This window comes from Phocoena phocoena, chromosome 3 (genome assembly GCF_963924675.1).
Source record: "Phocoena phocoena chromosome 3, mPhoPho1.1, whole genome shotgun sequence".
NCBI classification, from domain to species: Eukaryota; Metazoa; Chordata; class Mammalia; order Artiodactyla; family Phocoenidae; genus Phocoena; species Phocoena phocoena.
The window spans coordinates 161101046-161382279 of record NC_089221.1 but is presented as its reverse complement, the minus strand read 5'-3'; the positions used below and the strand labels follow the sequence as shown (position 1 = coordinate 161382279).

At 51.5% G+C, this 281234-nt stretch overlaps 9 protein-coding genes and 1 pseudogene across 23 annotated transcripts in view; 4 read left to right on the top strand and 6 right to left on the bottom strand.

Moving 5' to 3' along the window:
• FCHO1 (FCH and mu domain containing endocytic adaptor 1) overlaps positions 1–26556 on the bottom strand; it is a 27642-nt gene extending 1086 nt beyond the window's left edge. Inside the window, exons 1-24 of one of the 10 annotated variants that reach the window (XM_065875646.1) lie at positions 26507–26556; positions 21643–21687; positions 20843–20917; positions 16262–16353; positions 15137–15211; positions 13839–13980; positions 12291–12443; positions 11945–12049; positions 10797–10895; positions 9467–9515; positions 9278–9356; positions 8545–8569; positions 8086–8143; positions 7424–7602; positions 7317–7341; positions 6891–6942; positions 6237–6328; positions 3575–3687; positions 3378–3465; positions 3114–3222; positions 2237–2392; positions 1798–1930; positions 1146–1345; positions 440–495 (exon numbers count right to left, since the gene is read on the bottom strand). In XM_065875646.1, the coding sequence (XP_065731718.1) occupies positions 440–495; positions 1146–1345; positions 1798–1930; positions 2237–2392; positions 3114–3222; positions 3378–3465; positions 3575–3687; positions 6237–6328; positions 6891–6942; positions 7317–7341; positions 7424–7602; positions 8086–8143; positions 8545–8569; positions 9278–9356; positions 9467–9515; positions 10797–10895; positions 11945–12049; positions 12291–12443; positions 13839–13980; positions 15137–15211; positions 16262–16353; positions 20843–20869 (2107 nt within the window). In that variant the 5' untranslated portion in view covers positions 20870–20917; positions 21643–21687; positions 26507–26556. Of the gene's footprint in view, positions 1–439; positions 496–1145; positions 1346–1797; positions 1931–2236; positions 2393–3113; positions 3223–3377; positions 3466–3574; positions 3688–5569; positions 5846–6236; positions 6329–6890; positions 6943–7316; positions 7342–7423; positions 7603–8085; positions 8144–8544; positions 8570–9277; positions 9357–9466; positions 9516–10607; positions 10705–10796; positions 10896–11944; positions 12050–12290; positions 12444–13838; positions 13981–15136; positions 15212–16261; positions 16354–20842; positions 20918–21642; positions 21688–26506 lie in introns of those variants that run through there. The other 9 variants (XM_065875638.1, XM_065875639.1, XM_065875642.1 and 6 more) reach the window with 9 other exon arrangements.
• A 12852-nt stretch (positions 26557–39408) lies between these two features.
• On the bottom strand, positions 39409–66724 carry MAP1S (microtubule associated protein 1S). Its single transcript, XM_065873896.1, has 7 exons — positions 66569–66724; positions 65227–65328; positions 63669–63751; positions 62500–62640; positions 59545–61900; positions 40626–40861; positions 39409–39647 (listed from the first exon to the last, which is right to left on the bottom strand). Exons 1-7 carry the CDS (start codon positions 66687–66689, stop codon positions 39492–39494), a joined length of 3195 nt encoding a protein of 1064 aa, XP_065729968.1. The 5' UTR covers positions 66690–66724; the 3' UTR covers positions 39409–39491.
• Positions 44426–45334, top strand: LOC136120611 (serine/threonine-protein phosphatase 2A catalytic subunit beta isoform pseudogene; annotated as a pseudogene).
• Positions 66725–89616: 22892 nt separating the features above from the next.
• UNC13A (unc-13 homolog A) lies at positions 89617–152648 on the top strand. 4 transcript variants are annotated; one of them, XM_065874697.1, is made up of 44 exons: positions 89617–89638; positions 98789–98818; positions 99415–99514; positions 101385–101502; positions 103154–103277; positions 103959–104032; positions 104911–104965; positions 106847–106882; positions 110896–111103; positions 117338–117877; positions 118385–118493; positions 120288–120334; positions 122807–122885; positions 123044–123049; positions 123533–123604; positions 123878–124097; positions 124682–124909; positions 125817–125958; positions 126240–126409; positions 127375–127490; positions 128800–128963; positions 129333–129483; positions 129794–129862; positions 130183–130272; positions 130499–130633; positions 132195–132328; positions 133430–133515; positions 133709–133835; positions 134492–134588; positions 134971–135114; positions 135999–136082; positions 136661–136738; positions 136994–137082; positions 137524–137676; positions 138673–138796; positions 139776–139781; positions 141333–141371; positions 142509–142538; positions 143927–143983; positions 144365–144445; positions 145345–145492; positions 149671–149763; positions 150481–150640; positions 152348–152648. In XM_065874697.1, exons 1-44 carry the CDS (start codon positions 89617–89619, stop codon positions 152646–152648), a joined length of 5136 nt encoding a protein of 1711 aa, XP_065730769.1. The 4 variants fall into 4 exon arrangements, with proteins under 4 accessions (XP_065730769.1, XP_065730772.1, XP_065730770.1 ...); XM_065874700.1 differs by lacking the exons at positions 123044–123049; positions 139776–139781 and having other exon boundaries at positions 135999–136079; XM_065874698.1 differs by lacking the exons at positions 123044–123049; positions 139776–139781.
• Positions 152649–167613: 14965 nt separating this feature from the next.
• On the bottom strand, positions 167614–187448 carry COLGALT1 (collagen beta(1-O)galactosyltransferase 1). The gene is made up of 12 exons (XM_065873384.1): positions 187160–187448; positions 185735–185845; positions 184901–185018; positions 179596–179730; positions 178247–178451; positions 176693–176812; positions 171693–171769; positions 171513–171619; positions 171114–171246; positions 169492–169619; positions 168465–168671; positions 167614–168236 (listed from the first exon to the last, which is right to left on the bottom strand). The coding sequence occupies exons 1-12, from the start codon at positions 187420–187422 to the stop codon at positions 167969–167971; spliced, it is 1872 nt and encodes a 623-aa protein (XP_065729456.1). The 5' UTR covers positions 187423–187448; the 3' UTR covers positions 167614–167968.
• A 1886-nt stretch (positions 187449–189334) lies between these two features.
• NIBAN3 (niban apoptosis regulator 3) lies at positions 189335–206209 on the bottom strand. 2 transcript variants are annotated; one of them, XM_065874188.1, is made up of 15 exons: positions 206155–206209; positions 204722–204852; positions 201623–201748; positions 200880–200994; positions 198857–199024; positions 198150–198265; positions 197962–198066; positions 197577–197739; positions 196778–196968; positions 195190–195348; positions 194026–194142; positions 193838–193945; positions 192928–193039; positions 190875–190958; positions 189335–189399 (listed from the first exon to the last, which is right to left on the bottom strand). In XM_065874188.1, exons 1-15 carry the CDS (start codon positions 206207–206209, stop codon positions 189335–189337), a joined length of 1815 nt encoding a protein of 604 aa, XP_065730260.1. The 2 variants fall into 2 exon arrangements, with proteins under 2 accessions (XP_065730260.1, XP_065730261.1); XM_065874189.1 differs by lacking the exon at positions 193838–193945.
• Positions 206210–209324: 3115 nt separating this feature from the next.
• Positions 209325–215191, bottom strand: PGLS (6-phosphogluconolactonase). Its single transcript, XM_065875183.1, has 5 exons — positions 214868–215191; positions 211239–211346; positions 210679–210780; positions 210237–210377; positions 209325–209683 (listed from the first exon to the last, which is right to left on the bottom strand). Exons 1-5 carry the CDS (start codon positions 215153–215155, stop codon positions 209546–209548), a joined length of 777 nt encoding a protein of 258 aa, XP_065731255.1. The 5' UTR covers positions 215156–215191; the 3' UTR covers positions 209325–209545.
• A 6008-nt stretch (positions 215192–221199) lies between these two features.
• Positions 221200–272881, bottom strand: SLC27A1 (solute carrier family 27 member 1). The gene is made up of 15 exons (XM_065875019.1): positions 272876–272881; positions 271163–271164; positions 252020–252036; positions 250101–250268; positions 234790–235184; positions 234502–234663; positions 234336–234405; positions 233480–233571; positions 233298–233407; positions 226163–226372; positions 224874–225000; positions 224647–224784; positions 224410–224574; positions 223860–224006; positions 221200–222627 (listed from the first exon to the last, which is right to left on the bottom strand). The coding sequence occupies exons 4-15, from the start codon at positions 250265–250267 to the stop codon at positions 222470–222472; spliced, it is 1941 nt and encodes a 646-aa protein (XP_065731091.1). The 5' UTR covers position 250268; positions 252020–252036; positions 271163–271164; positions 272876–272881; the 3' UTR covers positions 221200–222469.
• On the top strand, positions 259314–262751 carry NXNL1 (nucleoredoxin like 1). The gene is made up of 2 exons (XM_065873787.1): positions 259314–259639; positions 262421–262751. Exons 1-2 carry the CDS (start codon positions 259314–259316, stop codon positions 262749–262751), a joined length of 657 nt encoding a protein of 218 aa, XP_065729859.1.
• TMEM221 (transmembrane protein 221) lies at positions 267746–275155 on the top strand. Of its 2 annotated transcripts, XM_065875021.1 has the most exons (4): positions 267746–268269; positions 270545–270630; positions 273686–273916; positions 274585–275155. In XM_065875021.1, exons 1-4 carry the CDS (start codon positions 267950–267952, stop codon positions 274644–274646), a joined length of 699 nt encoding a protein of 232 aa, XP_065731093.1. In that variant the 5' UTR covers positions 267746–267949; the 3' UTR covers positions 274647–275155. The 2 variants fall into 2 exon arrangements, with proteins under 2 accessions (XP_065731093.1, XP_065731092.1); XM_065875020.1 differs by lacking the exon at positions 274585–275155 and having other exon boundaries at positions 267950–268269; positions 273686–274155.
• The last annotated feature ends 6079 nt before the right edge of the window (positions 275156–281234 follow it).

The following is a 281234-nucleotide window of genomic DNA, read 5'->3' as shown; positions in this document are numbered from 1 at the left end:
TGCACCCGAGCCCTTTGATCTGTGGCTCTGTCTGCTCCGTTTGACTTCCTCTTGGGTCCTGCACCCTTTTCCTTTGGCCCCACGGGGCTGTGTGTGGTTTGCAAAGGAATCCTGCCTCAGGGCCTTTACACCTCTTGTGCCCACCCCTTGGGATGCCCTCTCCTCCAGCTTCGTCAAAGCCCTCTCAAGCTTTCCTTGATGCCTACACTGCCCTGCTCCTAGCACATCCCCAATCCTCCCCTAGTTTGTTTTTAAAATTTGTTTAGCTGTGTCGCGCAGCTTGCGGGACCTTAGTTAACCGACCAGGGATTGAACCTGCGCCCTCAGCAGTGAAAGTGGAGTCCTAACCACTGGATTGCCAGGGAATTCCCTCTCCCCTAGCTGAAAGAAGCCTCTCCCATTTGAGACCCCCAAGACCTTGAGCACAATCATAACTCACCCCCTGTCTCGGACACATCCGGAAGCTTCCAAAGGAGCCTCTTCTCCTCCAGGTTCCTGGCATCAAGAGAAGATTGGTCCGGTCTCCACCAGAAAGGACATTGGGAGCCCAGGGTCCCAGCTCAGTTGCCTCTTGGCTACATGACCCGAGGAAGCCGGGTCTCCTTCCTGGCCTCAGTTTTCCCGTGTGTGAAATGGGGGTGGGGTATGGAGCAGCTGGTTCCTGAAGGCTCTACAGCCTTGCAGCACTTTTAGATGATGCATTCGGCCCTATCAATTTGGCTTCTTGGTGGCAGGTCCTACCTTTTGTACAAAACAAAGGCAACATTGTGCGGTGACTAAAAGCCAGGGACCACCAGTGGGTGGCTGGGTTGAAATCCTGGTGTGACCTAGGTAAGTGACTTAGTCTCTGTGTGCCTCAGCTCCCCCTCCGTAAGTGGGGATGATGGTGGCCAACCCCTTGAGGGATTGCTAAAAGCCCCAAGCCTGTCAGTGTGTGCAGAACACAGGGAACAAGCCTGACATGTAGGAAGCTCTCGGTGTCAGACATTATTATTGCTAGTAATATCACCCTTAGCTCCAAGCAAGGGTGAGCCCACGGTGAATGGTCAGGCCTAGGGTGGACCCTTCAGTTGGTGTATCAAAGGGAGCTCTGCTAGGTTCTGGGGGCACTGCTGAGCTTCCCCAGGCCTCCCCCATGCCCTCACCAGGTGGCAGCCGGCTGCAGGCGGACGTTGGTCACAGGCTCCCCTATGGGCAGCAGGATCTGGACATTGGTGAGTGGCGTGGACACGGCTGTGACACCAGGCCGGTAGCAGTACTCCACCGAGACCTGAGTGAGGGTCGCCCCGCACTGCCAGTGGGTGCTCAGCTGCAGAGGCACGGACTGGGGACCGGGGCGGGAGAACTAGGGGAAGGGAGAGCAGGAGAGAAGACACGGCTTGAGCCGTCCTGTCCTGCCACACCGCATACTATTCAGCCACACTGCCCCTGCCACGCCACCCGCCATTCAACTGACCTGACTGCACTGCCTAGGACACCCCAGGGGCCCTTTGTTGATGAGAGGCTGTGTTACAACACGTCTCCAGCAGAGGGCAGACGAGTGCCCCATTCTAACAAAGTCTTGGGGACAGGTGCCAGCTGCCAGGTCCTGGGATCGGACCTCTTCTAATCTGCACGATGGGGCCATCTGCACTAGTGGAGGCCAGGCCCCCCTACACTGCCCACCCCGCCTACAGCTCACCCCACGGTCATTGCTATCAGCCTCCATTTCTGCTGCCTGCTCACCCTGTCCCCATTCACCATCCCCTCCCTGCCCCCTCTGCCCCCCGCCCCCGCCCCCCGATCCACCTGGCCCACCTGGTACCGCAGCAGCACTACATTGTAGTAGGAAGCAGCTGGATTCTGTTCTGCCTGACGCTGCAGGGCCTCAGTCAGAGCCGCCATGTTGAGCCAGAAGTCTTTGGTCTCAGGGTCGCTCTGGGAGGGGTCACTGCAGAGACCGGGAATAATCACCCCAACCCTCGGGAGATGCCGTCCCAAAGCCCACCTACACCAAGGGCTTCCTAGAGATGCAGATTACCAGGCTATCCTTGGGACCAATAAAGCATAACTCCCAGGGAAGGGCGAGGGTGGGAAGCAAAAGACGGAAGGAGAGTGAGTTTCAGAGAGGGAGAGCAGCTTGCCCAGGGTCACACAGCAAATCCCGGGAGGCAGAACAGGAATTCAGAGCCGGGGTGCTCCTGGCCCCCACCAGTCCCTGGAACCCCCTAACTTTTCTCCCTTTCCTCAACAGTACCTGAAAAGCAGGTCAGCATTGGGGTGGAAGTGCTCAATGGGGGCCGTGTGCACGAGGCGGAAGCTGAGGACCGGTGGGGGTGGGGTTCCGCTGAACACGCGCACGATACCAGCAGGGAAGGTCATGGTCAGCTCCCCAGTTACTCGAGCCAGGCAGCTGGTGGGGGCGGGTGGTGAAGGCACTGGGCGTTGGCTCAGGGCTCTGCCTGGCACCTCACGCTCCCCTCTCTCCTAGTTTCACTGTAGCCTGTGGTTCACCAGGTCCCTCAGAATCAACGAGGCTCTGACCATGGCCAGCCTCCCAGCCCCAGCCTCCACCTCTTGTGTCCCTGCCTGGACAGCAATCCAGACACCAGGAAGAATCCACACTGGGCTGAAGGAGACAGGAACACCCCCTTCTCCAGTTCTCTTTTCCCCAGGCCACCAGGAAGCTCAAAGCAAAACATTCAGTTTTGTAACTGTCCTCAGCTTAGGTTTCCGGTCCAATACTCTCCTCCTCTTTGTGGCTTGATCTTAAGGTCTTTTCGTCTGGGCACCGCCCCCAGATTATCCCTGCCCCCTCCACTCACCCTTAACCTGCCCCCTCCACGGGCCTGGCCTCTGGTCTTGCTCCCTTCAGTTTGACGCCCACAGCAGCCTCAGAGGAGTTCCTCTAAACCGTGGCTACATCAATGCCTAGCCCTGCTCAAATGCCCTCCATGGCTCCTACAGCCCTCAGGATGGGTCTGGTTGTTCAGCTCAGTGTTCAAAGCTGTTCCACGGTAAAGCAGATCATGAAACCCATTTGAAAGCTGTCCCTGCCAGAACCTAGATGCACAGCCCCCAGGGAGCCCTACGTTTGCCTGTCACCATCTGCACTGTGCCCCACCACTGTGTACCTGGGGTTGTGGCCACGGAAGTAGGCGTGGACATACTCAGTGAAGGCAGTGGCCACGGGCAGGGCATCCTGGGAGCCCAGGACCACAGGGCTTGGGCCCCGGGAGACTCCTGGGGGTGGCAGGGAGGGAACGAGGGACACGCAGAGTGAGCACAGGTCCCAGGCTCCAGAACCCGCCCTCTGCCGACACGGCCTCCATTGTATCACTAAGCCACACACCCAGATCAGAGAAGGTGAAACTGAGGCCCAGAGAGGACCCACGTACCATGTCCTGTCTGGGATGAGAAGCTGGGCCGTTCTGGGATGGTGCTGGGGGCTGAAGAGCCCAGTGGGGAGGGGCTCAGGGAACGAGACTGGAAGGGAAGAAGATAGGCCAGCCTGTGAACACCCTAGCAGCAGTGCCCCGATGCTGACCCTGGAGGCGACCCCCAGCCCGGCTCCTGCCACCCCCCCTCACCCTACCAGGTCCCCGTTGCTGCGCATGAGGGGACAGGATGCTTTTCTGGAGCGAGGTCTCCGGGGCGGGGCTGCCAGGCCCTCCCTGGCTGCAAGGTCAGCAGGTACAGGCATCAAGTCTGGGGAATGAGCATAAGAACAGACATGGCTGAGCTGCTGCCTGGGCCTCTCCAACCTCCCCAGGGGAGGAACTCAGCCCCAAACTGGGAGTTGGGCTTATAGGAGGAGACCCCCTGATGGTTGGGAGTCCTAGGGCTACAGAGAAGGTGCTGGACAGGACTGTAGACACCATCTGCAACCCTGAGTCTCCCAGACACTACACTGGTGGCTCAATAAGGGGTGAGCTCCCCATTACTGGGGGTATGCAAGCAAGGGCTGGATGCTCAGGAGGCAGGCACTCTACGGGGGGGGGGGTGGGGATTTGGCAGAGGCATTTTACCCAACATTCGGCACTTCCAAGGGTAGTCTCCCACCCCGGGTTGCGTCTGAGTCACACCCTTCTAAATTAACTAATCATGGTGTAACACCTAGGTTCCCCTCGCTCTCTTGCGTCACTAGTGTCCCTGCTTTGCTCCATCTACAAACGCTTACTCGCCCATCTCCCCTCCTACCTACACCCCAGGCTGTGCCAAGGTTCTCAACAGGGTTGGATCCTTCATGATGCTGGGGCCACCCTGAATACTGTAGGGTGTTGAACAGCCTCCCTGGCCTCCACCCCTCAGACGTCAGGTATACCCCGCCCCCAAGTGGTGACGATCAAGTAACAGTGGTGACATTGCCAAGTGTCCCCTGAGGGGCATAACTGGCCCAGTTGAGAACCTTAGTTTTTCTGTAAAGCGCAGACAACTTTATCTGTCTACACTCATGGTCTACACTCACTCCCCTGAGCCCTCCCTTGAACCAGCTCCAACCAGGCTCTTTCTTTAACCAAGGATGGTACCAAGCCCCCCACCCCACCCCCCGCCACCCCGTCACCACTGCTGGGGACCTCATGTAGTCACAGCCCACAGTCCCTCTGACTCGGGCCCCCAGGAGCCAACCAGTAGCCAATCCCCTCCTTCCTCCCCCACTCTAGCCCTGCCCCTGCTCCACCCTGGGCGCTCTCCTACCCTCTCTCTGGGCAGCCTTCCATCCCACTTCAGCTTGATGATGTCTTCATACAGCTGTCCACAGGGTGCTCCAGCCTGGCCTCCCCCATCCACCTGCCATCTAAAGGCCCAGCCTTGACACGCCCCCACCCCAGCTTCTTCCGCCCCATCTTCCCTGCTCTTTCTGCCCTTCCCTCTCCTTTCAGCTGCCCTCAGGCCCTCTGCCCCGATTCCTCTGTTCTCTGGGTCCCGTGACTCTCTTCTGGCCTTCTCCCCACTGTTACCCCATCACCACTTACCTGGACTCACCTCCCTCGTCTCTGGCTCTCATCCTTGCCTACCAAGCGGTCAGAGAGAGCCTGCAATCCAAGTAGGTGCCACCCCTTCTTTGCTCACAGCCCTCCCTCCTGTGGCTCTGACCCTGCTAGCGGTAAAACTCCCATTTCTCCCTGGGACCACCAGCCCCCACCTGATCCCATCTCCCTGCCGACATCTCCCCCTCCACTCCCTCCTTCTCCCTTCATCACTCTGCTCCACCCACACTGGCCTCCTAACTGTTCCTCAAAGGGTCTTGCCTGCTTCCACCCCAGGACCTTTGCACAGGCTGTGCCCTCTGCTGGGAATGCCCTTCCCCCCCACCCATGTCCATATGGCTGCGTCCTCACCTCCATCAAATCCCAGCTCAGATGTTCCCTCCTCAGGGAGGCCCTACCCTTCTAAGTCCTCACCAGGCACCTGCCACCTCCTGCCTTGTTAAATATCCATATCACTATTGTCCCTGCAAGGGTGAGGGTTTCTGCCTGCCTGGGTCCCGGCTGTGTCCCCAGCACCCTGTTCAGACCCTGGCCACATTAGGTGCTCAATCCTCCCCCAGGACTCAGATAACTCTCAGACTAGGGGTGGAGGAACTCACCTCCTCCAGCCACAGCCTCCACCCCCCAGGGACCCGGGGATGGTGCAAGGGGCTGTGGTGAGTCTGATGGCAGCAGAGGCTGTGTCCCCCTCGACTCTGGGGGCGGCACCCTACAGGTAGGTGGGCTCTGTGGGGTGCCTGGGCGGGGAACCCAGGAATCCGGGGAGGGGCCGGGTGCCACGTGGGACGGTGAGTCCAGGCCAGAGTCCTCCACGTTCTCGGGCGACGAGGAAGAGAAAGGCGAGGGGCTGGAGGTGAAGCCGAGACTGCTAGAGCCTGGGGTAGGGAAGGGGACAGCCAGCTCCAGACCCCACTCACACGGAGTCCCGTCCATCCTCCCGCAGGCCACGCCCATGTCGAGGAAGGTCCGCCCCCATTCGATGTCTCCCCCACCCCACCCCCACCCCAGGCCATGCTGTCTGGCTACTTTCACCTCCACTGATGCCTGCCTATCCACTCATTGTCATCCTCACTCCCACGAAGGCCACACCTTCTCGCCGGCTCCGCCCATTCGTGCCATGGCCTCGCCCACCCTCACTTTGACCCACAAAGGACGCCCACACTCCTCCCTCCGGCCTGGCCCACGGTCCTGAGCCTCCTATCCTTGCAGTGGCCCCACCCTTCCTCCTGCTGGCCGCCCGTGTCCCCGAAGCCCCACCCCCATCACCTGTAAAATCTTCATGGTCAAAGGTGGACTCTAGGGGAGGCCCAAAGAGGTTCTTGGAAACCTGCTCATCCGATTGCAGCTTCTCTGCACAGCTGGGGACAGGGAATGGACAAGAGGGGTGTTTCCATGCCTCCTCCCACTTCAGGACCTTTGTACTTGCTGTTCTTGGTCTTGAGCTCTGTCCCCCACGATCTCCCTGCGGCCACCTCCTGCTCCTTTTCAGGGCTCAGCTCAGAGTCCTCGCACCTCCCCTGCTACCCCTCCACCACGGCCCCAACTAAAGTCACCCACTCCTATTTTCCATCACATTGCCTGCTTCAGTTTCTTCACAGCACTTGGAAGCATCGAATATGCTCTAACTTATTTACTATTTAAAAAATCTGAGCCTCTAGAATGGGACTCTGAGGAGCATCTGTCTTGGTCATTTATCTCCAGAACCCAGCATAGCACAAGTACACATAAGGTGCTCAATAAATGTTCATCAAGTGAATGACTGAGTGGTCCCTCAAAGATGGCACGCCCTTAACTCCCTGCCAGGATAAGAGAAGGGGAGTCGGAGACATGGGGAGGCAACAGGGGAGGAGGAGAGAGGCAGGGACGGCCCTCACCTGCCCACTCATGTGGGCCCAGTGCCCCACCTCCCATGGAACCCACCTGCCAGCCCTTGGGGCAGATCGAGGCCTCTGTAGTTTCCCAGCGGTGTCCCCTGCAAGAGATGTACCTCCTTGAGACTTTCTGTCGCCAGGCCTGCACTGCTTCCCACTCCACACACCAAGGAGACCAAGGTTTGGAGCTGTCTAGTCAGCTACCCAAGGTGACCAGCAAATCAGGCAGAGAGGGGTTCGAACCTGAGCCAACTTGTCTCCAGTTTTTGGCTTCTTTCCCAGCCCCAGCGATCCCTTTTGGCTCTCGTTTAATTCTCATAATGACCCCATTTTATAAAAGGAGATCAGAGTGGGTAAGCAGCCTGCCCCAAGTTACACAGCAGAGCTGGAATTCAAACCCACACCCACACTCCAGGCCCAGTCTCCCTTCCACGTGCTCCTCATCAAACTGAAGACCCCTTAACAGGCTACTCACGTGAAGAATGGCGTTTCATGGTGCCCTGTGGACAAAGGGGTGGCATGAGGTCGGTGGCATCCAGCCAGCCCCACCTGCCCCACACACAGCACCTCCCCACGCCTCACCCCTGGGCCAGGAGGGAGGATGAGGCTGCCAGCTGTGGCCCTAAGCTGTGCTGCGGCTGCCTCGGGGCTGCAGGTTGGGGCCCGGGCCGGGGCGGGCTTGATGTGCACGTAGAATTTGCGGGGCTCGTCATCATCGAAATCGGAGTCGCTGGATGAGAAGCGGGAGGGCTCCGCTGTGCGTGCACTGCAGTCAAGGGCCCAAGCGGATTCTAACACGGGGTTTCCCTCCAGTCAGCCCTCAAATCCATCTCTTCCTGCTCACATCCCTTCGAGGCACTGCACAATTCCATCTCTCACCACTTGCCACCCTTGCCTCGACACCATGTATTTGCCATTCGCCTCCCCCCACAAGTCTTCATACAAGCATGCCCTGTCCTAACTAGTAAACTCCTATTCAGCTGCTAAACCCCAACACTGGTGACCCCCTCCTCCAGGAAGTCCCCTTGGCTCCCCCTCTGGGGTAACCAAGCTCCCCTCTCTCCCTCTTGTTCAGCCCTGACCCCGCAGGGGCAAGTGTCTGCATTTGAATCTGCTTGGTTCACAGCCGGAGGCTCCCCTCAGGATGTACACAGAGAGGGTTGCTAATGGTGGGTGGGTCACTGTGGACAGAGCTCTGTCCTTGCTGTGCCAACAACTGCCCCCAGAAGGCGCCAGGAGGATATTGTTCTGGGTCACGTCAGGCCGGACAGTGAAACCTTCTTCATCCACCTCTGGACATGTCTGGGGGGACAAGTGGTGAGTTAGTCTCTCTGGTACCAAACCTCCCATCTCACCCTGCCATGCCCCCCTCCACCTGTGGGCCCTCACTCAGACCAAGAAACAACCCCAATGGCAATAACGATCTTCTCGCAGTTCGTGGGCAGGTTCTTGGAGGAACAGAACATGCCACAACCTGTCCTGAGGGGCAAATCGAGGCTAAGGGGGGACATTGGTCCCTCCCACGTGGTCCGTGGGAGTTTGCAGCCACGGTGGGATTTGAACCTGGTCCCTAAGCTGTGCTACCTCTTGCCCCTTGAGCTCCAGGCTTGGCTTCCAGGCCTGGGCGGGGTGGGGTGGGGGGCCCAAGGTGGGATGGACCCCTCCCACTTGCAGCCCGGCCTGGCCCCTCCCGTGGCACTCACCCCTGAATCGGGCTCCAGGGAATCTCTGGGAATGCAGAAGGAGGTGTCAGTGTCAGCTCCCCCACCTCCTCTGGCCCTCCCCTCCGCCCCCAACACCGGACACGGAACCTGGGGCCAGCCCCTGGGCTGCTATGTTGTCCTGAACTAGCCCTGCAGGTGGTGGGAACTTGGGGCTTGCTTGGGGCCGGGGCAGTGAATCTGGAGTTAGCTGAGCACGGGGTGTTCTCAGTCAACTTGGAAGGGGAGGAACCCTGGAGTTAGTCTGAATGGAGGGCTCACCTTGGCAGGGAAATAATGGGGCTAGCCTTGGCCAAGAATCCTGGGCTAGCCTGGGAGACCATGGGCATAGGGAGGAATGTGATACCCGTCTGGGCAGGGAGACTCTTGGGCTCATCTTAACAAAGCAAGAATTGCCAGGCTAGATTAGGTGGGGAAACAGTAAGGCTAGCCTTGACAGAGGGAGAAATCCTGGGCCAGCCGGGGAAGGGGGAACAGGCAGGCCCCGGTCTAGTCTTGGCAAAAGGAGAATCCTGGACTAGCTTGGGCAGTGGTAATATTGAGCCAGTCTGGGACAGAGGAGCTCCTGGCCTAGCCTGGGTAGAGGGACTCCTGGGCTAGCTTGGAACACGATTCTCCTGGGCTACCCTAAGCAGGGCCCTTCTGGGATACCCCTGGGCAGGGGGAGGGATCTTGGGTTAGCCTGGGCCAGGGCTGGGTTGGGGTGCTTCCTCACACAGCTGCAGGTGGCTCCCGCTCCCGCCGGCTCAGTCCTGGGAGACGAAAGGCCTTGGCTCCCCGCAGACGTTTCATTGCTGAGGACAGATGAGGGGGATGCAGCTGAGCCCTGGGGGGTTCCCCTTCCCATTCAGCTCTGTCTCCCTCATCCCTGTGGTCCAGCCTGGGCATCCAGGCCCAGACGTACTTGCCTTCCTGCAGGGCAGCCGTACTGTACGTCTCAAAGTCCAAAGGCCCTGAGACAGAAAAGATTGAGACACTCAGCTGGGCGGGGAGGCTGGGCCTGGCAAGGGTAGCAGTATACCTCCGGCCACACAATGGCACCTGGATTTGAGCTCAAGACCAGTCAGGGTCCAGGGCCTGAGCCAAGATGCTGAACCAGCCCCAGAGATGGTCATGAGTGGGATGGGCCAAGCGTTCTGGTCCTGCCTTGGATGGTTGCCACCTTGGGATGGACTGGAGGGGGCACTGCCTGAGTTACTTCTTCTACCTCCAGCATTTCTGCGTGGAACTTGGGTGGTTCAGGGGATGGACCATAAGTCTGTGAGGTGGGCTGAGCCTCAGGTGCCAGGATGATGACCTGGGACTCTCTCTCAAGGGTGATGGGGAGCCATAGAGGGTATATAAGCAGGAGCAGGGCATGACAAACCCGGAGCCAGTGAAGGGCAAGAGTGGGGGCCCACACAAGGAGAGGTGACCTGAGCTGGTGCTGAGCTATAGAGACAGGAGGGAGAAAAGACAGACCCTAGTGGTTGACTAGAGCTAGGGACGTAAACTGTGTACCAGCATCTACTGAGTGCCTGCTATGTGCCAGGTACACATTTTGCCCTTTATCTGCATCAAATTACTGAACATCCACAACACCATTAGGTGGGGGTTATTATCATCCCCACTTTACAGATGAGGAAACTGAGACTCAGAGAAGGCAAGACAGACGTCCAAGGTCACACAATGAGCGACAAAGAAAAGACACAAACCCAGATGTGACCCCAAAACTTCTGCTCTCAATTCTTCCTCAACTCTGTATCTGGACATTTTCAAATTGGTCTTTTGCTCAGCAACCCTCAATGGCTCCCTTGGGCCCTCAGGGAAAAATGTGAAAGGCTGAGCTCGGCATTCAAGGCCCCTCTGGTATCCAGTTGTAAGAGATTTACACATAAGATCAGTCAGCAAATCCTCTTCCTCTGTGGGCTGCTGAGTTAGATTTGTCATCAGCCCATTTTTCTGATGAGGAAAACGAAGCCCAGAGAGGTTCATTCTCTTCCCTCTTGAGTCCTGTTCCTTCCCTACAGCTCCACAGCCCAACCCCCACAGACGCCCAGACTCACCAGGCTTCTCCTGGCCTGTGCCCTTGCTCTCTGCAAACTTCCTCAGCAGCATCTCCACGCTGATGTTTTCTATGTTCTGCTTAAACTCCTCATGTACCTGGGCCAGGCGGACGAAGTGTGTAATCAGGCAGGGCCAAGGCCCTCTTTCCCAGAACCCCAGCTTCATTCCCCACCCCTGGCCCCACTCACCTGCCCAATCTGCACATGGGTGTCCTCCACTGAGTGAGCATAAGAGCCCAGCAGTGCCTTCATTTGCCGCAGGTGGGTCTCCTCCATAGCTTGGAAGCGCTGAGGCAGGAGGGGAGGGGCAAATGGGAAGGTGGGGCCACAAGGAGCGGCTATGTGACCCAGCCTGACCAATAAGGATGCTCCAATCCCCTGGCCTCAGTGATTGGTTTGGGGAAGAGCTCTGGGACTTCTGCTGGAACCATGGAAGAAAACACTTTCATACCCTAAGTCAATGTGTTGGTGGATGCATGTGGGTGCTGCTGGTGGCTACTTTGCAACACACACACACACACACACACACACACACACACACACACACACATCCGGGAGGGTATGTCTGCCTGGGAGTAAAGCCCTCAGGGAGAAAAACAGACTTGAGAGACAGAGAGGCAAAACTTCCTGCCAATGCCATTGGAGCACCTGGATCCAGCCATACCTGAAGCTCTGCCCCCTGAACTTTTCAGTTCCCTGAGCCTATACGTCTCCTTGTCAGTTTGAATGAAGATTTCTATCACTTGCAACTTTCTACCACTGCAAAATCGGAAAAAAAAAAATCTGATTCTTAATCCTGAGATCCCAATCTGCTTTTCAAACATTTGGGTAGACAGAGACCCAGAGAGGTGCAGTGCCTTGCCAAAGGTGGCAGAGCTGGGGAGAGATGGAGGCTGGACCAGGAATCCAGGCTTTTCAGCTACCATGACATGTCAGGAGACTCTTGGCTTCTACACTCTGCACTGTCTTCTTCAAAAACCTCATCAGTGATAATAAAAATACTAATACTAATACTCCATAGAGTGGTCTCTACGCACCCGGTACTGTCTGAAGACTTCACATATGGTGACTCATTTAATCTTCACAACGATTCTATGAGGCAGGTACTATTACTGCCCCGATTTTACAGGTGGGGAAACTAAGGCACAAAACTGATCTGGTTTCTGAAATAATAATAACAGTAAAAAGAGCTAAGTGGCTCTAGAATTCTACGGCTTTAAGCCTGTGATTCTAAGGCTTCTGGAGTCAAGGGTTTGGAAGGTTCTGTACTTCTGGGGCCAGAGCATCCTGGGCCCAGGAATGTGTAGGTCTCTAAGGTACAGATGCCTGGTTCTTACCAGAGCTGAGTCCAGCATCTTCTGCTCGAAGTCGGCACGGGCTGAGTTGTACTTCTCCACTGAACGCCGCAGGCTCTCTGCTGCCTTCTTGGTCTTGGTCTCTGCCTAGGAGGCACAGGGAGGGGACGGAGTTGAGAGGGTGACACTCAGGGCACTTCCCCCGGCCCCATCCCCCAGCACGTAGACTCCTTGGGGTGCCCAGCATGTATGTGGTTCATGCAGGTTCAATGACCATCGCTCTGTGATACGTTTTCACTCTCCCAGCAGGCAGCTCCGTCACCCCTCGGCAAATTCCTCTGACCTGTGTGGGCCAGCGGTGGCTGGGGACCTGCAGCTGTGTGCCCACCTTGTCCATCTCCTTCTGGCTGGTGCTCTCCCTCCGCAGCCGCTCCTGGTCCATGCAACGGTTCAGGTAGTTCTCGCGGGACTTGGGCAGGAGCTGGCTGACGCCTGCAAGGACCTGCACAGCGTCCAGGGTGCCCACTGCTTCCTCTTTGCACTGTGGGGGCGGAGAAGAGCATGCGGGCCACCTGAAGCCCCTGCTGGGGTACAGGACCTGAGCAGACCCCAGGTGTATGCCGTGAAATTCCCAGCTTCCCAAACTCTGTGGGATTCCAGGTCCTAGAGAATACTTTTTCTGAGTATTCTATGAATTTCAAAATTTTTAACTCTTTAAATAGGTAATATTTACACATAATTCACATTTCAGAAAGTTTTAAGGGATGAGTTCAGGTAAAAACCTCCCATTATTACCATGATACTTCTCCAGAAATAACTGGCACATGGACCATCAAATGTGCCCATTTTTTATGACAAATGGCAACAGTCCATACTGTTAAACTCACTGCTTTTTCCACTTAATAATTCATTCCCAAGATTGTTCCAGATCAGCCTGTAGAAAACTTCCTTGTTCCTCCATTTTTTAAAAACTGTGGTAAAATACATATAAAATAAAAGTTGCCATCTTAACCATTTTTAACTGTACAGTATGAAGTACTACCAACTCCCTTTTTTTTTTTTTTTTTGCGGTACGCGGGTCTCTCACTGTTGTGGCCTCTCCCGTTGCGGAGCACAGGCTCCAGACGCGCAGGCTCAGTGGCCATGGCTCACGGGCCCAGCCGCTCCGCGGCATGTGGGATCTTCCCGGACCGGGGCACGAACCCGTGTCCCCTGCATCGGCAGGCGGACTCTCAACCACTGCGCCACCAGGGAAGCCCCCAACTCCCTTTTTTAACGAGGGTTAAAAACCACAGACTCAAGACTTCCCTGGCGGTCCAGCGGTCAAGACTCCGCACTTCCGCTGCAGGGAGCGCAGGTTCGATCCCTGGCCAGGGAACTAGGATCCCGAATGCTGCACGGTACGGCCAGAAAACAAAACAAAACAAAACAACAAACAAAAACCCCTGTAGATTCTAGGGATCTGTAAATGCAAAGCCTTTATGACTCTAGAATTATAAACTTCAAATATTTTGGGATCCTGAGAGTCTACGGTCTGGCTCTTCCAGAGTCTAGAAACGTCAAATAACAAGATCTGTAGCCCCTGATGCTCTAGATCAGGGGTCATTTTCACACATCACAAAATATTCTTCTTTTGGTTTTTTTTTCAACCACTTAAAAATGGAAAAACTATGCTTAGCTCGAGGGTTGCACAAAAACAGGTGGTGGGCTGGATGTGGCCCGCGGGCCATAGTTTGCAAATCCCTGCTCTTGAATTTTGAGACTGAAATTCACCAATGCTCAGGTCTGTGAGATTCTGAGTTTGATGTCGTGGAATTAACAGAATTCTCAGAGGCACACACCAGGGGCTGGAGGTTCCAAGGCCCCAGAAGTCCTGGGATCCTGGGAGCCACTGGCATCCCCCATCCACCAGCCTTGTGGTACCCACAGCACACACCTTCTTGTGTGCCTTAAGCTGTTCCTCGCCGTAGCGGAGCACGTCCTTGATGAGGTCCTGCAGCTTCCGTGTCAGCTCCAGGTGGCAGAGCGCCAGCTTGTCTGAGGAGACTCGGAAGACCTCCCAGAGTGGGGCGAAGGTCCTGGAAACAGGTGGGGTCACACATCCCGGGCCCAGCAGGCCCAGCCCCCCAGGGACCCCTCATACAGCATGGCTGGCATTGGCTCAGGCATCGAATGTGTGCCGGGCCCTGCTAAGCATGAACACATATGAATTCATTTAATAATCCCCACTGCAGTTGTGTGAGGTGGGCCTGTGGCAGATGGGGAAACTGAGGCATGGGAGGCTCCATAACTCACCCAAGGGCCCTCAGCAAACGAATATCAGAGCTGGAATTTAAACCCAGGCCGAGGCCCCGCAGTCCTCTGTCTGGACTCCAGGCCCCGCCTGATACTCACAGGCAGCTGAGACTCAACCTGCCCAAATCACGTTTGAGGGGCTTTCCCACCTCGACAGAAGACCCCTCTGGCCTCCCCACTGCCTTCGCTCTCTGCTGCCGCCATTTCGGCCCCCGACAGAACCTTTACCCCACGGGAGCCACAGGGAACTTTGCAATGCCAATGGAACCACATCACATCCTGGTTTAAAAGTCACCTGTGTGTTGGGGCCCTGTGGCCACTTCCCTCTATTTCTCCCCTACTTCATCTCCAGTTCGTCCAGGCCCTGCAGCCATGCCAGCCTCTTGGCTCTTCCTTGAACATGTACGGTGCGTTGCTGCCTCAGGGCCTTTGCACTAGCTGAGCCACCTGCCTGGGTCTCTGTCCCGCAGACACCCCCATGGCTGATTCCTTCGCATTACTGAGGTCTCAGCTCCAGAGACAGTGTCCAGCCTCTAATGCGCCTATTCTGTTCTCTTCCTAGCACTTTTCTCCCTGGGAAAGGACTTTGTTCACGTTTGTGGTTAACAACCGTCTCGCCACACATCCCAGATGTACACCTATGAACAGGGCATGAAGGTGACTGGAGGCTTTATCTGTCTTGATTGCCCCGGGCCCCCTGGTGCCTTGAACAGTGCCTGGCACACAGTAGGTGCTCAGTCAATATCCAGTGAATGAATGAATGAACTAGTGAATGAATGAACTATATTCCTCTGTCCAATTAGCCCCATAAGCAGGGGGATGACTCCCTGTTCCACATATCACAAGCGTGAAGAGATGTCCACCCAAGGGCAGGCTCCTGTTGCCCCCACCAGCACACCACACCCTTGGCCACTCCTGCCCCACCCAGAGCCCACTCACCCCACCGAGGTCCCGTTGCTGGCCAGCTTGGAAAGTTTTGCCATTGCCTTCGAGTAGGTCTCTTCGATGGTGGCCCTGGGTAGGAGGACAAGGCAAGGATGGGGAAGGTTCTGAGCACACTTGGGAAAGGCCCCACACCCCTGGGCCTCAGTTTCCCCATCTCAAGCATCTGAGCGGTGTCTCTCCAGGAGAATGATACAGTCCCCTGACAGGGAGAGGTGTTCTGGAAATTCATGGAAGAGGTTTTAATCCTTAAGTAAAAACATCAGTAGTAGCAGCAGATAAACCAATTTTTAAGCACATAATATAAATGTTTTGTACGCTTTGTCTCCTTTAATTGCAGAAGACAAACTCATATTTCCTTTTTCCCTCTAGACAGACACTGCTAAATGCCTACCTAATATCCACTCACATTTTCATCCTAATAGAACCTCAGTTTTGTTTAGGGTAGCAGTGTGCCCAGTTAAAACCAGTTACCCATTGGGGTATTTTCTGAGAGAGGCACCCGTGGGGTAGCATAAGCAACAGTGGATGGATCCAGGGTCTGAAGGCCCGTAAAATAAAGAGTGGCCCCTGTCCTGTATGGCTGCGACAGGTCCCACGTGACAGCCACAAAGAGAAAAACCTGGTTAATAATCCTTTGGACTTTCTGCCCAGATTTAACGGGCATTCAACTGCTGAGAAGCTGGGGAGCAGAGGCTGCCTTGCAATTTGAGTTTATGTTTTCTCAGACGTCAGAGCATTGACATGCTGAGATGTAGATTATTTCATTACACATGATCTTTCTTTTATCATACTCAGGGCCCCGAGATTGAGTTTTCAAAATTCTCCTTGTAAGTAGGTCATATTAGCGTCTCTTCAGGGGGAGGCGTTAGAACCTGGTGATTGTCATTTAAGATGGGGCGTGGGGCTGATAGCGTTGAGAACCATTGGTTTGGAGGGTCTTCAAGCCCATTTGGTTCCTGGAGACCCCAGGGGCCTGGATCCTTTCTGGCAGGGTGTGGTGTGGTGGGAGCATGGAATGGACAAGGGAAAAGGGGGGCACCAGGGTTGGGGCACAAGATGAGCATGGCTGTGTGGACTGTGGGACATGGCCATGGGGTGGGTGGGGCTTGGGGACCTCACCTCTCCCGGATGAAGTCAGCCAGCTCCTTGGTGGAGATGGGCCCCTGCTTCACGCTGTGGTACAGGACCTCAAAGCCATGGTTCTTCTCTCCCTGCAGGGAATGGGGGTGGAGATTGAGAAAGGGGATGGAGAGGACATCAAGGTTACCTAGCAACAGGGGCTGGGCTGAGGAGCTAACCAGAAGAAGTCCATCCTCTTGGTTGTAGGGATTGGTTCAGGCCTGAGCCAGTCAACCTGTTGCATTTCCCCCTCGTCACAAGGATTGGTTCATGGGCCTTAATTTGGTCCAATCAGAAAGAAGCCTGGGAGAATTCCCTGATGGTCCAGTGGTTAGGACTCTGCGCTTCCACGTCAGGGGGCCCGGGTTCCAACCCTGGTCAAGGAACTAAGATCCCACAAGCCACGAGGCATGACAAATAAATAAATAAATAAACAAAATTTAAAAATAAATAAAATAAAAATTCAAAAAAAGAAAGAATCCTGGGGTTTTTCTCCCATAGTTGAGGGAGAGACATTCTCATTCACTGGTTGTCTCTCTCTGTCACTATCTTTCTGTCTTTGTGTGTGTGTGTACCTCTGCCTCTGTTTGTTCCTTTCTCTATCAGTCTCTTCCCCTGTTTTTCTCTCTATCTTTCCATAAATGATTGTGTGGTAACCTGAGAGGGTCTGAATAAAAAGTGTGTTGAGTAGAGTTGCTGGATCAAACCAACCCTGAAAGCCACACTACTGCACAACTTTTCAATTTTATGAACTAATATGACCCCTGTTGCTTAAGTCACTGTAGTTGTGTTTTCTGTTCCCTTCAACATGAAAACTCCCTCTCTGAGAACCCCACAAAGCAGGATGCAGGTCTGACACCTCTCTCAGGACCCAGCAATATCCAGTACAGGGTGGGGCACAGAAAGGGCATTTCAGTTTGTCGAATAGATGGACAAAGTTATTTTGCTCTTACCTGGGACTGGGGAGAACAGAGCCTCTACCCTGGTGCCTGCTGATGCCTTGCACCAAACCTCTTTCCTCCTAGTTCTGGGGTCACCATGGTGGGAGAGGCCAGGCCTGTGCTGTGTGATCCAGATCAGTCACTGTCTCTCTCTGAACCTGTAGTGGCTCCTCATTAAGATGGGGGCAGGGAGTCACCTACCTCTCATATGGGGATGAAGTAAATACCAAGATGATCCACATCACGCTCCCCTAAAGCCCCAAAGGCAACCCTAGTTTCTGCTGATTCATGGTATTACTTAGTTATCATTGCTTTAAGGTTGCTCTTGTTTCTTCTCCAAATATATTGATTTAAAAGGGCAACGCTTACCACTATTCTCTTTTTTCTTTTTAAAAAAATTTTTTTTCTTATTTTTAGGCCACACCACACGACACGTGGGATCTTAGCTCCCCGACCAGGGATCGAATCCATGCCCCCTGCAGTGGAAGTGTGGAGTCTTAACCACTGGACTGTCAGGGAAGTCCCTACCACTGTTCTAAGTGGAAAGCCAGGACCCCTTGCCATAATGTAGGGGACGGGAAAAAAATAAGGCAACGACTATGTTTTAATGCCAGCCCGATCCTGTCACACGTGAAAGGCAACATGTCTGAACGCTGAGCTGTCAGTTAAAAAGGGTGATCAGCTGTGGTCGGAGGGAAGTCGAGATATTTTAGCAGCAAATGGGGCCTTGTAATTAGACTGAAAGAGGAAGCTCATGGAGGGATCCAATGTTATTTAATTCCCAACACAAATCACTAAAGTGATCCCTTTGGGAGTACTTCACAGACCCTCTGGAAATGATGGTCTCCTCCATCCTCCTCCAACCTGAGGGGTTCAGCCTCCCAGTTACCTGGAAGCTTGAAGGATAAAGCCAGAAGTCACGACCAGATGATCCCTCTTGCTGTGCAAATGGAAAAATGGAGGCCAAGACTGGGGAAGACCCAGGACAGCCTCTTGGCCTCGCCAGCAAACAGCAAATGGTGCAGACATGCTGCTCTTTCCCACCACGGTATCCTTGCTGGGGCTGTTACTGTCACCTGGCTCACTAGCCTGCAACTTTCTCAACCCATCCAAATTCTCCCACCTCTCAAGGATCACTGCCAGGCCCTCCTCCTTCAGGAACATTCTTAGACCCTCCTCAGACCCCCACTTCCCAACATGCATTGTTGATCCCTCCAGCTCCCCAGGAATATATTTTCTCTTATACTTCTTTTTTTTTTTTTTAATTTAATTTTATCTTTGGCCTCGGCTTACAGGATCTTAGTTCCCTGACCAGGGATTGAACCCGCACCCTCGGCAGTGAAAGCACACAGTCCTAACCACTGGACGGCCAGGGAATTCCCTAGAAACATACTTTCAAGGCCCAAGTGTCAAATCTTCCTCTTATGCACTGGGTCACTCTGAGCCAGTGACTTCACCTCTCTGGGTCTCAGTTTCCTCATCTGACAAATGGGGACAATGACAGCACTCACCTCCCAAAAGTCTTGGTGAGATGAGGCTGGTACAAGACACAGGGCCTCCTGCACAGTGCTGAGGGCTCAGCAAACAGCCCCAGCAGGCCTCCGCCCACCCTGCCCAGGGGATCCTCGGGTGAGGCTGCACCAGGCACCGCCGCCCAGGCCAGCATCTGGAGCTGACTCAGAGCCAACTGCTGGCCCGTTTCCCAGACCTGGCAAAGCCCCCAGCAGTGTCTGGCTCCCCCAGGCTGGGCTGGCAGCCGAGGGTCCTGGGAGGGGCTGTCTCGGGCCTGTGTCTTCTTTCAGAACCTCTGGACTCCAATCTTGCTCCCACGCCAGCCCCAGAGAGATCTTTCTAATACAGCTTGATCATGTCCCTCTCCTGCTCACACTTCCCCCGTGGCTCCCCAGTGCCGTCCATGCCTCCAGACCTGACTTGGTCCAACAAGACTGGGGCATCCCTGTGTGGCTTGATTTCCCCTGACTGGAGCGCCCTTCAGGCCAGTCAGGGCCCCAGCGTCACCCAGCAAAGAGTCACCAATACTAACGATAGATTAAAAAAGAAACATTAATTAAAAGAAACAGACATTCCAGGGGTACTACCTTAGTCCTGGGGAAGCAAGAGTTTCATCCCTCTTTCCCAGATGCAGAACCTGAGGCTTTGAGATGCAAAGCCACCTGCCCAAGGGCTCCCAGAAGAGCCCAATTCAAATCCCAAAGTCAAAGCTTTTATCCACTGTGTACCAGGCTATCTTTGGAAGGAGGAGTTGGGGGTGGCTTCTATTTTCTCTTTGCTGGTCTGAATTTTCTGCAGCGAACTTGCATGCCTCATACAATGAAAAAGAATTTAGAAGAAATGTAGGTGCCGCATGCCATTAAGAGAAATTTAAAATAAATGTAGGTGCCGCTGTCAGGGCTCCAATACTTGGGCGACCACCGATCCTCAAAACGGTCCACCCCCCACCCCTTACACAGATCACCACCAGGGCCTCTGAGAGTGGCAGCACTCTGATGGGGTCACACAGCCATTCAGAGGCAAATCCAGGGACTCTGACCCTTGGGAAGGAGGTGGAGGTCCGTTCCCCCGCCACCACTCCGCAATTGGCAAGGGGATGCAGCCCCTTTAAGAAAGCAAGTGCTAGTAAGAGGAGCCCCAGCTGGGGAGGGAGAAAGGCCTGTTGCCATGGGCAACGGGTTGCCTAGCAACTGAGCTTCCTCTGCAAGCTCTGGGCTTGCAACTGAGGAAGGGGCTTTCTGCCCTGGTCCTTGCCTGATTCTCCTGTTCACACATCCTCTGTGGCTCCCCATTAGCCTAGCTCTGCGGGAGGAGTCCTTGGGCCCTCAACTGGCCACCCAGTGTCACTTCTCTGGATTTCTGCCCAGGCTGTTCCCCCTGCCCAGAATGCCTTTCTGACATCCTGGAAAATCAGCCTTCAAAGCCCATGGCAAACACAGCTCTGTGTCCTTGCTCCTCCTCTGGGCATACCCAAGGCTGGGTTCAGCCCTGACCCTACAGGGCTGGGTGTATCTTACTGGCTCTGTGTACCCCAGACTGGAGGCTTCTCAGGGTCAGGGCTTGGATGGAATCTCTTGGGAGCTCCAGCATCTCCCAGAGTTGGCTGGGTGTGGGGTGGTGGTGACAGGGAGGGAGGGAGGGAGTGAATGAATAAAAACAAGTCTGTCTCACTTGGCTCCTTGAGTCACAGTATGTGGTCCCCAGCTTGGAGGGCAGACAGGTGAGCGGGTCCCTAGGGGTCAAGTGAAGAAAACCCCCCAACTCTCCAGGATGGGGAAGATGTGGAAATTCCCTGGCTGGAATGATCCTGGATCCTGAAAGTTCAGTCTGGCCCTGGGTTTGAGCCCTGACTCTGCACTTTCTCACTGGGCAACTTCGGGTGAGAGATTCCTACTCTGGGCCTCAGTCTCCCTGTTCAACCTGTGACTTGCCCAAGATCACAAGGCCTATGACATCTGGGGGTATAGATTCAAACCCAGCCTGACTTTTCCCACTTTAACTTCTATCCCCTGCAGATCCTCTATCTGCCCAAGACTCTGCCCACAAGCCCCCAGGTCCCTCCATCTCCATAAAAGCCCGCACAGCCCTTCCAGGAGCCCCCACCAAAGTAACAGCAGATCTTACTTACCCAAAAATACTCCCCAAAATACGACATCCTGATGGCCTCTATGGAGACCCCCGAAGGCTCCCGTCTGGTGCCTGTCTGAAGAGAGAGGCAAGTTTGAGCTGTAGTCATAGCCAGCTCGGGCCTGAGGAAGGGAAATTCCAACTGCTCTCCTTGTGGAGGAGGGAGAAAGAGGATGGAGAAGGAACCAAAAACCCCAAGGCTGGGAGTATGCCAGGGCCCCTGAAATGATACAGCTCTGGGCATGGTCCTCAAGTAGCTCCCAGCCTAGGGGGACAGAGCTGGATACAGATGCCCAAGCCCTGTGGGGTCAGACTAAATGAAGAGATACGGGCTAGGGGAGCCTAGACTAGAGGAAGGGGCATAGGGGTTGGGGTTTTAAAGCATGAATAGGAGTTCATGGTCGGGGATGGGTAGAAAAGCTCTAGGCCATTTCACATATGGAAAAACTGAGCCCTGCCCAGAGGGGAAGCTACTTGCCAAGGTCACACAGCCAGGAAATGACAGTGGATTTGCACTCGTGCCAGCTGAGTCCCAACCTGAGCACTCAGCCCCACGCTGGGCAGCTCCTGTGGGAAGAGGGTCTGGTGAGAGATGGACACTGGGACTGTGATCGGCCACATGGCAGTCGGGGTCCTTGAAGTGCCCCTAAGGTTCTCTCGGGGTCTCCTGAATCCCTCTACAACAGTCTCCATGTTATGCACACTCCTGTAATGGAAAGCTCATCCCTCACCATGGTGACCCAGCTGACACTGGTGCCCCTATGAGTCCCAACCCTACCCCCTGGAAGCCAATATGTTCACCTGGTATCTGAGTCACTGTCCAGCTCCGTGCCTCAGTTTCCCCATCTGCAAAACAAGAGGGAATGCCTAGAAGGGGTCTTGCTGGAGGACCCCAGGCCTCCCTGCAGAGGGGGCAGGGCCAAGCCACCAGACGAGGGAGGGACACTTGGTGTCCTTGGCATGTACTTGAGGTTGGGCTTGTCACTGGAGCCCGCAAGCCTCATCCATAATTCATGACCCCGCAGGCAGCTCAGCAGCAGCTGGGAGCCCAGGAGGTACAGTAGCAGCAGGGACGGGGCCGGTGACCGCAGGATGGGAAAGCTCCCTGGGCCTCACCAGGAAAGGACTGAGCAAGGACCTTGGACAAGGCTGTCCCTTTCTGAGCCTCAGTTTTCTAATCTTGAAAGTGAGTTTAATTCGACCCATTATCAGCTAGCCCCTGGTCACTTGACTTCTGTAAGTCACCCAGCACCCACCATGTGCCTACCTGGCCAGGACAATACCAGGGTCCATGAGATGATTCAGCCCTGGGCCTGCTTCCTGAGGAGCCCTCAGTCTAGGAAATCAGAGCTGAACACAGATACCCCAGTCCTGCAGGGTCAAAGCTGAACCAAATGGAGGAACAAGGACTGGGGGACCTGGACTAAAGGAGGGGGCGAGGAAGTTGGGGTTTTAAAGCATGAATAGGTGTTTACCAGGCAAACAATTATTTGATTCAACAAACATTCCCAACCACCACCCTGTGCTGGGTGATGCTGGGGCCCCTGAGAAACTCTAGCTCCTAGTGTAGCCCCTGAGGAAACCCAGTCTAGCTGGGGATATGCTAAGCTGACATCCCAAGGGGGAAAAGCCCTAAATTCCCATCTCATTTCTTAATTCCTGGCCATGACCTAGACCCTGAGCATCTCCAAATCCCTTAGAGTTATGCTAACTGATAAGGGAACCACTAGTCCCACGTGGCAACTTAATTTTAAACTAGATAAAATTATATACAGTTAAACCCCTAGTTCCTCAGTTGTGCCAGTCTTGTTTCCAGGTTTCAGGAGCCACATGGGGCTGGTGGCCACCCAACTGGAAAGCACAGATAAAGTTCTGCTAGACAGTGCTGCTCTAGAGGATCCTAGGAGCCACCGGGCCCAAGTTCCCCAGAAACCAAGCATCTTGCTACTGTTTTTACAACTCCCATTAGATTGCCCCTCCCCCAACACATACACTGAGCACGAATGTGTGCGTGGCACTGTGCCCAGCTCTTCACAGGTACCACACATTCATTCAGCCTTCACAACCACACCGCAAGGCTCAATCCCAACTTTACAGATGAGGAAATTGAGCCACAGAGAGGTCACTCACTGGCCCCAGGTCACTATGATTTTGTCCCTGACCTGTCTGCAAAAGAACTCCTGTTCGAAACTTCCACACATGGCTCTGGATCTCCATCTTCCCCCGACCACCCTGCCATCCCTCCCGCCACTCAAGAGTCGTAATGGGGGTCGGGGTGGCAGAGCAAAGGGTGGCCCTGCACAGGCCCCAGCCCGGCCCAGGAAGTGACACCTACTGTTTCTCCTGAAACCCGGGCCAGGTAGAAGAGTCTCCCTTCTGCTCCTGAGCGGGGCAAGGAGGGGCAGTGGGGGCCTCCCGGCCTGGGCTCAAACTCACCAGACAGTGAATGGGGCCAGAGCCCCTGTCAGCTGGGGCAGGCACCAGGAGACAGCCACGTGGCCCCTGCCACTTCCGTTAGCACCAAGCAGAGGCCCCTGTGCCTGGGGGACAGGAAGCTCACCCTGCCCCGCCCACGGCCCAACAGCCACCTCCCCTCCCTCTCCAGACAGCACCCATGGGACCTCCCTGGCACCGTGCAGGTCCTGGGTGGATAAACTGAGGCCCCTAGCCGGGGCTATTATTACCAAGCAAATAATCTTGACAACAATTGTGAAATAATAGTACCCACAAATTGAGCACCAACCCTGGGCTAAACATTCCACACCTCACCATTCTGAGGGGGGCCAATGATGCCTGCTTCACTGGGGGGGAACCCAAGACTCAGAGAGGGGAGTCCACCTGCCCAAGGTTGCACAGCCCATGAATGGGAGCACCAAGACTCGAACCCAGGGCCGCATGAGGACGTTCATAGGCCAGAGGCACTTTTGCTTTCATGGGCCCCTTCCTCCATTAAAAAAAGAGAATTTAAACTATATTTTACAATTACATTTGGCATAGAGACGAATATATAAATACCATATATTAAATGTTTGCTTTGACGCCAAAGCTTGTTTGTTTTTCCCCTTCTGATTTTAAAAGAAGTTAAAACACCTCTACAGACCCCTAAAATATTGTGCCTGAGACACGGTGGTCACTGTGTCTGATGAAGTCAGTCCTGCGTGAACCCAGGTCTCCCAGCCTCCACAGAGCCAGGGCAAAGCCCAGAGATAGACAGGGACTTGCCCAAGGTCACACAGCAGGTTGTCAGTGGACCTGGATGTCCCCATCCTCTGGCTGCTGGAAGTGGGGAAGAGTCCTTCCGGAGGTGGCTGACACAGGCTCTGGGTGCTGCCCAGAGATCCACCCTCCCCAGCACCAATTCCCAAAACCTTGGGGCTTCTTGCCGGTTCAGCATTAGAGCAGGTCTCGGAGCAGATAAAACAAGACAGGAACCAAGTCAGCAAAGAAGGCAGGGCTCCTGTTCCTGATGGGTTGTCTGGAGCTCCTGACCTCTCACTTGGTGGCCCTGGGCTGCCCCTGACCTCTCTGGGCCTCTAAGGTTCTGCGAAACAGGATGTCATTTTGCTCCCCCTCGGACTCCAATTTGCTCACAGTAGGGCCAGTTTGGGGTTTTTCTCTTCCTTTCCTGTGACTGGCCGCTTGGCTATGCTGTTTCAAGGACCAGCTCTGTCATGTGCTTCCTCCCCTCTAAGGCTGACCACCAGGGCTGTGCCCATTTACACAATCTGGCTTGATTCTCACAATGGCACTTGGAAGCAGTGTCTCATCTCAGCCATTACCCCGATGAGACAACTGAGGCACCGGCCCCATGTCACACAGACCGGGCTGTGAATGGCATCTGAGCTTATGCTCAGGAATTTTTCAGTCCTCCCGCCCTGGTCTCCTCCCTCTCCATCACTTCACTTGGAAAACACTTATTGAGCACCAACTGTGTACCTGACTACCGAGCTCTGGAGACACAGCAGGCAATACCCTTGCAGACTTCCCTCTCTCCTACCCCTGCCCCAACCCGAGTCAGCTGTTGACCCCATTTATGCTCACTAATATTGTAATTAGTATTATAATTACAATATTATAATAATAATAATATTGTATGATAATGGTTGGAGTTTTATAATGATCATGTCTGCACTTGCAGCACTCCCATTCTCACAGTCTGCTCTGATCTTCCAAGGGGGATTCAGCCCATTTCACAGAAGAACCCATCAAGGTGCAGAGGGGCAAAGCCATGCACAGGAGAGCTGGGTTTGAACCTGGGAGCGTTGGACTCCCAGCCCCACCACAGGGAAAGAGCCCCAAGGGATAGGGGTTAGACTGGCCCAGTGCCTCCCACCTCCTCCTGCCCAGGATCCTGCTCAGGTACCAGCTTTGCCCCTGGTGTGGGTGAAGGTATGTGGGTCAGGCTGTGCCCCGGGCAGTCCAGTGGGTGCGACCAGGGTGGAGGAGCCCCTGTTCTGATGATGGTAGCTTGGCAATATGTTTTACTGTCTGGCAGAGCAACCCTTCCAGCAATGCCAGAATGTGACCATCAACCCATTTTGCAGTGTAGTAAACTGAGGCTCAGAGGCCAGCAAGGCATATGGGGAGATCTCCAAACCTATTGCTCTCTCTCCTCCAACCACCAACATCTTTAGCAAAAGGGTGGAGTTACATTTGGCAAAAGATAGGGTGGGTGGGTTTCAGAATCTGTAGAATATAGGCTCCAAAGCCCACTTTCAAAAAAAAAAAAAATCAAGGCTCAGGGAGGTCTGTCACCTGCCCAAGGTCACCAGTGAGTCAGGTCCATCCAAAGCCACCTCCAGGTCCCCACTGCGGCTGGGGCAGGCAAATTCTGGGATCTGAGGCAGATGGAGGGGCCACCCACCCCCCAACACTCCTCCGCACTTCACTTGCAGCCAGCCTCCAGCAAGATCCTAATTTACGATTTATTTTAATCCCTGGGAACAGATGCTCGCTGCCCAACCCCACTGAAGCAGGGACCACCACCAAGTCCATGCTCCAGGTCTCTCTAAGCCTGGCCCAGCAGGCAAGGGACCCCCACACTGACCCCTTGCTAGAATTCCAAACTTGGGGTCCCTGCAGAGGACGCCAGTGAAAGGCCCCCCCACCGCCCATCCTTGTGCTGGGGGGGGCTGGAAAAGGACACTCTAGAGGAGGGACCAGGGGACCCCCAGCTCCTCGGCCAGGCCTAGATCGGGGTTCATAGCAGAGAAAAGGGGTTCCTCATCTTGGTCCCCAGGGGTCTACAGGCCAGAGCTGGGAAAAGGGAAATTGGGACCCGTTTCGGCTGTCCTGGGTCCCAGGCTGGAGGGAGAGTGGCGTCTCCATCTCTGCCCCGGAACCTAGACCCAGATCCAGGCTTAGAATAAAGGGATCTGGGGAGGGGTCTCGCTTCATAGCTGCCCCGCTGCACGCTCCAGTTCTAGGCCAGGAGATGGAGGATTTGGGAGGGGTCTCTAGCTCCCTCCGCGGATCCCCGATTATCACGAGGGAGCGGGGGGCAAGGACGCGGAGCCCACTGCGCAGCCCCCCCACCCCCTGTTCTCCATCCCTCACACCCCGCCGCGCCTTTGACCCCCGGGACCGCCGGGCTGCCAGGCGCGGTGCGCATGGGGGGCTGCGCGGGCCAGGGGGTTTCGGGGGTGTCTCGGTGGACAGCACTTACCTCCCGAGCTCGGGCCGAGCCCCGCGCCCGCCGCCACCTGCGGCTCGGTCGCTGACACGCGAGCCCGCCCCGCCCCTCCCCTCCCCTCCCTCCCTCCGCGGTGCGGCGCGGTCGCCAGCTGGCTCCGCCTTTGGGGCGTGGCCGGGAGAGTCCCCACCTCCGCGGCGGCCTGGAGGCAGGGGCGGGCTCTGAGAGCGCGCGGCCAGCCATTGGACCATTTAGGAGGCCAGCTCCGCCAGCCCAGCGCGCTGATTGGCTGAGTCGGAGAAGCGGCTCCTTTTTTTTTGAATCTCCATAATTTAAAGCGACAGGTCCCGCTCCTTTCACCTGAGATTGGGTGGGAAGGGTGACTATAGTTTATTGAGCTCCCAATGTGTGCCAAGCATTGAGAAGGACTCATTTGATTCCCTCTACAAGCCTGTGAGCGGGACATTATTGATCCTCATTTTACAGATGGGGAAACTGAGGCTCAGAGAAGGCTCCTGCAGGCCACAGAGCAAGTCCACAGCCTTATAAGGGCAGCCTCAGGATCTGGTCCCAGAGGTGGGGAGAACCATCCTTAAGAATGTTGTCATGTCACAAGTCTGAAAGGGTCCGGTCGCCCTCAAGTGAGTCCTCATAAAATGAGATTTACACAGCAACTGCCGGTCCTCCATTCAAACCTCCACTCCTGGTTGATCTGCCTGCCCACAGGCCTGCTCCTCCACCAGCCTCCCCAGCTTAGAAAGGCCGCTCAGGAGGCTGGCCAGAGGCCTGGGAGATCCTGAGAGCCTTCTCTTCCCTTCATCATCCACACTGGTCCTGCTGGCCCTGTGTCTCTGAAACACCCCCAATTTGCTAACTTTCCTGTACCCTGCAGTGGCCTGGGCCCAGTCATCTCCAGCCTGGTTGCTGCCTGGGCTTCTATTTGGGCCTCTTGTTGCCTCCACCTCTTCCCCCGACAATCCCTGTTCCCCATGGCAACTATAGGGTTTTTTTCTTAATAAACTTTAAATTTTAGAGCAGTTTTTGATTTACAGAATTATTGTGAAGCTAATACAGAGAGTTCCTGTGTGTCCTACACCCAATTTCCCCTGTTGTTAACATCTTACATTAATATGGTACATTTTTCACAATTAATGAACCGATATTGAGACATTATTATTAACTAAAATACATACATTATTCAGATTTCCTCAGTTTCCCCTAATGTCCATCATATCATCATATCTCTCAGGCTCCTCTGGGCTAAGTAGTTTCTCAGAATTTCTTGGTATTGATGACCTTGACAGTTTTGAGAACTAGTCAGGTGTTTTGTAGGATGCCCCTCAATCAGGATTTAAAAAAATTTTTTTAAGTTGAACTATATTTGGCATATAACACTGTATAAACTTCATGTGTACAACATGTGGATTTGATACATTTATATGCCATAATATGCTTGCCACAATTGGTATCTGTCTGATGTTTTTCTCTGGGTTAGACTGGGGGGATGGGTTTGGAGAGGATCACAGAGGTGAAACTTCCGGGGCACATGCCATCAACGTGAATTTTCACTCTGATGTTGAGATCACCTGGCTGAGGTAGCATCTGTCAGGTGTCTCCACTGTCAAGGTAGTCTCTTCCCCCTTTCCCTGCTGTACCCTTTGGAAGGAAGTCACTATTTACAGCCCACACCTAAGGGATAAGTATTCACTCTCCCCCACCTCGAGGGCAAAAATTATTTGGAATTCCTCTGATGGGAAATATGTCTCTTCTCCCCATTTATTTATCTATTCAATCATTCATATCAGTACGGACTCATGGATATTTATTCTACATTTTGGGTTATAATCCAATACTACTTTATTGATTTTCCTACTCAAATTGTTCCAGCTTTGGCCCCCGGAAGCTCATTCAGTTGGCTCTCATGTCCCTTTGACATGCCCCCATCCATCGCATCCTTGGTTTGTTTTTTTTAGCACTTCCCTCATGTTGTCACTACAAAATGCTCCAAGCTCATCTGGTATATTTCCTGCCCCAGTCCTAGAATCAGCTTTTCTCCAAGGAGCAGCCCTGGTGCCTTTCATTGGAGAATACTGTTAGAAACCAAGATCTGGGTAGTAGGTTTGCTCATCACTACTGGGGTGTAGTTGCTTCTAGGCGGCTGACAGAGCAAGGACATATATGTTTGTATACTAACCTGTGTATATACACAGATCTGTAAATATTTCCATATGTAACTGTATCTATATTAAGTTAAACATGAGTTCATACAGATATGTCTACACCTGATCCATTACCAAATGGATCCTCCTAGCCTCCTCCCTTGCCTGTCTGTAACCTCCCACTCCAGTGGTGAGAAACCTGGCTCCCACCAACCGCTCTCCGTTCGCTTAATTACTCATTCAGGGGCACAGGTATAGTGGCTTCAGGATGTTAACTTGTACCCACAGAGGGGTTTTCAAACAGAAACTGATCACCTGCCTCTCCAGCTCCAAACCCTTCCTGAGTGCCCAGCACCCTCAGTAAAGACCCCCGCCCCCCCACCAAGCCCTCCAGGCCAGCCCAGTCTGGCCACGCGTCCCTTGCGGCAGTCCCACCACCATCAGTCCCACTTCAGGGCCTTTGCACCTGCTGCTCCCTCCAGCTGTTCCCTCCAGCTGGAGTGCTCTCTTCCCAATTCCCCATCTGACTGGTAACTTAGCTCTCAGTTCCTGCATGGAAGCTCTGGTCTGGCTTCCTTTCAGCCCAGTGATAACGCCCAGGGCTGGGGCATTGTGTTAGGCTTGGCGCCCTCCGTGCCAGAAGCTGGGAGATCCATGGGGGCCCGGCACCACCCACACCAGCCAGGTGGGGGCTGAACTGCATTCATACCCCCATACAAGCCTCTCTCAAGCCTGGGCCAGGGGCAAGGTTGGGAAGGGGGCTTTGATTCTTGTTTTACAGGTGAAGGGACCAAGGCTGGTGGACAAGAGACTACTCTCTGAAGTCAGAGAGTGAAGACATGGCAGAGGCAGGGCTTGATCCAGGTGCACTGATGCCTAAGCTCTCACCTGTCCTGACCTTGGATCCCAAAAGACGCTGTGAGGATGGGGAAGACAGGATGCAGAACAGGCCTGTCTGGGGTTGGGGAAGGAAACTCAGGGGTCCAGTCACCTCCAGTACAGCCCCTGGAGGTTCAGGCCAATTTTCTGAGATTGTGTGTGGGGTGGGGGGTCGGTGGGGTCCAGAGAGGTTAAGTAACGTTTCCAAGGTCACATTCCCAGTGATGCCAAGCTGGGACACAACCAACATTTCCTGAGCACCTACAATGTGCCAGGGAGGGGAACAGCACATACTGTGTAGGCGGGTGCCGACCTTGTCCTGTCCCAGCAGCAACCCAGCTTACAGACCAGAAGGTAGCACAAGAGGGTGGATAGGGTGGCATTTTAAAGGGAGTGGGTCAGGAAGAGCCAGAGAAGGGCCTGGGCTGGAGGTGGGGACCAGAAGAAGAACAGGGAGGGCTTCCTGGAGAAGGGCCCCTAGCAGGTGGGGTTTGGAAGATATAGAGGTTTTGCGTTGCTCTTTCAGAGAAAGGCTACCCCTTCCTCCTCCTCCGTCGTGGCCTTCAAAGAGTCCACATCTTTCCAGAAAAGTGCCCTGGCCACGCCCCACGAGGGACCCGGTCCCCCCAGCCCCATCTCTGTCCCCTTGGGAACCTCTATCAACTCCAAATGCCAACCCTGGCATGCTCACAGCTCCCCAGCTTGGACCCCTCTCTCCCTGACTCCCAGTCCTTTGAAGGGGAAGTCCCAACTGCTCGGTGGGGTGTCCACGCAGCTGTAGGGCCGGCACCGCCCCCGGCCTGCCAGTGTTCCGGGAGCTTCAATTTTCTGTCTCCTCTCGGTTCCTCTAAAAGACCAAGCCTCTGCCTCTGCGGGTCCCTCCGCCAGCCATGCTCTCTGTCATTCCCTAACATTGGCTTAATCCTTTGTATCCTCAGGAAGCTTTACCCGACCCCCAGGCCTGGGGGGCTCCTCTGGCGCCCCGTGCCACCCACCACACCCTTCATTGTGGGTTGTTGTCCCCACCTATGTGTCTGACTCCCCTACTTGACACTGTTTGCCCCGCGAGGGCAGCATCCAGTATGTGCTGACTGATGAATGGCTGGATGGTGGCATTCCAGGGAGTGGATCACCGCGGGTGCAAAGGCCTGGGGAGGCAGGATGTGGATGTTGAAGCAACACAGAGAAATCAGGGGGCGGTTGCGGATCGGGCTCTGGGTGAGTATCGGGGGGGGGCTGCCGACGAGCAGGCAGCGCAGAGAGTGGGTGCCCAGGTCAAGATCGCACATCTGGCTCCCGCCGCATGCTCCAGGGTCCCCAGGTGCTTCGGCTACTGACGGGATATTTTTAGCGCATGCTCCGCAGAGGCTGGGCCAGACAGCTGTCAGGAGGGACTGGGCGAGAGGAAGAAGAGAGGCACAGAGAGGAAAGAGAAAGAGAGAAGAGAAAGAGCGGGAGGGGAACTCCAGGCCCCAAATTGTTCTAGGAGGCAGATGGGAAAGAGTCAGAGTTAATGCCCTAGACCAGGAGTTGGCAAACCACAGCCCATAAGCCAAATCCAGCCCACTGGGTTCTTCCCGTAAATAAGGTGTTATTGGAATTCAGCCATTTCTTTCCATTTGTTCAGCAGAGTTGAGGTCTGGACAGACTCTATGGCCCACAACACCAAAAAAAAAATCATCTGTGTTTTTTTTTTTTTACAGAATGAGCTTGCCAACCTCCTGCCAGGACAAAACTATCTCTCTGGGGGGACGTGTCAGTGGTTATCCATTGATTTTCACCACTATTTCTGATTCTCCTCCTTCCACGTACAAGGGAGGAGTATACCTTTCAGCTTCTGAATTAGGCAGTCATGTCACTTGCTTTGGCCAATGAAAGGAGAGTGGAAGTGGCATGGTGGAAACCCTTAGGAGCTGGTGCCTGATTTGCCATGTCCCTTTCCCGTCTTGCCACCTCATGTTCTAGATGGTGGAAGTTCCATCATGCTGGGCTGCTAAATGAGGGTGATGAGAAACACAGCACCAGCAGAAATCTGAAGGGCAGGGAAAGGTCCACCAAGTGTTGAGTGCAAAAGTCCAGACCCCCCCTCTCCCCACAACACATACACATCTTATTAAAATAAAAATCAGAGTGGAGTTCTTTCTAGGAATGTAAGGATAGATCAATGTTAGAAAACCTATTAATAGATTTTTTTTTTAAAGATAAACTTATTCCCTCCAGTGGTTCTTCACTTTATTTTGAGGCCCTGTTATCAGGTGCATACAAGTTTGGAACTGTTACATCTTCTTGGTGAATTAAAAGTTTTGATTTGATAGTCCTTATTTCTAGTACTGTACCAAACATATAAGTTTATTAGTATGGGTACATCAGCTTTAATTTTTTCTTTAGTATTTGCCAGGTTTATTTTTTTCCATCCTTTAGTTTCAAAGTTTCAGCACCTTCATGTTTATTTATTTATTTATTTTTCACATCTTTATTGGAGTATAAATGCTTTACAATGTTGTGTTAGTTTCTACTGTACAACAAAGTGAATCAGCTATACGTATACATATATCCCCATATCCCCTCCCTCTTGAGCCTCCCGCCCCCCCCATCCCATCCCTCTAGGTCGTACAAAGCACCAAGCTGATCTCCCTGTGCTATGCAGCAGCTTCCCACTAGCCATCCATTTTACATTCGGTAGTGTATATATGTCCATGCTACTCGCTCACTTCATCCCAGCTTCCCCCTCCCCCCCGTGCCCTCAAGTCCATTCTTTACGTCTGCGTCTTTATTCCTGCCCTGCCAGTAGGTTCATCAGTACCGCTTTTTAAAATCCCATATATATGCGTTAGCATACGGTATTTGTTTTTCTCTTTCTGACTTACTTCACTCTCTTCTAGGTCCATCCATCTCACTACAAATAACTCAACTTTGTTCCTTTTTATGGCTGAGTAATATTCCGCTGTACATATGTGCCACATCTTCTTTATCCATTCACCTGTTGATGGACATTTAGGTTGCTTCCATGTCCTGGCTATTGTAAATAGTCAGCACCTTCATGTTGAGATGTTTCTTGTAAATAGCATAAAACGAATTAAAAAAAAATACAGTCTAAAAAATCTTGTCTTTTAACTGGAGGTTTTTGTCCATTTGCATTTATTTTAATTACTGGAAAATGTTTATGCATTTCCATTATCTTATTTTGTGCTATTTGTACCTCCTTCCCTATGGAAGGCTTGTTTTGGATTATTTCTTCTTCATTCTAATTTTTCCCCCTCTACTAATTTGGAAGTTACAGACTAGTTCTATTCTCCTAGTATTTACTGTAACTGTTGATACTGCTACTCTGCTCCGCTACGCAGTATGTTACTCTCCCCTCAAACAATACAAAGATTTTAAAACCTTACTCCAATCGGCTCTTATTAGTGGCCATTTTGGCCTAAATTTCATTTAGTTTTTAATCCTACATATTGGACATTCTAATTCTTGTTCACGATGGTGATGTTTCTTTAGCTGCACCAATGTTTTTCCTGCTTTTTTGCTGTTTCCTTCTGCAAGTCAGCATTTCCACCTGGATCATTTTCTTTCTGCCTGAAAAAATATTCCCTCTGAATTTCTTTCAATGAGGGTATTCATTTCTCTCACCCAAAGATGTTTCTGTTGCGTGAGAACTTCTTGCTATTTTCTATTAGCAATTTAGATGGTGCCCCACTGTGTCCTGAGTTTCACGTTGTGGGGCTGAGGAGCCGGTTCTTGGTCTGTTTTCTTGTTGACTTTGGTTTCCTGCACTGTCAATTGTCTTTTTATATATCCTGCTTGGGATTTTGTTGGCTTTCTGAATACGGGTGAATTGATGACTTTTCATCAGTTCTAGACAATTCTCCGCCATTATCCCCTTCAGAGTTTGCCTCTGCTTTCTCTCCTCTGTCTCTTAATCTTTTTCTCTTCCCATGTTTGGGAAATTCATGCAGTTCCATCTTCTAGTTCACCAATTTTCTCTTCAGCTATCTCAAATCCACCGTTGACCTGATTATTTGCTTTTTAATTTCTCTTAGTTCTATTTGGTTCTTCTACAGATACTACTCTCTCTTGCTCTTTGTTCACTTTTTAAGATTAAACACAGCAAGGACACCAGGATTAAAGATACCAGGTCTTTGCTGCTGGCATTGATAGGGTGTGAGTTTTGATTTTGGCTCTAATTTCCTGGGATGTGACTGGGGTGATTCTTTAAGACTGGGGTTGAAGTTTCTGCCAGTAGACCCCCAGGGTCACCACCATCCTGGACTTTTTTTTTAATGTGTTCAATAAGTATTTATTTAAAATCTATAAATCTTAAGAAAGACTTTTTTTTTTTAAGCATCTTTACCGGAGTATAATTGCTTTACAATGTGGTGCTAGTTTCTGCTGTATAACAAAGTGAATCAGCTATATTTATACATATATCCCCATATCCCCTCTCTCTTGTGTCTCCCTCCCACCCTCCCTATCCCACCCCTCTAGGTGGTCACAAAGCACCGAGCTGATCTCCCTGTGCTATGCGGCTGCTTCCCACTAGCTAGCTATTTTACGTTTGGTAGTGTATATATGTCCATGCCACTCTCTCACTTCGTCTCAGCTTACCCTTCCCCCTCCCTGTGTCCTCAAGTCCATTTTCTACGTCTGTGTCTTTATTCCTGTCCTGCCCCTAGGTTCTTCAGAACCACCCCCACACTTTTCTTTTAGATTCCACATATATGTTAGCATATGGTATTTATTTTTCTCTGACTTACTTCACTCTGTATGACAGACTCTAGGTCCATCCACCTCACTACCAATAACTCAATTTTGTTTCTTTTTATGGCTGAGTAATATTCCATTGTATATATGTACCACATCTCCTTCATCCATTCATCTGTCGATGGACACTTAGGTTGCTTCCATGTCCTGGCTATTGTAAATAGTGCTGCAGTGAACATTGTGGTACATGTCTCCCTTTTAAATATTTTATTTGTTTTTTATACAGCAGGTTCTTATTAGTTATCTATTTTATACATATTAATGTATGTATGTCAATCACAATCTCCCAGTTCATCCCACCACCACCCCCTCCCATTTCCCCCCCTTGGTGTCCATATGTTTGTTCTCTACATCTGTGTCTCTATTTCTGCCTTGCAAAGTTGTTCATCTGTACCGTTTTCTAGATTCCACATATATGCGTTAATATACGATATTTGTTTTCCCCTTTCTGACTTACTTCACTGTGTATGACAGTCTCTATGTCCACCCACGTCTCTACAAATGACCCAATTTCATTCCTTTTTACAGCTGAGTAATATTCCATTGTATATATGTCCCACATCTTGTTTATCCATTCAGCTGTCGATGGGCATTTAGGTTGCTTCCATGTCCTGGCTATTGTAAACAGTGCTGCAGTGAACATCGGGGTGCATGTATCTTTCTGAATTATGGTTTTCTCTGGGTATATGACCAGGAGTGGTACTGCTGGGTCACATGGTAGCTCTATTTTTAGTGTCTTAAGGAAGCTCCATACTCTTCTCCATAGTGGCTGTATCAATTTACATTCCCACCAACAGTGCAAGAGGGTTCCCTTTTCTCCACACCCTCTCCAGCATTTGTTGTTTGTAGATTTTCTGATGATGCCCATTCTAACCTGTGTGAGGTGATACCTCATTTAGCTTTGATTTCATTTCTCTAAATAATTAGTGATGTTGAGCAGCTTTTCATGTGCCTCTTGGCCATCTGTATGTCTTCTTTGGAGAAATGTCTATTTAGTTCTTCTGCCCATTTTTTGATTGGGCTTTTTGTTTTTTTAATATTGAGCTGCATGAGCTGTTTATATATTTTGGAGATTAATCCTTTGTCCATTGATTCATTTGCAAATATTTTCTCCCATTCTGAGGGTTGTCCTTCCATTTTGTTTATAGTCTCCTTTGCTGTGCAAACATTTTTAGTTTCATTAGGTCCCATTTGTTTATTTTTGGTTTTGTTTCCATTACTCCAGGAGGTGGGTGAAAAAGGATCTTGCTGTGATTTATGTCAGTGTTTTTCCTATGTTTTCCTCTAAGAGTTTTATAGTGTCTGGTCTTACACTTAGGTCTTTAATCCATTTTGAGTTTATTTTTGTATGGTGTTAGGGAGTGTTCTAATTTCATTCTTTTACATGTAGAAGTCCAGTTTTCCCAGCACTACTTATCGAAGAGACTGTCTTTTCTCCATTGTATATCCTTGCCTCCTTTGTCATAGATTAGTTGACTATAGGTGCATGGGTTTATCTCTGGGCTTTCTATCCTGTTCCATTGATCTATATTTCTGTTTTTGTGCCAGTACCATATTGTCTTGATGACTGTAACTTTGTAGTAGTCTGAAGTCAGAGAGTCTGATTCCTCCAGCTCCGTTTTTTCCCCTCAAGACTGCTTTGGCTACTCGGGGTCCTTAGTGTCTCCATACAAATTTTAAGATCTTTTGTTCTAGTTCTGTAAAAAAAATGCCATTGGTAATCTGATAGGGATTGCATTGAATCTGTAGATTGCTTTGGGTAGTATAGTCATTTTCACAATATTGATTCTTCCAATCCAAGAACGTGGTATATCTCTCCATCTGTTTGTGTCATCTGTGATTTCTTTCATCAGTATCTTATAGTTTTCTGAGTACGGGTCTTTTATGTACCATTGTCAAATGATAGTATCGTAGTCACTAAATAAGAAATCAACATTTTATTCTATGAAAATGGTTCTCAGTTGCAAATTATCACTGTAAAAAAGAAGAGTGAAATTTTTTTCCTGTATTTGAAACTAATAAGAGTTGTGTAATAGTAGTTGTGGGATAAGTGTTACCTTCTTGACATCAGGACGTGTAGTAGGGCTGGACATTCTTACCGACACATTTAAAACTAAACTCTTTGGTAGATCCCTCAGCACAAATGCAATCATAAATACGGAGCCCTCCTCTGATCTGTTTGTCAGTGCAGTTTCTCAGCCTGTCTCAACTGACAATAAGTGTATCAGATAATTTGAAATATGCTTGTATTAACTTTTAAGTTAGCATCTAATTAAAAATTCTCCTACAGAACTCAAAAATGCTGAAGAATGTGTTGTGTGGCTCTCAGTTTAAGAAGCACTGGCCTAGGGACTTCCCTGGTGGTCCAGTGGCTAAGACTCCATGCTCCAATGCAGGGGGCCCAGGTTCAATCCCTAGTCAGGGAACTAGGTCCCACATGCCGCAACTAAAGATCCTGCGTGCCGCGACTAAGGTCTGGCGCAGCCAAATAAATAAATAAAATGTTTTAAAAAGAAGCATTGGCCATAATCATTACACATTTCACCTGACAGTGTTCTGCAGTTTCACGAGCATTTCATGTCTCTTTTTGAATTATGGTTTCCTCAGGGTATATGCCCAGTAGTGGATTTGCTGGGTCGTATGGTAGTTCTATTTTTAGTTTTTTAAGGAACCTCCATACTGTTCTCCACAGTGGCTGTATCAATTTACATTCCCACCAACAGTGCAAGAGGGTTCCCTTTTCTCCACACCCACTCATCCTAGACTACTTTAAACGATGTCATCTGCCCAAGTTTGCTTTCCATTCTTGGGAAGATCTTATTTTGATTTCTACTTCATGCTTTGAGGTCTTCACTTATCAGACACACCATCTTGAAGGTCCATGAAAACGGAAGACCCAACCTGCCTTGTCTAACACAAAAGCCGCTTCCCTCCTGGGGTTTCTGTCTGCACTGGTCTGGCCTCTGACTCTTACTTATTTTCTGGTTGCTCACTGAGCAAGCAAAAATTAAGACTTAACTCTTACATTATGTTAATCAAGACTTAACTCTTACATTATGTTAATCAAGACTTATTTTTACCCAGCAATTTTAGTTGTTTTTATTGGGACTCTAGCCCAATATCTGGTCAGAAGCAGAAGTTGACAGCGCTTCTTATGCATGTGTTTGGGCCCCCTCCGTGGAGATTCTAGAACTCTGAGAAGAATCAGAATGTAAAAACAATTTTTTGTGAAGGAAAAAAGTAAAATTAAGGAGAAAGAACCTGCCTGGTGAGCTATTAAGGCACACAAAGCTATACCAACGAAAACAAGGAGATGGCCAGAAAAGTTGGCGATGGATTAGAACAGATTTAGAAACAAACAACGACACGCATGGGATCTTTTTCAGGGAGGAAGGAGTGTTTCAAAATCTGTACATAGCATTGAACAATCGAATTGCCCAGGTTGGGGCAATCCTTACCTCTCTCTTCATCCCAAAATAAGTCCTAGGTGGGTAAAAATAAACAGAAATAAAAAACCCTGGCAGAATTTGTGCCAACTGTGGAAGGGCCTCTAAAAGCACAAAAGAGAGACATTTAAAGAATGTGGTTTGAAAATCATAAAAACAAAATGTTTACAGCAAGACTACTCAAACAAAACTGAAAGGTAAATTTGGAAAAAAATGTACAATGCAAAAGTTTATTAACTGTTAAGATGGTAAATTTTATGTTATGCCTGTGTTTTTTTTATTTTCTTGAGGATTAAAAAAAAAAGATTTATTATTTATTTATTTAATTTATTTTTGGCCGCGTCAGGTCTTAGTTGTGGCACGCGGGACCTCTTGTTGCGGCGCACGGGCTTCTCTCCAGTTGTGGCAGCAGGTTTTCTCTTCTCTAGTTGCGGTGTGCGGGCTCCAGAGCGCATGGGTTCTGTAGTTTGTGGTACCAGGCTTTCTAGTTGAGGCGTGTGAGCTCAGTAGTTGTGGCGCACAGGCTTAGTTGCCCCACGGCATGTGGGATCTTAGTTCCTTGAAAAGGGATTGAACCTGCATCCCCTGCATTGTAAGGCAGATTCTTTACCACTGGACCACCAGGGAAGTCCCTGTGTTACGTGTTTTTGTTTACAATTAAAATTTTTAACAAGTTTGTTGTCCCTATTAAAAAAAAAGGAATTATGATATATGAATGAGAAAAAGACAAATGTCTAATAAAAAAAAAAGTGAACCAGCTAATTAAAAATAAATACAAGAAAATCTCCCTGGAAAGAAATGAAATGAGAACAAGGAGGCAGCACCTGTATGTACTCAACAGTTTGGCCAAGATGAAAAATCAGGGTGATATGACCTCATGTATAAACAGTAACCTATCTTGAGACCCTGCACTAAGAAGTCTCTCCTCGCGGGAAAAGGGGGGTAGGTATTGAGGGGTTAGGACTTGGTCATAAGTTTTTTAAGGTCACCATTCAACCCAGTGCAGATGGTATCTTATTGAAAACACTTATCTAGGTGTTTCTGTACATGCAAAATAGAGAGATCAGGGAGGGGCTTCATCAGGAGATTGATGTTTTATAGCTTTTAAGTTTCAGATTGCTTTTTTTTTTTTTTTTTTGGCCAAGCCAAGTGGCTTGTGGGATCTTAGTTTCCTGACGAGCGATTGAACCCAGGCCACATCGGTGAGAGCACTGAGTCCTAACCACCGGACCACCAGAGAATTCCCTCAGATTACCTTTTAAGACCTTGCTGTAGAGTGAGACTTTCCTGCCATGAGTGCCAATTATCCCTAGGAATAGAGGGCAACTTTTATTTAATGGCTTTGGAGCACAGAGACTGGGGTTCAGATCTCTGCTAGGCCACTAAATGGTTTGTGTGGCCGGGGTCTGGCAGCTGCCTTTCCCGTCTATAGAACGGGGCCCTCACGGCCGCTGGAGGGCCATGGTCAGCAGCGATCTCCACTGGCCAGGGGTCATCACCTGAGAGGCACTGTCGCCCTTGGGCCTGGGTTTTCCCATCTGTGACACGGAAGCCAGAGCATGCCTGACCTGGAGGCTACTGGGAACTCCACAGAAGCTGTCTCCCCCCAGAACTGGGGACCCACATGGCAGCAATGACCGCGCGGAGTCCTGCCAAGTCTCCTGCCGGCAGAAGGAACTGAGGCCACAGCCGCGCGGAGTACCTGTTTTATTTCTGACACAGGTGCACCTCAGGACGGCGGCGGACTTGGGGCGGGGGGTGGTGCTGGGGGCGGGGCTAGAACTCCACCTTGCAGGCGGGGAAGGCCTCGTCCTGCATGGACACAGTGCTGTTGCTGCCCAGCACCGTGATGCCCAGCGCCTGGTGCCGGGCGTGCGTCTCCTCATACCACTCGTGCATCGCCACCGAATCGAAGGTGGGGATCAGGGTCACCTGTGGGTGGGACAGATGGACCAACGGTGAGGGGGAGCGCCCTCTGCCCTCCCGGCCTAGCCCCGAGGCATCTGAGGCCCCTCTTCTCTGACCGTGTTTGTCTCCGCCTCCATTACCTCTCGCCTGGATGTCTGCAGCCGGCGGCCAGCCTGTCCCCGAAGTCCCTTCTCCTTCTCACGGCACCCAAAGGACCCTTTCACAACCCAGGAGACCGGACCACTCTTCTGCGAATTCTTCTCCATGCTTCCCGCCCACCCCCACCGCTGCCATCTCCCCCTGTTCTCTTGCCCAGGCCTCCCTCCAGCTCCCTGAATACACTAAGTTTGCTCCCACCACTGGCCTTCGCCCACGCTGTGCCGTCTGCCCGGGACGCTCCCTCGCAGCTGCTCCTACCTCGGAGCTGCTCCGTAAGCTGCGTGCAAGGCTGGGTGTCAGCTCACTCACAGGCTGAGTGGGCGGCCAGGTACCTGGAGGCTCCTTCTATCCAAATTCGCCTCACCCTTCAAGGTTCTATTTCAAGGCTTCCCATGGGGACAACCCCAGCCCTCAGGGTCAATTCTCAACGTTCTTAGCTGTGTAGACACCACACATCTCACCTATTCCTCCTGGCTGATTCTCATAACATTACGGAGGTTCATTGCCAGGGGTCAGGCGAGGTGATCAAACCAGCCCCACCCTGCGACCTCACCCAGGTTTGCTGCAGACGGAAGTGGATGTAACAGGAACAGAGTCCCGAGAGCTGGGTGGCACTCCTGCATTTGACCTCATTGCCGCATGGCCTTGGGGACATGGCTTAGTCTCTCTGAGCCCCACTCCCTCCTTGGATGCGGGTGAAGGTCACACCAACCTCACAGGACAGGGTGGGCTCAGCAGGAAGACACCGGGAAGCGCTGACCCTGCTCAGTGGCAAGAGCTTGGGCAATGTCCCAGTGACATTTGCTGTCATCGAGACTGTCTCACACCCGGGTCGTCACGCACCTGGAGGTCACGGTCCCACAGCTGCTTGCCAGCCAGAAGCGCATCCAAGACAGCCCGCATGCCCTCTTCCTTGTGCTGGTCCTGGCCACTGATGACGTAGCAGAGCGCACGCACCCTCCGGAAGAACTCCTTGTCCACCAGGCGGGCACTGCCCCCGCTGGGCAAGTAGGCCAGGTCGAGGTAGACGGGGGAGCTCGGCGGGGCCAGTGACCCTCCTGGCCGACTGCCAGCTGACCCTGTGGGTAAGAGGGATGGGGTCAGTCGTGAGCTCTGGGGACAGGGAGGGGCTGAGACCCAGGGCCCGGGACAAGGCTCCCAGCTCCACCTGCACCTCTCTGAGTGGCTCCCTCCCTGGCAGGAAGCCTGATCTCCGTTTTATGGTTGACAAGCTCTCCCTGGCTTGTCCTGCAAACACCCCAGCCAACCCCTCAGTGCCTGGACACTCCCTGGCCAGTCCCTGGACACAGACATCCCCAGGGCCTGAGGGAGGGGGCAGCCAGGGAGGGCTCCCTGGAAGAGGGGGTTTTAGAGCTTGAGTTCCTAAAGCAGCAGTACCTGGAATTCTCAGCAGCATCCACCTGTTTAGTTACTCAAGGGGAGCCAATCGGGCATTTATCAAACTCTCCTGGGCACCGCCCCCTGGGGACATGGCAGTGACCAAAACAAACAAAAATCCCTGCCCTCAAGGTTGACAGGGAGCCAGAGTGGGTGTAGGAAGGAGAGCTGAGAGAGGGTGATGCAGGCTGGGCAGCCTGGATGGAGCTGGGGCAGCTGCTCTCAGGGCCTTGTCCATGCCCTGAACCCAAAGCCTGTGCAAGGGGGACAAGGCCACCATTCCTGGGCCAGTGAACTCATCAACTGATTGAGGACGTAGCCAGGTCTTGGCCACAGGAAGCCTGCCAGGTGTTTGGTGTCTTAAGATCATAAACGTTGCCCAGTGCAGGGTGTGGGCCCAGAAGGCTGCTGGGGCATTTGCAGAATGAATGAAATCCCCAGCTTTGGGCAAGTAGCGCCCCTCACTCATAACTGGGGACAGTGGTGTCGAGGACCCTGAGTGGTGCCCCAGGAAGGGAAAGCCACCGTGGCTGTGGAAGGCAAGAGGGGGACAGGAGCAGCAGAGGCAGCACAGCAAAGCGAAGGCAAAGGGAATGTGGACGGAAGCCATGGGGCGGGAGGACAGGGGTAGAGCAGGGACTGGCAAGCTATGGCCTGTGGGCCAAATATGGCAACTGCCTGCTTCTGGAAATACAGTTTTACTAGAACACCCACTGAGTACTTACTGAGCTGTTTTTGTGCTACGACACCTAGCTGAGTGAGTAGCTAGCTGAGTAGCTGAGAGAGAGACCATCTGTCCTACAAAGCTGAAAATGTTTACCCTCTGGCCCTTTAAGACAGGCTTTGCTGACACTAATGTCGATGGTTGGTTGATCAGAAGCAGTGGGAGCAGGAGACCCTGAGTGGCCAAGACTGTGGCCTTTGGAAAGAGGTCAAATGCCCAGGAAGAGAAGGTCTCAGATGATCCCCAGCCTCCGGGTGCCAGCCTTGCCCATGGGCCCTAGGGGCCACCCTCTCTCTCTCCCTGCCACTGTGCTGGGAGCCCCTGACCTGCCAGAGGTCACAAGGGCCCATCAGATGCCTCTCTTGGAATCTGCCCAGGAAAGACAAGAAGTGGGGGCTCAGGGGGGCGCTGAGGCTAGAAGACAATCAAGAGACCAGGGTGGCCAGGAGCTGAGGACAAGCCACATGGGGAGAGAAGCTGGAGATGCCTGTCGGCTCCCGGAGGGCAGGACCACCCCAGGCAACTAGAATAGGGCTCAGTCCAGAGCAAGCACTCAGTGAACATGACCTGGAGTTATTTATGACTGTCATCGTTGTCGCTGCTTTCTCACCAGCCCTCTCTTGGTAATTCTAGACCTGCTCTGACTGATGCAGTGGCCACCAAGCACTGGAACGTGGTGTGAGCCCAGAATGCTGGGAGTGCAAAACACGCACCAGGCTCCCAGGATGTAGTGTGGAAAGAGAAAAGGGAACTATCTAGTAATATTTTATATTGATTACATGCTGAAATGTCATTTTGATATAGTAGTATGCGGGAAAGAATGAACACAGCAGGATTCTGGGACGATGGCACAGTAGGAAGCTCCAAGAATCTGCTCCCTGTCTAGATAGCTGCGCTGGCAGCCCCTCAGCATAAGTCTGAAGCAACTTACATGGGACTTAAAGGACTGGAAATTTTTTCTTCCCTTCTTCCCCCTTCATTTTTTTTCTTTTTCCCCTTTCGGGAGCCAAACATTTAAGCACTAGGACACTCAAAAGCAACTACTATACAGGGGAATTTAGAAAGCAACCACAGATGCCCAGCAAAAGGTACAGGATCAGAAAAGACATGAGAACACCCTAAGTTTACACCACAGACTGATCCCCAGCATAGAGACAGCTCACAATAATCAAAGGAAAGAGCCACAGCAAACCCTGGGCAAGGGGAAATTTTGGATCTCAAGTTATCACATTATTAGATTCAAATGTACAGTTTTCAATTAAAAAAAAATCACAAGGTACATAAACAGGAAAGTATGGCCCAGTGAAAGGAAAAAAATTTAACAGAAACTGTCCTTAAGGGAGACCAAATGGTGGACTCACCGAAGACTTAAAAAACAGTCCTAAAGATACTCAAAGAACTAAAGGAAGATGTGGGAAAAGCCAAGAAAACAATGTATGGAAAAAATACAAATATCAATAAGGAGATAGAAAACATAAGAGTAAACGAAAAGAAATTCTGGAGCTGGAAAGTATAATAACTGAAATGAAAAATTCACTAGAAAGATTCCACTCAAGGTTTGAACAAGCAGAAGAATCAGTGGTCTTGATGACAGGGCAATGGAAATTATTGAGTCTGAGGAACAGAAAGAGAAATAATTGAAGAAAGTGAACAGAGCCTAGGGGACCTATGGGATACTATCAAGAGGACCAACATACACATTATGGGAGTCTCAGAAGAAAAAAGAGAGAGAAAGGGGCAGAAAGATTATTTCAAGAAATAATGGCCAAAATCTTCTTATATTTAATGAAAGACATGAACATAAACATCTAAGAAACTCCATGAGCCCCAAATAGGATAAATTCAAAGAGAACCAGACTGAGACACATGATAAGCAAATTGTTCAAAGATAAAGAGAATCTTTTTGTGGGAAAGAAGTGATAAAGCGGATGTTTATAGCTATAAACACTTTTATTAATATCTCAGATCAACAGCCTAACTTTACAACTTAAGGAACTGAAAAAAGAAGAAAAGTAAATCCAAAGCTAGCAGAAGGAAGGAAATAATAAAGATTAGAGCAAAGATTTTAAGAATAGAGAGTAGAAAAACGACACAGAAGATCAGCAAACCCAAAAGTTGGTTCTTTGAAAAGATTAACAAAATTGGCAAATCTTTAGTTAGATTGACTAAGAAAGAAAAAGAGCGAGAGAGAAGGGTCAAGGGAACCGGGAGTGGCCGGCGGGCGGGAGGCGGCGGCAGGCGCCCATCGTCCGGCGGGAGTTGTGCGGAAGCCCCGCACCTCCCCGCGCCCTTCACCTACTCCAGGGGCGCGCGGCCCAATGGGCCAGTGCAGAGGGTCTCCTGGAGGCCGTGTGCCCGGAACCGCCCGTGGGGCTTGGGCGCGGCGCGGGGTCGCGCTCCCCAGCTCCTTCCACTCCCGCTGGGAGCTGGCTGCGGACGAGGGCGCTGGGGCGCGCGGCGGGCGGGGGGGGGGGGGGGGGGGGGGGGGCCCGGAGGCAGCGGGGGAGGGGCTCGGGCCACCATGGACGACAAAGCATTCAACAAGGAGCTGGACCAGTGGGTCGAGCAGCTGAACGAGTGTAAACAACTTAACGAGAACCAGGCTAAGGAAATTTTAACAAAAGAATCAAATGCGCAAGAGGTCCGTTGTCCTGTTACCGTCTGTGGAGATGTGCATGGTCAATTCCATGATCTTATGGAACTCTATAGAATCGGTGGGAAATCACCAGATACAAACTATTCATGGTGACTATGTAGACAGAGGTTATTATTCTGTGGAGACTCTGACTCTTCTTGTGGCATTAAAGGTGCGTTATCCAGAACATATTACAATATCGAGAGGAAACCACGAAAGCCGACAAACTACCCAAGTATATGGCTTTGATGATGAATGTCTGTGAAAGTATGGAAATGCCAATGTTTGGAAATACTTTACAGATCTGTTTGATTATCTGCCACTTACAGCTTTAGCAGATGTACAGATATTCTGCCTCCATGGTGGCCTTTCCCCATCCATAGATACACTGGATCATAGAAGAGCCTTGGATCGTTTACAAGAAGTTCCACATGAGGGCCCAACGTGTGATCCGTTATGGTCAGATCCAGGTGACCGTGGTGGGTGGGGTATTTCACCACTCGGGGCTGGCTACACATCTGGACAAGATATTTCTGAAACATTTAACCATGCCAGTGGTCTCACACTGGCTTCTCATGCTCACCAACTTGTAATGGAGGGATACAATTGGTGTCACGATCGGAACGTGGTTACCATTTTCAGTGCACCCAACGATAATTAAGTTATCGTTGTGGGCACCAGGCTGCTATCATGGAATTAGATGACACTTTGAAGTATTCCTTCCTTCAGTTTGACCCAGCACCTCATCGTGGAGAGCCTCATGTGACCCAGTGCACCCCAGACTACTTTCTGTAAATTCCTCCTGGGAAAACCTGCCTTTGTATGTAGAAGTACACCTGGCTTTTAAATATATATATATATACACATTTAAAAACAAAACAAAAAAAAGCAACAGTAATCTATGTGCTTCTGTAACAAAATGAGATCTGTCTTGGCATCAAACCATATCATGGACCAAACTGTGCCATACTAATGATGAGCATTTAGCACAACTTGAGAGTGAAATTAGTTCAATACTATGTTCTAGATCGGCCAGTCTTAACAGTTTGCCTGCTGTATTTGTAGTAACCGCTTTCCTTGGGGCTGTTCAAGCAAAAAAGGTAACTAACTCCATCTCCTTTTGCACTTACTTGGAGATTTTAGTTAGAGTGTTTAACTGGCATGGATTAATAGGGTTGGATTTTTATTTTTAAGAAAAATTCATAAAGCTGACTTCCACTTAATTCATTACCGTTTATTTTATTGAAATGTATAATTAACTGAAAAATTCTTGGGCATACGTTGTCATAACATTTAAAGAGATTTCCCTTCATTTAAACTAAATTACTATTTTATGTTGATCTGCATATTTCTGTATATTTGTCATGACAGTGCTTGCATTCTATTTGGTGTACTGAGCAAATAAACTTTCCATTTTAAACAAACAAACAAAACAAAATGAAAAAGAGAAGCCTCAAATTAGTAAGATCAGAAAGTGGAGATGTTACTACCAATCTACAGAAATAAAAAGCATTATGAGAGTACTATGAACAATTATGCACCAACAAACTGGATCACTTAGAAGAGATGTACAAATTCCTAGAAACACAAAACCTACCAAGACTGACTCACAAAGAAATAGAAAATCTGCATAGACTTATAAATAGTAAGGAGATTGGATCAGTAATCAAAACCTCTGGGGCTTCACTGGGTTTCTACTAAACATTTAAAGAAGAATCATTAGAAAGGAAAAAGGAAAGTTATCTCTGTTCACAGATGATATAATGTTATGTGTAGAAAATCCTAAAGATTCCACACACAAAAAAGAAACCTGTTAGAACTAACAGATGAATTCAGAAAATAGCTGGATACAATATTAACACACAAAAAAAACAATTGCATTTCTCTATGTTAACAGTGAACAATTCAACAAGGAAATTAAGAAAACAATTCCATTTACAATAGCATAAAAAGAATGAGATACTTAGGAATCAACTTAAAAAGGAGGTAAAATATTTGTACACGAAAACTACAAAACACTACTGAAAGAAACTAAAGAGAACATAAATTAATGGAAAGATATCCCATGTTCATGGATTGGAAGACTTAAATATTATGTCACCACTACCCAAAGTGATCTACAGATTCGATGCAATTCCTATCAAAATCCCAGTGATTTTTTTTTTTTTTTTGCAGACATAGAAAAAATACATTCTGAAATTCATATGGAAGCTCACTGGAATCCCAAAGAGCCAAGGAAACCTTGAAAAAGAAGAACAAAGTAGGAGGACTTACATTTCCTGATTCCTAAAATTACTACAAAGCTATAGTAATCAAGGCAATGTGGTACTAGTATCAAGATAGACATACAGATCAATGGAATAAAATAGAGAGCCCAGAAATAAACTGTCACACATATGGTCAAATGATTTGTGACAAGGGTGCCAAGAACATTCAATGGGGAAAGGGCAGTCTTTTCAGCAAATGGCCCTGGGAAACTGGATATCAACATGCAAAAGAATGAAGTTCAATGCTTATTTAGCACCATATCCAACAATTAACTCAAAAAGCAAAATATGACAGTTAAAACTATAAAATTCTTAAAAGAAAACATAAGGCAAAAGCTTCATGACACTGGATTTGGCAATGACACCAAAAGCACAGGCAACAAAAGAAAAAGGAGACACACTCAACTTTATGAAAATCAAAAACTTTTGTGCATCAAAGGACACTATCAACAGAGTAACAAGGCAAGTCACAGAATGGGAGAAAATATTTACAAATCATTATCTGATAAGGGATTAATATCCAGAATATATAGAGAACTATCACAACCTAACCACAAAAAGACAAACCACCTGACTCAAAAATGGGCAAAGGACATTTCTAAAAAGATATACAGGGCTTCCCTGGTGGCGCAGTGGTTGAGAGTCCGCCTGCCGATGCAGGGGACACGGGTTCGTGCCCCGGTCTGGGAAGATCCCACATGCTGCGGAGCGGCTAGGCCCGTGAGCCATGGCCGCTGAGCCTGCACGTCCGGAGCCTGAGCTCTGCAATGGGAGAGGCCACAACAGTGAGAGGCCCGTGTACCGCAAAAAAAAAAAAAAAAGATATACAAATGTCCAACAAGCACATGAAAAGGTGCTCAACATCACTAATCATTAGTGAAATGCAAATCAAAACCACAGTGAGATATCACCTCACACCCATTAGGATGGCTACTATCAAAAGGCCATAAAATAGGGCTTCCCTGGTGGCGCGGTGGTTGAGAGTCCGCCTGCCGATACAGGGGACACGGGTTCGTGCCCCGGTCCGGGAAAATCCCACATGCCGCGGAGCGGCTGGGCCCATGAGCCATGGCCGCTGAGCCTGCGCGTCCGGAGCCTGTGCTCCGCAACCAGAGAGGCCACAACAGTGAGAGGCCCGTGTACCGCAAAAAAAAAAAAAAGCCATAAAATAACAAGTGATGGCAAGGATGTGGAGAAAGTGGAACCCTTGTGCACTGTTGGTGGAACGTAAAATGGTACAGCCACTGTGGAAAACAGTACAGCAGTTCCTCAAGAAATTAAAAATAGAATCACCATAAGATCCAGCAATCCCACTTCTGAGTATATACACCAAATTTGAAAGCAAGGGTCTCAAAAAGGTATTTGTACATCCAGGTTCATAGCAGCATTATTCACAATAGCCAAAAGGTGGAAACAACTCAAGTATCTAACAATGGATGAATGGATAAACAATATGTGGTCCATCCATATGATGGAATACTATTCAGTCTTAAAAAAGGAAGTTCTGACACATGCTACAAAATGAATAAAGCATGAGGACAACAGCCAAGTTGAAGAAGTCAGTTACAAAAAACCCCAAATACTATATGATTCCCCTTATATGATGTCCCTAGAGTAGTAAATTCAGAGACACAAAGTAGAATGGTAGTTGCCACGGGCTGGGGACAGGGAGGAATGGGGAGTTAGTGTTTAAAGGGGACAGAGTTTCAGTTCCACAAGATGAAAGAAGTTCTGGAGATGGATGGTGGTGATAGTTGTACGACAACATGAATGTACTTAATGCTATTGAACTGTGCACTTAAAAATGGCTTAAGGTAGTCAATTTTTTTTTTTTTTTTTTTTTTTTTTGCGGTACGCGGGCCTCTCATTGTTGCGGCCTCTCCTGTTGCGGAGCGCAGGCTCAGCGGCCATGGCTCACGGGCCCAGCCGCTCTGCGGCGTGTGGGATCTTCCCGGACTGGGGCACGAATCTGTGTCCCCTGCATCAGCAGGCAGACTCTCAATCACTGCGCCACCAGGGGAGCCCAAGGCAGTCAATTTTATGTTACATTAATTTTAGCACAATTTTTAAAAATTGAAAAAAAAAAAAAAAAAAAAAGCACAGCAAGCCCAAGACTGCTACCCTTAGAAAGCTGACAGGTTGGCCCTTGGCTGCCTTCTGGGAACTTGGATTTCAGAAGGGTTCCCACCATTTCCGAAATTCCAGACTCCCCAGGAAGGGGTGAGCAAGTGTACAGCATAAACTACATTGCTGTACAAGCAGTGTAGGCATGGTGAGCCACTCTTCTTATCATTTGGGAAATGGTGGGAACCCTTCCAAATATATATATAAAATCTGATCATTCTCAGATGTATTTGGTCTTTATCCACAGTTCCCGCCTCACACCTCCTAAAACCCTTGGCATTTTCTGATCAGTAAGAGCAATGGGAGCATCTTTTGTTACAATACTTGGTTTCTTGTCCTCAGTTCCTGAAACCACTTCAGGGCCATAAAAGTGAAATGAGTGTCTGTTACTCAAAACAAGCCCTTTCCAACACAAGGTTTCTGCTAATGAAGGAGACTTTGGATCCCACCCCAGGGTGGGGGCTGGTTGTCAGGAGAACCAATCATATGATTAAGAGGTTGAAACTTTCAGTCTTGCCCTTTGATCTTGGGGGAGGGGAGAGGGGCTTGAGGTTGAATCAATGGCCATTGGCCAATAATTTAGTCAATTACAACTATGTAATGAAGCCTCCATAAAAGCCCCAAAGGACAGCTTTTTGGCCCTTTTTCAGAGAGCTTCCACGTCAGGGAACCAGAGTGCTTCTACGTGCCACTGTGTGGGGCCCCAAGCTCCCTGAGGACATCAGTCAGATCCCTCGTTTGGGACCTCATCCTATGTATCTCTTCAACTGATTGTTGATTTGTATCCTTTAACAGTGTTTTATATGTAATAAATGAGTAACCTAGGGAGTAAATGGGTTCTTCCTGAGTTCTGTAAGCTGCACTAGCAAATTAACCAAACCCAAGGAGGGGGTCATGGGAACCTCTGATTTACAGCTAGTCAGTGAGAAGCACAGGTAACAAACTAGACTTGCGATTGGCATCCTGAGTTGCAGGAGGTCACCAGAACCCCCGGTTTGCGGCCAGTTGGTCAGAAGCACAGGTAGAAACCTGGGCTTGTGACTGGCATCTGACGTGGAGGGTGGTCTTGTGGGACTGAGCCCTTTACCTGTGGTATGTGATTCTATCTCTGGGTAGAGAGTGTCAGAATTGATTTGAATTCCTCGATGCCCTGCTGGCATCCAAGAATTGCTTGTTGGTGTGGGGAAACCTACACACAGACACACACACAGTGGAACTGGGTCCAGGAACCCTTTTTGGTTGGTGTCAGGAGTGGGATTTGCTAGAATGACCCTGGCTTACAGAAACATGTGGTTTGTTTTTTGTTTTTTAGTGTGTGTGTGTGTGTGTGTGTGTGGTACGCGGGCCTCTCACTGTTGTGGCCTCTCCCGTTGCGGAGCACAGGCTCCGGACGCGCAGGCTCAGCGGCCATGGCTCACGGGCCCAGCTGCTCCTCAGCATGTGGGATCTTCCCGGACCGGGGCACGAACCCGTGTCGCCTGCATCGGCAGGCGGACTCTCAACCACTGCGCCACCAGGGAAGCCCCGAAACGTGTTTTTTTAAAGAGAAAGGATAAAAGGGTGGGGAATGAGCAAACGCTGATCCCCAGATAGCTACCTACTCACCCACAGTATGAAACTGCAGCTCACTGCAATCAGTTACTAAAGGTAGAAGTTACCAACGGAATGTAGTAATGGTAGTAGACCCAACACCCAAGGAGTTGGCTCACTGGATATATAAGGAAATGCAAAATAATAAGCAGCATGCTGAATACAGTTTCCTGGTTATTGTTATCTCTATTAGCCAAAATGAAAGTTAAAAAATGTGCTCACTCAGGTCTTGATGTTGAACCAAGTTCAGATTTGGGTAGATCTGAGGTTTGGTCATTAGCCTCAAAGCCGCCCAGAGAGGGAAAAATTATGCAGGGGCATCAGGAAATACCTCTAAGGTCTCTGGTCACCAAGGTAGTTAATGTAGGGGGAGGGCAAAACCAAGAAACAACTAAAACCAGGAGACAGAGTGTAAAGAAACGGACTCACTTTGTGGACTGGTATCATCAGTTTCCTGAAGAACCTTTACCAAAATGGATCGTGAGAGTAACCAATTTGGGGGCTGTGTCTTTGGTTTTGAAGGCTGCAGAGTAGAAGAGCACATCTGGGTTGATGCAGGACCCGAAGCTCACTACTGAACAATCACAGATTGTTCCAGACACACAGGAGGTTATCCCCGAAGGAATAACCAGCCTGGCAGACTGGATAAACACCACTGAAAAGTGTGTTTATCCTGAGAAGGGGGGACTGCCCAACTCACCCCATAAATGCCAAGTGGGACACCCCAGATGAAGCAGCTGAAATGCTTCCTATGCAAGCCATGTGGGATTAGCTTTATAACTGGGACATTCACCCACTGAATATGCCTGTTACCCAGGTTTTGGTAAATGCTGTGATTAACGGGACCCTTGTTGCATGGGCACCCCATGGTGCATGGGCACCCCATGGAACTTTACTGCTACAAAACTGAACAACAGTTCTAGAAGCCTTATCAGATCTGCTATTCAGCTTCTCTGATGACACCAAGAACATTAGAGTAATTAAGAAAACGGGGAGAGACAAAGGGGAGAGTCGAGGGACTTGACCGAGTGGAGTGGTAATCTTCAGATGGCTGTTGAAACGTAGAAAGAATAAAGCAGACACTGATAGAGTTGAAACAGGTGAGACTGAGCAGGACCCTGTGGGGCTCCTGGACATGGAAGCCTTTCTGTGTACCCCATTCCTGGTTTGTAGGGGACAGACTCCAGCCTCCGTGACCTTCCCGGAGTCCCAAAGGGCAGATTCAAACAGTTGCTAATCAGGGAAGGGAGGGGATGCAGAGACAAGGGAGGGGCAGCCAAGAAACAATAGGGCAGCCTTGGGGCAGGGGCTCGTTCCACCTCAAGGGATACATATTAACAATACCTTTGAGCTCTTTACAGAAATAAAACCCCCAACAAATGGAAGATGTCAGCATTATTCATCCCAGAGAACAGCATCTGAGGCCAGATGAAAGGAACCAGAGAAGCTCATCAAGAGATTACCTAGACCGGATTAAAGGAGTATAGGTGTGTCCCCCCCCCCCCCCCCCCCCCGCTCACACACCTTAATCTTATCAACAACCCACCCTTGAACCACTGCTACAAAACTCACCAAATCCCTCCTGGGTTGGGGGACAGTTTTTCAGGGGCATGAGCCCACTGTGCCCCACTCTGCCTGGCAAAGCAATGAGGTTGTTCTTTTTTTTTAAAAGCTATTCTTTTCTAATTCACCCAAAACTCTCCCTGCAAGATTCGACGTGGCACTGGTTCACAGAAGCTGAGTTTTCGGCAACAGATGCAGCACTAGCAGAGACTGGGTGGACCAGTGCGGCCCCCAACGTTTTGTTAAAGGGCCCCAAACAAGTCCACTATTTACTCTAGTTTGGAGGGATTTCAAAAGCCAGGAGGCAAAGATTACAATGAGAAACCTGACCAGGAATCCCCTGCAGGTGAGGACTAGGAAGATTAATGAAGATAAAGACTGAAGCAGAGGCCAGGATCTTCTGGCTCCACCCCGGGGGTGGGGACCCAAGGCCATCTGCACAGGCGTGGAGAAAACAGCCAGGAGAGGAAGGAGACCTTCCCAGGATTCCTAGATACAGGAACCCAAAGCACTGTGATTCCAACACCTGTTGGTGAAGTCTTGGCGGGGGGGGGGGGGGCGGCTAAGGTTAGACTGGAAGGTTAGATTGGGAGGAACTGGAGATGCAAACGTTGATGGGATGAAGGTGCACATTGGGATGAAAACTGGGGTGAGTGGACAGATTTTGTGTGAGGTGGTCACATCTCCTTTACCTGACTGTATTACTGGGATGGAGACTATGGCTGACTGGGGATTGCCTCCCCTACTTAATATTGTAAAGCAGAGGCCTGTAAGTCCGCCCTCCGGCCACTTTTAATTGGGGACGCCAGATGGGAGCCGCTAGAACTGCCCGAGCACACACAGGTGGCTAACATAGAGTGATCTAGAACGCCTGGTGGACAAAAAGAGACGACCACTTTAATTCATGATATGCTAGAAGCTGGAGTGTGGGTACCCACGAATTCACTGTACCATAGCCTTGTGCGGCCTGGGGAAAAGACGGATGGTTCATGGAGACTAACTGTAGACTATCCAGACTTAAACCAAGTTGTACCACCTATCGGCTCAGCCGTTCCGGACACACAGAAAATGCAAGGAGGCTGCTACTCAGTGAGTGACCTCGTAAATGCTTTCTTCCCTGTTTTGATCTCAGAAAAGAGCCAGCAGCAGTTGGCCTTCACATGGGAAGGATCCCAATTTACCTTTCTTGCGCTGCAACAGAGGTATCTGAACCCACTGGCTTACTGTTGTGATTTGGTCAGAAGGGACGTGGACTTGATGCGGGTCGCCAGTGTAATCATACACTATACTGACGGCGTTACGGTGATAGCGGAAACCAAAGAGCAGGCTAGGACTGATGTGAGTGCAACAGGGACGCACATGACCAACTGGGGTGGGTTAATAAATCCAGCACTGGTTCCCAGGCCTGCCCGAACAGTCAAATTCTTAGGAAGAACCTGGGCAGGGGCCACCTGGGATATTCCACAAGAGACTAAAAATAAACCGCTGTCACTGTCCTCCCCAGGACCAAACAAGAAGCCCAGCGTTTGGCTGGCTGACTTGGATTTTCATCTGGGAATGTTGCTTCCACCTGGAAGACTACCCGAAAGAAAGCTCTGAGTTAGGGACCCGAACGAGAGCAGCTTGTGTCTGAATCACAAACGGTGGCAGCCCTCTCAACTTGGCCGTTGGGCCCTGCCGACCCCCCACTCAGGTATGATCTGGGAAGTGTCGGCCATACTCTGTACACTCTGCAGACTGGAGCTTCGGGCAAAAGCCCACGAGCACCTCCCAGCAGTGACCACTGGGATTTTGGACCAGAAAATTCCAAGATGCTGCCGCCCATACACAGTATTTGAGACCATTAGCAGCCTGTGACTGGGCATTAACTGAGATCACCTCGATTACTGATGGACATAAAATAATCATGAAACCTGAGATGCCCATAATGTCTTGGGTGATGTTGGAGAAACACTCCAATGAACGCAGTGCCCAGAAGTGTTCCATGATAAAAAGAGAAATGGTTCATCCGAGAGCACGCTGCCAGGGTAATGCGGGGAGGCACCCACTGGATCATGAGCACGTAGCCTCTTTTCCTCTAGGACCGACTTTGGAGCCACCTGAGGAGCGGCTGAAACTGACTGGCACATTACACAGCCTTGCCCTATGGACGGCTCTCAACTGAACCACAAAGCGCGCTTGCTTTATGGACGGCAGTTTCAAGATGAATGGATAATAACCTGCTTGGAAGGCGGCTGCATTAAGACCAGGGGATGGCGAGACTCTGGAGGCAGCAAGAACAAATGGGCTCAGTGGGCTGAACTGCATGCTGCTTTCCTAGCAGTGGTGGAAGAATTGAGCAACGGTAAAAGCCCCTATGTTTGGGTTTTTACTCCTGGGCCGCAGCCCATGGCGTGGCCGTGTGGTCCCGCAGATGGGCAACGGAAACCTGGACTATTAAAGGGACGCCTGCATGGGGCGCGGCCTTATGGAAATCACTCTGGGAATTTAAGGGGCGTTTTAAAGTAGGACCTGACAATGCCCACCAGAAGAACCCCTCCCAGGTTCGGAAGGTCACTGAACCATCAAGTGAACATTTTGGGAGGGCGGTCCATGAATGAGTCGGCATGGGGAGAGGGCTGCAGCAATGCAGAGCCCCACACATAGCCAGCAAGTGGATTACATTGGACCAAAGCCAGTAGCCCTGGGGCTGGGGGCTATAAATGAGCCCTAACAGGAAGAGACACCCTGCACTGGGTTTGCATACCTGATGGTAGATGCAAAATGCTCAAAATACTGTAAGATTGGAACAGAAAATACTGTAACAATGTGAGCCACTGAGTTACATTTCTTCGCACCAAGGGGTGCACTTTACAGCCCATATAGTCCAACAGTGGCAAGAGATTTCACACCAGATGTGTTGCCTATCATCCTCAGAGTAATGGTTTAATAGAAAACTGGAATGGGCGGCTGAAGCATTTGCTGTCTAAAACCAGGGGAGAGAACAGGCTTGAGAGGCTGGCTTACACACCGTCACGAGCATGTGCTCACGCTCAACGTGAGCGGGGCTGAGGGCGGGTCCCCACTGGATAGATTCCTCCGCTTTTCTGGGGGTGTGGCCAAGTCGGGGTGGGGGAGGATGCTGATGCGACTGTATAACTCTTCCCCGCATCACAGCAACTTTTTTTTTTTTCTTCTCCTACTCAATGCAGTGGTCCCAGAACCAGGGATGCAACTGTGGGGGGCCAGCAGCAGGGATGATTCCTAAGCAAGAAACTGGTAACTATACCTTTAAACCTTTATGTCAGAATTCCTAAGGGCCTGATGGGCCCGGAATGTGCCTTCACCCGCCTCTGGCAAAGCTGGTGCTGACGGCACGCTGCCTAGCAGTTGCAAGAGCCCACTGGTTCTGTACCTGTGTAACCCTACTCTAGGTGAGCGGCAGTGGACGGGGCAGGGGAGACACCCGCCAGCCTAGTTTCCTGGCAGCAATCTGGACCAGCACGGTGGCCAAACTCACGTCCCTCCCAAGAGTGGAAAAGTGTGGGTAAAGATAAATGACAAATGGAGAGGGAGAATAACAGCTGAGGGTAAAGGGATGAATAAGTGGGTTATGCAATGAGGGAAATCCAACATTTTATTAACACCTGGAGAGAGCCTCAGAGCAAGAGAATAATAGAATCTCTTAGCAGAAGCATACCAGATGCCCAGCAGGCTGAAGCTAGTTTGCTGAGATCAGCCCTGATTTGGGGACCTGATAAGATTGAACAGCAGCCTGCACACCTGAATGGCATGGCTCTGGAAAGACATTCTGGTCCTGAGATATATTAACGAACAGGACCAACTGTTAAAAGATTAAATGGAATTCTAGCGATGCGCCTGTGTCTTCTGACTCCCATTTTTCGGGCTACTACAAAGGATAACATTTGGGAACTGTTGCCTACTGGGACTTCAAACTGTGTGGTGTATAGCTCCCAGCAGACCGATCTATGCGATCACGGTGTGATTACAGATCGTGACAATCAATTGCTTAGAAAGGTCCCTGGTTATGATGGACGAAATATAATGGCCGCGTGCCGAGCATGGGAGGGTGTGCTGTCCACGAGCACATGTCATCTGTTTTCGTGGATGGAAAACGATTCATCAAACTAGGGAAGAACAGTGGGTCCCTGATGGGATTAAAGCAGTGGGCATCACATGGTCGCTCAAGTTCCCCTGGGGTACAGCCCTACCAGAGACAAGGCAGGCCACAGGAAGCCTCATGGCATACTCAAACTAAATTAAATTACATCTAGGTGTGCTTGCCACGCATCTAAGCCTAGTCTGGGGGGGCCCAAAATTTTGGGGTGCAAAACATGCACCCTATCTGCACCCAGGCCATTAGTATACAATAGCAACAAGGTCTCTGGTGGATTCAACAACACTGGCCCACAAGCCAGAAAGAGCCTTAGGGTAAATAGGTGCTAGTAGGTATCCTAGGACAAGTGAAATTTGCTTTTAATGAGGAGTGGCATTCAGAGGAAAAAGATTAATTAGAATAGGCAGACTAGGGGGAGTTCTCTTCCAGGTGGAAGGCGAAGGATGGGAGCCAGCCTGGAAAGAGAATGAGGTTTTAGCAAAGTGGGTCAGGCAGACTGCCAATAATGCTGGATATGCTAGAACTAGCACTGGGACCCAACAAGGCCTCTTGACTATTTAAATACATATGCAGGCTGAAGTGGCCACGGGGCAGTGGCCCTCAATCCTAGCTGCCGAGGCTCAGGGGCGCACACACCTATGGGAATGTTACGGCCCTCCAAGCTTATGGAAGTTCTCTGGGGACATTTATAATTTACACAGATGCACCCTGACTGCTCGCACCTCCAGTAAAGCTAGAAATAAAATATACCCTGCAGCACAGTTAGTTGGGATAGGAATATTCTAAATACAACTCGTGTCCTCCCCACAGAAGGGAGGTGGGCCCTGCGATACAACACACAATGGAAATCAGACTCAGTACAAGCTCGTGAACTTGTCCCTAGTTACCTTGGAATCCGGAGCTAACTGAATCGTGGCCAGTGGTCACGACCTCTGTCCTTAATACCGTCTGGTATACGGGCAAAGGCAGATTCTGTTGGGAAGGCAAACTGAACACGTCTGTAGCTCTTACCGATTTGTTGTGTAATGAAAATGAATCGTACGGTAACCATATTTCGATACGGTGTAGCGCTGTCGCTGGTAAGATTCAACTACCTCATGTAAATGAGTCTTATGGTAACACTGATACTGATGATCAAATGTATTGAGAGCCTGAGTTAAAGCCTCCTCCGGAGGTAATACCTGTGGAAAATGACTGGCCTGAGGAAGACCAGGATAGCTAATCACCAGCTGATTTCTGTGCTGAATAGTTCTGCACAAATTGATCGTAAGGTACAAGTAGCAAATGACGTTTCTCTAAATCGATCCCGGGACTTCCCTGGTGGCGCAGTGGTTAAGAATCCACCTGCCAATGCAGGGGACACAGGTTTCGAACCCTGGTCCGGGAAGATCCCACATGCCGCGGATCAACTAAGCCCGTGCGTCACAACTACTGAGCCTGCACTCTACAGCCCGCAAGCCCCAACTACTGAGCCCACGTGCCACAACTACTGAAGCCCATGGGCCTAGAGCCCGTGCTCTGCAACAAGAGAAGCCACCACAATGAGAAGCCCACGCACCGCAACGAAGAGTAGCCCCCCCCCCCCCCGCTCGCCGCAACTAGAGAAAGCCTCCACACAGCAACGAAGACCCAACGCAGCCAAAAATCCACCAATCCATCCATCCCTACCCCACACAGCTTCTCCAAATGTCTGGCCTATTTATGTCGGTACTATTGCTACATCTGTTCTAATAAACGCGACCCCAAATATAAGTGCTGTGATAGGTATGATTGCTTTGCTGTAAGGGATCTGTTCCACCAGGGGGTGGACTGCAGTACTGTGATTTATAAGAAATACATATGGTCATTCTCAGATATATTTGGTCCTTCATCCACAGTTCCTGGCTCACAGCTCCCAAAACCCTTGGAATTTTCTGATCAATGTGAGCAATGGGAGCATCTTTGTTATATTTGGTCTCTAGTCCTCAGTTCCAGAAAACACTTTAGGGCCAAAAGGGTGAAATGGGTGTCTTGTTATTAATAAGAAGCCCTTTTCCATCACAACCGGGTTTATGTTAATGAAGGTGACTTTGGATTCCCACCCCAGGGTGGGGGCTTGTTGCCAGGAGAACCAACCTTGTGATTAGCGGGTCAGAATTTTCAGTCTTGCGTCCTGACTCCTGGGCAGGGGAGAGGGGCCTCAGGTTGAGTCACTCGCCATTGGCCAATGATTTAGTCAATCATAACTATGTAGTGAAGCCTCCAGAAAAGCCTCAAAAGGCCGCTTTTTGGCCCTTTTACAGAAAGCTTCCACACCAGGGAACCAGAACGCTTTGTGCTACCATGCAGGGTCCCAAACTTCATGAGGACATAAGATCCCTTGTTTGGGACCTCACCCTATGTATTTCTTCATCTGGTTGTTAATTTGTATCCTTTAAGAGCCTTTTATACTAAATTGGTCATCTAGTGAGTAAATGGGTTTTCCCGGGTTTTGTCAGCAGCTCTGGCAAATTAATCAAACCAGAGGAGGGGGGCATGGGAACCTCCGATTTACAACCAGTTGGTCAGAAGCACGGGTAACAGCCTGGACTTGTGACTGGCACCTTAAGTGGAGGGTGCTCGGGGGACGGAGCCCTTTACCTGTGGAATGTGATTCTGCCTCTGGGTAGACGGTGTCAGAATTGCGGCCAACTGCGGGACACCGGGCTGGTGTCCAAGAATTGGATGCTGGAAACCTTTCCAGTGTACGTGTGAGGTAGAGGGTGCCTGCACGACCAGCCCCAATAGAAACTCCGGGCCCTGAGTCTCTAAGGAGCTTCCCTGATTGACGGCACTTCACACGTGTTGTCACAGCTTGGAGCTCAGGGAACAAAGCACATGATATGTGACTCCACTGGGAGGAGGCTTCCAGAAGCTTGTGCCTGCTTTCCCTGGGACTCCCCCCCATGTCTTTTGCTTTTGCTGATCCTGCTCTGTATCTTTTTGTTGTAATAAACTTATGAGTATGACCACACACCGAGTCCTCCTAGGCAATCATCCAACCTGGGGGTGGTCTTGGGACCCTCCACACAAATGAGTTTAACAAAATATAATATTGAAGTTAATTTCACCTGTTTCTTTTTGCGTAGAGTGGCTACTGGAAAATTCACCACGATGGATGTTGCTCACATTACATTTCCGTTGACGGTACTGCTTGAGCACCTTGGAATTGCAAGTGCTTAAAGAGTCAGGCCAGAGCTTCCATTTTATTGGAGAAACTGAGGCCCAGAGAGGGCGGTGCGTATGGCTGAGACCACACAGCAAGCGGGGAACAGGAGGACTTGGGCAGGGAACCCACTGCAGGACTTCAGCCCCCAGGTACTTACCGGATGGACCTCGAGTGGTTGTCTTGGGGACTGAGGGCTTTCTGGCCAGGGGTGCCCGACCTCCTTTGTCACTAGGCTCGCTCCGGGCGCTGAGTGGCCGACTGGCCCGGTCCCCACTGGCCAGCCCCTTGGTCTTGGCAGCAGTCACTGGAGTGGCTTTGGGGGCAGTGGTGCCACGGTTGGGGCGGGTAAGGGGCTTCCGGGTATGGCCGAGGCCCTCTCTCAGCCGCGCCTGCTCAGGAGGCAGCATCTCAGGGTCCACCATGCAGATACTAGGTGGGGTGGGCAGTGGCGGGGGTATCTTGAGTGGGTCAGGCAGTGGGTCGTGGCGAGGGGCCCCAAAGCCCTCTGTGTCCTCATCTGAGTCCGCAGTGCCAGGGGCGGCAGGCAGGGGGTCCGAGTCAGACAGGGTAGGCAGGGACTCGCTGACGGATGTGGGTGGTGTCTCCTCCACTCCTGGAGCACCCGCCCGCTCCTGGGACCGGGCACTACTGTCATTGGAGCTGCCGGGGGACACAGGTGCCGGCGCCATGGGCACAGCCTTGCGGTGCTCAAACTCACAGGGTGATACCAGGCACAGGTCCACGTCGTGTGGGGAGGCAGAGCGGAGCACCCGAGGGCCACAGAGTGGGAGGCTCAACCCGGCTTCACTTGCAGCAGCAGCTGGTGGCGGTAGCACCTGCTCAAAGGACACCGACAGGGACTCGTCCACCTCTGTGGAGTGCGGGGAGCCCACCTCAGCAGGCAGCGAGGGGGTGGTCACTGTGGGGGACGCATCCGGCCCCGGCTCCCCACCCCGCAGCGGGCTCAGTGACAGTGGCCCGCTGCTCTCAGTTGGGCCCTGGTGGGCTCCGGCGGGTGAGGGTGTGCACGGCTCGGGGGTGCTGGTGGCCAACAGCAGCTCCAGGGTCTTCTCCTCCAAGCTGCCACCCTCCTCCCCGGCTGGGCTCAGCCCCAATTCCAGGCTGCTCTCCTGGCTGGGCGTGGCCACCAGCCGGGGGGCTGGGGAGCCGCAGGCCTCCGTGGCGGGGCTGGCCTCTCTGCACCGGAAGCTAGGTGGGCTGCGGGGCCCATTCTCTGCTGGTGAGACACCTGGGCGGGGTGTGTTGGGTGCTTTGCGGGGCTTGGGAGCCACCTGGGCACCTGCTTTCTTGCCACTGACCACAGCGGAGGCTGCCCGCCGTACCTCCCGGGGTTGGGTCCGAGGGGCGCTCGGCTTGGGGTCCTTCTTCACCTCCCGGGGGGGCCTGGCTTCTTTCTCAGCCTTGCGAGGGGCCTCAGCCCGCGGTGGCTCCTTCCGGGCCACCCCGGGGCGCTCCTGGGCGGGCCTGGAGGGTGCCGTCGTCCGGCCCTCTCTCCTCAAACTGTCCCGGGAGCCCACGCTTTCCTTGCTCTCAGCTCGCCGAGGCCCCGCCAGGTCCTGAGGGGTCACCACAGGCTCCCGCAAGAACCCCAAGTGCTGCAGGCGGACCAGGCCATCCAGGAGGCGGGCGGGTGGCGTGCAGCCAGGGAACAGCACGCGCACCACCTTCTCGGAGGGGCCCGCGGGGTGCCACACCAGCAGGGCACACACAGAGGCCAGCGTGTGGTCAGTGGTGGCCGAGGGCGGGTGCAGCACGTACATGTCCAGCCGGCCCACGCCCATCTTCTGGAAGAGCACAGTGGGCTCGGCCGGCAGTGGCCCACGGTTCAGAGGCAGGGGGGTGATGCCCAGCCGGGCCAGGAGGCTCAGGGCCAGCTCTGCCTCATCCTCCCCGCGTACCAGCCGCGAGGCGGCTGCACGGGCATTGAGGAACACGATGCCCAGGTTGGGGGAGATCAGCCTGCGCAGCCGGTCATCCCCAGAGCCCCCGCCAGCGGCTGCCTCATCACGCTCCGCCAGCTTGCGCCGCAGCAGACTGTTGAGGCCGGGGAGGCTGTCAGCGCCCGCGTGGGTCACCAGCACGGCGTCCACCCGGTCCAGGTGCCGCACCAGCTTCCAGAAGCTTGACTTGGGGTTGGAGCCACCATTAACCAGCACGGTGAAGCCATTGACGGCGAAGAAGGCAGCATCCCCCAGGCCACCAGGGAAGATGTAGCAGCAGGGCCGGGCGAGCCTGAGGAAGCCCACGGAGGCCGGAGGCTCGAGCAGCTCAAAGGGGGACGGCGGCTCCAGCGACTCGGCCACGTACTCCAGGAACTCACGCAGGCCCTCAGAAGCCGGAAGCTGCACTGGAGGGTTCAACCGCAGCTGGAGCACGCCCTGGAGGCCGGGCACTTCGGGTGCCAGCTGGGCCCAGTCACCAAAGGTCGGGCAGGTGATGGTGAGCTTGGGTGGGTCTGCAGGCGGGGGTGTGGAGGCCAGGAGATCCCGGATCTATAGAGGGTGGAATGGTTAAGGGGTCACCTGGAGCCAGACGACACCCAGCCCCTTGGGAAAACTAAGACCCTTTGCCTGCCCTTGTCACCCTCAGGACAAAAACCCAGCCTTCCCCACATCCCAGAAGGGCCCATCACCACCTGTCCACCTCTACCCTCCCCCACCCTCTCTCACTCTCCCTGCCCCAGGGCCTTTGCACTTGCTGTTCTCAACTCCTAAAGCACAGCATCCTCCAGAGAGACCTTCTACACTCACCCCACCACCACCCCTGTGTACTGGTTCTTATCAAACCAAACATGGTTTGCCAGTTTTTTGCTCATTTTGCCCCACCCAGACTAAGGGATTCAGAAGGGACCCCCATTCAGATGGGACCTAGAATCTGCAGTGCCACTTGAAGACTCTGAGACATCTGCTGACCTACAGGCCCACACACTGCAGTGGGTCATGGGACTGGGCCCAGGAGGAAGACACGCCACCACCATTATTCCACAGAGGAGGAAGGGACGATGCTCAGGCGGACAGCAGGTCACTGGAGCCACTCAGCCCAGTGGGGACGAGTCAGGCTTCAGAGGCAGGATGGTGAGGGGGTGGCTTACCTCTTTGTCCCCCAGGACCTGGAGGAAGTGGCGGGGTGAGAAGCCTCCTGTCTGGAGCAGTAGCTCTCCTGTCTCCTCCAGGCAGGGCCCAGCCAGCACCAGCAGCTTGTGAGAGGCAGGGTCCAGGAGAAGGTTCCGGAGCTGAGGGAGAGGGAGAGTGTTCAAGGCCCTATTCTGTGCAGTGAGATAGTCAGCACCCCTCTTTGGGGTGGTCCCCAGCCCCTAATCTATATATACCACCCCACTCCTGTCCCCATGACGGCCTGGCCAGTACTAAACTAGAAGCCGGGACTGCAGCCTGTAGGCCTCCAGTCGGGCTCGACCCCCTATCCCTGCTCCCAACTCCTGCTCATTCTACAAAGCCCAGCTCCGGTGCCCCCTCCTCCTGGAAGCCCTGCACACCCTTTCTGGGCTCCCTGAAGCCCACCTCTCCCTCTGGCCCAGCCCCAGTGCCATGGGGAAGAGGGGCCTGTGTCTGGCTCTGTCTCCTCGAGCCCCTTCAGGGAGCATTTTTTTTTTTTTGCGGTACGCGGGCCTCTCACTGTTGTGGCCTCTCCCATTGCGGAGCACAGGCTCCAGACGCGCAGGCTCAGAGGCCATGGCTCACGGGCCCAGCCGCTCCGCGGCATGTGGGATCTTCCTGGACCGGGCCACGAACCCGCATCCCCTGCATCGGCAGGCAGACTCTCAACCACTGCGCCACCAGGGAAGCCCCAGGGAGCATTTTTGATCAGAGGAATCAACTCGTACAAGAGTATCTAGAGGGGTGTCCCGGGGCTCTATCTTGTTCATCTTTCTCATGGGAAATTGAGAGAAGAGCACAGATGTCCACAAGCTAGAAGTATTAAGTCAGTTCAGACAATTAGCGGGGCCCAGCCCAAAGGAACGCACGGGACGCAAACATCGGTTGGGTTCTGCCCTCCCACCTCCAGCCCTTCCCTATCTCATTCCTTCCTCCCAAACTCCAGCCTTTTCTGATTCCACCCGCTCCCCCCATCAGCTCTGAGGAGGGAATAAATCGAGGCTGGAGTCATCGGGGGAGACTTCGCTGCTGCTGGGCGTCAAGAAGAGGATTTCAGGCAGCATGAAGGCAAGGACACGTGAGGTGAGGCCAGGGGATGGCGCTCGTCCCAGCAGCCCGCTCCCCCCAGGAGCCTACCCTTCCCTACCTCGTCACACAGGGACTTGTCTGATGGATTCAGGAGGACCAGCGTCTCCAGGGTGTCTCCACGGTGGTGCAGGCTCCGCTGGCCTGTGGGGGAACCGGGCCCTGTGAGTTTAGGGCTGAGCCAAATGTGTGGGGGTCAGCCTGTGACAAGGTCAAACCCTGCCTCACTGTGTAACCCCAGGCGGCCACGAGCCCCTCCAGGACTCCGCTTCCCAGGACCCCCAGCCAGAGGGTCATCCAGGGATTAACAGGCATGTGGTAAAGCTGCAGGTCAGGATGAGGCAAGAACAGGAAACCGCCTTGGCAGGCCTCACGCTGGAAACAAGGCCTCCACTGCTGGCAGGGCCCAATTCACAGCTCTCAGCCCTGCGGGGGATGCCACTGTCACCCTCATTTTATAATCAAGGAGCCTGAGCCCAGGGAGGGCCAAGGAGGGTACACCAGGAAAAGGGCACAACATGGGCAAGGGCCCTGCGGCAGGACTGAGCTCTCTGTGTCTGAGGATCAGGAAGGGGCAGGTGGGGCTGCAGCGAGGGGCAGCAGGAGGGAGCCAAGGGCAGGGAGGCCTCATGGGCCACGGAGAGGGGAGTGGGGTTGATTCTTGGATCCAAACCCTCGTCCGTCCCCCAGAGACCAGATGTGTTTCAAATATGCAGCACCCAGCCTGGGTCTGGAGAGGCAAGGACCCTCTACTGCTGGTTACCCTTTATCAGTTTATCACGGGCTTCTTATCATGTGCGGCTATTGCCCCATTCAGGTGGGGAAATTAAGGCACAGAGAGGGGAAGTGGCTGCCAAGGCCACACAGAGCGGATGGCATTTCCAGCTCCCCCAAATGGTGAGGGTCAGGAAGCCACCCAGAACCACTGGGACAATGAGGCGACGGACACTTCCTTCCTCTCCTGCAGCGGCCTGGAGGTGACTCAACAGGCTGGCTGAGGCAGGGGAGAGCTGCAGGCAACACCCAGGCCCTGCCCAGCAGCTGTTCTGTTCACCCTGGTCACCCCAGAATCCCCAGGGAGCCACGGGACATGTGGGGCTGGCCCAGGAACCCCAACTCCCTCCTCGATCTTGCTTTCTCAGGTCCCCATCTATTGAGCATCTCCTGTGTACCTGGCCCTGTGAAGGAATCACAGGCATAAACCAGACATAGTCCCTGCCACACCAGGCCTACACTCCACCCTCCAGTCCCGCACAGCAGCCCCTCACTTTCCAAATGTCCTGTCCCTTTGACTGGGCCCTTCCTTCCACTCTCCACACCAGCCCCAGCTGCTTTTCATCCAAAAAGACCCTCCTCAGAGGTCTCCCTGTCCCCCACACCTCACTGGGGACAAAAACACAAGTTCTTGCCTTGTGGGTTGCTGATGACCAAAGGAAGTGAGTGCTGGCTCAGGGCCTGCCCCTGCTCTGTACTCAGTAGATCTCAGTTGTGTTATTACTGTTGCTGCTTACAGCCATCCCCTGATCCCCATGCCTGGCATATAGTTGGCACTCAAAGAACACCTGTCCACTGAATGAGCAGAAGGGGAGAGCTGGGGCATGCAGGGTCCCCAGCCTCACCTTTCACAATGCTGGAAAAGGTGGCCGAGTGACGTGACACAAAGACCTTGAGCTGCTCATCGAGGCTGCAGACGCCAGGGTCAATGTCCCACGACCGGATGCCTGGTGGGGAGACGGGGGAAGGGAGGTAGGAAATCAGCTGGGCTTCCCAGCTCCCAGAATACTTCAATAACTAGCGGATGGCTGGTGAAGGCCGCCACAGGCCCCTCCCCACAACCTGCCCCTGCACATGACGGCCTGGAAATTCAGAACCATCCAATGTGCCTTTGGAGCCCGCTGCATCCACCCTCAAGGAACCCAAAGTATAAATCAGGCATTTTACAGAAAAGACTCAGGACATCAGAAAGAAAGTCCCGGCCTCCTAAACAGTCATCTTGTCCCCTCCGTCATCCTCCCACCCCCACCACTGGTTTCACTGTTCCTCAGCCCTGCCAGGCACAGTTCCCATCTCTGAGCCTTCGCGTGAGCTGTTCCCACTGCCCAGAGATCCTTCTCCCCACCCTTCAGGTCCTCTCAGCCCTTTGCATCCTCTGAACACTCCTGTAACCATCTGAGCTTAAAACTTGGTCCATCTCCTCACTCACTTTGGTACCCGCCCCCCAACCAGAGCCATTAGTCCTGTGAGGGCAGGACTGAGCCTGCCCATGGTCCCCACGCTATCCCTGATGCCCTGTGGGGTGACATTCCTTAATCCTGTGAACCGAGATGTTTGCTGCCGTCCCATTTTACTGGCCACGGACGGCAGGCCCTGCCGATCTGAGAGACGGGGGATGGATGAATGCCCTCCAATCACGGTTCGGGGTGCACCACGCCTGCCGGTCCCACCGTGCCAAGTGGCTGCAGGTTAACCTTGCAGGTGCACCTATGACTCATATTCCCAGGTGCCAAATCCCTTGAGCAGGCAGCACCCGCCCACACCCCAATTAGCAGTTCCTCATGGAGCTGCGGAAAGTAGGCCCTGGAGCTCCAGGCCCAGCCTCCCCATCCCTGCTCCTCCCTCCAGGACTTCCAGGCTGCTAAGGCCCGAGGATTCGAGGAGGGCCCGGAGGGCGGGAAGCGGAGCCGTTGCCCAGGCTGCCCAATCGCGTGGGTCCCAAAGCCTGGGCCCGTATCCCCTCCGCGGTCTGCACCCCGCTCGAGGCAGAGCAGCCCAGCCCAAACCCGAACGCTGTTTCCTCTGCGGGCACGCACGGGCTCTGCCTGCGCCCTGTGCCTAACGGTAAGGGGACAGGGGCACCGGGGCCCCCGGATCCAGCCGCCCCCCGCCCCATCCCCCGGCCCTTAGGCCGAGATGCGCCGCCGCGCCCGCCTCCCCGACACCGCGTTCCCGGGCCGGCCCGACCTCGTTCAAGCTCCTCCAGCACATAGGCTAGCAGCCCGGGGCACCCGCACTCGCCGCCCACCACGAGCAGCAGTGAACTGGGCGCCTCCACCGACCCGGGCCCTGCAGCCGAAACCGCCATCTTCGCGCCGGCCAGACGCTCCGACCGCCCGCCCTGCTGTCCCCGCCCCTTAAAGGGGCCGGACCGGAAGGGCTGAAGACCCCGCCCGGAAGCCCCTCCTCGCACGTTATCTGCCCCTTCCCGCCCATTGAAGTGGTGGGAGATGGGGGTATGGAGACCTAAGGGTTGCCCTAGCCTTGGGTCTCCACTTTGGGCACCCCTCCCAAATAACCACTGATTCATTCATTCATTCACTCAACAAGTTCTGACTGCATGCCTACTACATGCCAGTCGGAATCTCTGCCCTTTGGAAACTCACATCACATCACAGTGGGCCCAATCAGAACCAGGTCCCAGTTCCCCAGGTCAGGGCTTAAACAGAGAAAAGAAGGGTACTTTTGAGGGCTTTGAGGGGTGCATAGGAGTTTGCAAGGTGTGGGTGATGGGACAATGACATGTGAGGCATAAGTTAGATCGTGTGCAAAGTTTTAAAGCTAGGAAAGTACAGTACATGTGAATTTGAGACACTCTGGGCCTGGAACAGGGCACACTTATTTGCTATATGCCAGGCATTTTACTCCATTAGTTCACTGAATACATGCATAAACCTATGGAGTTGGCACTGTTATTATGGTCATTTCAGAAAAGGATGGAGAGGAAATAGACTTGGAGAGATGAAGTCACCAGGCCCATAAGAGGTAGAGCAGAGATTCAAATCCAGGCAAGTCTGATTCCAGATTTAGTCTGTGGCAGACACTGACTGCCTGGCTCACATGGGTAGCCCTCCTTCCCCAGACAGTTGCATTTGGCCTTTTTACCCATGGTGGCCACTACCTGGAAAATTATGTTGCAGCAAACTTTTTGACAGTTGCCCATGTCCAGGAAGGGCTGGGTTGCCTCCCTGGGGAGTGAGCTCCTCATCTTTGGAGGTATACAAAACCAATCAAGACAAATGAAAAGATCTGCCAAGAAGGATCAGCCTCCCAGTGCCCTTCATTATCTGTTCAGCACAACTTCCTCCCTGGTCAGTGTGTAACAGTCACTGGCCACGTGCCATCTAATGTCCAACATTTGGGCGCTCCACTTCCTCTCTCTCATTTGGCCCTGGCATCTTTCCTCTATCCTGGTCCCTCCCTCTTGGCTCCCTTCCCTGTTTCCTGCCTGCCTATGATTTCTTCTATTATTTGTCTCAGCAATAATGGGAATGGAAGTGTCTGTGTCAGGTTCTGTCTCCCCCAGCAGGATAGGAGATCGTTGGAGGCCAGATCAGGCTGAGGTTTCTCTGGGGTCCCTGGCCTTTTGCAGGACAAGGCTGAGCATCTGGGAAGTGCACGATAAAGGGTTTTGAAATGGGGGTGAAAAGCTAGTTCATCCACCATTCATCCATCCATTCATTCATTCATGTGTATTTATTGATTGGGTCAGGACTGGAACCAGGACCTTCTGCCTGCAGGCTATACTCTTCCTTCTGCCCAAGGCTGTACGTTATGATTGCTAGTGTTCATTCTAGTTGGTCTTAAAGAACCCTGAGGTGCCACGTTGTGTCTCTACCAGGAGATATGGGAGCTGATGTTCTCAGTGTTCTGGAGTCCTGAGGTTTTCCTGTCCCAGAGTGTCCCCCAGTCTGGGGACCCCGGTCTGGGGAGTGTGGGGAGCATCTCCCAAGAGATGAAAAAGCATCTGGGAACCACTTCTGAAATCCCAGGCATCAGACTCCAGTCACTGCCCTCCTGCTTCTGTCCACACCCAGCTCCATGCCTGTTTCCAAGTCATCAGTCCCCAGAGGGATAAGGTGATGACATTTGTGGTGAAAATGGAAAACCCTCAACCTTCAGGACTGTTGGATGTTCTTGTGTCCTTCCCTGACAATTCTTTTCTCTCTCTCCCTCATTTTTTTGGCCACACCACACGGCTTGTGGGATCCTAGTTCGCCGACCTGGGATCGAACCCATACGCTTGGCAGTGAAAATGCGGAGTCCTAACCACTGGACCACCAGGAAATTCCCCTCTTTTCTCTTTTTAACATTTTTGTTGAGGTTTAACACAGGCATGGTCAAGTTCATAAGTGTCAGGATTGGAGGTGGATTGAGGTGATGACCCTTGGGTCAGGATATAGGACATTTCCAGCCCCTGCCGGGTCCTTGGACCCTCCAGTTGATTCTCCCCTCCCTCAAGGTGACCACTACTCTGACATCCATCACTTGGGTGAGTTTTACCTGATTTTGAATTTCACGTATGGGATGGCAGGTTGTCCACTCTTGCCTCTGGCTTCTCTTGATCCTCGTGTGGAACAGGCAATTGTTCCTTTTCGTGGTTACGTAGTATTCCTGGGTATCATTTCTTTCTTCCTTTTGTTTTATTTATTTATTTAAAAAAATGCTTTGGGCTTCCCTGGTGGCGCAGTGGTTGAGAGTCCGCCTGCCGATGCAGGGGACACGGGTTCGTGCCCCGGTCCGGGAAGATCCCACATGCCGCGGAGCGGCTGGGCCCGTGAGCCATGGCCACTGAGCCTGTGCGTCTGGAGCCTGTGCTCTGCAACGGGAGAGGCCACAACAGTGAGAGGCCTGCATACCGCAAAAAAAAAAAAAAAAAAAGCTTTTTTGGCCGTGACGCACAGCATGTGGGATCTTAGTTCCCTGACCAGTGATGGAGCCCATGCCCCCTGCATTGGAAGCGCAGAGTCTTAACCACTGGACTTCCAGGGAAGTCCCCATTTTTCTCTTTTTATATTGTGGTAAAATAAATATAACATATTACTTATCATTTTAACCACTGAAAGTGTATAATTCAGGGATATCTAGGACATTCATGATGTAGCATGACCCTCACTAGTATCTAGCTCCAGAATACTTAAAAGAAGACCCCATGCCCATTAGCAGTCATCCCCATCCCCCCTCCCTCCCAGCCACTGGCGACGACTCTTCTGCTTTCTGTCCCTGTGGATTTGCCTCATCTGGACAGTTCATACAATATGTAGCCATTTCTATCTGGCTTTCTTTACTCAGCATAATGTTTTTTTGTTTTTTTTTTTTATTGCGGTACGCGGGCCTCTCACTGTTGCGGCCTCTCCCGTTGCGGAGCACAGGCTCCGGACGCGCAGGCTCAGCGGCCATGGCTCACGGGCCCAGCCGCTCCGCGGCATGTGGGATCTTCCCGGACCGGGGCACAAACCCGTGTCCCCTGCATTGGCAGGCAGACTCCCAACCACTGCGCCACCAGGGAAGCCCACTCAGCATAATGTTTTCAAGGTGCATCCACGTTGTATCACGTGTGACCGCTTTATTCCTTCATGTGGATCTACCACATTTTGTTTGTCCATTCATCTGTTGATGGACATTTGGGCTGTTGCCACCTTTTCGCTATTGTGAATAGTGCTGCTGGGAATATTCACATGCAAGTTTTTCTTGAGCATCGCTTTCAGTTCTTCTAGGTCTATACCTAGGAGTGGAATTGCTGGGTCATACGGTAAGTCTATATTTAGCTTTTGAAGAACTGCCACACTGTTTTTACACAGCAGCTGTAACATTTTACATTCCCACTGGCAGTGTACAGGGGTTCTAGTATCTCAACCTCCTTGCAAACACTTGGATTTTTTCCTTTCTATCTTAACCACTGGGTGCCAATTTTTCATGATTTGTCCATTTTACCTGTTTGTGGACATTTGGGTTGTTTCCAGTTTGGGGCGATTATGGTTAAATCTGTTTTGAGCCTTTTTGTTCATGTCTCTTGGCAACTATACTCTTTTCTTCCCCAGTAAATGCCCAGGGGTGGAATGGCTGAGTCACGGGGTAGGACATGGCTGGGATATTTTCTCCAGTAGCCTGTGAGGGAGGCAATGCCACCCATGTCCTGCCAACACTTAGGTTTCAGCCTTTTTTTGTTTGTTTGAATATTTTATTTTATTTTGTTGAAGTATAGTTGATTTACAATGTTGTGTTAGTTTCTGCTGTACAGCAAAGTGATTCAGTTATACATGTATATACATTCTTTTTTGTATTCTTTTCCATTATGGTTTATCACAGGATATTGAATATAATTCCCTGTGCTAGACAGTAGGACCTTGTTTATCCTTTCTATATAAAATAGTTCACGGGCTTCCTTGGTGGCGCAGTGGTTGAGAGTCCGCCTACCAATGCAGGGGACACGGGTTTGTGCCCCGGTCCAGGAAGATCCCACATGCCGCGGAGCGGCTGGACCCGTGAGCTATGGCCGCTGAGCCTGCGCGTCCAGAGCCTGTGCTCCGCAACGGGAGAGGCCACAACAGTGAGGGGCCCGCGTACCACAAAAAAAAAAAAAAAAAAAAAAGTTTGCATCTGCTAATCCCAAGCTCCCAATCCATCCTTCCCCTACTTCCTTCCCCCTTGGCAACCACAAGTCTGTTCTTTATGTCTGTGAGTCTGTTTCTGTTTCATAGATAAGTTCATTTGTGTCATATTTTAGATTCCACATAAAAGTGATATCATATGGTATTTGTCTTTCTCTTTCTGCCTTACTTCACTTGGTATGATAATCTCTAGTTCCATCCACGGTGTTGTAAATGGCATTATTTTATTCTTTTTTTAAGTCAGCCATTTTAATATTTGCCTTTCTTCCCTTCCTCCCCCATCCCCCTCACCAACCCTGTTCTTCAACATTCATTAAGCATTTGTGTTGACAACACTCTAGTTCTGAGTGCTGGGAGAGGAACAAAGTCCCTGCTCCTGGGTACAAATAGCTCTCAACCTGGGACAGGAGGGAGCCCGAGGGCTGAATGCAGATATGTCAGTTCATTTCATTCTTGCAACAACTTGGGCCATAAACTCTGAGAAAACACATTTAATATATGGGGGAAAGGGATTTGGAGAGTCAAGGGACAGATCCAGTGTCTAGCACCCCTGCTGGGATATGAATCCAGGGTATGTGATTCCAGGCCCTGAAAGAGGCATTCATTCATTCATTGTTTATTCATTTGTTCATTCATCCATTCCGTAAACACTTCCTGACAAGTTTACTGTGCCTCCAAGAGGTCTCAGTCCTGGTCCCCAAGGAAACCCCAGTCTGCAGGAAGAAGGGCGGGCCACAGATGCTCCCCAGCTGTGGATTCAGAACTGGGCTAGAGGGTGCACCTGGAGCTGGAGGAGTCAGGAGTAGGGCAGTGAAGGCTCTGTGTGGGGAGACAGGGAAGGTATCCTGGGACAAGGGACACTGAGGCTGGGCTTTTGAAGAGTGCATAGGAGTTCATCAGGCAGATGACGGATTCATTAATTCGACAAACACCCTCAGCCAAATCTTCTATGCCAACCTTACCTCAGCCTGGTCCCAGGGAGTCCCCAGGCTGAGAGAGACGGTGCCAGACACAGACTCCCCAAAGGGTCATGGATGGGCTGGAAGGGGAGGGAGGGGCTGGTGGTGTCCCAGGTGGAGGAACATAGAAGTTCTTCAGCAGACCAGCAAGGGTCTCCTGGGAGGAGGATGTGGCTCCAATTTGCTCCCCCAGAGCAGAAAGAGCTGATGCTGGATGTTTTTGTTTTGGAATATATTGCTTGGGTTAAATGAGGCAAAGACAACATGATTCTGCCTCAGAGAGATGCTTGGATTTGCTCCAAGGCACCTCCCAGCAGTGGAGCCTCAGTTTCCCTGAGTGAGGAATATGGGAGGAAAAACATACAGCCCCTTACCCATGAGCCTGGCGTGCTGGTGATAGAGGAGGACCTCAAATTGTTGCCTGTGGGTGGAATTTCATGCATTTGAGATAAACAGGGATCTGTGAATGGAACAGGGTTGTCTCAACTACACCTGAAAGGATCTAGGAGGACTTCCCAGGGGAAGTAGCGCTTGAGTCAGTCAGGACCTCAGCATGAGTATGGGACAACAAGAGGAGAAGCACGTGGAGAAGGAAGAGCATTTCCTCTGGAGGGGGAACAGCATGTGCAAAGGCCCTGAGGCCAGAACAAGCTGGCTGTGTTCAAAGACTAAAGAGGACCACAGAGTGGCTGGCTGGTGTGACAGGGAGGTGCAGGGAGGGGAAACCAGGGAGGCTGGTGGGGGGTGGGCCATGCAGGGTCACAGGAAAGAGTGTGGGTTTTACCCTGAGGGCCATGGGAGCCACAGACGGTTTGGGAGCAGAGCGGACGTGGAAAGTGAACTGTAAAAAGGACCATGAACTGATTCCAGGCATTTTACACCATTAACATGTAACTATCCATCCCATTTTACAGGTGGGGAAACTGAGGATCGCAGAGAGTAAGTCACGTGCCCAGGATCACACAATCACATGACCGACCCAGGATTTGAATCCATATGCCCTTAGTTTTAGGGGCTGGGCTCTTAAACACTACATTATGGGGCAAAAAGGAAAGAGGGGTCTGGGTGTCCCCTGACAGGGGTGGGCACTCACTTGCAATCACTTTATTCTATAAAATCGCCAGGATGTGAGGTGGGATGGGATGGGGGGAGGGAGGCTCCATTTTGTTTATAATCCAGTCCTCTCTGGGTGGGGGAGCTCTCAGCCCCTTCCTAAATCCCCCAATTAGTGCAAAGAGGCCCCCAAATGACAATAACCTCCCCTCTCCTCTTACCAGCTCAGGGTCCTGCCAAGCTCCACCTCCACAGGGGATTGGACAAGACAGCCCACTTTGGACACCTAACAGCAGCTCAGGACATGAATGCCCCCCCCTTCCTCCCCCCTTGGGCCACTCTAAATCTCACCTCAGGGCAGGCCCTAGATAGAGGGTGAGTAGGGAGGGAGGTGACTGGCTGGAGTGGCTTGGATCCCTGCGAGCTTCAGAGGACCCTGAAGTGGAGCCATGAGTCATTGAGCACATACTGTATTCAATGTCATCCTCAGAAATGACTTGCACCCCTTCCCTCCTCTGTTCCACATACATGTATTGAGTGACAGACCAGTAGTGGGCGAATCTCGGTCCTGCCCTCATCAGGAGCTTCTAGCTCAGTGCTCCCAAGAGTGTTACTGAACTGAACTCGGGTCCTCTCATCCAACACGCTGCAAAGCCAGTCTACTGACACTAGGTTGTGGTGAAGGAAAGTACAGCATTTATTCTCAGGGCAGCAAGCAAGGAGAACAGGCAGCTAATACTCAAAAGACCCAATCTCTGCAATGGCTTCCAGAAAAGGGTTTTTAAAGGCAACGTTAGGGGTGAGGGTCAAAGGGTGTGTGACTACTTCATGGACATTTTTCTGATTGGTTGGTGGTGAGATAACAGGGTGATGTTTCAGGAATCTCAATCATCAATCTTCTGCCTCCAGGCAGTTTAGGGTCTATATGTTTGTGGTCAGCAGTTTCCATCTGGTGGGGTGCTGGTTTCTGCAAAAACAACTTAAGAATGTGTGTCAGAAGATTATCCATATCCCTCAAGGAGAAACTAGGGGCTCTGTGACTCTTTATATGGCTGACCTATTATTTAAGTTATTGTCATTATTTTCCTCCTTGACTGCTTCTCCTTTGTCCCTGCTTTTCCACTTCTCTAATCATTAACTGTTTGGGTCTGCTCTTGAGGAAGGCCTGAGAGACTAAACCTTTTTCTACAGGCAAGAAGTGGGGAACACAGGGGTCTGTCACTGGGAAGGCCCCACAGGGTCCATTCTGTTTCATGAGGGCTGAGAGCTCCCTAATCTTTGATACCAGATTCATTCATTCATTATTCCAGTCGACATATATTTCTTGAGCACCTCCTATACGCTAGGCAATGGGGAGACAGTGTTCTCTGAGACCCCGTTCTAGCTTCTAAAGAACTTGCTGCCTGGTTGGGAAACAGACAAGAAAACTGGTATGAGAACACAGGATGCCAAAGGCCCAAGGGGCGGTCTCCACCCAGCCTTGGGCATCAAGGAAGGTTTCCTGGAGGACGGGACGTTTCAGCTGAGAGAGGGAGAGAAAGTGGCCTATACAGGAGAAGAGAAAGGAAGGGGTGTTTCTGGCAGTGGGAACAGCGCGTGCAAAAGCAGGTAGGCGAGGCCTGTTAGGGAGGCCTAGTCTGGGGGAGGATGCAAGAGAAGGGAAGACCAGTTGCCAATCACCGGGCAAGAAGAGCCTTGTGGGCAGAGCTTTCGAAGTACGTCCTCTCATTGGCTACCAGCTGTTGTATGAAGGACTGCCCTAGTGGTTACACCTGTCCTGGTCCAATCAGCGACGGCCAACAGGGTGCGGTCAGGGGCGGAGCTACATCCTGTCAGGCGTCCAGTCCAGGGCCGGAGGCGACCTGCCTTGGATGGCTTGCAATCCCGGGAGGAGGACGGGGACTGGAGGAGATTGAGAGGAGTCCTGACCCAGTTCCCCACCATCGTCCAGATCTGGACCCACAAGCGGTGCAGTGTCCTGACATCCAGACCGTATTCAAGTCAAACGGTCACCATTGTACCCTCATCTCCCGTCCTAAAAATAATGCCGCTGTGAAACACAAGTTTGAAGACAGCACAGGGATCAAGGGTGCAGACCCCAAGCCTGGTGAGGTTCAAATCCTAGCTGTGTCCCTCCCCAGTTCTTTGACCTCCCTGTGCCTCAGTTTCCCCATCAACTGAACCTGTATCATAACAGCCCCACCCAGTAGGGGCGCTGTTGGGATTAAAGGAGTTAAAACACACCCAACAAGAACCAGATGCTACATGTGCTAAGTGCTCAAGCGGTTAGTTCTTTTTTTTTTTTATTTTAATTAATTAATTTATTTGGCTGCATGGGATCCCAGCATGCGTGATCTTCATTGCGGCGCGCGGGCTCCAGAGCACTTGGGCTCTCTAGTTGTGGCGCGTGGGCTCCAGACTGTGCAGGCTTAGTTGCCCCACGGGCATGTGGGATCTTAGTTCCCTGACCAGGGAGCGAACCCGTGTCCCCTGTATTGGAAGGCGGATTCTTAACCACTGGACCACCAGGGAAGTCCACCAGTTAGTTATTCTTGTAATTTATCTTTTTGCTTTGGAAATCGACTGGCCACACGTAGCTCTCTAGTCAGCTGGAGGCCATCTGCCTGGGGTCTTCCCAGGGAGAGCATTCCAAACCCAGGCCTCTTTCCAGATGCATCGATTTTTAACCCCAATAAAGTTGACATCCTGTTCCTAAACATGGTAAAGCATCAGTTCATTTGGACTTTGCAGTTCCCCTTTAGCATACTAGAGCCCAAGTGTGTACGCATCTGGGTCTCAAACCTTTTCAAAGGACTCTGGTATTCTTCGGAGTCCTGAGCACCTAGGGACTGACACAGCCTTATCCTAGAGGCACGGCTTCGGGTCCAGCTGTACCTCATACTATCTGCGCAGCTTGGGCAAATGCTTTGGCATCTCTGATCAGTTTCCCACCTGTCAAAGATGACATCATTGGGCTTCCCTGGTGGCTCAGTGGTTAAGAGTCCGCCTGCCGGTGCAGAGGACACGGGTTTGTGCCCCGGTCCGGGAAGATCCCACATGCCGTGGAGCGGCTGGGCCCGTGAGCCATGGCCGCTGAGCCTGCGCGTCCGGAGCCTGTGCTCCGCAACGGGAGAGGCCACAACAGCGAGAGGCCCGCGTACCACAAAAAAAAAGAAAAAAAAGATGACATCATTGAAGCCCCTTTGTCGAGTGTTCTCAGCCCTCTCCCCAGGCTGGGCGAGAGTCCACTGGGTCTCCAGCCAGTCTGGGGTGGGGAAACAGGACTCGGAGGGGTGGCATGAATGGGGGTGCAGCTCTGAGTTGGGGCACGTCGAGGGGCTTGGCTGGGGCAGTGGTGGCTGCAGCGGCCTGGAGGCTGGAGAGGACAGAGGCTTGGGGTTCCTGCTGGCTTCTCCCCTGAGCTGGACCCAGGCCCAACTGCAGATGAGCCTCACAAGCTCTTGGGATTTACACTTTGGACATACATCCATCTCAACTCCCAGAGTCACTCCTTTATGCCTCAGTTTTCTTGGAAAATGGAAATGACTGTACACACCTGGAGAGATGGCACATAAGTGAGGTAAACAAGAAGAGCTCAATAATTGTTGAGAGGGAGCCCTTACTTAAAAAAAACAAACAAACAAAGCCAAAAGCAAAGCAAAACAAAACTATCATTTTAGAGGATTTGAGAATGTAGGTGTTAAGGGTCCCAGCTGGATTCCCTCAGTTCACACCCTAGCTCTGCCACTTCCCTGCTGTGTGACCTTGGGTATGAGACTGAACAATTTTGCTCTCAATTTCCCTGCCTGTAAAATCAATTTGGGGATTAAACGAGCGAACATTTGTAGAGTTCTGTGCAGCACCTGGCACACTGAGGGCACTTGCTGAATAAGTTAACTCCCCTGGAGGTGGTCCCTGGCTCCGGGTGACCTCCAGCCTTAGGATCGAATATTGACCCAGTACTGCCCCCTGCTGGTCACTCTGGGGACTTTGGGCTGAGCCCCGCCTTGGAGGCCAGAGCGCCTTCTGCCATCCTGTCTGAACCAGTCCCATTTCTTTGCCCCCTTCGAGGCCTCATCCTCTTGATCAATCCAATCACTCTCTTTTATTATCAGCACTCTCCAGGCCAATCCAATCCCTTCACTTCCTCGAGTTAGTCACGCCCCAGAGTGACGCTGCTCAGGGCTGGGAATTTGCAAGGAATCAGCGCTGACCTTGACCCAATGGCTTTCTAGGAACCAGTTATTTTATCCCCATTTTACAGGTGATAAATGAAGAATGCCCTCATTGATTTCTCTTTGTTACCACCAGCCTGAAAGCCACAACTAAGGCCATCACAAGGTCCAGCCTCAGAGCATTTGCACTTGCCATGCTCTCTGCTAGGAATGGCCTTCCTCCAATTCCACCGTGCTTAGCGAGACCTTGCCACTGTCCAACTTCCTCTCTTCTAGGACGCCTTTCCCAACATCCCAATCAGAGTCTCCATCCCCCTTAGTCATCTCCCTTCCTTTGTCCCAGCACTGACCTCAGAGACGGGGTTCTGTTGCTCCATATCCTCCTTCCAGGCTCTAGGCAGTACCCTCACCCACAGTCCCGCCCTGACCATGGACGTGGCATGGACATGAATATGGATCCAGGCTGCGTTTGTTGAATGAATGAATGAATGGTTACATGAATATCTGTGTTGCAGAAACAGCCTATTCTGAGAGTTGGTCCAGCCTCACTTCACATCCCAGCCTTGTCTCTCCAATCTCTCAGGAATCTCTCCAATATCTTCCTATCTATAAAAAAGCACAGTATTGCACCCACCTCTGGTTTCAGAGGATTGAGAGAAATAACACGTCAGGCAGGCACCCAGCACATTGCCAAGTACACAGTAGGCCTTCAGGAACCACACAAATACTCTTCTCCTCTCCAATTATGAGGACCTTGGACTCGGGACTCATGTCCTGCTTCATCTACTTCAGTTCTCGCCCACGCCCCACCCTGCCCCAGTCCCCAGGGCAAGGCCATTGACAACAGAACTGTCAGGGGAAGAAGATGAGAGCATAGGACAGTCCCAAGGGCTCTGAATTCCATGTTCCCCACACATCCCATTGCTTGCTACCCGGATAACAGGGACTGGAGTCAGAGATAGACAAACAGGTGGAGGGTGGACCCCTGGGTTTGATGTCTTGATTTTGGTCCTAGAAGCCAGGAGACCCTTTACCCTCTGTCTACACTCTGGTCCCAAGTGGCTACACTCTGTCTCATGTTGATGTCTCTTCCATTCGTATAACCAGCCCAACCTCTCCCCTGAGCTTCAGACTCCAATATCCAACAGTACTGGGTATTCTCATTGGGTGCCTTGTAAGTATCTCATATTCAGCAAGTCCAAAGCACCGGTCCCAGTTTCTCACCCTGAGATCTGCTTCTCCATCAGCATGGTAGATGATGGCTCCACCATCACCCATGTGCCCAGGTCCCAAACCTTGGACTCATTCTTGTCACTTCTTTTCCTTTACCCCACATGTCCCGTCCACTGGCTGGTTGTGTAGGCTCAGACTCCAGAATGAACCCGAAACTTCCCTGCACTCCCATGGGCCCCACTGTCTCCTGCCTGGATTCTGTCCTGGCCTTCTGCCACCTACATTCCCCTCCTGACCATCCCTTCTCCCCTGAGCAACCTCAGAAAGATTTTTTAAATTATAAATCAGATCATGTCCCTCCTCTGCTCAAAGCCCTCCCATGGCCACCCATTGGCCTTCAAGGAAAACCCACAATCCTCCCTGTGGCCAGGAGATCCCATGTGGACTGTACTCCTGCCCACTACCTCCTCCCTTCCTCCCTCCCTCCAACCCTTCCTCTCTCCCTCTGACAAGTACTAATTAATTCATCTTTATGGACTTCCAACTGTGTGCTGAGACTGGTCCCAACACAGTACAGTCACCCCCCGCCAGTGCAGTTGGGGCATCAGAGAGGGGTCTGGGGTTAAGTTTAGGGTTAGGGTTAGGGGTTCATGGGTGAGGATGAGGCTTCAGTGGCCACAAGTTGCCCATGGAGCCTAGGGTCCTGCTGGGCCTATGTTCTGCCCCACAGGGCTGAAGTCCCCTGTCTCCCTCTCACTTAGTCTCCTTCTCTCAGTCTCTTTCTCTCTCTGCATCTCAGACACCTCCCCCTATCCCCCAGGCTCCTCACAGCCTCCCCATCTCCTCCGTCTCTCACTCTGCTCCAGCCACACCAGCCTCCTCGGCATTCCTCCAACACACCAGGCATGTCCCACCTCAGGGCCTTTGCATCTGCTCTGCCCTCTGTCTTGAATCCCCCTCCCCCAACTCTCCCCATGCCTGGCTCCTTCTCCTCCCTTGGGTCTTAGTTCCTGTGTTGCCTCTGCCAGGAGGCAGTTACCCTCTCCTCCACCATTTCTCTCTATCATGGGACCCTTCCTGTTTTCCTCATAATTTTCCTTGATTTCCTCTGTGCGTGCTTATTTGTTTGTTTCCAACTCTCGTGCTAGGGACCATGTCACTTGTTGCAACCTGTTGACAAGAGTAGTTCCCAGCATCCAGATGGTGCCGACAAATATTTGCTGAACAAATTGATTGACATCTGATTTATATCTGTCTCCTCCATGGAGCTTTGCTCAGTGCCATAAACCTTGCATGTACTCAGCAAGGATTGGGAATTTATTTGAAGACCAAGCAATGTTGCCCTGTATTGGGACTCTAGAAGCAGCTCCGCTCACTCCCCAGTAAAGAGCTGAGCTCAGCAGATGCTGTGGAGGAGGAACTTTCTCATCCAAAGCCCAGATGTCTCCATAGCTTCTCTTGGCACCGGAGATTGGCAAGTTTTAATAAGAACAGGGCCCCTGGGGATGGCCAGGAGCTTGGATGGCTGGGAGGGATGTGCGTGTGCATTTGGTGGAGTGGGAGGGGGGTCTCTTTGCATGCACATGTGTGTGTGTGTGTGTGTGTGTGTTTGTGTGTGTGTGTTGTGCTTTTCACCAGTCTGTGCACTATCTCCCATCACCTCTCTTTCAATAATTTTTATCTGTGGATTTTATAGGATGGTGGAGAGAAAGTGAGACATCAGAAGCTAAGAGAGATGGAAAGACAGACAGATGGACGGACAGTCTGAGTTTGCAAAAGACATGAATGTAGATGCACAGTGAGGAGAGCTAAGGAAAGAGGGAAGAACAGAGAAGAGAGGAGAAGAGAAAACAGCAGGCATAATTAAGTGGAGGGATGAGATAGCTCAAATAAGTAACTTTGGATTGAGCTGAGTTGTTGGTGGGAGTGAAATGGGACACTGGGACTTAAAAATTGATTGGATATGAGTGATCAGTTTATCAGGGGCTTTAGCGGAAGGAAGGAGATGAGGTGTGGGTAAGAGAGAGAGAACAAGAGAGAGCCTCATCCACCAGAGGGCAGACAGCAGAAGCAAGAAGAACTACAACCCTGCAGCCTGTGGAACAAAAACCACATTCACAGAAAGATAGACAAGATGAAAAGGCAGAGGGCTATGTACCAGATGAAGGAACAAGATAAAACCCCAGAGAAACAACTAAATGAAGTGGAGATAGGCAACCTTCCAGAAAAAGAATTCAGAATAATGAGAGTGAAGATGATCCAGGACCTCGGAAAAAGAATGGAGGCAAAGATTGAGAAGATGCAAGAAATGTTTAACCGAGACCTAGAAGAATTAAAGAACAAGCAAACAGAGATGAACAATACAAGAACTGAAATGAAACTTACACTAGAAGGAAACAATAGCAGAATAACTGAGGCAGAAGAGTGGATAAGTGACTAGGGAATGGTGGAATTCACTGCCATGGAACAGAATAAAGAAAAAAGAATGAAAAGAAATGAAGACAGCCTCAGAGACTTCTGGGACAACATTAAATGCAACAACATTCACATTGTAGGGGCCCCAGAAGGTGAAGAGAGAGAGAAAGGACCCGAGAAAATATTTGAAGAGATTGTAGTTGAAAACTTCCCTAACATGGGAAAGGAAATAGCCACCCAAGTCCAGGAAGTGCAGAGAGTCCCAGACAGGATAAACCCAAGGGGAAACATGCCGAGACACATAGTAATCAAACTGACAAAAATTAAAGACAAAGAAAAAAATTTTAAAACAACAAGGGAAAAGCAACAAATAACATACAAGGGAACTCCCATAAGGTTAGCAGCTGATTTCTTAGCAGAAACTCTACAAGCCAGAAGGGAGCGGCATGATATATTTAAAGTGATGAAAGGGAAGAACCTACAACCAAGATTACACTACCTAGCAGGGTTTTTATTCAGAGTCGATGGATAAATCAAAAGCTTTACAGACAAGTAATAGCTAAGAGAATTCAGCACCACCAAACCAGCTCTACAACAAAAGCTAAAGGAACTTCTCTAAGTGGAAATCACAAGAGAAGAAAAGAACCTACAAAAACAAACCAATAACAATTAAGAAAATGATAATAGGAACATACATATCGATAATCACCTTAAACATGAATGGATTAAATGCTCCAACCAAAAGACACAAGCTCGCTGAATGGATACAAAAACAAGACCCATATATGTGCTGTCTACAAGAGACCCACTTCGGACCTAGGGACACATACAGACTGAAAGTGAGGGGATGGAAAAAGATATTCAATGCAAATGGAAATGAAAAGAAGGCTGGGGGCTTCCCTGGTGGCGCAGTGGTTAAGAGTCTGCCTGCCGATGCAGGGGACACGGGTTCGTGCCCCAGTCCGGGAAGATCCCACATGCCGTGGAGCGGCTGGGCCCGTGAGCCATGGCCGCCGAGCCTGCGTGTCCGGAGCCTGTGCTCCTCAAAGGGAGAGGCCACAACCGTGAGAGGCCCATGTACCGCAAAAAAAAAAAAAAAAAAGGAAAAAAAGAAAGCTGGATTAGCTATACTCATATCAGATAAAATAGACTTTAAAATAAACAATGTTACAAGAGACAAGGAAGGACACTATGTAATGATCAAGGGATCAATCCAAGAAGAAGATATAACAATTATAAATATATATGCACCCAACATAGGAGCACCTCAATACATAAGGCAACTGCTAACAGCTATAAAAGAGGAAATCGACAGTAACACAATAACAGTGGGGGACTTTAACATCTCACTTACACCAGTGGACAGATCACCCAGACAGAAAATTAATAAGGAAACACAAGCTTTAAATGACACAATAGACCAGATAGATTTAATTGATATTTATAGGACATTCCATCCAAAAACAGCAGATTACATTTTCTTCTCAAGTGCGCATGGAACATTCTCCAGGATAGATCACATCTTGGGTCACAAATCAAGCCTCAGTAAATTTAAGAAAATTGAAATCATATCAAGCATCTTTTCTGACTACAACACTATGAGATTAGAAATCAATTACAGAGGAAAAAACGTAAAAAACACAAACACATTGAGGCTAAACAATACATTACTAAATAACCAAGGGATCACTGAACAAAGAGGAAATCAAAAAATACCTAGAGACAAATGACAATGAAATCACAACAATCCAAAACCTTTGGAATGCAGCAAAAGCAGTTCTAAGAGGGAAGTTTATAGCAATACAAGCCTACCTAAAGAAACAAGAAAAATCTCAAATAAACAATCTAAACTTACACCTAAAGGAGCCAGAGAAAGAAGAACAAACAACCTGGAAGAAATGGACAAATTCTTAGAAAGGTAAAACCTTCCAAGACTGAACCAGGAAGAAATAGAAAATATGAACAGGCCAATCACAAGTAATGAAATTGAAACTGGGATTAAAAATCTTCCAACAAACAAAAGTCCAGGACCAGATGGCTTCACAGGTGCATTCTATCAAACATTTAGAGAAGAGCTAACACCCATTCTTCTCAAACGCTTCCAAAAAATTGCAGAGGATGGAACACTTCCAAACTCATTCTATGAGGCCACCATCACCCTGATACCAAAACCAGACAAAGATACTACAAAAAAAGAAAATCACAGACCAATATCACTGAAGGATATAGATGCAAAAATCCTCAACAAAATACTAGCAAACAGAATCCAACAGCACATTAAAAGGATCTTACACCATGATCAAGTGGGATTTATCCCAGGGATGCAAAGATTCTTCAATATACACAAATGAATCAATGTGATACACCATATTAACAAATTGAAGAATAAAAACCATATGATCATCTCAATAGATGCAGAAAAAGCTTTTGACAAAATTCAACAGCGATTTATGATAAAAACTCTCCAGAAAGTGGGCATAGAGGGAACTTACCTCAGCATGATAAAGGCCATATATGACAAACCCACAGCAAACGTCATTCTCAATGGTGAAAAACTGAAAGCATTTCCTCTAAGATCAGGAAGAAGACGAGGATGTCCACTCTCACCACTATTATTCAACATAGTTTTGGAAGTCTTAGCCATGGCAATCAGAGAAGGAAAAGGAATACAAATTGGAAAAGAAGAAGTAAAACTGTCACTGTTTGCAGATGACATGATACTATATATAGAGAATCCTAAAGATGCCACCAGGAAACTACTAGAGCTAATCAATGAATTTGGTAAAGTTGCAGGATACAAAATTAATGCACAGAAATCTCTTGCATTCCTATACACTAATGATGAAAAAATCTGAAAGAGAAATTAAGGAAACACTCCCATTTACCATTGCAACAAAAAGAATAAAACACCTAGGCATAAACTTACCTAGGGAGACAAAAGACCTATACGCAGAAAACTACAAGGCACTGATGAAAGAAATTAATGATGATACAAACAGATGGAGAGATATACCATGTTCTTGGATTGGAAGAATCAACATTATGAAAATGACTCTAGGGCTTCCCTGGTGGCGCAGTGGTTGAGAGTCCACCTGCCGATGCAGGGGACACGGATTCATGCTCCGGTCTGGGAGGATCCCACATGCCATGCAGCAGCTAGGCCCGTGAGCCATGGCCGCTGAGCCTGTGCATCCGGAGCCTGTGCTCTGCAACGGGAGAGGCCGCAACAGTGAGAGGCCCACGTACCGCAAAAAAAAAAAATAAATAAATAAATAAAATAAATGCGTATACTACACAAAGCAATCTACAGATTCAATGCAATCCCTATCAAATTACCAATGGCATTTTTTATAGAACTAGAACAAAAAAATCTTAAAATTTGTATGGAGATACAAAAGACCCCAAATAGCCAAAGCAATCTTGAGGGAAAAAAACGGAGCTGGAGGAATCAGACTCCCTGACTTCGGACTATACTACAAAGCTACAGTCATCAAGACAATATGGTACTGGCACAAAAACAGAAATATGGATCAATGGAACAGGATAGAAAGCCCAGAGATAAACCCATGCACCTATAGTCAACTAATCTATGACAAAGGAGGCAAGGATATACAATGGAGAAAAGACAGTCTCTTCAATAAGTGGTGCTGGGAAAACTGGATAGCTCCATGTAAAAGAATGAAATTAGAACACTCCCTAACACAATACAAAAATAAACTCAAACTGGATTATAGACCTAAATGTAAGACCAGACACTATAAAACTCTTAGAGGAAAACATAGGAAGAACACTCTTTGACATAAATCACAGCAAGATCTTTTTTGACCCACCTCCTAGAGTAATGGAAATAAAAACAAAAATAAACAAATGGGACCTAATGAAACTTAAAAGCTTTTGCACAGCAAAGGAAACTATAAACAAGACGAAAAGACAACCCTAAGAATGGGAGAAAATACTTGCAAATAAATACAAAGGACAGAGGATTAATCTCCAAAATATATAAACAGCTCATGCAGCTCAGTATTAAAAAAACAAACAACCCAATCCAAAAATGGGCAGAAGAACTAAATAGACATTTCTCCAAAGAAGACATACAGATGGCCAAGAGGCACATGGAAAGCTGCTCAACATCACTAATCATTAGAGAAATGCAAATCAAAACTACAATGAGGTGTCACCTCACACCAGTTAGAATGGGCTTCATCAGAAAATCTACAAACAACAAAGGCTGGAGATGGTGTGGAGAAAAGGGAACCCTCTTGCACCGTTGGTGGGAATGTAAATTGATACAGCCACTATGGAGAACAGTATGGAGGTTCCTTAAAAAACTAAAAACAGAGCCACTTTATGACCCAGCAATCCCACTCCTGGTCATATACCCAGAGAAAACCATAATTCCAAAGGACACATGCACTCCAATGTTCATTGCAGCACTATATACAATAACCAGGTCATGGAAGCAACCTAAATGCCATCAACAGATGAATGGATAAAGAAGATGTGGTACATATATACAATGGAATATTACTCAGCCATAAAAAGGAATGAAACTGGGTCATTTGTAGAGAGTGGATGGATCTAGAGACTGTCATGCATAGTGAAGTAAGTTAGAAAGAGGAAAACAGATATAGTATATTAATACATGTATGTGGAACCTAGAAAAATGGTAGTTATGAACCGGTTTGCAAGGAAGAAATTGACACAAAGATGTAGAGAACAAACGTATGGACACCAAGGGGGGAAAGTGGCGTGGGGTGAATTGTACACTTTAAAATATATAAATGGTGGGACTTCCCTGGTGGCCTAGTGGTTAAGAATATGCCTGCCAGTGCAGGGGACACGGGTTCGAGCCCTGGTCCAGGAAGATCCCACATGCCACAGAGCAACTAAGCCCGTGCGCCACAACTACTGAGCCTGTGCTCTAGAGCCCGCGAACCACAACTACTGAGCCCATGTGCCACAACTACTGAAGCCCGCGCACCCAGAGCCCGTGCTCCGCCACAAGAGAAGGCACTGCAATGAGAAGTCCGTGCGCGGCAACGAAGAGAAACCCCCACTCACCACAACTAGAGAAAGCCCGCGCGCAGCAACGAAGACCCAATGCAGCCAAAAATAAATAAATAAAATAAATAAATTTTAAATTAAAAAAATATATATATATGGTAAATTTTGTTATGTGGTTTTCTGTGTTTTTTGTTTTGGCTGAGTCATACAGGATCTTAGTTCCCCAGCCAGGGATCGAACCTGTGTCCCCTGCACTGGGAGCACGAAGTCTTAACCACTGGACTGCCAGGGAAGTCCCTGTTATGTGTATTTACAGCAATAAGAAAAAGGAATTTAAAATTAAGAGCTTCCTAGAAACTTCGCTCAGGAGGTGAATTCTCTCCCTATGAGCATGGGCTGGGCTTAGTGATTTGCTTACAAACAACAGAGCAGGGAAAGGGAAAAATGATAACTTGACGGTGGATAAACTTGGCAGACAACACCTTACCCAGGTAATCAAAATTAACATCCTCTGTGATGTCATGTGGACATCAGGGACCTCTGGTATGATGTGACAAGGAGGGAACCCCACCTCTGTGATCTTCCCCTCAAACTCCATAACCCCAGTCTAATAATGAGAAAACATTAGATGTAGAAGTCAAGGGACTTTCTACAAAATATCTGACCAGCACTATTCAAAGGTATGAAAGTCATGAAAAATAAGGAAAGACTAAGAAACTCAGAGAGGAGGAGACCAAGGAGATAAGATGACTACATGCAATGCAGGATCCTGGATTGGATCCTAGACTAGAAAGAGAACATTAGTGGAAGAACAAATGAAATATAAAGTCTGCAATTTAGTTAATAACAAGTGCCAATGTTAATGGCACTTATTTTGACCTATGTACCCTGTAACCATATGTAAGATGTTAACATTAGGGAAAACCGAGTGAAGGATATAAATGCTGTGTGCATTTTATAGCTCTGTACCTTTGCAACTTTTTTTGTACATCTAAAATTTTTCCAAAATAAAAAAGTTATTTTAAAAATTAAGAGTTTTGCAAAGCAGAAATAGAGTCACAGATGTAGAAAACAAACTTGTGGTTACCATGGGGGGAAGGGGGTGGGATGAATTGGGAGATTGGGATTGAAATATATACACTACTATATATAAAATAGATAGCTAATGAGAACCTACTGTATAGCACAAGGAACTCTACTCAGTGCTCTGCGGTGACCTAAATGGGAAGGAAATCTAAAAAAGAGTGGATATGTGGATATGTATAACTGATTCCCTTTGCTGTACAGCAGAAACTGACACAACATTGTAAAACAACTATACTCCAATTAAAAAATAAAATAAGATAAAAATTAAGAGCTTCTGTTCAGAAAATGACACCATGAATAGAATGAAAACAAGCCACGAAATTGGAGATTTTTACAACACGTGAAACTAACAAAGGATTTATATCTAATATGGATAAAGAACTATAAATCAATAGGAAAAGACAGTCACATTAAAAAAATAGATAAAAGACTTCAACAGGCATTTCACCCTAAGAAGAACCAAAAAATCACATAGTGTTCCACCTCATGAGCAATCAGGAAGCTAATCAAAACCAAAAATGAGACACACTTCACCCCCTTGTCTTGGAACAATTCAAAAACCCAGACAATTCAAACTGTTGGCAAGGATGTGGAGAAGCTGAATGCTTATATGGTACTGATGCTGTGTAAATTGCTGGAGCCACGTCAAAAACAAGTTGAATGTTATTTCATGAAGCTGAGCGTATAGGTGCCCTATGATCCAGCCATCACTACTCATGTGCCTCAGCCTACATTTCTGAGAATGGTTATAAAAGCTTTGTTTGTGATAATCCCAGAGTGGAAACAATCTTAAAGTCCACCAACTGGGGCTTCCCTGGTGGTGCAGTGGTTAAGAATCCACCTGCCAATGCAGGGGACGTGGGTTCGAGACCTGGTCAGGGAAGATCCCACGTGCCACGAAGCAACTAAGCCCATGTGCCACAACTACTGAGCCCACGTGCCACAACTACTGAAGCCCGTGCGCCTAGAGCCCATGCTCCGCAACAAGAGAAGCCACCACAACGAGAAGCCCGTGCACTGCAACGAAGAGAAGCCCCCTCTCGCCGCAACTAGAGAAAGCCCGCGTGCGTCAACGAAGACCCAAGGCAGCCAAAAATAAATAAATAAAATAAATTTATATTTTTAAAAAGTGCAAAAAAAAAAAGTCCACCAACTGGAAAATAGATAATCAAAGATGTACTAATTCAAAGGAACACTATACAGCAGTGAAAAATGCATGCATTACAGCTAACCACAAGAAACTCAGATGAATAGCAGTAAAATCATGTTGTGCAAAAAAACCAAGTTATCACAGTGTGAATGTTTTATTTTAGTTATGGACAGTTCAAGAACACACAAAACTAAACCCTGTACTGTTTGCTGATAAATATGTGGTAAAACTCTAAGGAAAAGTAGGGGAATGAAAAACAAAATTAGACGTAGCTCTTCCTTCAGAGGGAAGGGACAATCGATTGGGGAGGGACAGTGGCCTATGGGGTCTACCATTATGATGGTATCGTTCTTTATTCAAGCCTGTCATTGCTGCTTCTTACTCCTTACCTATGGTTAATCAATATGTAATAAAAATTTTAAAAGCAATGAGAATCTCAACAATGGTTGACATTATACATTACTATTCCAAGTGCTTTCAGGTGTTAACTGATATAATAACTCCTGCAACTCTGTGAGACAGATGCTGTTATCTCTGTTTTACAGGCAGGGAAACTGAGGCAGAGTGGTCACATGACTTGCCCAAGGTCATGCCAGTGATTAGAGGCAGAGTTGGGTTTTGAACACATGCCTCCCTTGTGACTAACTCCATATACATCTTGTGTTTATGAAGCTCCGTCATGAGTGCTGGGGGCTGGGGACTCTGTGGGCCTCAGCCTCTGGGACTGTTCTAGGTACTGGAGATACACAATGAACAGGTTTGTGTATTAGGTGTGTTAGGGCACCGGCTCACACGGAACTGCCTGGTTAGATGTGTGGGGAGGGGTGGTGAGCAGAGCTGTGTTGGGGTCAGGGTCCAACCAGAGGAAGAGTTGGGGTCTGGGAGAGTCCAGAAATGTGGAGTAAGGGCTCAGTTTGGGGGAATTAGGTAAGGCTTTCTGGAGAAGAGTATATTCAAACTGGGCATTGATGGATGAATAGGAGTTTGCCAGTTACACAAAGGAGTGAAGGGTGGAATCCAGTCCGAGTGTGTGCCAATATCCACAGGCTGAGAGAAACAGGGACAGAGAGAGACCTAAACAGACGTGGCAGAAACACAGAGAGATTGAATGGAGAGAGGCTCAGAGGGAAACACATGACCCAGAGAGACAGGGAGACAAAGAGTCAGTGGAATAGAGAGACCCAGAGAGAGAGACAGAGAAACAGAGGCAAAGAGAACGAGACATAGCGACAGAGGAATAGAGATACTCAGGGAGAGAAGAGAGACAGCAAACGACTCAAGACTGAGAGCTAAAGGAGAGACGAAAACACGCAGAACCAGAAGGGAACCTGCGTGATGGCTGCCCTCAGCTCCCACCCGGCTCCGGCCCTTTAAACCCCACCCTCACCCCCGAGCTTGCAGCACCCGCGCCCCATCAGGCTCCGCCCACCAGCCCCGCATCAGCACCACGTCAGGAGCTGTCCGCGCCCCCGGTGCTGAACCAAGATGGCAGGCGGCGGAGGCCGGGCCCCGGCGTGAGCTGAGCGCGGGCTGCAGCCCCCGCCATGCCCCAACCCAGCGGCAGCTAACGCCGACCTGACAGAGCCGGCCCGCCGGCGACTCTGGAGACATGTCTCTACTATGCGTTGGAGGTAAGAGGCGAGGCTGCAGGGCGGGGAACCGATGTGGACCAGTACTGGGCTCGGGGTCCGTGTGGATGCTGCTGGGCTCCTGATGGGGTGACCCGAGTACACGCGGCTGGGTTTTGAGGGGGTAGCCCTTGTAGACGCGTCGGGGCGCCTGAGAGGGTGATCAGTGTAGATGCAGCTGGGCTCTAAGGGGGTCCTGGTTGCCGCTACTGGAGTCGTGTGGACACGGCTGAATGCGGAGGCCCGTGTGGACGCGGGCAGGGGTCTGAGGCTCCATTTGGAAACGGTCTAGATTGGGTCGTCTGTGTAGAACAGGTTATTAGCGGGTTCGTGTGGAAGGAGCCGGGCTGGGTAGTTCAAATGAATCCTGCAGGGTGCTTGGAAGGAGTCTTGGGCTGTGAGCTGGGCTGCAGGCAGGGCTCGGAATTCGGAGAGGAGTGCAGGGGGAGCGGTCTCCAAGCCCTGAGCGTGTAAGATCTGGGTAGAGGGGCTTGGTCATTAGGACTACCGTGAGCTCTAGGTATCCCTCACCCTGGGAGTGGAGAGGACTGGGGTGGGGGAGACCCCTTCCAGCATTATGAGAGGGCTGTGATTGGGGGGTCTGGGGGCACTTTTCCGGTTAACTCTTTGCCTTCTCTAGTGGAGGCTGGGGCAGTCGCCCGAGGGCCTCCCCCTCCCCGCCCTCTCTGGTCCCTCCGCATGCAAATTCGGCCTTCTCCGCAGGGAGCCGACCCTATGGAAGTGCAGTACCACCCTGCACCCCTCACGACCCATCCTCACCTCACCCACTTTGCGCTGGAGGGAGGAAAAGAGAGGTGGGGTGGAGCTATTTTGGGGCCGGAACGCCATCTGCATCGAGGCCCACGCCCAGGCCCACCTTCGGCGTTGGGGTGGGTGGAGGGAAAGAGACTCGGGAGGGGCATGACTGCCCCCCCCCCACCCCTGAGACAGGGTTGGGGAGAAGCCAGCCCACCTGGACCAAGGCGTCTGGGGCAATTCTGAGTTCTTAGCAGGGAACCTTGGCGGTAGGGGTGGTGGTGAAACAGGGCTCAAGGTTTATAGAGGTCTCAACCTTAGGTTTTAAGGGTTGGGGTCCACCCCTTTCGCCTCTACTCCCTTCAAGAAGGACTGGGGTGGGAGAAGGGGTGTATCCGCCAAGCCTGAGATGACAGGCTTAGGGAGATCTCAGGCAGCCGGGAGTGTGCTGTTTGTGTATGTGTGTGTGTGTGTGTGTGTGTGTGTGTGTGTGTGTGTGAAAGAGAGAAAAATTGGGAGAGAGAGAGAAAGACAGAGAGAGAGAGAGAGAAAGAGAGAGAGAGATAGAGGGAGGGAGATATGAACCCCAGCCTCCTCCTGGACCCGGGTGGGCAGGCCCAGGAGCCGGGAACATCCCCCACTGCCCCTCCCCCTCCCCCCTCCTCCTGTGCCTCTCCATTCACAAACCCAGCCCCGCCCGCCCGCTCCCCGCCGCGGTGGCTTCCCGTGTGCTGCTCGCGCGGGGCTGGGCCGGCGTGGACGCGGGTGTTCTTAAAGGGACAGGGGCCTCCTTTCCTTGAGCTCGTTCCCAACGGTCGGGGCTGATGGTGGGAGAAGGGCCAGTAAGATCAAAAGTCAACTCATTCAGCCCCTAGCCTAGGGGATTAGGGGAGTCAGGAGGTGGAGTGGACCCCCATGAACCCCTCACAGACTAGGCCCAAGGGGAGGGGGAGGTGAACGTCCAATCCCCCTCCTGGCCCCTCCCCATTCCCTGAGCTGCCCAACACTTGGGAGGGGATAGCACTGGAGGAGGGGGCATGTGGGTTGCTGGCTGGCTCCTCCAAGCTTGCTCTCCTCTGCTCCTCACCCCCGTCTTCGGAGTTGGGCTTCTCTAGAATCTCACCCTTAACTCTGATGCACACTGAAGTCTTGGCTGCAGGGGTGGTGTGAAGCGGAGGCAGTAAGAGGGGTGAGGCTTCCTAAATCGGAGGCCTAGGGGAGGAACAGTGTTGGATGATTTTGTGGAACTTATAGAGGAGTCACCAGCTGAGTAGAGGGGTGTCGCTGGGAAGAGCAAGACTTGGGATGAGGTGGGAGGTAGAGCCCTGAGGTGTAAAGGGAGCAGTGGATGCTGGGAGAGGCTGGGTGCAGGGAGATCGGGAGAAGTGGGGAGAGGGAAATGCTGAGAAGTGTGGGGGAGATGCCCAGAGTGGGAGACCTTGAGGGCTGAGGGGGAAAGAAGAGGGAGCAAGGCAACTAGGCTGAGAGGGCTTTTCTTGGATCTGAGTTTATCCTTAGAGTTGAGGAAATACCTGCTCCCGAGCCAGGGACGCACCCATGATTGCCCACATCTGCATACACTTGGACTGGTACGTTCAAACCCAGACTTGCCTTGCATGGACAGAAATGCTCAGAATTCACCAAGTCTCTATGAAGACCACTTGCCTCTGACTGCACATTCATGGACACGTGTACAGGTTCACATGCCCATTTGAACACACACACATACATATATACTGGACACAGTCACCCTGCGCCATAGACATTGTCCCCACAAAAATACACAGGCTATACAACTGCATATCACACACCCCAACATGTGTCCCTACCTAACATATCACTCAAAAACCTGCACGTACCTAAGCTCACACAAACCGGCATGTCCCACATACAGTCACACCCCACTCCCCAGCACATACGTGCAGACCCTCACCTGCACTCAGATGGTACACATGAGTACATGTCCCTCTACACATGTGCACATACGCCCATATACACTCCCTTGCCTGCCCTGGTAACATGAGCAAATACACATTCAAGAACACACAAATGTAAGTTCTTGTGTGCATATCCTGCACTAGCACATGGGAGACCACCCTGTACAGACCTTGTCTCTGCCGCCTCTCATCTCTTTATCTATGTGGAGTCCCATTGCCCCCGCCCCCACCTTAATCCGCTTGCTAAGTCTTGGCAGAGTTCTGAGGCTGCTAACAGCAAGTGCCACCTTGTTCCTTTGTGAATTCATTCATATATTTACTCCGCAAGCATTGAGCACCCACTATATATCAGGCACTGTTCCTGGCTCTGGGGACCAAGCCTTACTCCTGGCCTCATGCCGGCGGGGTCAGAGTGGGAGAGATGGGGAAAGGCTGCGGGAGATGGAGAGGAGCGTTTCTATGGCTCTCTTCCTCTGGGAAGCCTACCCTGTTCCCATCATCACCATTTGCCTGAGTCTCAGAAGATGAGGGAGAACTGAGCAGAAGGGAGACCATGCTCTAGGTGGAAGGCACAGCAAGCCTAAAAGCGTGGTGGCAGGGATTTGGTTCTAGACTTTCCTATGTGCATCATGACATTTTGCCAGGCCACTCAATGTTTAAAGTGTTCCATAAATATTTGATGACTGAATATTGCATATAAATTAGCAAATGTGTTTGAGAGTGAGTTTACCGCACAACTAATAGTAATACCTACAACAAGCCCCATCTATCCAGCACTCTATAGGCACAATGTTGAGGACTTTTATGCCCATTGCCCTCTTTAATCCTCAGAGCAACCCATTTTAGAGATGAGGGAAACTGAGGCTCTGGGAGATTCAACAGCTTGCCTGGTGCCACAGAGACAAAGGGAAGCTGCCTGACTCCACAGCCTACTGGGAGTGAAAAGTGAAAGTCGAGCCTCCCCTCAGCCCCCAGAACCCGGACACCCTACCACAGGGTGAGAATCTGTCCTGGATCCCCTTTTTCCTTCATCCACTCAGCAAACAGACATATCACGATCTCCCCATTCATCATGGCTTTTCCCCTGCCCCTCTCCCAGGAAGGCTTCGCAAATCCCTCTGTCTCTTACTGTTTCTGATACCACACGGCCAGGGGGGTCTGCATCTGATCTTTGCTCTCAACAACCTCATAGGATGCCTCTGGTGTTGGCTCTGATTCATCTTCAGGGCTGCAATCTTAGCCTCCATATCTTGCACCTCACTTGCCTCCCACACACAATGAGCTTCCTTTGTGAGGTGTGAACCAGGACATCCTGAGTCCAGGAGGTCTGGGTTTGAATCCCTAAATCCACCACGTCCGGAAAAGTCCCATATCTTCTTCCTTCCTCAGTCTGTCCATCTGTAAAATGGGCACACTAGTAGTGCACGCTGCCTAGGTTTTCTGGAACTCTCCAGTCATATGAGGCACGCAGAGAACTTGGCATGATGCCTGGCTTGTGGAAAGGGTCAGTAAGTGTGAGCCAAAGACAGGAGAAATCTGTGATGGTGTTTTTATTAATGGGGACTAAAAGCTTTCTGGAAAGAGGTTCGTGAGTGTAGGACATTTCCTGAGAGCTCACTGCGTTCTCAGGCCTGAGGAGGGCTCAGTAACACATAGGGCGCAAAAGAGGTGCCAACTCTTTGGAGGTACGTGGGCAGGGATGAAAAGTTCAGCACCGTGGACAGTTCCGGAAGGAGCCGCTGAGTTCAGCACAGTGGACAGCGCCCGCTCCGCGGGACCCCGTCTTCGCGTAGGGCTGCTGGAGGAGGCAATGACGTCATTCCTTCAGTGAACACGATTTAATGGGCACCTACTATATGCCAGGCCTAGTTCTAAGTGGTACCTGGTAAACAACACAGACAGAATATCTGTCAAGTTTCTTGGTGTGTTTTTTACATCTAAGGCTTCAGTCTGGCCCTGGCTTATTTCTGTCCATGGAGTATGAGAGTCCTCATTTATTCTCTCCCAGATGCAAAGCCAGAGAGACCAATATCCTTACCCCAAAGCCCTTGTCTGCTATCGACATCACATATTAAAATACCAAACATCCTAGAATCTATTTCTGAATTCTCTATTCTTTCCTTCCACCACTTGTAGTGTCTTCTGACACCTGATAAGCATGTCCTGTGGGTGGGCTTTCAGCCGCTTCCCCCGATGGCTGGAGTTCTCTATTCCCCCACTCCCACTCCCAGGACTGGCAGATTATGGACCAGATGCCCCGAGGACTGGAGTCTACCTCAATTAGTATCCAGGGTCGTCCAGGCCAGGAGCACACTTCGAACTCAACCAAATAATAAAAATAGTAATGATACAAGTAATGGTAATTATAATCATAGTAGTAATAACAGTATAATAATGCTGATGTTAATAATAATGAAGAAGAAAGGGGAGAGGGAGGAAGAGGAAGGAAGAAGAAGAGAAGAGAAAGGGGAGAAGAAAGTGAGACCAACTATGCTTGCCTTGCCCCATTTCCCAGATGCAGAAACTGAAGCCCAGAGCCTGGCAGCGCCAATGAGCCCCTGCTCTCACTTCCACCGATTCTGCCCTGGGCCACAACTGCCTGTGCGACCACATTAATCAGTCAGCGCTGATGGGGGCGGGGGGTGGGCGGGGACCGGGGAGGCCGCGCAGTCTGCTGACCTGGCGTGACGCGGTATCTCCTGCCCGCCCGTCAGTGGGCACCTCCCCCACTCAGCACTCCCCGCAGTCGCGTCGCTCACGCCCTCCGCGCCCACGTTATAAATAGCTTCGTGCTTGTGACCAGGAGCTCGCGAAGGAGGGGCGGCGCTTCCGCCCTGGTGACCCCGATACCGCAGGCAAGAGGAAGGCAGCGGGGCGGAGATGTGATGACGATGACGGCGGTGAAGGCGACAATGACTCGGGTTCCTCTTGCTGACGGGGAAGAGAGAGGCAGAGAGAGACTCGGCTCTTTCTCTGAGCCCCATCCGCCCCCCACCCCGAGCCCCTACCTCCAAGCCCTCTTATGCCCCGAGCCCCTTCCCTGAGGCCACCCACCCTTCCTGAGTCCCCTCCCCCGTCATGAGCCTCCTCCAAGCTCTCCGAGCCCCCTTCCCTTAGTCCCCTACCCCCCTCCTCCTTATCGCACACCCTATTCCCCGCCATGAGCTTCCTACTCTGAGGCTCCTTCCCTGACTCCCCATTCTTCTCTGAGCCCCGTCTCCCACCCTGAGTCTGCCCCTCCCCGCTCTGAGTCCCCAGTGATGAACATATATTGACGTCCTCACCCTGAACTCTCTGAAGGGGCCCGGGGGCTCACTCTTAGAGCTAGAGCTCTCCGGCAATCTCCCACTTCTTGTGGACCCCAACTGAGCCCATTACCCTCTGGCCCAGAGAGACTTAGGGAGAAGGAAAGGGGGAGAGATAAGGGACTGGGAAAAAGAAAGACAGAGGCAGAGGGAGGAAGGGAAGAAGAGAGACAGAAAGACGTGACAAGGGAATGACAGGGGTGGAGAGAAACAGAATCGGAAGGAAGGAGACAGGGAGAGACCTCCTCCCTAGAGGAGAGGATGGACGACAGACCTTGGACAACTGGCTTCCCTTCTGAGCTCTGCCCCTGGTCTGCAAAAAAGGGACACAGAAAGGGAGTTGCAGAGTGGAGCCCAGGTTCGGTCATACCCCAGTGAGTCCCTCAGATCTCCCAGGGCCTGGCACCTACCTCCCCTCTGGTTCCCACCCCCAGCTTTTCTCTCCCAATCCTGCCTCTCCTCTCTGCAACATCTTCCCTGCCTGCCCTCCCTAGTGAAAATCTGTGTGTCTCTCTGTGTCTCTGACTATCATGTCTTATCTCCCCTCACTTCTTACTTCCTCCTTCTCCTTTCTCTCCTCATGTTGGTCCCTCCATGTATGTGCCTTTCTGAGCCTCTCTGTCTCTCCCATCATTCTCCCTCCCCGCCCTCCCCCTACACCCTCCTCCCCCTTAACAGAGTCATCAGGTTTGCAAGCTGGAGGTTCCCCAGGAGGGAGGCCTGGAGCTACTGCTGGACACAGTCCTAAGTGCCCATGAGCCTCACTCAGTCCCAGAGATGAGGGGCTGGGTGGCTGAGCTCTCTGTGGTCTGGGTGGGGCTGAGGCTATGAGAGGGGGCATGTGGGACAGGGGTAGGGACCCTCTCCCGCAAGAAAGGGACTTTTGCATGTGCAGTCACGTGCCTTGAGTGAGAAGGTGGGGAAGACAGGGCTTGATGACTGATTTTGGATGTGGGGGAAAGAGAGACAGAATGGAAGCCCAGAGAGGGGGGTTCACTTGCCCAGGGTCACACAGCACCATAATCTGAACCCAGCTCCACATGACTCCGTGCTGAACAAGGGCTCACCTTTCCCGATGACCAGTCAAGGGCTCTATCTGCATTCTACCTCCCAAACCCAAACCCAGGTATGGCGGGCATAATGCCCAACCAATTTGCATTTAAAATCTGGGTCTTGGGGTGGTGGCGGTGTTGGCATAGGAAGGCACTCATTCCCTCTTCTGCTCTGCAACTCTGGGGAGCTCACTCAGTGCTTCTGGGCATCAATCCCCACCTCCAACCTCATCCTCCCCACAGTCGTCTGTCTGCAACAGGAACAAATAGTATTTACTGACAAGTGTTTAGAACCACTCTACTTCCCCCACCCTTGATGAGAATTCTCTCTTCACTGGCTCCATTCAGGTGCTTTTTTGAGGAAGAAATTCAAGTGGTGAGGACAGAGAAATGAACCCCATATGGGAGGCTGGATCCCAGATAGGAGGCTGTGGCACTTGCCCAGAAAAAGGCTGAACTTGACTCTCAAAAAAAAAGAAGAAAGAATAGAAACGCAATTCTGATTCTAGGAATTTATCCTTCAACTTACTTGCACACCCTCTTTAAGACATACTGAGAAAAAGAAAGGTTCTGCAGAGGGTGTAGAATGCTACCATTTGTGTAGGAAATAAAATAATGCACATGTGCACATGATTGCCGATGCATCTCTAGTACCATAAGGAATTGGTACTGTTGATTGCATCCAGGAGGGAGAGTGAGAGCTGGAGTCGAAAAAGCCTTATCTTCATTGTACGATCTTTCAGTTGCTCTGGATTTTGTAAAATGTGGGTGTATTGCCTACTCAAACAAAAATATTCATTTGAAAATGTTAAAGGGAGAAGAAATATAGAAATCGAGAGGTCTCAGTTTGGGAGCAGGTTTCAGGTGGGAGTAGAGAGTAATGGTAGAGAAATGCATTGGGGGCAGATGCAGAGTTTGAGAGGTAATGAAAGGGAAAGTTTTTTTTTTTTTTTTTTGCGATACGCGGGCCTCTCACTGTTGTGGCCTCTCCCGTTGCGGAGCACAGGCTCCAGACGCGCAGGCTCAGCGGCCATGGCTCACGGGACCAGCCGCTCCGCGGCATGTGGGATCTTCCCAAACCAGGGCACGAACCCGTGTCCCCTGCATCGGCAGGCGGACTCTCAACCACTGCGCCACCAGGGAAGCCCGAAAGGGAAAGTTTAATGTCCTGTGAGAAAATCTAGTAAAGAGTGGAATTGCTTTGAATCACTTGGGGTTGTGGGGTTACGTGAAATACGAAGAGACTGGACCACGTGGAACCCTGAGGTATATTTGGGTTGCACCTTTCACCGGCAGGTTGGGCTGGACAAGCTCTAGCAACCTACTGGCCAGGACTGGGATATCTCTATGTGCACTATGGAGTCAGCTCTCTGGGTTGTTTTTTCCCACCTCGCCCAGTCCCCTTTGAATATGAGACTCTAAACCCTGGAAGCATTCAGGAGGACAGGCTGAGCTGGACAATTCGCGGAGAAGTCTCACTGGTCTAACAGGCGGATGGGAATCATTGGCTGTTGTTTTCTCCTTTCTCCCCTACTTCCTCCTCCCCAACTCCCCTCCTCCTTCTGAAGCAATCCTGGAGGACTTCCTGTAAGAAGCCTCTCCTGCCACCTGCCCAGCTTCTTCTTTTGAATCTTTTTCAATTTTGGTGAAGTCACAACTGGAGGGAGGGAGCTCTAAGGGAGTTTGATGGGGAGGAGGGTGGGACATGGACTGCTCCCAAGGTCCAAACTTCCTTCCACCCCAGGTCTGCCTGTGCTCATCTGTCTGATGGTTTCTCTCTCTCTCCCTCTCATCCCTGCCTCCCTCCTCTCCCTATTTCTCTTCCTCTCATTGTCTTTGCCTCTGTCTCTGATTTTGCCTCTGTCTTTATCTTGTGTTTTTTTTTTTGTGGTTGTTTTGTTTTGTTTTGTTTTTTAAATCTGTTCGGTCTCTTTATTGGCCTCTTTTGTTCTCTATTTTTTGCCTCTCTTCTCTCTGTCTCTTTCTTTCTGTATCTCTCTCCTCTCTCATTATGTCTCTCTTTTCACGTGTCTCTCTGTGTCTCTTTCTCTCCTCCCCAACTCTCTCCCCGTCTCCCTTCCCTCTCTCTGTCTCTCTCCACAGTCAAAAAAGCCAAGTTTGATGGTGCCCAAGGTAAGTGGCTTCTATTCCTGTCCTCTCCTGTGTTATATGTCTGTCTGTCCGTCTCTTGGAGAGATGGGAGAGGGTGTCTGAGCCAGGGACGGGGAACTTGGGCTCTATGTCTGCTGAGCATCACAGAGCATGTCAGACTTGCTCTAGGGTCCCAGCAGTCTTCCCAGCCATCCCCTGAAGACTCCAGTGGGAGTGGGGCTCACCCTGAGCCAATGGTGCTTCCCAGGATCCTAAGAGATAGGGTGGGGACACTTACATTAGGCTGCAGGTGAGAAAAGTGAGGTTCAGAGAGGCAAAGGAAGTTTCCTATGTCCAAGCACATTAGACGTAGTCATTCCTAAGCATCAGGATTAGGTATCCCAAAATTCCACATCTCCCTGCACCAAGGCCCCTCCCTAGTGCTCTGAGGGGCTGGGGGTGGGGCTCTGGGGGCTGGTCTGGGAGTGGAGGCACAGAAGCACCTCAGGGTGTTGGACCTGGGGTGGGCCCAAGAACTCACGGCCCCTGAGGGATCATAGGGGTGTTATCGAGAGCTTGGAAAGGTGTATGGGGGAGTCCCTGAGCCCTTGCACTGACCTCTTCTCTCACTGCCACAGAGAAATTCAATACGTATGTGACCCTGAAGGTGCAGAATGTCAAGAGCACGACCATTGCCGTACGGGGCAGCCAGCCCAGCTGGGAGCAGGATTTCATGTTGTGAGTCACAGCGACTGGACCTGAATGGCCACACCCCCTGGCACAGCCAGGCACTTTGCTGGCCCTGCAGGGCACAGCCGGACACCCGGGTGTCGTCTGGGACTCCCTTCGCTCTTCCTTCAGCCTTGTGTCCAGCCATCAGCTTTGTCTCCAACGCGCTTCCCGAATCCAATCGCTTCCCTTTATCTCCGAGGCCACCAGCCAAGTCCCCTCTGCCCGCCAGCCTCCACCCTGGCCTCCTGCTGCCATCCACCTCCTGCAATCTGTTCTCTAGGCAGCAAGGAGGATATTTTTAAAATTGCAAATCACATCCGGTCACTCTCCAAACTTGCCTGGGGCTTGTGGCTCATCAACCTGAGAGCAAAACCCATATCCGTCCCTACAGCCCCCCAAGGCCCGGCCCCTGTGACCTCACACCAGTATCTTGCTTCATCTCTCCTGTCTCACCTGCCCCAGATACACCCACCTCTGCACTGTTCCTCCAACATGTCCAGCTTGTTCCTGCTCCAGGACCTTTGCTCTTGTTCTTCTTTCCCCCTCTCTCCCCATCCCAGCTGACTCCCTCTGTCCTTTGGGTCTCAGCTGTGTCACCTCCTCAGGGAAGTCTTCCCTGACCACCACCCTCAAGCTGCAATTGAACAGTAATTTCAGGCCTTGCCACCAATTGTTATTCTATTCATTTGTGTGATTTTTGACACCTTTCTGGCCCCTTCCCCTGGACTTTGAGCTCCACGTGGGTAAGGCCCTATTGGTCTCTGCCCCCACTGTGATCTCCATGCCAAGCACAGAGCCTGGCACACAACAGGTGCTCGATAAATATTTGTCTAATAGCTGAATGAATTCATGACCTGGACCCTCCCCTCAACCTGGAGCTACTCAGGGCCTCCTATTACATCCCACCTACTCTGATGATGGCCAACGTGTGCCATGCCTTCTTCTAAGGCTTTGATTAAATCGATTTTGCTTATAACCCTGGGAGGGAGGGTGCTAACATAATCCTCATTTTACAGATGAGGAAACAGAGGACCAGAGGGACAAAGCTACCTGCTCAGTGTCATACAGCCTGTACCTGGCAGAGCTGGGATTTGGATCCAGGCAGCCCTCGACCCCTGAGCAGAGCCTGGCTGGGGACTGTCACTAGTGGAGGCCATGAGGGAATCCAGAGCTGGGATTCTGGAGCAGAGGAGCACTTGGCGAAGGAAGAAAGGAGCTGGCTCTACAGTTCTAGGAAAATGTGAAGGGGGCAGGACAGAGTGGTCCCCAACTCCCCCTAAAGCCAGTTACTGAATGACCGGGTCATGGTCAACAGATATATTCAAGAACATTCCTTAAGATAAACCTTTGGTAAATTGGTAGATTCAGTGAATTGGACTTTCACCAAGGTTTACTACCAAATCTGCATATTTCCAGGATGGAGCCTGCAGGGAAAGTGCTTAGAGGTGTAATCATTCATATGTTCAAGGGTGTCCTCATATGATTGGCTAGAGATGACACTGGGAAGGATGGAGACACCACAAATGCCCTTATCTTGGGGTAATAGGGAGCCATGGAGGGCATTTGAGCCTCTTCCTCACTTAACCAGCATTCTCAGGGTCTGAGGGCTAGAGGAAGGGCCAGGTGATTTGGGGTTACAGGAGACATGTGACACCTGTCCCCATTCCTTCTTTCTCAGCTTGGAATCCTGGTTCTGCTGTGATACCCTGAGCATGTAACTTAGTCCTCTGGCCTCAGTTTCCCCTCTGTAAAACAAGAACTACTGTGTTACCTTCCTGACTAGGACTCACCCAGGCCTGGGTTTGAATTCTAATTGGTCATGTGTCCAAAGGCGAGTGAACTGACTTTTCTGAGTCTTCATTACCTCTCTCCACAGCGAAATTAACCGCCTGGATTTGGGGCTGACGGTGGAGGTATGGAACAAGGGTCTCATCTGGGACACGATGGTGGGCACTGTGTGGATCCCTCTGCGGACCATCCGCCAGTCCAACGAAGTGAGTGGTGGGATGAGGGTTGGATAGGAGTGCCTGGGAGGGGCCCAGAGACCAGTGGTCTAAACAAGATGGACATCTATCTCCATCCCCTAACAATGTTCATGTAGACATCCAGGGCTGCAGTGGCAGCTCCAGTCGACAGGGTTTAAACTCCCTCCATCTTGTCGCTCTGCCTTTCTTCTCATGTGGCTTCCACCTCATGGCCCAAGATGGCTGCTCAAGGATTACCATTACATGTGCATTCCAGTCAGGGGAGGGAAAGATAACAAGGGAAGGGGTTTGCACTCCTAATTAAGGGCCCAAACTGGAAGCTGGCTTTCATTGGTCAGAACTGTCATGTGGCACCACCTACCTGCAAGGGATTCTGGAAAATGTAGTCTTAAGCTGCATAGCCCTGGGTCCAGCTAGAAATGCATCCCTATGGATGAAAGGAGAAGGGATATTGCAATCAACTAGCACTTTGTGCCCAGATGGGCATCAGGGAGTTTACACCAGTCCCAAAGAAAATAACCTTGACCTCCTCTCTAACCTCCTGGCCTTAAATTTCACCCTCTCCACTTGGCACCTAAGATCCAATCCTGCCCTCCCTGCCCATCACCCTTGGGAGGCCTTCCAGACGGCACCAACCCACTTTGCCAGCCTTATTTCCCCCACACCTCAACCTACACTCCTCACAGGGCCCAGGGATAGCTTCTGAACTTTCACATATGCTGTTCCCTGGGTTTCAAGGGTCCTCCTTTCCATCACCCTTAAGCCCAGCTCCCATGCCCTCTCCTCCAGGAAGCCCTCCCTAATTTCCGCCTGGATTCCTCACCTCCCCTCCCTCCTTCTGGCCTGGCCCTTGCTTCATGGTGTTGCGGGTGTCTGTGTCAGGCTCTATCTCCTGTGACTGTGGGCTTCTCAGGCATTGCCCAGTGTGGACCAAGCTTAGAGCAGGCACCGGGTAGGGTTTATTTTTTAATGAATAAATGGAGATGGAGGAAAGAGGCACAATAGTCCAGGCGAGTCCAAAAGGAAGGCTTGTGGGTGACCCAAAATTTCCTCAGAGACCCTCCAAGTGTGAGGAAGGCCTAGTCACCTGGGACAACCATGACCTATACAAGGGACCCCGGACTACTCCCCCATCACTGCCAGCCTTTCCCTGGGGCTGCAGAAGGAAGATTCTGCAGAGTATCATTCTCATTTCAGAGATGAAGAAACTGAGGTTCAGAGTGGACCCCACCTGCTCAAGGGCTCACTTCCCTGAACCAAGGGGGACTGGTTCATTCCCTCAGGGGGTATCCTCCCTGAATGGTGGGAAGATCAGGTCTTTTATCTGAAGTCGGGGCCCCATAACCCCTCATTAGGGATGAGGAGTGCTGTGCAAGGCTGGGACCGCCCCTACCTGACCCTACAGGTCTCTCTCTCTGGGTCCCTGCTTCTGGGTTCCCTGGACCCACCATGTTGCCCTGGATTGAGACCTTCCTTCTCTGAGTCTTGGTTTCCTCATCTAAAGTGGGGACATGGTCCTTGCTCTTGGAGTAAGGGTAAGATGGGGTGAGGGAGACATTTCACTTGAGAATAGGGAGCCTGTTGGTCGGTGTGCAGCAGCTACGTTACCCGCCACACCTCACCCGGAACCCTGACCCCTGTTACCCCACCCACACCCCAGGAGGGCCCCGGAGAGTGGCTGACCCTGGACTCTCAGGTCATCATGGCGGACAGTGAGATCTGCGGCACTAAAGACCCCACCTTCCACCGCATCCTCCTTGACACCCGCTTTGAACTGCCCTTAGGTGAGTGTGGCAGGGGGTTGGGAGGGGTGGGAGCCTCACCCAGCCCCAGGAGAATGGTCAGGTCTAGGTGGGTCCAGACAACACTTTATTCTGAGGATGAGGCTCCCCCTCCCAAGAGGAGAGTCTCCTGGGCTACAGCAAGTCAGCAGAGATGTACGCCTGCCGCACGCAGAGAACAGTCCAGCTCCTGCAGGCCACCAGTGAGCTGCAAATGCTTTTCAACCGACGGGGCTCAGGTCTGAGCTGTCTTAGCTGGTCCTTGGTGAGGTCTTAAGCTGCAGAGGTGAGCTGGATGTGGAGAAGACACAGACAAAGGCAGAAAGACAGAGACAGAGAAATGAGAGAGAGAGAGAGACATGTAGAGATCAACAAAGGCAGAGACACAGAGAGGCCTCTTTACCTTTCCTGGAAGCAGCTCAGTTCTCCCACATCATCCTTCCAAGAACCCGTGATGTCCCCGTCCTGGTAATGCTAGGATGCAGCTCCTCCCCCATCCGCCACCCATTCCCAAGGCAGTTCTGGGTGTGTGGTGGAGGCGGGGGTTGTCAGGGGTGCCACCCTCTCCTCCCTTCCTCCCCCCCACCCACTGGAGACCAGCCCCATAGGCCTGCAGGATGCACTGGCTGGAGGCTGAGGGGCAGGGAGGGGCTTCCAGGCTCACGGCCAGGTCTCTGCTTCCAGACATCCCTGAGGAGGAGGCACGCTACTGGGCCAAGAAGCTGGAGCAGCTGAATGCCATGCGGGACCAGGATGAGGTGAGCGTTGGCATGGGGGCTCTTTTCTTCCTCTCTCTCTCTCTCTCCCCCTCTCCCTCCGTGTCTCCCCCTGTCCTCCACTCTCTATCTCTGTTTCTCTTTCCACTTGTCTTTCCCTGTGTCTGTGTCTCTAACTCTTTGTAACCTGACTAAATCACTGACCCACGTGGTCCAGTCTCGAACCAATGATGGCATCAAGGAACATACGGTCCACCAATGACACGACAATTTCAATCGAGTCAAGTTGTGTATTTACCAAATACCATCAAGGAGATATAGAGGCCCTGTAACAGTTCTTACACCCCCTTTCTGCACCTCATCCCTCAACTCCTTGAGTCACACTTTCAGGCTTTTTTAAAAGTTCTCCTCCCCCACTCCCAGCCCTAGCCTCTGTACCTCTGTCCTTCCATGCCATCCCCCTTCTTCTACACTCTATATTTTCACAGTTCAAAGACCCAGTGTGGCCCAGAAGACAATCTTCAGAAGGTGAGGGCAGGGAAGAAATAGCAGGCAAGGCTAGAACACCCTTTAGTGGGAGGTGGAGGGCAAAGGGGCAACACTCACATGTTAGAAATTTTTGTCCAACCTGAGTTCTCATCACCTTTCTTCAGCTCCCTGCGTCAGCGTTTCCTCTCTCTTTCTTCTGTTTCTTTCCCTCATCTGTGTCTCTTTTTCTTTTTTCTATATCTGTTTCTCATGGTCTGTGTTTGTGTCCCTCTCTCCCTCTTTCTTTCTCTGTGGACGTCTGTATACTTCTCCAGAGGGAGAGGATTTAGGAGGTGGGGGAAGTCAGGATAGAACAGAACAGAGGACCATCTTGATCCCCTGGCTTCTGGCACCGCCCTGAGACACACCCTCTCTCCTTCCCTCCCCCTCAGTATTCATTCCAGGATGAACAAGACAAGCCTCTTCCTGTCCCCAGCAACCAGTGTTGTAAGTACTTCTCAATTCCTTCCCGGGCTTCAACTGGAGCCCTCATCCATCCTCTACCCCATGACTGTCCTGTGTAATGAATGGGTCACTCGTCTCCAGAGATATGAGTCCTAAGAGCACACAGTATCCCCTCACAGTGTAGTGGAAAGAAAAAGGGATCTGGGACTTGGGTTTGAGTCCTGCCTTACTATGTGGCCACAGGCATGTCCCGGTCCCTCTCTGATCCTTACAGCCCCTCTCTTTGAAACAGGGGCACCTGACAGCCCCTGCATTCTGATGGTTTTTGGAAGGACCCAGAACATCTGGAGGCTTGAAAAACACTTTGCAGACTCTTCAATTCCATTCATTAGATCCTGGATGAGGACTTATAACTCATTCATCAAACTTCCATGAGGCCAACACAGACCCCCAAGCAGCCCACACTCAGATGGTGCAGACAGACAATCCTGCCAACACATGTATTCAGATAACACATTTATTCAGATAAAGAAGCCGAGGCCCAAGGGGAGAAGTGACTTGCCCAGGTCACACACCTGGCAGGAGGCAGAGCCAGGGTTTGAACCCAGGTCGGAGGGATTACAAGTTTGCTTCTCTTTCCAGTGTGCTACATCTATTAATTATGATGAAGATCACCATGTTTCTCTGCATATTGTCCCTCCATCAAGGCAGAAATTTTCAAGAGTATCTATCCTCTTGTGGACACTCAGATGCCCCCAGACCGGGTCTCCACGGGTCTAGATGACTTTATCCTAAAAGTGCCCTCCAAGTCCTCTGAAGTGAGGAGGAAGTGAAAATCATATAGTCTCAGGACAAAACCCCCACCCATGACAATTGGTCCCTACCCCACACTTCAACCTCTTTCTCCTTTTCCATCTGCTTCCGCATCCTCCTTTCCCCCCCCTCACAGTCTCCCCTGTATCCGTCGTCCACCTCCCCCCACCCCCATATGCCCAGGATATGTGATGATGGAACCTGGTGGAGGGAGGGGCTGAGGGACTGCAGTTGGGAGACCTCATTCCTAACTTGGGGTGTGATATGGAGAAAGTCCCTTATCTTCCCTGCCTGGGGAGGGGTCATCACTGCCCTGAAGACATTACAAACCCCCTCTCTGGTGAATGGGGTCACTGAAGGATTGTGGTGGGGGCAGAGACAGGCACGGCGGGGGCAGGAGCAGATGACAAACAGCACCTGGGCAGGTGACCTGAAGCAAGAGGTGGGTTCAATTTGAGAATGGAGACCTACCACCCAGCGTTTACCTCTGAGTTCTCTTGGGACTGTCTTACCACCCCCATTTCACAAAGGAGGCAGCCAAGTGTCAGAGGAGTCAGAATTCTGGTCAAAGTGGTTTTTCTGAGATGCCAGATGCTGGGGATGAGGCGATGAAGATGTAGTTCTCTCCCTGGTCCTGATGCTCAGGCTGTGTGACTTTAGGCTTTTCACTCTACCTTTCTGAGCCCTCTTCACCTATAAAAGGATAAGAATGATTAAAAATAAAAACCCACCCAACAGGGGTGTTTCAAAGTTGAGGATTTCCAGTTCAGTGTTTCTTTCATTATCTGGGGGATGGGGGAGGGAAGGAATGAGGAGTGCTGACCCCAAACTTCAGAGTTGGAAAACCCTGGGTCCAAATGCCCTCTTTGTTACTTCCTGGCTAAGCCTGTGGTCTTGTCAAAAAATGGTGGTATCCTGCCTTCCTCCCAGGGTGGTGAGTGAAGGTATAACAAGTCAGTGGTTAAAGTGATACTCGGGGAAGATACACAGGGCAGAAGGGGATGGGGTCCTGGGCTGGGAGAAGGAGATGGGGAGGATGGGGGAGCCCCCCTCCCCATGCCTCCCCCTCTGCCTTCTCCCTTTTATTATCTCTGCCCCTTCTCTTTGTAGGCAACTGGAATTATTTTGGCTGGGGTGAGCAGCAGAGTAAGTACTCAACTTGATGTTCTGGGAGGCCATGGGGAGGTGGACACCTCGGCAACCCTGAGGCCCCCGCCCCATTGCTCAGGGAAATGGGGAGCCTGTGGCTGGCACATTGGGGCCAGAGGACTGGCAAGACCCCTCTTGTGCCCTCCTGCCCCCTGATCACTAACATCTGTTTGAGGGTCCTGCTCTGCCTGGTGGGGAGTGGGTAACGTGACTCTGGGTGGGAGGATTCAGCTGGGAGGAGTGGGCATATAGACAGGAAATATTCCTGTCTCCAGCTGGGCACTGTGAGCCCCCCACCCCCTTGCTCCCCTTGTATAACCTTATCTCCTCTCCTGTGATTCCTTCCTCTTTTTATCTCCCCATCTTCCTCCTCTACCTGGAGCCCTCCTCCAGCCCCAATGTCACTCAGAGGCTGGTGGGCAGGGAGGGAAGAGGGTCTCAGACAGAGCAGCTGGGCAGAGGCCCCCAGACAGATATCACTCTGGAGACCTCAGCTCTCAAAGCCCCCCCAACACACACACACACATCTTCCTCCAATTTGCCCCCAGGGGAAAGAGACAAGCTACCTCCCCCCAAAATTGGATGACCATTTTTCTCCTTAAGGAATAGCTCCCTTTTCTCCATGCCCTTTTCAGAGAAATCCAGTCCTCTAGTCTAAGCGTGAATCTACCTCCTAATCTCTACTCCATCAACTGGGGGCCCTTCCACCCCACCCCCATATCCTGATAGACAAGTTGCACCCCACCCTCCCTCCAGGAGCAGGAAAACTGTTCACAAATACAGTTGACCCTTGAACAACATGGGTTTGAACAGTGCGGGTCCACTTACATGTGGATTTCTTCAATAAATACTACTACAGGACTACACGATCCCTGGTTGGTTGAATCCATGGATGCAGAATTGTGGATACGGAGGGCCAATTATAAAATCACATATGGGTTTTCGACTGCATGGAGGGTTGGCGTCCCTAACCCTTGCATTGTTCAAGGGTCAACTGTAGTTTGATCCAAAAGAATTTGTCAAAAACAAGTCAATCGGAAGCAAAGTTAGCCAAAATAATCATTTGGCAGACAGCTAGGCTTGATCAAAACCAGTTTGCGGGCTTCCCTGGTGGCGCAGTGGTTAGGAGTCCGCCTGCCGATGCAGGGGACGCGGGTTCGTGCCCCATCCGGGAAGATCCCACATGCCGCAGAGCGGCTGGGCCCGTGAGCCATGGCCACTGAGCCTGCGCGTCCGGAGCCTGTGTTCCGCAACGGAAGAGGCCACAACAGTGAGAGGCCCGTGTACCGCAAAAAAAAAAAAAAAAAAACAACAGTTTGCCACAAATAAACAATACAGTAAAAAAAAAAAAAAAAAAAGACATTTTGGATTAAAACCAGTTTAGCAAAAGCTGAGAATTGGGTGAAGAAGAGCAAAGACAATTAGGCCCAAAGCAGACCATTTTGTCAAAACAAAAGTGGCTGAAAATGCCTTATCCAGAAGCAGGAGATTTGGTCAAAAACTATTTGGTAAAAAGTAGAGTCTTCAAAAAAAAAAAAAAAAAAAAAGTAGAGTCTTCGTAAAAGCAGAAAGAATCCAAGAGAAAGCAATCTGCGCCTCAGAAACAGATAATTTGTCAGAGAAAATTAATTTGGTGAACATGCACAGAACCTCACGTGATTTGGTTGGAAACATCTCAGTCCGGTCAAGGGCGATACGGTAGGCTATAAACCCCAGTAACTGGGTAGAAAACAACTTGGTCAGAGGGGCAATTTGGTGATATTGACAAATTGCCCCCAGTTTCGGATCCCCCCACTTTAGGCCCTTTATGGCTTCACGGTTTCACCCTGATGCCCACAGATCTAAGTTGCGGAAATTCACAACTGCTTCTGCCCTTGATGCCAGCACTGTCAGCGCATCAGAAGGTGGCCATATGGCAGGGACAGGATAAAAAGCTTGCAGGTCACAATGGCTCAAGTCAAATGAGAAACTAGGAAACCAGAGCTACTTTGGCAAGGCCGGCTTTGCTGGCTAAAAATGAATTTAAGGTTTTTCTGAAGGCAAAATAGGGAATGAATCAAATAGCTAGCTCTACATGAAGTATGAAATTAATTTTTTAACAGTTTACCACATTAAAATTTTTTGACCTATTTTTTAATATATAGAAATAGACTCTATTAGTGGGAAAAGAATTAGAAAGTTAAAATAAAGCAAAAAAGGCTTCCCTGGTGGCGCAGTGGTTGAGAGTCCGCCTGCCGATGCAGGGGACACGGCTTCGTGCCCCGGTCCGGGAAGACCCCACATGCCGCGGAGCCACTGGGCCTGTGAGCCATGGCCGCTGAGCCTGCGCGTCCGGACCCTGTGCTCCGCAACGGGAGAGGCCACAACAGTGAGAGGCCCGCGTACCGCAAAAAAAAAAAAAGCAAAAATATTGGGAAAAGAGCAAAAATACTTAAAGGCATAAAAAGTACAAGCCACCCCCTTGGTGTTTAAAATCACCAGTAAATTGATACCATGGCCGAGCATACCGTGGGCTTCCCGATCGGCTGGTTAATTTAGGGGGCGCTCACTTCTTTCTAGCTCAACTGTTGTTTTCTAAATAAATTCAGTCTTTCCTGTTCCCACCACAATACAACGTCCTTTGAGACTGTTTTCTTTTTACTAAGAAAGAAAATCTGTTTCCCATTTACTAAGGAAAGCAAATCGAACTGAAACATCCTTTAATTCTTACGAAACACTTGGAGTTTGGCAACCCCTTCCTGTTCCATTAGAGTGATAGATTCTGGGCATGTGGTAGTCTTGCCAACCGAAGAATCTGACCTTTTTGAGGAAGACAGCACCTTGGTAGAGCCCCTTCTTTGTTCCTGCACATGAGAATTCAGGGCTGGGGTCCCCATCCTCGGATATTAAGGAATCTCTGAGGGTTAAAGGGCATTTATATTCTACCTTGTCCTCTTGATCCTCCAACTTCCCCATGAGTATCTGTGTGACTCCTGTTATGGGAAGCCTGATGGAAAAACCAATATTGTTTTCAGAGACCCTGGACTTTAGTCGAAGTCCATTTTCACATTTGAGACAAAAGACACCTTCCAATTTGTCCCTGTCCTCCTCACGTTGTACGACCTACCATGGACCCCGGACTCTAGGTCCAGTTTGACCCACATACAGCAAAGCAGGGTTTTCACCTCCCTTCTTCTTCTTTTTTTTAAATAGATCTTTATTGGAGTATAATTGCTTCACAATACTGTGTTAGTTTCTGTTGTACAACAAACTGAATCAGCCTTATGCATACATATGTCCCCATATCCCCTCCCTCCTGCGTCTCCCTCCCTCCCACCCTCCCTATGCCACCCCTCTAGGTGGTCACAGAGCACCGAGCTGATCTCCCTGTGCTATGTGGCTGCTTCCCACTAGCTAACTATTTTACATTTGGTAGTGTATATATGTCCATGCCACTCTCACTTCACCCCAGCTTCCTCCTCCCACCCCATGTCCTCAAGTCCATTCTCTATGTCTACGTCTTTATTCCTGCCCTGTCACTAGGTTCATCAGTACCTTTTTTTTTTTAAGATTCCATATATATGCGTTAACATATGGTATTTGTTTTTCTCTTTCTGACTTACTTCACTCTGTATGACAGACTCTAGGTCCATCCACCTCACCACAAATAATTTCATTTCTTTTGATGGCTGAGTAATATTCCACTGTATACATGTGCCACATCTTCTTTACCCATTCATCTGTCAATGGACATTTAGGTTGCTTCCATGTCCTGGCTATTGTAAATAGAGCTTCAATGAAGACTGTGGTACATGTCTCTTTTTGAATTATGGTTTTCTCAGGGTATATGCCCAGTAGTCACTTCCCTTATTCGAAAGTCTATACCTCTATTAAAATGACCCAAGATCTTTCATTCATTCTGGTAGATTCCTCTCCTTGGGTTAGCAATCAGTGAAGACCCCCTAAATCCGAGAGACTGTGTTGGCCTCCATTGCGTGCTCTCTCTCTCCCTCCCCTCCTCTCTCTTCCAGATGATGACCCTGACAGTGCAGTGGATGATCGTGACAGTGACTACCGCAGCGAGACAAGCAACAGCATCCCGCCACCCTATTACACTACATCCCAGCCCAATGCCTCGGTCCACCAATATTCTGTCCGACCACCACCCCTGGGTTCCCGGGAATCCTACAGTGACTCCATGCACAGTTATGAGGAGTTCTCTGAGCCGCGGGCCCTCAGGTAGTCACAGTGGAGTGAAGGATTCGTGTGTGTGTGTGTGTGTGTGTGTGTGTGTGGTGTGCCCACCTCTTATCTCCTGGAGGGGAGAGAGGAATAGGGGGTTGGAGGGAGCTGGGGGTGGAGGTCAGAGGGTTCTAGGAAAGCAGCATCCATACATTCTTATAGGCAGTAAAACCTTTTCTTTACCCAAAATCTTGCAAGAAAACTCTCCAAGCTTGATTAAAGGGGGTCTGCTTTGGCAGAAGAAAGAGACGGAAGTCAGGAAGGCCCTGAGAGGTTCCCCTGAAATAGGCGGGCTCTTTGGCACTCCACTTAAAAGCCCCTGGTCCCTTTGTACTCTCTAACTGTTCAGGGTAGGAGGTGAGAGGAGGAAGAGATGAGCGTTAATAGGGGTGGGAGCTGAGGCACAGTGATGTTGGAAAGACTCCCAGCAAGCAGCTGACTCGTGGTCCTGGAGTGGTCCTACCTAGCCCTCCTGGTGACCCCTGACTCTATGTTCCTGACCAGCAGGCATGGGCACAGTGACTTGGGAGCCGCCCCTGCTCAGTCCAGCCACCATCACTACTCTTTTCAAAGTAGACTGTCCCTAGACCTACCCCATAGGTGGGTCCCCTGGCTTTCAAGGGTGCAGTGTGCTGGTCCTTGAGCCTGTGAGACTGAAACTTGTGCCTGCTGCTGTCCCCCACCCCCGCCCCCTGCTCGCTGACCTGGTCGCCCCAGTCCTGGTTTCTTAACAGAACAATAGCAAACATGATATTAAACAGGTTGGATAGTTGTAAAGCACTTAGGGTGGTGCCTGAAAGTGCTACGTAGTGACTGTTAGATAAGCAGTGCAAATAATAGGATTCGGAGCTAACTATGTGCCCAGCTCTGGTCCAGCGTCTTCCCTTCATCATCTCATTTCATTCTCTGGTTGGGAATATTATTGTTTCCATTTGACAGATAGGGCATCAAGGCACAGAGGGGTTAAGTCACTTGTCTGAGGTCACACAGCTGGTAAATCATCATAAGGACTAGTGTTAATGGTGAACCCACTGGGTGGAAAGCAGTGGCCTGGTGAATTTTTTTTTTTTTTTGATTGTTTTGATTTTTGGCCGCGCTGGGTCTTTGTTGCTGCATGTGGGCTTTCTCTAGTTGCAGCGAGTAGGTACGGGGGCTACTCTTCGTGGTGGTGCTCGGGCTTCTCACTGCGGTGCCTTCTCTTGTTGCAGAGCACAGGCTCTAGGCGCGCGGGCTTCAGCAGTAATTGTGGCTCATGGGCTCTAGAGCGCAGGCTCAGTAGTTGTGGCGCACGGGCTTAGTTGCTCCACGGCATGCGGGATCTTCCCCAACCAGGGATTGAACTCGTGTCCTCTGCATTGGCAGGCAGATTCTTAACCACTGCGCCACCAGCGAAGCCCCACCTAGTGGATTTTTGGTCATGGGTCTTCTTGCTCCCCAAAGAATACATTTCCTCCATTAAAGGATGAGCAGGATGAAAATTTTCAGTGCTCTTTACTCCCTTGATGTTGAACCTATACTTCTATTAATATGACCCCCCAAGTCTCTTTAAGATATTAGGCTCAGTTCACACATACACCAGGGCCTCCTATTTGTGTGAAATCTTGATATACCAGAGTTGGAGGTTAACCCTATAACTCAGGTCCAGGATTAGGCTGGGGTGAGTGTGGTATGCTTGAAGTTGCCTCAAGTACAAAACTTAAGAAACTCAGTCCTCAAGATAAATAGCATATTAATGCAATATTTTTAAAACTCAAAATGGATGCCAAAAAATCCATGAAAAAAATATCACCAAAATGTTCCTTTGTAAGAATAGACTTTCTTGTGTGTAAGTTGTACTTCAATGAAATTTCTAAAAATCCATGACTAGCAAAATATACAAATTTAAGTTAAAACACGATCTGACTCTGCAATTGCAGGGCTCAGCCTCACCTACCTCATTCTGATCCTGGTCCTGCTATATCTAGTCTATAAGCAAGAAAAATAATGATGGTTAATTGAGCGCTTACTATGTGCTAGATATTCTAATGAGTCCCAAATAATGTGCTTATTCTTTACACCAATCTTATGAGGTGAGAATTTACTTCTTCATCTCCCCACGGTTTTGTAGATAAGGAAAACGAGGCAGAGAGATTAAGTTACTTTCCTAAGGTCACACAGCTAGTAAGTGGCTGAGCTAGAATTTAAACCTTGTCAAGCAGGCTTCTGAGTCCACAGCCACAACGCCACACTGCCTCTCAGCCCTATAAAAAGGCACCTGGGAACCTGCAAAGTTAGCTTCCCAAGGTCCTACAGCTGGACAAAAGTGATGTTCCCTCTACATCATCAGCAAGGAGATTGTCCATTCTCTGTGTTCCCAGCAGCATCTCAGAATCACCCCCGTGTCACCCCATATTCAAAAATTCAGGGGCAAACTCGCTATTAAACACAGCTATCCAGGCTCCCGAATTGCAGGCCTCCTCCAATTCTTGACGAAGAGATGAATTACGCAAACGAGTGTTTGTATCTGGTTGAGATCTGGAGAAACCCTCAGAAGCGCTTTATTTCTAGTGCAGTAAGGAAAGACATTTAAAATGGTTTATCTTTGTGCCATCAAGGTAAATGAGCTTTCAGAGCTGTGCTGTTCAACATGGTAGCCCCATGTGGCATTTTAAAGTTAAATTTAAAATAATTAAAGTAAATAAAATAAAATGTCAGTCCCTCCATCTTCCTGGACACTTTTCAAGTGCTCAATGTGGCTGGAGGCTACTATGTTAGATGACGAGGACAGAAAACATTTCCATTTGCTGTGGAGAGTTTGGGTAAAACATAATTTGAAGAAAACCTTCATAAGCTCCCTACTCAGTCTTTACCATCATCCAATATAATATTTTTTTGCAGGTATTTGAACAGCTTTTATTTTGAATTTTCCTATGTTTTGTATATACCATAGAAAGTTTGGATAGTTTATAGACGGAATGTTTTAGAAGGAACTTTTTTTAAAAGATTGAGCATTTTGGATGCAACTAGAGATTATCATATTAAGTGAAATAAGTCAGAAAGAGAAAGACAAATATCATATGATATTACTTATATGTGGAATCTAAAATATGACACAAATGAACTTATCTACGAAACAGAAACAGACTCGTAGACATAGAAAACAGACTTGTCGTTGCCAAGGGGGAGAGGGCTGGGGGAGGGATGGAGTGGGAGGTTGGGATTAGCAGCCGTAAACTTATGTATAGACTGGATAAACAAGGTCTTACCCTATAGCACAGAGAACTATATTCAATATCTCATGATAAACCGTAATGGAAAAGAATATTTTTAAAAAGAAGGTATAAGGACTTTCCTGGTGGTCCAGTGAGTGGTTAAGACTCCACGCTTCCAATGCAGGGGGGCACGGGTTTGATCCCTGGTCGGGGAGCTAAGACCTCTCATGCTGCATGGTGCGGCGAAAAGATAAATCAATAAGAAAGAAGAATATGTATACAGTATAACTGAATCACTTTGCTGTACAGCAGAAATGAACACAACATTGTAAATCAACTATACTTCAAAAAAAGAAAAAAAATTGAGCATTTAGTCTAGCCTCTTTATTTTTTAGGTCCAAGGAAATGAAATGCCATACTCAAGGTAAAACATTTAGTGGCATAGGGGGGAGTAGAATTAGTCTTACCCTGGATTTATTCTAGCATTCTTCATTCAACTCCTTTGTGCTTGCGCTATCCTGAAAGCAAAGAACTAGATCCCTTTCCATTTGTATTCATGACTTCCTTATTCAAACCATCTTCAGAAGCACTCCTGTCTCCCTAACAGTTTCTCCTACCATTTTTGCGACTGCTACAATTTGTAAAGCATCATTCATTTGCACATTCAAGGTGGCTCAGACTTAAGCAATTATTGGAACAAAGTTTCAATGCACTGGAAACAGTTGAACGGAGAGTAAGACATCAAATATTAAGAAAATATTAACTCTTTTAGTAGATGGAAAAGTCTTCTCTCTCCGAGAAGAAAAGCAGAAGAGTGCCCATCTTACAGATAGGGAAACTGAGGCTTAAAAAGTGGGAGCGAGTTACTTGAGTCTCAGAGCAGGATGTGCACAGAGCTGGTCCCAGATTGGCTCCCATCCTGTGTGCCTGGCCATGTCTTGTCCTTCTCTGGCTTTGGGTGTGTCTGTCTGTCCTGGGGGCAGTCTATTTATTGTAAGCATTCCTGGGATGGAATGGGGGAGTGGAAAAGGAGGAGAACTCTCCACTCTCACCATGAACAAGTCATACGGTGGGGAGGGGATGCAGAGGCAGAGTTCCCCTGAGAGTGACTCAAGCCACCATCCCAGGCCACCCTGGCCTTGCTGCCGAGTGCTGGATGATGCTGGGCCCCCAGAGGGACAGGCATTCCATCCCACAGGTCAGGATTTGACTGGAGAAAGGGACACAGCTGGACGCACTGGCAGGAGGGAAGGGCAGGGAGGGTTTCCTGGAGAAATGTGCCTGGGAGTCAACACTTGAAGGATAAATGAAGAGTCTTAGGAGAGGAATTCCAGGCAGAGAAGACAGCTCAGCTAAAGGCTGGAGAGGTGAACGGGGCCAGATCATGCAGGGAGGCCCTTGGTGGCTAACTCGAGGACATAGCATCCTGGGGAGGCATCTGGGGTCAGAGCTGTGTTGGACCCCAATGTCAGAGCTGTGGTGGGAGGAGTCTCGGGATCCACTGGGTCCCATGCCTGACCACTGGGGCAGTTTACGTGGCGCCCAGGGTCACAGATGGACACATCCAGGCCTGTGTGGAGATCCCAGTCCTAGGCTGCCCCCCTCACTTGGGACCCCAGAATGTGCTGGGGTGGACTTCTGGGGTATTCACCAGCAGAGGGAGTTTGGAGTCCTTTCCAGGCACCTGCTGATCCCCCATTCCAGATGTGTACAAGGACAGGCACTAAAAAGCAATCAACCATATACATAACTTAGCAAACAAGGACTAAAGGACTGTAGGAATCAAACCCCTGTTTGATTCCTACAGCATCCCAGGGCCTGGCCAGGGAAGAGGGTCCCAGTCACTGAGAGTGGAGAAAGTAAGACAAGGAACGCTGTTTATTGAATGACTGAATGAGTGGTTAGAAGGGGGATGAGAGGTGGCCCATGTGTCATGCTGTCTGCCCTCACGCAGAGACAGATATCTTCCTGGTAATGTGGAGTGTGATCCAGGGCGCATATAAGGACCATATAATGTGGGTGGGCGTGGGCTTGACCTGGCTGGAGGGTGGGGGAGACTCACTCAAAGAAGTGCTATTTCAGTGGGCACCAAAGGATTTTTCCAGATAAAGCAGGCAAGAAAGGATGTTCCTGGCAGAGAGCACAGAAAGTGCAAAGGCCCAGAGGTGGGCACAATTTAGGGTGCTGGAGGGACAGCGAGGATCGATGCTGATGTAGTTGGAGCAGGGGGAGAGAAGGGAGGATGGAAGGAGATGGGGATGGAGACGTTGGAGGATTTGGGCCACACAGGGGTGCAGAGCACAGCACAGAATTTTATTTCAAGGGAGGCGTGGTAGGGTTTGGAACAGGGGAGGTCCGTGTTTGGGTTTATGATTCCAATAAGCCCCTTTGTGGCTTCTGTGGAAAAAGGTCCAGGAGAGAAGTGGATGTTGGGTAGAGCAGCATCTAGTGGAGATGGCGGAGCCTGGACTAGGGTGGGGCCCAGGGTGCAAGGAAGTGGATGCACTGCACGTATGTTTACAAGGTGGAGCTGAAGGGACCCACCGCAGGATCAGCTGTGAGTGGAGGCAGGGAGGTCCCTGATGAACAGAAGGGGCTTGGCAGTGGGAGGAACAGGTTGAGGCAGAGCGTAGGGGGTACATCAAGAGACAGGGGCTACTATGTTTGTTTCAGGAGCGCTAGGTCTCCAAGGGGGCTGTGGCAGGGACACTGATTCGGGGTCCCAAACATGTGGGTGAAGGTTTTGCAGCCTCCACAGTGCATGGGTAGGAGTGGTGCACGGTAGGTCACGGATGATCACTAATGTCACTGATCTGGTTTTATTGCCTGCCCCCCAAGATGGTAAATGTCCCAAGAACAGGTGTTTTTGTCTTTTGTTCATGGCTGTGTTTCCCTGGCAACCAGAGGAGCTCCACCAATGCTGGGAATCCAGGGAATGACCAATCCAGGGAATGACTGGGTGATGGAACCTGTATGACCGGGGCTGGGATGGGCAGTGGATCTGTGCCCCAGCCCCTGAGTCTTTGGCCCGTTCCTGTAGCCCCACAGGCAGTAGCCGTTACGCATCCTCAGGGGAGCTGAGTCAGGGCAGTTCGCAGCTGAGCGAGGACTTTGACCCGGATGAACAGAGCCTACGGGGCTCTGAGCTGGAAGACGAGAGGGACCGGGACTCCTACCACTCCTGCCACAGCTCAGTCAGCTACCATAAGGATTCGCCACGCTGGGACCAGGATGAGGATGAGCTGGATGAGGAGCTGGACGAAGAGCTGGATGAGGACCTGGAGGACTTCTTGGAGGAGGAGGAGGAGCTGCCTGAGGACGAGGAAGAGCTAGAGGATGAGGAGGAGGTGCCGGATGACATCCAAGGCTACACTGAGCGCGAGGTTGTGGCTGTGGCCGAGCCCAAGGACTTCAAGCGTGTCAGCCTTCCACCCGCCACCCCCAAGAAGGAGGACAAGGCCCCAGCCGTGCCCACCGAGGTCCCCGACATAGCCAAGGTGGCCCCTGAGCCAGCCGCCCCTGAGGAGGCACCTGCAGCTGAGCAGGAGCCTCAGCCTGAGCCCCCCAAGGCTGAGGAGAGGTAACGGGAAGGCGTCGAGGGCCTGTCACAAGGTCACAGGGTCAGTGGTGCCATGATGGGGTCAGTGTAGACCTGGGGAATGGGGGGAGAGGTTGTCACAGGGTCCTGCGTTTATTGAAGGGATCGGGATGCATCTAGGAGGTCAGAAGTGGCTCAGTGGGGTCAGAGGGGGTCAAGCAGGGTCATGAAGGAGTCTTAGAGGTTGTGAGGGGCTGGAGGGTTTGCCAGGGTTGGAGAGGTCACAAAAGCATCAGAAGAGTCCTCGGATAGGGTTACAAAGTTGCAGAGGGGCCAGGAAGGTGGCAAAGGGACCCAGGAGACCTGAAGGTGTCAGAGACGTGATGGGCATGTGGGAAGGGGGGCGGGTAGGATCACTGAGGCTGGTCAGAGGGGTCACAGGTGGGTCATTGTGTCTTCGAAGTGCCAGGGAGGCCATGGAGGGCCCAGCAACGCTCGGAGGGTGGAGGAAGTGCTGGCCTCGGAGCCTCATAAAACCCGTTGCCTCACTTTCAGGCCACGAGAAGATGAGGAAGGCCAACAGGGTCAGGACTCCATGTCTAGGGCCAAGGCCAACTGGCTGCGAGCCTTCAACAAAGTGCGACTGCAGCTGCAGGAGGTGAGTGAAAGCAGCAGTGGGCCCACCCCCAGCCTGGCCCTGCCCAGTGCCCCACCCACCCTCATTTCCCCACTCCTTCCATGGCCCAACCCACTCTGGTCCTTTCCCTGGCCCTGCCCACACTAGCCCATGCCACTCATGAGCCACCTGGCCACGCCCACTTTGCCACCCCACCCACCACCATGCCTCCATACATCCTGGTTCTTCTATGGCTCCGCCCACTCCCACCTGTTCCCATCCGTGCCCAGCCTGGTCCTTCCTTAGCCCCACCCACTCTTTCCCTTGCCCCAGCCCCGCCATTCCTGGCCCAACCCCTGCCCAATCTGACTCCTCCCTGGCCCTACCCACGCTTGCCGACTCTCTCCTGCAACCAGCTGGCCCCACCAAGGTCTAGTCCAGCCTCCCCCAGGATAGCCTGGGATTTCTAAGTGGGGAAGAAGGAGAGGCGAACTGGAACCTAGAGCTGAAATGAAGCTGAGGTCATCGCTATGGCCAAGTTCAGTGGCCAGGTTCATGGATAGGGATAGAGGTTAGTGATAGGGTTATAGGGCAGGGTTAGGGCAGCAGTCAAAGATCAGAGTTCAGGGTCAGACTTGGTGATAGAGGAAGAAGTCAGTGCTTGGGCTCACAATGGGTGTCAGAGTTGGGGTTTGGGAAAGGTCTGAGATCTGGTCAGTATTGCAGAAGAAATTCGGTGAAAAATAGAATTAATGTCAGAGTCAGGATGACTGTTCAGATGGGCAGCAGGAATGAGGCCGTTCATTCATTCCTTCATTCACTCAACCTGCTCTGGGCTGGACACCAAGCAGTGTTATTATCCGGGGTGACCTTCCAAACTGGGGTGAGGCTGGCAGGAGGAGATCCTAAACAGACTTCCAAAGTCTTAGACCATCAATTATCAGAGCCACAAAAGTTTCAAATCAAATTTCTTATCAGCTGTACAGTAGAATTTTCTTTTACTATACAGTCTCATGGTTCTAGATTCAAACAGTAGAAGAAAATATACTGTGAAAAATCTATTGAATAACTTTCACTAAGTCAACAAATTAAATGAAAAAGACAGCAACTACCCTTGTAATGGAACTAGCGATATGAGAAGAAAAATAAACGTGAGTAGGATCTCTGGGTTTCATAGAGGGGGCATAAAACTAATCCAAGGCAATCAGGAAGACTCACTGGAGGAGGTGACACTTAAAGTGAAGTGATATCCAAAATACTTAAACAATATTTCAGAAGAAGGTGTCAGATCCTTCTCCCTGTCCCCCCCACCACCATGCCACCCTTTAGTTGCATGGTAGGGGGTGTTGACTCTGGGTCCACACTGAGACCTGAATGACAGATGGAGGCTGGTCGGGTGCAGAAGGTGGGAGAGCATATATACAGGTGGCACCGCTTGGGCAAAGGTCCTGGGGCATGAGATCAGATAATCAGGTGAGGCAGGGGGAGTTTAGTGAGTGATAGGATCTCATGAGTATTGAGCTAGCCCCTAAGAATCGCAGGACTGTAGAGCACGAGCTCTTGTTCGAGATGATGCTAACAAATCCCCAATTTTGACAGACAAGGAGACTAAAGTTCACTGAGGTTGGTGTCAGCGAGTATCTCCTTTCTTCTCATTTTACAGATGGACAAACTGAGGCCCAGAAAAAGCCAGTGGGCTCCCTAAGGACACACAGTGAGGACTAGGACCCAGGCCTCCTGTCTCCCAACACAAAGGGGAGACAGTTGTGGGTGTGGTACATGTGCTGCCCTGGGAAGGGGCAGCCACACTGACCTTATCCATTTTCTGTCCTGCAGGCCCGGGGAGAAGGAGAGATGTCCAAATCCCTGTGGTTCAAAGGCGGGTGAGTATCAGATCTTGGGGGTGAGGGAGAGGAAGTTTTGAACCCAGAGCCTGAGGCTGGTTTGCACCATAACCTCAGCCCAGCCAGGGCAGAGAGAGGTTCCATTTAGACAGGGAACAGATTGCACATGAGTAAAATAATGTAGCCACTGTAATAAGGCGCTCATGGCCAGAAGGAGCCAAAGATAGTGACACATTGAATCCTCACCACAAACCCATGGGGGGCCCACTACCCCTATTTTACAGATGGAGAAACAGTCCAGAGAGGCCTTGCTCAAGCCACTCATATAATTCAAGAACATTTCCCCCTAGAGACAAACGTAAGGTAAAGAAGAAACCCATTTCCTGCACAATACATCTGCAACCCTGGAGTGAATTTTTTGCTTTGATTCTGCTTTTACATTTCTCAGATTATTGCTACAGTTGCTGGCTGTTTCATAACGATAGTTGTTGGTCTTACATGGAGCATTTGTCATATCTAATTTCTTAAGTTATTGCTTTTCCAGGGTGTTTTTTCAGCACTTGTGTAGTGAGGTGAGAGGATGCAAAAGATATTTTTAAATTACACTAAGGTTTTAAATAACAGCTGGAGAGTGACTGCCTTCCCTTGTACATCCTTTTCAAACAGAGGCAAGGACACAGGAGCTGTGACTCCCAGACGGGCAAGTGTCCCGTGTGGGGAGCCCTGGAAGTGGGGTCTGAGATGGGGGCTCCTGTGTGCATGATTTATACAGGAAGCCTGTGAGGGCTTCCCTCGTGGTGCAGTGGTTAAGAATCCGCCTGCCAATGTAGGGGACATGGGTTCAAGCCCTGGTCCAGGAAGATCCCACAGGCCGCGGAGCAACTAAGCCCATGCGCCACAACCACTGCAACCCACGTGCCTAGAGCCCATGCTCCACAACAAGAGAAGCCACCACAATGAGAAGCCCACGGACCACAACAAAGAGTAGCCCCCGTTCGCCGCAACTAGAGAAAGCCCATGCACAGCAACGAAGACCCAATGCAGCCAAAAATAAATAAATAAACTTAAAGGGCTTCCCTGGTGGCGCAGTGGTTGAGAATCTGCCTGCTAATGCAGGGGACACGGGCTCGAGCCCTGGTCTGGGAGGACCCCACATGCCTCAGAGCAACTGGGCCCGTGAGCCACAACTACTGAGCCTGCGCATCTGGAGCCTGTGCTCCGCAACAAGAGAGGCCACGATAGTGAGAGGCCCGCGCACCGCGATGAAGAGTGGCCCCCGCTTGCCACAACTAGAGAAAGCCCTCACACAGAAACGAAGATCCAACACAGCAAAAATAAGTTAATTAATTAATAAACTCCTACCCCCAACATCACAAATAAATAAATAAATAAATAAACTTATAAAAAAGAAAAGCCTGTGAGGCAGGCGGCACCAGGTAGGAGAAACAGCCAAGCAGAGACGTAGTTCAGGAGTCACCAAGCCTGTAGTTCAGGAGTCACCAAGCCTCTGCCTGATCCTACAGGGAGTGCTGGAGCACGAATAACACCCCAGGGCTTATCAGAGTCACTGGCTGCCAGGCATCACTCTCATTGGCCAATGAGAACTTTCCGGAGAGGAGCCACACCTGAACCCTCTCTGGGAACACCTGCACCTCTCAGTAAAGTAGATTTGGACAGACCACCGCCGCATCTGCCACAGCCCTCCTTCTGATTAGCCAGCTACAGCAAAGCTGCCAAGAGGCAACAGCACAAATACAATTTCCAGTTCCCTCTTTCTCATGGGCTTTGAAATCACTTCTTCCAGGATAGACTTTAAATATACACAAATACTTCCAATTTTGAGCATAAAGAAAGATTTTGTTGATATTTTATCATATTATTTAGATTTGCCTTAATTCAAATTTTCATTAAACGTGGGCAACTGTATCATCTCCCCATTTCTCAGATGAGGAAGTTGAGGCCCAGTGTCTTCATTTCTTAGGGCTGCCATAACAAACTACCATAAACGGAGGGCTTAAAACAACAAAAATGTATCTTCTAGCAGTTCTTGGAGGCCAGAATTCCAACACCAAGGTGTCGGCAGGGCCACACTCCCTCTGACTTCTGTAGGAGAGAATCCTTCCTAGACTTTCTAGCTTCTGGTAGTTGCTGGCAATCCTTGGTATTCCTTGGATTGTAAACGAGTCACTCCAATCTCTGCCTCTACTATCACACCACTGTCTTCTCCCTGTGTGTCTCTCTTCTTATAAAGACACCACTCATACTGGATTAGGAGCCCATCCTACTCTAGTATGAGCTTGTCTTAACTAATTACATCTGCAGTGACTCTATTTCCAAATAAGGTCACATTCTGAGGTACTGGGGGTTAGGACTTCAATGTATCTTTTCGGGGGACACAATTCAACTCTTAATACCTGGGGAGATCAGGTGTCCTGCCCAGGCCTCAGGAGATGTCTGCTGGAGGAAGGGGAACTTCCCTGGGCCCTTGACGTCCCTGGGTGTGTCTTGCAGCCCTGGCGGTGGTCTCATCATCATCGACAGCATGCCAGACATCCGCAAGAGGAAGCCTATCCCACTCGTGAGCGACCTGGTGAGTGCCTGTGCCCTCCCCTGCCCGAGCAGAGCAGCCCTGCCACAAGCAGTGCTCAACCTGTACAAACTGCCCATGGCAGAACTGGGGACTGGCAAGGCATTCTCTGGGACTAATGTGATCTAACTTCTACCCTGCGTGCTGCGTGGACGCTTCAGGCCATGGTGAGTGATGGCAACCCAGGCCCTTGAATCTCCTCCCGAGACCCCTGACCCGACTGGGATCTTCCAAGTGGTCCCCATCCCATGGGTTCTGGGGAGGGGACCTTGCCACGTCCAACAGTTCATGGGTCGGGAAGAGAGCAGGTGACTCCCCACCTTGGTTCGTGGCCTGGCTGGTGGTTTTGCTCTGTGGCTGTTGACCATGGCCAAGTGCAGTTCCCCAGTCTGGTCCATGGTGGTGGGGAATGGGTGAGTCAGAGGTGTGGGGCCGCTCCCTTTCCAGGGTCTCTTCTAACCTGGAGCCTCTGTCATCTCCCAATTCTTTTCTGGTTCTGCTCCCGCTGCTGTGACCTGTTTCCTATTTGTGGCTGTGGCTTGAATCCGTGGCTGGCGGCCCCAAACCATGGCTGGGGATTCTGCTCGCGGTGACAACCCCCCGGGTGCCAATCGACCCCTCTGACTCCCTTGGTGACTTCCCTATTCCAGTCTCTGGTGCAGTCCAGAAAAGCAGGCATCACCTCGGCCTTGGCATCCAGCACTTTGAACAACGAAGAGCTGGTGCGTGGGGCACCTCCCCTCCCCATCTTGGAGGGTGGGCGGGGCTGGGAGGGCTCCTGGAGGAAAGGAAGCGGGTGGGGCAGAGACAGGCACTCCTCGCTTTCCAGAATTCCGACAACGCAGCCGCCAGCGAGCACAGTCTGTGCACGAGAACCCGTGGATTCCGACAGTGTGGGGCGGGGGACGGGGCGGAGGGGTGGGATGAGGGCGGGGCAAGCCAGTGACCCCAGGTTAAGGCTTTACGCCCACGTCGCATGCCCTCCCTCCCCGCAGAAAAACCACGTTTACAAGAAGACCTTGCAAGCCTTAATCTACCCCATCTCGTGCACGACGCCGCACAACTTCGAGGTGTGGACGGCCACCACACCCACCTATTGCTACGAGTGTGAGGGGCTATTGTGGGGCATCGCGCGGCAGGGTATGCGCTGTACCGAGTGCGGTGTCAAGTGCCACGAGAAGTGCCAGGACCTGCTCAACGCAGACTGTCTGCAGCGTGAGTGCCTTGCTTCCGCTGGAGCGGAGACGGAGGGGCAGGACTGTTACTGGTTAGGGGGAGGGGCTCTGGCGAGGAGGAGGGGGCGGGACAGGGGGCGGGGCCGTGGGACGGGATGGGAGGGACAGGAGGGGAAAGGAGAAGTGAGAGTGGTCCTAGAGGGGTGGGGGGGCGGGACTCAGGGAGGAGCTAAACTGTTCAAGGGGAGGGCTTAATGGGAGGCAGCGGTTTCCACGGAGAAAAATAGGGTTAGGGTTAGGGTTAGTTCAGAGGCGAGAGGGGGCTCAAGTTGGGGAGAGGAGTCCGCGGAGGGGAGGGGCTTGGAGAGGGGAGGGTGTCGGAGGGGAAGGGGACTCACGCGGACTGGAGGGGCTAAGACAGGGGTGGGAACTTTAGGGGGAAAGGCCTGGTTGGGGGAGGATTCAGAGAGCAGGTAGGAGCTCTGGCAGCTCTAGCTTTGGGGGGATGATTCACCTGAACCCCGTGTCCGTGACAGTAGATGAGGAAGCCCTGGAGTGGGAATGAGGGTTCTCGCTCCTGGGAGGGAGTGCTCTGTGTACAGTGACGGCTGTCTTTGTGCGCAGGGGCGGCGGAGAAGAGCTCCAAGCACGGGGCGGAGGACCGGACGCAGAACATCATCATGGTGCTCAAGGACCGCATGAAGATCCGGGAGCGCAACAAGCCCGAGATCTTCGAGCTCATCCAGGAGATCTTCGCGGTGACCAAGACCGCGCACACGCAGCAGATGAAGGCCGTCAAGCAGAGCGTGCTGGATGGAACGTCCAAGTGGTCGGCCAAGATCAGCATCACCGGTGAGGCCGCGGGGGGGAGGGGGAGGGACGGCCACGGGGGTCCCTTCTTCTCGGACCCCTGTGCTCCCTCCCACGCCCCTTCCTTCCCTTTGCTGCACGTATTTGAGCGTCCCCCTGACTTTCTCATGTCGGTGTATATACGTTTGTGCCCACAGCCTGGGCATATATGCCTCCAAACGTGTTGCACGAAACTATCTGGGTGCATCTCGCTTGGTAGCCCCCAGAACCAGACTTCAAGAACAGGAGTTGAGGGCACACAGTTTATGTGGGAAGTGAACCCAGGAAGCCCCCAGGGGTATTGGGAAGTGAGACCAGGAGGGAATAAGCCACCGAGCAGGCGAAGCAGTGGACACCTAGGACCACTGGGGGACATTATTGACCTCTCAGGGCTGAGAGGTCCTTCCCAGGGGTGGGGGCCTTGTGGTGTTTATCCATTCCTCATCGTCATTGGGATTTCCCTGAAAACAGACTCCAAGATGAGGATTTCAGGGCAGATAGGTATCCAGGAGGTGGTCCCAGGGAGTGCCAGTGGGAGGTGGAGACATGAGTTTGAGAGCCGGGACGTAAAGAGCCCTGCGGAGGATGCCAATGAGTAGGTCATACTGTGGGCAACTGGGGGCTCAACCCTGCTGGGGACCTTAGGGGGACATTGTAGAGCACACACCCGAGTGTCCCACCCCAGGGGTGACCCTGGGGCACCTTCATATTCTTCATTGGATGAGGGTTCCCTGGATGTTAACTCTAGCAAGCCGAGCATGCCCAGTGGGTGTGTCCATGGGCTCCTGTGGCCAGAACAAAGCCCTCAGTTCTTGTCACAGGTGTTCCCTGTGGAGCCTGTGACAGTGTCTGTCCTTGGCATGCCTTGCTCCTTGAGCCCACATTTATATTTGTTTTGTGTGTCTTCCAGTGGTCTGTGCCCAGGGCTTGCAGGCAAAGGACAAGACAGGATCCAGTGACCCCTACGTCACCGTCCAGGTCGGGAAGACCAAGAAACGGACAAAAACCATCTATGGAAACCTGAACCCCGTGTGGGAGGAGAACTTCCACTTGTAAGTGTCTGGCTGGGCCCCCAGCCCCCTATATGGAGCTCCCTGTTGGAGCAGCTGAAGGGTGGGCTTCAAGACACCTGCCCTGGGATTTCCCTGGTGGTCCAGTGGTTAAGACTAAGTGCTCCCAATGCAGGGGGCCCGGGTTCCATCCCTGGTCAGGGAACTAGATCCCGCATGTGACTCTAAAGATCCCACACGCAGCAAAGAAGATCCTGCGTGCCGCAACCCGGCACAGACCAAAAAAAAAGCCCCCTGCCCCAACCTCCTCTTCCCCCCTGCAGTGAATGTCACAACTCCTCGGACCGAATCAAGGTGCGTGTCTGGGATGAGGACGATGACATCAAATCTCGCGTGAAGCAGCGGTTCAAGAGGGAATCCGATGACTTCCTGGGGCAGACGATCATCGAGGTGCGGACACTCAGTGGCGAGATGGACGTGTGGTACAACCTGGGTGAGCAAGGGTGGGGTTCTGTGGGGGAGAGGGGAGGGGGTCCCGGGGAACCAACCAAAGTGGGGAGCCCAGCTGGAGGGGAAAGACAGTGTCAGCAGGAGTTAATCTAGGAGTCCAGTCTAACAGAGGAGGCAGAGTCTTGAGCCCAGTCTGATGGGGGCAAGAAGGAGCAGGCTGAGACGGTGAGCAGAACCCAGGACCCTCTTATTTCGGTGTGGGAGAGTGAGGGAGGGACAGACTCTCCGTATCTCATTCTGACGGGGAAGGCAGGAAGCAAGGCCTGAGGATCCTAGTGTAAGGAGAGAGGCACAGACCCAGGAATCTAACCTAAGAAAGGAGATTGAACTTTGAGAATCCAGTCTAAGGGAAGAGGTAGAGTTTGGGCTTCCTAATCTGAGAGGGGGAGCTATAGACCCAAGAGCCCTGTCTAAGGATGATGAGTAGGATCTGTGAGCCCAGTCTGAGGGCAGAGGAAGAACCCAGTCTGAGAGGGGTGAGCAGAGTCTAGGAACTTCTTAGTTTGGTTAGAGGACATCTAGATATCCTATTCTGATGGGGGAAGCAGGAAGCAAGACCTGGGGATCCTAGTCTGAGGAAAGAGGCACAGACCCGGGAATCCTGTCGAAGAAGACAGGTAGACTCCGGGGACCTTGATCTGATGGGGGAGGCAGAGTCTGGGAGCACAGCCTGGGGAAGAAGCAAGGCTCCTAGTCTAAAGAGGGAGATGCAGACCAAGGAAATTAATCTGAGTGAGGAAGGAAGATCTGGGATCCTAGTGAGGTGGGAGAGACAGGGCCTAAGAATTCTAGTCTAATGGGGGAGACACAAGTCTAGCAAGCCAATCTGAGGAGAAACACCTAGGCCTTAATTCAGGGAGTCTGACCGGGCTGCAGTTACGCATATGTTAAAATAGTCCAGGGCTATATTGGGAAGTTCTGACACTGCCATCCCTTTCCGCCCTGCAGACAAGCGGACTGACAAATCTGCTGTGTCGGGTGCCATCCGGCTCCACATCAGTGTGGAGATCAAAGGCGAGGAGAAGGTGGCCCCCTACCACGTCCAGTATACCTGTTTGCACGAGGTGAGGCCCACTGCTCCACCCTGCATCTGAAGTTCACCTTCGTCTCCCACGTTACCTCCACTCACCCTTCCTGCCTGCCCTACCTCCTCCTTCCTCTTTCTGACCACACCATTCACATTCCCCTGGGCCTCTGAGACTGTCCCCTATGCCATTTCTCTGTGCTCAGAAAACTCCTCCCCGTCAGTCAACGTCCAGCTTCAGGGCCCCCTCCTCTAGAAGCCCTCCGTGACCTCCAGGCAGACTCTCACTACAGAGATCCAGGTCTTCCAACTGTCCCAGCCCTGAACACTCAGGGTTAGGTTTTTGTGTGCCTGGGTTTGTCTCCTCCAGCTGCCTAGGGGTTCCTGGAGAGAACTCAGTATGTTGAATGAATAAATGATTGGATGAATGAGTACTGAGTGAATAAAAGAATGGGTGGAAAGATGAAAGGATGGGTGGATAGATGTGTGCTTGATCTACTGGAAGTATAGATGAGTTGGATGCGTGAATTGGGGGTCGTTGGGTAGGTGGATGGGTGAATAGATGGATGGACAGATAGACGAAGGATGGAAGGATGGATGGATGGATAAATTGATGGGTGGATGGATAGGTGATGGATGGATGGTTGAATGGGTTGATAAGTTAGATGGACAGATTAAGCTGCGGGTAGTAGATGAGATAGATGGGCATGTAGTTGAATTACTAGACAGAAGGATGAGTGGACAGGTGAATTTGGGGGTAGTTGGTATGGTGGGTAGGTAGGTTGGTGGATAGATGGATGGATGGATGGAAGAAAGGGTGGGTGGATGGATGTATGGTTGAACCATCCACAGATGTATGGCTGGGAGAATTTTGGAGTAGTTGAATAGGTGGATGGATGAGAAGATGCATGGACAGATGGATGATGGATGGGTGGATTGATGGTTGATTGGGTAGAAGGATGAATTATTGGATGGACAGGTGAAGTTGCGGGTAAATGTATGGGATGGATGGATGTGTGGTTGAATTACTGAAAGAATGGATAAAGTGAACGGGTGGATTTTTGGGTAGTTGGATTGATGGGTAAGGGAGTAGATGGTTAGAGGGATGGGTGGGTGGATGGACAGATGGACGGATGGATGGGCGTGTAGTTGAACTATTGGGAGGATGGATGAGGGATAGCTGAAATTTGGGGTACTTGGATGGATGGATGGGTGGTGGACGGCTGAAAGGGTAGATGAATGAATTAATGAATAAACAGATGGATGATATAAGCTGCCCTATACTTGGGATCTCTGACCCCCGGTGTCCCTTTGCACTCTCTATGACACCTTCTCCCTTGTGGTGGCAGAACCTGTTCCACTTCGTGACAGACGTGCAGAACAACGGGGTCGTGAAGATCCCAGATGCCAAGGGTGACGACGCCTGGAAGGTTTACTATGATGAGACAGCCCAGGAGATTGTGGACGAGTTTGCCATGCGCTATGGCGTCGAGTCCATCTACCAAGCCATGACGTAAGGCTGCAGGCTGTGGTGGACATGAGGATGAGGTGCAGGAAACTGGGGGGAGGGGTGGTTACCAAGTGGACACTGGCAGATCTGGGGTGGGAGGGATTCTTGGGAGGAGGGGCCAGGGAGGAAGTGAGTGTGGTGGGGGTTATGTAATTTCCCTGGAGGTTAGACAAGTGCCATTGCTGGGGGCCAGAGTGACAAGGATGAGAGCTGGAGATAAGAGGCAGAGATAGGGCAATTCAGAGAGGAGACAAACTCAGAGGACAGACTCAAGAAGAGGAAAAGGGGACAGTTTGGGGGTTGTGAGGGCTGTCTTAGAGGCATTCTGGGGGCTGGACACCAGACCCAGTGCTTCCCATTCCCTCCTACCAGCCACTTTGCCTGCCTCTCCTCCAAGTACATGTGTCCTGGGGTGCCTGCCGTCATGAGCACCCTGCTTGCCAACATCAACGCCTATTACGCGCACACCACCGCCTCCACCAACGTGTCTGCCTCTGACCGCTTCGCAGCCTCCAACTTTGGGGTCAGTCCCAGGGGCAGGGGCCTGGAGATGAGGGAGAGCTTGACCCTGTGCTGGTCACACCTCGTGTGATTTCCAGATCCCCAATCTGGACCTGACTTGCTGTGTGACACTGCACCAGTCACTTCCCCTCTCTGAGCCTCATTTTACCCCTCTGTTGAATGGATGTTATGAGGGGTCAGTTCAACAACGGATGGGGTACACTTAACGTATAGCAACCACTTAGCCAATGTGGCGGCCACCTTTAGCTGCTACACTTGATCCCCAAGTCCCTGCTTTCATCCAACCTTCTCCTCCTCCTCTGCCTCCTCAGAAAGAACGCTTTGTGAAGCTCTTGGACCAGCTGCATAACTCCTTGCGGATTGACCTCTCCATGTATCGGGTGAGAAGAGCATGCATGATGATTTGCTCACCCCACGCATGTGTGTGCCTGGAGGGGACAGCTGCCAGCAGGCGTGCACATGGGAGGACCCATCTTAACATGTAGAATGTGTTCCTCTGACACATGTACACATATGTGGGCAGCACCTGCCCAAAAAGATTGGTGCATCCAAGCAGACACCCCAAGTTACTTCAAGGTGTTCTCAGTGACCCCTAACACACCTCCTGAAACTTGGAGGCTCTTGTGTCTCCCGTAAAACGCTGTCTCCCATCATCCCCTGGCCTTCTTCCATAACCCCACCTCTCTTCTCCCTTCCATAGAATAACTTCCCAGCCAGCAGCCCAGAGAGACTCCAGGACCTCAAATCCACGGTGGATCTTCTCACCAGCATCACCTTCTTTCGGATGAAGGTTGGAAAGGGGACCCAGTTCCATTAGCTCTCCAAGGAGTATACTCCAGGACTGTTAGCTCCTAAATGAGTAACATTTCTCCTGGAAAGCAGTGCCCTTTCTCAGTGACCCTCTGCTTTCACATTGCTACAACATTTCCTTAAAACCAGCTCTACTTGTAGTCACTTCCTGGGTACCTCCTGTCCCAACTGTGTACACCCATATCCATCTCACTTCCTCTTGCCAGGTGCAAGAACTGCAGAGCCCACCCCGAGCCAGCCAGGTGGTGAAGGACTGTGTGAAAGCCTGCCTCAACTCCACTTACGAATACATCTTCAACAATTGTCATGAACTCTACAGTCGAGAGTACCAGACTGACCCGGTGAGGACCCCAGATGAGGCAAAAGGGACTAGGGGACTCCAAACCAGACCCTGGTCCAAGTCCCAGATCTGCCCCTTCCCAAGCGATTTAACCATTCTGGGCCTCAGTATCTCCCCCTGTAAAATGGGGTCATAAACCCACATCTCAGGATTAAGGAGGAGATTCAATGAGATACAAGCTTCACATGAAACAGTTAAGTACTTAGCACCTGGTACACAGTAGGAGCTCAATAAATTTGGTTTTAGTTAAACTTAGTTGAGTCTGGCATAATACAATGTGCCTAGAATAGAGTCCCAGTTCAATAAATATTGAGTTGAATTGAATTTCTTCAGTTCAGTCTTGAACTCAATTTATTTGAGATCTTTCAACACGTTGTTTACACATATAATGTCCCAGGATTGTCAGTAAGGTTTCCAGGAGCTTATACTCTATTAGGAAAGAAAAATGTATAAATTGGGAATTTACAATCTGGGGTGATTAGCACTGGATGGAGGAATTGCAAGAGGCTGTGGGAGCTGAGCCCCTTCCTCAGCTTGGGCTTCAGATAGGAGATAACACATAAGCTGAACTCAGTTCAATTTTATTTCATTCTGTTCATTTACATTCAGTTGAGTTGAAATCGAATCGCTCTTAACTGGGTTGAGATGAAGTAGATTAAACTGGGCTGGGTTTAGTTCAACTATGATCAGTTTAGATCTGTTTATTTCTGTTTGCTTGACTTAAGTTAATATTGCTCTAGGCTAATCAGTGAGCATCACTGAGTTGGACTGAGTTGACTTTAACTGAGTAAAAATGTATTCATCTCCATTCGGTTTACTTGAATTGAAATTGTTCTTGACTGGGTTGAGTTGGCTTCAGTTAGGATGAGCTAGGTTGTTGGATTAGGTACCGTTGAGTTCAACTGAGCTTGGTTGAACTGGACTTATTTCAGTTGAGTCTAACTATTTTCATTTCCATTGATTGACTAAAGCTGGATTGAGGTGGCCTGAGTATGTTAGGTTGAGATAAGTAGGTGGAGTTGGATTGGGTTGACTTGGGTTGAGTTGAATTAGATTACGTTGGGTTGGGTTGAGTTCAAGGTGATTTATTTCCGTTATTTTGATTTAGATTGATCTTGATCTTGAACAAGTTGATTAGGTTCAATCCAATTGGGTTCGTTTGAGTTTAATTCAATCCAGTTAAGTTTGATTCCACTAATTCAGTGTAATTGGCCCAGTTCCACTGAATTAACTCTGAAAACTGCCATCTGTTAAGCTAAGTGGTCCCGATTTGCATTCATTTCAGTTCTGTTTGGTTTAGCGGGCTTGAGTTTGTTCAACTAAATTCAGTTCCATTCAGTTTTATGAGTTGGGCCTAATTAAGCTTCGTTGAGCTGTGTGGACATGAGCTCTGTTGGGGCCAGTTTATGTGAGTTTAGTTCCTTTTCACGCAGACCTCACACCTGAAACTTACATATGTCAATGGGGCCCTTCCTCACTAAACTCCTGGCCCTCAATAATGAAATGTCTGAGCTCCCCACCCCTGGATCCTTTGTGGCCAACGTCCCCACTGTTCTTTCCAGGCCAAGAAGGGGGAAGTTCCCCCAGAGGAGCAGGGCCCCAGCATCAAGAACCTCGACTTCTGGTCCAAGCTGATCACTCTCATAGTGTCCATCATTGAGGAAGACAAGAATTCCTACACTCCCTGCCTCAACCAGTGAGTTCTATGTCTGTGCAGTTAGTTATCTGGAGGTCGTCGTGAATGTGTCACAGTTTTGTGTCTTGTGTGTAAAGGCGATCGTATCTAATTACATATGAAACGTTGTGTATGTGGGGGCAGTTGTGGGTGTGGTTGTGCATGGATGAAATATGGCATAATTGGCAAACAAACAAAACTGTGTGCGTGTACACAGTCATTGGTCTAATCAGACAGGTATTTTGTATGTGTTGATTTGTGTAACTTGCTCATATGTATGTAATTTTATATGGGTCTGTAGGTTCGTAAATAACAATAGATCGTGTTGTTCAAGTATTTACTGTGTTAGATACTCTACTAAATGTTTTGCGTGTACATCACACTATCTCTTACATGTGTGTATATAATTTTGTGTATAGTTGTGGTTTATGGATTTAATTGTTATTTGTGTACAGTTGTGGAATGTACTTTAATGTGCAATGTGTGTATTGTGTGAATGTGTGCACAGTTTTGGTTTGTGGCTTTACACGTCTGTAGAATTTTCGCCTGTGTTAGCCGAATGAGCTATTGTGTTTTACTGCTCCCTGAGGTGAGCGCTAGAAAGGCTCCTGTCTCTGGGGTGCCAGCATCTCTTGGTTACTTAGATATCGAGTTAAGATGAGGGATTTTGGATGGATGGACCAAATGATGGATGCATGAATGGGAGATGTATGGATGAATAGATGGATGGATGGATGGACAGGTGGATGGATGGATGGATGGATGAATAAGTGGATGGATGGATGGATAGATCGGTGGAAGGATGGGTGGGTGGATAAAGGAATGAATGCAGGGATGGATGGAGAGATGGACAGATGGGTGAATAGACAGATGGGTGGGTGAATGGATAGGTAGATAGATGGATGAATGGGTTAATGAGTGAATGGAGGGATGGGTAGGTGGAGGCTCAGAGAGAAGCAGGGCCCCAGTGCAGAGTCACTCAGCAAGTCAGTAGCTATGAATGAACTTGAATCCAGACCCCTTGTCCGTCCCGCACTACCCTCTGGGGCTGGCAAGGCCAAAGCATCCTGTACCATCTGGCTTCTGTCTGCCAAGGTTTCATACTTTCATGGCCTTCACCAGGTTTCCCCAGGAACTGAACGTGGGTAAAATCAGCGCTGAAGTGATGTGGAATCTGTTTGCCCAGGATATGAAGTATGCAATGGAGGGTGAGTCCTCCCACCCCCGTATCTCCCAGCCTGGCTACAGCAGGTAGCTGTGCCTCAGTGTCCCTTCTAAGGCTGTGAGTGCCCTGGACCCTCATACCTGAGGTCAGACATCAGTGATGGCCAGAGTGGGCACTACCAAGACAGAGAGTGGCAGACCCTCCCAGCTAAGCTGCCCCCTTGCTTCCCCCACCAGAGCACGATAAGCATCGCCTATGCAAGAGTGCTGATTACATGAACCTCCACTTCAAGGTCAAATGGCTCTACAATGAGTATGTGACAGAGCTTCCTGCCTTTAAGGACCGAGTACCTGAGTATCCTGCGTAAGTCCTGTGCCCTGAACCCAAGCCAGAACTGTAGCGCTGACAGCTAGACTGAGGTCCAGGGTGGGAGGGTTGACCTCCTCAGAGTTCCCTGGGCATCAGGGGCACAGGTGGGGTACAAACCCAGTGTTCTCCATTCTCAGTCATTGGACTATGGACAGTTAATGATCACATGTATCAGGAACCGTGCTGAGCAGTCCCACTTGTCTTTTCTCATTTAATCCTTTCACCAATTCTACGAGATGGGAGTGTTGTCATTCCCACTTTGTGGATCAGGAAACAGGATAAAATGCTGAAGGATTTGCCCAAGGTGATGTCTAATTAGTGACGGAGCCGGGATTCGAACTCGGGATGTCTGACTCTCGGGCTTTGTTGGAGAGTGGGACGATGATCACCACTGACCAAGGACCTACTGTGTGCTGTATCAGGACGTCAGAGAATAAACCCACTTGCCCAGGGGCAGTTTATCAACCAGGATGTCCACATGTCTGGGCCTTGCTCTGACAATAGTCACGCCCTTCATTTCAAGGATGAAACAGCCAAGGCCTCGTGCAGGAGGGGAGCTGGGAAGTGGCCACCCAGGCCATAGCGTGATTTTGAGCAGAGGGTTAGGGGGACAGGAGACGGCAGGGCCGCATCCTGTCTCTCCATTCCAGGTGGTTTGAGCCCTTCGTCATCCAGTGGCTGGACGAGAATGAGGAAGTGTCCCGGGATTTCTTGCACGGAGCCCTGGAGCGAGACAAGAAGGATGGGGTAAGAAAGCTGATCCACCACCAAGGTCCCAGTCTGCTCACAGCGACCTCACTACTTCTGGGGTCCATTGGGATCCAATCTGGGGGCAAAAAATGCCCTTGGGATGAGGCCAGTCTCTGAAAGGTGCCAGCCATGTTTGTCTTGTTCACAGTGTTGACGGTCTTTTGTTGACGGTCCAACAAACGAATGACGGTTTATCAAGCCCGACCCCTGCCCGCTGTGTACACCCCTAAGTCTTGGCTCTAAGTTCACCTTGCACACTGTCCATCCCATTATCATCCCAGGGCATTCTGGATCTCTCTGTGGAGAGCAAGAGGGTTGGGCTCTGGGAACTGTCTGGCTCTGACCTCTCTCCTCCCTCCTGTCCTCCCTCCCAATGCAGTTCCAACAGACTTCAGAACATGCCCTGTTCTCTTGCTCCGTGGTGGATGTCTTCTCCCAGCTCAATCAGAGCTTTGAGATCATCAAGAAACTTGAGTGTCCTGACCCCCAGATCGTGGGGCACTACATGAGGCGCTTTGCCAAGGTTCGGGAGTGGGGATGGGGTCCAGGTGGGGGATGGAATAGGATCAAAGTTGGGGTTGGAGTTGAGGTTAGGATTGAGGTCAGAGTCAGGGTTGATACTGAGGTTGGGACTGAGTCAATCCTGGGTCAAGGTTGGGGTTGGTGCTATCACTGGTGTTCAGGTAGGGGTTGAGGTCAGTGCTGGAGTTGGTCATGCCATAGTGATTGGAATTGTGGTTGAAGTTTGAGGGTGGGATTTGAGGTTGAGGTTTGGGTTGAGGATAGGGCTGGTGATATCATTGGGATTGGAGTTGAAGTTGGGATCAGGGTTTGGGCTGAGGTTGAGTTTGAGGTTGGGATTGAGGTCAGGGTTGTGGTTGAATTTGGAGCTGGGGTCAGGCTTAGAGATGGGGTTGAGGTTGGGGTTAGTTTTAGGGTTACTATTAGGACTGAGATTCAATTGGGCATTGAGGTTGGAGTGAATGTTAGGATTTATGGAGAACGTGGGTGGGTGTTGGGGCGAGTTTGAAGGTTGGGACCATTGGCCTGGGGTTGAGGTTCAGATGGGTTGACTTTAACCTGGGGTGAAGTTGAGGATTGCAGATAGGAACTGGGATTCCATTTGGGACTGAGTTATGCTTGTGTTTGGGGCTGGGTTAATGTGATTGTTGGTTGCTCTTGAACCCAGCTTAAAAAAGAGCTGGGTCTATGTAAAATAATCATCTTCAGCTAGTGGTGTCTCCCGTTGGCCATGATGGTCATCCTGGATGGAGAATTCACCCAGCCCCAGTGGTCCATCTTAGGTGCTAGTAGGAGTTTGGGTTCATCCCTGATCTCACTAGTGGCTCTTGATGGGCCCATCCAAGCCCAGCCCCTTGTCTCACCCACCCTCTGTGTCCCCCCCAGACCATCAGTAATGTGCTCCTCCAGTATGCGGACATCATCTCCAAGGACTTCGCCTCCTACTGCTCGAAGGAGAAGGAGAAAGTGGTGACCTGCAGGGATCCCTGTCCTGTTTCCTCCTAACCCCATTCCATACCCCCAGAGGTCCATCCTTCCCTGGGCTCTGATACCTGTGTCTGCATGTGTGTCCAACTGTGTGTGTCTTTGTGTCGGACTATGTGAGTCTTGGGGGTATCTGGAGGCGAGGGGATGTGCCTTCATGCCGTTGTCTGGTTGTTGTGAATGAAGCCTTCAGTGTGTATGCTTCGGGGTATAAGCTCAAAACTTTGAGCCTACAAAGTTTTGAGCCCATGTAGGAGAATACTGCTATGTGACAAGAACTCCCCTTCCTGCTACTCCCAGAGGTCCAGCCCCTCTCCTGGACCCACCAGGTTCAGCCCACCCTGGGGGAGTCCTCCTTCCCCCTGTTGGTCCCCAGAGACACCCCCACCCAACACTCCCAGAAATCTGATCCCAAATGCTGTCTTCCATTCTCAGATGACCCTATGGGACCCCAGCTTCCTCCAGACCCAGACCTGGAACCATCTGAGGTCCCTGGCCACGTGGGGGAGGGGAGGCTCTGGGGCGAGGTCCTGAGCACTGACTCCGTTCTGTCCCATCCCCAGCCCTGCATCCTCATGAATAACACTCAGCAGCTGCGAGTTCAGCTAGAGAAGATGTTCGAAGCCATGGGAGGAAAGGAGGTGAGGCAGGGCCCCCGTGCGGCCATCATCATCCCCACGTCCCTGCAGGCCCCAGAGCTTGTACCTGATGAATTCCACTTCAGCTACTCCGTCAAACCCAAACAAGCCGCTTAACTGTCTGGACCTCAGTTTCCTCTCCAGCCCCTTGGTATCCCTTTCCCTGGATTGGATCCCTTTCCCTGGGTTGGATGGGAAAATGCCCCATCCGTGTGGATGCCCTATAAACCTGACCTGATGTCCCTTCTCCCTCCTCAGCTGGATGCTGAGGCCAGTGACATCTTGAAGGAGCTACAGGTGAAACTCAACAACGTCTTAGATGAGCTCAGCCGGGTGTTTGCTACCAGGTGGGGGCATCTCCAGGGCTGGGAGCAGAAGGGAGGGGACAGCTCTCAGACCTCTGAGCCTGCGGCATCTGGAGACTCAGCAGATGTAGTGGCGAAGATCTCAGGCTAGGAGTTAGATGAAGTTGAATTCAATGCAGGCTTCACTGCTTACTAGCTGTGTGGCCTTGGGTGAGTTGCTTAACCTCTCTGAATCTTAGTTTACCCATCTGTAAAGTGGAGATGATGATAACAATAGTGCCTGAGTAGGACCGTGTGATGCAATAAACAACGCAGGTAAATATCTTAGTCTGATGTCCATTTCTGCTATTAAATCCCGCCCTGGCTGTTATATGCCATGGCTCCCCGATGCTGGCGATAAGAGATCCACAGATCAGCCTCATCCTGCCTTTCTTCCAGAGGCCAGGAGAGTCTGATCTGAGCTCCTCCTCTCTGTGTTCCCAGCTTCCAGCCACACATTGAAGATTGTGTCAAGCAAATGGGCGACATCCTTAGCCAGGTGAAAGGCACAGGCAATGTGCCAGCCAGTGCCTGCAGCAGTGTGGCCCAGGATGCCGACAATGTACTGCAACCCATCATGGACCTGCTGGACAGCAAGTGAGCCAGGCCAGGTGGACTGAGTCCACCAGGGAGGGCTCCGGGGTCGGGCCTCAGAAACCTGGGGGCTGGCCTGGAGAGGACACTCAGGGCATGTTTGCTGGGTGGTGGTTGAATGGTTTGGACGGGTGGGTGAGTGGAGGCATGAAGGGATGGGAAAATGGGTGGGTTAATGACTGGAAGGATTGGTGGGTAAGTATTTGTATGGGTGAATGGATGGTAAATGACATGAGGGATGGGTGAGCAGATGGATGTGTAGATTAAAAGATAAATGCTTAGAAACCTAGATGGAGGGTATATGGGTAAAAGGATGGTTGGATAGATGAATGGATGGATGGAGAGTTGGGTAAATATTTGGATGGATGAATAACTATTTGGAGGATGGGTGGATGGATGTCTGGGTGCGAGGACGGAAGAAAGGAAAGAAGGAAGGTAGGGAAAAGTGATGGAGGAAGAATTAAAGAAGGTTGCCGGAAGGATGGTTTGGTGGATGGGTGGGTCAGTTGTCGGAAGGATCATGGTGGATTGCCCTCTCTCAATCCCATACAATCAGTCATGAACTCTTTGTTGTTTACCCTCTCATTCCCTCCCTCTCCCTTCTGAGCGTGGCCTCAGCCCCCTCATAGTCCCTGGTCTCCAAGCTTCCTATTCCAGATCGTCTCCTACTATGTTCTTTCAAACAGGAGAGTCTGGCTGTGTCTCTTCTCTCTTAAACACTCTCCCCACTGCCCTCATGCTAAGGCCCAGGCCTTCCTCCTAGACTTTGAGGCCCCTTCCAAGTCTAGCCCCTGCTCACCTGTCCACCCACCTTTCACTCTTCTCCCCATGCGTCTTCTCCCCATAGCCCCATCAGACCACCCAGGGGTCCCTGTACAGGCTGTGCGCCCTCTTGCGTGCCCATGGAATGCCTTCCCACCTTGCCCATGTATTGAGGGGAAGGGGCTTCTCAGGTTAGGTCCATCTGGGCGCTCTCTCAGGCCTGTCCCTTGCCCCCAGCCTGACTCTCTTTGCCAAAATCTGTGAGAAGACGGTGCTGAAGCGGGTGCTGAAGGAGTTATGGAAGCTGGTCATGAACACCATGGAGAAGACCATCGTCCTGCCACCCCTCACTGACCAGACGGTGAGGCCCACAGGGGGCCAGAGGGGACACCTGGGCTTCCTCCTCTTTGGGAGCCCAGAGAGCTTGGCATCAAAGGCATTGGGGGCTTAGAGGTCATCCAGGCACAAGGGCCATCTGAGGGTATAGAAGCCACTGGAGGTCAGTGGGGCCATTCAAAAATCAGAGAGGTCACACATGGGTCAAAAGTCATCAAAGAGGTCATTTAAAGGTCAAGTAAAGAGATGTCTAGGGGACACAGGGGTCACATGTGGGTCACGAGATTATTCAAAGGTCAGAGATCACCCAGAAAACAGAGAGGTCAGCTTGGGGATCAAGGCCGTCCGTGGGTTACAGAGGTCATAGGGGCCAGTGGGTTCATCAGGGGGCTTTGGAGGTCAATCAAGAGACAAGGAGAGGAGATACCCAGATTTCAAAGATCAGAGACCAATAGAACAGAGAGCTCCAGGAGGTCAACCAGAGGTTACAGAGAGCATCCAAGTTCGTAGAGGTCAAGCAGAGGTCAGTGGTCATCCAGAGACCAGGACCGTGCCTCTGGGACTCTTCTGGGAACAGCCCAGAGATGGTGATCTGCAGGGTTGGCGGGTGGGCGGGGGGTGGGGTGGGGGTCGGGGGGGGTGGGGGCGACATCTTCAGAGGGGTTGTGGCTGGGCGTGGGTTCCAGCGGGGAGGTGTCAGTGGCCTGAGGACAGTGATGGCATGCGGTTGATGGCACAACACATAATGGGAGGACATTCCTGGGTGGATGAGGGAGGCTTGGGGGAGGGGCGGGGGAGGGGGTCCGCCTAGAGGCAATGATGGTGGGGGAGGCTCCGGACCTCCTGCTGCCTGCCTGTCTCCTCTGGGCTGCTGGGCTGGGCTGGGGCACTGGGTCCGGGGTCCGTCCCTCGGTGCCTTCTCCGCCCCTTCCCTGGCCTCCCTGGAGACTCATGGTGACTTATTCCCCCCTCCCCCACCGCCCTACCCCCATCACGGCTGACAGATGATCGTAAGTAGAGGCCCTTCTGTCCGTCTGTCTGTCCATCCGCTCTGTGTCTGGACTCGGCCCACCGCGTGGCTGCACCCCCCCACCCAACGCCCCCTCCTCACCCACTGGCCCCCCATCCACTGTCCCACCTCCCGCCTAGATGTGCCTGTGTCTGTCTGGGGCGGAGCATGGGGAGGGGCAGGGCCGGGAGGGAGGGAGGCCACGCCCACCCCCAATTATAAGTACGAAGGAGGGGCCTCCCTCCTCCCAAAACCTCGGCCCAGCACCTTCACATCTGCCCACATCTTTTAGTTAGAATTCGCCCTTACTCCCATGCTCAGACACCACCAGGATATCTGGGTCCCCGAAACCAGAAGGAAGTTCAAAGTCAATGGAGCTCCTCTGACCTCTCTTTTCAGCTGTGAACTGTTAGTAGCCACCCAAAATACAGGTCCTCACCACCCCGGTCTGTATAGCTGATCAGTACAGACCCCACCACCAGCCCTGCTCACCCCACTTCCACCACACATACTAACACACAAGAATCCCAGACACACACCCAGGCACCCAGGTCGGGGACGATGTTGTGACTCCTTGGTGTCAGGCAGACTTGGCATCAAATCTCAGCCCAGCCATTCTCTCTGTGACCTTGGGAAGTCACTTCACCTCCCAACCTCCATTTCCTTGTCTGGAAAAAGAGGTTAATTGTAGCAGCTCTCTGAGTGTTGTGAGAACCAAATAGGATGAGGCGTTAAAGTGCTCGACTCAGTGACAGACTGAGGCAGTGCTCACTAAATTAGAGCTAATGTTATTGGTGGTGGTGGTAGTATGTAGACACATAGGAGGGCAGAGATCAGTTAAAACCACTTTAGAGTCCTCTTTTGTAGGCAAGACAAGGCTGTTACAAGATTTCACCTTGTCAAAAGTTCGCTAGTGCTCATCTCACTTCTTGGGGCTGCAGTGTGGGTCTTTGGCTGTAACTACATGGTGGCAGCGTACCCAACTACAGACAATGCATTTGTGGGTAGAGAGCTAAGGGAATTCACATTTATTGAGGATTCCCTGTATTCCAGACCTCATAGCTGTTGTTTCAGCTCACCTTCATGACAACCCTTTGAGTAGGATGGATGTTATTATTCCCATTTTACAGATGAGGAAAGCTGAGGCCCAGAGAGTCACTTGCTCAAAGCCACATAGTAAATATATGCCAGAATCAGGATTCAAATTCAGGTCTGTCTGAATATGGAGACTATTTGCTTTCCTGTTGACTCAAGAACCAAGAGCCTCATGTATACAGTAAATGTAAATGGATTATATTTTGGCAGCAACTTCTCTCTCTCTCTCTCTCTCTCTCTCTCTCTCTGGCTCTTTCTCTTTCCTATCTGACTCTCTTACCCTTTTTAAGAGTCAGTCATTAAGGCACACACACAATCCCCCCGGCAACCCTGTTACCAGCCCTCTGTGCAGTGCAGATGCCCTTTACTTCCTGTCCCCGTGAGTATGTGTTATTACTCTGGATTCCCGTCCCACACAGCTTGCTAGGTTGATCACCTTGTGACATTGTCTCTGCAGGGCAACCTCTTGAGAAAACATGGCAAGGGATTAGAAAAGGTAATGAGGGCCTCGTCTGCACTGAGGTCCCAAGCTCTGGTGTCTGGGTGTGTGTGTGTGTATGTGTGTGTCCATTTGCATGGGCAGAAAGGCCAGCTGGGGGTCATGGGTAGGAGGAGGGTATCCTAACGAAGTCCCACAAAACCAGAAGTCAGCGACAAGGTGATTCCCCAGGGACGTGGCTTAGCGTGTGTGCGCGTGTTTGTGCGCAAACAGCTCCTGCCCTCTCACGACGATACCCAAAGGGCTTATCCCAGCCCTGGGCTCAGCTGAAATTCTGTGGCTTCAAGAAGGGCCCAGACACTGGACAACTGCCCTGGACTGAGACATGTTTTGTTTTGTTTTTTTTATTCCAATGGGTGTTCGTTATAAGGAGATAGGAGCTGGGGCAACATGTGAACAGTTGCCCTTGCTGTGCCGTCATACGGGAGCTATCATGCCTGTGTGCGCACAAGTGGGGTCTCCGCCTCACGAACATGGGTTGTAGGGCTCCCCAACTCATTCATCCAGCCCTTTGGGGAACACGTGCAGTATGTCAGGCACCATATACGTGTATGTACATCCCTGGGGGGGTGGAGAGTGCGTGGGTTTATGTGTGTAATTGTGTACACGTGTGCAAGTCTTTAGTAGTACACGTGTGTGTTTTAGCTTGTGAATTCTGCACATGTGTGTGTCTTCGTATGTTGATCGGGGGTTTGTGTGTGCATAAACTTTCTGCACACCCATGGATGTGCCTGGGTGTGTGTCTGTGTGTTGAGTGAACCGGTGATACCTGTTAGTACGCTTCTTTTAGAGTCAGGCCTGCTGGGGTAGGGTCTTGGGAGTTGGCGGAGGAGAGACTCTGAGCCTTCTCTTCTTTCCCCTCGCCAAGGCACCCCATCTTGGGGCAGGCTGACTGTGGGATTGGACACCTGTCCCCAGGTGATGGGCTGATTCTAGCCTCCTGACATTCCAGAGTCTGGCCCCAGGTCCCCACCAGAGGACAAGGGAAGGTGCCTAGCTGGGGAGGGGTTCCAGCGTTAGACCCAGAACCTGGGAGGGAGCTCGTGGGCTGTGCTTTGAGGGGGCAGGGAAGTCCCACTGAGTATCCTCTCAGCAGCCACCCGAACTCTGACCTTCGCCTGATTCTCTCCACAGGGCAGGGTGAAATTGCCAAGCCACTCAGATGTAAGACCAGCCTCTCCCTGTCTGTCTGGCTCCCACCCCACCCCCTACCTACCCACCACCCACCCCCTACCTTCTTCCACCTCTGTGATCCGTGCCATCCGGGGGTGTACCGTGACCCTGTCTGTTGGTCTCTTCTTCCTTTGTCTGTCTGGCTTGCTCGTGAGGGGTGGCGCGGGAAGGGTGGCAGGTGGGGAGGAGGGTGCTGCAGGGGAAACCAAGGTCCAGGCTGGGCTCCCGAGTAACTGTGCCTTGTGACAGCCTTGGGGAATCACAGACAAGGAATAAGAAGAGTAGCGACTGCCAGGATGCTAATAATAATACCAGTAGTGGCAGGGTGACCAGATCCCACTGGCCAGCTTGGAAAAGCCTCAATGTGATTCCAAACATCCCAGCTGTAAATGGCCCTCCTCCCTGTCTAGTCCTGCCTGGGACCCCCAGACCACCCCAGGACCCAGTAATTCAGGACTCATAACTTCACTGATACTCAGCTCCCCCCACAGCTGTTATCCTCTAAGCTAGTGTAGGTGCCCCTATTAGCCAGGGGAGGAAACTGAGGCCAAGAAAGGGCCAAAGACATGCCTCAGGTCACCCAACATAGTAATGGAGGAGGCAGGACATGTAGCTTCCAGGCCACGACCCCGTCTCCCCTAACACTGCCCGTGACCTCAAAACAAAGTGATAAGAATCGTGAACACTGAACAAAGACACGATTAGTCCCAGCTAAGCTGGGATATGATTTCCCCCATCAAGATGGGAAAACTGGGGGGTGAGAGAGGTTAAATGACTTGCCCAGGGCCACATAGCAGAGCTGGGATTTGAACCCATGCCCACCCGGTTCATCGGAGCCATAACCAGGACGTCATATTGCTGATGTCTGTTTTGGGGGCGGGGTACTGAGGTGTGTGTTAAGGGGGAGGATTCTTCCTTTAAAAGGTCAGATTAACAGGCCCCCCCAGATTACTGGGGAAATTCTTCTACAGAGGGAATGGGCCCATGGTGGGTAGTGGTTTTCACTACACAGAGCCCATCCCATAGTTTGCTCAAGGCTCCATGACTTGGGGCTGGCAAGCCCCACCCATACCCGCAAACACCGTCACAGCCTGCTCTCTGTTTTCTTCTCTGTCCCACAAACCTGGGGTCATGGTGGAGATGGCAGGATGGGTAGCACCCCACGGGACTGAGATTTCTGGAGACAAGGTCACCGTCTCCTTCTCAGCACTTCCTGGGGGGCTCCAGACCTCTGTCCCCAGGACACAACCATTGCCCTGCCCAGAGCCTTTGGACAAGAACCAAGATGGCGTCCAGGGCCGGGGTGTCAGTGGCGGCTTGGGCAGTGGGCAGAAGGACCCCCCCACCCTCACCGGGGTTATGTCTGTTGTTACCTACAGGGAACCCAGATGATCTTCAATGCAGCCAAGGAGCTGGGTCAGCTATCTAAACTCAAGGTGAGGCCAGGGGTGGGGGCAGGGAATTGGGGTGGGAGGCTTCTTAGGGAAGAGGTCCCAGAATAGTGGCATGCTTTGCAGGCTCAAAGGACAGACACCCTAGTCAGACTGGCTTAATCACAATGTATTTGCTCAGTGTATTGAAAAGAGGTGCAAGGTTCAGCTTCAGGTACAGCTTGATCAAGAATACAAACAATTTATTTGACAAACATTTATTGAGCACCTGCTGTGTGCCAGCCACATGCTAGGCACTGGGAACACAATGATGAAAAGACAGACCCACTATCCAGCTCTTCAGAGTTTAGCAAGAATGAGACCCATAGGCAGATCCCCAAGGCAGAATTTGCTCTGCCCACGTGGACACTCTCTCCATCCATCCAGGACCACATGGTACGAGAAGAAGCCAAGAGCTTGACCCCGAAGCAGTGTGCAGTTGTTGAGCTGGCCCTGGACACTATCAAGGTGAGAGGCCACACCCCTGCCCATCCCAGATGGGGCAGGCAGAGGGTGTGGCTGGTGTGGACATGGACCTAGGCTCAAACCCGCCTTAATTCATTCCATTTATAAATACTTCCTGATGACCCTTCTATGTCAGCTCCAGGCTGGCTGATGGCAGGGACTTGAGGAGCCCCAGGCTGGATGTCAGCTGGATGTAGACATCCCCAGCCCTGTGGGGTCAGGACAGGGTAGAAGAAAAGATGGGAGAGCCCAGGGAGGGGGCAGTAAGGGCTTTCTGGATTAGAAGGCATGTGGGAGGTGGTGGGGTTTGAGGAATGCATAGAAATTCACAAGGCAAAGCAACAGCATTCTAGGCAGGGAACCAGTCCATGCAAGAACATGGAGACATGAAAGGGGCCGTGGTCTCCATGAAATAAAAAGCGTGAAAACTACTCTGAAGGAAATGTTTTGTTGAAATGGAGAACTACAGCACAACAGGGTTGGCAACACATGTAGTTGGGGTGGTTAAGGAAAACTCCTTGAAACCTTAATCAAAGAAAGACAGGGAGCCAGCCGTGGCAAAATAGGGAATGGGAGTGGGGCTGGGAGGGCCTTCCTGCCAGTGAGCATAGTAAGTGCAAAGGCCCTGAGGCAGGTATGTTCTAGGGAAGACTTTTGGAAAGAAGGCTGGGAGGGGTGCAGGGCATGGGTGTTATTCTGAGGGTGCTGGGAGTCCACAAGCATGTTTGGGGCAGGGGTGGAGGTGAGGGAATAGCAGGACCTGGGTGTTCTGAAGATCTGCCCTGTCGTGGCGTATCACAGCAGAGGGCAGTGGAGTGGGAGAGGGGAGTTGGGGCTGCCCAGCCCGATGCTCGGGTAGGGGTTCCTGCCAGCCTTACCTCTCTCCACCCTGTTCCCCACAGCAATACTTCCATGCGGGTGGCGTGGGCCTCAAGAAAACCTTCCTGGAGAAGAGTCCAGACCTGCAATCCCTGCGCTACGCCCTGTCCCTCTACACGCAGGCCACCGACCTGCTCATCAAGACATTCGTGCAGACGCAGTCGGCCCAGGGTAAGGAGCCACTGGTTAACGCGATGACAATCCCCGCCCGCAGGGGCAGCCGAGCCCCTCTGACTCACCTCCTCTGTGATGTCATGGGTCCGGGCCGAATTAGCAGCTCCGGGGCGCACCTGAGCTCCATGGTGTCACCAGGCCAATGAGCAATCTACAGCTCGAAGGGGCGGAACCTATGACGTCATTGGGCCAGGAGGGGATGACCTCTTCTGGGAAAATCCATGACGTCATGGAGTCAGGATGTGATTGAAAGCTGTGGGGAGGGATCTCTGACGGCCAGGACTAGGGAGTGATTGACAGCTCTTAAGGGCGGGACCTCGACGCCCTGGTTCCAGGGAGTGGTTGACATCTCTGGGGGAGGGACCTGTGACGGCAGTTGACTACGGAGTGATTGACAGCTCTGGCAGGGGCGGGACCTATGACGTCACGCGGCCAAGGAATGATTGGCATCTCCCGGGGAGGGACCTCTGGGGGAATGGTTGAAAGTACCCCAGGGAGGGACCTCTGTACTGTCAGGGGTTAAGGAATGACAGCCCCAGAGATGGGAGGGACCCCGACCTGGAGGGGGCGGACGGAGAGGGAGTTCTCATTTCTCAAGTTCTCTCTTTCTCTCTCTCTTCTCTTGCCTCTGTCTCCTGTCCCTCTCTGAGTTCGCACACAGCAGCTGGGGCTGGGGCGGGGGGGGGGGGGGGGGCAGAACTCCAGGGTCCTAGTTCCCCTCCCTGGGGACCACCCTTTTCAAAACTGGCCCTAAGAGTGCAGACAAGGGAGAGAAGTTTGGCCGCTGACCCAGGTTTAGTTCCGGCAGTGGAAGAGGCGGCCGGGGTGAGGGGAGCTAAACCCCGTGGCCACAAGCGGCCCCCTTCCCCCCGAGTCAGCCCAGAGCCTAGGGCCCTCGGCTTCGTGCCCAGCCCACGCTGCTGCTTTTAGTGTCCCTGGTGTGCCCCCGGAGCAGGAGGCTGTCTGTCTGTCCGTCTGCAGCTGACGTTTCTCTCTCTCTTGTTTCTCCTCCCTCTCACTCGCCGCCCCCTCTCCGCGCCTACCCTGCTCCCCGTCACGCACACTCGCCCTCCATCCTCGCCTCTCGCTCGCTCGTCTCTCCCCCCACCACTCCTCCCTTCCCTCCTTTCTCCACCTCCCCACCGTGATTAGTCCATGGTGGAAAAGGGACTAGGTTTACCCTTAGTGAAGACATTTATCCTGAGAAGGGTACGTGCTTCCGCCGCCCACCCGCGCCCGGTGCCCGGTGCCTGCGCCCCTCCCGGCCCGGCTAGTAAAAGGCCCGTCCTTCCGTCTCCCAGGCCTGCGGGGCCCCGCCCAGACCCGACTGGCTGCGAGGGGGCCGAGGCGGACAAGGGGGAAGGACGGCTTGCTGGTTCCACGTGGGGAAGGAGAAGCGATTCGAGTCGCAATTCGTTTCTCCCTAGGTGCTTCTCTTAAACCAGATCCCGGGTCTCCCCAGACAGGCGCCTGCCCGGTTAAGAGCGGGCTCACCTTACAGCTCTGCCACTCCGTGGCTGGGCGCCTCTGGCAACAGGCTGCCTCCCTGAGCCTCAGGTTCCTCATCTGTAAAATGGGAGCAGTCAAGGACCCTACTTCATAGGATTATTTTTAGGATTAGGTGAATTAAATTTAGCCCTGAGACTTTCCTGACAGGAAAGTTCCTGACGTGTACTAGCTGGCAACAATTGTTAGTTGTTTTATTATTATTGTTTATATGATTATTATGATAATAATTATTATTATTGATGTCACTTTTCTAAGCATAGAAAACCGACATTTTTTTAGGCTCTAACTCTGGGTCAGCCCTTGTGCCAAGCATTTCTCAGGGACTCTCGAAAACATTCCTCCTGGTCGCTCCACAGGGCGTCCATCACTCCATAGACGAGGAAGCTGAGTCTCAGAGGAGATTAAGCCCTTTGCCCAAGGAACCTTCCCCTGTAGTGGGTGTCCGGGGCTTGGGGAGTGGGGATGGGGTTGGGAAAAGCACAGAGAAGCCCGCGAAAGACCCTTCCCCTTGGAGCCAGCAAACCACGGGATGGGGGGTGCCCAGCACTGCCCCCCTCCCCCTTCTTACTAGCTTTGGCCATGATCTGACCCCTCACCCCACCCACCACTGTCCGACTCTCCCCTGGCACCCCTCAGTCTGGCCCGGATTGAGCTTGCTGTGAAGCATCAGCCTGGGGGTGGTGGGTGAGGCTGAGCATGTGACTGGTTGGGGGAAGGGGGGTGGGAGCCTGAGATGACAAGGAAGGCAGCCTGGGGTGGGCAGCGAAGATGAGGGGGTGCAGGGTCTTCAGGCCCCTCTGCCCCCTGAGCCTCGGTCACTTTCTGCCCAGAGACAGGTAACCCGGTCAACCTTGGACTGACCCGTTCTCCTTCCCCACACCCACCCCTGCCTTTCCCCCTGTTCCTCCCCCCATGCATGGGGTGCTCCAGGTGTGGGGAGCTTCCTGAGGGGCAGGGGAGGGGACTGGTGGGGGTGCTGACGGTCACAGGTTCCCAGGCCCCACAGGATGCCCTTCCCAAGAGTCACAGAGGGAGGAATGGGGACAGAAGCTTTTAAACTGCTCCTTCAATGATCCCCATCAGAACTAATCAATCAGGATGCTTGTGGTGGCCAGAAACTGAAGCGTACCTTACCCTGGCTCAGGCAGACTAGAGAATTTGTGAGCCTGTAACTGAAAGATTAGGAATTGATTTGGCATCAGTAATAGCTGGATCTAGAGTCTCCAACAATGCCATCGGTCACTGGTCTCTGTTGAGACCTCTATGAGGTGGACTCTCCCCTCACTGGGTAGAGTCAGCCTTGCCAGCCTAACCAGAGAGAGACTCTTTCCTAAGAGTTACAGCAAAAGTCTCAGGGCCAATTTCTATTGGCCTAGCTTGGGTCACATGACCATCCCTGAGCTAATCACTGCAGCCATGGCTGGTGACTGCTCTGATTGGGCACCCGTGGTTCGTTTAGTCTTACCTGAAGTGTGAGATGGAGCCACAAGGTCTGAGGTGAGGTAGGGACACTTCTCAATGGAAACTTGAGATGGTCTATTGGAAAAGGAATGGCAGGGAAAATGAAAGATTTCTCTACAAGCTGTCACTTCAGGAGAGCTGAGGATTCTGGGTTATGTTATCACAGTGTGTTGGAGGAGTAGTGAGGAAGCCTGTGAGGCTGGAGCCAACGTGGCAAGGGTAAGAGTGGAGGGAGGTGAGGCAGGAGAGGTAATAGTGACACATATCAGGAGTGACACTGCAGGCCACAAAAGGACTTTGATTATTTCAGAGTGAGATGAGAGCCATGGGAGGATTTTGAGCAGAGAAGGGACATGATCTGAGTTAGGATTTCTCTGGCTGGTGTGTATTGAAAAAAGCTGAGAGGAGGGTGCAGGGAGACAGGGAGGAGGCCACTGCAATATTCCAGGTTGGCCTAGTTGGCCCAGGGACAACTCCTATTGGCCTATCTTGGGTCACATGACCATTCCTGAGCCAGTCACTGCAGCCATGGCCAGGGAATGCTCTGACTGGGCAGCCATGGTTCATTTAGCCATACCTGAAGTGTGAGATAGAGCCAGAAGGTTGATGGGGGCTGGACCAGGATGGAGGCCAAGGAGGTGGGCCAAATTCTGGATGTATTTTAAAGGTAGAGCTGACAGGATTTTCCACCGTACCAGTACTTAGGGAGGAAATGAAAACAAAAAAGGGGTTGAGGACTAAGGCACCGGGTGCCCCAACAGCTTGAAGATCAACAGAGGAGGAGGAAATGGCAAAAGAGGGTGAGAAGGAGTGACTAATCTGTAGGATGAGAACAGATTGGAGAGTGTGGCCTTGTTGCAGCCAAGAGGAGAAACTGAGGCACAGGAAGCCAGGGTATCAGATGCTGCCAAGATGGTGTGAAAGATGAAGGTTGAGCTTAATGACAGGAATGAGGAGAAGGACATTAGGCTCAGAGAAGTTAAGAGATCTGCCTGAGATCACACAGTGAGGCAGTGAAAGGCTAGAACCCAGGATTCTTGGCCTCCCTAAGAACACCCATCTTCCCAGCCCACCCTCAGTGCCACCCTGTCACGGCTGATGACCTGGTGCCGCCAGCACATGGTGGGTGGGAGGCAGTCCAGGTCCTTTCTGGTGGGTGGGAAAGAATGAAGCTTATGCCAAGCATCCTCCCCTGCCCCACCCAGGCTCGGGTGTGGAAGACCCTGTGGGTGAAGTCTCCGTCCATGTAGAGCTCTTCACTCATCCAGGAACTGGGGAACACAAGGTCACAGTGAAAGGTGAGTAACCTGAGGTGGGAGGGAGAGTGCCTCAGCCAGGATGCACTAGGTTCTAAGACAGAAAACCAAACTCAAACTGGCGTAAGGAAGAAATTTTTTTTTCGTTAAAAAAAATCTTTTTATAAAACTGAAAATTCCCGAAGTCACCACCTTCAGGCATAGCTGGATGAAGAGGTACAAAGAGTGTTACAGACCTCATTCCACTTTATCTCTCAGCTCTGCTTTCCTTTTTTTGGCTTTTATTTTCTAATTAGAACACAGATTGGGCTGTCTTAGCCAAGGCCTAACATAACAGTGGCTTCAACAAGATAGATGGAATAAAGCTTTCTCTGAGGTAACTCCGAGGACAGTCAGCCCAGAATTGATGGAGGGGCTTCACAGTGTTGGGGATCCAGGCCCCTGACATCTTTTGTTGTACTTTTATCCCTAATATGCTTTCTTCCTCTGTAGGGTCCCAAAGAACTCAGCCCCCATCAGCATCCCACCTTGTAGCTAGGAGAAGGCGAAAGTTTAGGGCATTCTCCCTGCCTTTTAAGCCACAACCTGAAAGCTGTATGCATCACTTCCTCTTACATCTCATTGGCTGGAAGTTAGTCATATGGCCACACTTGGCTAAAGAAGCATTCTGGGAAATGTAGTCTTTCAGACAGGCTTTGAAAACCACAACTGTGTACTGGGGGACCCTAACCAATCTTACCTTCTAATTCCCCCCAACAGTGGTGGCTGCCAATGACCTCAAGTGGCAGACTTCTGGCATTTTCCGGCCATTCATCGAGGTCAACATCATCGGGCCCCAGCTCAGTGACAAGAAACGCAAGTTTGCGACCAAATCCAAGAACAACAGCTGGGCCCCAAAGTACAATGAGAGCTTCCAGTTGTAAGTCTGGGATGCTTAGGGGAGAATGGCAAGGGGACATCTGCTATATGAACCTCAGGGCCCACTAGGTAGGAGGGATGTCTGGTGGGCCAGTGGTACCTAAGGACAGGAACAGGAGAGATCACATCCTAGGTGGGTATGCTGGGAAGGGAGGCACCTTAGTGCAGGAGTGACATCAGTGAGGGAACACCAGGATGGAGGTGACCACCTTGGGGGGCAGACAGGTCCCAGAGGACAGTGAGTGTGATATAACCACATGATGAGGGCTCATGAAGGGGAGGAGTCTGGCCAGAAGGAGCATGTTGGGCAGGGGCATTTCCAGCGCTGGAGATTCTGGTCTGTTTGAGAGGCGTGGTTGGTCATGATGGGGCAAGAGGCTTGTGGGTGAGGGGCTGAGGGGCATAGGCATGGACCTCCTGGAGTCAGCAATGAACTTTGTCAGGGCTATTGGGGCAGGTCATCTGGAGGAGTCTGCTCTGGGGGACAAGAGTGGAGTGTGGCTTGGTCCAGGTCATGGGGATATGTGTCATATGGGTAGGACTGTGGTCACATCTAGGTGGGGCTTCCTAGGTCAGGGGCATCAGGGTCTAGAGGAGCAGATGATTTATGGGGAACATAAACAAGTCTGATCAAGGTGTACAGAGGGGTTATCTGGGGTGGGGGTGAGGGTCGGTGGATCTTTGGATCAGGTGTGAACCTCACTGGGGCAGGGTAACATTGGGGGTGTTCTTGGGGGACAGAGTACAGTGGGGTAAGGGGACATCAGAGCTGGGGGGAAGTGGAGGCCCCTGAGGGACAGGAACCTGGCCAGTCCTGTGAGGGGAGAGCTCTTGGTCAGAGGACTTTGGAGAGCTAGGTCACCTGAAGCAATCCCTGGGGGCAAGAGCACCGCCTAGGAGGGGGCAGATGTCTCCTGGGGTGGCCCAAACTAGTTGAGGGCTAGGAATGTAGCCTGGGAGGGAGATGCAAGGGATCGGTGTGCATGTAGCCTGAAAGAAATGAGCTCTTGACTAGCCAGCATCAGGCCGCACTGGCGACTTCGTAGCCTTTCGTAGCCTGGGGGAGGGGGAGGAGTGCTGGAGTGGGTAGTCACTCATGGTGAGACATCTTGGCAGGTTACATGGAGAGGCATCTTGGGCGTACGAAGAGTAGCCTAGGGAGCAGGGGGGAGGGGCCACGTCAAGGGGAGAACTTGAGTTCAGATGGGAGCCTGGTAAAGGGGCTTCTTGGTGTCATATCTGGGGTAGGGTGGTGGAGGCAGCAGCTCAGCTGGCTGAGAGTGTGGGTGCTGGTATCACGGGGTGGGAGCATGGCCTAGCCAGAAGACTCTGGGGGAAGGGTCTCTTGGGGGTGGGGATATGGCTTGGCTGGGGGCTGGGAGTAGTCTGATGGAGGCGTCCTTGGGTGAGGAAAAGGAAGAAGGGAAGGAAAGACTTGGCAGGGACAATGCCGGGGATGGACGTTGTCAGCTGATGTGGGCGTGTCCCAGCGCGGGGCTATGGGGCCGGACATCTGGGTCAGGGGTGGGGCCCGGCCTAAATGGAAGGTTATGAAAATAGGAGGCCACTCAGTATGGGAGTGGCCCAGCTCAGAATGCGCGGGTGTGGGCGTGGGCCGGGGCGGGGCGGGGAGGGGGAGCGGGGGTCACCGGTAGGGGCGTGGCTGGTCAGTGGGCGAGACGTGTCCTCACGCCTAGCCTTCCCGCAGCACGCTGAGCGCCGAAGCGGGCCCGGAGTGCTATGAGCTGCAGGTGTGCGTCAAGGACTACTGCTTCGCGCGCGAGGACCGCACAGTGGGGCTGGCCGTGCTGCAGCTGCGCGAGCTGGTCCAGCGCGGGAGCGCCGCCTGCTGGCTGCCGCTTGGACGCCGCATCCACATGGACGACACGGGCCTCACGGTGCTGCGCATCCTGTCGCAACGCAGCAACGATGAAGTGGCCAAGGAGTTCGTCAAGCTTAAGTCGGACACGCGCTCCGCCGAGGAGGGCGGGGCCGCGCCTGCTCCATAGTGTGGGGCACGCAGGCGGGCACCACTGCGCCTGCGCAGAGCGCGCGGGGTGGGGCGGCGCCCGCGAGCTGGGACCTCCCAGAGGGCGCGTGTCCGCGCTCTGTGCTGAGGTTGGGCTGCACCTGCGCCCTGGATTTAGTTCCCCCTCTGGGGAAAGGCGAATGGCAACGCCCCGCCCCCTCAGGAGGCCACGCGGTGGGGCGCGAGGAAGGAAGAAGGCACACCCCCCTACTTGAGGCCACTCCCCCAGCGTCTAGGGGGACTTTCGAGCTGGGATGGGAGGAAAACCCACCCCCTAGTAAGGAGGCCAGGTCCCAGGACTGTGGTACCGGGAGGGAAGCCATAAGATGGGTCCCCAACCCCTGGGGCCCAAGATAAATTTGCCAAGTATGGAACTCTCAGCTCCCTCGAGGGACGGGCTCTGGGCAAGGGGCAGGGCTTCCTGGAGCGCCCCCTAGGGTGGTCTGGGGCCTGGAGGGACTAGGGTGGTGATTGGAGGGCCCCCCGGGCGTACCAGAGTCCCTTTTGATGTTTGTGCAAAAAATAAACAGGGAAGGGGGGAGGATGGAATTTCAAAAGCACATGCGCCCTTGGGCGCCCAAACCCTGGGGACCAAGGGGTCGGCTTTGGGGCTCCCGTGCCGTCCCCACTTCCCTATGGGGGTTTGCCTCCCTTTTCCCCCCCACATACCCAATCCTCACATCGTAGAGTTCAACCCACCCATTTGACGACGAAACTGAGGCCCGGAGAGCTGCCTGAGACAATGCCGAGGGTCCCAGTGCCACACCCTCTCCCCATTCCCTTTGGCCTGTGTGCCCCATTGAAGGGTGGGCTGAGATCGGATGACCCGATACAGCTCCCCATTGCTGCTAATCCCCCTTAGGGGACCTCCCCCAACCCTTAAAGGGATGGGGGTCCTGGGCCAAGACCCCCAGTGCCCCCTCCCACCTCTGGTTGCCAAGCAAAACCCCTGCCCTCAGCCCTTTCCAGTGGGACCCCACGGGGAGATACCCTGAGAACTCTTGACCTCCCGCCAAAAAAGAGTGAAGGTTTGGGATTCCCTGGACCCAGTCCCTTAAGCCAACCCCTTCTTCCTTCCCCAGAATGCTCCAGTCAGGAAAGAACAGAAAGAGACCAGAAACTCGAGGGGTGTGCGTGTGTGTGTGTGTGTGTGTGTGTGTGTGTGTGTTGGGAGCTTCCTCCCCATAATCCCATTCATTCGTTTAAACACACAGGTCACAGGATACCCCAGGGGGGTCCTCTAGCTGCCTGAAACTCTTCCTCCTGCAGGGATGTTGGGGCAGTTTGTCCAGAGTCTAATTTCCCCATTTTAGCGCATGCAGGCATTTTGGGAAACATTTTGGGAAAGGTTGGCAAGGCTTGTCTTTGCCCAGAATCTGCTTTTCCACGTTGGACCAGTGTGTGTATGCCATGGGATTTTTTTCTGCCAGATTGATAAATACAGGATTGTGCTGTGCTAGGGAGAAATTAAAACAGAGGGATGAGATGAGGATTAGCTGCGCTCTTGGAGTGGTGGAGGCTACGTCAGATGGGGAAGGTGAGGGAGGGCTTTCTCTGGAGGTGAAAAGTGAGAAGGAACCACCCATTGGAGAGAAAAGAGCTCCAGCCAGCAGGAACAGCAGGTGCAAAGGCTAGGAGGTAGGCTGACTTGAAGCACAGCCAGGTCAGCGTGGCTAGAGCTGAGCCAGCGAGTGGGGTACTCGGGGATGGTGATGAGGTTGGAGACACCTGCAGAGGTATCAAACCAAGTCTGTACGCTGCCCTGGGGAGTTTTGATTTTACCCTCAGAGGCTTGGGAGGCCCCAGGAGATTTTAAAGCTGAGGAGGGTCTGATTTCAGGTTTTGAAATCTCCCTCTGGCTACGTCATGAAGAATGGACTGATGGTGGGGGGGGCGGGGAGAGGACAAGATGCTTTCAGGACACTGAAATTAATTCTTGGGAAGATTTTGGAATATATATTTAAAACTCTGCCTAGATGAGCCCCAGGGTCCCTGGATACAGATGTCCCAGTTGTGCACTGCCGAGGGGTTGAGCATCTCTAAGGAGGCCGTGTGCAAATTGAGTGTTGTATGTTTATGATAATGGTTTCCCCATCCGTGAACAAGAGTCTGGAAGAAGCGACACTTTTCTCATTTACCCAGAAGCATTTGTGTGTTCCTCTAAATTCAGGCAGGTTGAAGTGGCTGAAGGTTCTGAACCAGAGATTAGGACGAAAGTTCTCATTCAGGATGGTGGGGGAGGTGGGCCCCAGCCAGGGGCAAGGGACAGGCTGAGAGGTGGCTTGGGGAGAATGTGGAGTCTCCATCACAAGGACTGAGAGGCAGATTTGAACTTCAGACCATCCAAGAGGTGGAGGTGGGCTGGGCGGTTCACTTGGAGTTGAAAACGCCAGCAACACCCAAAGGGGAGGTAATCTGTGATCTGGGGTGGGTTCTGAAAGATTTTTTTGATGACTGGCAGGAAAAGGGGGAGCTGAGCTTCTGCCGGAGAGAGCCAAGGTATTTCCCGAAAGATTAATTGGGAGGCTCTCTGGTCAAAGCGCGCGCGTGCGTGCGTGTGTGTGTGCGTGTGTGTGTGTGTAGGATTCCCCAGCACTGGCCCAGGCACATGGAGGAAGCCTCAGGGAGTATTTGTCAAATGACACTGACTCCCGGGCTAGAACTGTTTTGGAAATTTCCTCCCTCTTCTTTCTCCCAGAGAACTCCTACTCATTCCTCAAAACTGATCACAAATTTTCCCTTCTGTAGAAAACACTGTCTGATCCCCCTTAGGACTTCCCCAGCCTCTGTCCCTCCTCCTCTGTCTGTCCCTTCCTCAGCCTCTGTCTCTGATGCCATGGGGCTAGGGGTGTCTGTGAAAGGCTCTCTGGGCACAGGGGGATGACAGGGAGGGGATGCCTAGTTGAACTATGTCTCAGGCAGGGGGTTCTGTGTGTGCCCATGCATCCACATGTGTGTCTGTCCATACCAGCCTCCCCCTCCCACACAGATCTGGGCACTCAGGAGATCTTCCAGTCAGAGATGGGGAGATGCAGAGACAGAGAAGGGAGAAAAAGCAAAAACAGGTTTCTAGAAGGAAGAGGGTCCCCTGCTCTCTCTGGCTCTCACCAGTCTGTCCTCGAAGGATTTACCTAAAATGAGGAGGCACCCAGTCGCATCCCTCAGTCCTGATTCTCAGGCACCACAGCCTGAAACCTCACCACGCCTCCATCACAGATGAAAAAAAAAAAATTAGCCAACTAGAAATCCTTGGGACCTCTCTCAGCTGGGACCTCATAGACCTTTCTGTCCCCCCCAGCGCTGTCCATCTTACAGGTGGGAACACTGAGGCACGAGGCAGAGTGGAGACAGCCTGGAGTTGCCCCAACTCTGCTGTGCAGGCAGAGAACGGGGGAGCTCACTGGCGGGCTGGTCCACATCAGGACCCCTGCTGTCCCCTGAACATCCTTTCCTAAGAATTGTCAAGGACCAAAGTCGTTTTCATTGACACGTGTTGCTCTTCTCTTTGCCTTTTATTTTTTTTTAAGAGACAAATCAAGTTGATGGTGTTAGGTAAGACCCCCTCCATCTTCCCCCTGCCCCCCGCCCAGCCACAGTGGCTCTCTCCAGGCACAGGTCACAGGCAGAGGGTCCCTATGCATCCCCGGCCACAGAGCCAGGGGGATTCAGACCCCAACCCTGGCCCCGGCCCCCTAAGACCCCCCACCCAAACCCGGCCACGCAGTCCAGGGAGGTTCTTCCTCCACACAACTTCTCTTAGCATGTGATTGCAAATGTGAACTCAAGACGCTGTTTGTCTGTTTTAATTCCATCCCGTTGGCCTGGCATCTGCACAGATGCCCCCATTTCTCTGTAAATATGTGACTTGGAACAAATGTTTAAAATCAACGAGAAGTGGTCATGAATGCATGGTGTTGAGATGTTTTGCACTATTCTGAATTTTTGGTCTCTGTAAAAATATTTTATTAACAGCAGACATTAAAAAAAAAGAAAAAGCACACAGCCTCAGATGTATGGTGGCCTCCTTCCCTCCCCTATTGGCAAAAAAATCACGTAGCATCTACCATGAGCGGGTACTGCTGAATATACTTCCTGCCCACGAACGCAACTCATTACAACTACCATGGTCCCATTTTACAGAGAAGGAAAACAGGCCCCGGGGGCAGAGCCAGGCTCTGAACCCAGGATACTGGGCAGCTGTTGCTCTTAGCTCAAGCAAGTTAGGACACGAATGCCAGAGACACACTCAAATTCCACCTACACCCCCATGTTTGGAGGTTTTTTGTTTTGTTTTTTGCTGTAGCAGGTGAGAATCTCATTTCATAAACTTGGATGTGCAAAGAATGAAGCTTCATTTTTCTACACCTGAATTTGAATTTGAATTTCTGCTCCACCAGGAAGCAGAAAGGGAATCTTATTCAGCACGGGGTTTCCTCGGTAAAGTCAGGAGTTTCCTCCTAAGGTTTCTACCTTACGTGTCCTCCTAAGATCTGGAGTTGTTTCCACATTTGAGTGGCCAGGGCAGGGGCCATGGGATCCATCACTGGGAGTGAGGTTTTTTTGGGGGTTTTTTGTTTTTATAAATTTATTTATTTATTTAATTTATTTTTGGCTGCGTGGGGTCTTCGTTGCTGCACGCAGGCTTTCTCAGTAGCAGCGAGTGGGGGCTGCTCTTCGTTGCAGTGCGTGGGCTTCTCATTGTGGTGGCTTCTCTTGTGGAGCACGGGCTCTAGGTGCATGGGCTTCAATAGTTGTGACACGTGGGCTCAGTAGTTGTGGCTCGCAGGCTTTAGAGCACAGGCTCAGTAGTTGTGGCGCACGGGCTTAGTTGCTCCGCGGCATGTGGGATCTTCCCGCACCAGGGCTTGAACCCATGTCCCCTGCATTGGCAGGCGGATTCTTAAACACTGCGCCACCAGGGAAGCCCGGGAGTGAGTTTGATGAGTGCGTTTGGCTGCAAGTAAGAGACACAAGGACTAAAAGAAAGGGACTTTCCTGGCGGTCCAGTGGTTAAGACTCCACGCTTCCACTTCACGGTGCACGGATTCGATCCCTGGTTGGGGAACTAAGATCCCACGTGCCACGCAGTGCGTCCAAAAAAAAACCTACAACAAACACAGGGATAAGCCATAGCTCAGCAACTCTGCCCTCAAGAGACTCTTGCACACGGGTAAGACTGGAAGCAGCCTCAACATCGTGGTATCTTCACAAAGGGAGAATATGATACAGGTGTGAAGTGGATAAGCCATAGGTGTCTGCATGACGTCAGAATAGGCAGCCCGCAGGTCCTGAGCATCCCTGCACATTCTTGCTGACTGTGCCAGACTGCAGACCTGTACTTCTCCCAAGACTAAGCAGTTTCCGTAGCTAAGCGCACAGGCTACTCAGCATGACTTTCTTTTTTTTGCCGCACGCTGTCCAGCATACAGGATCTCAGTTCCGCGACCAGGGATCAAACCCGTGCCCCCTGAAGTGGAAGCGTGGAGTCTTAACCACTGGACTGCCAGGGAAGTCCCCCGACAGCATAACTTCTGAGTAACTGTTTGATCCCTGATGGAGGGAAGCTGGCTTGTTTGCTGCTTTCTACAAAAGGCGCTCAGCCCTTGACCCTGTATCCGTCAGCATATGGGGTCCATCATGTCACCCATGGGGCTTGGGGACTGAGGTTCATGCTGCTTGCTGCCCTGTGAGGAATAAACCATCTTGCTCTGATGCACTGAGTCCCACAGTTGACTCCACACCTACGGACGAGGGACAGGCTTACTTCTCTAGGAAGTGAGCTTCTTCATTCTGACAAATGACATGAACGAAGTGTGATGTTGAGTGAAAAACAGTCCCAGAAGGCTTCAAAGAGCATTACACTACGTTTATAAAGCTCAAAAGACATACAAGATACATCCACAGAGATTTTGTTTAAGGATAATTGTGTGATTAATAAAAAATAATAAGCATAAAACTAACGGTTAAAAAATTGAGGATTCTACCTCATACACATCAGGCTACTATCAAAAAACAAAAACAAAACAAAACAGAAAACAAGCATTGGCAAAGATGTGGTGAAACTGGAACCTCTGTGCACTGTAGGTGGGAATGTAAAAGGATATAGCTGCTGTGGAAAACAGTATGGTGGTTCCTCAAAAGATTAAAAATACGGAATGTAAATTGGTGAAACCACTATGGAGAAGAGTATGGAGGTTCATTTAAAAACTATAAATAGAGTTACCATATGATCTTGCAATCCCACTTCTGGGCATATATCTGGAAAAGACAAAAACCCTAATTCAAAAAGATACATGCACTCCAGTGTTCATAGCAGCACTACTTACAATAGCTAAGACATGGAAGGAACTTAAATGTCCATCAACAGATGAGTGGATAAAGAAGATGTGGTACATATATACAATGGAATATTACTCAGCCATAAAAGGAATGAAATAATGTCATTTGCAGCAACATGGATGGACCTAGAGATTATCATACTAAGTGAAGTAAGTCAGAAGTAGAAAGACAAATACCTTATGATATCACTTATATGTGGAATCTATAATATGACACAAATGAACTTATTTACAAAACAGAAATAGACTCACAGACATAGAAGACAAACTTACGGTTACCAAAGGGGAAAGGGGGGGGGATAAACTGGGAATTTGGAATTAAGAGATACACACTACTATATATAAAATAGATAAACAACAAGGACCTACTGTATAACACAGGGAACTATATTTAATATCTTGTAATAACCTATAACTGAAAAGAATCTGAAAAAGAATATATATATAAGAATATATATATAACAGAATCACTTTTTATGTACACCTGAAACACCGTAAATCAACTATACTTCAATTTAAAAAATTTAAAATAGAATTACAGAATGATCCCCACTTCTGGGTATATGCCCAAAAGAATAGAAAGCAGGGTCTCAAGAAGATATCTGTGCAGTGTTATTCACAATAGCTAAAACATGGAAGAAACCCAAGTGTCCATCATCAGAAGAATGGATAGCAAAATGTGGTCAATGGAATATCATTCAGCCTTAAAAAGGAAAGAAATTCTGCAATGTGCTACAGCTGGATGAACCTTGAGGACATTATGCTTAGTGAAATAAGCCAGACACAAAAAGACAAACACTCTATGATTCTACTCATACGAGGTAGTCAAGAGTAATCAAAACCATAGAGACAGAAAGTATAATGGTGGTTTCCAGGGGTTGGGGGAAGGGGAGAAATGGGAGATAGTGTTTAGCAAGTACAGGATTTCGGTTTTACAAGTGAAAAGAGTTAGGGAGATGGATGGTGGTGATGGTGGCACAACACTGAACTGTACACTGGAAAATGGTTAAGACGGTACATTTTAGGTTATGTGTATTTTAACACAATTTTTAAAAATGAAGGATTAAAAAAAAACAAACACAAAACCAAGGGCAGTGATTGCCTCGGGGAGTGGGGGAGGCAGGGAGGTGGGAATAGGGAGCAGGAAAGTGTGTGTGATAATATTGATGAAGATCCAGTGCTTAGTACACAATGCCGTGTGGGCCTCTGCACAGGACAGCTCACAACATGGCAACTGGCTTCATGGTGGGGGGGGCGGGGGAGAGAGAGAGAGAGAGAGAGAAATCCCAGTCCTTCGTAACCTAATCCCGGAAGTGACATCCCATTACTTTTGTAATAATCTATTGGTTAGAAGGGAATCACAAAGTCCAGCCCACGTCAAGGGGAGAAGATTACACAAGGGCTTGAAAACCAGGCAGAGATGATTGGGGGCCATCTTGGGGGTTCCCTAATTATGGCCACATTCCCCTTGATTTCACAATCCTGCCCTAACCCTGAAGCTTACAGGAGTTTGGTTTCTTAGCCTGCGGCATTTTGGCCTGCTTTTTCTGCTGGAACAAATGCATTGGAATTGAATGACAATAGAGAACAACCCCCCATCAGAAATAATTTGGAAAGATAATCCTGCTACAGGTTTACAAGGGCTCCACTGATGATTTTCATAAAAAAAAAAAAGAAAGAAAGAAAGAAAGAAATGGGGTTTCTGTGTCAAAAAATAAAAGTAAAGCATTTGAGGATCCTGGCCTACCCAACATGAAACTATACACAAAACCCAACTCTGGGCGTATTAAAGATTTAAATGTGAAAAGCAAAGTGATAAAGATTTTAGAAGTCAATGTAAGAGAATAGCTTCATGACCTTGACACAAGGAAAAAAATTTAAACAAGACACAAAAAGCATAAAAGAAAAATACAGGAAAAGATGATCCACTCAACACCATTAAAATGAAGAATTTCAGTTCATCGAAAGACTGTGAAGAGAGTGAAACAACAAGGCAAATACCGGGAGAAGATATTTGCAACACATGCGACCAAGAAAAGAATAGTATCTGTAAAGAACTCTGAATCAACAAGGGGCAGATCACATCCTGTAGAAAAATGGGCTAAAGCATGAATAGGCATTTCCTGAATGGAAAACTTGATGGCTGATAAAAAGATGGAAAGACACTCCTGGTAATCAGAGAGTGAAAATGAGAGCCACAGTGAAATTGTATTACCAGGGCTGACGTGGCCATATGGGACCATCTTTCCATCTTGCTTCTTCCACCTCAGGGTCCAAGATGGCTGCTCCAGCTGGCGGTAAAAGGGAAGGGTCTGAGGGGGGCAAATCTTTTCCCTTTAGGTAAGACTGAGAGGCTGTGACCATCACCTCCACTAGGGGTCGTCAGAACAGAACCTCATTACTGCGTGTGCCTAGTTGCAAAGGATGCTGGGAAATGTACTCTTTGCTCTGAGCAGCCATTTTCCCAACCAAAGTTATAGTTCTATATGTTTATTGGGGCAAAAGTAGAAGTTTCTACATGGTCCTACTGTATAGCACAGAGAACTATATTCAATATCTTAGGATAAGCCACAATGGAAAAGAATATTTTTCTAAAAAGAATCTATCTATATATATATATATGTATATGTATAACTGAATCACTCTGCTGTATAGCAGAAATTAACACATTATAAATCAACTATATCTCAATAAAAAAATTGATTAAAAAAAAAAAACCTAGAAGTTTCTGCCGGCCGACACAGCTCCCAAACTCATCCAACCAGGAGTCAACAAACTTTTTCTGCAAAGAGCCAAATAGTAAACATCTTAGGCCATACAGTTTCTGACACCACTCTTCAACTCTGCCGCTGTAGCATGAAAGCAGCCACACGTAAATGAATGGCGGGGCTCAGTGCCCAAAAAACTTTACAAACAAGCAGCTATAGTCAAACAAATCCTTGTCCACACATGTTCAAGGCAGCACTGTTCACAATAGCCAAGGGTTGGAAACAACCCAAATGTCCATCAACAGATGAGTGGATGAACAAAATGCATTCCATATAGTGGAATATTATTTGGCTTTAAAAAAGGAATGAAGCACTGATGCATGCTATAATGTGGATGAACCTCAAAAAACATGATGAGCGAAAGAAACCAGACACAAAAGACCGCATCATATATGATTCCATTCATATGAAATGTTCAGAGGAGGAGACAGAAAGCAGATTGTCAGAAGCTGCAGGGAGGGGGAACTGGGGAGTGACAGCTAATGGGTGCAGGGTTTCCACTGGGGTGCTGAAAATATCCCAGAACTAGACAGAGATGATGGTTGCCTAATTTTGTGAACGTATTAAATGTCACTGAATTGTACGCTTTAATTGGTTAATTTGACATTATGTGAATTTCACCAGAATAAACACTAACAAATAAATATATTTTTTTAAAAAGACGTGTAGCAGCTATGGAACACTGGATGAGAGCTCCTCAGAAAATTAAACATAGAGTTACCGTACACTCCAACAATACATTTCTGGGTGTATACCCAAAAGAACTGAAAGCAAATATGGAACAGATATTTGTACGTCTACGTCCATAGCAGCTTTATTCGGAATAGCCAAAAGGTGGAAGCCATCCAAGTGTCCACTGGCAGATGAATGGATAAACAAAATGTGATCGATACTTACATGCAGTGGAATTGAGGCGGGAGATAGATGGGCCCCAGGCTGAGCAGCTGAAGTCTGTCCCCTGTGGACAGATACTCTAAGATAAAGATAATGGCAGGGGGAGAGAGGAGCTGAGTCCTGCCTGGATAAAAGATAAAGAGACCACGTATTTCTCATTCTCGAGGTCAGGGAGAACTTACCGACTACACATGCGCAGAAAGGCTCCTCGGGGGCCAAAAAAGGAGCGGGGGCGCCACCCCATGTTAGACGGTGTCAACCTTCCCACAGGCCTCTACGCTGGAATCCATCTTGGCTAAGAGATGCGCGTGCACACAGGGGAGGACCCTGAGTTATACCAAATACGGACTCAGAGCCAGGCAAAGCGAGATGATTGACCAGAGGAAACCCAGAAGAAATGCCCTGTATAAATGATTTGAACTGCCACGAAGGCGCAGCTCTCCCTCTGAGCCCACCCATGTGTGTCTATTCACATGTACTCTTTTTTTCCTCCTAGTAAACACTTCACTTTTTTCCATCCCATTATTGAAATTCATTTCTACAAAGCAGACAAGCCAGGGCCTTGTCACTAGCCACTGGCCCTCGTAGCCTGGTAGCTAGGATTCAGTGCTCTCACTGCTGTGGCCTGGCTTCAGTCTCTGGTCGGGGAGCTGAGATCCTGCTTCAGCCACTGGCGGCCGAGGCCACTCAAGAGCAGAATATTATTCAGCCTTAAAAAGGAAGGAGGGCTTCCCTGGTGGCGCAGTGGTTGAGAGTCCGCCTGACGATGCAGGGGACACGGGTTCATGCCCCGGTCCGGGAAGATCCCACATGCCGCGGAGCGGCTGGGCCCGTGAGCCATGGCCGCTGAGCCTGCGCGTCCGGAGCCTGTGCTCCGCAACGGAAGAGGCCACAACGGTGAGAGGCCCGCGTACCGCAAAAAAAAAAAAAAAAAAAAAAAAAGGAAGGAGATTCTGGCTCCTGCTACAACATGGCTGAACCTGGAGGGCTTTATGCTGAGTGAAAGAAGCTACATACAAAATGACAATTACTGTATGATTCCACTTATATGAGGTCCCTAGAGCCATCACATTCATAGAGACAGAGAGTAGAATGGTGATTGCCAGGGGCTGGGGGAGGGGAGAACGGCGAGTTAGTCTTTACCGGGGGCAGGGTTTCAGTTTGGGAGGATGAAAAAGTTTGGAAATGGATAGTGGTGATGGCTGCACAGCAATGCGAGTACATTGACTGCCATGAGATTGCACACTTTGATATGGTTAATTTTACGTTACCTGAGCTTCATCTCAATAAAAAAGATACTTTTTTTTTAAACAACAAAACATGGCTGGCCAGATTCAGGCCATAGTTTGCCAACCGCTGACTTAATCCATTCTTCTTCAACTTCCCCTCCTGTTTCTCCCCACTTTTCCCAACCTTAAGCTAAACTCTACACCGCCCTTATGCTCACCCCACCCTCCAGTCTCACCCGAACCCTCTGGTTCGGCCTCCCCCCCATCCCCCACCCGCCTTAAACTACCGTAATCCCGCCCCCACTATTTACCCAAGCCTCCTTGTCACAACACCTGCCAACAGGGCAGGACCACCCAGGGAATGTCAACAAAATGCAGTCAGTTCCTGGAGGTTGTAACACAATTTTGTGATTCATGACCTACGTAAGATTACATTTCATTCCATAATTTGTTATGTTGCATTATAATTATTCTGCTCCTAACCCTGCAATTACATGGAATGGTTGCTATGATTACGCAGCCTGCAATTACACAATCATTCTTACCATCACCACAACGTACAGTCATAAACGAGGGGGAGTGGTGGGTTGAAATCAGCACCCACTCCCACCCAACCCCTTTCTGGGCAGAAGCTGCAAAGCCGCAACCACGCTGGAAGAAGTCCCTGCAGTTGTGCCTGTGCTCCGGTCCACCGGCCAGAGGTGACCTGGGGGCGGTTTGGAAGGCAGAAGAAACCGGAGCTGTCTTGGTTTCGCTTCCTCTTCCCTCTGCCGGCGGCAGGGCATGGAAGCATCTGATATTTTGGAATCCAAATTCCCTTGTTCAGTGACAAGCTTGGAGGGCACTGAAAAGCAGTTGTGATGGAGGCAAAGGTAGCATCTTATTCCTGAATCACAGAGACAGGGTGTGTGCCCCAAGTTGGAGGTTTCAAGGACCTCCCGACTCTCCGCCTTCTGTGAGCGTGGGGTGCCTCAGTTGCCCCGGTGAGCCAGTTCTGTGGAGTCATTCCTGTAGGAATGTTCTGGAAGGAAGGATGCGGTTCTCCCGGATGTGCAGAGAGCAAAGGGGAGATCAGAGTTAGGTAACTGGATGGGGGCATCGAAAGAAAACTCATGTTCCCAGGCACCACCTCCAAGCTTCTGACCCCTTCAGTCTGGAGGCAGAGCCTGAGAATCTACGTTTGAATCAGAGACATTTCATAGCAAAGGAAATTTCACTCATGCCACGAAGAAGACTCTTCTAGAGACTTCTGTCCCCAAAGGGCTGAATGGAATTGGGTGTAGGGACTGTGGACTTTTGGGGCCGGATCATTCTTTGTTATGGGTCCCCCCTGTGCACTCAGGGAATTTAATTTCTGTCCACTAGATGGCAGGAGCACCCACCCCCCAGTCATGACAACCAGAAACGTCTCCAGACATTGCCAAATGTCCCTGAGGGACAAAATCCGCGCCCCCCCCCCCAAATTGAGATCCACCAGGTTAAAATAAGATTTGGAAACATGGCATGTAACGGTAACACATGAGAAACGACTCCAGTGTTCTACGAGAGGGGACTGGCTAATAAACTGGGATCATCCACCCTCGCGGATACATGATGAATAACTAAGATTTAACAAGAAGAGAAAACATGGCAGCCTCTACTGAAACTTCAAGGGCGCATTTCTGTTAACCCAGCAATCCCACCTGTATCAACTTACCCATCTGAAATAAAAACTCCAGGAGGAAAGATGGATTGTATAATACTGTTCATTGCCAGGCTGTGATATTCTTCCATCAGGATGATTGAATAAATGCTGGTCCATCCTGATCACAGCCTATTTTATTGTATGTAACAATCCAAAAAGAGCTGGTAGACATCTGCGCTGATTAGAATGTCTACAATATGTTGTTAAATTTAAAAAGAAAATTGCTGGAAAAAATCCGGGTACAATCTGATCCCGTGTTTATGAAATTAAAATGTGTTGTGTGGGAGAAAAAGAAAAAAGCAGGTTGTAACAGAGTTTATGTAACACGAATCCTCTTTTTCAAAACATGTATATATTTGTACCAGGCAAATGGGTAAGACTGAAAGGTTTGTCACTAAAAAGTTAGGAGTTGTTGTCTCTCAGGACGTGTGGTTTAATTTTGCTTTTTTTGGTTTGCTTAGCTGTATGTTCTCATGTTTCCCCAAGGATCACACACCACCTGTTATTTTGTAAATGCCTAGGGTATATGCCTGCACACCCTAAAAGGGCTTGAGAATCTTGAGAACCCTTATTTGATCCAGAAAACTCAAATGCTGTTGAGGGTGGATAAATGCCCCACCTCCCCCGCCCCTGGGTGGGACCACTCTGAGGTGCATGCTCTATGCTGCCCCCACCCCGCCGAGTCAATTGCTCACTGGCACCCCCTGGAGGGCTCCTTCCCTCTGCCTCACGTCCCCACTGCCATCAGGGTTTCCTGGGCTCACCTCTCGGATAATTCCTCATCTTGGGGTCTGTTTTCTGGACACTCCAAACTATGACAGCCCCCCTCTTCATTCTGTTATCTGACCCCGCAGGATAGAGTGAGGTTGACCATCTGTCGTCCCCGGGCTATTTTGGGGAAGTTTTATGGGGCACACTGGAATCCCGAGGTCTCACTCCCCCCGCCGCACCTGGTTTCCTCCCACATCTTGGCCTGAAGTGGAGGCGTGGGGAATGTGCGTGGTACATAGGTTCTGAGCAGAGCATTGGGCCAAGAAGGGAACACAGATGTATGTGAAAACCAACCAGCAACATTTAATAAAAAAATAAGCAAGCTATCCGGGACCCGACCCGGACAGCAGTTAGTTATCCCTCAGAGAATGAGGCACTGCTGGTGGGCTCTGACATTCGTTTCAGGCTGAAGACCCAGCGAGTCCTCCAGCCTGTGCCGGGGGACGTTCTGCCCAGGCCGTGGGTAGCGCCCCAGTGCAGTGGAGCCCACGCGAGGCCCCAGACGCATGATCCCCCCAAAGGCTTGGACAGAGGAACCCCACCGAGCAGGCAGAGACCACACCTGACGTGCAGGGCAGGGAGGGCAAGCAACTGAGACCAGGAGGGGGAATGGGAGACCCCGCCCCCAGCTTCACCCCTCACCCCCTCCAGGGGGGCCGGGTCTAGCAGGGGGGCCTTGCATGAAGACGTGAGGCTGCTGGAACCCATGGCTGCCCCTGGCAAGGGAAGAGCCAGCCCCTCTCCTGGGCGGTGGACAGGGGATGTTATCTGCACACGGCTCGGGCGACGGGGGGTGAGGGGCAATGAACCAAACTCAGTCAACCCCACTGGGAGTCCACGAGGTCAGGCACACAGCCAGCACTCAATAAATGCTTGCCGCGTGAAGAAACGAAAGGACTCCTTCATCTCTGTTGGTGCTCAGAAGCTGACTGAACAGCTGTCATCCTGTTTTGTATCACCAGTGCCCGGCACACAGGAGACGCTCTCTGGATGTGTGGGGAAGAAACCACTTAGGAGTGAAAAGCACCTTGTTTATCTCCAGCCCTAACACAAAGCTCAGCTCCCCGCACACAGCAGGCACTCAGTAAACGCACCGAGTCAGTCAGGACTTTTGTGTCGCAAGTACCAGACACATAGCAGGTGCTCAGTATGTGTCTGAATACATGAAAGTTTACCTCACTGGTCCCGGAGCCTGGAATGGTGCCCAGCATACAGTAGGCACTCAATAAATACTCGAGTGAATTCAAACAGTGAATGTGTATCACGAGCGCCTGCTTCTTGATGGGGGATCGATAACGCTTGACGACCGGATCCATCACCGAGGGAGGGAACAACCATGCCTCATTCGCTGCCAGAACACAGGAACCTGGTGCCCAGTAATCGCTTAAAGTGTTGGGCGCACGAACTGCTACCACCCGATCCACCTGTTCCTGGCATGCAGTAGGCACCTCCGTTAATGCTGCCTGCGTGTACGTGACTGCTGAGCATGGGCTGGCTGGACGCCGCCCTGCGTGGGGAGCCCTCCTTGGCCTGCCAGGGGTCGTCCCCGGCGGGCGGGCGGGGGCCAGGCCGGCGACAGGCTGCTTTGGAGTCATGGCCACCGCCCCTCAGAGCTCTCAGAGCTCATCCCGGGCAGCGCTGTCCAGGGGGGACTGCAGCACGTCAGAGTTCTTGGCCTCGCGGCTCAGGGCCTGCTGCTCGCGCATCTTCTGGGATTTGGCCCGGTCCCAGTCGGTCTTGACGTGCTCGTTGTTCCACACGACCGAGGTCTCCGTGTCGCTCACGTACCCGTCGTCCCCTGTGTAGTGTGTGGGGTAGACGAGCAGGGGCTCCACGGAGAAGGCGCGCAGGTCCCGAGGGGAGAAGTGGGCCTTGTATTCAGACCTGCAGGGGAGGAGGGGCACGGGGGCCGCGGTGGGTTGGGGGATAAGAGGCGAATGGAGACAGAAGTGGGTGGCAGGGGTGGGGGGAGGGCGGCGGCGAGGGACCAGATGGAGGAAGAAGCAGGCAGAGGAAAAGCCACCTCCCTGGGACCCATGAGCCTCACGCCCCCACCCAGGCCAGCTCCACAGCGAGACCCCAGCCCGCCTGCCCACCGCCACCCCCTCTCACACTGGGTGCTTGTCGAACATGACCGGCAAGAACTCGTCCACGGGCAGCATCTTGGAGAGTGGCCGGGCAGCCAGCAGCTTGCGGGCGCCTTGCAGGGAGATCACATAGGCCAGCGTCCAGTACGAGTAGTCAGCCTCCACCAGGTTCCTCACGCGGGGCACAGCCTTTTCGGGGTGCTCCACCTGCATCCGCTTCCGGCCCACGTAGCTGGGGTGCAGAACGGGGGCCCAGTCACCTTCCTCCCGCCTGTGCACACAAGAATGCTAACGCAGAGATCCACGGAGCCCCTGTCAGGCCCTGGGGGGGTGGGGAGCGATGAGGAGGCTGGCGTGACTGGACTGGGGTGAGAGCAGGCCCACAGGGGTCTGGGGCCACAGGGAGGGGAGTGGGCTTTTATGAGGGCGCCAGGGAGGATTTGGAGCTGGGGAGGCTGTGCCACAGGAAGGAGAGCGGAGCTGAGAGGGGAGCTGCTCTGGGTTCAGAGGGCTGTGAGGCAGGTGGGCAGGAGTGAAGGGGAGAAGCTACTGCTCCTATCAACAGCACGGTCCTGAGTCTGAGGCCCAGAACCCAGATCAGGGCCCCGCACGTGGCGCTAGGGGCAGGGGTGGGGTGGCGAGGATGAACCAACCCACCTACATGAGACTCCAAGGGACAGTTCCAGAAATATGCTGGCCATACTCTACCTAGCACTGCTCTGAGACCCAGGTTCCCGTGGGCGTAGCCCACTCAGCCAAGCCCCCAGGCTCGGATCAAACCCACCGCAGGCCACATCCCAAGTTCTTTAGCCACGTCCCCAGTCTTCCGGGTCAATTCTTAGCCTTATTCTCTACCCCACAGGCTCCAGTCAAGTCTCCAAACCCTGGACGAGCTGGCAGGCTTCCACCAGGTCCCTAGACTTCTGGGTCAAGAACAAGTTCTCCCGCCAAGCTCCCAAAAGTTGGCCCAACATATTAACCTGCAAAGGCCCTCCGACCTAGAGGCTCTAGGCCACACCTTTGAGCTCTGGCCCCTCCCAGGCTCCACTCACATGAGGTCCCAGTCCAGACCCTCCCGCTCCACATCCTGCATAAGGTTCATTAGGCGCCTCTTGAAGAAGATCTCGAAGCGCAGGTCGTCCTCGAACACGAGTGATTTCTGCAGCCTGCGGTCCACAACCTGAGGGAGGAGGCCCTGCTGAGATCTTGGAGAGATCAAAGCCAGGCCTGACCCCGAAGCCAGTCCTGCTTAAAAGCTCTGGGGCATCAGGAGAAAAGCAAACTACTCCCACTCACACACACACCACCATCACCAACTGTTGTTGTTGTTTTTTTTTTTTGCAGTGCGTGGCCTCTCCCGTTGTGGAGCACAGGCTCTGGACGCGCAGGCTCAGCGGCCATGGCTCACGGGCCCAGCCGCTCCGCGGCATGTGGGATCTTCCCGGACCGGGGCACGAACCCATGTCCCCTGCATCAGCAGGCGGACTCTCAACCACTGCGCCACCAGGGAAGCCCACCACCATCAATTTGGATCGACCTCCTGGCCAAAACTTCCTCCTCACAACTTGGCAGCAGATTCCACAGCCTCACCTCAGCCTGGCTGCTCCTTCCCAACCCAGGGCCTGGGCCTACGCTGTGCCTTTGACACAGAGCACCCTTCCCCCACACAGCAGCAGGTAGGTTCCCTCTCACCCTTCTGGCCTTAGCTCACCTGTCACCTACTCAAGAGGTCCTCCCTATCACCCAAAGCTGCCAGTTGAGGATAATTCATAACCCTGGGCCTCTCCTGTAGATGCCTCTCACTTATTTCATTGTCATTCATTTCTTTGTGGATTCTCATCAGTCTCCCCACCTCCCAGGGCTGTGAGCGCCCTGAAGGGGGCTGGGTCTATCTTGGTGGCTGTCATGTCCCCAGCACCAGCATCAGGCTGGGCACACAGTAGGTCCTTGACAAATGTTCTCAGAATGAATGAACTAGCGAATCTTCACAACTGCCCCTGAAGTTGTGACTCCATCATCTGGGGAAACTGAGGCTCAGATTGGGAAATGCCTTCCTTGCTCACAGAGATCACCCCTCTCAGAGGCAGGGCTGGACTTGAACCTGGATCTCCTCTGGCTCTACAGCTACCTGGACACCGCAATCCCTGCCCCATGACCTCCATGATGAATATCAGAAAAGGAGGGCAACCTGGCTGAGCACCTGTCGCCTCAAACACCAAATGCCCCATCTGGCCTCACGCCTGCTGGTCCCAGGTTCCAGTCCGTGCCTGGCATCCTCGCCCATCATAACCTTCCCTTCCAAGGGTGTGTGATGAGCCTCTGGGGCTAACGGGGTACCAACGTGTGGGGTCTGCATTAGTTATCGTCGCCATGGCTATTACTCCTACTAGTAAGCTATGAGCACAGTGCCCAGGCTCTAGGTATTTGACAGTGGGTGCACATGAAGAGGTTTCTCCTGGAGGTCCTGGGCCTCAGACCCTACCTGTTCCTAGAGTCAGGCTTAACCCTCCCCGGACTCAGGCTCCACGTCTGCACAGGAGAAGGACAGCAGCTCACCCACCCAGAGTTCAGGTGACACATTCACTGAAGAGAGAAGACCGTCTGGGATGCAGGTGATTCCCTCCTTGAGCTGTAAAGAAGGCTGAGGAGGGGCCTGCCCCGCTGTGGGACCCACCTCTTTCCAGATGTTATAGTGGCTGAGGAAGCAGCCCAGTTCGCCCTTGGTGAGGGGCCGCCCGTGGTAAGGATCCCGGTAGCCGGGCAGCATCTGGATGCCCAGTGCCTCTACCTGGCTAGTGTTCATGGCTCTGCAAGGGGGGACAGGAGGGGGTCAGTGGAAGACTCTCTCTGCCCGCAATTCCACCATCAGCGACATTCCCCCTTGCCACCCCGCCCCCCAACCCGCACACCCCTCTTGGACCCAATGTGGGCTGCCAGGGCGTGGTCTACACTACGTGCGCAGACCTGCCAGCACCCCGCGCAGGGTCAGACTCACATCCGCTCCACAGCCGCCACCCACCAGGTCCACATAGCCACACGTGGAGCCGCCCCTCCCCCACCGGGTGGGACTCACTTGCCGTCCACAGCCTCCACCAGCCGGCACTCGATCTCCTGCTCCTGCAGCGCGCGCAGCATACGTTCCCGTCGGTCCTGCCGCCGCTTCAGGTTGATCATGAAGACCTGTGGCCCAGAGCTTTGGTTGGACCCTCCAGGTCGGCCCCCGGCCCCACCCCTGAGGGAAGGCCCAGCCTACCTCGTCAAAGCCCATCTTGTCTGGCGTCTTGGCCGGCACCGAGAGGAACCGCGAGGGCTCCGCGGATGGGTGCTTCACTGGGCGGCAGAGAGAAGCCGAGGGGTCACGGGGGTCATTGGGAAGTCGGGGGGTGTCCAGCCTCCTTCCAACGCCCCCTCCCCACCCTCTGCGGGGCTCCCTGTCATCCCGAGCTCCTCAGCTTGGTGCTGGAAACCCTGTCCGACACAGCCCCGCTCACAACATCAGTGCTAGTCTCTCTCCTCCGCCTCCTACCCACTCTGGCTGTTGGCACTGCTCCAGACTTACCCATCCCCCATTCCTACCTCTGGACCTTTGCACATGCTGGGCCTCTACTGAAATACCCTTCCTTCCTCCCCTCCTCCCCCTGAGTTATCAGCTAAGAGGCCTTCTGGGACGGGGCGGGGGGTGGGTGGGTGGCAGCAGAGGAGTCTCCTGACCTCCCCAGGCTGTCAGGTACCTTTGGGGGTCCCCACAGCGCCTGGGCTTCCGTCAAAGCCTCATTCTGCTGTCCTACCTCCCCGGCTCCCTGATTATCTCCCATGAGCTCTGCCAGACGGATACCAGGTCCGTTCACTCACACTGGCTCCCTACGCCCAGCACACAGAGCTCGGCACAAACTCATAAACTGAACAAAGGAATGACTTTCCTCATCTATAAAATGGGCTAATAAGTCTCTCAGAGGTTTATGTCATGATCAGTTGCCATGAAATCACACACATTGCTTTGGGTTAAACTGTATCCTCCCCAAAAAGATACTTTGGCATCTTGACACTCTGGTACCTCAGAATGTGACCTTATTTAGAAAATAGGATCTTTAATGAGGTCATTAGGGGGGGTCCTAAGCAGTTTGACTGGGGTCCTTATAAAAATGGGAAATTCAGATACAGAGATACACACAGAAGGTAGACGGTGTGAAGACATACAGGGAGAAGATGGCCATGTGACTGGAGTGACACATCTACGAGCCCAGGTATGCCAAGAATTTCAGGGTGTTTGCGATCGTTCCCCTTTTAGCTGCTGTGAGCAGTGCTCAGACCATATCCCCGGGGCCCTGTCTTGGTACATCCCTGACGGTTTTCCACAGAAGGATCAGATCCAAGGGGACTGTGAGCCTGGTGAGGCTCCCCGTCATCTACCAGGCTGGCCCAGAAAAGGTGAGTGTGGCATCTGCCTCCCCAAGAACAAAGGCCCTGTGTGAGCTCAAAGGACAGACACAGGCCCCTCTGTCTGGGAGAAGCCTGGGCAAGGCCCAGGGTCAACCTGGCGCCTCCCACCTCGCAGCCTGGGCCTCCTCCAGGGACACTGTGCCCTGGGGTTTCTTCCTATCCAGGGCCCGTCACAGCTCCCTGCCACCCCCTGTCCTCCTCAGGGGAGCCTAGGACCCAAGGGCGAGGCTTTGGGATCTGAAGACTCAAATTCAAATCCCAGGTGCCCTTTCCCTCTCTTTCTCAGCCTCTGCCTGCCCGCTGGGTGTGGATGGTGAAAGGACCTGCTGATGGGAAGTGGGGGTATCTCTTCATTCTTTCTCATCAGTTCTGGGAAAATGGAGCATATTAGGTCCAGAAGGAGCAACACAATGCAGCCTTTCCAGAGAGCCACGTCAAAACATGTAACACGGGCTTCCCTGGTGGCACAGTGGTTGAGAGTCCGCCTGCCGATGCAGGGGACACGGGTTCGTGCCCCGGTCCGGGAAGATCCCACATGCCGCGGAGCGGCTGGGCCCACGAGCCATGGCCGCTGGGCCTGCGCTTCCGGAGCCTGTGCTCCGCAACGGGAGGGGCCGCAACAGTGAGAGGCCCACGTACCGCAAAAAATAAAAAATAAAAAATATAACACCCCTTAGACCCATCATAGGGTGAAGAATTAAACTTGACCACAGAGAGGTCTGGCCTTTGCTCCCAGATCCTGGGAGGCTGAAGCCCTTGGAAATGTCTTTGTTTATCTCAGGGCTTGGGCCATACTGGGTATGTATGCCAACAGTGTGATTTAGGGTGGAGGTCTTGGGCTACTTGGTATTGGCTCAATTTCTGCAGGGACTGGAGATGGAGGTTAGCCATGTGGCAACCATCTGTATCTGTGTGTAGGAGCCCCAGTAAAAACACTGGACATGAAGGCTTGGGAAGCATCCCTGGTTGGCAGTACACCATGCATGTTGTCACATACTAGTTCTAGGAGAAGCAAGCACTGTCCATATGACTCCACGGGAAGGGACAGGGACAATAGGAATCTCTGTGCTTGGAACGCTCCTGGATGCTGCCCCATCACCTTTTCCCTTTGCTGATTTTAATTTGTGTCCTTTGGCTGTAATAAATTGTAACTGTGAGTATAACAGCTTCCAGTGAGTTCTGAGTCCCTCTCGTGAACTATCAAACCTGAACATGGTCTTGGGGACCCCAGATTTTGCAACTGGTATAAGAAGTGAAGGCAACCTTGTGGATATTCCCTAACTTTGCACCCACTGATGCATGTCTAGAACTCTCTCGCACACGGCAATGTTGGGAAAAATGGGAAATGCCCCCCATGCCGCTCAGGAGAAGACTGGTAAAGTGACACATGACACAGCCAAGAGTGAATAAATCTGTGGTTGAACATCTAAATGGAATACTACACAGCAAGACAAGAGAACAAGCCACAGCCACACGCAGCAGCCGGCGACAGCACAGACGCGGACACCGGGCAGAAGACACCACGCTTGAGCAGCTTGACTGATGTGAAGCACAAGAAGGGAAAAAACCCGTCAGCTGGTGGAATCACAACAGTTGGGGACCCCGGGGAGGGCCAGAGCCTGGCTAGCGTCTGGTGACAAGGATATTAAAAACAGAGAACGTCGAGCTCCGAGAGGGAATGCAGGCTTCCTCACTGTTTTCCACATACCTTGCCCTATGCACCTCCTGCATCTGCCTGTCTCTAAGTAGTTTTAGATATTTTTTGGTTGTTTATTTTTTGGTTGTTTATTTTTTAATTGGGCACAGACTGATCAATAAAAACATAACATTGAAAAAAAATTTTAGTAAAAAAATTAAAAAATAAAATAAAAACAGTCATCATGTTTTTATGATGACTACATAATATCTACACACATATGACCTGTCACTGCTGTGTGTGCTAAAACTGAAAGAACAGGATTTACACTGAGCCAAGTTTATGGGGCCAGCTGGGAGAGACACCCCATAGTCCATGAGCAGGTAGGGTAGGAAGCTGCTGGATTCCCCACACACAGAGGGCAGCGCTCTGAGCTTTTCTGTAAGCCTGAAATTTCATCGTAAGAAAGATTTTTTTCTTCTTTGGGCCATACCGCACGGCTTGCGGGATCTCAGTTTCCTGACTAGGGATCAAACCGGTGCCCCCTGCAGTGGAAGCGCAGAGTCTTAACCACTGGACCGCCAGGGAAGTCCTGAAAGATTTTTGAACACATGAGAAATCACATGCACAGCCCGGGAACAGGTACCCACACAGAGGTGGAGAAAATGGTGGTTTTCACTAGAACTGTAAGGAAGGATTCGCACAAATATCTGAAACCTCCAGACCCTCCTTCCGTCTGGTTCTGTGTGACTTGCTCTGGTGCTTGGGAAACAGGAAAATATTCACGCTTCTGTTGTGCCTTCCGTTTATAACGGCAGCGTAAACAGTCTTCTGGCCAAAAATAACGACGGAAATATATGTGAAAAGTTAAACTAGGAAAACTATGGCAGCCTGGAGAAGCTTCTCGGGGTCTGCTCGCCCACAGGAGTTGGCAAGAGGCAGAGACCCACTTCTTAAGACTACAGCCTGGTGGGTTTGCCAGGCTGAGCGTGGGCAACTACATGGGACAGACACTTGGGGGTTGCGGGGGTCTTCACCCTGATGACCTTGCAGCCTCCAGGTGTCACTTCAAAAGACCCCAAAGCCCCCACAAAACAAAGGCAGGGTGTCATTCCACCTTCAGCCACAAGGGGGAGCCACAGACAGAAACGGATCAGAGCCAGGCCGGGGGCGGGGGGGGGGGGCGGTGGTGGGGGAGCGGCACGGACTGAACCTCAGGGCGGGGGCCTGGCCCTCCAAGGCTCTCTCCATCTGTGCAGTGGGAGGTACAGCCATGCTGCTTCACAGGCCGTCAGAGGATGTGGTCAGCACAGGGCAAGGCCCCCATGGAAGAGGACGCCGTACCACTGTCCGGTTGCTTCAGAGACCCTCAGCCGGGGCAGAATCCCCTCCTCAAGCAGCATCAATGGCAGCTCGGACCTATGCATTCAGCCCACCTCACCAGAGGGACAGCTGCTAGTTTAATAGTCTACGGATTTATTTGAATATCTGTTAGAGAGACATGAGTTTGCAACCACGGTAAAAATATGTAGTCTCCTTTTTAAAATGTATTCAAGTTAAAAAAAAAAAAGTGTCCGTTAAGATAGATATTAAACAAACAATAGTGGGTCTGGAGGTTGGCAGGGACATGAGTGACAAAATGGCCCGAAATGGCTGTGTCCTAGATGCTGCCATGCACATGCAGGGTCATCAGTGAAACCTGTTGCCCTCACTGCTCCTACACCCTCCATGGCTCCCGACTGCCCCGGGGGAAAAGGCCCGCTCCTCAGCCGAATGTCTGAGGCCTCTGCCCTGGCCCTGCCTGCCAGCCCTGCCCAGCTCACCAGCCCCACTTCTGTCCCGCCGACCTCACCTGTTTCCTGAGCTCACAGCCCCTCCAGCCTCCCGGCCTCCGCATGTGCTGCTCCCTCCGGCTGCAATCCTCTTATCGGCTAACTCCTACTTACCCTGCATCTTAATGCCACCTCCGCCAGAAAGCCCACCCTCATTTCCCCGAGCATGCCGTGCACAGCTGCTTGCAAGCCAGCACTCTGTGAGAGGGGGGACAACCATCCACACTGGGTTCCCAGTGCCCGGCAAAGAGACTGGCACCGAGCAGACAGTCAGTGTTCACAGATGTGAGATGGCAGGGAGAGGGAGGCGACTCAGCCCTCCCAGGTTGGCGCAGGCAGACTCACCCATGACCTCCAGCTGCACGTGCATGAAGCTCTCGGCCTCATCCTGGAGGGTGCTGTGTGCCCGCAGTGGCACCGGCAGAAAGCCATACACCTCCTTGTTGCAGACGTACATCTGGATCTCTGGGGCCAAGGAAACCACAATCAAAATTGAAAACAGAGCAGTAAGGCAGTGGAGGCAACCTCCGAACAGAGCATAAGCCTCACAGCCCAGCTCGGGGCCAGAGCGTAAATGGGTCCAGCTGTTCCCAGCAACCGGCAGAGAACCCCTTGGCGCTCCATCTGGGAATTGGAGCCAGAACAGGGGTTCGCAGTGCCAAAAAACTCCAGAACTGTTAACGAGCGCCTTGCACCAGTACTGACTCAGTCCCTGCAGGATTCCATGACAAAGCAAACCACAAAACTGCGGGTGAACAGTAAAGATGCACATTTATGCACAAAAATGAGATGCAGTTGGACAAACCATGAGTTACATTATCTCTGTGTTATTCCTTTTCTGAATGGTTTCAAATTTTATAATGAGTATATATCTTTTTTTAAAGTGATAAACCCAACGAAAACGATTTTCATTGAAGGGCCAGACAGTAAGTATTTAGGTCTGTGGGCCAAACAGTTTTGTCTCAACAACTCAAGTCTGCCCTTGGACCGTGCCCAGAGAGGGCGTGGAAGCTCTGCGCCCCTTCCCCCAAATCTTGCCCCGTGCATCTCTTCCTCCAGGTTGTTCCCCAGTTATATCCTTGTATAATAAACAGTAACCTAGTGAGTAAACAGGTTTCCCGAGTTCTGTGAGCCACTCTTGCAAATTAGCAGAACCCAAGGAAGGAGTCGCAGAAACCTTTGGTTTCTAGCCATTTGGTCAGAAGCACAGGTGACAACCTGGACTTGCAATCAGCATCTGAAGCAGGGTGGGGGACATAGTTTTGTGGGACTGGGCCCTTAACCTGTGGAATCTGAGGCTATCTCCAAGTAGACAGAGCCAGAACCGAGTTGGAATTGAGCTGAATTCTCAGACACCCTGCTGGGGTCCCAGAACTGCTTGTTGGTGTGGGGAATACACCCCCACCTCCACACATAGGAATTGGGTCCAGGAACCCAAAAGACATGCTTAGCTTGCATCCATACGAAAACAGATAGTGGGCAAGATCTGGCCCGTGGGACATATAGTTTGCTGACCCGTGGTTTAAAAATAAATGACAGGTCAGCATATGGCTATGTTTTCTTCCTCTCTAAACTTTTTTTTTTTTTTTTTGCCCGAAGTATACAACTAGGGAACAATTATGCTCAATCACAGATATCTGGGGGAATATAGGAAAATATCAAGATGGAAATAACTTTCAATAAGCAGATCTTAAAGACCTGGGGAGTGAAGCCACCCAGCAAAGCCAGGGCTGGAGAGAGAACAGGTCCTGGGGATATCATCTGAACACCTGGATACAGCTGCACCTGAAGTCATCGCTGCACCCTGCAGTTCTGGTTCTGTGAACCTTCTGCGGGCTCAGCACTGGTCCCAAAGAAGCAGAGAGACATCCCATGATGGCAAATCCCCTGTGGGCTCACCTGCCTGTTTGCAGGAGAAGGCAAAAACAATGATGTCATCGAAGGACCAGGTATAGTCAGGGTGGGGAGGGTAGAACGCCAAGTTCCTGGATGCCGCCTTCCTCAGGTCAATCAGGAAGGTCGAGTGCACCATGGGGACTGCAAAGCAGCCCCGGCGGTCCCGCTTGCGGATGGGGATGTAGGCAGGCGTGCGCTTGTAGTAGCCCTGTGGGGAGGTGGGCAGATTTTTGCATGGGGGTCCCTAAAGGTGAGGCTGGAGGCCCGGGACAACAGGAGGCACAGAACACCCGGAGAGTAAGACTGGGTGCCAGTTTGTGGCTGTGGTGGGCATTCCCTGAGCACAGGGCTCTGAGCAGGGCCTGTCAGTCTCCAACCCCAGAGCCTCAGTTGCTGGGCAATGGCACAGAAACCCAGGGAAACAGTCCGTCATTTGCAGACCCAGCTCAATACTTCTGATCAGAAAAGCAGCATTTGAGAAAGGAAATTAAAAAGCTGAAAAAGGGACTGGATATTTGAGATCCATTGATTTTAAAATTAAACATCAGAAGTGGGACTTCAAGAAAGTCGGGGGGCAATCTTTTAGAAGTTTTAAAAGCTTCTGGAACAGTCCTCTCCCTTCCTCCTACCCTTTACGAACTGGAATTGTTAGCATATGACATTTAGATTTCTATGACATACTTTAAAATATAGAAACCACTGAATTATTCACTTTAAAATGGTGAACTTTATATTTTATGAATTACACATCAATTCAAAACAAAAAGATAGGAGGAGATAGGATGGGTCAGCATCCTGGCTCTAGCCACCTAGCCCCCTTCCCCTGGCACAGCCCTGCTCCATCACCGGCCCCTCACTCTCCCTGGCTTTGCCTAAAACCCCACCCTCATCACTGGGTGGGACAATCAGAACCTGACATTTTCCTGACTTCAGTAATTGGTTCAGGGGTAGGAGGAAACTGGACAAGGTTCAATCAAAGTAGACTTTGGTTGAATGCTGCTGAGATCATTCCCCAGGAGTCTGAAAATGAAGCCACGCAAGGGATGGAGGAAGAGGAATATTGTTTGAACACCTGGATCAAGCTGTGCCTGAAGTCCCATCCTGGCATCATCACGTCATGGCTATGTGAGCACAGGCAAGTCACTTCCTCTCTCTGCATTTGTGTTTCTGCCTCAGTAATGGGTGTAGGGGCAGGGGGCACACAATCGTAGACCCTCCCTCAAGGTCTATTTAAGGATTATCACAACAGTGTTTATCAAATGCTCACCACGAGGCAGTGTGAGGTTAAGTTAGACTGCAAATCCAGCCCCCAGCACCCGCAGGCCCCTGCCCTACCATGGTAACCCCCTGACCTGGGAGGTCATCCCACACCAGAAGTTGGAGTATGCAGCCCGGGAATCCAGCATGGGGGCCACCACCGTCTTGTTCTCAGCGATGAGCAGGGTCAGCGTGTCAGGGTTGAGAATCAGGTTGTCCGCGTCCACAAACTGCAAAACACCCGGCATGGCATCAGTGCGGGCTGCCAGAGTGAGCCGGGCTAGGCCACAGCTTGGAACAGCTGGGGCAGAGGCCGGAGCCCTGGGGAGGGGGGGCACCTGGAATAGCACGTGCGGCCCTGGAAGCCACCTGCTCTCAACGGACAGCTCTGCCCTAAGTCACCAGCAGGGTTACGTTCACACAATGAAATACACGACACTGCAAGAGAAGGGACGGACCACACAGCACGAAGCGACACAAATGGGTCCCACACACGGTGCTGGTGAGCCACGGGAAGTGACAGTGGGTGCATCACGTGGCTACTTTTTTTGTTTTTGCGGTACGCGGGCCTCTCACTGTTGTGGCCTCTCCCGTTGCGGAACACAGGCTCCGGACGCGCAGGCTCAGCGGCCATGGCTCACGCGCCCAGCCGCTCCGCGGCATGTGGGATCTTCCCGGACTGGGGCACGAACCCGTGTCCCCTGCATCGGCCGGCGGAATCTCAACCACTGCGCCACCAGGGAAGCCCACGTGGCTCCGTTTATGGGAACTTTTAAGATGGGCAGCACTGGTCAGTGAGGAGGACAGTCGGGGCTGGGAGGACCACACTTTTTTCTATGTAAGTGAAGTGCCCACAAAGAAATTCCTAAAAATAGGATCTTTACATTAGGCTTTTTTTTTTTTTTTTTTAACACCTTGAATGTTGGGGTAAAAAGATGATAACTTGTTTGCTGCAGCCTGGAAGGAAACTCACCAACCCATGAACAGGGTCATCACGGTGGGGGGGTGCCTGCTTGTCCCCCCAGAACCGTTATGTCACCAACACCTTCCAGAAAGGCCACACCAGAATATTCATGGCAGGGTTGTTCATCACACAAACCGGGAACGACCCAGGAGTCTAGCAGTGGAGAATCAGCTACAGAAACTTTGGCCCTGCCCTGCTGTCCCTTTGCAGAATGTGTTGAGACAACTGAAAAATCAAGCCACAGAAAACAATTAGGTAAGGACGTTCCTGTCTACCGGGATGTGAAAACACACCCAACATGATATATTATACAACTATTAGGAGGTGGGTTTTTTTTTAATGCATTTGGTCCACAGATATGTTTTCTGTTACCCATGCAGGGTTTTTCTGTTTTTAAAAAAAATTTATTTATTTTATTTATTTATTTTTGGCTGTGTTTGGTCTTCGTTGCTGCGCGCGGGCTTTCTCTAGTTGAGGCGAGTGGGGGTTACTCTTCATTGCGGTGCGCGGACTTCTCACTGTGGTGGCTTCTCTTGTTGCGGAGCACAGGTTCTAGGAGTGTGGGCTTCAGTAGTTGTGGCTCGCAGGCTCAGTAGTTGTGGCTCCCAGGCTCTAGAGCGCAGGCTCAGCAGTTGTGGCGCACGGGCTTAGCTGCTCCGCGGCATGTGGGATCTTCCTGGACCAGGGCTCAAACCCGTGTCCCCTGCGTTGGCAGGTGGATTCTTAACCACTGCGCCGTCAGGGAAGCTCCCTGTGCAGGACTTTTAGAACGTATGAATCACTTGCTATAAACAGGAGCAAAAACCAGAATCCCTGCCTTCTCCAGCAACGTGGGAAGGGCATTCCCACGTGGCAAGCCCCAGCTGGAGACGGGAGGTGGCTGCCCCTTGGGACAAGCCGTGCGGTCCTGTTATGTTCCTGCCCAGACCCCCGTGGACATTTGAATTGGTGACCTTGGAATATAGATGCAGTGAAAACAGCCAGAACCGTCTGGCAGTTCCTCCGAAAGTGAAACATGGAGTTACGGCAATTCCAGTCCTAGGTACAGACTGAGAGAACTGGAAACAGGAACTCGAACAGACGTCTGCACGCCACGTTTATAGCAGCCTTATCCACAGAAGACAAGCTGTGGAAACAACCTAAGTGTCCACTGACGGATGAATGGATAAACAAAACGTGGTCCATCCATACAATGGAATATCACTCAGCCAGAAAGAGGAGTGAAGCACTGACACACGCTACAACCCGGATGAACCCTGAAAACATCAGGCTGAGTGAAGCCAGACCCAGAAGCCTACATAGCGTATGATCCTGTTTATGTGAAATGTCTAGAGCAGGCAAATCCACAGAAACAGACAGCAGATTAGCAGTCACCAGGGGCTGGGGGAGGGGATGCAGAGTGACCGCTCACGGGCACAGGGTTTCCTTTGGGGTGATGGAAACTAGTTTTGGAAGCACACAGAATGAAAAAACACAGCCAGAGAGCGAGCCTCTCTGGGAGGTACGACTACAAGGGATGATTTTTTTCTTTCTTTCCAAGCTTCTTCTTGTTTCTTATATATTTTCTTACAAGTAACACCCACAGTGTTTGTAAAAAGAGAAAAAAAGAGGCCATTTTAATAATAATTTTAAAACACTAGACAAATGATTTCACGTTCCAATATGGATTACTTAAGTCCCCGATTACAAAAATATATGGTATGTCAAAAGCTGCTTTGAGTTCTGAACCAAAGCCTTGAGTTCCACCCAGGTTTGCTGAGAGAAAAAAGCGAAAACCAGTCAACGTCAAACAACGTAAGCAAAACCCAGGGAAGCAGACAAGGTGGCCCTGGGCTCAACGGTTCTGGGAGGTTCGAGCCCCACCTCTGTTCTTCACTGTTTCTGAGACCCCACCCAGCAGGCTGTCACTTCTCTCTCTAAGCCTCCACTTTCCCATCTATAAAATGGTCTGAGAAAGCACCAACTCACAGGGATCCCAGGAGGAGCCTGTTCCATCCTTCTTCCTCCCAGGAGATGGCTCCGTCCTCCCCACAAGGTTCAGGCCAGGACGTGAGGTCCTTCCAGCACCCACACATCCAGCAGGGCCTGTCCCCTTGGCCTCAGAACACATCCTGAACCCACAGCCCCATACAGGCCCCCACCCTGGCCTCCTGCTGCACGCCCCCTCTTGCCCCACAGGCCCTGCTCCCCACGGCAGCCACAGGGACTTCAGAAAATCAGAAATCAGAACCTAGCCCTCTCCTGTTCACACACCCTCAATGGCTCCCCATTACCTTCAAAGTAAAAGCCGCATCCCTCCCTTGGCCTGAATAGTCCGGCCCCCACCTACCACCTCAGCATTATCCCCTCCATCACCCCACTCTGGTTACACTGGCCTCCTTGCCAGTCCTTGAATGCCCCAGGCTTGCTCTCTGCTCTGTTCCCTCTGCCTCGACACTGGCCCCCAGCTCCCGCTGAGGCTGGCTCCTTGGCTCCTTTAGATCTCTGCTAGGGCCCCCTCCTAAGGGAGGCCCCCCAACCCCTGGTACCTGTGGTCGTGACCTTATTTGGAAATTGGGTCTTTGCAGATGTAATTAAGATGAAAATTAAGATGGAGTTCATCCCTCCTACACTGTTGATGGGAATGCAAATTGGTGCAGCCACTATGGAACACAGTGTGGAGGTTCCTCAGAAAACTGAAAATAGAATTACCATATGACCCAGCAATCCCACTCCTGGGCATACTCCCAGACAAACCTGTAATTCCAAAAGATACATGCACCCCTATGTTCACAGCAGCACTATTTACAATAGCCAAGACATGGAAACAACCTAAGTGTCCATCGATAGATAAATGGATAAAGAAGATGTGGTATAAATATACAATGGAATATTACTCAGCCATAAAAAAGAAAAATAATGCCATTTGCAGCCACATGGATGCAACTGGAGATTACCACACTAAGTGAAGTAAGTCAGAAAGAGAAAGGCAAACACCATATGGTATCACTTATACATGCAATCTAAAATACAGCACAAATGAACCTATTTACAAAACAGAAACAGACTCACACATATAGAGAACAGACTTGTGGTTGCCAAGCAGGTGGAGGATGGGGGAGGGAAGGACTGGGAGTGTGGGATCAGCAGATGTAAGCTATTATGCATAGGATGGATAAACAACAAGGTCCTACTGTCTAGCACAGGGAACTATATTCAATATCCTGTGATAAACCATAATGGAAAAGAATATAAAATAAATAAACAAATAAAACAATAATTACTTTTAAAAAAAGATGGGGTTCATAGTGGATTAGGGTAGGCCCTAGATTCGGTGACTGGTGACCTTATAAGAAGAGACCACGTGACCACAAAAGCAGGGACTGGAGTGATGCAGCCACAAGCCAAGGAACACCTGGAGCCCCCAGAAGCTGGAAGAGGCAAGGAAGGATCCTCCCCTAGAATGCAGCCCTGCCTGCACCCTGATTTACACTGCTGGCCTCCAGAGCTGCAAGACAATAAACTTGCATTGTTTTACGCCCGCCAGTGTTGGTGTTTTGTTATGGCAGCCCCAGAACACTGCTGTATCATCAAGTGTCTTTCACAGCACTGGCCACCTTCTGGTATTTCCTCATGCAGTTTTGTTTGCTTTCTGGTCACATCCACCTTTCCTGGGATGCTAGGAAGGTGGGGCTCAGCCTGTGTGATCCTCACTGTGTCCCCAGGGCCCGGCACGAGGAGGGCACAGGGAGTGGACGATAGGTATATGCCGATTAATAAATTAAGAAGGTAGAGACCAAAGCTGGAGGTTTGGCACGTCGATGGAAACCCGCCGTGGGCACTGTCAGGCTGGCATCACTGCATTCAACCTCCGTGGCGAACCAGGCTCAGCTGTCAATGCCCTGCCCATCGCACCAGGGGAGGGGACCATGCCCAGGTCAAGGAGCCAGGCTGAAGGAGCTCACAGGAGACCCGTGACCTGTGGGCACGTAACCCAACATTGCATTCAAAACCTCAACCGGCCCCCTCTTGCCAGAGGCCCAGGAGGAGGAAGTGAAAGTCAGGGCTCAGCGGCTCAGTGTCGCCAACATCCCCCAGCCCCCGCCCCATCCTCCTGCTTCTTGGAGTGACCCAGAGGTCATCATCGTGGTTGCAGAGAGAACTCACATCACTGGTGATGCTGATAAAAGTGGAGATGACCCGAGTGTGCAACTACAGGGGACACAAAAGCCCACTTGTTCCTGATGATTAAGAATCCAGGTGGCCGAGGATCAAATCCCAGCTCCTCCACTAACCTGCTGTGTTACCTCTGACAACTCACTTCCCTTCTCAGAGTCTCAGTTTCCCCTCTGTAAAATGAGGTTAAGGCTGGTCTCCAAATCCCGCCACTCTGCCTTCCCTTGGATACCCCAGACCTTCGGCTAGGGACCCATGGGTTGGCTGGCCAAGAAACTCACCAGGATGTAATCGGCCCACATGTCCCGGGCCGATTTCAGGGCTGCCTGGCGTAACTTCATGACGTGCTCATAGCGTGAGTCAGACCAGTGTTTGGGGCCCTCCTCATCTGGGTAGGACCTGTGGAGAGGCAGCTGTGATGTGGGAAGCACAGGGCATTCTTGGAGCCCAGAGAGGTTTGAGCTGGCTGAATGTGGGGTGGTCAGAGAGGGCTTCCTGGAAGAGGGGATGTGTAAGTTGGATCTGAAGGCTGGGAAGAAGCAAGGAGAAAATAGGAGAACGGAGGTGTGTCCCCAGTAGGGGGTACAGCATGTGCAAAGGCCCAGAGGGGAGGGGAAAGGGCCTCTACTGCCTTGCAGAGACATCCCTGAGGGTGAGGGGAGCCACTAGGAGAGAAGACCCAAAGACCTCCCAGACTCCTAATCTGGTCTGGGCAGTGCGTGGGTACAGAAATAAATCCTGAAAGAGTGAAAGGAACCGAAGTCCACATCACTCAGGGGCTCATAGGGACGCCTAGCAGCAGAGCTGACATTGCAGCTGAGTGACACAGGGAACAAAGCAGTGGGCGTCCGCCACAAAGACCAAGGAATGAAGGAATTCCAGGTGGAGCGAACGGCGGGGCAAAGGTCCAATGGGAGGCTTATGACCCACTGGTGAAGCTGAGGTGGGGTGAGAGTAGCCACAGCCAGCGCTGAAGGCTGCAGAGCTGGGCTAGAGCATCAGGGACTGGGGGCTGGGGGCTGGCCCAGGATGATGGGGAGTCATGGAGGGTGTGTGAGCAGGGGCACAGCCAAGTCCAGCTGGGGGCAGGGGGCAGGGCAAGGCCTGGCACTCACTTGGGCTCCTCTGCCGGCCGCCACTCCACAGAGTGGTACAAACTCTTCATGGCCACCAGCCATTCCCGAAGCACGGCTGACGTGTTGTCTGAGTTGTGGTCCGTGGCCACCCTGCAGACAGAACAGGCCAGTGAGTGAAGTTAGGGAGACCAAGGCAGGACGAGGAGCAGCAAGGCAACAAGGGCTCCCACGACCTGGCTGGGCCTCCCACCAGCTACACAGCCCTGGGCAAGACACTTCCGCGCTCCGTGCCCCAATTTCCTCATCTGTGACACACAGGGTGAGGACAGGACCCACTTCACGGGGCTGCAGAGGGGATTAAAACAAGCTAATTTTGGAAAAACACATTAGATGACGTGCGTACTATGGGGCATCAAGGATCTTATAACCACATTCGCTACTAAATATGTGAGATTTAATTTAAAAACATATATATATCATGCAGCCCTGCCCCACCTTCCTCAATTCTCTCCTACGAGCAATACCACTTTGGAGTGGGCTGTGGTCACTCGTTCATTCAACAAACATTTCTTAAACACCAACTGCGTGCTTGGATTATCCGGCCTGGAGGGAAAAGGAATATTTGGAAGTCTAGTTTGACCATCAGCTGAGAGTTATTCTCCCAAAAGAACTGTTATTTAGTCAACAACAAGGATAGCAACGATGACAATAACAGTAACGATAATAATAACCACAGCTCTGGTCACTGATGCCAGGCGCAAGGGCTTCACACTCAGTAACTTGTTCATCTTCAGAGACAACCCAACTAGAATTATATTAGTATCCCCATTTTCCAGATGAAGAAACTGAGGCAGGAAGCGGTAAGTCACCAGTCAGGCTTGTTCATGGCCCTGCCCTATTCTGCTTCTAGGAAGGATCCACTCCCCGCAACCTTTCGCCTTCCGTCCCTTACCCGACCCACCCACTCCAGTAATCAGAAGGCAAGAGGTCCGATTCAGGCTGGGTTCTGGGAGCAATACGGCAGCAGGAGCGTAAAGACGTTCAGTTAGTAGAAGTGCAATGTGGGCCACTACAACGCCCCAACTGAGGGTGGGGGCGGGTTCTCAGGCTTCCCTTTGAAGCTGTGTGTGCTACCAAGTGGATTGGCGGGTTAGTTCCGGGCAGTGCGGCACGGGTGATCCCGGATATGCCCTAATGCGGGGGCCAGAAGGCAGAACTGTGGCCCGCCCCACCCTAAAGAGGCCAGCAGGCAAAGCGCCGTTCCAGCTGGTGCTAATGCGGCAGGGGGAAAGCAAGCAGGAAGGCACGCGTGGGGTTGGCCTGCCCTGATGGGGGGCAGCAAGCAAAAGGCACGCGTAGGGCTGGCCCGCCCCGCCCGGTGCCAGGACAGCGGGCGGGGCGCGGCGTGGACCCGCCGGGATGGGGACAGCAGGCCGGATGCGGGGCCGCGGGCGCCGCGCTCACCACAGAGCTGTGCGGTCCCGGGGGTGCCGCAGCCGCTCGAGCGCGCCCAGCGTGGAAGGCAGCGCGTGGGCCGCGTTGCGCGCCAGCAGCGCGACGAGAACGCGCGGCGCCTGCAGCGGCGACTCGGGGCTCCAGCGCTCCTCTGGGAAGTAGGCGGCGGCGCCCGGCGGGCCCTCCAAAGGTGGCAGCGCCAACAGCAGCAGCAGCAGCAGCACCGGGAGGGGCCGCCCGTGCCCCCGGCATGCGCGTGGGGTCGCCGCCATCGCGCCACGCGTCGCCTTTAAGCCGCTTTTCTGCCGGCGGACGCGGACGGCGCCTTAAAGGGGCCGTGGGGACCCCGCCCCTGCCGCGCGCCTTAAAGGGGAGGAGAGCTCCTGGCGGAGTCAGCCGTCAGGGCCCGCCTCCAAACGGCCTTAAAGACACAAAGTGCCTCCTACCCTCCTCAGCGGCCCGCTCGAAGTGACGTCAATCTGCAGGCCTGCCCGGGAAGCCCAGCCTCCCCCGCCCCCCGACCCCAAGACGCTGAGCGCTCTGAACTTGGGGCTGTGCGGTAAAGCCGTCAGACCTCAGAATCTGCCCTGCCACCGAGCAGCTGCTCTCGCCAGGATCCCAGCCTGATTCTCCATCAACTTCCATTTGTATAAGACCGGCTGTGTCACGAGTCGAACCTGGATAGTCAGGATCTGGTTTGGGACTCAAGATCTGAGCCTCAGTTTCCTCTGCTGCAACATGGGTTTTACCACTCTAGTTCTCGACCTCCCTGGGATGCCCTCAAGGGTTGTTGAGTACCAAGCGCGTGGGCCCTGGCGTCCCCAGACCTGGCTTCAAATCCAGTCCCCAAGTGGGCCGTCTGTGTGAGCCTAAGTTGGTCCATCTGTAAAATGGAGTCAACGACCCCGCAGGCTTGCGTGTAGATGGAACGGGAGGGAGGTGGACGTTTCCAAAGAAATGCTACGAGGGGGCTGTTTTCCAGTAATCTAATGTGTTTTCTAATTCATCGTTTTTGTGATGCTCAGATATCTATTTATTAACGTGAGTGGTGGGGGTGGGAGCTCAATATTGTTAAGTAAAATTCAGGGGACAGATCGTGTGTCCTCAGTGTGTGCAAGAGACAGTAGGGCAAAGGTTAGGAAGTAAAGGTGAGGAAAATCTCATTCTCTTGGGGGAGGAAACCATGGAGTGTGCATTACCCCCCTCTGAAAGCTGAACTGAGAAAAACACTGGGGAAGTCCCTCCCAAAACCTACTCCGGAAGCAGCTGGAAGTCTTGTGATGTGAAGGTGCCAGGCTCCAGTGGACAGATGGCTTTTCTGGCAAACAGAGGAAGGCAGTAAAAGCTCTACTCTCAGCTGGGAAACCTGATACTGAGGTAAGAATTTGGAGCAGGTAAACAAACCCAAAGGCCCACAGCAAGCTGAAAAAAAAGCATCTGTGGCATATCAGAAAGTGTTACTATCCTTAATACACAAAGAGTTATTAGAGATCATTAAGAAAAATATAAATTCTCCTGAAGAGAAAAGTAGGTAAAAGCTATGAACAGGCAATTCAGTAAAAAAGAAAAGAAAAGAAAGGAAAACACAGAAGCACACATACAGTGGTAAAGAATCCACCTTCCAATGCAAGGGACACGGGTTCGTTCCCTGGTCGGGGAACTAAGGTCCCACATGCCACAGGGCAAATAAGCCCAGGCGCCTCAACTAGAGAGAGAAGACCCTGACGCCACAACTAGAGAGAAACCTGCGCGCCACAACAAAAGATCCCGCGTGGCACAACTAAGACCCGACAAAGCCAAAAATAAATAAATAAATAAGAAACACACAAACATATTAATGGTCAATAAACATATTTTCAGGTTCAATGTAGTCATCAAAGAAATTTTAAATAAAACAATGCACTCTGTGTGTGTGTCTATCAAACTGGCAGTTTTTCCTTTTATGAAAAGTCCTAGTGTTTGGAAAAGAGAATACGTACAAATGCTGCTGGTGAGAGTGTTAAAAGGCATAGCCTTTCTGGAGAGGAGTAAGGCGGAGGTGTGGGGATTATACAAGCCTTGAACTGGTACATATGCTTTGACTCAGAAATTCCACTAGTAGACATTTATCCATTGAGAATGACGATGAATGTGGGCAAAGCTTCAGCTCTGGAATGTCCCTGGAGGAGGCAGTGGGCAGAGTGGCTAGACCTCGGTGCTGGAGCCTGGTTGCCTGGAGCAAGTGCCTCTCTGAGCCTCAGTTTCCACATCTGTAAAATGGAAAGTGTCATAAGGATGCTAAAACATTTGGACACATCAAATGCCTGGCACATAATAAATACCCAGTAATTGGAAGCTTAGCGAGAATAATTTAATAGAAATGTAAAAGCACCCAGAAGATAAGTGGGCCACAGAGAGAAATGGAGGTTCACAGAGAAGCTCCTAAACACATGAGAAGACTCTCCACCTCATCCCCAATAAGACATGCTCATTAAAGTGATGCCAAGACAACAGTTTTTACCCAGAAGATCTGGGAAATCCCAAGTCGGCTGACAGCCTGTGGGGAAATGGGCCACCTCCACACAGATGAGTGGGCACCAGGTGAGACCACTCTGATGGAGAGCACTCTCAAGACTGCTATTGAAATGACAAACATGCATGCTCTAAACCCTGAGATTTCACCTTGGGGGATTTACCCCTTGCATGAAAAGTATGTAAAAGGTCGTTCACTATGGTGAAAAAGATTAGAAGCAAAACCCCATCATCAATTAGATTCTGGTTAAATAGATTAAGGAGCCCATCCACAATCCTTCATCCCCAGTTGCAAATCCCCAAATATTATGACACCCAGAAGTCTTTCTAAGATTGTTTAATCTTCATGTATCCCAGTGAGTGTGAATATTCATCAGTTATCTGCAGCAATTGACTATGAGATGCTGCCCCCAATCAGCTAGGGAGTGTATTAGTTAGCTATTGCCACATAACAAACGACCCCCAAAGTTAGCCACTGAAAACTATACACGTTTATTATCTCAGAGTTTCTGTGGGTGAAGAATGTGGGAGCCGCTTAGCTGGGTGGATTCACAAAGTTCTCATAACAATGATACCCAAGGGGGTTGAGGAGCTGAGAGCCGCTCCAGAATACCTGCATCTGCCCTGGGTCCTGAACATCCAGATTATAAACATCTTGCCCACTGGTCCGCTTCTAGTTGGACCAGTTGCTTTCTGTCCCATTTCAGGGAAGTCCCCATGAAACATTTCCGTTTTAGGGATGGAGTTCAGGATCCCTGCACCACCAGCAGTGTCAACCTCAGCCCTACACACATTTACTGCTGCAACAAGGAGGTCTCTGTAGGGTCCTATAGTAGGAGGCCAGGCTGCCCTGGCCCTGAGCACAGCTCCATGCACCCATTGTTAAGGTGAACCTAAGGCTCCCATCACCACTATCTCCCCCACCAGTGCTGGGAACTGGTAGCCGTTGGGAGAGGCCCTATAGAGGCCTGGCAAGAAGAGATGGGACACAAATTCATATGCATGTCAGAGGATACCTCTGACACTCAGGCATACTCCTTGGCTCCCCATTGCCCTAGTTCACCATGAGCTTGGCCAACCTGGCCAAGTCAGGAGACAAGGTGCATACTGTTCCATCCAGGAACCCACACTCACAATCCTCTTGTATAACCCACACAGGCCCCCCGACCCTAGCAATTCACTGGCATGGGCCAAGAACCTGTGAGGTCCCCACCTGTTTCTCCTTGGTCCCATGGAAGCTCCGAGCAGCCATCCAGAGTGCAGGACATGTTGCTGGCACCGAGGGCTTTTTTCAATTCTAAAATAAGAGATAGAGACTTCCCTGGTTGCGCAGTGGTTGAGAGTCTGCCTGCCAATGCAGGGGACACAGGTTCAAGCCCTGGTCTGGGAATATCCCACATGCAGTGGAGCAGCTGGGCCCGCGTGCCTCAGCTGCTGATCCTGCACTCTAGAGCCCGCATGCCACAACTACTGAAGCCCACGCGCCTGGAGCCCACGCTCCACAGCAGGAGAAGCCACCACAGTGAGGGGCCCACACACTGCAGCAAGGAGTCCTGCTCGCCACAACTAGGGAGGGCCTGCACGCAGCAACGAAGACCCAATGCAGCCAAAAATAAATAAATTTAAAAATAAAATAAAATAAAGAGATAGGGCTTCCCTGGTGGCGCAGTGGTTGAGAGTCCGCCTGCCGATGCAGGGGACACGGGTTCGTGCCCCGGTCCGGGAAGATCCAACACGCCGCGGAGCGTTTGGGCCCGTGAGCCATGGCCGCCGAGCCTGCGTGTCCCGAGCCTGTGCTCCGCAACGGGAGAGGCCACAGCAGTGAGAGGCCCGTGTACCGCAAAAATAAATAAATAAAAATAAAGAGATAAACCGCTGGACACACCTGGATAAGCCCCAGAATCCCAGCGCTTCCATGAATTTTCCCAGAGAGGCCACAAGAGGGCAAAGCATGGAAGAAATGTCTCAACCAGGAACCCTAAACAAGTGGCTCACATGAGCCTCTCTCCACACCTGTGCCCATGGCAGACATTGCTAGCCGATCCCCACACCTTCACTGAGCCTGGATGCTAACTACCCCACCTTCCAGCACAATGCTTCAAGCAGACATCACAAATCAATTGAGAATGGAAACACCCCACCCCCCCACCCCGCCTTCAGTACATGTAGAACTTCTAGGAATGGAAACCTGTTTCTGAAAACTTTTTTCCAATCAGAGAATAGTTTTTTTCCATTTAAAATGGCCCCTATTCTAAAGGAACTCGGTTCTTTTTGTTTGGCCTCAAGGACACTTCTCACCCTTACTTCCTGGCTCCCAGAACACTGCTATCTCTGGGTTTCTCCCACCTCTCTGACTGCTCCTTCTGCATCCCTTCTTCCTCTTTGTGTCCTTCAAATCCAGGCTCTTTGGGACTCCTCTCCTTTCTCTCTACACCATCCCCAGGGTTGTGGTCCCTCCCATGCACCCAGTGACACCCCCGGCCAACAACAACCTCTGACTTCCATCTCACCCTCATGCCTGGGCTCCATCCCCCTGGTTGCTGCCCCTGCTCGAGTCCATCCTTTGCCCCCCAGGACCAGGCCCTCAGCCTCCTCCCTGGCTTCCAGTCTAGCCACTGTTGCCCTCTTGCTCACACACCCTCCGTGGCTCCCTATTGCCTGCCACAAAATGTCTAAACTCCTCTGCCTGTCATTCAAGGCCCTGAACGTCTGCCCTGGCAGCCTGCAGCCTCCTCTCGTTCCTTCTGTGTCAGCTGTGACATTCCCTGAATAACCATTACACATTGCTCATTCCCCTGTTAGTACAGGTCTCAGCAGTCATAGGCATTGGGTCAGGAAGGAACAGATAAGGCAGGAGGGAGAAGAGACAGTCAGGAGCCTCTTCCCAGCCCAGGAAATCCTAAGAGGCCTACCCCAAGTCCACATACTCTTGAGGGCTCAATGCCAGCCCAGAATAAAACATGGAGAGGTTGTTGAATGAGTAAAGGTAAATGTCAATCCCCAGTTTTTAAATTTTGCCTCCCTTCTCTCATCCTAAGAACTCCTGCATATCCGTCACAGCCCCACTCCAATGCCCCCTCCTTCAGGGAGCTTCCATCACTGCCCCTCTAGGCTCGCCCACCCCAGACCCCCTCTGTCCCAGTCCTGGCCCTTAGTCAAAGGACTAGTGTTCACAGGTAGTGAGAGGCGATGGGGACGCTGGTAGGGCTCAGTATACACAGCCAGGGGTCACCAGGCTCCCCTGAGCCATAGTGGGTAGGGCTCACCTCGATTGATCCTCTGCAGCAGGGCCCCCCGGATGACATCCTCATAAATACCCTCAATGGTCAGAGCAGGGCTGCCCACAGCAAGGACGTCCCCTTCGAACTCAGACAGCTCCTGTAACCGAGGCAGGTGAGGGGCTGGGCTGGAGGGGTGGGCTATGTGTGACATGGGTTTGAGCCCCAGCTCTGTCACTGATTAGCTAGGGAAACCTGGGCCTCAGTTTCCTCATCTTTAAAATGGACTCCTTGACTCATTATCCCCTCGGGTTGTTGTGAGAATTGGTGAAACAAAGCACATCACACCTCAATGGGAATAATGCAGGTGTTTCTGCTGGGACCCCTCACAGTCACTTCCTGCCTGACCCCTGATGCAGACCCCTTCACGGTGCCCCTAAGCCTGCGTAGCAAGGCCCCTGTGACCTCTCCCCTCGTCTAATTCCTACCCCATTGTTCGGTAAGCTCCAACCACACTTGCCTATTCTCTGTTTCTCCAACACACCAGGCACAGACCTATCTCAGGACCTTTGCACATGCTGTACCCTCTGCCTGGAACACTCTTCCCCAGGACATGGCTCATGCCTTTAGTTCACTGCTTCTCAAGCATCATCTTCTCAGAGACAGCCCCCCTAACCACTCAGCACCCTCACCATACACACACATACACTCCCCCTCTTCCTCCTCCCTTCTCTGAAGCCTGTATCACCTGCTGATATGTGATGCATGGGACCCCACGCCAGCTCTGCAGACACAGCATTGTCATGGGAGAAGCAGAGGGCCTCATGAAGTCCCAGAAGAGCCATCCAACCCAGCCCCTGGGCTCAGGGAACAAAAGTCTCTAATCATCAAGGTGGCTCTATGAGCCTCACAGAAAGATGCTTGGTTGTTCTATAGGACCCGTCCCCCATCAGCTCACCGCTTTGCAGCTCAGCTGCAGCTGTCTCAACACGAAGGGCAAGAAGATGCAGAGCAGCCAGCCATGGATGAACCGCCTCTGCGCCGAGCCACTATCCGACTGGAATTTCTGCATGACACACACGGCAACTGGTTTCACAACCACCTGAGCACCCAGGCCCACTGCCATGCCCTCCCCGCAGACCTCACCTTCAGCACGCGCCCCCTGACTTTCTCCAGCTGCTGGGCAGCCTGGTCACAGTCCAGAGCCGTGGTCAGACATTGGTCAGCCAGCTGCAGGAAGGTGGCCACGGCGTCAGCCATGAGCTGTGGGAAGAGATGCCGGGATGAGCCCTGGGAATCCATGCTCTTTCTGGGCCCTACGCCTGCTCGGTTGAACCCTTCTCAGCATCCAGCCTGCCCTGACCAACTACTTCCCTCCAACCTCCTTCTTGTCCCAAGAAACAGCACTCTCTTCCTCTCAGGACTTGGGGCTCATCCATTCAGTGCCAGGATGCCCAGCATGGGGATCAGAGAGCTGTCCATAGTCCAGGCTCCTTGCCTGAGCACCCTTGTGCAGTATACAAACTGAACAACCGTGCCGGGCAGCACTGGGTCTTCTCAATCCCTGTCTCTTTCACTCACCATGCCCATTAGCACGTCCCAACCCCTTGGCTTTCAAAACACACCCTGCTCCTCTCCACCAACCCATTCTGGTTCAGACCTCCTCCCTGCCTCCTCCACTTCTGCCCCCGACAGCCCCTGCTCCCCAGGGCAGGCAGGGCTTTCTAAAAAACCTTGAATCTGGCCATGCCCCTCCCCTGCTCACACACCTGCTGTGACTCCTGTTGCCCTTGGACAGAGCCCAGCCCCCTGAGGCCCATACTCAAGGCCCTGACCCATCTGCTCCCCCACCTCGCTGGCACATCTCCCACATCTATGCCCTCCCTTGAAATCTACAAGCCAATGTCTCTAAACTGCTTCATCTTCCCCAAATGTGGACACGCTCTCACACCTCCCAGGGCTTATCCACACTGTTCCCTCCAGCCAGGACATGCCCCATTCCCATTCCTCCCCCAGCTGCCCCAGCCTGGCAGTCCTCTCCTCCTGGAAGCCTTCCCAACCCTGGAGATGGATCAGGTGCCTCCTCAGGGTTCCCGTAGCACCTTGTGTGTCCCCGTCACAGCCCTGTCCATCTTGTGTGATTACTGCCTGCCTGGTCATGAGCTCATGTCTGCATGACACTGGGGAGTCCAGTGAGGGAGGGCCAGGTCTGTCTGGGTCATCGTGGTCTCCCTGGCACACACTCGGCACCTACTCATTGGAGGCTGCCATCCTTGCCTCGCTTCCTCCCAGCCTCCCATTCACCCTTACCTGCTGTGCGAGATCCTGGGCCCCAAACACCAGGCTCTGTGTTCCAAAGAAGCCAAATGGTTCTGCCAGCTGCCCCAGGCGCCCCCGGCTCCTCTCCGCCTCTCGGTAGCAGGTCTGCATCAGCTCTGGGTCCCATGGCATCTCCCCAAATGAGTAAACCTGTGTTCCCATAGCAGTCAGGTAAGAAAAATACCACCAGTCAATGGAAGAGCAAGGCTAAGGACCTCATAGACAGTTCATCGAAGGAGAAACACAAATGGAAACACATCCCGCCTCAGTTGGCACCAAAATAATGCATAATAAAAGTAACTGTGAGGTGTGGTGTGATGGACATAAAATGGTAAAACTTGAAACAAATGATAACATGTGGTGCTGGCATGGCTGAGGGGAAATGGGCACACTCAGCCCTTGTCCCACCTGATGTTCTCTTTGGGCTGGATCCTGCGGCTGCAGAAGTGCAATAATCCAAAGTGGTATTTGCCCTCAAACTGCTCACAGAAAAGTTGGAGGAGACAGAGCGTAGACAAACAACAGTAGTGGTGAGTTAATACTCCTGCGAGGAGGGAAGCGCGCACAGCTGCAGAAAGGACCAGGGAAAGTTCCTGGAGGAGGTGATTATGAAATGGAGATGTGAAGATTAATAAAGGGAAACCTCATTTAAAATAAAGTCATGGGAGTTCCCTGTTAGTCTAGTGGTTAGGATTCGGAGTTTTCACTGCGGTGGCCCAGGTTCAATCCCTGGCCGGGAAACTGAGATCTCACAAGTTGTGTGGCTAAATAAATAAATATGAAATCATTAAGCTCTGAAAGGGGCGGGGGGGGGGGGTGCTCTCGTGCACTGCCACTCCTTGCCGTCTGCAGACCCCAAACTGGAAGAAGGTTACTACTTTACCACTCCAGCAGGAGGAAGATTTTCTTCTTATGCAGTAACAGCCCCAACCAATGAGAAACTACCACCACTCAGCCAATGAGAAACTGTCACCACCCTGAACTCTCGCTTTCCTCCAATGGACTTTCCTTCAAAGCTGCCCCTCCCAATTTTCTCCTTCTCTATAAAGTAATGTTCCTCCCCTTCGTTTGCCAGACTTGCCTCTGGTTTTGCCATAGCTTGCATGTCCTGAATTGCAATTCTCATGCTGCCCTCCCTTCCCAAAATGTTCTGCTGATAAAATAACTGGCTGTTTCATTTTAAAGGTCAACAGACACTTAACGAGTTGAAGGTTTCTTGGCACATAGTGTGCTCTCATTTAACATCAGAAGAAAAGAGCTGACTTGCGTGTTGCAGAATTCTGTCCCAGGGAATGGGGTGGGCTGTGGCCAAACAAGGCAACGGGAGGAGGAACAATTTGTGGGGAAGGTGTTACTAAAATGCTAATCTTGTCATCTTACTCCTTCGCCCCATGTTATAAACCGTGCCCCAGTGACCATAGCATACTGGACCACCATAAGTAAAATGCAGCTTAGAAGAAAGTTCAGAGATTTTTAAGAGAAGGTTTTCAAACAAGAAAGATTCAAGGTTCACACTACTCTTCTATAAAGTTAACACACTGCCCATAGGCCCGATGAAACAAGACCCACTGGACCTCACCTCCTTCCGCAGCCGGGTGCTGGAGGGGCTCCCACGCAGGTGGCGGGACAGGCGGTCCATGCCCTGGGTTAGGAGGGTCTGCACCGCCGTGAGTTCAGCTTCCACGGTGCTCAGCAGCGTCTGCGTGACCCGGGGCAGCTGTGCATCCACCTTCCTGCGCAGGCACGACTCGAGGGGACCCTGGACGTTGGCTGCGAGTGGAAGACACTGGCCTGGATCTCCTCCTCGAGGTGCTCCGCAAATTGGGAGGCGGGGGGCACGGAGTGAGGCCATGGGCTCAACAGGGTGAGGTAGACGGGAGCGCTGACTTTGAATCCCCTCCTCTACCCCATTATACAGAATAGAAAACCGAGGCCAAGTGCGATGGGGATTGGCTCAAAGTTGCACACAGAGGCAGAGTTAAGATTCCAACTCTGTTCTCTTTGTTACTGAGCTGAGTGAGAGCTATCCCCGCTGTCTGACTGGACAACCCACAACTGGAGTCAGGCCTGATACCGCCAACGCCTCTGCCCCTCTCCCCACCCAGTCTTGGTTTCCGGGCTCACCAACTCCATCCCTGGCCTTCCCGCCTCCCAAGCACCCGCCCTCCCTCTTGACCCCGTCTAGAGACCTAGTCTCACCGCCAAAGCATCAAGGCTTCGCCCCTTTTCCCACTTAGGCTCTACCCTTTTCTTTTCCGGCCCTGCCTCCACCGGGTCCCAGACCTTGGACCCCTTCCCTTACACCCAAGCTGTTCCCCTTCTTCCTCTCTGGCTCCCGGCCCCGCCCCTCACATCCAGGCCACGCCCCCGGACCTCACCCTGCAGCCTCCCTAACACGCGCTCCCGCAACTTCAGCATCTGATCTACGTCTGGGCGGAGAGTCTTCTCCAGGGCGGCGAGCAGCTCCTCCTTTTCGGGCTGGAAGGCGCGGAGCCCAGTGGAGGCCCCGGCCAGGACTGCAGCGTGGACGGCGTCCAGTTGCTGCCCAGATCAGCCGAGGGGACCCCACACGGGCCAGGGGCGCGGTAGAGAGACGAGATGGGGCGAGGGTAGGAGGACAGAGAGAAGACAGACGCACAGAGATGGGCGGAGAGGTTGGGCGACAGTCGCAGGGAGGGCGAAGCTGAGCACCCGGGTCCGGCTCCTATCCCCATCCGCGGCCTCCCGCGTGTCCCTGCCCCACCTCCTCCACCCCATGCGTACCTTGGCCCAGGCCCAGGCCCGAGCGCGGCCGGCCCCCCGCAGGCGGGGCAGTGTCTGGGCTCGCAGCGCAGGCAGCAGCTCCCGCATCAGTAACGCAGTCAGCACCTGAGGGAGAGGTGACCATGGGTGCTTCCGTGGGCCGAGAAGGGGTCAGGGGTGTCCCGGGTGCGGCCTTGCGCGGCACTGACCTCAGCGTCCGAGCCTAGGGTCACGTCGTCGTCGCCAAAGTGGCCTTGCTGCTGCCGGTAGAGCCGTACGGCGTCCAGGAAAGCACGGGCGGCTGGGGCTTGACTTCGCTGCAGGACTGAGGGGCGGCTCCTCAGTGCCCGCCCACCCCTCCCCTGCTCTCAGGCTGCCTGGCTCCCCGTCGCCTGAGAAGGAAGCCCTCCGCCTCCTCGCCAGGTCCCAAACGGCTAAGTCTCACCCACTTCCAGACCTCTGCGCAAAGAAGTGCCCTCCGCCGGGAACATGCTCCCCTAAGTTTATCACCAGCCCATAAGGGGCCTGTGTACCATTTTGGAAAAGGCATCCCGGGCAGGCAGTCACAGCCCAGATCCCACTGCGGTCTCCAGTTGCCTCTCTAGTTAGGTACGTTTGTTCAGTCAACAACCTGCCCAGATGTGTCAGTCCTAACTCCTCTTCTTCACCTGGCTGGCCCCTCATCTTTTTTAGACCCCAGTTTGGACATCTCCCCCCCCCCCCCGATCCCCCAGGCTAAGCTCCCATGGTGCTGTGCCCTCATTACAGCCCGGGCCATGCACAACTGCCTGTTTCCCCTCTGTCCTCCCCCACGATCCATTTTATAAATAATGGAGAGGATCCCACAGCCAGCAGGAACGGAACCATCCGACTCCAGACTCTGCTCCACCACTGCCTTCCCTTTCCCAGGACCCACCTGTGCCTCGAAGCCGGATGCCGCCCTGCAGGGCTAGCCTCCAGGCATGCTGCACCTCCGCTGTGGCTGCAGAGAAACAGAGGTGCCGGCAGAAGGGGTGCTGCAGGAACAGGGGGAAACTAACAGGCATTTCCAAGAGGGGCTCAGGCTCTTCCTGTGTATGGTGTCCTGAAAGCAGAGGAGGTCGCATCTTCATTCATTCATTCACTCTAAAATCATTTGTTCACTAGGAGACAATAACCATGAAATGTGTAGAGAAGCCTTACTTCAGCTCAGTCCCAGGAGGAGGTGTGCCCAGGGCAGACATCAGTAATCCATCCCAGCACTGTTTCCCAGCCTCAGCAACATGCTTAACACAGCAGCCCTAGGCAGCCACCAACAATCTCTCCTAGCTGGCATGTGGTCTGAGCCCTGCTTGCTGTGGGGTGCTGGAGTCGGCTAGGCCCTGGTTCAAACCTGGCCAGACCATTTTCTAGCTCTTTGCACAGATTTTCATCTCCCTGAAAAAAACCTCAGTTTTCCTACCTGCAAAATGCGCTAAAAAGTGATACCAATGACCTAGAACTGTTGGGAGGAGAAAAATTGAGTGAATTTATTCTGATGAATTAAATTGGAGTCTCCCAAATCCTCAGTGTTTTGTTCAGATTTCCAGAGTGATACATACAGACTGCAGTAAAATGCAATAATGCAGGGCTTCCCTGGTGGTGCAGTGGTTAAGAATCCGCCTGCCAATGCAGGGGACACGGGTTCGAGCTCTGGTCCGGGAAGATCCCACATGCCGCGGAGCAACAAAGCCCATGTGCCACAACTACTGAGCCTGCAAGCCACAACTACTAAGCCCACGTGCCACAATTACTGAAGCTCGCACGCCTAGAGCCCGCACACTGCAGCGAAGAGCAGACCCCGCTCGCCGCACCTAGAGAAAGCCTGCACAAAGCAACAAAGACCCAATGCAGCCAAAAATAAATTTAGAAATAATAATAATGCAGAAAAAGGTGGACGTCCCTTGTCATCCAGCCCTTCGATCGCAGCCCCCAGAGATGACAATAGCTGTTAACAGTTTGGGGGACATTATTCCAGATTTTAAAATCTGCACAAAGCTGTATGACGTGCTTTTTTTTTTTTTAACAATGTGGAGTTTTCTGGTTTATAACTGGCCTTTGGGCTCCTGCATATGTCTGAGACACCTTCAGAGGCTGCACAGCTTTCCTTCCTGAGGGTCAGGCTGTAATTTATTTAATCAACCCCAAAGGATGCGTATGTGGGTGGATTCCCATGTTTTCGACATCATCAGCATTTCTGCAGACGGTTCTTGTCGCTATATCTTCGCCTGATTAAGCAGCAGGATAGCTCTGCAGTGAATCAAAAGGTGTAAATTCTGGCTCTGTCCCTTACTAACTGTGTGGCGGTCCTTGGCCTCAGTGTCCCCCTCTGTAAAATGGGGTGGTTAGTGACGGGGCTGCCTCCTGGGCAGATTCAAGGAGATGATGCAGGCCCTCATCAGATGCATGCCAGCCCACTTATGCTGCTCCTTACCTATTCAGAGAGAGAAAGAGGAGGAAGAGGAAGGGGAGGAAGGGGAAGGGAGGAGAACCATCCTGGAAACACTGGATGGACCAATTACACGCTGTAGCAAGTCTGTGCAATTTTCCTGCCCACCGCTGCCCATCTCCCCACATGCTTACTGACACCGTATTTTATCGTTTTTACCCTTTGCTGCTTTGATTCTGGTCTGGTGACCTAACTCCTTCACCCTGACAAGAATGGGTGTTTCTCTTTCTAGAGCGAGGCTGCTCACCCAGAGGCAATGCTGCCCCCAGGGACACTTGGCAATGTCTGGAGATATACTTGGTTGTCGCTCTTGGGATGCAGAGTGCTACTGGCATCTGGTGGGTGGAGGCGAGGGATACTGTTCAGCAACCTGTGAAGCACATGGTGGCCCCCACTGCAAAGAATGATCTGGCCCCAGTGTCAACAGTGCTGAAGTAGAGAAACCTGCTCTTGGGATCCCCGGGAGCCTTACCTGAGGGTTCTGGGCAGAGAGTGTCCAACAGATGGAGATATTCACTCTGGGAAGTCAGGACTGTGTACCCTGTCAGGACCACGGAGCCCAGGGGACGGTCCCCATTTTCATATTCCTGCAAAAGGCATCCAAAGAACCGTTTGGAGACAGGTCTAAACTGTGGCTTCCATATCCCAGTGTGGGATCAGGGGAAGGTTTTGGGTTAACTGGGGAAATCCTCCACCCTACCTCCCTGCCTCCATCCTCCCTCCTTCTGTCCACCCCTCCCTCAATCCCTCCTTCCTTCCCTTCCCCGTAGTGGAGCACCCAGCACCTGCTGTGCGCTAGGCCAGTCCCAAGTGCTATATGAGGACTAACCCATTGAATCCTCACAGCCCCGTGTGGCGTGGACCATCACCATCCCATTTCACAGATGCGAAAACTGAATCCCAGGGAGACAAGTGACCTGCCTGAATTCCTCAGCTGGAAAGCAGGGCACAGGCGGCATGTGCAAAGGCCTTGCACGGTTTCAACCTCAGCTCTGCTGGTGACCACGAGTGAGCCCCTACCCCTGGCCTGGGCCTCAGTTTATCCACCTGGCACAGCAGGAGATGTTCGCCCACCCAGGGCCAAGCTTACAGGTTGGCCCTACTTGATGATTGAAGAAAGGAGGGGGGCTATGCTGGGAACCGGACCCCAAACCCACACTGGGGAGGGTGGGATGGAGACGCCAGAGGTAGATGGGCTGCAGGCCACTCACTCACCTCCCTGTGCTTGAACCACTCCAGACGGCCGTCCCCGCGCAGGACACAGAAGACTGGCTGCCACTGAGGTGGGTGGCCCTGCAGCTGGGTCAGGGGCCCTCGGTGCTCCCGGACTCGGGGCAGCTTCTGTGGGAGGAGGGGCGGGCGGATGTCAAGAACATGGGCCAGTGTCCCGGTGTCCAGACCACCTGGACAGCTCCTCCTGTGTCCCGGGTGCCACCAAGTACAGTCAGTCCCCTACATACAAATGAGTTCCGTTCCGAGAGCAAGTTTGTAAGTCCAATTTGTTCGTAAGTCCAACAAAGTTAGCCTAGGTATCCAACCTACACCATCGGCTATATGGTACTGTACTGTAATAGGTTTATAATACTTTTCACACAAATAATACATAAAAAACAAACACAAAAAAATAAATAAAACATTTTTAATCTTGCAGTAGAGTCCCTTGAAAAGGACAGTAGTCCAGTACAACAGCTGGCATACAGGGCTGGCGTCAAGTGAACAGGTGAGAAGGGTGACTGACTGGAGGAGGGAGAGGAGGTGGGAGATGGTAGAACTGAAGGATCGTCAGCAACAGGAGACAGAGGGCAAGCTGCAGTTTCACTCACGCCTGACGCTGATGGAACGCCCATTCACATCTTTGGAAGTTTGCAACTTGAAGGTTCCTATGTAGGGGACTTACTGAACAGGTGCCTGGGCACTGCTGGTGTGGTGTTATAGTCTTTACTAAGCATGCTCACAGCCTGCACTTCCAAATATGAACTGAGGCAGACACTTTTGTGATCTCCAATTTACTTGCAAGCGGACCCTTCCCCAGTTGAGCCTCAGATGAGACCCCAACCCTGGCCAACATCTTGATTGCAGCCTGGGAGAGACCCTGAAAGAAAGGACCCAGCAAAGCCCCATCTAGATTCCTGACCCACAGTAACTGAGATGACAAACGTGTTGCTTGAAGCACTGATTTGATGGTGTATTTTTACACAGCATAGCTAACTGATACAGGTGGGATTGCCAGGTCATGGAGCAGGTGTAGATTGTTTGTTTGTTTGTCTTCAGGAGTAGTTTAATGTTATGAGAAATGGCCAGGCCTCTGCCCACAGACCCCTCCCTCAGGCAGGATGGGACATCACCTTGTTTCGTTTTCTTTGTCCCTCTTCTCACTTCCTGGCCACCTGAATTGTGTGCGTGCGTTTGTTTCACCAATGGTCCCAGAGTAGCTCCTGCTACACAGTTGGTGCTCGGTAAATATTTGATGACTAAATAAACAGCATTTGTGATGTTCTGATTCTTCAGCGGGCAGTGGGAACTCAGGTTTATTAAATGATTCTCCATCTCTCTTCCTAAGTCTGAGATTTTTCATAGTAATAGTGTTAAAATGTTATAATAGAAATGATATACATAATGCAAATAGATAAAACTAGTATTAAAGAAAATGTTTCAACTGAAGCGAGGGGAAATCCCTCCACGCTGCTTGAACCCCAACGTCAGCTGTTCCCTGGCCCAGGGGGTGGGACCAGCAGGAGACAGAAGGTGCAGGTGGGGGCGATGCCCAGGCCCCATGATGCCCCAAGCGGGACAGGGGGAGTCCCAGGTGGCAGGGGGCTCTGTCCATGGTGCCACAGAGCCCCCCACCCCAGGGCAGGCACAGCTGGGAGAAGGGGTGTCCAACAGAGGAAATCTCAGAGCCCTGATCGGGACAGGGGACCCAGGCCCCTTGTAAGGAGTCTGGGCTCTGGGTTCAAATCTCGCCTCTGCATCTTGCTGGCAGTGTGACTTCAGTTAGGTCACTTCACCTCTCTGTGCCTTGGTTTCCTCATTGGTCAAAGACCCATCCCCTGGGCTGGTGAGAACTAAGTTGTACCGGGCACATGGAGATCCTGGACACCATTTGCCAGCTCAGGAGACCTTTGGAGCTGGGGCTGGGCAGCTCCAGGCTATTTTGTTCCATCGATAAGTCCTTCCTGAGCCCCTACTAAGTGAAGGCACCATGTGGGCACAATGGGGTCGGGGGAAAGGGGAAATAAGGCTTGGACCCTGTCCTCGCAAAGCAGAAAAATGGAGGTGGCAGACGTGTGAGCCCGGGCTGCGTCAGAGGAGCAGACAGACAGGGGTTCCAGAGGAGGTGCCCGACTCAGGTGGGGGTAACAGTAGTCAAGGAAGGCTTCTTGGAAGAAGTAGCAGACGAAGTATGGGATAGAATGGGGAGGGTGGCACATGCAAAGGCTTGGGCGTCCAGTGGGCACGCTGTGCCCTTGGGTGATGCACTCAGCCAGGCCACACCTTTTCCAGCTTCAGAGCTTTTGCATTGCCTGTGCCCTCTGCCTAGAATGCCCTTCCCACTCTGGGCTTCAGGTCTGGCTCCTTCTTATCCTTTACATCTCAGCTCAGAAGGACCTTCCTACGCCCCAGCTTCCAGCCCCCAACACCGCCCTTCATTTTGTCTTCCTAGCACCTATCAGAAGTTATCCTGCATCATGATATGTTAACTTGACAACAAACTGGTCATTTCCCCCAATTAGACTGTGAGCCCCGGAGGGCAAAGCGGGATCTGTCTCAGTCACTACTGTGTCCCCAGCATCCAGCCAGGGGTGTGGCATGCGGTAAATATCCAGTGAATGTTTGCTCGAAGAATGAATTTTGGGGACGTCCCTGGTGGCCCAGTAGTTAAGACTCCACGCTTCCACTGCAGGGGGTGTGGGTTCGATCCCTGGTCAGGGAACTAAGATCCCGCATGTCACGCAGCATGGCCAAAAAACAAATGAATTAAAAAAAATTTTTTAAGCATTTATTATTATTTTATATATTATATATATTTATTTATTTGGTTGCGCCGGGTCTTAGTTGTGGCAGGCGGGCTCCTTAGTTGTAGCGTGCATATGGGATCTAGTTCCCTGACCAGGGATCGAACCTGGGCCCCCTGCATTGGGAGCTCGGAGTCTTACCCACTGCACCACCAGGGAAGTCCCAGAATGAATTTTTAATAGTCACCCCAGGTCGTGGCACCAGCAAGGACAAAGGTGTGAGGAGGGACCCTCAAACGAACGAACGGCCTCCCCAGCCTCGCCCACTCAGCACCCCCTCCCCCTTTGCGGCACCCACTTTGCTGTGCAGCAGCTGGCATCCGGCTGGCTCCTGGGGGCCCAGCTCTCGGGAGATCTGCCACAGGACCGAGGCTGCCAGCTGCCCGCGGTAGCAGGGCAGGAAGTTCCTCAGCAAGGTGTCTACCTGGCCTGCAGGGACAAAAGGATGGTGAAGTGGCTGAATCAGGTTCCCCCCAACCTGCCGGAGGTGGGGGCAGAACAGGCAGAGAAGCCACCTACGGATTCCTATCCGCACCCCAAAGTTGCCCCAGAAGACATGCTCCAATTCCATTCACCCTTAACCCTCCATTGCCTGTTTTTATCCACATGGGAGTTGGTGGGGGGCGGGGGAGTTAAAGGATTCAGGCTTAATTTATAAACGATGTACAACACACCTTAAATGTATAAAGCATAGAAATGAATCAGTTTGACACATGTACACACCCGTGACACCATCACCGTAACCCAGATAAAGAACAGATCAATTGTACCTGAAAGTTTCCTTCTGCCCCTTACTGGGGGAGATTTTCAAAATCTTTTAAAAACCTCACCCAGCACAAGTGAACTTTCTGGGGTGATAGAAGTATTCTGTATCCTGATCTAGGAGGTGATTACACAAGTGTTAAAGTTCTTCAAGCTGTTCCTCTAATATGTGTGCACTTGATTGTGTGTAAAACACATCTATCTTGCTGCCTGGAATGTGGATGCGATGACTGGAGCTTCAGCAGCCATTCTGAGTCATGAGGTGACCTCAGGCACAGAAGCCACGCATGTTAGAACCATAATATGGAAGGGGTTGGGTTGTCTGACTTTTATCAGGCTGCCTGCCACTGTTGCCCTCTATAGGACAGAGAAACAAATCTTTATCTTGTTTAAGCCACTACAGAAAAAGAACATTCCAACACTTTGCAGAGTAGCTTATTGAATCCATTCATGTAATGACAACTTGGCCTTGTTTCTTAGTCTAGATCATGAGTCCCCCCTCCATATCCCCAGTGCCCAGCACACCGTAAGTGCTCAACTGTGTGTGTGGAGGATGGAGGACACTGGCCCTTCTTTGTCTCAAATCAAGAACTGTGACTTAGTCCCTGGGGGTCCACACTGAGGGGCCTACTGGTCCTTGCCCACCTGGGAGGATCATCCCACAAGATCTGGCTGGGCTTGGGGCACTTCCCACCTGGCCCTATGCCCTCCACCCCAAACCCATGCCCTGAGTAGGTTTACCAGATTTACCAAATAAAAGTACATGACGCCAATTAAATTTGAATTTCAGGTAAATAACGAATACATTTTTAGCATACGTATGCCCTCATGCAAAATTTGGGACATACTTATACTAAAAAAAGTATTCATTGCCTCTCTAGAATTCACATTAATAGGGCATCCTGTGTACCTGACAACCCAGCCCTAAACCCCACCCGCCAAAATCTCGCTCCTTCCCAGTCCACTCACCCCTCAGGTGCTGCTGCTGTCGCTTGTCCAAGGGGCTCGAGGGCCGCCCACCCATCCTGCTACTGTGTCCTGGGCTCCCCTGAAAGTGAAGCAAACACCCCCCTCCTCCCCACAACCCCCCAGTTCTTCAGCTCAGGGGCACCCTGGGAGCAAGGTGACCTGAGGGGCCTGGATGCTGCGGAGATCAGTGCCTGGGGTCAGAAGCCAGAGCATGGTCCTGGTGTGGTGTGGGATGCCTGCTCCCCACCCCGCCCCGCCCCCTGCCCCGCCCCACCCTGCACCTGTGTCCTCCCAGTTCCCCTGTGGCCAAGTCCCCTAAACTGGTGGTTTCTGTAGGGGCTGCCCCGGGTTGGGGGGGGCGCGGGGTGGTGGGAGACAAAAGTCCTAGCTGGCCTTGGAGGACGGATGCAGGGCAGATATCTAGCAGGACCTGAGAGCAGTTGGTGTGGGGTGGCAGGGAAGGGGGTGCTGGGCAGAGATGGGGCAGCTAAATCCTGTACCTACCCCTTGCCAGGTGACTCTGGATCCCAAGAGGATCCAGCCAGGCCCAGCACCAGGCTGGGAAGACAGAAGTGGACTGACACCCCGGGCCCCTGGGGTCAGTGCTGGGGTAGTGGGAGCGGGTGGGGAGCCACTGCTGTGCCGTGGACTCGTGGGCTGTTTCCCTTCGGTTCCTGCTTTGCCAGTCCATTCTCTATCGGCGCATAAAGCCCTGGACTGGATCGGATTAGTTGGGTCTTCCCACTAATGGCACCCGCTGTTGCCCAAGCACGGCCAGGCTGCTTTCCTTCCAACTCTCTGCTTTTCTCAATCTGTTTCCGCTCAGCCCCGCCCCACTTCCTCACTCTCACATCTGAGTGATCAACCCAGACAAGACGTTGAAGGAAGCTTCACTTTCTGTGGTTTCACCTTGAAGGTTTCAATTCCCACGTGCCTCTCCCACCAGCCTCCCCTGGTCCCTGGAGCCAGGCAGAGCTGATGGGTGGGACATGAGCAGATGCACTCTGGGCCAATGCTGCAGTCCTGACGCAAAGCAGCAGCACCTCGGAGCATTCAAGGCTCTGAGCAGGACTGCAGCATGGCCAGGTGCAGAGGTCACGACTGGCCCTGGGTGTGCAACGGGAGCTCGGCCAAGTGAGTGGGCAGGGGATTGAACTGTGTCCCCCAAAAGGATATGTCCACAGGTCACTATCAAAAAAACAGAAAAACAGGGGCTTCCCTGGTGGCACAGTGGTTGAGTGTCCGCCTGCCAATGCAGGGGACACAGGTTCGTGCCCTGGTCCGGGAAGATCCCACATGCCACGGAGTGGCTGGGCCCGTGAGCCATGGCCGCTGAGCCTGCGCATCCGGAGCCTGTGCTCCGCAACAGGAGAGACCGCAACAGTGAAAGGCCCACGTTCCGGAAAAAACAAAAAAAACCAAACAAACGAAAAACAGAAAACAAGTGTTAGTGAGGATAAGGAGGAATTGGAACCCTTGGGCACTGTTGATGGGAATGTAAAATGATACAACTCTTGTGGAAAACAGTATGGAGGCTCCTCCGAAAATTAAAAATAGAACTACCATATGCGTTATGACCCAGCAGTTCCACTTCTGGACGTATATCCAAAAGAACTGAAAGTAGGCTCTCAAAGAGATATTCATCCACCCGTGTTCACAGCAGCATTATTTACAATAGCTAAAACACAGAAGCAACCCAAGTGTCCACTGACCGGTGAGTGGATAAGTAAAATGTGGTATATCATATCTTAAAGAGGAAGGAAGTTCACACACACTACAACATGGATGAACCTGGAGGACATTATGCAGAGTGAAATAAGCCCGTCACGAAAAGGCAAATACTGTGTGATCCCAATTACACGAGGCACTTAATAGTAGTGAAAATCATAGAGACAGAAAATAGTACGGTGGTTGCCAGGGCCGGGGAGAGGGGAGCATGGGGAGTTAGTGTTTAATAAGTACAGAGTTTCAGATTTACAAGATGAAAAGAGTTATGGGGACGGATGATAGTAATGGCTGCTTAAAACTGTAAATGTATTTAATACCACTGAACTGTACACTTAAAAATGGTTAAGATGGTAAATTTTATGTGTATTTTAACACAGTTTTAAAAAAAGCATATGTCCACATCCTAACCCCTGGAACCTCAGAATGTAATCTTATTTGGAATAGACATCTTTACAGACAAAATGAGTTAAGGATCTTGAGATGAGCTCAGCCTGGATTTAGGGTGGTCCTATATCCAATGACAGGTGTCCTTATTAGAAGAGGACAGGAGGGAGGGCTTCCCAGGTGGCGCAGTGGTTAAGAATCCGCCTGCCAACGCAGGGGGACACGGGTTCGAGCCCTGGTCCAGGAAGATCCCACATGCCGCAGAGTAACTAAGCCCGCAAGCCACAACCACTGAGCCTGCGCACCACAACTACTGAAGCCTGCACGCCTAGAGCCCATGTCTGCAAAAAGAGAAGCCACTGCAATGAGAAGCCCACGCACCCCAGCAAAGAGTAGGCCCCGCTCGCCACAACTAGAGAAAGCCCATGCGCGGCAACGAAGACCTAATGCAGCCAAAAATAAATGATAATAAATAAAATAAATATTTTTAAAAATCTTATCTATAAAAAAAAAGAAGAGGACAAGAGGGAGTTCCCTGGTGGCCTGGTGGTTAGGATTCTGGGCTTCCACTGCCGTGGCCCGGGTTCAGTCCCTGCTCTGGGAACTGAGATCCTGCAAGTCGAGTGGCATGGCCAAGAAAACAAACAAAAAAACAGACAAAAATAAAAAAGGAGGACAGGACACAGAGAAACACACAAAGAGAAGGCCATGTGACAACAGAGGCAGAGATGAGTGATGTGTCTACAAGCTAAGGAAGACCAAGAATTGCCTGCAGCTACCAGGAGAGAGACCTGGGATAGATTCTCCTGCAGAGCCTCCATAAGGATGTAACCTTCCTGACACCTTGATTTTAGACTCCTGGCCTCATGAACTGTGAGACAATAATTTTCAGTTGTTCGAAGCCACCTGGTTTGTGGTACTCTGCTATGGCAGCCCCAGGACACTCATCCAGGGGGCCCTTCCCTGCCCTCCACGCGCTGGGATGAGGGCTGCAGGTCAGGCCCTCCACCCGGGGACCAACAGTCCCACTGCCCACCAAGGACCACGAGACAGCGGAGACTTCAAAGAGATGTTCCTTTTAATAACTGAGTCACCCAGAGCCACGGCCCATGGGCTGAACCCCTGGGCAGGGCTGGTGGCCAGACCCTATCGGCTTCCAGTGGCACCACTCGGCTTTTCTAAAATGAAGCCTGGAGTGGGCTGGCAGCGGGGGCCAGACTGGGAAGATCCCGGCCCACTCGGGCTGTGCGTGGTCCCAGCTGTAGCATCTCGGCACCAGTTACAAAGTGGAATGCTTCTCGAAGGGCACGGTCAGGAGTCGGGCTGCTGCCTCATCCAGAAACCAGCAAAGTTTCCCAGTGCGGGGCTGGACCAGGGCGGCGGGGAGCGGGTTTTCCTCCTTGTCCTCCAAAATGCGCTGTGTGGAGAGGGCAGGAGCATGGGACCCTGCCCACACCCCAGAACTCTTGGACCTCTCCTACCCTCAAGAGGTGATATCGCCCATCCCGGAAGTCCTAACTTCAAGCAATCAGGAGGGATGGGGTCTCTTCCTTTTTATCATGTGACTGTTTAATATGGGGGTCAGCACACCTCTTCTACAAAGACCAGAGAGTCACTATTTCGGCTCTGCAGATCACATCCTGTCTCTGTTGCAACTACTCAGCTCTGCTGTTACAGGGCAAAAGCAGCTTTCTAAAGTGCTTGATTTCTTTATTTCAATTGTCTTGTATTTAACAATTAACTATATATGTATATGCATTAAGTGCTACGAATTTACCTCTGAGCAGTTTTGGCCTCATCTCATCCATTTCATTTCATAATTGTTAACTCCTAACTAGCCTGTATTTGCAGTTTTCATCTCCCCTTCAACCCAAGAATTACTGAAATATCCTGGGATCTGGTGCTTTCAGCACAGTAGGGCCATATTCTATGCCTACAACTTTCTTGGGAAGGGGGCCCTCAGCTGTTACCTTCAGAACAGCTGCCTTGCCTTCTCCAGTTGCCACAAAGATGATAGTTCGAGCTGCATTCAGCACAGGAAGTGTGAGGGTCACGCGCTGTGGAGGTGGCTTCGGGGAGTCGCTGATGGGAGCCACAATCTTCTCCCGCTCCTGGGGAGGGAGGCCCAAGGTAGAGACAGGAGGACAATGTCACTTGACCTCTTGAGTACTCACACATGCCAAGCACTGTCCATCCATCGTTCCATCCCGCCCTACTAATCCCGTGGTACTTGATTTAAGGTTCCTGTTTTAAGACGGGTGAACTGAGGCTCAGAAGGGTCAAGCCCAGAGGGCATGCCTTTTGGCAGAGGCTGACTCACACCATGCTGTAGGCACCTTCCAGTGCTCTGGAAGCCCCAGATGGCAGAGGCTGGGGCTCAGACATGAGCAGGGCCTTCGTGGGTGTGCTCACCTGCAGGAGGGGGTGGTCTGGGAAGAGTGAGCAGGTGTGGCCATCGGGACCCACACCCAGAATCAGCAGGTCGAAAACCGGGATGGAGTCCCCTTGGAATGCCTGGGTGAGGAAAGAAGACAGTCCCAAGAAGTTGTGAGGGAAGGGCGCAGAGGACACAAAGAAACAGTTGTCAGAAAAACAGGTCACTGTAACCCAGTGAGAAATGCTCAGCCTCACCTGCAAAAAAAGGAACTCTAATCTACAAGGTTCCACATTTCACTGTCCACCTGGCTGACAGTGTGGGTATAAAACTGTCCCCAAGATTTGAAGACCCAGGCCCACTACCAGGGTGTCAGAGACCAGGCCACCTTTGGGGTCCCCCAGGGCAGGGCTGTGGCCTCTCAGAGGGGGGATCCTCAAAGGGGGCTCTGCAGGGTGAAGCTGGGTCTGCTGACTGCCCCCAGGGAGAATTTCTGCCAGTGCTGAGCGCACAGTGCCCCCAGCAGGGCGGCTCCGGCACTCCGGGAGAGGCCATCGGATGGATGAGGTCTTTGCTGCAGCTACTCCGAGGGACTCACCTGTCTCAGCTTCTTGGCATAGTCCTCAGCTGCCTCCTCCACGGGCAGCTCGGGGTTAACGGTGATCACCTGGCTGTCGGGGATCGGCAGCCTGGAGAGCAGGTGGGTCTGAAGCAGACGGAGGCACAGCGTCACCAACAGAAACGCACAGCTTGTGGTGGCATGGGACTTGCACCTATGACTACCTGGATCCTCCAGGTGAGGACATGACTGTCATTATACCCACTTCCCGTGTGAGTGAGGCTCCCAGTGGCATTCCGCCAGGGGTCTTTCAAGTCCATGGTGCTTGGGGGCCTCCTGGCTCCAGCCTGCACCTGTTTGGCCACACCACAGCCCTGTTTCTAAACCCCCAGGGTGGGGAAAGGGGGGTGTGGGATGAATTGGGAGATTGGGATTGACACATATACGCTACTATGTATAAAATAGATAACTAATGAGAACCTACTGTATAGCACAGGGAACTCAGTGCTCTGTGGTGACCTAAATGGGAAGGAAATCTAAAAAAGAGGGGATATATGTGTACTTATAGCTGATTCACTTTGCTGTACAGCGGAAACTAACACAACACTGTAAAGCAATTATACTCCAATAAAAGTAAACAAACAAACAAACAAACCCCCAGGGAGGGTCCATTGGCCTTCAGGATAAAACCTAGCCCCTCTCTGCCCTCCACGAGGCCCTGCTGACCTTCCTGCCTCAGTGGGTACACCGGCTGCTCCCCCTGCCTGGGAAACTCTTACACATCCCTCAAGCTGCCTCGTCTGAGCAGCCACCCCTGCCTGCACCTCCCCCGTAGTGCTGCCTGGTGGCGTGACATATAATTGTGAAAAGCACTGATTCGTCTTCTGGGCTGCCACTACGGGGTGAGCGTGCCCAGCACATAGCAGGCACCCCAACCTAGGATCCGTGGGTTTAATGCAGAAGCACCTGGAATCAGGCCTCCCGCAAGGCAGAGGGCTCTAGCCCTCTCCCATGGAGATGAGCCCCAGGGCCTTGGATCTGCTCTGGGATGGATGCTGGCAACCCCCACCTCGGTGCCTCCTTTCAGACAGGGACTAGCTCAGCCGAGGCAATGCTGAGCTGAACCACAGAGTAAAAGCAGGTAAACAATATAGTTTTTGGAGCAGTGGGGGAAGGCGGCAGGGACATGGGATAAACCCGCCAGACCTTATGGTGTTGACCCCCTGAATGCTCGTCTGAGTGTGGGCTCTGTGTTGAGGGTAATGGGGAGCCAAGGAGGGTGTGTGAGCTGGGGAGGGGCACGATCAGATCCATCGTTGGAAAGACCTGCTTTGTCCAAGGTCCCCATCTATACACACCCTTGGGGATTGTACTGAGCAAAGCCGGATGGAGTATGGGTGCCCCATTTCTGTCACCTGAGTCCCCTCCTTAGCTGCCCTCCCCCACAGGGTCAGAGCCATTCCCTCCTCCTCAGTTTGGGCTTCCAGGGAGCCCAAGGCTGGGCATCGGTTGGGCAGGTTCCTGGAAGTGGAACTGCTGGTTGATCGGGTGGGCTCTCTCTAAACACTTTGTAGGTGCTGAGGAACCATCCCTGGGAAGGTGGCCTCAGCTAATCCTCCCAGCCTGGACAGCAGAAGGCCCATAGAACAGGGTGAGCCATTCATGCTTAGAGAGCCCCAAGGTGCCCGGGGTCCATCCTCATGGAGAGGAATACCTCTGCATCCCTGTACCAGGTTGCTTAGTGGCCCCCCAAATTCATGTCTACCCAGAACCTCAGTTATTTAGAAAAAGGGTCTTTGCAGTTGTCATTAGTTAAGATGAAGTCAGTGCATTAGGATGGGCCCTAAATCCAATGACTGGTGTCCTTATAAGGGGAGGACACAAAGAGAAAATCAGAGGAGAAGGTGACGTAGAAGCAGAGGTAGAGGTTGGAGTGATGCAGCCACAAGTCAAGAAACGCCTGGAGCCACCAGAAACTGCAAGAGGCAAGGAAGCCTCCTCCCCTAGAGCCTTTGGAGGGAGCACAGCTCTGCTGAAAACACCTTGATTTTGGACTTCTGGCCTCTAGAACTGTGAATCAACACCTGTTGTTTTAAGCTACCCATTTGGTGGTACTTTGTTACGGCGGGCCCAGGGAACTAATATGATTCCCCTCACGGGGGAACTGGCAGAAGCAAATCCTCGCCCCACGTTTGTTCCCACCGCACAGCTTTTGCCTCTACTCTACCCTCTGCCCCAGCTCACCAGTGGCGGGCTCCTCACACCTTCTGGTCACAGCCCAAACGTCACCTCCTCAGAGCCCCCCAATGCCCACCATCCTGGCTGAAAGATGCTCCCCCCTCTTCCCTGGCACTTTGTATCATCTTACACTATTATCTTTTGTCCAAACTGCATTACGTTATGGCTCGGAGTGGATTTCCCTTATTTATTGCCCTGTGTGTTGGTACCCCTTGCCCCACAATGAGCCCTGCGAGGGACCTGTCCCTAGTGCTGGATACATGGACACGCATTGAATATCCGTGCAACTTTCTCTTTGACTGTTCTGTTAGAATTCTGTTACTTGAGCAAGTACGGCTTTTCTAATTAAAAGTCTTTCAAAGTCACACAAAGTAAAAAGAAACAAGAGCCCACTTTTAAATTAGGCTCTGGGGGAAGACACACAGGAAAGCAGACTTAAGGGTGGCCCCTGTCCCTGCTATGGGTCCCAGGTGCTATCTGGGGGGCTGGGCCAGGCAGGTTCATACCCCGGCTCCCTCACTGGTTACTAGGTGACTCTCCTCTTCTGGCCTCAGTTTCTCCGTCTATGAAATGGAGGTACTAACAGCCCCCGCCTCACAGGCTATTGTGGGGTTTCGTGAGATGATGGATAAAGTGCTTGGTAATCAGTAAACCTTCCTGCTTATTACCAAAACAAACAAAACAAACAAAAACCCATCACCTCAAGCTTCTTTGTGAAGAGAACTTAACACATCCAGGACCTGGGCGACCTGAGGCTTCTGGCCAAACCTGCACCTCCCACACTTCCCTGGGTGGGTTTTCCTCCTCCATCCATGGCAAGAAGAGTTGACTGAGACGCGGGGGGCTGGGGGGGAGGTGTGGGCACCCAGCTCAGACCACAGAACCTCCAAGCCTCAGTTTTCCTGCTTGTAAAACAGCGGGCAGGGGGTCCCCTGATTCTATAGGAGTCTGGGGCCCCAGGCCAAAGATAACCAGTCACGGAGTCATCAGCGCCACAAGCTGTGTGGAGACCACCGAGAACTCGTCCAGGTTACCGATGGGGAATCTGAGGCCCAGGTTCCACACCAGATCCCTCCTACCTGGTTCTGCCCTAACTCTGCCTTTGCACGCTACGAGCCTGTGGCGCCTGACGTTCTCTAGGTCCCTGGAATGGACCACTCTGTTTCACCTCCACGCCTTTGCCCATGCCATTCCCTCTACCTGGCTACCGGATAAAGCATCAAGAGAGGCTTCAAGGTCCCCACTTTCCACACGGGTGGCAGTGGAGGTGCAGCCCAGATGGGACCTCAGGGCACCCAGCAGACCATTCCCGGATCCAGTCCAGATAGAGGCAGAGCGCACGGTGTGACCCTGCAATACCCCCGTAGCCGGGTTCAGGCAATGGGTGTGGCCCTCTCGACGTGACCCCCGGCGGCCCCCGTAGCTCTCACCCGGTAGAGGCCGTACGTGCTCTCGGCGTGCTCGAAAGGCACAAGGCGCTCGTCGCAGAAGCCCAGCGTCCAGCGCGCAAGGCTGGCGGGCCCGGCGGGGGCAGCGGCGGTGGGCAGCTCGCGGGCCAACATCGAGACGAGGCTGCCGCCTGACAGGCCGAGCGTGAAGCGGGCGCGGGCCCCCGCCAGGCAGCACGCTGCCTGCTGCGCCACCAGTTGTGCCAGCGACGCGCCCAGCTCTTGCGAGCTCGAGAAGACCGAGATGAGGCCGGGGGCCGGCGAGGCCATGGCGACGGCGGCAGCAGGGAGGCGGAAGCCCTCCCGGCAGCCGCCAGTGCGCCTGCGCGAAGCCTGGTCCTGGTACACAACCCTCGGTGCCTTTGGGCGGCTGCTTGTAGCACATGCGCAGTCCCACGAGTGAAATCCCGGCGGGGTGGGGCAGCCGGTCCGGCCGCGCTCATTGATTCTTTGCGCGCTCATAGAACCCTTTCCTGGGCTGCGGCAGGCGGAGCAGGTGCAGTTGCGCTCAACCTCCCGGTATCAGGGCGGGGCCAGAGAAGGGAGCTCAGAGCTTCCAGGCTCGGGAAGAGGGGGACCTGGGGTCGGGTGGAGGGAGGTGATTTCCTGAAGGAGGGCGCATTTTGGTGGACTTTGCATTCCTGAACTTATGTTTGTCTTGCTGGTATTTGTCGTCTCTCTCTTTAATTAAAATATAGACTTGATGAGGACAGGGGTATTTGTTATGTTCACCGAGTCCTCCAAAGCCCCCTGAATTATGGCACAGTGTAGGGACTGAAAATACACTTGTTGAATTTCTCCTGCATATTCTCTCTGGAGACCTCTGTGTCTCGCTGAGGACTCAGGGAGTCCTCCACCCTTGGCTCTTGCCTGGAGAAACTCCCAGACTGAGGCAAGTGGGCCTTGGCTGATAAGATAGAATATTCAGGAAATAACATGGGCAGGGAGGACTGGAAGGGGCAGGAGGCCTGGTGGGTCAAGGCAGCTGGACCACGTCTCAGAAGCAGAGAGTTTAGGAGAGTGTAGTAAGTGCGATGAGATTTGCATAGGTAGTGCATCTTTAAAAGAAGTAGCAAGAAAACAATTCCATTTACAGTAGCATCAACAAGAATAAAATGCTTAATAAATTTAGCAAAAGAGGTGCAAGACTTGTACACTGAAAACTATAAAACTTAGCTGAAAAAAGTTGAAAGATGATCTAAGTAAATGGAAAAACGTCCCATGTTCATGGGTTGGAAGATTTCATATTGTTAAGATAGCAACACTCCCCCAGTTGGTCTATAGATACAATGCCAATCCCTATCAAAATTCTGAGAGCCTTTTTTGTAGATATTGACTCCAAAATTCACATGGAAATTCAAGGACCCCGAATAGCCAACCAATCTGGAAAAAGAACTAAGTTGGAGGACTCACACTTCTTGATTTCAAACTTACTACGAGCTACGGTAACCAAACAGTGTGGTATTGACATAAGGATAGACATATCTATCAATAGAATAGAACTGAGATGAAAAACAGCAACAGCAAACCGTATGTCTCTGGTCAGTGGATCTTCAACAAGGGTGCCAGAACCATTCAATGGGAAAAGAATAGTCTTTTCAACAAATGGTGTGACAATTAGTCACATGCAAAAGAAATGAAGTTGAGGGACTTCCCTGGCGGTCCAGTGGTTAAGACCCTGCTCCCAACGTGGGCGCATGGGTTCGATCCCTGGTCGGGGAACTAAGATCACACATGCTGCATGGTGCAGGCAAAAAAGAAAAAAAAAAATTTAAAAAAAAAAAAAAGGAATGAAGTTGAACCTTGTAGTAGGCAGAATGATGGTCCCCCCCTAAGGTGTCCACGCTGTAATTCCCAAAACCTGTGAATATGTTAGGTTACTTGGCAGGGGGGAATTAAGGTTGCAGATGGAATTAGGTTGCTGATCAGCTGTCCTTAAAAGAGATTACCTGGATGAGCATAATGTACTCACAGAGGTCACTAAAAATAAAAGAAGGAGGACCAGAGAATTGACAGCATGAAAAAGACTCAACCCACTGTTGCTGGCTTTGAAGATGGAGGAAGAGGCCACGAGCCAAGGATATTGGCGGTATCTAAATGCTGCACAAGGCAAGGAAATGGATTCTCTCAGAAGCTCCAGAAGGAATGCAGCCCTGCCAAACCTTGATTTTAGTCAAGTAAGATCCATTTCTGACTTCTCACCTTCAAAGCTATAATTGGCGTTATTTTAAGCCACTAAATTTGTGGTGATTTGTTACAGCAGCAGTAGAAAACAAATACAGATCCATACCTCCTGCCATATACAAAAATGTAAATGGGTCAAAGACCTGAATATCAGAGCTAAAACTAAAAAATTCTTAGAAGAAAACAAATGCAGAAAACCTTTCTGTCCTTGGGTTAGACAATGATTCCAAAAGCACGAGCAACAAAAGACAAATACATAAACTGGACTTCATAAAAATGAAAACCTTCTGTGTTTCAAAGGATACTACCAAAAGAGTGAAAAACAACCCATGGGATGGGAGAAGTTTGCAAATCATATATCTTATAAGGGTTTAGTATACAGAATATATTAAGAACTCTTACAACTCCAAATAGACAACCGAATTAAAAACTGGGCAAAGGGTCCGAATAGACACTTCTCCAAAGAAGGTATACAAATGGCCAATAAGCACATGAAAAGATGTCCTGTTTATTAGCCCTCAGGGAGATGCAAACCAAAACTACAATGAGGGGCTTCCCTGGTGGTGCAGTGGTTGAGTGGGAAGATCCCACATGCCGCGGAGCGGCTGGGCCCGTGAGCCATGGCCGCTGAGCCTGCGCGTCCGGAGCCTGTGCTCCGCAACAAGAGAGGCCACAACAGTGAGAGGCCCGCGTACCGCAAAAAAATAAATAAATAAAGTAAAACTACAATGAGATATCACTTCATACCTACTAGAATGACTACAATAATGAAACAAGTAGTGCTGATTAGGGTGTGGGAAATTGGAAACTCACACACTGCTGCTGGTGGGGATATAAAATGATGCAGTCACTTTGGAAAACAGTCTGGCAGTTCCTCAAAAGATTAAACATAGAGTTACCGTGTGACCTAGCACTTCCACACCTAGGTTCATACCCAAGAGAATTCAAGACATGTTCGCACAAAAAACATTTGTGTGACTGGTCACAGCAGCATTACTCACGATAGCCAAAAAGTGGAAATAACTCAGTGTCCATCACCTGGTGAATGGTTAAACAAAATGCGGTCTCTCCTTACAATGGTATATTGTTTAGCCGTAAAAAGGAATGAGCTACAACTTGGATGAATCTTAAAAACATATCGAGTGAAATAAGTGAGACGCCAAAGGCCACATATATGATTTCATTTCTATGGAATGTCTAAAACATATCTGTAGAGACAGAAAGTAGTACTTGCCAGAGGCTGGGGAAGGGGAACGGGGAGTGACTTCTAAGGGACATGAGATCTCCTTTTGGGGTGATGAAAATATTCTGGAACTAGACAGAGGGGACGGCTGCATAACCTGGTGAATATACTAGAAGCCACTAAGTTGCACATTTTAAACGCTTTTTTATTTTTATTATATTTTAAATTCATTTACTTCATCTTATTTTTATTTTTGGCTGCGTTAGGTCTTCGTTTCTGTGCGTGGGCTTTCTCTAGTTGCTGCCAGCGGGGGCTACTCTTCGTTGCGGTGCGCAGGCTTCTCGGTGCGGTGGCTTCTCCTGTTGTGGAGCACGGGCTTCAGTAGTTGTGGAGCACGGGCTTCAGTAGTTGCGGCGCATGGGCTCTGCTGCTCCGCGGCATGTGGGATCCTCCCCGACCAGGGCTCGAACCTATGTCCCCTGCATTGGCAGGCAGACTCCTAACCACTGCGCCACCGGGGAAGCCCTAAGTTGCACATTTTAAGAGGGTGCATTTTATGGTATATGAATAATAGCTCACTTAAAAAATAAACCAGTGATTCAGGCACATGAGACGGCAGGAGCAAAGGCGCTGAGGCCAGACACAGGCTGGAAACAACCATCTGTGGTACAAGGAAAAAAGCCTGCAGGATGACAGTGCTAGCCAGAGCCTGGAATCTTCCCCAGAGTGATGGAGACCCTCAAGGGGTGTGGGGCAGGGATTCAGCCTGCAGCCGCCTGTCCTCAGGAAGCTCTTGGCCCCCAACTCTCCTCCTCCATGTGCCCTCTCGGGCAGCTGCTGCTCCTTCCTGGTCCTTCATGCACTTCTCAGCCCCTGCCTCTCACAGTGTACTTGCCAACGCCAGGCTGGGGCGTTTTTCTTCCCACATCACAAATAAAGACATCCCCTCTGTGCACATCCTTCCAGGGCCACTCCAAAAAGGAGAGGCTCAGGGCACAGCACCTTCGAATCCTAGCTCTCTTCCTGATTTACCGAGGGTCCCGGGGGCAAGTCACAGAGCTTCTCATTTGGTATAAAAAATACAGAGCTATCAAGCCACGAGAAGGCATAGAGGAACATCAAATGCATCTTGCTGAGAGAAGCCAGTCTGAAAAGATTACACATCGTGTGATTCCAAGTCCATGACACTCTGGAAAAGGCAAAACTGTGGAGACAGTAAAAAGATCAGGGGTTGGGGTAGGAGGAATGAAGAGATGGAACATGGGAATTTTAGGGCAAGAGAAACTATTCTTTGTGATACTGTAACAGTGGGTGCATGTCTTTATGCAATTGTTGAAACCCACAGAATGTATAACAGAGCGAACCCTAATGTAAACTGTGGACTTGGCTTAATAATAATGTATCTACATTAGCTCATCAAGTGTAACAAGTGTAGCCCACTAATGCCAGATGTTAATTATAGTGCAAACAGTGGCGCAGAAGTGAGAGGGTATATGGGAACTCTGTATTTTCCACTCATTTTCCTGTAAACCTAAAACTGCCCTAGTAAGTAAAATCTATTAATTTTATTATTTTTAATAAGTTTATTTATTTATTTTTGGCTGCGTTGGGTCTTCGTTGCTGCGCTCGGGCTTTCTCTAGTTGCAGCGAGCCGTGGCTACCCTTCATTGCGGTGCACAGGCTTCTCGTTGTGGTGGTGTCTCTTGTTGCGGAGCGCGGGCTCTAGAGCGCAGGCTCAGTAGTTGTGGCGCACGGGCTTAGTTGCTCTGCGGCATGTGGGATCTTCCCGAACCAGGGATTGAACCCGTGTTGCCTGCATTGGTAGGCAGATTCTTAACCATTACGCCACCAGGGAAGTCCCCTATTAATTAATTTTAAAAAGCAAACAAATGCAGACCCTGATCCTAAGAGACATCAGGATTATTTTCTTCCTGGTCTGGAGAGAACTTCTTACACTGCTGCAACTAGCGTCACAGGCTTTGCAATGAGAAAGGTCCCCACTGGGCCACTTTCTCACCAGAGGCCCTGACAATGAGTTCATTCCCCTCCCTGTGCCTTCAGTTTCCTCATCGGTACAACGGGGACCATGATGATACCTTTGGAGGTGGTTGGATGTCTGAAGGGATGTTACCCAGAATACACTTGCTTATCAGCGCACCAGGGAAGCTCCATCCCCACCAGCACCAGATCCTTCTCCCACCCTCACTGGGCATCTCAGAGGCTATACCTTACATCCCCCTCTTTGCACTGTGGGCAGCCAAGGACCAGCTCCACACATCAATGGTTCATCCATCCTTGAGCTGGCCAAGGACTCATCCACCCCCCATCCAACCCCAGGGTTGCCCCCTGGGTGCTCCCTCCTAGCAAATGCTCCGTTGTCGTAAGACTTTCTTCCTCTGTCCCTTGAAATGGAGATGAGACAGACATTATAATTCTGGAGGGGGGACAGCTGAAGGTGGGAGCTGAGAGTATGAACTCTGGAGCTCAATGTCCTGGGTTCAAATCCCATCTCAGGCAGCTACCCTTGCAGGCTCAGTGGTTCTCGCCCAGAGCTATGGCCTTACGTGCTGACCCCACACACAGAGGGGCTCCCTTCCTGGGGCAGCCAGACATGCCAGGACACACCCTCTGTCCCCGGCCATCCTGTGCACCTGCCGGAACCCAAGGCAGATAGGCTGTCCCTCTCCCGGGACCACCAAGGTCAGCACGGGGCTATGGGAGGACCCGGAGGCTGCAGGGAGGTGGCGAGAACGCTAACCCACATGCCCCCCCCCGCCCCCCATCCCCAGACCCCTGAAGCCTTGCAGGTTGGAGAAGAGGCAACAGGAGCTGTAAGTAAAGGCTGAGTGTGTTTTGCTCATGTCTGGTGACTGTGTGTTCCCCGGTGAGAGGCCTGAAACTGACAGGGTTCTGGGCCACGTGGGGACAAACGGTGAGTGACTGAGTTCCCATCAGGCACCAGACACTCTGCAGGTTTATTTCTTAAATTCAGCTAGGAAACAAAATCTCAGTGCTTAGAAAGGCCCGTGCAAAACAGCATGGGGTCACCTGCTACTGGCCTTGCTGTTCTAGGTGCGGGACGGTGCTGCCGGAGGCAGGGACAGAGGGGCAGTTTGGGTGGCAGGCCCCAACGGTGGGTGTCCAGGCTGAGCCATCGACGAAGCTGATGGGGATGTCCGAGCCATCCTGGCAGGGTTGTCTCGGGATGTCACCAACCCAGGGTCCGAGCTGTCACTAGCAAGGCTAGCGGGACATTCAATAGGCTGGAATGCCTGAGGCCCAAGAGGCCATCTCAGATGCCACCCCTGGCCTGGAGGCTTCTCCCAACCCCACTGCTGCCACTCCCGTGTGTCCCTCCAGCAGCCACACCAGGTAGGATCCCCAAGAGGCCTCTGCCAGGGTGAGCATCTGAGCAGTGGGCCGAGAGCCACCCAGAGCCATCTTCAGGGCCCCTCCAGCAGAAGCTCCGTGGAGACGCCTGAACAGGGACATCTGGGCAGGGGAAACATCCAAGTGGTCACAGTCAGTTCCAGAAGTTTCTGGGGTATCAGGAAGGGCAGGCAAGGCAAGGGAGACCCACCAGGGATAGGAAGTGCAAAAGGCAATTGGCCCGGCCGGGGAGAGATTTCCCGTTGACCTGCACCCCTGGCCGAGGCCCCCCTACTCCCGGGCTGGCCAGGCAGACACCCCCGGCTCCTCAGTTCAGCAAGGAGAGTGGAGGGCCTGCCTGGAGCTCATGCAGTGCTACAACGTCCAGGAATCTAGCAGCCTAGGGAGGTCTGGGCTGGGTGGGCCTTGTTAAGGCACAGCTGAGAGGGAGGTGGAGAGGCCCCACTCGGGTTTACCACCCGGTGGGGAGGACCCGCGGAGGCCCCCAAGGCAGCTGGGCCTCCGCACAGACCCCAGCTCCCAGGAAATGTCTGTTCTACTTTCGGCAGGAAGAGGGCAGGGGAGGAAAGATGGAGGAGAGAGGTGAGGGCAGTCAGGGACAGGAGGGAGGCCGAGAAGCAGGGCGCAGAGACAGACACACACACAGACACAGGAGTGGAAGACAGGCAGGGGGCAACCAGAGGGGGAGAGGAGGAGGGTGAAGGCGGGAAATACAGGCTCTTCCCGGGATCCAGTTTCTCTGCCCCCAGGACGGGGCAGGGCTGTCTGGCTCAAGCCCCCCTCGCTTGCTGGGCCTGGTGCAGTCTCTGGTGGGCCGAGGAAGAGCGTCAGAGGGAGAAGGCACCCGAACAGATGCGGGTGTAGACACCCTGATCCAGAGGCAGGTAGTGGCCCTGCTTCAGGTCCAGGAAGAAGAGCCGGTCTGAGGTCTGGCGTGGGTCGAAGCCCTCGTGCTGCAGCCTCGTCTTCTGAATCTTGAAGGTGCCTGTGGGGATGGGGGTGGGGGTGGAAGTGGGGTGGGGTGGGGACTCGGCAGGGGGATTCCAGGAATCCACCCCCCCCCCCCAACTCGCCATCCTGTCCTGCACCTCCAGGCCTCTGAAGAGGCCTCTGCTAGGAACATTCTTCCCCATTTTGCCTGCCTGACTCCCCCCTGGCCTTTGGATCTCAGCTTCATGCCCTCTCCTCCAGGGAGGCCTCCCTGACCACCCTCATCATGGCCTGAAGCTCTGTGTACCCCCTGCCTGGTCACGTGCCGACCCCCCACAAGACCAAGAATGTGACAGGGCTGGCTCTGTCACACAGTAGGTCAGGAGTCAGCAACTTATAGGCCCATGGCCCACCCCACGGGCCAGATTCAGCCCACCATTCGAGGTGGGCCACGCCCATTCACGTACACACTGTTTACTATTGCTTTTGCCCTACAGCTGCAGAGGCTGTGGCCCACAACTGAAAATATTTACCATCTGGGACTTTAAGAAAAAGTGTGCACTCCCTGCGGTAGACTATTAAAGAAGGGTTTTGTGAAAGACAGGGTTAGGGTTGGTAGAAAAAAATGGAGGGAGAATCCCTGTGTGCTCTAGAGTTGGGAAGGTTTTTTTTCTTTTCAAATGAAACTTCAAAAGCACAAACCTGTGTGCACTGGTGGCAGAGTGGTGAGCATAGCTGCCTTCCAAAAGCACAAACCACAAAATTGAAAAAGCAGAGGTGGTAGTGGTGGTGGTGTTTAAGTTTGTATCAAAATTAGAGGCGCCTTTTCAATAAAGGGCACCATGGACAGAGTTAAGAGATTCCAAAACAGAAGAGATGTAGAAGGTCTGAAACCACTATGGAATTAACATCTAGACTATTACGGGAAATTTCCGTAAATCACAAAGAAAGATGAGGCAATACAAAGACGGGTCAAAGATACGAAGGGTGATTTACAGCAGAGGAAACCTCAGAGGTGTGAGATGATTTGCTCAAATTTCCTAGTCATCAGAAAAAATGCTGAATATAAAGAAACGCACCCAATACTGCAGGATACCCAGTGGGAGTGCGAGTGAGAAACAGAAAGAAATAAGTATGTAAATAAAACAAGAAAAGGGCTTGGCCCACAGTGCCGGCTGGCCATGAACCATTACGTTGGACCTGGCACAGGGACTGAACTAGGACAAATAAGTAAATGACTGAGGAACTAAAAGACAGATGGATACACGAAGAGACAGGGGGCCGCACCTGTGGTGTCCACCTGGGGCAGGAGGCGCAGGAAGATGGGCCGTGCGTAGGGTGCCAGCACCTTCTGCAGCTCCTGGTACAGGGCATTGGGACTCAGCTGTCCGTGGGGGTCCGCAATGGCCGCCATGCCTGCTTTGCCCTCCACCCCTGGAGACAGAGGTTTGGCTGAGACCATCACCCTTCGCCCCTCCATGGGACCAGATCCACCCTCCAACGGTGGCCCCTGGCTTCTGACCTCCGGTCCCTTCCACCTGGAATAATGCTCGCCAAAGCAGCAAACATTTTATGGAGCTCCTGCTGCACTCCCTGCGGCCCTGAGCCACGGCTGATTTCATGAGCCCATTTTCTGGATGAGGAAACTGAGGCTCAACATCAGGCATGAAGAGAGATTCCAGATCCAGGCCGCCACCCTGTCGGGTGCAGTTGTCCAGGTTGTGCACTGCTTTAGGTCCTGCCTACAAGGGTACCTGTACCTCCAAGCTCCTCCTGACTGGGCTCCTCCGGGGCTGCTCCCAGGACCCTAGAACCACCCCCAGAGCCCCCAGCTTGCCTGGCACGGCCACCCCGTACACGGCCACATCTGTCTGGCCCAGCAGGCGACTCAGCACGCCCTCCACCTCAGTGGTGGAGACGTTCTCCCCACGCCAGCGGAAGGTGTCCCCGCTGCGGTCCCGGAAGTACATATAGCCCAGCTCATCCATCACCAGCACGTCACCTGGCAGAGAGGAGAGGGGGAGGTAAGACGGCGACCTGCCGTCCCTACGGCCAGCCCCCAGGGTCTGCACACCTGAGAGGTAGGCGCTGTCACCCTTGCGGAAGACGCTGTGGGTGATCTTCCTGCTCGTGGCACTCTCGCTGATGTAGCCATCGAAGCGACGCAGAGGGTCTTGCTGGTTGATCTGGCCCACGAGGAGGCCGGGCTCCCCTAGGGAGGAGGCGGCGCTCGGGCTGTGCTGGGCGGGCAGGAGGCGGGGGGCCCCGGCTCCCCGGGGGACTGGGCGGGACCCTGCTCACCGGCCTGGCATGGGATGCAGAGGCCCTGGGCATCCCGCAGTAGTTCCATGGTGTCCTCATTGACCTTCACCAGTCGGATGGGGTACACATTGGGCAGGATGCGGCTGTTGAAGCCACAGGAGCCGACCTGGGATGCGGCCAGCCGAGTCAACGAGGAGCCCCGGGGTGACACGGTGTCCTCCCCGCCCCCCACACACACACCTTGCCTCTCCTGCCCCAGGGCCTGGAATTAGCACTCCCTAGTGTCACCCAACTCTGTGACCTTGGATGATCTGAAAGATGGGGGTATTAAGTGCAGCATCCTGCCAGGAATCGTGCCCCCCTCTCCCACCTTCCCAGCCTCCCTTGCAGTCATGTGAGGAGACCTGCCAGCCGGCCGCCACTTCCTGGTCCTTAAAACTTTCCAGGCTGGCAGGAAGTGGATGGCCAAAGTGATCCTGAAGCCATGTAGGGACACTGGCAGAGCTTCTGCCCGCTGCCCACTGCATGTCACCCTGCCTGGCTCAGTTCTATGAGCAGAAAGGCCGAATGGGTTTCTGCCACTGCACACGGTTGGGTATATTTGTTAGAGCGGCAACCTCTGCTGGTACGGCCAGAGTGTGCTCTGGGACCGTCCGTTCAAGAGATGTGCATGATGGGGACTGTGCCTTGTCCTCAGGTGCTGGGGACCCAGCAGCGAGAGACAGAAAGAACCCCTACCCCCTAGGGTGATGTATTATTCTTCTCGTTCTCTGTTCCTGACTTTGGATGGGAAGGGCTTAATAAGGGAGAAGGAGGGTCCTGAGAGGGCAGAGTGGAGATAATAATTATTAATCATAAAAGCATCTGTTTGCAGAGTGCCTGCTGCACGGGGAAGGGGTGCTGTGCTGAGCTCATGACGTTGGGTGATTAGAACAAACCTAATAAGTTGTTAACCCCATTTACAGATAAGGAAACGAAGACCCAAGGAGTCTGAGTGACTTGCCCAGTAGGAGGAGATCAGCACCCCATTTCTGGCCCTGGACCCCCCAGAGCCCTGCTCTCCCCTGCCACCTCCACTGCTAGAAATTGAGGCTCAGAAAGGCTGAGGTGCTTGCCCAGGACAACACAGTCACGCTGTGAATTTGAACTCAGGGGCGACGGTCACATGACTGGACAAGCCAGAAAGAAGAAAGCATCCGAGTGCCCTGGCCGAACTGCCCACCACACTCCAGGCTGTTCTTTGGGGACACGGGGCCGGCGAGGCATAGGTAGCAGCGATCCCTGAACCCCGAGACCTGCCCGGGCCGGGCCGCCCCGCCCGCGCCCACCTTCCCGTCCATGTTGGCGATGCTGCAGTTGCACTCGGTGGCTCCGTAGAACTCGCCGACCTGGCGCACGCCGAAGCGCTCCGTGAACTCCTCCCAGATGGCTGGCCGCAACCCGTTGCCCACCGCCAGGCGCACGCGGTGCCGCCCTTCTGCCTCGCTCACCGGCTGTTTCAGCAGGTAGCGGCAGATCTCCCCGATGTACTGGACCACCTAGGTGGGTGGGAAGTGAGCAGTGGGCGCCTGCACCGGAGCAGAGAGGAGCCGGCTGGGGGTGGAGGCTGCCGCGGGCCAGAGACCCCCAGACCCAGCGACCTCCCCCACTCCAACCTGGGCGCTAGGAACAAAACGGCCTTAAAGATGATGATAGCAAGGAAACAGACCAGGCCTATCCATTCCCTCAATCCCCAACGCTCCTTCCATCTGAGTGGATGCATCGCATCCCCCATGCCCCTCCAGCGGTCCCTCTATCCCCTCCGCTGCTTTCTGGGGACACCACGTGTGGTGCACGCAGGCAGGAAGGTGAGCCGTGGCGTTGACACTCCACAGGGCAACCCTCAGCCCAGAGGCGATGTGCTCTACACTGTTCCCTAGAGCCCCAACCATCTGAGCTCAGGGCGCCCACAGTCCTGATCCTGGGGTGGGACCACTCTCACATCCATGCTCTTCGCTGCCTCCCTGAAGTCACAGCAGGGACCCAGCCCCAGTTGCCCATGGAGTCACCTACTCACTGCCCGCCCCCCCCCCGCACCGCCCCCTGGGCTCCTTCTCTCCCTGTCTTGTGGCTCCACCCCCTGGGGTCAAGTCCCAGATACCCCAGGTGCCCTTGAGTCCTCATCTCCAGGACGGCTTCTTAATGATACCCTCCCCATTTTACAGATGGAGAAACTGAGGTTCACAGACAGTAAGTAACCACCAAGGCTGATAATGTGGTAAAATTTGATATGTATCTGGGCATCCTGGCTCCAGAGTCTCAATGAAGCAGTTACATGTTCAGAATTAACCACCATGGCAATCAGTACAGCTTCAAAGTACTCACTAGATGAAGTACAAAAAATTCGACCTGTGATCAATTCCATGTGACCCTGCTGCCCTCACTGCCCCCTGTCCTTCTAACTCCTATGCTCACTCGGCTCTGCCACGTGGGTCTCCTCCTCAGGGCCTTTGCACATATTGTGCCCTCTGCCTAGAACAATCTTCCCCCAGATGCACCTGGGTCCTCAGGTCTCGGCTCAAATGTCACCGTGACTGAGAGGTATTCCCTAAGCAGGACTTAATAAGGATCTGATAAATACAAGTGCACTGAGCGCTCACTGCCAGCCAAGCAGAGAGCTCATTTGTTTCATCTTCCTGAGACTCCATGTTGGAGAGGAAGGTACTGAGACCCGGAGAGGGGGCACAGGTGGCCCAAGATCACCCGCTGCTGACCAGGAAGCAAGCCCCAGGCAAGGCAAGATCAGAGACCCTGATGGTTTCTCTCCCTCTGCCCCCAGGCTCCCTCATGTGCTTTGGGTGTGGCCCAGCCCACCCCATCTCCAGGACAGAACAAGTCATACAGCCTGGCCAATCATTCCAGTCCATCCCCAGACACTGATTGGTTCAAGGATAAGCATGTGACCACAGCTAAGCCAATGAGAATCAGCCCTGAGACTTTTAATGGACTGGTGGGAAGACAGGCTCTTTCTCAACTAGAACTGCGGGGAACACTCCTGGAGAAGCAGGGCTGGGGAGGAAGCCACCCACTAAGGAAAGAAGAAAACAAGAGGAAGAGGAAAACAAGAAAGAGAGAGAGAGAGAGAGAGAGAGAGAGAGAGAGAGAGAGAGGCCTTCCTTGATCAAGGTGTGCCTGAAGCTGTCCACCATGTGGCCTCCTCGGTTCCATAAGCTAATAAATCCCTTTCCTCAAGAAAGCCAGAATTGAGGTTAGGGCTGGGTTTAGGGTTTTGGTTTTACCTGTCAACTGACAAAGTCCTGCCTAAATACATAGCTGCCCTCCAGACCATCACAGGTAGACACAGCCACACTCTGAGCAGCTCACAGATGTCCTCTCCAGAAACCAGGCTGGGGAAGGGACAACACAGCCACAGTTGAGGCAGCTGAAGGTTTCAATGACCCTGTGGCCCTGAGGCCACATCTACATACTGAGAGCCAGACAGCTGATCTTTACTCTGGCCTGGACCCTCGGACAGACCCAGGGCTGAAGGGAAGACAACACAGGTCAGCTCAGAGAGGCAGACACCAGGTGCCCCAGCCGAGACCTCCTGCCTGCAGGGCAGTACCTGGAAAGAAGCTGGCAGTGAACTGTCAACCTGGGACCCCCACTACAACTCCCGAGTCAGAGTGACCTCATACACCAAATGTACACACCCAAGTGGGTATGGGGAGACACAGGAACTATACACCCATGGATGGATGATGGGTTGACTTACCTGTCGCCTGCCCATCAGCTTTATGCGCTAAAAAAGGGGAGATCACAGCCCCATGAAGATGGCTGGGCAGTTGATCTGATGGCTCTTTCTGCCAACGGGAGAGGCCACAACAGTGAGAGGCCCGCGTACCGCACACACACATAAAAAGAAATAAATGGCTAAGTGGGCCATGCCCACTGCTGCAAATAAAACAGCCACACAGTTTCCCCCATCCTACAGCCAGCCATGAGATGGGATTTCTAAACCCAAACGCAAGCTCTTAAGTCTTTTTGGCATCCTTGTTAAACTTGACCTTTGAGGATTCCATCCTCTACTCCTTAAAGAGCCCCTCAGTGCCTTCTCTTGGTCACAGAAATACCCCTTCAAGGAAACAGAATGGAATTTCAGGGGCCCCGGAGACAGTGAACAAAGCCCAATGCAACACAGCATGTCAAAGACAAAGAGAGGGACCGCCAGACACCACAGGCCTCCCAGTGGAGGACATGACATCACCCACAGGGAACCCTTGCCAAAAAAGCAGGACTTGAAGAGATCAAATATCTAGATCAGTGGTTCTCAACCACAGTCAAGACACCTGACAATGTCTGGAAACGTTTTTAATGATCACAGCTGGGAGGTGGGGTGCTAGTGGCATCCAGTGATTTTAGAACAGAAATGCTGTTAAATAACCTACAGTGCAGAGGACAGCCCTCACCACAGAGAACGATGCGGCTCCAAAGCCACACTGCTGTGGTTGAGAGATGCTGTGCTTCCACTATGGAGAACAGTATAGAGATTCCTCAAATAACTGAACACAGAGTTACCATGTGATCCTGCAATCCCACTCCTGGGCATATATCTGGACAACACTCTTCACTTGAAAAGATACGTGCACCCCAATGTTCATAGCAGTACTACTTACAGTAGCCAAAACATGGAAGCAACCTAAGTGTCCACTGACAGCGGAATGGATAAAGAAGATGCGGTACATATATATACAATGGAATATTACTCAGCCATAAAAAAAGAATGAAATAATGCCATTTACAGCAACATGGGCCGACCTGGAGATTATCATATAAAAAGAACTAAGTCAAACAGAGAAAGACAAGTATCATATGATATCACATCTATGTGAAATCTTAAAAAATGATAGAAATGGGGCTTCCCTGGTGGCGCAGTGGTTGAGAGTCTGCCTGCCGATGCAGGGGACACGGGTTCGTGCCCCGGTCCGGGAAGATCCCACATGCCGCGGAGCGGCTGGGCCCGTAAGCCATGGCCGCTGAGCCCGCGCGTCCGGAGCCTCTGCTCCGCAGCAGGAGAAGCCACAACTGTGAGAGGCCCGCGTACCGCAAAAAAAAAAAAAAAAAAAAATGATCGAAATGAACTTGTTTATGAAACAGAAATAGACTTAAGGTTACCAAAGGGGATGGGTGGGAGAGATAAATTAGGAGTCTGGGATTAACATATATACACTACTATATATAAAATAAACAACAGGACCTACTGTATAGCACAGGGAACTATATTCAATATCTTGTAATAATCTATAATGGAAAATGGAAAATAATCTGAAAAAGAATATATATATATATATAATGTTTATATATATATATAACTGAGTCACTTTGCTGTATACCTGAAACTAACACAACATTGTATAAATTAACTATATGTCAATTTTAAAAAGTAGTTAAAAAAACAAAACAAAAAAAACCCGCTACGCTTGACCCTACTCCCAAGGTACAGGAAGTGCCAGGGAGAGAGAAGCATGTCAAAGGACCTCCCAGCAATACCCAGACTGGGAAAACACTACAGGCCAAACTTCATTTCTTCAATAAATAAATTACAAGGAGGGGTGGGAGGAGAATGAGGGAGAGACAAGGGGTACCTACAGATGAAAGGATTCTTATAGGAAACATCAACTAGTTGCAATGTGTGGGTCTTACCTAAAAACTGATTTTAAAAAAAAATACGGAAACAAAAAAACCCCCATATTTTGACATGGTAAAACACTGGGGATCAGGCCACTGTCCGGATTCCTGATAATTGAGAAATCACTGGCACTTTTTGGCTGTGATAATGATACTGAGGTCATGTGTTTGTGGGTTTTTTTCCTTCTTTTCTACTCTTTCTTTTATTGGGGTCAAATACACACAATATAAAATTTACCGTCTTAGCCATTTCTTTTCCATCTTAGCCATTTTTAAGGGTACAGTTCAGTGTATTAAATACATTCACATTGTTGAGCAGCCATCACCACTATCCATCCCCAGAAATTTTTTTTTTTTGGCCACACCACGTGACTTCTGAGATTTTAGTTCCCTGACCAGGGATAGAACCCGGTCCCTCAGCAGTGAGAGTGTCGGGGCCTAACCACTAGACTGCCAGGGAGCTCCCCCACAAAAATATTTTTACCTTGTAAATCTGAAACTCTATACCCAGTAAACACTAACTCCCCATTCCCCCCTCCCCTGGCCTTGGCAACTACCATCCTACTTTCTGTCTATGATTTTAGCTACTGTGAGTACCCAATGTAAGTGGAATCATGGAGTATTTGTCTTTTTGCGATTGGCTTATTTCATTCAGCGTAATGTCCTCAACGGTCATCCATATTGTAGCCTGTGTCGGAACTTCCTTCCTTTTTAAGGCTGAATAATAGTCCACTGTAGGGATGAACCACATTTTGCTTATCCATTCATTCTGTCGCTCAACACTTGGATTGCTTCCATGTTTTATTTATTGTGAATAATCTGCTATGAACATGGGTGTACAAATATCTCTTTGAGACCCTGCTTTCAAATCTTTTGTTTCATTTTTTTTTAATTAATTTATTTATTTATTTTTGGCTGTGTTGGGTCTTCGTTGCTGTGCGGGGGCTTTCTCTAGTGGCGGTGAGCGGGGGCTACTCTTTGTTGCAGTGCATGGGCTCCTCATTGCGGTGGCTTCTCTTGTTATGGAGCACGGGCTCTAGGCACGCGGGCTTCAGTAGTTGTGGCACGCAGGTTCAGTAGCTGTGGCTCCCAGGCTCTAGAGCGCAGGCTCAGTAGTTGTGGTGCACGGACTTAGTTGCCCCGTGGCATGTGGGATGTGGGATCTTCCCGAACCCGGGATCGAACCCAAGTCCCCTGCATTGGCAGGCGGATTCTTAACCACTGCGCCACCAGGGAAGTCCCAAATCTTGTTTTAAAAACAGCCCTCACCAGACACAAAAGGCCACACAGAGATCCCATTTATAAGAAATGTCCAGAACAGGCAAACCCTTAGAGACAGAAAGCAGATTCATGGTTGCCAGGGACTGGGGGAAGGGGAATGGGGAATGACTGCCAGTGGGGACAGCATGTTCTTTTGGGGGTGATGGAAATGTTCTGGAACTACATAGAGGTGGTGACTGTACAACACTGTAAATGGACTAAGCGCCACTGAAGTGTCCACTTTAAAACAGCTAATCTTGGGGACTTCCCTGGCGACCCAGTGGTTAAGACTCCGCCCTTCCACTGCAGGGGGTACGGGTTCCATCCCCGGTTGGGGAACTAAGATCCCGCATGCCGTGAGGCGTGGCCAAAAAATAAATAAATAAATAAATAAAACTAAATAGTTCAAAACTTGAAAACAAACAAACAAAAAAAGCTAATCTTACGTGAATTTCACCTCAATTGAAAAAAAAAAAAACCAATCCTCAGCTTTCAGAGGTTTTACTGACATATCTATGCAGGAAACACACTGCTATCTGGGGCTGCTTCACAACACAGAAGGAGGGATGTGCTGGGGGCGTGGAGGGGGCAGGAGAGGGTATCTGATGTCCTCTGGAGCCGAGTGATGGATACCTGGGAATCCCCTAAACTTTTCTGTCCACATTTATGTATATTTGCAACTCTCAAGAGTTAAGTTAGTAAACGGACTGTCTTCTCTTTCAAGATTCAGATTAGCAGTTTTCCCCAGACCACCCCCCACCACCCCAAGCAGAACATAAAATCCTCAAAAGCACAGCAGGGCAGAGTCATCACCCCGAGGGATCCCCCAGGATGCCCGGCCCAGAGCCCCCTACCCTGTCCAGCTCTGTGATCTGGGCAAGTGGCTGAACGTCTCTGGGCCCCACCTGTTCAAGGTGGGGTCAGCACTTGCCAATTTGCCAGTCCCTGGACACACCCCCTTCCCTCCCCTCCCCACTCCTTCTTCCACCTGGAGGAAGGTACTAGGCACCTGTATTTCCACCCCCATCACAGCACTGAAATCCTAGGCCTGCTCTCCTCTCATTGTGGAGGGGAGAGGAGAGGAAGGGATTTGTCTTACCCCCTACCTGCTCTGCAGGACAGTGGATGCCCTCCACCTCTGCTTCATGCCTATCCCACCAGGAAGCCCTGGGCTTTGTGGCCTTAACCAGCCCAGCGCGGTGACTGCACCCATTTCCCTGCAGCCACCAGCAGGGAAGACCTTCAGGGCACAGGGAGTAGGGAAGGCAGCACCTTAAGGATCTCAGGCAGTCTGTGTCCAATTAAAAGCCTCAGTTTCTCCACCTGCAGAATGGGTATGACGCCTTTGCGCGCTCCCAAGCAGCTGTGAGGTTCCAATGAGTTTACATGTTGAAGGTTTAGCCTCGGGCTGGGCCTTGAGCACAGAAGCACTGACTGCCCCCTCCCAGCCCCACCGAGTCCCTGGGAGGCATTCAGAGCCATATACTTGGGAGGGTGGGCGGAGGGCTGGAGGTGCGAGAGGGGGCGGGGCCTGACCGTGCAGTTGTACTTGACGCAGTCATCCCAGAAGCGGCTGGCTGAAAACTTCTTGCGGAGGACCACAGTCAGCCCGTAGATAAGACACTGACCCACGCCAATGATGTTCCCTGCACAGAGTGGACTCAATGAGGGGTCCCCAATGCCCCGCCCCCTCCCCCGCCCAAGCTTCCCTGTGGTACCTGCCGAGTGGTACAGGGGCAGACAGTCGTAGAGCACATCTGCCGCCTGCATGCTGTAGGAGTGGTGGGTAAATGCCGCTATGCGGTAGTACCTGCAGGGGCAGGGAGTGCAGGGGCTGGGACCCACACCCCCGAAAAAAGCATGGCGTGGGGGGAGCGAGCTGCGTACTGAGGCCGAGCCAGCCCAGCTCATAGGGGCCTTATAGGCTGGCAGGAGAGGAACATGCAACAAATTAAGAAAATGGTGCTTGCTGCCATGAGGGATATAATAGAGCAAAGGGAGAGAGAGAGGCTGAAGGGGACAAAGCCAGGGAGGGTGGGGTAACCTGCCTGGGGAGGTGACACATGAGCTAAGGCCCGGCAAGAAGGTGCTGTAGGGTGAGCTAGGGAAGGGCACCCAGGTGAAGCGCAGAGCATATGCAAAGGTCCTGAGGCCAGAAGGAGTCTGGCGGGTTTGAGGAAGTGTGAGGGGTCGAGGAGGGAGCGAGCGAGAGGTGGAGAGGAGGAAAATGACATCAGAGAAGTGGCGGGAGCCGCACAACACAAATACGGCTTTTATTCTGAGGGCCAAGGAGGGCACAGGGAGGTTTGGCACAGAGGAGGTCTGACTTAGGATTTTAAACCTTGCTATGGTCACTGATGAGAAGGGGACTGTTGGGGGCAGGAGTGGGGACAGGAGGAGACTGAGGAGGGGCAGAGGGCAGCACAGTGTCCTGAGATGGGCTGTGGGTTTTACCCAGTTGGGATCAAGATGCCCACAAGACCCCAAAAGGAGCTGGGGGTTGGGGGGATCAGGCCATAGAGAGGAACTGGAGTGGCTTTCCTGTGCTGGGGGCAATGCCCACGGGCCCCTCACCTGCTGTGTACGACGATGGCAGCCTTGGGCAGCCCCGTGGTCCCTGATGTGTAGATGTAGAAGAGTCGATCTAAGAGAGATGTGGGTGTTGGGGACCGGAGGCTGGCGTGAGGCGGACGAGGGGACTGGGTGGGCATCGGCAGGGGGGGATCCCACCTGGACTCACCATCCATGCCCTTGCCAGGGGGCTGGGCTAGGGGGGCTGTGGAGGCCTCCTTCAGCAGTGGGTCCAGGAGCTGGGTGTCCGGCAAGACACCCTCGGGCCCCACGTCTCCAGAACAGAACTTGACCAGGCTCTTGCCCAGCTGTCCACTCACCTCGGCCACCACTGCGGCCCAAAACATATGTCACGGTCAAGGACGGGCAGGTCCCCTCCCAGGGCCGGGGAAGCACCATCTCCCTGCCCTGGGCGGCCCCAGGCCCCCACCGAGATGCTGCCCACACCCGGCCTCACCCGCTGCCAGCTCCCGTCCAAAGACCAGGGCCTTGGCGCCCGAGGTGCCCAGGCAGAAGATCAGGGGCTCCCGCCGCAGGTTAACATTGAGCAGCGCGGCCTCCATGCCCGCCTTGGCCAGACCCAGCCACAGCCCCACAAACTCAGGCCGGCCCTCCAGGAAGATGGCCACCACGTCGCCTGGCGTGTAGCCCAGATGGCAGAATAGGTTGGCCACGGCATTGGAGTAGGCGTCCAGCTGCGCGAAGGTCCAGCACACACCGCTGCCCGCGTCCACCAGCGCCAGGTGCTCAGGCTGCCGCCGTACCACCTCCTGGAAGATCCGCGGGATGGTGTGGCGGGCGCGCTGGTGCCACCGCAGCTCCAGGCGCACGCGCATCAGCACGAAGAGGCCGCTGGGAGGGGAGACGAGGGGACAGTGTCACTGAGGGTCCTGCCCGGCTCCCGGGAGACCACCCCAAGCCTCAGCATCCCCACGTGGAGAAAGCGGAGGAGAAGGTCCCTGTGTTCCCAAGGGTGGCAAGTGTTCAATCAGGACCCTTGGGCTGCTGGGTCTCGGAGAAACTAAGGGCAAAGGGCCATTTACCAGTCAGCCCAGAAGTAGGCGGATTCTCACAGCTGGCCAGGCCATGCAGTGTAAATCAGAGTCACCCTGTCCTCCTCCGCCACAGCTTGCTTGGTGACCCTGAGGGAGCCAGGCCCAGTCCTATCCTTGTTTTTCTCTCCTGGGGCAGCCCAAGTGCCCCATGCTGACCCCCCACTGCCTCCAGCTTGGACTCCTCATGCCCCGCCTGCCTCAGCCGGGCCCTGGGGTCCACCCCCTGAGCTGGGGGTCTGTTCCACTCCCAAGTTACTCAATGGCACTAGGCACAGGTGGCTGAGCCATCCAGCACGCGTGTGCCCCACCCAGGGGAGGAGGTGCCTCTGCCCCAGGTGAGGCCAGAAGACAGGCTAGCGAGAGGCCCTGATGGCAGGTGTCTTGCTCCTCTGTCTTCACCTGCCAGTAGAGACAAGGGGATCAGAGGCCCCAGGGGAAGATAGAACCCCAGTAGGAAGGAGCCAGGTTCCTGAATGACCCTGTGGAGATGAGCAGCCAGCCCTGATGATGCCAGGCTGTCAGATGAGTGAGACATGAACTTGTTTGTGTTGTTTTAAGCAAACAGAAATGGCTTTAGATCACAGAACCAAGAAAGCTAGAATTTCTCAGTGCAGGAGCTCAAGAAACAAGTGGTCTTCTGGCTTTACCTGGCTCTCTGCCCTGCCACCTGACTCTGAGAGGTAACTTTGTGCTGGGTTAAACCACTGTCAAGTGGGGACCTGTTTGTTACAGCAGCTTGCTCTGCCCTGACCGAGACAGGTGGTCCTCACTCTGCCCCCAGGAAGGTTACCTGGGTGTGGTTTCCCAAATCCTAAATGAACACTTGGAACAGGTGCATTTTATTATATGTAAATTACACCTCAAAAACAACCCATGAAGACAGAGCAGATTGGTGTTTACTAGGAGCTGGGGGAGGGAGAATGGGGAGTAACTGCTAATGGGGACAGGGTTTCCTTTTGGGGTGATGGAAATGTTCTGGAGCTAGATAGAGCTGATGGTTGCACATCACTGTGAATGTACTCAATGTCCCTAATGGTAAATTTTATATTATATGTGTTTTACTACAATAAAAATGAATGAATGAATGAAACTCATGAAGACTGTCTGTGGCAAGGTTAAAAACAGGAGTCGTTACCTTCCAGATGTACACCCTGGAAAACTAACAGATAGAAAGATGTGCCACTGAGATTCAGACACAGGAGGAAGTGGGTGGAGATGAGGAAACAATCATATGAAGATCACGGAAGCTGGGGGATGGGCACATGGGTTTATTACATTATTCTCTCTACTTCTGTAAGCTTGAAATTTTCCATAGTAAAATGTTTTTAACACAGATTTTTAAAAAATAAATTTTAAAAATAAAAAATATTTGGGCTCCCCTAGTGGCGCAGTAGTTGAGAGTCCGCCTGCCGATGCAGGGGACACGGGTTTGTGCCCCGGTCCGGGGGGATCCCACATGCCGCGGAGCGGCTGGGCCCGTGAGCCACGGCCGCTGGGCCTGCACGTCCGGAGCCTGTGCCCCGCAACGGGAGAGGCCACAACAGTCAGAGACCCATGTACCACACACACACACAAAAATAAAAATTAAAATTAAATAAAAATTTAAAAATTTAATTTAAAATTTTAATTAAATAAATTTAAAAAAATTTTTTTGGCTGTGCCGTGCAGCTTGCAGGATCTTAGCTCCCTGACCAGGGATTGGAATGGGCCCCCTGCAGTGGAAGTGTGGAGTCCTAACTACTGGACCGCCCAGGGAATTCCCTAAATTTTTAAAAATTTTTTTAAAAATCAAAAATCAAAAAAGTTCTCTTAAATAATGTTTTAAGGCTCCCACTGTTTTTTCAATCAAGTGCCTTCCCTGTGGCCTGTGAGGCCCAGCACGGCCCAGCCCCATGCATCTGGCCACCTCATCACCCTCCATTGCCCCAGCTTGCTCTTGCCTCCTTCCCTGATCTTCAGCAGGGCAGAGGTTCCTGCCCCAGGGCCTTTGCCCAGCTCTCACTGCCTGGAATACTCTGCCCCAGGCCCCTCATCTCGGTTCCTTCTCATCCTTCACCTCTCAGCTCCAATGACACCTGCTCAGAGGGGTCCTCCCAGCCCTGCCCCGCTTGGATCAGTATGGCTATTTTAAAATATCCCTGCAAACCCTTTGACAGTCCTCCCTTCAAAAGGTGGGTTCTATTTCCCATCCACTTGAGTGTGGGCAGACTGAGGAGCTTGCTTCTAAGGAAGAGAATGTAGCAGAAGGGATGCTATGTGACTTCTGAGCCCAGGGCACAAAGACAGCACACCTTCTTCCCAGCACGCAGGAGCCCTCATGCCCTCTCGCTTTCCCTCTCTCTCAGGACACTGGCCCTGGGAACCCAGCACTGAGCTGTAAGGAAGCCTAGACATAGGAGATGATAATGATCATTTTTTAAGCCCCTAGTTAAAGGGGTAATTTGTTACACAGCCATAGGTAACTGATACATTCCCAGCACCCACACCCCCCCCACCACCATCGTTTTATTCCTTCAAAGTGATCATCACAATCTAAAACTGCCATCTTCCTTTGTGGGTTTCCTGAATTCTTTTGTCTTTTTCCATGAGAGCAGGCACCCTGTCTATCTGTCTATTGTGTCCAGGGATGTAGTCCCAGCACTAGAAACAGGGCCTAGAATGTAAGGACGATGCTGGTGCCCCACAGGCTGGCTCAAATGCAGCCCAGTCTCTTCTGCCTGTGTGACTGCAGTTGTTGAAGAGTGTCTCCAAAAATTCATGTACACCCAGAATCTCAGACTATGACCTTATTTGGAAACAGGGCCTTTGCAGATATAATTAAGGTAAGTATGAGATGAGGTCATCCTGATTGCCTAGGTGGGCCCTAAATCCAATAACAGGTATCTCTACAAGAAGAGAAAGGGACTTCCCTGGCGGTCCAGTGATTAAGACACTGCACGTCCACTGCAGGGGTTGTGGGTTCAATCCCTGGTCGGGGAACTAAGATCCCGCATGCTGTGCAGTACAGCCAAAAAGTAAAAAAAAAAGAAGAAGAAGAGAGAGCGCAAAGACACAAGGGAGAAGGCTCTGAGGAGACAGAGGCAGAGACTGGAGTGATGCAGCCACAAGCCAAGCCAAGGACTCCTGGACCCCCCCAGAAGCTGATTTGGGGCTTCTGGTCTCCAGAACTTTGAGACAACAAACTCCTTTTGTTTTAAGCTACCAAGGTTGTGGTAATTTGTTACGGCAGCCCCAGGACACTCATACAGTGGGCATGGGTGGGTACATCCCTCTCTGGGCCTCCTGGTTAATGGGGACAATAAGATCCCATGCCTTCCAGGTCATTAGGGGACAAAAGAGATGGATGGAGACTTCTAAGGACAGGGCCTGGCGTGTCCTACATTCTCAATAAACTCTGTTGCTATCCTCTCCCCAGGGAGGTATGCACTGTCAGTAAGAAAACAGAGTTGAATTAGCATTTTATCTGCCCAGCAACTTGACTCATGCCTACCCTGTAAGGAAGAAAGAGGAACAAGCAAGTTCCAAGAGCGGGGGCCAGCCCAGGAGGTCCCCTGGGAGTAATGGTCCAGGGGAGGAGGCAGGACATGATCTGAGGGCCTTGTGCAAACACTGATTCCTCAAGTGTCTGTCCCAGAGCTGTGAGCCCCAGCAGAGCCCAGAAGAAAGAAGAAGTGCCCTGGAGTCAATGGCCTTGGTTCAGATCCTACTCCACCGCTTACCAGCTGTGGCACCTGGGCAGACCCTGCCCTCTCTGGGCCTCAGTTTCCTTACTTGGAGTATCAGGAGACTGAACATAACAAGCTCAGCAAAGTGTAGGTACTGCCATTGTCCTATTTACAAAGAGGAAGCAGGGCCCACAACAGCAGTGCATCTGTAAATGGGGCAACAGTGCAATTCTCAGCCTACTACCTGTCAAATGTATTAAGTGCCCAACCAAGAAGAAGGATTGAAAAAGAGGGGTTCATTGTTACTCTGCCCAGGAGGGTCGGGTCCTGCCTCTGGGCTTTGCACCTGCTGTTCCCTCTGCCTGGAGAACTCTTCCACCCCCCAGGTCTTTGCACGGTTGGCTCCTTCTCATCTGACCACCTGTGCTGGATGCCCCACACCTACCGCCCTGGCTGCAGTAGTCATGCACTATCCTTGCCTCTCCCCCATGTGCTGTATTCTTCTTGTCACTTTCTGATGTTTAAATTATTTCCTCATTTCCTTCTCGAGATCCTTCTCCCTCATTAGGCTGTGGGCTCCATAGGACAGGAAAAGCATCATCTAGTGCGTTCATGGCGTGTCATGGTGACCATGGCATCCCCGAAGCCCAGACAGGGTGTGGGGCACAGGAGGTCCTCAAGGATGGGTAGAACAAATGACTTTCTCCAATGCAGACTAGCTGGAATCCAGTTATCTCACAAGCACGGCCAAGACCCCACCGTCACAAGCCTGAAACGGTGCAGTCACCTCCCCCTGGTCTCCTGCCTCCACCCTGGGCCAGGCCCCATTCTCTGTGTAGTGGGGTGAATGGTGGCCCCAAAAAGATACATCCAAGTCCTGATCCTCCAAACTTGTGAATGAGCCCTTATGTGGAAAAAGGGTCTTTGCAGATGTAATTAAGTTGAGGATCTTCAGATGAGATCATCCTGGATTTAGGATGGGCCCTAAATCTAATGACAAGTGTCCTTTTAAGAGACAGAAGAGGAGACACAGACACAGAGAAGAAGGCCATCCGAAGACGGAGGCAGAGATTGGGCTGAGTGATGCAACCACAAGCCAAGGAACTGCCAAGGATTGCTGGAAGCCACCAGAAGCTAGGAGAGAGGCATGGAACAGATTCTCCCTCGGAGCTTCCAGAAGGAACCAACCCTGCCCACACCTTGATTTCAGACTTCAGGCCTCTACAACTATGGCAGAATAAATTTCTGTTGTTTTAAGTCCCCTAGTTTTGCTACATTGTTATGACAGCCACAAGAAACTAACACACTCTGCTTCATCTCCAACCTTTGTCTATCTTCCTTACCGCTCTCATCCCAGTGCCCCATTCAAGGGAGCAGAGGGGGTGTGTCTCCATTCCCACTGTATGGGAACAAGTGCATTTCCTGCCTGACTGCCCCAAACCCTCCTCACCAAGCCACCCTCTTCCTCCATGCAGCCCAGCCTAGCTGTGCTGCTTCCCTGCTCAGAACACTTCCCTGGGAACGTAAGACTGTCTTCTGCTCAGTGTTCAAAGCTCTGGAAATCTGGCTCTAACTCCAACACTGCCCAACTCATAGACCTCCCACCATCACAATAGCCCCTTTCACACCCCCTGCAACATGGGGCCTGGTAGTCCCATGTTCACTTTCTTTTATCAGCATGTGATGGCTGGAGCCACAGCAGCCAATATGAGACCATGAGGGTAACTAACTGGAGACGCCAAGCCTTTGAAGCAAGGATGCCAGAGCAGAAAGGCAGAAGGAACTTGGGCCAATAATAACATGCTGAACACAAATTGATCAGCCTGAAGAAGCCACCTCATGTCCCAATACCCCATTGCACATGGCTATAAATGTGCTTTACTGTTGATGCCACTTCTAGTTGGGATTCCCACTACTTGCAGCTGAAGCCTCCTCGTGGAGAAACACCTCCCCAGAGGAGCTGATCCACAAGTGCAGCACACCTCCACAAAATACCACCACATGCTGGACATCATGACAGGAATGGGGACACAGAGGTGATCAAGGTAGGCGTGATCACTGCCGCTATGGGTTTACAGTCAATAATCAAGGAGAAAGCAAACAAAAACCATGACAGTTGTATACGTTTCCTAAGAAAAAAGCAACAGGATGATGTGATCAAGCACGACCAGGACAGACTTCACCCACAGGGCAGGGGAGCCTTGTGTGAGGAAGCGACATTTGCACTGAACTTTGAAAGATGAGAAGGAGCCAGCCACGGGAAAAGCTCGAGGGGAAGTATTCCAGGTGGAGGGCACCACGAGTGCAAAGACCTGGAGGCAGGAAGGAGATTGGCAGGTTTAAAAGAGAGCAAAGGCCAGCGGGAGGAGAGGAGTGAGTGAAGCAGAGAGTAGGAGGCGACGGCCCAAGGTCGGGAATGTCTCTCCATGGCTCTGAATCGCTCCGCCAACTGGTATACTGATTTTGACACGTTAAAGTCACGCGGGGGAAATGACGGCGCATTATTCATTTGTAGCCTCCAGTGAGCAGAAGATGGGAAAGAATCCAAACATCCTGCAGTAGGCGCGGGGTTAGACGAACAACGGCTCGAGCTGAAGCTTCCAACAGAAGGCTGCGCACAAGAACGGCGCCCCCAATGCAAGGGATGAGGAAGGACCCTAAAGGTAAATGGGGAAAGTTACTGCTGACCATGCGGCAAAGATGGCAGATTGAGCACTCGGTCGCTGACTGTTGACAGTGCCTCCCAAAACGGCCAGTAAAAGGACTGAAGTGTGAACTCACAAGGACTGGGAAAATGGAAGTGGAGACCAAATCACCCCACTTTGGGAAGCTGGGCAGCAGCACATGAGAGGTGGAGGCCCCAGGAGGAGGGGGGAAAGCAGAGTCCTGGGCTGCAGTGGAGGACTGATGGAAATCTGTTTAAGAAGCCCCCTCTGTGAAATAAATGTCATGGGGATGTAATGTACGACATGGTGACTATAGTCAATAATACCTCACGGCACATTTGAAAGTTGCTAAGAGAGTAGATCTTAAAAGTTCTCCTCACAAGAAAAAAATGTTCGTAACTATGTACGGTGACGGAGGTGAGCTAGACTTACAGTGGCGATCATTTCACAACATACCAGCATCCCCTACTTTTCAAAAATTCACTTTAATGCCGCTTCTCTTTTGTGAAAGACCAAAATTAGTACCTGTTTTTGCTAACCGAAAGAAATCCAAAGAGGATTTTCGCTTTTACAATGAAAGGCAAAAGGTAAAAATAGTGTTCGGTGTTTGTTCTGCAGGGAGCTGTTATAGGGGCAGCGCGCACCCAAAGCAGTGAGAGAGGCACTGCCAGGCTCCGTCCCTGGGAACTACACCCACATCCCAGCATCAAGCTGCCATAGCTTTGAACTGTGTCTGTGAGCATCTGAACTTTATCTCAGTTTATTCTGTGCACCCATTAGCAAGATGCATCCTAAGGTAATTGCTTCTTCCCTTTACACCATTTAGGTTTATGAAAGGTTTCAGAGGAATGCTCTATTTGCGGGTAGCAGGAGAAACCTTTATGCAAATAGCAAATCATTATGTTGCTCACCTGAAACTAACAGAGCGTTATATGTCAGTATCTCAATTGAAAAAAAAAAAAAAAGTGGCCACCCAGGAGAAGATTGAAAGTCCGTCCACAGGAGGCTTTCTGGGTGGGGCACCTCCCTGCAAATGGGTGTTAAGTGAATGTTTACTTGCCAGATGCCAAGCCTCCAGCCCTCTTCCCCCGCTGTGTTCCTGGGATGCTGCTGGTGCGGCCTGTGCCCAGGCCTGGAGGAAAGACCCAAAGACAGTGCACTGGACTTTCCCCAAAGCACCACCTGGCCAGGTGACCCCATCATGAAGCTCAGTTGACAAGACCCCCTCACCCCCTACACACATCCATGCTGAGAGCTTCTAATTGGCTTTACAGCCAAGGACTACCAGACTCCTGGGGATTTCCTCTAATAGCGATGATGGAGACTAAAATAAACAAAGAAGAAAATCTTTGAGGAAAAAGAGATTGTGCAAAGAGAAAAAAACTAATAAAGTCATTAATATCCTTGAAAATGTACGAAGATATACTGCATCCATGAAAGAAGAATTGGATGCTATATAAAAGCTTTCAGGGAATAAAATAAAAGATCCTGGAAAATTTAAATGTGAGGGCACAAAGAATGTACAACATACACATGAACCCTAATGAAAAATATGGGGCTTAGTTAATAATCATGTATCAACAATGACTCATCAATTGTAACAAGCGTACTACACTAATAAGAGATATTAAAAACAGGGGAGGGCTTCCCTGGTGGCGCAGCGGTTGAGAGTCCGCCTGCCGATGCAGGGGACGCGGGTTCGTGCCCCGGTCCGGGAAGATCCCACATGCCGCGGAGCGGCTGGGCCCGTGAGCCATGGCCGCTGAGCCTGCGCATCCGGAGCCTATGCTCAGCAACGGCAGAGGCCACAACAGTGAGAGGCCCGCGTACCGCGAAAAAAAAAAAAAAAACACACGGGAAACTGCAGGGGAGAGTAAGGGGGTGTATGGGAACTCTCTGTACTTTCTGCTTAATTTCTGTAAACCTAAAACTGATAATAAAAAATAAAGTCTATATAAAAAAGAAAAAACATAATTAAAAATCAATTAAAATAGTCTATTAATTTGAACAAAGAATAATCATAATAAAAAATTTTAAATGTGAGGGCATAAGTTAAACATTAATAGAAGGACTGAAAGATATATTTGAAGGAATATCATAGAAGGTAGGATAAAACGACAGAGATGGAAAATAAAAAAGATAAGAAGATAGCTGATTCACTTTGTTATAAAGCAGAAACTAACACATTATTGTAAAGCAATTATACTCCAATAAAGATGTTAAGAAAGAAAAAAGATGTGAAAATTAGAGAACCAGTCCAGAAGATCCAACATCATATTCATTCAATAAATGTTATCAAGCTAGACATTGTTCCAGGCACTCAATAATAGGAGTTCGAAGAAGAACAAAGGAAATAAAGGTGAGGAAATCACCAATGATAACATCAAGAAAACTTCCTTGACCTGAAACCCACCAACAGATCATACAATGGATGGAAATAACCCACCATCTTGAAAAGATCCCACAAGCTTCCAGAAGGAAAAAAAAAAAAAAGTCACTGCAAAGGATCAGGAATCAGAGAGTTTTAGTCTTCTCAACAATAACCATGATGTGAGAAGAAAATAAGAAATGCCTTCAATTTTGAAGGAAAATAATATCCAACCTAGAAGTCTATACCCAGACCATCAGTCAAGTGTGAGTGTGGAAATAAAGATATTTTCATACATGGAGGGTCTCAAAAAATTAAATTTCTATACATGATTTCTCCCAAAGCTAATGAAGATATGTTCCAACTAATTAAAGGAGTAAACCAAGGAAGAGGACTATCAGGGACCCAGGAAACAGGGTATCCAACCCAAGATAGAAGCGATGCTAATCCTCAGGAAGATGGGTAGGAGCAAGCCTGGTGTGATGGCTGCCCACCAAGTAGAGAGAGCAACTAGACCAGCCTGGACAGATCGGAGGCTAAAAGAGAGACTTCTCCAAAAAGATGAAACTGAAAGCCCATCTGATGCCATAAATATTAGAGGAGAGAGAGACAAATGTTGTGGAGTTTGGCTTTGAAGTAGAGATAAATACATAGAAAACTAACCAATACGAAGGCAATCAATAACTCCAGACAAAAATACATAAAGTTGTTTAATTCACATTATAAACAAGCATCCTTTTGGCAGTCTATTTAATGCCACATTTTTTGGTGTCTTTGTGCTTTTTGTTGTTGATTTTGCTGTTTAAAATGGGCCCCAGGCATAATGCTGAAATGCTGTCTAGTGTTCCTAAGTACAAGAAGGCTGTGATGTGCCTTATGGAGAAGATACACATATTAGATACGTTTTGTTCAGGCATGAGTTATAATGTTGCTGGCAGTGAGTTCGACAGTAATGAATCAACAATATATATTAAATGATGTGTCTCTAAACAGAATACACACGAAACAAGATTATGTATTGACTGGTTGATGAAAATGTGATCAGAGGCTGGCAAGAACCTAACCCTGTATTTTCCCTAGGAACAATGGTTCAGTATTTGCTAATTCAATGTTCGCAGCAACTTTGTAGAACAAAACTATCACAGGGAATTCCCTGGTGGTCCAGTGGTTAGGACTCCGTGCTTTCACTGCCGAGGGTGCGGGTTCAATCTCTGGTGGGGGAACTAAGATCCCGCAAGCCTTGCAGCGTTTCCACAAAAAAAAAAAGAAGAAGAAGAAAACTACCACAAATAATGAGAATCAACTGTAATAATATTGGGACAATGAAGGGATGGAAGAACATGTGTGTCTGTGTATGTATGAGGGTGGGTATGTATACACCATGCACGGGGACAGAAGAGAGTGAGGACAGGGGGATAAAGGGATGCCAAACCCTCATCTTCCATGGTGTGAGATGACAGATCTAGTCTCAAAGTGAAAAAATGCAGATTTGTCACATAAGCCATTTAGAGACGTGCAGGTGAAGTCCAAAAGATTCAAAGGAGAGGTAAGAATCACTCCTGGAAGGGAAGGGAAAATGTGGGTAGAGGGTGGGGCTGGCAGCTGCCACTTGAAGGCTAGAGTCTTTCATCTCGAAGCCTGCATGACGTTAATAAAAGCAAAAATTTCAAGTGAAAGTGGAGAGAAGAAAGCAAGCTGGAGGTGAAGAATATGATGGAGAATGTGTGGCCATTTGTGAGCAACAAGAACAAGAAGAGGTCCACATGTATTTCTTGGGAAAGAGACACAAGATGCCTCTGAGGAGGGGAACTGCAGGGCTGGGGGCAGTGGAGAGAGGGCAGCATTCACAGCAAACCTCTCTCTAACGTGTAAATTTTGTACCTGTGTTATGTATTAACTGTTACCAAAAAAATAACTGAAAATGTAAAATATTAAAAGTTAGCTGCTTATACATCCACCTCCCTGGTCAGATCCTGATATCTCAACCATTCAACGAATAAATAGAGTTGCTACGGTGAGCAGCCTCAGCATTTACTGAGCTAACCTTACGGCCACCCTCCAAAGTAGGGTTCTAAAATCCCCATGTCAGATGGTGGATGAGCTGGGAGCTCAGGGAGGTGAATTACACACCCAAGGTCACACAGCAAGTAGAGGACAGAACAACACAGACCAGGCCCCCTGGCAGGGTCCCTCTGTTCCTCCTCGGGCCTGCTCCCAAACAGTCACCACGTACCACGTGACCGAACAAGTGCCCATGCTGCACACAACAGGTGCTCAATTCATGTTTTCTTAAAGAAGAGAGGATGCACAAGATGTACTCTTAGAGATGAAGGAACTAAGACTCAGAGGGTGATGCTTCATGGGCTAGCAAGGCGCAGAGTGAGGGCCACAGCTAGATGCTCCGGCTCTAGCCACCAAGCACCTAACCTCTGAGGTACCCACTGCTGGGTGAAGGCGATCAGCACCAACAAGTCTGGGTGCCTACTATGTGCCCAGCTCTCCTCTAAGAGCTTCAGTAGAGCACCCCAAGAACCCCATGAAAGGGTGCTAGTGTTACAGCCATGGGGAGAGGGCCATCAGCAAGGGTAGGAAGCACAGGAAGCAGCTCCCGCAGGAGTGCTCCCTGTCCACAGACAGCACAGCAGAGAAACTCGACTGAGGCTGCAGTGGTTCGTGCTCAGGTTACTCAAGCATTCACAATGGGGCCCAGTCTTCACGGCCTGTCCCTCCCGCCCTCGCCCCCAGCCTCTCTGGAGCACACCCACACGGGCGGGCAGTGGACTTCAGCACTGGGCTCCAGCCACATGTCTGGGCCACATGTCTGGGCCACCCCCACCCTGGCAGCAGCACAAGCCACCCCCACCCAGGGGACAAAGAGGCCACTGTCCACCTTTGGGCCCTTTCTGAGGCCTCTTCTTGCCCCTCTGCTCCTTCTGCCCCTTCCTGCTTTCACCCTGAGCTCTAGGACACCGGGGCAGGAAGAAAGAAACACAGATGAATGTGATCAGATTTCATGAGGAAAATAGAAGACGAGTTAGAAGAACTGAGGCTGGGTGCTTAAATATTTCTGAACCTAGGTTCTAAATGCAGCCGGCCTGCACCACCACCCCAGCACAACACAGTAGCTAAGAACACATACTCTGGAGTCCTGCCGCTCCACAGCTCTGTGTTCTTGGACAAATGACCTCCCCTCTTGGTGCTGTGGTTCACCAACCACAAAATGGGATTAGTAAGCATTCCTTCCTTGCAGGACTGTGAGAACACTAGAACAAAACCTGGTACAGAGGTGGGTGGGTGTTACATAAGCTGCATTAGTTAGCTATTGCTGTGTAACAAATTGTAGCCAAAATTACTAGCTGAAAAGAGCAAACACTGATTATCTCACAGCTTCTGTGGGTCACAAATCCAGAAGCAGCTTAGCTGGGTGGTTCTGGCTCAGGGTGTCTTGTGAGGCTGTAATCAAGGTGTCAGCAGGGGCTGTGATCATCTCAAGGTTTCACTGGGAGAGAATCCATTTCCAAGTTCACTCATGTGAGACTCTCCACAGAGCTGCCTTACATGACAGCTAGCTTCCCCCAGAGGGAGTGACCCATGAGAGAGAACCCAAGATGGAAGCCACAGTCTTTTTCATTACCTAATCTCAGAAGTAATATCCCATTGCTTTTGCTGTATTCTGTTCATTAGAAGTGAGTCACTAGGTCCAGCCCACACTCAAAGGGAAGGGATCATACAAAGGTGGGAAGACTGGGAGGTGGGGCCATCTTCCAGGCTGCCTCCTACAGAAAGTGTGTCAAGCTCTGTGTTGGGGACTCGGAGTGGACCCAGCTTCTGTCCTGTCCCAGGGAAGACAGAGCTGGTCACAGATATCCCCTTCCTTGGGCATGAAGGAGTGAAGACCTGCCATCCAAAAGAGGAAGGAGTGAAGACCTGCCATCCAAAAAATATACCCTGCGCTCCTGTTGTGTGCCGCCCTGACGGAAGACCAGGGCCACAGGAGCACAAAGTCCAACACGGTCTCCATCTGTGCTGGCCCCCCAACAGGGCCCACAGTTTAGTGGGGGGAAAGAGACCCCAAAATTAAAAAGCAAGAAAGCAGACACATATGATAATTACAAGTGACTGATGCCACTAGTGGTTACAAGTCAAGCTCTGGAGCCACACTGCCTGGGTTCAAATCCTGCCCCCACTACTGGCCAGCTGTGTGACTTTGGGCAAGGGACAAAACTATGCTGTGCCTCAGTGTGCTCATCTGTAAGATGGGACAAGAGGGTACCCACCTCTCAGGGTGGTTGGGAGGACTTGAAGAAGCCATGCTTAGCAGAGTGCCTCACACAGAGGAAGCCCTGTGTAAATCTCGGCCATTCTGCCACAGAGCAACAAGGTGGGAGGGTCTACAGAGACATAGGGTCAGGGGAGAGCTGTCTGACAAGCTGACATTTAAGCCATGGCATGATGAAAATGAAGAGCAGGGGAAGAGTGATCTGGGCAGAGGGTATAGCAAATGCAAAGGCCCTGGGGCTGGAATAAATACGAGTGTGTTTAGGAACAGCAAGGAGGCCAGTGTAGCTGGAAGAGTGACAAAGGAAAGGACAGGAGGTTGGGAACATGGTCAGAAACCTCATGTGGTCTAGATTCTAAGAGCAACAAGGAGCCATGGGAGGGTGCTGAGCAGGAAAATTCAGCAAAGGGTCCCCTGAGGGAGGCAACATCATAAGGTGTTGCCAGGCAAAAGGAGGGCCAGTGTATTCCAGACAGAGGAAAGCAGCCTGAGCCTGACAAGGCAAGTTGATCTGGGGGCCAGATGAACCTATGGAGAGGTGGGGAGTGGCAAGTGGGCAGGGAATAGATTGTCAGGACCTCAAGTACCCAGCTGGAGGCTGAGTCTTTTCTACTGCAGAGGATGGAGGTTGTGGAGGGTGTCTGAACAGAGAGCACAGTCCAATCTGCATGTCAGAAAACCAAGGGCAGGGGCAGGGGCCGGGGCCAGGGCATGGAAAAGAAAGGTCAGGTTCTAGAAGGTTCAGAACCAGTCAATTTGCAGTGGAGGTTTTTCCAGCTGCACACCATCCCTGCTGCTCACAGAGCCTCAGTTTCTTCACCCTTACAATGGGTTAGTCCTCCCACCTCCCCATGGGCACCAAGACTGGCAGACCCATAGCAAGTGCTCAGGGACTTCCACATGGAGGCTGTTCCTGAGATTTGCTCCGGTGGTAATGCCCAGAAGCACTTATTTCACCCCAGGAGGACTCCCAACAGCTTCTCTGAGGAAGCCGCTAGAGATACCCCAGAGACCTTCCAAGGATACCTGCAAACACCACCAGAATCCCCTCCCCAGAGATTCTCAGTCACCAGAGAGCAAATCTTGGAATACACAGCAACCTCTCCACAGATTCTGAACCCCCAAAGTCACGCACAGACCTCAAACTCTCAAAGAGCACCCCGACCACAGAGAGACCTGTAAATGACCCTGAGGAGACAAACACCCTTCAAAGGCTCTAAAAGCCCTTTACACATGCCCCAGGAAGCCCTTTCATTCTCCTTGAGAAAGTCCCCCTGAGAACTCCTAGGGACCTACCGGAGTCCCTGAAGACGCCCCAGATCCCTCCCACAGTCACCAAAGCCCCATAGAGACCCCCCCAAACACGCACGGCCTCCCAATCAGCCTCAGCTCTCTGGAAGTCCTACTCGCTGCCCTAGTACCCCCAAGTTGCCGTCCAGAGCCCTGAGGTCACCCACGCAGGCTCAAGGACATTGAAATCTACTCATCTCCCTCCAGGGAATCCCTCAAGATGTCCCCTGCTGGTGCCCTCAGAGTCCCCCAACCCACTCGTTTCAGGTCCAAGCCCCGCCCCCAGCCCCGCCCTCACCCAAACCCCGCCCCCAGTCTCCAAAACCTCCCCCCTCTAAGCCCTCAAGGTCCCCCACGCTGCCCTTTCAGCCCTCTCTGTTCGCCCCCCTGGGCGCTCAGCCCGCCCCCGACCCCAGCCCTTGTATCAGGCCCGGGTTGCACTCACAAGAGGTCCCGCCTCGCGGTTTTGCAGACGATGCGCAGGAAACGCCATCCGCCGCCGCCTACGTACACGCCGAGCGCCACCACTGTGCTCCAGGTCCACGGCAGTCCGAGCAACCACAGCAGCACCAGTGAGGCCACGGAGGCCGAACCCGCACCTGGAGCCCGCATCCTGGGGAGGCGGAGAGCTGTGAGGCCACGGCCCGCCCGAGCCCCGCCCCACGGCCAACCCAACCCCGCCCAGATGTCGCGCTCCGCTCCCGCTTGGAGCCGGCCCCCCGCGCCATACCTGGGATTGGGCATGTCTCAGACAGGCTCCGCCCCATCCCAAAGTGGGCACAGGCCTCCTTGCTCCTAGCCCGGCCCAGGCTTTTCTGCCAATCATTAGTGTATCTCCACGCCCCCAGGCATAGCTCTTCCATTCCGTCAGTCACTGGCAAGCCCCATCCCATGCCTCGACTTAGCAGCTGTACGCTGGACCCAAGCTCTATCCTAACGACTTGGCCCCCAAGCCTAGAGTCCACCTTGGCCCCACCACAGACTCAGGTCCTGGGCTTTCCTCCAGGTCCCACCTCTATCCGCCCCACCTCCACTGGCTTGACCCCGCCCCCAGGTTAGGTCTCCGGCCCCGCCCGTAAGCACAGGCTCCATTCCGGAGCCCCGCCCGCCCTGGACCAGGTTCTGCCCCTAGGTTAGGCCTACGGCCCCGTCCACAAGCACACGCCGCACCCACTCTGGGCTGCAGTAGCTCAAGCCCCGCCCCCAGTCCTGGGCCTAGCCCGTATTCCCCTGCCCAAGTTCCACCCCGGTCACCGGCCCCGCCCTCAGGCTTTGGCCCAGTCACCACCCTCCGCCTCCCTCCTAGCACCCTAGGCCCCGCCCCACCTGCCCTCCCAGGCCGGCTCTCTTCCGAACTGTCTGGCTTAGAACCGCTCTGCCGCACAGCCGCAGAGCCGACGCCCGCCCCCTTCCGGAGGCCACGACCATAGAGAGGCCACCCTGGCCAGAGTGACGACGGCCAGCGAGACCCAGGGGCTAGAACGCCTGGCGAGGAAGGCGGCTGTCTCCATGACAACCAAACTTCGCCGGCCTCCCAGCTCCCCCGTCCTATCCCTGCCGGCGATTAGGAAACACGTGCGTCCCTCAGCCGAGAGAGGTTTGGCTCCCGGGCGCTCCCGGCCCAAGCCGTAGTTGGGAACCAGAATTCCTACCCCGGGGGACTAGCAACTCTCAGTTCACATTCAGGGCGTACGTGTACTGGGTTCTTGCCCCAGTTTATTCTAAATCCAATCCCCAAAGCCTCTTCGGACTCCAGAGACCTGGGGAGTACTAAACTCACAGCCTAGGGGCCCCAAAATATCCAACCCCTACCTCAGTCTTAAAGATATATTCCAATGGACTTCCCTGGTGGCACAGTGGTTAAGTATCTGCCTGTCAGTTCAGTCGACACGGGTTCGAGCCCTGGTCCGGGAAGATCCCACATGCCACGGAGCTGCTGAGCTCCTGCACCACAACTACTGAGCCTGCGCTCTGGAGCCCGTGAGCCACGGCTGCTGAGCCCACGTGACACAACTATTGAGGCCTGTGCGCCTAGAGCCCGTGCTCCTCAGCCAGAGAAGCCACCGCAAGGGGAAGCCCACGCACCACAGCAAGGAGTGGCCCCCAGCTCCCAGTAACTAGGGGAAGCCCGCGCTTAGCAACAGAGACCGAACGCAGCCAACAATAAAAAATATAAATAAAGTAATTTTTTTAAAAAAAGATATATTCCAAGGACCCAACTAATCCCAAATCCATATCCCGAAATCTTGTCAGTTAGGTCTCACCGCAGCAGCCCAGGGAGGGCAAAATCCACACACCAGTTCCCCACCCTTCCACAGGAACCCCCGAGTCCCTTATTTGCATCCCAAGGTCCTAAATGCTAACCTAGAGACCCTAAAGCCCTCCCCCTGATCAGGTGCGGGCCAGTGCTGGCCTCGCTGCCCACCACCCTGTTCCCTGGCTGACCTGGAGCCGCTCACAGACCCTCAGGCTTTGGCTGCTCTGTCGAGGGTTACCAGAGCTCAGGCAGCGACAGTGAGTACAAGACAGAGGACTCCCCTCCGGGGCTTCTGCTTCTGCAGACTCCTGGGACCTGCTCGGACTGCGTTGTGCCCAGGTGGGCTTCTGCTTTGGCTCCTTCTCTCCAAACTCCCCTTTCCTCTGCCCCTCTGCGCACCCCACCCTGCTTGTTTTCTGCGCAGCTTGGCCGACCTTCTCAGCACTCTCCTTGGGAGGTGGCCAGGGCCTGCTTCCAGCACCATTTAGAGGACAGGACCGGTCAGGCGCTCCCCTCCACACACACACACACACACACACACACACACACACACAGGTGCGCGCGCGTGTGCGCTAGCGCACCCATGCAGCCATTGGTCCCTGCGGGCCACCTAGGGTGGGTAAAATGGGGACGAGGAGGCCAGTCACTGATCCCCTACTTTCTTAAACGGGGGGGGGTCAGTGGAGTCAGCAATGCCCAGTAACTACAGCAGCACTCTTATCCTGCCACGTAGCAGTATTGTGATCACCCCACTTTACAGGTAAAGAAACTGAGGCCTGGAACTGTCACACTAGCTGGAGTTGAGATTCATTCATTCACAAATGTGGGCAGACAGCTTGCTCCCCTTCCTCACCCTCCTCCTCCCCTTTCACTCTTCCTTAAACTTCTCCTCCCTCTTCTCCATCTTGCCCTGATTCCCCCTACTTCCCCCCTTCCTCCCTCTCTCCCCCTCCCCCTTCTCCTTCCCCTCTTCAAGGCCCCCCCTTAGCCTTCTTCCACTTCCCCTTTGCTCACCTTCTCCCCCTGTCCACCCACTCCTCCTTCCCCTTCCCCACTTCCTCCTCCCCACTACTCCTCTTCCCCTTCTTCCCCCATCTTCCTGCCTTCCCTCCTCCTCCCTTCTTCCTCTTTCTTCTTCCCCTCCCTTCCTCCCCTTCCCCCTTTCTAATCTCTCTTCCTCCCTCCATCTTACCAAGTTTACTGAGCCCCGACTAAATAGTACACGTGGGGGCTTCCCTGGTGGCGCAGTGGTTGAGAGTCTGCCTGCCGATGCAGGGGACGCGGGTTCGTGCCCCGGTCCGGGAAGATCCCACATGCCGCAGAGTGGCTGGGTCAGTGAGCCACGGCCGCCGGGCCTGCGCATCCGGAGCCTGTGCTCCGCAACGGGAGAGGCCTCCGCAACGGGAGAGGCCACAGCAGTGAGAGGCCCGCGTAACGGGGAAAAAAAAAAAAAATCGTACACGTGGGACTTCCCTGGTGGTCCAGTGGTTAAGACTCTGTGCTTCCACTGTAGGGGGCGCAAGTTCCATCCCTGGTTGGGGAACTAAGATCCCAAATGCTGTGCACGGAGATACTCTTCTCCTCAGTCAGCAATCCCCAAATCCCCAAAAAGGCTCTGCAAACCCAACTTTTTCTTAAGGTAGTGCCAGTACTCCGGCGGAGGGACCACTTCCGCGGCACTGACCCTGGCTGTTTTCAGTGATCAATGATCCCTTTTTACCCCTGTTTATCCTTTATTTATCCCTTTACATAGGGGCTTCCCCATACCCCCCAGGGACATCACACAACACATGGCAGCTTTCGCCCTGTTACCTTCCTAAGATCTGAAAAATTCCCAATTCCAAAAGCGTAACTCTCCCCAGGGATTCCAGGTGACTGGTTAAGGAACGATCCTATCCCTGTTTCACAGGAGGGGAAACTGAGGCCTGGACAGAGGGACAGAACTCAGCTTTCAGGGCCAAAGCAGGCTCTGAGCCTCTCCAGTTGGGTGGCCTTGGGCAGGTCACCTCTCCCCTCAGCACACTGGTCGCCCTCTGGGTGGTAACGCCCACCTCCCGCGCGCACTGTGCAGAAAGGCTCACAAGGGGCTTCTGGTCTGGAGAGTAAGCAGGCACACAGTAGGTGGGGGGCACAGAATGATGGGTATCTCCCTTCCCCGGCTGACCACATGGGTCTGCAGGCCACAGCAAAGGGAGTTCTTGGAACTTTCTGGAAGAACAAGAGGGATGAAGCACACGTTGAAATAAAATAACCGGAAGATCAAAGCATGGGAATCGCACTGTCAGAAGAACATGAGCGCCATGCGGGAGGGAGCCATTTCTCTGCGCCAAATTCAAGTGCCCACTACAGTAGGGGTATTAGTTTATTGGGGCTGCCATAACAAAGTACCACAAACTGAGTAGCTTAAAATAACAGAAATGTATTGTCTCTCAGTTCTTCCTGAAGCCAGGAGTCAGAAATCAAAGTGTCAACAGGCTCATACCCTCTGAAAGTTCCAGGGACCCTTCCCTGCCTCTTCCAACTTCCGGTGGCTCCAGGCGTTCCTTGACTTCTGGCCATATCACTCCTATCTCTGCCTCTATCTTCACATGGCCTTCTCCCTGTGTGTCTGTGTCCTCTCCTCTTCTGCCTCTTATAAGAACACTTGTCATTGGATTTAGGACCTACCTAGATAATCCAGGATCATCTCATCTTGAGATCCTTAATTTAATTACATCTGCAAAGACTCTTTTCCAGATAAGGTCACACTCACAGGTTCTGGGGGTTAGGGCTTGGATATATCTCTTTAAGGGACACCAGTCAACCCAATATAAGCAGGGTGACCAGTTAGAGCGGTGATTCTCAACTAGGGGGCAATCCTGCTCCTTTGGACACTTGGTGACACCTGGAGACTTTTTTTTTTTTTTTTTTTTGCGGTACGCGGGCCTCTCACTGTTGTGGCCTCTCCCGTTGCGGAGCACAGGCTCCGGACGCGCAGGCTCAGCGGCCATGGCTCACGGGCCCAGCCGCTCCGCGGCACGTGGGATCTTCCCGGACCGGGGCACAAACCCGTAGTCCCCTGCATCGGCAGGCGGACTCTCAACCACTGCGCCACCAGGGAAGCCCGAGACATTTTTAATTGTTACAACGTGGGACCGGGTGTGGTGGGGATAGGGGTGTTATGGCATCTAGTGAGTAGAGGCTAGGGATGCTGCTAAATGTCCTACAATGTTCAGGACAGCCCCACACCACAGAGAATGACCTGGCCCCAACTGCATGGGGGCTACAGTTTGGAAATTCTGGGATAGTTGAAAGGCCCAGTTAAGTTGGAATGGACTCTGCAGCCTGACAGGCATCATTTGCTAGGTGACTTCTCCCAGGCTCTGTGCTTCACCTGCAAAAGGGAGTAAAACCTGCAAAAGGGAGTAAAACCATATACGTCTCATAGGGCTGTTCTGAGCACACAAGGCTGGCACCTATGTTGACCTGAAAAATAAAAGTTATTTTACCAGCAAAGATGGGTTTATGGGGAAATAGCATGGAATTACAATTCAGGACAAGCAACCTACAGCGAAAACCATAGACAAGTCCAACAACAACAACGACAACAAAAAGGAGAGGAACATTATTTTATAAAGAAAAAGGAGGGGGTGCTTCCCTGATGGCGCAGTGGTTAAGAATCCACCTGCCAATGCAGGGGACATGGGTTCGCGCCCTGGTCCGGGAATATCCCACATGCCGCAGAGCAACGAAGCCCGTGTGCCACAACTACTGAGCCTGCAATCTAGAGCCCACGAGCCACAACTACTGAGCCCGTGTGCCTAGAGCCTGTGCTCCACAACAAAAGAAGCCCACCCAACGCAACGAAGAGTAGCCCCCACTCGCCGCAACTAGAGAAAGCCCGCACACAGCAACGAAGACCCGACGCAGCCAAAAATAAATAAAAATTAAATTAAAAAAAATTTACTTAAAAAGAAAAAGGAGGAAGTTTAGAGGCACTGTTTGGAAGGAAAATCCACTGGAGAAAAGTGAGTGTTCAGGGTGATGAGAGTTTCTCATTGGCTGAGTTCCTGGGGTAGTTGATTTCTTGTAGGAGATTCAATGTACATCCTTTCTTTTGGTGCCTGTAATTGGTGATTCCTTCCTATTGATGATTCTTCTGTTGGGGCCTGTAATTGACAGTTCTTCCTGTAATTGACCTTGAGTAATACTGCTTGAGAGCTCCCCCTCTGGCCTCCCAACTCCATTTTTGTGAGGTTTCCCTTTATTTCATACCTTGTAAACATCTTAGAAGAGTTCTCCATTGCTGAGATAATTTTGCTCTCAGTAATCTCTTGAATTCACAATAAGCTGGGACTTCCCATGGTTCTGGCAGAGAGAGGAAAATCTAACCAGGAAATTTTAAAGGGAATTGAAACAGCACACCTCAGATGGGACTCCAACCCACAATCTCTGGCAGATGGGACTTGAACCCGCAATCTCCCAGCTGAAACTTCACGCCTGGTCTCAGGGCTTACTGAAGTTCCAATTCTTGTGTCTTGGTGCAGAGAGAATTCAACGAGAGGCAAAGTGATAGGTAAGAAGTGGGGTGGGTTTTTTTTTGGCTGCGCCAGTCTTAGCTGTGGCATGAGAACGCGGACTTCTTAGTTGCGGCATCCATGTGGGATCTAGTTCCCCGACCAGGGATCAAACCCAGGCCCCCTGCATTGGGAATGCAGAGTCTTACCCACTCCGCACCACCAGGGAAGTGCCAAGAAGTGGATTTAATACTATAGGAGCGTTGTGAAGGATACAAGCTGGCAGGCAAGGGAGCTCTGCTGTCCTGAGAACAAAGGTGGCTACATTTTCATAATCAAAGAAAAAGTAGGTAGGGAAGAAGACCCCCTTCTTCCTCATTCTTGGGTAGATGTCAAGGCTTACCTCATTAGCTCCTCCTTTAAGCTTGTATGGTCTAATTGGGACTGTCATAGCGCTACTTAAATCATATGTATTGGGCTGGCCAAAAATTTGGTTCGGGTCTTTCCATAGCCTCTTACAGAAAAACCAGAACGAACTTTTTGGCCAATCCAATCTATTAGTAAAAAGGTGATAACATATACTAAAATATGCTAATTTATCTCAGGTTTCAGTATAATGTCACCTTTCCCCTAGTTTATTTCACCTTTCCCCCATATTCCTCTGTAAGCTACTGAGCCGGAATGCAGTTTTCAGGGCAGGTTATCTTACAGACCTCACAATGCCAAATGCAGGTCTTGTATCCATTTTTTCCGTGGTAGTGGCCTAAGTAAGTGTTTAGTTTCAAAATGTTCTGATTTATCTGCCAGATGACCTGGGCATTTCCTGGTTGATGTCTAGTTTACGGTGACCTCCTGAAGTCCTTCTCTATCTTCCCCTAGTGGGATTTCTAGCTGTGTATCTTACTCTATCCCTATCAGAATGAAAGGTGGCCCATCAGGGATGGGCCCAGTCACAGAGCCTTGACAAGGTAGGTTAAACTCTTGAGAATGAGGATTTTGTGGTTTTCTTTTTTATTGTTTAAAGCCAATACTAAGTTTCTTTCCGTCTCTCACATCTCCCCAGGTCCAGAAAAGTCCTCAAGACCTGGTGTTCTGGTTACCTATTGCTGTATAACAAATCACCCCCAAACTGAGTGGCTTCATCCAAGGCTAAGCAACTATTTCTCAGGATCCCATGGGTTGCCTGTGAGACAGGCTGGGACCTGGGGCCTGGGACCCTTTGCTGCAGTGCTTGCACCTGGGCAAAAGTCTCCTCAAGCAACAAAATATGAATACAAAGAAACTATAAGGGACTAAAAAGAACTGCTTGCACGCACAGTGAGGACAAACTATGGACAAGATACAAAAAGACCAAAAAACCCCAACTGCCGCTTCTGAAGAGCTGGGAGCAAAAGCGGGGTACAGCGCATGCCCCCTGCACACACCACCACCAAAGGGGTGGGCAAACCACCAAAGCCGCCCCTCCGACCCAACCCTTGGACACACCCCTCCCCTCACCCCATATAAGGAACCAGCTCGCCCCCACTTCAGCAAGCAAGCCAGCAAGGGAAACTGTTCCTGGTTCTGCAAGTAGGGGCCTGCAGCAGGGGCCCCAGTAAAGCCTTGCCTGAACTTCTTGTCTGGCCTCTGATCAATTTCTGTTGATTAAAGAGGCCAAGAACCCTGGTCAGTAACACCTGGGCGTCCCTCTGCTGGTCTCACCTGGCACAGTCACTGTGCTACATTCTGTCAGTGGCTGGGCTGGAAGATCACACGTGTGGCAGTTGGCTGGGCACCTAGCTCTCTTGCATGTGGCCTCTCAACCAATAGGCTAGAACGGGTCGCAGGCCAAATCCTGCTCACTGCGGCTAAGAATGGTTTTTACATTTTTCAACGGTTGAAAACAAAATCGAAAGATTGATGCCTCACGACATATGAAATTCAAATTTCAGTGTCTGTACATAGAGTTTTATTGGAGCCCAGACACACAAATTAATGTACATATTGTCTAGAGATGCTTTTGCACAATAAGAGAATTCAAAGTTGTAGCAGAATTCTGTGGCCTAAAATGTCAAAAATATTTACTCCCTGGCCCTTTACATAAAAAGTTTGCCAACCTCTGGGCTAGATCAGCTTCCTTACATGGGGCGTCTGGAGGCCACATTCCAAAAGAGTGAAAGTGGGAGGTGAGAATAAGGCTTATCCTGCGAACTCACACCTTCCACCACATTCTATCAGTCAAAGCAAGTTGGGAGCCAACCTGGCTTCAAGGAGAGGAGAACTAGTTCCCAGCGCTTGGTGGGAGAGGGCCACAAAATACCGTGACCATGATTTTCACCCTTACTCACCATGGAATCTTAAGGTGGGCTGTTCAGACAGAATTCAGGAGGGCGAAGGGAAGAAAAAAACGTTTATTCTTATTAATTTCTAACCGGAATTTAGCCTGTTTTCTCATGTCCTATCAAAGCAGATATTGGCCAGCTCTGTGACTTTGTCACCCGTGTAAATCAAAGATAATTTCACAGGACATCCTGGTCATGGCAGGCAGACACCTTGAAATATCATTTATGCTCATCTCGACTTAGAAATCACTGTTATTAATTAGTTGAGCCCTGTGGTTTAGGATTACCGAATGCATTCACGAAGAGGCACGTATCTTTTTACATCACAATTTAACAAAATATTTTCACACCAGTATGTCAGCCTGTTTTTTTTAATGCCTTAGCAGCTGTCTGCTGAGACAGGCCCATGAGCAGCTGAGCCCCTGCCCTCAGAGGCAGCAAAGAATCAGGTCGAGGTTAGGCAGATTAGTGAGGTTCTAAACTGGCCTCCTAAAAATTCCTAATCCTGGGACAGCAGCCAGTCAGCAGGCTCGGGGTCACACAAGGTCCTTGCGCCCTGTCCCCAGCACCCAGCCAGGGTTGCCATGGCCTGCCTGTTCTCTGGCCGTGTCCTGATCCGAAACAACAGTGACCAGGATGAGTTGGACACAGAGGCCGAGCTTAGCCGCCGGCTGGAAAACCGACTGGTGCTGCTGTTCTTTGGTGCCGGCTCGTGCCCGAAGTGCCAGGCCTTTGCACCCATCCTCAGGGACTTCTTTGTGCGGCTCACGGATGAGTTCTACGTGTTGCGGGCAGCCCAGCTGGCTCTGGTGTACGTGTCCCAGGACTCGACAGAGGAGCAGCAGGACCTGTTCCTCAGGGACATGCCCAAGAAGTGGCTCTTCTTGCCCTTCGAGGATGACCTGAGGAGGTGAGGTGCGAGGAGAGGTCAGGGAGGGCTTCCTGGAGGAGGGGCTGTTTCTACTGAAAGTGAAGTATTTGTTTACTGAGGTATCTGTTCCATCTGAAGTTGATGAGCACCCTCTGTAGGCCAATCAGAACAGAGAACTGGGGGGGAGGGCCGGGGGAGGGGTACATATGCCCATTTCCATCCAGCTCCCTGGGGAGTTTACAACCTGGGAAGGGGGGAGCACAAACGTGAAACAAAGACTCAAACACTCAGATAAATACATAATAAACAACTGCAGTAGTTCCCAAGGACAAAGGGAGGATGTCATGTGGAAATATCATGGGGAGACCTTGCTGAGATTTGGGGGTCAGGGGATGCTTCCCAGAGGAAATGGCTTTAAAGAGAGACACCCCCCCACCACCACCAAGGACAAGGAGGATAGGAGGGTAAAAAGTGAGGAAAGGGAAGGGTTTCCAGGCAGAGGATGTAACCCAGACAAAGGCTCGGAGGATTTCAGGGAAAGAACAGCCAATTCAGGGAACAGTCATACCAGGAGTAAGAAGGCAGCACGTGGAGCAGCGCCCCAAATGCCACCTAATGAGCGTGGATGTGATCCTCAGAGTAGCTGGGAGCCATGGAGGGCACTGGAGCTGAGAGAGAGAGAGATGGTTGAGTTCCAGCTGTCCAAGGAGCTGCCCAATAAACAGTGTGATTGTTTGTGGCTCTTTGCAAACTTTCCCCTTTTCAACAGTGAGACTTTCATTCTTTTTATTTATTTACTTTATAAATTTATTTCTATTTTATTTCCTTATTTTTGGCTGTGTTGGGTTTTTGTGGCTGTGCACGGGTTTTCTCTAGCTGCGGCAAGCAGGGGGCTACTCTTCATTTTAGTGCCCGGGCTTCTCATTGCGGTGGCTTCCCTTGTTGCGGAGCACGGGCTCTAGGCACGTGGGCTTCAGTAGTTGTGGCTCGCAGGCTCTAGAGCACAGGCTCAGTAGTCGTGGCGCACGGGCTTAGTTGCTCCGCGGCATATGGGATCTTCTCGGACCAGGGCTTGAACCCGTGTCCCCTGCACTGGTAGGCGGATTCTTAACCACTGCGCCACCAGGGAAGTCCCTCATTCTTTTTAAACCCCAATTTTTTACTATGAAAAGTTTCCTGCAAGCCGTGTGGCATGGCCAAAGGAAAAATAAAAGAAAAATTTCAAAGATACCAAAAAGTTGGAAGGAGCACACAATGAAACCCTTGGGCATTTTTGCCATTTGCTTTATCTCCATGCACGTGGAGTTCGATCTGAACCATTTCAAAGTGAGTCGCAGACTTTGTGCCATTTTACTGATGTCATCAATTTTGTTACAAAACTTAGAAGTTTCTGGTTATGGAGACCTTCATCCCCACCCAACATTATCAGAGTTGGCACACTTGCTCACTCCCACAGCCTTCTGCAGCTGAGGAGGTTCTTTTCCCCAAATGCTGAACATTTCCCTCCCCTGGGGGAAGAAATGCCAGCTGTAAGGGGATCATAGCCAAACATTGACCTTGTTTGAGGCAGGGTCCTCTCCACAAAGCCTTCACCCAGGCAAGTATCCAGACAGCGTGAGCGAGTCCCCACCCCCTACCCCTCCCACACACAGGGTTGCCAGATAAAATACAGGACACCCAGTTGAATATAAATTTCATGTAAACAATGAAGAATTTTTGAGTATAACTGTGTCCCACGTGATGCAGGGACATACTTATAAAAAGTTATTTGTTGTTTACATGAAGTTCAAATTCATTCACACAGGGTGTCCTGTATTTCTAGTTGCTAAGTCTGGCAACCTACTCCTGTGGGATTTTGCAAGTATCAATACTATGTGTCTCTGTAAGGAGGCCTGGAAAAGGGCCACCCAAGAACCCCGTGGGTGGAAGTTAAGAATCATGGGTGATGGGACCAGTCTGGTAGCCTACTTAACTCCATGATGACCGTGTGGGGCTTTGGCCTAGATGGGAGGTTTGGTCTGGGGGTCTCCTGTGGATGGCTTTTCACTGGCTCTCTCTCATACAGAAAACAAAATCAAAAACTCCTTACCATGGCCCTGCAGGGCCTTTATGATCAATGCTGCACTCCAATCTCCCTCTGACCTTCAGGCTTTTGCACCGGCTGTGCACTCTGCATGGGAAAACTCTCCCCAGTTCTCCCCTTCCTCTTCCTGCAGATTTCAGCTCCAGGGTCACCTCCTTAAAGAGGTCCTCTCTGACCATAAGCCCTTTACTCAGTTTAGTATCTCTTTATGGAATCTGTCAGTGTTTATTCATTCATCCCACACACATTTCCTGAGCATCTACTCTGTGCCCGGCACTGTTTCGGGCACTGGGGACACTCGTGAATAGGGACAGAAATCTGTGCCCTAGTGACGCTACTTTCTATTGTGGGAGAAAATGACAAACAGGAGAAATAAACTATGCCGTGTGTTGGATGCTGAGAGCCGCGCATCAGCGGAGAGAAAGAGAGGCGTTGAGATTTAAGGTTAGGTGTCTGCAGCATACAGGGTCTTAATCCGCAGATGTCTGGAGAGAGTGCTCCAGGCAGAGGACATGGCCAGTGCAAAGGCCCTGTGGTGGGAGCATGTCTGGGGTGTTGGAGCCAAAGCCCAGAGGCCAGTGTGGCCTGGCCTGTTCTGGTTCCTGGGCATCCCCAGAGGCCGGCATGGGACAGTGCACACAGAAGGCGCTCAGTAAGTACTGGGAGGAGGGATGTGGGGCTCCTCAGCATAGGGTCAAGGACGAGGGTCCGACCGGACTGACCCGCCCGCCCCGCAGGGACCTCGGGCGCCGGTTCTCCGTGGAGCGCCTGCCGGCGGTCGTGGTGCTCAAGCCGAGTGGGGATGTGCTCACGCTCGACGCGGCCGACGAGATCCGGCGCCTGGGCCCAGCCTGCTTCGCCAACTGGCAAGAGGCGTCTGAGGTGCTGGACCGCAGCTTCCTGCTGCCAGAGGACCTGGACGACCCCGCGCCGCGGAGCCTCACCGAACCACTGCGCCGCCGCAAGTACAGAGTGGACCCGGCTGCGCGGGGCGTACGAGGCCGGGGTAGAGGGGGCGACCCCGGCCAGGAGGGCGGGGCCGAGGGCGGGTCAGTGGGGCTGTTCTGATCCCTTTGGTGGGAGAGAACAGACAGGGGCGGGTCTATGAGGAGTCCTTCCCCCTCCCCTAGGGTGGGTGGGGCTAGGGGGTGGGGGTCTGCTCTGAACCCTCCGGTAGGACAGAACAGGCAGACAGGGGCGAGTCTGTGATAAGCCCTCATCCCACCCCCACCCCCCGACCTCCCGGTAGTGGGCGGGACCGGGGGGCTGTTTTGAGGCCCCATGGTGGAAGGCTGACGGTTAGAGCAAGCAGAATCTCTGATGAGCCCCAGCGGGACTGGAAGTGGGGTCGGGGTGAAGGGAGGGGACCATTCTGAGTTCAGGCCAGGAGGAGGGAGGGGACGTAGCGTCAGGCCGGAGCCGCGGGCTGGGGAGGCGGTCTGTATTCTGAGCCCTGCCCGAAGAGCAGAGGGGCGGTGAGGGTGGAGCTGCTCTGAGCTCCCCGGATGCAGAGTAAAGGCCGAGAAGTGGGGAGCAGGAAGGGTCTTTTTTGCGGCCCACCCTCCACACCCTCAGGATTCAGTGGGGGCGAGGGGCTGTGTAATGAGATGGCGGGGGAGAAGCAGGGCCGGACCTGAGGTAGTTCGGACGCCCCACCCCCGCCACAGGTGGAGGGTGAGACCTAGCACAGGGCCGATGACGGAGGTTTCTGTGTGAGGCCTCCCTCCCCCCCCCCCCCCCCCCGCGAGGACCTGGCAGGCCCAGGACCTGTCTTGGTTCTCCAGCGGCCGGGGTGGTGAAGCAGGGAGAGCTTTTCAAGGGCCTCTAGAAATATTTTTAAGACTTGGAGAGGAGGGGTGGTTACAAGTTCCAAAATGGGAAAATGCAAACCAAAATCAAATGATGGTGCTGAGAACGCTCGGCCCACCGTGCACTAAATGGCGTTGTTCACATGCTTCATGCGCAAAACTACAGCAATCCTTTAACAACAGATTTGTAGTTTGCACGGGATGCAGTTCAATATTTGGTGTCGTGTGCGCTGGGTCCAGGACCTTCAGCGAGGGCTCAGAGTCTCCCTGTCCCTGGTGAACTGGGGATTCACGAGGAGACAGCAGAATATAGAAATCAAAAACCCTAGTCTGGAGCCCCTTCCCGGCTGTGTGACTGTAGGACAGTCACCTCCCCTTTCTACGCCTCCTTTCTTTCCTCTGGAAAATGACAGTAAGGCAAGGTCCTACCCGGCAGGTCAGCCAAGGACCCAGAGCCGGAGCTCGCTCCGCGCATGAACGTCTTCATTTTGCCTCTGGCGTCGCCTGGCGGCGAGATGGGGAGGTGCGTCCTCGGGGCGGGGCCAAACATGCAAATGAGGTGCAGTCCACACCTGTTCCCAGTCTCCGGAAAGGGTGTGCTAGGAGGGCGGTGCAACTCCGGGATTTGGGAGGCCCTGGAGGCCTAGGGACTGGACAAGTGCCTCATTTCTTGCTCACCCCTAACCCCCAATCTCCAGGTGAGGAAATTGAGGCTCAGGTCGGTGATGCCACCTGCTCTGGTTCCAGACACTTCTTGCCCTTCATTGACCTTAATTAGGCCTATCTGTGAAATGGTTGTGTTAAACCCTGTGTGATAATGGCTCTTAAATTCTTAGGTCGCTGGCTCACCGACAGCCTTTAAAAGAAGTTAAAAAACATCCTTCCCGAGAGCAAACCACAGGACACACCTCCCATCCATATCTTTACTATTATTTCAGCCAGCACGGAATGAGAGTGGCCAGGTTTTGCCCCCTGGGCAGCGAGGTAGGGAAGTCCGCTCCCTGTCCTGTCAGGCTGTGTGATGTGGACAGGTCACTGGCCGTCTCTGAGTCTCCCTCCTGGTAGATAGGGATCAAACCTCCCATCCCCATCTCTACTCCTGCTTGTCACAGCTAAGGTGAGGAAGGGACAGCTTGGCGTCTGGCCAAGGCAGACAAGATCACTCTCAGAGTGTCACCTACAGAGTGTTGCCAACTTGCAGGGTTAAATTTCCAAATTGAAACCAGACACCCCAAAACCAGAGAATCACCCCCATATTCAAAGGGAGTGCCAGGTTGTGGTATCTGTGACACTACCCCCCAGCCTCCATCAAATAATTGTGAAGTCTAAGAGAGGGCTGTAATGACCTTTGGCCATTGCATAGAATTGCCCCTTTATTTGGCTGGTTTAGCATGTGTTTTCACCTCCTCCCCAGAAGGGCAACCTGGACCTGCCTTTGTCACCACTGGGTCCCCAGAGCCAGGGGGCACGGGTCCCCATCAATGTTTTTCGAATGAATCAATGCCACTATCTTACATCTGTGTATCCCCAACACCCAGAACAGAGCAAGGACTCTGTTCCAAACAAATCACTGAGCCCCAGCTATCCCAATGTGAGACGTTTTCTTACCTGTAAAACATGGAAAATTCACTCTAACTTTTGCGATGATGAAAAAGGCTGGGTGTGTTGGGCCAAAGCCTGGTGAATAAATGAATGAATAAACCGATTCCTGTTATAGATGAGGAGGCCCAGAGAGGTTAAGGGATTTACCCAAAGCCACACAGCAAAGGAAGAAGCCACCTGTTGCTGAAGGGTCACCCTGTTCTCTCCCCTGGGGTCATTTTACCCATCAGGCACTGGGCTGAGGCCTCAAGGCCCACAAACTTTTCCCAAAAGACCCCAAAATTTTGAAACCTGAAAAAAATGGCTCCCCAAATTAGAGAAGAGACCTGGAAATTCAAAACCAGTGGGATCTATAACATTTCTGTGAAGCAATATAAAGCAGTGGGTGGGAGCTAGGCTGTCTGTGTTTGCTGCGTGACCTAGGGAGTTACTTAACCTCTCTGTGTCTCAGTTTCCTCATCTGTAAAGCCTAGGTGATGACTATGCTGTCTTTCAGGCCCAAATGCATTAAGACAGAGATGGCTTGCAGGAGGCCATGTTGACCTCATTCACTCTTATATTCTGGATCTATCAGGAATGTGTTAACTTTGAAACCATTTTCAGTTTTGATATTTCAAACTTTGCAAGAATTACAGAGCAGGAGTACAAAGCGATCCGTTCACTCATGCATGCAACAAGCATTTATTAAGGGCCTACTGTGTGCGAGGTGCAGACCCAGACACAAAGGGGACACAGCAGTGGACACTTGAAGCAGACATTCTGTGGTCTGGAGCAGCCACCCATCCCCCACTACCGGGCCACACATAGTGGGAAAATGCACATGGTGCGCTGCCAGAGATGTAAAGTGCTACAGGAAAGCAAGAAGACAAACAATCCAAATGAGTGAAGGATATGAAGAGATATTTCTCCAAAGAAGATACACAAATAGCCAACAAGGGCATGAAAAGACACCCTACTTCAGTGGTTATTATGGAAATGCAAATCGAAATTGCAATGAGATACCCATTCACACCCTGTAGAATGGTTACAAAAAAAAAAAAACAAAAAACAGAAAATAACAAGTGTTGGAAGGGAAATGAAGAAATTGGAAGCCTGGTGCACTACTGGTGGGAATGTAAAATGGTGCAACCGTTGTGGAAGTTCCCCGATAAGTTAAACAGAGAGTTACCATATAACCCAGCGATTCCACTCTAGGTGTAGACCCAAAAGAAATGAAAACAGGACTCAAACAAATCGTTGTATGTGCATGTTCTTAGCAGCACTATTCACAATCGACAAAAGGTGGAAACAACCCAAATGTCCATCAAAAGATGAATGAGTAAAGTAAATGTGGTCCACCCATACAATGAAATGTTATTCAGCCATAAAAAAGGAATGAAGCATGGGCATATATACACTACCAAACATAAAATAGAAAGCTAGTGGGAAGCAGCCACATAGCACAGGGAGATCAGCTAGGAGCTTTGTGACCACCTAGAGTGGTGGGGTAGGGAGGGTGGGAGGGAGGGAGATGCAAGAAGGAAGGGGACATTTGTGTATGTATAACTGATTCACTTTGTTATAAAGCAGAAACTGACACACCATTGTAAAGCAATTATACTCTAATAAAGATGCTAAAAAAAAAAAAAAGGAATGAAGCACTGACACGTGCTACAACATGGATGAGCCTTAAAAACCTTATGCTCAGGGAAAGAAGCCAGACACAAAAGGCCACATAGTGTCTGGTTTTGTTTATATGAAATGTCCAGAAAAGACAAATCCGTAGAGACAGACAGTAGATTGATTTGTGGTTACCAGGGGCTGAGAGGGGGGAATGGGAAGTGACTGCTAATGGGGGAGAGGGGGGAATGGAAATTCCAGAACTAGATAGAGGTGATGGTTGCACAACGTTGTGTATGTACTAAATACCACTGAATTGTTCACTTTCTAATGGTTACTTTTTTTTTTTTTTTTTTTGCGGTACGAGGGCCTCTCACTGTTGTGGCCTCTCCCGTTGCGGAGCACAGGCTCCGGACGCGCAGGCTCAGCGGCCATGGCTCACGGGCCCAGCCGCTCCGCGGCACGTGGGATCTTCCCGGACCGGGGCACGAACCCGTAGTCCCCTAAATCGGCAGGCGGACTCTCAACCACTGCGCCACTAGGGAAGCCCCTCTAATGGTTAATTTTATGTCGTGTAAATTTCACCTCAATTTTTAAAACTTAAAAATAAATAAATAATATCCCCCAAAATGTGCCGTGGGAAGAACAAAGGCTAGCAGCGAAGGACAGGTGTGCTGCTTGGGGGGGGGTGCAGGAGGGCCTCTCTGAGGTGGCTGACGTTTCTGAAAACCTTGAAAGAAGGTGAGCAGAGGGGACATTCCAGCCAATTGCCGGATCCACGGGTAGAGACCACATATCAGCGCGAATTATTTAAAAATTCGTTCAAGTTTCTTTTCCTTCTTAAAAGACAGCAATGAAACAGGTGCTTGGGGCGGCGGGAGGGGAAAATGGGGCACTTGAATGAGTTTATGGATCTGTGAGGCTCTCTGGATCCCGCCACGGCGCCCTTATCCCACGTGGGACCGCCTCCGCCCCTTCTTCGCCCCGCCCCCCGCAGGCCCCGCCCCTCCAGAACTCTGAGGCCAGGAGCTGTCGCTCACAGAGAAAGAAAAGACTTTGTCTCAAGTTTTCCCAGAGCTTTCTCGTCCTCACCGCGACTGGCATCCCGAGCCCTCTGCGGCCCCGACAATATTCAGAAACCCCCCCTGCGGCCCCGCCCCCTCTGGACCGCCGAGGGCCTCGGACGCCCCTCAACTCCCCTGCCCCCTAAAATCTCTTTGATTCCTCAACTGTCCCATAGGCCCGCAGGACCCCTCCATGGCCAGGTCGTACGGCGGCCGGGTGCTGGCCGCGATGATCCTTTTGGGCATACCCGCGGCCGTGCTGGCGGCGCTGGGCGCGCAGCTGCTGTTCCAGCTGCAGGCGGGCCGCGCGGAACTTCGAGGACCGCGAATCGACGTGGTGGGCCCGGAGCTGGGCGGCGGCCCTGGGCTGCCGGAGGACGCGGCCGGGGCGCTGCTGCCGCTGGCAGCCGCGCTCGCCGCCCTCGCCCTGGTGCTGGGTCTCACCTGCCTGCTTCTCGCCGCGCTTTGCGGCCACCTGGGCGCCGAGATGGCGCGGGGACCGGGCTCCGGCAGGTAGGAGGACCGGCCCCTCTGCCCGGCTGGGGGCTGGACAAGCCCGGGGGAGCCGCTTCCCTTCTCTGGGCGTCACGTTGGGGGAGAGCTTTCCTTCCTCACTCCCTCCATCCATCTTTCCCTTCCTCCTTTCTTCCATCCCTCCCTCACTCTCTTTCTCCTTCTCTCCATCCATCCCTCCCTCCATCCTATATTTGTTGAAAATTTACAGCAGGTACAACTACAGCTGGGACCCCCTTTTCAAAGATGTGGAAACAGGCTCAGAGAGGGCCTGGGGTCAGTTAGCCCCAGTGTTGATAGCGTTTGTCATTTATGGAACCCTAAGCTCTAGGTGCCCCCCACTTAATGTGGATTAACACAGTGAAGCCCCCTGGGTGGCTGGTGCTGTTATTATCTCCCGTTTTAACAGTGTGTTAAAAAGAGTCTGCTCTCTCTAGGCTGCCAGGATTGGAAGGGAGTGGACTGGATTTGAACTTGAATCTGGTAGAGCCAGAACATGTGCCCTGGCCCTGGGTGGGGTTCCTTGTCAGGCACCTGAGCTCGGGGATACGGGCACTGGACAGGGCGGCTGGTGGGTGCATGTGGAGTGCGGAACCTTCCTTGAGCCAAGGACTTGGCTGTCCCATATCTGAGTGTTTCCTTCCAGGATGCTGGGGGAGGGGAGCTGGGATCCTTGTCCAGGATTCCATGGATTTGAGCAGATGGGAGATTCCACCATTTGATCCCATCCGAACTGTGCACCCTCCATCTGATAGTTCAAGGGGTGCTGAAAAGCATGCGTTCTGTCAGTTGACAAATATGTGTTGGGCACCTGCCGGGGGCTGAGCCGAGCATTTGGTGTTGGCGACCCAGCAGGAACCAGGCGGACCTGGACCCACCTTCATGGGGACACAGATAATGAAGATACAAAACAGATCAGTAATGTCAAATGGTGATGAATGCCGGAAATGGATGAAAATGCGGTGATGTGGTGCAGGAGGACAGGGTGGGGGATGAGATGGGACCATCAGGGGAGGCCTGTGTTGAGACTTGAGGGAGGAAAGGAGGCAGAAGATCTGGGGGACTGTGATCCAGCCAGAGGGAACAGCATGTGCAAAGGCCCTGGAGCAGGAATGAGCTTAGGGCGTTAGAAGGTGATAGAGGTGATTGGTGTGGCTGAAGGGTAGATAAGGAAGATGAGGGCCAGGAAGTGAGAGGTACTGGATTTTTTTTTTTTTTTTCCGCATGTGGCATGCATGCTCTTAGTTCCCCAACCAGGGATTGAACTTGCCCCCCGCCCCCTGCAGTGGAAGCATGGAGTCTTAACCACTGGACCACCAAGGAAGTCCAAGAGGTACTGGATTATATAGCACTTCCTGTGCTGTGGTGAAGCCCTTGGGGTTTTCTCTGACTGAGAGTTGTGAGCCAGGAGGGATGTGATCTGACTTAAGTTTGAAAGAACCCACTTAAGTTTGAAAGAACCCACTCTGGCCACTGTGCAGAAAAGGGGTCAGGAGGGGAGTTGGAAGGCAGACCAGGGAGGAGGCCATTTCCATGGTATTGGTGGGAGGTGAGTGATGATGGAAGCTCTCAGAGCTTCCTTTTCCTGATCTCACAGGACTGGAGAAGGGCATGCACCCAGCGGAAGCACTTAGCAAGGGGCTGGGCTCAAAACTAAGTCCTCAATCCATGTCAGCTCTTGGGAATCTCTGTTTCTATTGTCACTGATAACAAGTTAGCCTCAGTTTTCTCACCCCCAAATAAGCTTATGGTCTGTAAAATAATGGAGGTCAGATGTTTAACAAGTGTCTGTACACAATAACTGCTTCATTAGTGTTGGATGTTCGAATGGACTGATGTATATGGATGGGTTTTGGGGGAGGGGAATGGGATGGATAGTGACTGGATGGATGAATGGACAGATGGTTGGTTTGCTCGATGGATGGTGACTGGGAGATAGACGATGGATGGATGGGTGGGTGGGGGTTGGATGGATGGATGGCTGGATGGCAGGTGACAAATGGATGAATGGATAATGATGGATGTTTAAATAAATGGCTGGATGGATGAACAAATCATGGTTAAATGGATGGATGGCTGTATGGTTGAATAATTGATGGGGATGGATGGATGGTAAAGGATGAATGAGTGGGGGGATAGATGAGTGGATGGTTAGGTCCTCACATAGACCTCCAGTTCCCCAAAGCTGGACCACTCCCCCTACCTCTCCTCCCGAGCCTTATGCCACCAGCTCTGCCTCCTGAGCCCATTTTCTTCCTGCCCCCCTCCCTGCCAGGTCTGACTGGTTTCTCTATGACTGCCGCCTCCTCAGACATGTGGCCCTCGGCCTCTTCTGTTGTGGGGTCTCCGTCTACTTAGCAGGTACGTGCTCAGGATAGAACATGGGGTATAGGGCCCTGGGTTGTGGTGACCGGGGGTAATAGCCCCACAACTGGGGTCAGCTCCAGAGGCAGCCTGCCTGGTTCACTCTTGGCTCCTACACTTTAGCCCATGGCTGGCATCTGATCCCAGTGGGGATTCCATAAATGGCAGCTGTCTTCAGAACACCTCTGATCCATCAGTTTTCTACATTTGGTTTGAATAAAAGTTTCCAAGTCCTTGGTGGTTTCTGGAGATAGCGTTTCACAGGTTGGCCTTAGCAAAAACTGTTTTGGTCACAAATATCTGAATCCAGCTCAAGAAGGGCTTAAGAAAAAAAAAAAGTACGCTTCATAAACCAGAAATGCAATTCTAAATCCCAACACATGAAGCAGAGTAAAAACTAATAACCTGAGTGCCAGAGGGACACACTGCACTGTCTTTCCTTCCCCGACTTATAACTTTTCTTTGATCAACATTCTCTCACCCACACATGCTGGTAAAGGAATCCAATCATCACCTTTCTTAAAGAGACTCCTGACATCTTATATTTTGTTCTAATCTTGAAAAATATGTTGCTGGTGCTGGAGACTCAGCGCTGAATCATACATAGATCCTTGGCAGCCTTATAAACAACCTGTTTCACTGGAAGAAAAACAAATCAGCTGACTGAAAAACAAGGGATTTGCTATTACTGTTTTTCCTTAGTACCATAATAGAGAAATAGAAGTTTACAAGATATATTTAAAAGATTTATTCATGAGATATGAGCCTAGGGGTCATTGTGGGAATTTGTATGTACAGCGCAGCGAACTCTGCATAACTCTTGTTGTTTGACTTCATAAAATGCTCTGGATTTTATTAAGTGTGGAACTTCCCTGGCGATCCAATGGTTAAGACTCTGCGCTTCCACTGCACGGGGCGTGGGTTCATCCCTGGTCAGGGAACTAAGAACTAAGATCCCACGTGCCACGTGGCCAAAAACAAAACAAACAAAAACAAACAAAAATGCTCTGGATGTGTGTTTTTTAAAAAGGAGAGTGGATGGAGTGACTCGTGTATCTGAAAAGATCAGGGGTTATTGGCCTCAGCTGTGGCTGGATCCCCGCACTCCAATGAGGTCTTCAGAAATGCTTCTCACTTCATCTCATCACCTGCCGTGCCCTGAGAAAGAGGCCTGTCTCTGTAAGAGCTTTCAACACAATACCTATGACCTCAAGCCTTTTCATAAGCCAACAAAAATGTTGGAGACTTGGAGAATAAAATATTCTTATTCTAAAATACAAGAAAATTCACAAAGGGCAAACAAAGGTAACTATGTCAGCCTCATTAAGCATTAAATTAAGAATTTGTTCAGCTCCCATTTAGATTCTTTTTGAGGATAGGTGACCTCACTCAGCAAGAATTCCTGAGCATGTCCAGCCAATCATTCATTCATTGCTAACCAGAGCCAAAATAATAGTTATAAAGATCTTTCAAAAAAAGAAAAAAATGTTTAGGGCTTCCCTGGTGGCGCGGTGGTTGAGAGTCCGCCTGCCGATGCAGGGGACGCGGGTTCGTGTCCCGGTCCGGGAAGATCCCACATGCCGCGGAGCGTCTGGGCCCGTGAGCCATGGCCGCTGAGCCTGCGCGTCCGGAGCCTGCGCTCCGCAACGGGAGAGGCCGCAACAGTGAGAGGCCCGCGTACCGCAAAAAAAAAAAAAAAAAAAAAAAAATTTTAGAGCAGGGACTTCCCTGGTGGTCCAGTGGCTAAGACTCCACGCTCCCAATGCAGGGGGCCTGGGTTCGATCCCTGGTCAGGGAATTAGATCCCACATGCTGCAACTAAGAGTTCGCATGCCGCAACTAAGACCCAGAACAGCCAAATAAATACATAAATAAAAATATTTTTAAAAAATGTTTAGAGCAAAAAAAGTCCTTGGCCTCGCCTTAATATGTCAGACATGATGCATTGTGGCATCTTCAAAAGCAAGAGTACAGAGCTGGAGAAAGCATTAAAACAGCCCACAAAGTGCCAAGAAGTCCTTCAGCTCTGGGCTTCTCTTCTACCGATTCCCTAATGGCTGCAGTTAGAAAATAACCCTGTCCTCATAGGCCAAGCAAAGGTCCCAGGGCTGACTCTGATTGGCTGAGCTTGGGTCATGTGATAGCCATGCACCAATCACTATAATCAGGGGAAGCAGTGCTCTGATTGGCCTAGAACCATACATGTCACTGATGCCAGAGTGGTGGGTCAGTCCTTCTAGACCAGTGACCAGGGTAGGGGTAGGGACTGGACCAGCACTTCTCAATGGGAACTGATTCTGCTCCTGAGGGAACATTTGGCAATCAACATCTAGAGACATTTTTGGTTGTCACGATAGGGCAGGGGGAGCGTACTACTGGTATCTGGTGGATAGAAGTTGCTAAATGTCCTGCAATGCACAGGACAGTCCCCACCAAAAAGAATGGTGGTGCCAAATGGACATCGGACAGGGCAACAGAGAACCAGTACAGGTCCTCAAGGCCAGGTCGTCAACTGTCTTTTTTGTTTTTTAAGATTTACTTTTATTTATTTATTTTGGCTGCTCCAGTTCTTAGTTGTGGCACGTGGGATCTTTTTAGTTGCGGCATGCGGGATTTTTAGTTGCTGCTCTTTAGTTGTGGCATGCATGTGGGATCTAGTTCCCTGACCAGGGGTGCAACCCAGGTCCTCTGCATTGGGAGGGCGGAGTCTTACCCACTGGACCACCAGGGAAGTCCCCGCCAACTGTCTTGTTGTTCAGATCAGCAAACTGAGGCCAGAGAGGGACTGTGATTCACTCAAGGTCAATCACAGGGATTCAGAAAGCCTGAGATCTGAGTTGTTTCAATCGTGGTAAAGTACACATAACACACAATTTACCATTTTATAGTAAAACAGATGTGATGATGATGTATTTGTCGGGTGTGAAAGGGTTAGATGAGTTCGTCTATGTGCCTATCATAATGTACAATTTTCTATAACTGCTCTCCATTTGGGGGAGCTCTCCCAGGGGTTGGAGAACAAACGTTGAATAAGAGCCGTTTCCTTCCCCAGCACTATCCATCTACGCCCTGCTTCTCTTCGAGATCGAGACGGGTGCAGCAGCTGCCTCCATCCTTGGCTTGGGTGCTCTGGTCCTGGTGGCGGCGCTGACCCACACTCTACTCCGGGCCGCCCGGGCCACCCGCCGTGGCCTCCATGAGCTGTCCCCACCGCACTTTGAAGACGACCCTGTCTGCCCTGCTGAAGTCTCCAAGGCCAGCTCCAGGGCTCAGCCCCAGCAGGGTACCCATCACTGGACCCCCTACTCATCCTGCCCAAAACCTGGGGACTCCCTCAGATCCATGGTTACTGCCACAACACCTGCAGCCATAGGGGGAGGCCGGGAGGGCAGCCTGCCTGCATTCCGCATGCACCGGACACTGTCTGCCAGTGAGGGGCACTGGGAAGAGGTCACGCATGAGATGCGCAGCATCCTGAGCCACAGGCCAGGGGGTTCAGGGAAGGACTCCACTCTGGTGTGAGCCCAAAGATCAAGGATAGAGACCTAGTGTCAGGCAGCAGGAAGAGGACTCTTGTAGAGATAGCTCCAGGCTCAACCACAGTAGCAGTATAACTTGATTTCTCTCTCAGTTCACAGCATCCCTGACGTGTGTCCTCAAGGTTGCCTCATGGCACAAAAAGGCTGCCAGGGCTCCAACCTTTACCTTTACCTCACTCAGAGAGAAAGGCAGAGGGCCAGGACTTCTCAGGAGATTTTGGAAGTTTTCCTGGGAGGCCTTGGGACACTTCTGCTTATACCCCATTGGCCAGAACAGAGTCATGTGGCCACGCTTCAACACAGATGAGACAAGGAAATGTAGCTGCCCAGAATGAATAAGATTCTGGTATAGGCAGGAGGGGAGGGGAGAGCTCAGGCAGCATGTCTCTAAACATCTCCGTCCATTTTACAGATGAGGAAACCGAGGCCCAGAGAGGGGCAGTGACTCACCAAGGGTCCCACGGCCAGTATTGAGCATCAGAGCCAGGATTCGAACCCAGGTCCTGTAACCCCCATGCTGCTGATAGTGCAAGTCTCAGACTCTGCGACTCCTTCCGGGCTGTGAGCGTTTGAAACCTGTGTGTGCGGAGCTCAGAGCAGCCCAGGGCCATGGACGCACCTGGAGGCCTGGACCCAGACTCCTGGCTGTGGGCCTGTGGCTGAGGGCTTCACCGCTCTGTGTCTCAGTTTCCTGGTCTGTAAAATGGGAATGGAAGCGGTCCCTCTTCCTAAGGCTCCCGTGAGACTCCGTGTGAGCCATTCCAGGGGCCTGTGCGTAGCAGGTCCTCAAGGCGTGTCAACCTGTGCTTCTGTCAGTCGGGGTGCCTGGTAGCAGGAAAAGGTGGGTTGATGGCCAGTTTCTGGGACTCTTGGAACTGACAGGGCTTGGAGTGGATAACTCAGAGCCTCAGGGGGTCTCCGGAGGCCCTGGCCCCACCCCTGTCCTGCACAACCTGAAAATAAACTCCATGTCACTATTTCCATGTCATCTGAGCCATATCCAAACATGCTGCGTGGCCAAGTGCAGACCCAGGATGAGGGGTGGAGTGAAAGGAGTGGGGGTAGAAAGGGCAGGAGTCAGGGGACAGAGAGTGTGCCCCTTGTAGAGCCAAGTCTGGGGCCCATGCCCCACAAATCTTCACGCATATACGTTTCACAGGGTGTGGGGATGGCCTGGTCCCTGCCCCAACCCCAAATGGACAAATGTCCCCAGAAGTCTCCCAACCCGTCCCTTCCTGGGCCGCACAGGGACTCAGGGGTGGAGGAAGCTCAGCCACACAGTGGCTTGAAGTCCCCCAGGACCCATCTCCGTGGGCAGAGAGGTGGCAGCACCCAGCAGGGAAGCTAGTCCCCAAACCTGACCTTGGGTAAGGATTCTGATGATCAAGTACAGAGTTGGGTGCCCCATTGGCTTGGATCACCTCCTTCCTGAGCCCCTGGGAGGCTGTACAGACCTCCTCCTCCCATATGGCACCTGTCACAGGGGGTGCCCACGAAGCATAGGCTCTCGGTGAGCATGAAAATATCATTGAAGAGGATCGAGTCAGAATGAATGTCGTGTCACATGCCTAGTACTGCAGACACACACCAGGCACTTCCAGCTTTAGTTAATCCTTAGGACAACCCCACTCACAGATGGGCAAACTGAGGCCAGAAAAGCAAGGTCACTCATGTGAGAACACACAGCGGTGGTGATGGCTGGAACCCCATAACCCTGTCGTGTAGGACACCAGGACATAGCTAGCGCCCGGGAAACACTGGAGACTCCAGTTTCTGAGAACTCTCTGGAATGGGGGAGGCCCTGGGGACTCTGAGGGTGGGCAAGAGAGTTGAGGAGGAAGGACCCAAGCTGGCTGTGTGTGAGGAGTACCTGGTGGACTGGTCAGGAGAATTAGAAGCTAGACCTCTAGGCCTAATCTTCAAGGCCAGGACTAGAGTGCGGGTACAAAATTTAAGGAGGCTCTAAAGAACTGAAAACAAGGGTTCAGACAAATCCTTGTACACATGCGTTCATAGCAGCGCTAGTCACAATCACCACAAGGTGGAAACAACCCAAATGTCCATCAATAGATGAATGAATAAACATAAAGTGATCCATCCATACAGTGGAATATTACTCAGCCATAAAAGGAAGGAAGCTCTGACACATGCTACAGCATGGATGAACCCTGAAAACATCATGCTGATTGAAAGAAGCCAGACACAAAGGCCAATGATCCCATTGATATGAAATGTCCAGAACAGGAAAATCTATAGAGATATAAAGTAGATTAGTGGTTGCCAGGGGCTGGGGGAGGGGGAATGGGGAGTAATGGCTAATAGGGATGACGTTTCCTTTGGGGTGATGGAAATGTTCTGGAACTAGATAGAGGTGATGGTTGCACATCGTCCGTGCGCTAAATGCCACTGAACTGTACATTTTTAATTGGTGAATTTCATGTTATGTGAATTTCACCTCAACTTAAAAAAAAAAAAAAGAAAATTTAAGGAGGCACTCACTCTCAGGTTCCTTCACGTGCAGGTGGGCCCCAAGTTTGAAGCGAGCACCTCCTTAAATGTGGGTCCTACGTGCTCACTAGCCTCATCCCAGTCTGATCTCTGCGCGTCCTCCTGGGACCAAGAACTGGAGCCTTGGAAAGTCTGCAAGGTTACAACGTGGGAGGCTGGCTGGAAACGCTGCCCACAGTCCCTGCTGAAACCTGGCCCTGTTGTCAACACCGCCCTGGATGGGGTGCTGAGCACCTTCGTATTTTGATCAGAATCTGGCGAGCAGGGAAGAGGCTGGTCCTAGGGCTGGAGCCAAACGCTCTGGTTGCTCCCTGTCCTGGGCACCTGATGAGGGTTTTGTGTTCCAAGAGCCAGCTTGGACAGACCTGGCTCAGGGAGCAGTCATGCGACCTGCACTTCAGTTCCTTTCTTTATAGAATAGGGCTAATCCCCCAATCCCATCATAGTACAGCTGTGAGGACCAAATCGGAGAGTATCAATGACTCCGTTAGCTCCACGGGCCTCACCGACATAAGTAGCTGTCGGCATCCTGGTACATTTTGAGGTGTAGACACATCTGTTAAAGATGCTGCCTTGGGGACTTCCCTCGTGGTCCAGTGGTTAAGAATGCGCTTTCCAATGCAGGGGACCCAGGTTTGATCCCTGGTCGGGGAACTACGATCCCATATGCCGTGGGACAACTAAGCCCATGCGCCACAACTACTGAGCCCGCACGCTGCAACGAAGAGCCCGTGCACTGCAACGAAAAGATCCCGCATGCCACAATGAAGATCCCGCATGCCACAACTAAGACCCGACACAACCTAATTAATTAATTAATTATAAAAAAGATGTCGCCTTGGTTTAGGGTCATCAGAACCAAAGGCTGAGATGATTGCCAAGATGTGGTTTACCTGGGAAGTGACCCCAGGAAGCCCCGGAACCCTGCAGGGGGCGCCAATGGGCAGATGGCGCTAAGGGAAACGGGGGCTCGATCCCCCTGGGCACCCCAGGGAGACAGTATAGAGCACACATGGCAGTCGGTCCCAGCCCAGGGGTGAGGGGGCTGGGATATTTATCCTCCTATTTCCATCAGGCATTAGCTGAGAGCTGTTCCCAGAGGGACTGACCCCTCACACTTCTAGCCTTCCCTGTGCACCAGCTAGACACGCTCCTCTGGTCACAGGAGGCCCCAGGCAGGGTCACAGGTACTTGCTGTGGAGGGGAGGGAGGCACAGATAGCATCTGCTCCAGCTTCGTGGCATTTTTGCAACAGCAGGCATAAATGGGATATTGAAAGCACTTAACTGTGTTATTTGTGGTTGAGAAGAGCTGTTGGTTTTTGGATGCCCACCATGTGCCAAAACCCTGCCTAACTCACACAAGGGTCACCACTGTTGCCCCCTCATCACACCCACTGGTCTCCCACCTTTACTTCTGCAGGTAAAATCTTCTGAAAGTGGCAGATGGAGTTGGGGTCCTCTGTGCTGGTGACATTTAGAACAGAAGGTCAGATGCCACCTTGAGGGAGATTGCTCAGAGCAAACAAGGGGCCCGTTTCCCCCAGAGAACACTTTATTAAAAACACTTTAAGGGCTTCCCTGGTGGCACAGTGGTTAAGAATCCACCTGCCAGTGCAGGGGACACGGGTTCAAGCCCTGGTCTGGGAAGATTCCACATGCCGCGGAGCAACTAAGCCCGTGCCCCACGACCACTGAACCTGTGCTCTACAGCCCGCGAGCCACAACTACTGAGCCCGCGTGTCACAACTACTGAAGCCTGCCTGCTCTAGGGCCTGTGCTCCACCACAAAGAGAAGCCACTGCAATGAGAAGCCTGCGCACCGCAACGAACAGTAGCCCCCACTCGCCACAACTAGAGAAAGCCCATGCGCAGCAACGAAGACCTGATGCAGCCAGATATAAATAAATAAATTAAAAAAAAGAAAAAAAAATGATTCAACCAGGGTAGGATCTGCTTTCAAGTTCACTTTGTGGTTGTTGGCAGGATTCAATTCCCTATGAGCTGTGGAACTTAAGTCCTTGGTTCCTTGCTGGCTGTTGGCCAGAGGCTGCCCTCAGTTCCGTGACATGTGGGCCTCTTTATAGGGCAGTGTGCATCATTGTAGCCAACAAGAGAGAGTCTGCAACAAGATGGAAATCTTGTATTTTAAACCTACTCACAGAAGTGAAGTCCCATCACCCTTACTGTATTCCATTGGTTAGAGGTGAGTCTACACTAGATCCAGCCTGCGCTCAAGTGGAGGATTAGACAGGCCTGAACACCAGGATACCAAGACAAAAGGTTCCAAAGGGAACCATCTCACAAACTACTTAATGTCTTGTAAATTCTCTGTGGGCTCTTCCCAATGACAAATAAAAAGGGCAGGTGGATAAGGAAGATGAGAAAGGGGTGTTTTCTACACAGCATGGGTCAGCTTTTTCAGTTCAGATTTCTAAGCTGGCAAGAGTGTACATGATAGCTAAGAAATTCAAACTGGTGAGACAAATGGCCAAAATTAACAAAACTGACAATGCCAAGTGTTGGTGAAGACATGGAGCCACTGGAACTCTTATTTGCTGTGGGTGGGAGGGTAAATTGGTGCAACAGTCTTAGAAGTCTGCTTGGCCGTATCTGCTTAAGCTGAAGATAGGCCTCCCTTACCACTTAGAATTTCCACTCAGGGTATTTACCCAACAAGAATGAGTGTGTATTCATCAATCAGGCTCCCTGACTTCAGACGATACTACAAAGCCACAGTAATCAAGACAGTATGGTACTGGCACAAAAACAGAGATATAGATCAATGGAACAGGATAGAAAGCCCAGAGATAAACCCACGCACATATGGTCACCTTATCTTTGATAAAGGAGGCAAGAATATACAGTGGAGAAAAGACAGCCTCTTCAATAAGTGGTGCTGGGAAAATTGGGCAGCTCCATGTAAAAGAATGAAATTAGAACACTCCCTAACCCCATACACAAAAATAAACTCAAAATGGATTAAAGACCTAAATGTAAGGCCAGACACTATCAAACTCTTAGAGGAAAACATAGGCAGAACACTCTATGACATAAATGACAGCAAGATCCTTTTTGACCCACCTCCTAGATAAATGGAAATAAAAACAAAAATAAACAAATGGGACCTAATGAAACTTAAAAGCTTTTGCACAGCAAAGGAAACCATAAACAAGACCAAAAGACAACCCTCAGAATGGGAGAAAATATTTGCAAATGAAGCAACTGACAAAGGATTAATCTCCAAAATTTACAAGCAGCTCATGCAGCTCAATATCAAAAAAACAAACAACCCAATCCAAAATTGGGCAATCCAATTTTGGGCAAATTGGGCAGAAGACCTAAATAGACACTTCTCCAAAGAAGATATACAGACTGCCAACAAACACATGAAAGAATGCTCAACATCATTAATCATTAGAGAAATGCAAATCAAAACTACAATGAGATATCATCTCACACAGGTCAGAATGGCCACCATCAAAAAATCTACAAACAATAAATGCTGGAGAGGGTGTGGAGAAAAGGGAACCCTCTTGCACTGTTGGTGGGAATGTAAATTGGTACAGCCATTATGGAGAACAGTATGGAGGTTCCTTATAAAACTAAAAATAGAACTACCATACGACACAGCAATCCCACTACTGGGCATACACCTTGAGAAAACCATAATTCAAAAAGAGTCATGTACCACAATGTTCATTGCAGCTCTATTTACAATAGCCAGGACATGGAAGCAACCTAAGTGTCCATCAACAGATGAATGGATAAAGATGTGGCACATATATATATAATGGAATATTACTCAGCCATAAAAAGAAACAAAATTGAGTTATTTGTAGTGAGGTGGATAGACCTAGAGTCTGTCAAACAGAGTGAAGTTAAGTCAGAAAGAGAAAGACAAATACCATATGCTAACACATATATATGGAATCTAAAAAAAAAAAAAAATGATCATGAAGAACCTAGGGGCAAGATGGGAATAAATACGCAGACCTACTAGAGAATGGACTTGAGGATATGGGGAAAGGGAAGGGTAAGCTGGGGCAAAGTGAGAGACTGGCATGGACATATATATACTACCAAACGTAAAATAGATAGCTAGTGGGAAGCAGTCGCATAGCACAGGGAAATCAGCTCGGTGCTTTGTGACCACCTAGAGGGGTGGGATAGGGAGGGTGGGAGGGAGGGAGATGCAAGAGGGAAGAGATTTGGGGATATATGTATATGTATAACTGATTCCCTTTGTTATGAAGCAGAAACTAACACACCATTGTAAAGCAATTATACTCCAATAAAGATGTTAAAAATATATATATATGTGACTAGTAAGAATCAAAAAAAATGAGTGTGTATTCATCAAAAGACATGTACAAGAGTACTCAGAGCAATTTCTTTCAATGGCCAAGAACTAGGGACAATCCAAATGTCCATCAACAGATGAACAGACTGTGGTACGTCCATACAATGGAATACTACTCAGCAATTAACAAGAGGGAATTACTGATTCAGGCAACACAGATGAGTGTCTCAGACCTAATAGTGAATATAATTA

What these genes read in the sequence shown, in the direction of transcription:
- TMEM221 (XM_065875020.1), top strand. Translation starts at nt 267,950, where the DNA reads ATGGCCAGGTCGTACGGCGGCCGGGTGCTGGCCGCGATGATCCTTTTG. An exon ending in CGGGGACCGGGCTCCGGCAG is followed by an intron (nt 268,270 to 270,544) that starts GTAGGAGGACCG and finishes CCTCCCTGCCAG; the next exon opens with GTCTGACTGGTTTCTCTATG. An exon ending in GGTCTCCGTCTACTTAGCAG is followed by an intron (nt 270,631 to 273,685) that starts GTACGTGCTCAG and finishes TTCCTTCCCCAG; the next exon opens with CACTATCCATCTACGCCCTG.
- PGLS (XM_065875183.1), bottom strand. Translation starts at nt 215,155, where the DNA reads ATGGCCTCGCCGGCCCCCGGCCTCATCTCGGTCTTCTCGAGCTCGCAA. An exon ending in CAGACCACCCCCTCCTGCAG is followed by an intron (nt 210,378 to 210,678) that starts GTGAGCACACCC and finishes CTCCCTCCCCAG; the next exon opens with GAGCGGGAGAAGATTGTGGC. An exon ending in GCAAGGCAGCTGTTCTGAAG is followed by an intron (nt 209,684 to 210,236) that starts GTAACAGCTGAG and finishes CTCTCCACACAG; the next exon opens with CGCATTTTGGAGGACAAGGA.
- MAP1S (XM_065873896.1), bottom strand. Translation starts at nt 66,689, where the DNA reads ATGGCGGTTTCGGCTGCAGGGCCCGGGTCGGTGGAGGCGCCCAGTTCA. An exon ending in AGGTCCTGGGGGACAAAGAG is followed by an intron (nt 61,901 to 62,499) that starts GTAAGCCACCCC and finishes CACCCTCTATAG; the next exon opens with ATCCGGGATCTCCTGGCCTC. An exon ending in AACCACTCGAGGTCCATCCG is followed by an intron (nt 40,862 to 59,544) that starts GTAAGTACCTGG and finishes TCTTACCCACAG; the next exon opens with GGTCAGCTGGCAGTCGGCCA.
- SLC27A1 (XM_065875019.1), bottom strand. Translation starts at nt 250,267, where the DNA reads ATGCGGGCTCCAGGTGCGGGTTCGGCCTCCGTGGCCTCACTGGTGCTG. An exon ending in ACCGCGAGGCGGGACCTCTT is followed by an intron (nt 235,185 to 250,100) that starts GTGAGTGCAACC and finishes CTCCCCTCCCAG; the next exon opens with CGGCCTCTTCGTGCTGATGC. An exon ending in TCGCCAACATGGACGGGAAG is followed by an intron (nt 225,001 to 226,162) that starts GTGGGCGCGGGC and finishes GCCGCATCCCAG; the next exon opens with GTCGGCTCCTGTGGCTTCAA.
- UNC13A (XM_065874697.1), top strand. Translation starts at nt 89,617, where the DNA reads ATGTCTCTACTATGCGTTGGAG. An exon ending in CAACGCAGACTGTCTGCAGC is followed by an intron (nt 124,098 to 124,681) that starts GTGAGTGCCTTG and finishes CTTTGTGCGCAG; the next exon opens with GGGCGGCGGAGAAGAGCTCC. An exon ending in GTCAGCTATCTAAACTCAAG is followed by an intron (nt 143,984 to 144,364) that starts GTGAGGCCAGGG and finishes CCATCCATCCAG; the next exon opens with GACCACATGGTACGAGAAGA.
- COLGALT1 (XM_065873384.1), bottom strand. Translation starts at nt 187,422, where the DNA reads ATGGCGGCGACCCCACGCGCATGCCGGGGGCACGGGCGGCCCCTCCCG. An exon ending in CGGCCGGCAGAGGAGCCCAA is followed by an intron (nt 185,019 to 185,734) that starts GTGAGTGCCAGG and finishes GCCTCTCCACAG; the next exon opens with GTCCTACCCAGATGAGGAGG. An exon ending in CTTCTCCTGCAAACAGGCAG is followed by an intron (nt 176,813 to 178,246) that starts GTGAGCCCACAG and finishes CCTTGGCCCCAG; the next exon opens with AGATCCAGATGTACGTCTGC.
- NXNL1 (XM_065873787.1), top strand. Translation starts at nt 259,314, where the DNA reads ATGGCCTGCCTGTTCTCTGGCCGTGTCCTGATCCGAAACAACAGTGAC. An exon ending in TTCGAGGATGACCTGAGGAG is followed by an intron (nt 259,640 to 262,420) that starts GTGAGGTGCGAG and finishes CCCGCCCCGCAG; the next exon opens with GGACCTCGGGCGCCGGTTCT.
- NIBAN3 (XM_065874188.1), bottom strand. Translation starts at nt 206,209, where the DNA reads ATGGGTGGGCGGCCCTCGAGCCCCTTGGACAAGCGACAGCAGCAGCAC. An exon ending in TCTCTGCCCAGAACCCTCAG is followed by an intron (nt 199,025 to 200,879) that starts GTAAGGCTCCCG and finishes CTCTGCTTTCAG; the next exon opens with GACACCATACACAGGAAGAG. An exon ending in GGGCCTGGGCCTGGGCCAAG is followed by an intron (nt 197,740 to 197,961) that starts GTACGCATGGGG and finishes TGATCTGGGCAG; the next exon opens with CAACTGGACGCCGTCCACGC.